Source organism: Sciurus vulgaris (genome assembly GCF_902686455.1).
Source record: "Sciurus vulgaris genome assembly, chromosome: 2".
Lineage (NCBI taxonomy): Eukaryota > Metazoa > Chordata > Mammalia > Rodentia > Sciuridae > Sciurus > Sciurus vulgaris.
Genome location: NC_136462.1, coordinates 48,996,651 through 49,285,008, shown reverse-complemented (window position 1 = coordinate 49,285,008; position 288,358 = coordinate 48,996,651). Strand labels below are relative to the sequence as shown.

General features: G+C 38.3%; 1 protein-coding gene across 9 annotated transcripts; it reads left to right on the top strand.

Annotated features, from left to right (window-relative positions):
• The first annotated feature begins 72,749 nt into the window (after positions 1 to 72,749).
• LOC306649980 (uncharacterized protein) lies at positions 72,750 to 265,868 on the top strand. Of its 9 annotated transcripts, none has more exons than XR_013760762.1 (6): positions 72,750 to 72,941; positions 127,771 to 127,873; positions 211,987 to 212,048; positions 262,758 to 262,890; positions 265,633 to 265,658; positions 265,742 to 265,868. XR_013760762.1 is itself a non-coding variant. In XM_079121563.1 (6 exons), the coding sequence occupies exons 1-6, from the start codon at positions 140,989 to 140,991 to the stop codon at positions 265,861 to 265,863; spliced, it is 441 nt and encodes a 146-aa protein (XP_078977689.1). In that variant the 5' UTR covers positions 140,980 to 140,988; the 3' UTR covers positions 265,864 to 265,868. The 9 variants fall into 9 exon arrangements, 1 of the variants encoding a protein (XP_078977689.1); XR_013760765.1 differs by adding an exon at positions 265,199 to 265,240 and having other exon boundaries at positions 262,758 to 262,918; positions 265,633 to 265,868; XM_079121563.1 differs by lacking the exons at positions 72,750 to 72,941; positions 127,771 to 127,873 and adding exons at positions 140,980 to 141,044; positions 265,199 to 265,240.
• Positions 265,869 to 288,358: the final 22,490 nt, after the last annotated feature.

The following is a 288,358-nucleotide window of genomic DNA, read 5'->3' as shown; positions in this document are numbered from 1 at the left end:
GAACCAAAATCAATGAAATCGATAATAAAAAATACAAAGGATCAAGTAAATGAAGAATTGGTTTTTTGAAAAGATAAACAAAATTTGTAAGACTTTAGCCAAACTAACCAAAAGAAAAAAGAGAGAAGACCCAAATTAATAAAATTTGTGATGAAAATGGAGAAATCACCACAAATATCACAAAAATCCAGAGGGATCACTAGGGACTTTTGGAAACTTATCCTCCAATAAATTAGAAAATCTGGAAGAAATGAACACATTTCCAGACACATACAACCTGCCATAGAAAATTGACAAATAACTAGTAATGAGATAGAAGCAGTAATAAAACAACCTTCTAACAAAGAAAAGTCCTGGACCAGATGCATCCTCAGCTGAATTTTAACAGACTTTCAAAGAATAACTAATGTCAGTGCTTCTCAAATTATTCCATGAAATAGAAATGGACAGAACACTTCTAATTTCAATATATGAAACCAGTATCATACCCATACCCATATCAGATAAAGAAACATCAAGAAAACAAAACAAAACAAAACAAAACAAAAAACCAAAAAACTACAGACCAATATCCCTGATGCAAAAATCATTAGTAAAATATTAGCAAATCACATTAACAACATATTAAGAAGATTGTACATCATGACCTGGGTTTTATCCCAGGGATGAAAGGATGGCTTAACAAATACAAATCAATAAATGTAATTCATCACATAAATAAAATTGAGGACAAAAATTACTTAGTGATCACAATAGCCAAAGAGAAGACCTTTGACAAAATTCTCACCCATTCATAATAAAAAAAATTAAGAAATTAGGAATAGAAGGAACTACCTAATTATCGTAAAGGCTTTATACGACAAACCCAAAGTCCACGTCATTGTTAATGGGGAAAAAGGGAAAGCATTTCCTTTAAAATGTGGAAGAAGATAAGGATGTCTACTCTCACTGTTCTTATTCAATATAGTACTAGAAGTTATATCCAGAGCAATTAGACAAGAGAAGGAAATAAGAGATAAAAATAGGAAAAGAAGTAAAATTTTCACTGTTTGTAGATGATAAGATCTCATACTTACAAGCTTCTCCAGAAGAATGCTAGAGCTAATAAATTCAGCAAAGTAGCAATTTACAAAATCAACATAGAAAAATCACTTCCATATATATATTAATAATGAATCTGCTGAGGAAGAAATCAAGAAAACAATCCTATTTACTATAGCCTCAAAAAATAAGATACTTAGGAATAAATCTAACCAAGAAGGTGAAAGACCTCTACAGTGAAAGCTATAGAACATTGAAGAAAAATTGAAGAATACTTCAGAAGATGAAAAGACCTCCCAATATTCATTGATTAGTCAGAATCATTATTGTTAAAATCTCCATGCTACCAAAAGCAAACTAGAAAAACAGTCCTAAAATTCATCTGGAAGTCTAAAAGACCCATAATAGCCAGAACAATTCTAATCCAAAAAAGCAATGCAGGAAGCATTCAAATAATCTTTTGTCCCATTCTTCTGAGTTCTTTGTCTCTATACAGTGGGTTGCTTTCAGTTTTTTTTTTTTTTTTTTTTTTTTTTAATGTTTTGTATTTTTTTGTTGTTGAAATTTGTACTTCTGAGTAGAATGATATTTATGAAAATAGTATTCATATCAGGAAATAGCTGCATGAGTGCTTGAATCCATGTAGTGAGGATTTGAATTGGGTTTGGGTTTTGCTATTACCGTGTGGTAACCTTCTCAACACAACAAATTTTGGTTCCCTCTAGTATTAGTTATGTTTAGGGAGAGGGCTTGGTATGGATGGATTTTTCTCCATGTTGCAGCTCTAACCTCAGCTTCTAATCTTTGTGTGTCTGTGCTACAGAAGTGACCTCTCTCCATTCTCTTACTCCTCCCTGAGATCTCAGCCGTTGTTGCAGATACCATGGTATCTGATAGTCCAAGGTGGAGCACCAAGTTAGTCCATGTTTTCTGACCAGCCTCAGTGTTGTGGTTTAGATACCTGGTGTCCCCCAAAAGCTCCTGTGTGAGACAGTGCAAGAAAGCTTAGAAGTGAAATGATTGGGTTAAGAGAGCCTTAACCTCATCAGTGCATTAATCCCCTGATTGGGATTAACTGGATGGTGACCGTAGGCAGGTACTGTGTGGCTGGAGGAGGTGGGTCATTGGGGGTGCATACCTTTGGGGTATATATTTTGTCTGTGGTGAGGGGAGTCTCTCTCTTCTTCCTGGTACCTAATTCCCAGGTGCTTTCCTTTGCCACACGCTTCCACCATGATGTTCTGCCTGATGTCAGGCCCCAAGGAATGGAGTTGGCCATGTATGAACTAAGACCTCTGAAAACATAAGCCCTCAAATAAAATTTTCATCCTCTAATTGTTCTTGTCAGGTTTTTTGGTCAAGGCATGAAAAAACTGACTAAAATGTAAAGTCTTCAACAGGTCCTGTGAAACTAGGCCTTTGGGAGTATAGTTTTGTCATTGATGGTGCCTGCTATGGTTTAGCTGAGAGTCCCTAAAAGATCCATGAATTAAAGGCGTAGTCCCTGGTCCCTGGCACCACCATTGTAAAGCGGTGAACTTTTAAGAGGTGGAGTCTAGTGGGAGGTCTTCTGGTCACTGGGGGCATGCCCTTGACAGAAGAATTGGGATCCTAACCACTTCATCTTGCTTTCTTTTGCATCCTGGTCACGAGGTGGAGAGTTTGCTATGTCATACACTGCTACCATAATGTGCTGTGTCACAGTTAAAAGCCTAAAAGCAATAGCCCAGTCATGAACTGGAACTTCTTAAACTTTGAGTCAAGAGACACCTTTCCTTCTTTTAAGTTGATTTATCTCAGGTATCTGTCACAGTAATGAATGACCCACTAACACACTACCTGGTCTCCCTTGTCAGTCAAACTGCCTTGTAACTTGGTCCTTCTTAGAGTTTTTTTTTTTTTTTCTTTTGCAGTATTCCACACTCCAACTTTAGCAACTGGGTATAAATGTTAGCTGGATTCTTTCTCCCTGGCTTCCAAGGTGCCCGGTGCCCTTTGCCCCAGTGTTCTGCCACGTGTGAGTCAGTACTCACATCCTATCTCTTCTCAGAAGAGCTTGTCTTGGCTTGGACTTCAGGCCTCTTGGGTACGTTTTGACCTCAAATTTTAGATGGAACAAAGAAGTGTGATTATATTGCACATTATTTGGTACTTTGTTGTTAGAGTGGGAGAAACACTCTAACTTTCTGCATTCTAAACAAAAGTAAATTCCTGCTTCTTGATGATGGTGGACTGAACTTTTCTTTGCCAGAGCAAAGAAAAGGGTAGTAAAATATATATGGTTGATTTTGTGTTCCTGGCTTAGGGAATTATAACCTATGATCCCTTCCTGAGACTATTAAAAGAATTTTGAAAATCTCTATAACTTAAAGAGAAACTTTACTGTCAACATTACACAAAATCTTCAGAAATGATAGAAAATACAAATGGAATTTCTGAAATTCAAATTAGCAAAGTTCTTAGAAACTCTTGAACTTCCATTTCCTAAAATGTTACTATTGACTTTAATGGCAATGAGATGAATTTCTCTGGATTTCATTGACTGTTTCCTCCTGGGCTGGTAACAGGCTAGTGCATGCATCTGGAAATATCACCTCCAATTCTGTAGTCTGTCCTGTTAAAGGAGACAAGGCCAGATTTTGCAGGGGTTTCAAGTAGTATGTCCAGTTGAATCATCACTGACTATAAGCAACCTTTCCAAAATGTTTAACATCTCTTATTTGACCTAAATCTTAGAGACCTAGTCTTTGGGAAGAAACACAAATGAAAAATAACCACTGGACCCTAATGGAAAGGATCATATTAATACTATTAATAACTAGCACTAGTAGTGTATCCCCAAAAATCGTTCCTTGGAATCATGCCTCTAAACTAAAGGAGCACAAACAATCCTTGAATTGCTGGAATATAGTCACTTCAAGAGACCTCAAGCTGAGGATTCTAGGAACTTTCCAGAAGCAGATGGTGTTTGGAGAGAGAGAGCATTCACTCAAGACTTCCAGATCAAGCAATGAATATGTGACGGGTTGACATATTTGACTCCATGGAAATGCTATAGTCCAGGTTATATGGGCAATGACTAAACAGACTCCATCATACCTTGAGACTCCATGTTATGTAGGAAATGCTTCTCCCATGGGAATGCCCTGCCTCTGTACCCGCCAACAGTTGCTCAGCATGACTTGTTTGGTAATACAAAGTGATGAAATGGCAATTCTTGTATAATGAAAAATTGTTCTCTTTTTGATTCCTAGTTTCCTAAACAGTGTACCATGTTAATGGTGATGTCAACAGTGATTGTTTAGATGTTAGTAACCATTCTTTAGTTTGTACCTAAGTAAGGTCATTTGACCCACTTCCCCTCTGCTAATGATTTTAGGTCCCATGATGTTCGTTTGTAATTTTGAATCATAGCAACAGACGCTTATGATTGGTGTACTGATCTATGGTATAAAAACCCCTGCAACCTTATGGTTGGGGCTGTTCTCCCAATAGCCATTTTTGGGGCATTGTGTGAGACAGTCAGCCAACTGGCTTAATAAAGATTCTCATATGTGGGCTTCTCAGTGGTGATTGGTCTGTTCTTAATTTGCGCACCACAGCAGAATACATGAGTTATAGAAAGTGTCTACCCAAGATCCACAGAACAAAAGCACATATTGGCATGCTTAAGCCAACATTCTTTCATTATTTTTCTAGCCATCGTATTCCATCTCCTTACTTTTTTTTAAATATCTCTATGATTTCAGGAAATTCTTACCCAGAAAGACAAAATGGCAAACAATTGCATTTCTCATTTCAAAATCATAAAAACAATTTAAATAAACATCAAAGTGTTTAATACTTAGCATCAAATAACATTTTATTCTCCAAGACTCTTTGAAACCCTCATCTCAAAATTCCTACTATGTACACAAAATTATTTTATCATAATCTTTACCAAATAGTAATAAAATTAACCCCCTCATTGGAAGACCTGCCTTACATCCAAACTCCAAGTCCTATAAACATCCTCAGTCTGCTTTCCACTCCAAGATACTACCACTATTTTGTCTGACTATTAAGGTTAGTGCTGTTCATACTACTGTAAGCAAAGAACTTAACTTTACCTTATCAAGATTATTTTAGTGGCATATTGATAGAGTGGGCACTCGACAATATTTAGCAGTGGGTACGGCATGGTCCCCTGCCGATCCGGAGACAAGCTGGCTGGCCATGTCACTGGAACAGGATGCTGGAAGCCCTGCTGTGCATAGGAATAGTTACTGGATTGTGGAGAAGATTTGAGAGGCTCTCAGGGTGAAGGGTAGTTGGGATGGCCAGGTCTGGTGGGCAGAGTAGAAAGGTTGAGGCAGCATCTGTTTATCAATGTGTTTAAAAGTATTTCAATACTTTAACAATTACTTAGGGTATTATACTGGCTCTACTGGTGGGTGCCAGTTAAATATCAGTTCTTGATGAAATGATCAGGAAGACCAGATGGAAAAAAGGATGACTCACAGCTGCCAGTGAGGATAGATCACTATTCCAGGGAATAGATGTACTTGTCTCTTGGATTCCTTGCCAATTTCTAAGCCCTCCGGAACTTAAAAATAGCCCTGGGGAAAGTGGGACATTATATTGGATAAGATTAAGTTTTTGCCACTTTGTTGAATAGGAATTCAATGTGGACATAAAATCTATTTCTAGAGAAATAAAGTTAACTTTTTCTAAATACATATCAGTTTTGGGGCTGAGATTCAGAAATGCTATGTATACATATTTTCTTCACACAAATAAGATCATTGTTTTTTCCCCATTTAATATGTCTATAATACAATTCTGACAGTAACTTATCTCATTCTTTAATATGATTGTAAAGTATTTTGCCTTCTATTTTATCATATAAACTTATTGTGGGTTATATAGCCATTCCTATGGTATGCATTTTTATTGTGTTGCCATGGTAAACATTGCAGCAAAAAACACCCCTAAATATATCTGAGGAAAAATTATGCCATGCGAAATTTCTGAATCAGATATTGCCTAATTATCTTTCAAAGAGTTTACAACAGGACTGGGACTGTGGCTCAGTGACAGAGTGCTTGCCTAGCAAGTGTGAGGCACTGGATTCGATCCTCAGCACCACATAAAAATAAATAAATAAGATAAAGGTATTATGTCCATCTACAATTAAAAAAATAAAAAATAGAAGTTTACAACAATTTTATATTTTCACTTTGACAGTGTATGAAAATGATGTTTCCTCTTATCATGACCAAACCAGGTGTGTCTGTCAGCTTTTCACTGCTGTGACCAAAATACCTGATAAGAACAACTTGGAAAAGCAAAGATTTATCTTGGCTCATGGTTTCAGAGGTCTCAGTCTATGGCTGACGAAACCTGTTGCAGTGACATCACAGTGGAAGAGCATGATAGGGGAAAGCTGCTCAGCTAATAGAATCCAGGAAGCAGAGAGAGAGAGAGAGAGAGAGAGAGAGAGAGAGAGAGAGAGAGAGAGAGAGAGCAAGCAACCAGGCCCCACGATACAGTTCCCAAGGGCATGCCCGCAGTGACCCACCTTCTTGTCATATCACATTTGTGTACAGTTACCACCCAGTAGTTCATTCAAATTATTAATCCATCAATGGATTACTTCTATGATGAGGTTGCAGCCCTCAAGATCTAATCATTTCTTAAAACCCTATCTTGGAACCTTGCTGTGTTGGAGCCCATGCTTCTAACATATGAGCTTTTAGCGGGACAAACCATAACAGTGGGTATTGTAGATTTTGACATATTTGTCCATATGCTACATGGAAGGCATAAATGTTTATTTATTTAAGTATAAATGGGTTTTATATCTTTAGTGGCTGTGTGTGTGTGTGTGTGTGTGTGTGTGTGTGTGTACTGCTTGTCCATTTCTTTGCCTGATTTTAGAAAGTTCATTTTCATTTTGATAAGATCTGAGCTCTTAGTTGAAAAATTACCCTTTAATCTCTTGTGCATGTTGCAATGTTTTCCCATTCCCCCCTTTTTAAAATTGGTTTATGGTAGTTTTGTTATATGGAACCTAATATAGTCATATTGCTAAACATTTTTTATTTTTCTAGGTTCAATATCATACTAAAAAGTTTTCTCTCAAGAATATTTTTATAAAAAAAACCCAATCATGTTGAAGTACTCTCATAGTTCTGTTTTTTTAATATTTGAATCTTTGATGTATTTGAAAGCCATTTTGATGTAATGTGTGTGGTAGTCATCAGTTTTATTTTTTTGAAGTGTCTTTTTACTTGTTCAATATTGAGTATCTGGGTTTGGCTGCTTACTTGTTTGAAATCTTTAATGACAGTTTCCCAAGTCTGTAGTTAATGAGTGCTTAAATTCCAGTTTAGACAAACATAGTCTTTAGCTATTCATTCTGCATATTGTTTTCCCACAAATGCTAGCTGACTGTAATGGGAAAAAATTATACTGAACTAGAATAGAATGCAGCTGGCTTTCACATAGTAGGAGAGTGGCATGATTCACAACAGGCAAGATGGTTCTTCGTTCTATATCTTGGCAGACTTTTGGGTGGGAAAGGTGAGGCCTCTCACTCCATCCACCTCACTCCAGGGCTTAGTTGGGAAGCTGTGGGTGGATTGCTTTGCATGAGAAAAGCAAAAGGAAATTGAAGGTCAGAGGCTGGCAGCTAGGAAAACTAGGGGCTGGGAAAAGCGTCTTTGGAGCGAGGTCTTGGGGAGGATGGCAAGGAGCCAGAGCAGAGGAAGAAAAGAAATTGCCCACTAGGAAGAATGGGTATTGACTTTTCAGATCTGTGATTTTGAATACATATTCCATTTTAAGTTGCTGTTTGCATTTCATTATGCTATAATCTCCTTCCACTACCCTTCATCTCCTAGGAAAGCCTTTGACACCAGCTTGTATTGGTAGTGCTCTATGGGGGGTGGAGAAAGTGGGGGTGCTATTTCCCACCAGAGCAGAGAGAAATGGCAGACAAGGATATAGTCACTGCAGGGTGGTGGGCTGCAGAGTGGACCTTCCAGAATGATCTACACAGTCTCCAACTCTCTTACCCCAAACACATGTGTAGAATGTCAGCTCTCTGAGAGGAAGGACTTTTGTTTACCTGTTTTTCATGCCCTCTCTCTGGTGCCTAGAATTGAGCTTGATACATACTAGTTTCTCAACAAAAGTTGTTGGAACAGGGCTGGAGACATAGTTCAGTGGTAGAGTGTTTGCTTAGTATGTATGAGGCTCTGGGTTCAATCCCCAGGAGAAAATAAAACTTGTTAGAATGGTCTGGCATGGTAGCACATGCCTGTAGTCCCAGTCACTTGGGAGGCTGAGGCAGGAGGATTGCAAGCTCAAAGCTCAATAACTTAGTGAAATCCTGTCTCAAAATAAAAAGGACTGGAGATGTGGCCCAATGGTAGAGTGTACTGGGGCTCAATCCTCAGTCCTGGGGGGAAAATAATGAAATGAATAATGAAAGCCTCACCAGAGGTTCTGGACTGCCCACAGTGCTTGGGATGGGAGTTGGAGCCAATGCATTGGAATGTTAAAGCAAAAGGCAAAACCAGAAGCCTGAAGACTTGGGAATCTGGCTTTCATTTATCAATCTGAAACTGGAAGCTTCAACTCTTGTCTTTCATGTGAGATGTCTCTGTGTGTTTGAATTTATTTTCTATGGATGGATAATATGTAACACTATAGTGATAAAAGAATCTTTAAAATGTTTAATTATTTCCTAAACAGAGTCCCAGATGCAAGGGGATCTTTCACTGCACATTATCATGACATGTGATTCCATTAAATCAGCCCCTCAGGGATGTTACACCTGCAGTAAAATGTGGACTGGAGGGTTCCAGGACAGCATTTTAGCCAGAAGTTTGTTCTCTCATAATAGAGTCATTTAATTTTGGGGGGTGAGAGGATGCATTTCGCATGGTCCTATGTGACCATGGTGAAAAACCATGAGTCTCAAGAAGAAATGGCCTTACTGAATCTATCAAGATGAGACCTGGAGTTTTGGTGAAGAATTCTTTCAGAATCTTGAACACTTTCTCCACAGCTGTGATTCAGGTGATCATCGCCTTTGACACTGAGGTGATAAAATGTGAAATGTATCTTTGAAGTATTCTACAAGGTTAGGAATTACTGGGGAAGTTGGCGGGGCTTGGCGTGGGAGTTCCATTCCAAGAGGGTTGAAATATTTGAAAATAATTATCTGGCTTCACAGAGGAGAAGGAAGGATACCTAGACACTTGACCTCTGATTCTTTGAGCACACAAATCTTTCGGTGTTTTGCACATACATGAGGATGGGCATAAAATGGAAATAATAATACCCTGATGGATTTTGGTGAGGTTTAGAGGTTATCTAAAAGTACCTTTCTGAGTGCTAGGTACACAAGAAACACCGAGTAAGAAGTAACTATTAAGAGCATAAATATTTTTCAGACTTGCTCAGAAACAACTATGTAAGTGAACAGTTTTAGAAAGTTCAAATGGAGGGTTTATGGGAGACCAGATTATTAACATATTAACATAGAGGCAAAGTACATGACTGGTACTTCTATCCTCTTTCATAGGGAGGCAGGCAAGAGGTGACACATTCACACATTCAGCAGAGCTGAAACAGGCACAGAATGAAGGGCATGGCTTTTTTTCTCTTGTCTGAAACTTATGTAATTGGTGACAGTTAAGATCACAGAGCCTCATGAATTAAAGAAGATATTGACGAATAATGAAAATAATAATAATTAGCATTTTGGAGCATTTGCTGTGCACCTGGCATCTCTTGGCATTTTCTCTCATTTATCAATCTGGCAAATCCAAGCTCTCCACCTGTAATCCAGGATGTAGTAAGTGAGTGGGATTAAGAAACTCTATGCTTACCTATTACATTCATTCTAGTTAGATGTGGACTTTTGGTAATGAAAGTTGCAACCTTTTTGTAATCAAATCAATCATTTGCCATTATTGTTCTTTCCTATCTTCAAGTTGTGTGGGCCACAAATACCCTTGTTCAAGTTGTTAGTGAGAGATTGAACTAGTTAGGGACAAGGACCAAACTCTGGTGAATGCAGAAATTTTGGAAATCTCTCTCTGGGATGAGTTTGACTTATAATTCAGCATTCTTTGGGTTTGACACTGTTATGGTTTGGATCTTCAATGTCCCCCAAAGGCCACATGATTACCAGCCTGTGGCACTATTGGGAGGTGGTGGAAATTTTAGGAGATGGGGCAAGTGGAAGGAAATTAGGTCATCAGGTGGTCATTGGGTAATATTGAAGGGGATGTTGGGATCATGTTACCTCTTCTTTTCCTCTTTGCTTCCTGGCTGCCATGAGATGAGAAGTTTCCTTTGCCATGTACTCTCTACCATGATGTTCTGCCTCACCACAGGTCCAAAGGTAACAGGGTCAGGTGCCCATGAATGGAAACTTCTGAAAACATGAGCCAAAATAAGTTTTTCTTCCTTCCAAGTTATTTATCTTGGAAATTTTTGTCATGATCGTGGAAAGCTAACAAATGCAGGCTCTACCTACACTTCTAAGCATTTCACCTTTATCTATCTTCCACATTTATCACAAAGATACCATGCTTGCTGAAATGCAGATTTATAGTATCTGTGGCAATCTGTCATTCCTACCACATTACTAATCTTAGAAAAAGATATTTTACATAAGTGTTCTTAAATTCAGGGCAATTCCTTATGATCACAGTTTCCTTTAAAAATAGTTAATATAGTAAAAATAAACCATTCTAGATTTTTTTTTTTTTGCTAGAATCAATGTGGAAAGTTAGGGAGAGAGAGAGAGAGAGAGAGAGAGAGAGAGAGAGAGAGAGAGAGAGAGAGAGAGAGAGAGAGAGAGAGAAAAGACAGAGAGAGAAAGACAGAGAGAGAGAAAGACAGAGAGAGAGATTCTCCAGATTTCTGGTTTCTCTTCTCTGTGGAACATCATTGATGATCTTAGAAAAGTTTCAGAAAAGGGATAAGACTGGAAGTCAGATTTCAAGGTACTAAATTAATTAGAGGGACTAAAAGTCAGATCTTAGATTTCATGATGCTCTTCCTTAATATGTTCAAAGCATCTTTTTAAGTTCAGCTATAAGAATAAAAATTCCAATTCATTAGGAAATTCATGTGTACTTAGCCCTTTGTCTTTTTACTGGCATTTTTCCTTTCTGTCAGATGCTTATTTCATAATAGCATGATTTATTGAACTTGGCACCATTTGCATCCTTTCCTATATGCAAGTCATGCTGTTTCAATATCTCTTTGATGATTATAATTGCCTAGAAATGTAAGATGATCAGAAAAGGAATATGAGTTCTATCTAATAAAGGGTTTCAACTCTTAGCCTCTAAAGCTTTTTATTTTAATTCTTTATCATAAAGAACAAAAGGCCTGAGGGAGGCTTAATTCTCTGCACACAGCTTTGGTTTGGCTAAGTACATAATTGAGCTTTTTCTTATCCTGAGAATCAGCTGCGGCAACACTGAGCCTGCAGCATTGGCTAAGAACCTCTTCCTTGGACTGTCTAGGATGTTTTAGTTCGCATTCTGGCAAGGAGAGACTTCAGAGCTTGCTGTTTGGCGACCAGGAGTCATGGACCTGAAATGGGTTATATGATCTATTTCTAGAACAATATTAAAACAAATTATTCTAGGTCTGAAAGGTTTAGCATTATTTGGGCCACTTTTTATTAAAACATCAAGATCAAAGTCTACCATGTAAATATTTACCCAGAGCTGGGTGTGGTGGTGCACACTTGTAATCCCAGCGATTTGGGAGACTGAGATAGGAGGATTGCTAGTTCAAAGCCAGCCTCAGCAAAGGAGAGGCACTAAGCAATTCACTGAGACCCTGTGTCTCTAAATAAAATAGAAATGGGCTGGGATGTGACTCAGTGGCTCAGTGGTTGATTGCCCCTGAGTTCAATCCCTGGTACAAAAAAAAAAAAAAAAAAAAATTTACCCAGAGAGTGGCACAAATGTGTTTGTGAAAAGTTGATGGAAACTGAGTTGTAGATTCAATTATATTTTAAAGCAACCCTGGTGACATAATGGTTGAGGGTATGCTATAAAGATATTTCTTTTGTAATGAGAAAGAACACTCTCTAATGTATCTTCTGTGTAAATATGGATTTTTGTTTGATAATTTTTCCTAAAATAGATTTTTTATAAAGTTTCACTCTGCTTCTTTAAGATAGACTATAAAAACAATGGCACACTCTGGAAGCCAGCATTTCAGGGCCAGAGACTGTGACATCTGACATTTGGCATCCATTCACATTGATGGCACTATCTTAGGGAGGTTCAGTGCCCTATTTCTAAGAAAAATATATATCATTCTTAGAACTGCCTAATATAATTACTGATCTTTTTCTAACATGGTGGTTTGTAAAACATTAAGTATTATTTAACAAACTGTCAAAACATTTCTGACTTGTTTAGATAGTGATATCTACTGGGTTAAGAAGTAATTTCATGTTAAGTAAGCAATTTAAAGAGAATAAAAGTATACATTTGATATGATCAACATCAGTACTATCATAAATAATATGAAATTCAAATAATCTAGAACAAACAACCTTGGATTTTAAGATAATTTGAATATATCACATGTGATTTCTTAGAGATCAACTACCTTCAGCCTTGGCTGTGTATTAGGATTACTGAGGAACTTTTAAAAAATACTAATGTCTGGGCCCCAAACCAGAGATTCTGACTTAATTGACCTGGGAAGTAGACCAGACATCATGTGGTTAAAAGATCCATGGGTGATTCTAATGGACAGACAAGGTAAGAAAAACTGTCATAAAGCTTTGCAAAGTGTGGTTGTCTATGGGCAGTGCAGTATTAGCCTCACCTTGAGCTTGTTTAAAGTTCAGACTCAGCAGGGGTAGTGGTGCGCGCTTGTAGTCTCAGCGCTCAGGAGCCTGAGGCAGGAATATCCTTGAACCCAGGGATTCAAGACCAGCTTGAGCAACCACATAGAGCAGGAACTGCATGTTCAAAAAGAAAAGAAACAACAACCACAAGAACAACAACAACAACAAAAAACAAAACCCAGACTCAGGTCCCACTCCAGACTTTCTGAATCAGAATCTATACTTTCTTTTTAATTTTTGTTAGTTCTCAATGGATCTTTTATTTTATTTATTTGTTTATATGTGGTGCTGAATATCGAACCCAGTGCCTCACATATGCCAGGCAAGTGCTGTACCACTGAGTCACAACTCCAGCCCCCAAGAATCTATACTTTCAGTGGGGTCTCAAGAAAGATTCATTTGTACCATGTTTTTCACAGCACTTGACTTTAATTTATTTTTTGTTTTTTTTTTGTTTTGTGGTGCTGGGGATTGGGGATTGAACCCAGGGCCTTATGCTTGCTAAGCACACGCTCTACCATGGAGCTAGATTCCCAGCCGTGCACTTGACATTAAAATTGCTTTCATAGTCACTCTTCTGTGCATGTACTTGTATATGTAATTTTTGGGGTCCATTTATTCAGTCCCTGGTGGTTGCAGACAGTGCTGTAGACACTGGAAACGTGAAAGTAGGAATAAGGTGTGGCCTTCCTTTCAAGGGACTTACAGAAGTGGGAGGTAGACTGTGGAGCATCGTCAGGACTAGAGGCGTCCTTCAGAGCTTCTGTAGTCTTCTGGAGGAAGGAGAAGATGAAACCCATTTCCTTTTTATCCCATCTTCACCCAGAGAGTGAGATGAATTTTTTTTGAAATAGAATATGTGGGTCTAGTGGTTCTTAAAGTGTGGTTCTTGGACCAGCAGCAGCACCACTTGGGAACTTGATGGAAATGCCCATGTTGAGGGTCCATTCTAGGCTTAGTGAGTCACAAACTCTGAAGGTAGGAAGTAGCCATTTTTTTTAACATGCTTATCATAGGTTATGATATATACTCAAATTTGCAGACACAGGGTGTCAACATTTTGCATATAGAGGAGAAAGAAATGGCATTGCAGACCATTAGAAAAGCATGCACCAAGTCAGAAGAATAATCATTCCCAGTACTCCGTGACATCTGTTATAGCCTGAGCATAGTATGCTAACTGTACTGGGAATTTGCCAACAACTTTGCTCAAATCCATGTGTTTTTATTGCTTTGTGGGACTTAATTAATCTTCCCCTTTTAGGTCATTTTGTCATTAATTACATTTAAAGAGAAGGCTTTGTGTTTGGTTGTATGTTTTCTGTTTCAAAAATTTGACCTCAGAGTTGTCTGAAAACTTTTTGTTATAATTGAAATATTGTAATTGTAAGATTTCTATACCAATGTATGAGAAATCAAAGCACAAAGGTCTCACTTTTAAATAAACTTTTTTTTTTTTTGGTATTGAGGTTTAAACCCAGGGGGTGCTTTACCACTGATCCACATCCCCAGCCTTTTATATTTTTTATTTAAAAAATTTTTGAAATAAAATCTTGCTAAGTTGCTTAAAGCATTGCTATATTGCCCAGGCTGGCCTTGAACTTGCAATCTTCCTGCTTCCTGAGCCACTGGGATTACCGGCATGCACCACCACACCTGGTTTGAATACACCTACTTTTAATAGCCTTCCTTGGTATGGAGCAGAGTTGCATTGTCTGTGATAGGATGAGTCTGTTATAAACCAAAAACATCAGGTCTAAACTTGAATTTTAGTAATGTCAGTTTTTCCCTTTTTAATATTTTCTTATTGTAATGATGAGAAAAGAGCAAATGCTTTAAGCTTCCTTTTTTCTCTTCTCGAGTTGAACTGCTAATTAGTACCTTGGAGGCCAAGTGGAGGTCACTGAAGAGAGGAAAGGACCTAGATAATGAACCATGAAACAGAGCTCAAAGAGAATTCTCATTGAGGGCTGGAGGGACTGCAGAGATCAAATGATCCAGCTTTCTCACATCAGAGGCCTCTGAGCGTTCAAATGAGTTGCCCAGAGTCCATTGCTAATAGCGGAGCTAGAACCAGAAATCACATTTCCAAACTCCTTGTTTATACTGTAATCACCAGGCAGCCTGAGTATGGGCAAAAACACAATCCATTTGTGTGTTACTGTGAAACATACAGGTTGATTTTTCCCTTTGCAGTCTGTAAGGGAGTAATATGATGGCTTTACTGAATATATTGAGTAATTTTCAAATCCTCTTTTTAATGAGTGTAAATAGATGAAAAAGAGAAAATAAAAATATCAATCAATCCAATGCTGACTTCCCTTCAGAGACCCAGGTTCTATATTTAAATAGCCTCTTGAACAGGTTTACCAAGATATTCCATATAGGCATTAAAAATAAATGTTTGCCAAATTGCATATTCTCAAACTTGTCTCCCACCCTACATTCTATCATGGTTTACTCAGAACCTTAAGATTCATCCTCAACTCTTCCTTTTTCTCTAACCCCGTGCATTGATTTGATCACCAACACTGTCAATTTTATCTTCTGTCAATCTTAGTCCATAAATAGTGCTCAAATCCACAACCTCTTCACTACCTGCACTTCCACTGTCTTAATCCAAGCTACTATTATCCCTTACCTGATCTATTGCAACAAAATTTGTCCTGTTTTTTTATACCTTTAGTCTTGCCATTGGAAATTTCTCTTCCTCACCATTTTAAAGTGATTAAAGCAAACCACACACAAACTATGTTTAAAACTTACAATAACTGTCTATCACGAATGGGATAAAACTTCAGCAAGGCACATGTGCTTTCCATGATATGATTTTTGCTTACCACTTTATCTCTACTTCTGGTCCTTCTGTCCTATATTCTCATGCTTCAGCAAGGTCAGACTACTTGTAGCTAACCAAACTCCAACTTCTCTGACTGGTGAAATCCTAATTATCAGGCACAACTCAGACTTCACTTTCTCACTGACATTGTCTCTGACATCTTCCTATTCTCCATAACTAGTGAATCATCTTCTCAGGACCCCTGAACCTTACCTATCCTCTATCTTTTGTATAATCTCCCTGACCTGACATTTTATTATGAAAATTTTCAAGTAGATAGAAAAGTTGAATTTTGCAGTGATCTTACAACTAACATTTTGTTGTGTTTACCTTGTTACATTTCTCTCTTCATCAATCCATCTTTTTCCGTGCATTTCAAAGTAAGTTTTAGATAGTGATATACTTGCTCCAAATAATTCGGAATGTATATCAGTGTTCCTAATTGCATAAAGTTCTATAATTTTTGTTGTTCTTGGTTTTATTCTTTGCACATAAAATTTACACACAATGAAACACACAACTCTTCAGTGTACCATGAAATCCATTAAATATATACTTGTGAGTAATCTACATACCTAGTAAGATAAAAAACCCTATCAGCACCTGGAAAGGTCACTCATGCCCCTTCCAAAGAAATTTCCATTTCTCTCAGGGGCATTTTTCTCTGACTTTATTTGCAATTAGTTTGGACTGCTATACAACTTTATGTAATGGAACTATATATGATCTTTTTTTTGGGGGGGGGAGATTGTTTTATTTCCTTCTGACTTTCTGTAAGAATGTTTTTATTGCAACACATCTTCCCTTGCTTGTCAGAAACGTGCTTTTGGAGAGGGATCTATGTTCTGACTTTATCAAGATGCTGTATATTAACTGCACTTTTTGACCTTTCTGTCCCAGCATCAGAGAAGTTGCCCAATGGAGCTCACAGTTGATGACCAGTCCAAGGTCCACTGAGGACAATGGCCTGGGATCTGAGAAGGGTGCTAACCCCATAGGCTCCAATTTGGTTCTTCCATTCCCTCTCAGTCTCCTCCATCCATCTCCTGTGGTGGCTCTTGCTTCAGTTGAAGCATGCTGTGCCTCAGATTTGTAGCACCTTTCTTTTTTGAGAGACTAATCTGATTCAACACTTTATTTGAATTAATTTCACCATTACATAATTTCACCTCTTCATGAGCTTGCAAACTTCATATTAAATGTTAAATAATAAACAAAAAAAAAGGTGATAATGTCAAAGGCATGCTCCTCATCAGAAATCATTTATTTTATGATTAATTTTTTGAAATTGTAAAGACATGTGGTAATCATCTTATAAGATGTTTACAATCTAAGATTGCAAAGATGATTGATTTTTTTCTTAATTATGTATTTTATTTCTGATTATGTTACTTTCTAGATACTTGACTTTAGGTCAATTTAACTTTTTTTAAAATTTTTTTATTTTTTTCATTCATTTTTATTATAAACAAATGGGATACATCTTGTTTCTCTGTTTGTACATGAAGTAGAGGCATACCATTTGTGTAATCATACATTTACCTAGGGTAATAGTTTTTGATTCATTCTGTTATTTCCCCCCCCACCCCTATATATGATCTTTTGTGTAAGATTTCTTTTACTCAGAATAATGTCTTTGAGATTCATGCAGATCTTTATATATGTCTATAGTTTATTCATTAAAAAATATTTAAATTATTGAGTAATATTCCATTGTATGGATATACCACATTCAAAATCCATTCTTCAATTGATGTACACCTGGGCTATTTCCAGTTTCTTCTTTTTTTAAATTTTTATTTTTATTTGTTCTTTTTAGTTATATATGACAGTAGAATGTATTTTGACATATCATACATACATGGAGTATAACTTCCCATTTTTGCAGTTGTACATGAGCTGGAGTTACATTGGTTGTATATTCATATATGAACATAGAAAATTTATGTCCAATTCATTCTACTATTTCATACCCCCTCCCTTTTCCATTCCCTCTTCCCAAACTGGTGAATCTCCACCCATCCCCCACCCCCCACCTATTGAAAGTAAGTATCCACGTGTCAGAGAGAACATTTGGCCTTTGTTTTTTTTGGGACTGGCTTATTTCACTTAGCATGATAGTCTCCAGTTCCATCCATTTACCAGCAAATGCCATAATTTCATTCCTTTCTTTCCAGTTTCTGGTGATTAGGAAATATAACGTGGACTTGGAGACCTTAGAGACTGCTTTGGCTAAAAGCACTGACTCTTCACCTGGGCTTGCAAATATCTGATAGGTCAAGATAAAAGCTTGGCATCTCTGCCCTCCATCTTGCATCTGTTTTCTTTGCGTTGAGTCATTCTCTTTGCAGTCCCCTTGGATTTCAGGAACAACAGGTCTAGTGGCTAAACATCTGATGAGAAGGGTTGAAACTACTGCCCCCCAGCAGTGACTTTCTTATGGCTGACAAGGCCCCACCTGACCAATCCTGACATAATGATCAAGGGGACCTCGGTGTGAGGTTATATTTTATTAACATTTGATGCTGTGAGACTTTTAAATTTTAACCATTCTGTTGGGTGTGTAATGGTAACTCATTATGGTGTCTTATATGATTTGTAGTTTACTGACCTACCTCTGTAGAAATTGAGCTTTTGAAAGATAATCTCATTACCCATATCTCCTGTGTCTAATCATGTCTGATACAGAGTATGGTTCAATAAATATTTGTTAAATTGAACTGATATGAATTGAATCCTCCTGTACACAGCAAAGAAAACAAAACACTATATTTATTACTTTATTTCTTTGGTCAAAGGGCAGAGTGTGTGTTTTAGTCAGCTTTTTGGGGGCTGCGACTGAAAAACCAGAACAACTGTAGAGGAGGAAAGGTTTATTTAGGGGCTCACAGTTTCAGAGTTTTGAATCCATAGATAGCAGGCTCCATTCCTTGGTGCTGGAGGTGAGGCAGGGCATCATGGTGGAAGAGTGTGGCAGAGGGAAGGAGCTCACATGATGGTCAGGAAGAGAGAGAGTCCACTTGCCATACACAAATATATACCCCAAATCATGCCTGGATTCCTACCACCTCCAGCCACACCCTACCACTTCAGTTACCCATTCAGTTAATCCCTATCAGGGGATTAATTCACTGATTGGGTTAAGACTCTTATAACCCAATCATTTCTCCTCTGAGCCTTCTTGCATTGTCTCACACGTGAAACCAAATCATAACAATGAATTCTTTTGTTATAAGCAGTAACTCTTATGTCAAGATTAGGGTGCTATCTACCAGGAATGATTTGACAGGTCAAAGGATATTTTTCCCAAATACTTGTTCCATTGCCCTTTTTATATTTTAATAACTTCATTCCTTTGGGTCTTTATTAATGACTTCCATTTATATAGAGCCTCTATGAAGAATAATCAATAAATATTTCTTGAGCAATATAGGTTATTTTCCCTGGTCCTTTCAACTTTCTAATACAATAATTATCATCAATTTAGGGTCATTTAAGGAACTAATACAGTGTGTGGCTACAAAACAGGCCTAGAGTTAACCTATATTTTGATCTGAATCCTGCTTCTGCCTGTGTGGTTTTAGACAGTTACTGAAGATCTGTTTTTTTTTTTTTTTTAATGTGTAAAATGAAAATTATGTCCTTTACTTTGCAAGTTTTTATAAATATTGGAGTTAATGTATATATGACAGGATAGGTTTTTTTTTTTTTTTTTTTTTGACATTAGTTTTCATGTGACTGTTTTTCTCCCAGGATCAGGATCACTTCTGGTTCCCTGACTATATACATGTACACGTAAAAGGCCACTTTTTGTTCTTTTTGTTGCTTTGCTATTTTTGCTTTTTTTTTTTTTTCCATGTCTAGTCACATGACTTTTTAAAATTTAACCCTTTTAAAATTCTTATTTTTTTTAAAATTATGGTGAAATACACATAAAAATTTCCATCTCATTCACTTTTAAGTGTTCATTTCTGTGGTAGTAAGTACACTCACGTTGTATCATCACACCATTCAGTTCTAGAACTTTTCTTCTTGTAAAATTGAAACTCTGTACCATAAAGCAGTAACTCCCCACTCCCTTCACCTCCCAGGCTCTGGCAATGCCATTCTTCTTTCCGTCTGTTTGAACTGACTGCCGTACCTCATGTAAATGAAATGCTACAATATTCGTCCTTTTGTAATTGGTTTATTTCAATTAGCACGATGTTTTCAAGGTTCATTCCGATTGTCATGTTGTTAGGTAGGAGTTTAGGGAGGTCAAGATGGCGGAGGCAGAGTACAAGAAAGTGGCTGAAGTACAAGATGGGGAGATGAGTCCTCAGGTCTCTGTTTAAAGTCCCACTACCATGACAACTCCCACCACTCTGGGCTTATTTTGCCCATGGCAACTCCTGCCACAGGTTTGGTGTTCTAGTTAGGCAAAAAATAAAGTAAAAACACGGGGTGGGGAGGGTGTGGGGGGGATGGGGTAGTATTCTAATTAGGTATCATGAAGTAACCAATAGGAGCAAATGTAGCAGGGTCTTCAATCAGGTCCTTGCAGGAAGGGGACCGCCTCACTGCTCAGCATATAAAACAAGAATGCCCTGATGTGGGGCCTGGAGCCTGTCTTTCTTGCTCTGCCTTCTGCTTTACAGAGTGTACTCTTTCAACTTCATGGAGTGTTATTTTCCCCTTCAATAATTCTGTGCTTTATTACTTCTGCCTATATTGCTTAATTCTTTGTTCGGGACATCAAGAACCTTGACCCCAACTGGATACCCTACCAGTATCCATTTGGGTGGGAATTTTCTTACTTTTTAAGGCTGAATAATATCCTATTATAGAACATAGCATATTTTATTTATCCATTTATGGGTCCCTCGTGTCACTTTTTTGGCTATTGTGAATCATGCTGCTACAAATGTGAGCATGAGGATCTATTTGAGTTCCTATTTTTTTTTTTTTTTTTTTTTTTTTTTGCAGTGCTGGGGATCGAATCCAGGGCGTTGCGCTTGCAAGGCAAGCACTCTACCAACTGAGCTATCTCCCCAGTCCTGAATTCCTATTTTTGAATAGACAAACAGAAGCAGAATTTCTAGATCATATAATAATTCTATTTTTAAATTTTTCGAGGAAATGCCTTACTATTTTCCATTGTGTCTGCATCATTTAACATTCTCCCCATAGTGTGCAAAGGCCTGAATTTTTCCACATCAATCTGTGTTATTTATTTATTTACTTATTTTTTATAAAAACCATCCCAATGGGCATGAGGTAATATCTCAGTGTGCTCTTGATTTTCTTTTTCCTAATGATCAGTGATGTTGTTTCTTTTATGTGCTTGCTGGCCATTTGTATATCTTCCTTGGAAAAATGTCTATTCAAATCCTTACCCATATTTTAATTGTTTGTTATTGTTCTGCTAAGTTGTAGGAATTCTTTATATAGTCTGATATTAATTCTTTTTCAAATATATGATTGCTGGCTAATCCTTTTTAATTTCTTTTAAAAATATTTTGTTTAATGTTTAGAACACAGGAGAGTGTAGTGAAAAGTGTATTCACTGAATCATTTTGGACAATCCATACAAAAACCTTTTAATAAGAAAAAAAGTGGATATATTATTTAAAAAATAAAAATATACATGCGTGCTTATGTATTATGATTATAATTATTTTAAGAATAATAGCAAAAATACCTACATGAATACAGGGAAGTAGTAACAGTATTATTTTCTGGGTGACTTATCTATGGGTGGTTTTTTCTATTCACCTCTATTTTTCATTTTTTAGAAAAATAAAAATAAACTTCACTATGATTTAAATAGACACTTTAATTAGTTTTTGTGAGAAGGGGAACATGAGAGGGACAGGGCTAAAGCTAGGATTGATTTTCTGGATTTGGGGTTCTTGGTGGTGGTGTGCTTTTGTTAATTTATTCTTATTATTTTTTATTGTTAGGTGGGAAATCTTCTAGCATGTTTGTAAGAGAAGGAATTAACAGAGGAACAAGTTGAAGAAGTGGGAGGGTCACGACAGCGATGGTTGCCTGCAGGAGTCGGTCCCTTAGGGGAATCAACCCCAATCAGGAGGGAATTAGTGTGAATCTGGGAGGGTGTACAAGTAAATCTGTAGGCTGGACAGCCTCAAAATAGAAATATGACTTCTACTTTCCCTAAGAAGTGTGAGTGTCCTTTTCCAGAGTGCATGGGGTGGTCAGCAGAAGTGGGGAATTTATTTATGACAGTCACAGTGTGACTGGGGAGTGACTGACCAGGGGCCAGTAAAAGGCTTTCTGAGTAGCATTTAAGTGGCTTCAGTGGGAGATCATTCATTTATTCTGGCGGCAATCCACGGGGCTGCCACCCGTAGGGGCGTATACAGTGGATAATTGGCCAGACCTACCAGTCAAGGGAAAGGGGTCTGAGAATTCCGTCAGGAGCAGAGTTGAAGTGAAGAACTGTTTGGTCTGTCCAGGTCGAATATGGAAGGAAAAAGATGATAAATTAGATCAAGAGGGAAAGGTTGTGGGATTGGAATTCTCTATGGGAAGTAGTTAGTGACGGTGAGGGCAGGGTAGAGGAGTGAAGAGTGGAAAATAGGAAGGTCAGAGAGAGGAATTTATAGGGATTTTATCAGCTTCCGCTAAGAATTGTTAAACAGTGAATCTTCTAAATGTAATATCAGCCTTTTATTACAGTTTATATGAATTGCTTTCTCTTCTCATTTCTACTTCTGTAGAAAAATATGTTAGGCTCATTTATCTTCATTAGAATGTATTGTGTTTTGAATGGACAAAATCAAGAAGTGGCTATTTATTTTCTAAGTCTGATAATAAAAAATTGAAAAAAATGAAATTCTACTTTACTGAATGGAAAATTTGAAACAGATCTTTCCTACTCTGATTATAGCGAGTGCTCTATTTGACATTTTATTATTAATAATACTTCATTCTTCTTTTCACTTACAGCATTCTGGAAATTAGAATGACTAGTACCATCTCCTATTATGATCAGCATTCTGATAGCTTGTGGTCAGGGCTATGCTTCTTGTAGAAAAATAATCTGGGCTGATGACCCGGTGAGTTTTTGGTGGGCAGGCTTTCAATATCTTCTCCCCAACTTCTCTCCCTATAGGCAAAAAGATAGTTATTCTATTGGTTGCTACCCACTGCCTGCCTGACTGTTGGGCTAGTTCAACCAATGCCACCAGAATCTTCTTCCCACCAGTGCCATTGAATAAGCACTGTTCTCTAACTACTTAGCAATCTCTTCCCTTTTATTTAAAAAGTTCTTAAAACAAAGCTCATCCATGATGCCTTATGGCCATGTGAGAGATGCCCTCATTGTATTTGACTGGTTGCTTTTCTTTTTCAGAACAGGAAATAAATTAGACGAGGAGAATAACATCAACGTATTTCACTTATTACCTTTGTAAATCCCAAAAAGATGACAATTGGAGGGGAAAACATCCTGGTGATAGTGGCTAATAATGCTTCACAGCTCAGTTCACTGCAGAATTTTCTTTTGAGATGATAAAAATGCCTGTAATTGGGCTGGCGATATAGCTCAGTTGGTAGAGTGCTTGCCTTGCAAGCACAAGGCCCTGGGTTCAATCCCCAGCACCGCCAAAAAAAAAAAAAAAAAAAAAAAAAAAAGCCTGTAATAAAAGAGTGGGTGAAAAAATCCTCTCATCAAAGTACTTAAGACATCTCTCATATGGGAGAAAGGAGGAAAGATTTACTGGAATTAAGGTCATTCTTTGGCTTATAAAATTCTTATTTGTATAGCCCTCAACAGCGTCCTCCCTGGTAACCTCAACTTGTCATCCTATGCTCTCCTTCCTTCCCTCTCTCTCTCCCCCCCTTCGTTGTAATTATATAGCTCTTCTCCTATTTCTGAAGACCAGCTCATTCTTATTTCACTGCTGTGATCTGTGTCCTAGGAATGAAAGAGGTGAGAATAAGAAAATAAAAACTGAAGAGTTATTCTTTGTAAATTCACCAATAATTCAATTGTACTTTCCTGGAATTTCAACCATAGTGTCATGGGTTTTGAATCGCACCGAGGATCTTCCTGCTTAAATAGGATTTAGCAGAAAGGCCACTGATTTTAGACTTAGAATTCTTACATTTCAGTATCACCTTGCAGGGTAACAGTTGTATAAGCTTCAGTCAAGTCACTTAAACTTTCTACATTAGTTCCTCATTTCAAAAATGGGGATAATATTTTTCTAACCCCCCTCCCAGGTTGTGTTATCAAAGTGTTTGTAGAAGGACCTTGTAACCATGAGGTGCAGTGTGAATATATCATTTTACATAGGAGAACACCAAAACTAGTCAGAAAGTTTAAGTATTTTCCTGAAGGATGCAGTTTGTTAATCAGAGCAAGAAATAAAAGCACAGCATCTAAATTCTTAACTTGTATTCTTTCTCATTGACTTTTTCTGAAGTACTTTATTTCAATGTGTTAGAGTATTATTTCCCTCTCATTCTGTATGGATGGGTTTTACTGTCTAGTAACGAAGATAAAAATTTTACTTGTGTTTTTCTTCTTTAGAATTTTGTTTTATTTTTACTTTATTTATTTATTTATTTATTTATTTATGATACTGGGAATTGAACCTAGGGCCTCTCTATTCCTGAGGTGCATCTCCAACTCTTTATATTTTATTTTGAAACAGGGTACTGCCATGTTGCCCAGGCTGGCTGGGAATTTACGATCCTCCTGCCTCAGCTTCCTGAGTAGCTGGATGTTTTAGTCAGCCTTTTCGCTGTTGTGATCAAAAGACCTGACAAGAACAATTTCAGAGCAGAAAAAGTTTATGTGGTGCTCGTGGTTTTCAGAGGTCTCAGTCCATAGACAGCCTGGTCCATTCCTCAGAGCTCAAGGTGATGCAGAACATCATGGTGGAAGAATATGGTGGAGGAAAGCAGCTCACACGATGATCAGGAAGCAGAGAGAGACAGAGAGAGAGGGAGGGAAGGAGAGGGAGACAGACCACTCACCAGATACAAAATATACACCCTAAAGGCACGCCCCCATGCCCACCTCCTCCTGCCACACCCTACCTGCTTTTAATTATTACTCAGTTATTTCCTACCAGGGGATTAATTAACTGATTGGGTTAAGGTTGTTATAACCCAATCATTTCATCTCTAAACTTTCTTACATTGTTTCACACATGCGTTTGTGGGGGACAACTCACATCCAAACCATAACATTGGGATTACAGGCATGTGTTGCCACACCCTGCTACTTTTTTATAGCTTTAGAGTTGGGTGTGAGCTGCATATCAACGCCTGGATTAAAGAAAGGGAGATGTCCCCTCCCTCTTGCAGGCCACTTGTTTGGTTGCAAGAGCTTGGTTGACCTTGGGATGGGCACATTTTCGTTTCTGGGAATTGATCTTTACCATGGCTTCTCTGCTATGGTGCAAGAGTTCACCACACAGTGTTTGGTGGCTCAGTGGCCGAGTACCCTTGAGTTCAGTCTCCAATACCCTAAATAAATAAATAAATAAAACTCCAAAATATCCAACATAGTCCTTGGTCAGAAAGATCACCCCAGGCAGGGCACTCCCAAGCACTTCCTTAAGTCAAGGCTTTAAATTTAAACCACGAAGTATTCTTTTTTCCAGATGAATAAGTTAGCGCCCTCTCTGCATAACGTTCTGATCTCATGTGTTCTAGTTAAATGTCAATGGAAATTAAACAGGTGTGAAAGAGACTTGTGCCACAGGGCACTGGAACAGGGGGGAGGGAGTTCATTTTGTATCATCATAAGTTGGAAAAGTGTGTTACATAGACACATTTGGTGGGGTTTGGAGGTGACTTAGGCAATTCAGTTAGTATTCCACCTATACAGTTCTTGTTACCATTCTCTCTCTCTCTCTCTTTCTTTCTTTCTTTCTTTCTTTCTTTCTTTCTTTCTTTCTTTCTTTCTTTCTTTCTTTCTTTTCTTGGCATGGGATGGTCTCCTTTTTAAAGCAAATAGGTAGGGTATGTCAAATGTAATATCAAAGACAACATTTGAGAAAGTGAGGTGTCAAAACCAAAGGATAAAATGAGGGTTCAAGTAAAATTGTGTGAACTTGACAAAACAGTAATTTGATCCTCGTCAGAAACAAGACCATAAAAAAATATTTTGTGGGATACCATTCCACCCTCAAACACCTGTCTACAAGAACACCGTCTCAAGAGAAATGCTAGGGGCTGGGGACGCGGATCAGTGGTAGAACACTTGCCTAGTATGCCTGAGGTCCTGGGTTGGATCAGCAGCACTGGTGGGGGTAGAGGAAACATGCCAAAAAGCAACATACATTACAGACATATTGGAAACACCTGCAATAGGAAACATCTGTAAAATTGGTAAGGAAGTTATTAGGTATCTAAGAGTAGCAAGGGATGACAGAGAAACATTTTCGTGGCTGTGGCTATTGCAGGTGTGGTACTGTATTGAACATGACTTGCAGGAAAGGCACAAGTTCTCTTTTTCCTTCACTACAGCATATGTGGAGCATGTGGGGAGGGACAGAGATGCCTTGATTTCACTGTGCTGTGATAGAGAGTTCTTGGGCCTCCAAGCCAGGGCAGCCTGGGTTTATATCCCAGTTCTACCTCCTGCTTGCTGACTGTGAGGCTTGTAAAGGAAGGATAAAGTATCATTTGGGAATCTTTTCAGCTGAAAATGCAGAACACTCAATCAAAGGTGGCTTCAGCAGTTAAGACACCAGTTTCTGTTGCTTACCAAAAACCCTGAAAGTTACTATAGGACTGACAGTGCAGAAGCTCAGCAATGTCTTCAAGGATCCAGGCCCTTTCCATTTTTTTTTTTTTTTTGTTATCCTCAGTATGTAAGTTTTTCATTTTTAGACTCAAGTCAGGGCCCCAAGACTAGTTAATTTATAATGCCTCACATAATCATAGCCAGAGCAGAAAGGCAAGGAGTGGGGGCCATTGGACTTCCCTCACAAGGCCCTATCTCTTGTGTGGGAAGACACTCTTTCCCAAGAGTTCCCCTTATGTCTTGTTTACCAGTCTGGGTCATTTCTGCATACCCAGACACCTGTGCATGGTTTTGATATGAGGTTTCTCTCAAAAGCTCCTGTTAATGCAGGAGTATTTGAAAGTAAAATATCAGATTATGAGAGCTATAACATCATCCAACAATCCTAATTTGAATGCACTGACTGGGTGGTAGGCAGGTGGGGTGTGGCTGGAGGAGGTAGGTTACTGGGGGCATGCACTGAAAGGGTGCTTCTTCCTGTGGTCTCTCCCTGCCTCCTGACCTCAGCATGAACTGAGCAATTTTCCTCCATAAGGCACCCGTGTTGTACTGCCTAACCTTGGGCCCAGAGCTGTGGAATCAGTCATCTATGGTCTGAGAACTCTGAAACCATGAGTCCCAGATAAACTTTTCCTACTGTAAATTGCTCTTGTCTGGTGTTCTGGTCACTGTGAGGCAGAAACTGACTAAAAAACCCCCATCAATCATTGATTTAGTGTGGGAGGGTTGGGACTTATCTTTTCCACTGTTACTAACAACTATGTCTACTATAGGTAATATCTATCTTGCAGGCTACCAAGGTAGTTGGCATTTGAGATAATACATATAAAGTTGTTAATACTTTGCCTAGCCTCCTTCAGGAATGCATTAAATGATCATTACTACTATTATTATAACTGATTTTTAATGATTAGCAATTTTTCTATAATCCTTTATTTTACTGTGAGTAATTGGGTATAGTTGTAATCAGTATATCAAATTGGGAGCTCTGCTTTTATTTCATTTATAAGATAGGCATTTCTGAAGTTTCTGCATAAAACTCAATGATTGCATTAAATTTAATTTATCAGAGAGTTTCAAGATGGCGGACTAGAAGGTGACTGCATTTCGGGTCACTCCAGGACTCAGGATTCAAGAAAAGGAGGTATTGAGAGACTTGGGACTAACTCAGAGCCGCTGGGTGAGTCCCTCCCACTGGGCAAGGCTCCCAGGCCTGGGTGCAGGACTGGACCACAGGCAGATTCTCAGAGAAGGGTTGCCCAGCAAGAGACTCACTCGCAGGGCAAGGCTCCCCAGCCCAAGCGGTAGTTCCGGACAGAAGTGAACTTCTTGGAGGAGAGCTGCCCAGCGAGACTTCCCCACTGGGTGAGTCTTCCCTGCTGGACGAGGCTTTCCCACTAGAGTGGTAGAACCAGAGACCTAGGCCCAGACCACCAGGTGTCCCAGCCTGCAGTCTAGTCCCCCTTTGACTGACCATCATCAACAAGTGGAGGTGCCTCTGCTCACTAGCAGGGAATATACCCACCTGAAGGCCACCACCCCTAGAGGGGCAGCTTCCTTGTGGAGCACTGCATTATCAAGTTCCTCCAAGACAACAGACTACTGAAGGCTAGGAGGTGAGTTATTGGAAATCTACAGGTACACTATAAATCAACAGGGGAAATCTGCAATTTCTCAGAGTTTCACTACTAGAGGGGAAGATACCTGAGCAATATGAGAAAACAAGGGAAGAAAATGTCCCAAACAAACCTAGATGCAGGGCAGGGATATAGCTCAGTTGGCAGAATGCTTGCCTCTCAAGCACAAGGCCCTGGGTTCAATCCCCAGCCCTGCAAAAACAAAACAAAACAAAAGAACAACAACAACAAAAAAAACCAAACCTACATCAATAAAATCCAATGACAGCATGGCAGAAGAAATGTCAGAAAGGGAGTTCAGAATGTATATAATTAAAATGATCAGAGAAGCAAATGATGAGATGAAAGAGCAAATGCAGGCTTTGAATGATCGCACCAATCAACAGTTAAAAGAGCAAATGCAGGAAGCAAAAGATCATTTCATTTCAATAAAGAGAGATACTGAAACAAACAGAAATCCTTGCAATGAAGGAAACAATAAACCAAATTAAAAACTCCATAGAAAGCATAACCAATAGGATAGAACACGTGGAAGACAGAACCTCAGACATTGAAGACAAAATATTTAATCTTGAAAACAAAGTTGAACAAACAGAGAAGATGGTAAGAAATCATGAATAGAATCTACAAGAATTATGGGATATCATGAAAAGGCCAAATTTAAGAATTATTGGGATTGGGAAAGGCACAAAGAAACAAACTAAAGGAATGAACAATCTATTCAATGAAATTATATCAGAAAACTTCCCAAATCTGAATAATGAAATAGAAAATCAAATACAAGAGGCTTATAGGACTCCAAATATAAAAGATTACAACAGACCCACACCAAGGCACATTATAATGAAAATACCTAACATACAAAATAAAGACAGAATTTTAAAGGCTGTGAGAGAAAAAAATCAAATTTCATTTGGTGGAAACCACTATGGATATCAGCAGACTTTTCAACCCAGATCCTAAAAGCTAGAAGGGCCTGGAACAACATTTTTCAAGCTCTGAAAGAAAATGGATGCCAACCAAGAATCTTACACCCAGCAAAACCTACCTTCAGATTTGATGACAAAAAATATCCTTCCATAAACAAAAGCTAAAAGAGTTTACAAAAAGAAAACTGGCACTACAGAACATTCTCAGCAAAATATTTCATGAGGAAGAGATGAAAAACAATGATGCAAATCAGCAAAGGGAGGAACTACCCTAAAGGAATAGCCAAATAAAGGAGAAACCAAGTAGTGTTAAAAAACAAAAATGAGCCAAATGCTGGGAATACAAATCATATCTCAATAATAACCCTGAATGATAATGGCCTGAACTTATCAATCACAAGACATAGACTGGCAGATTGGATTAAAAAGAAAAATCCAACAATATGCTGCCTTCAAAAGACTCATTTCATAGAGAGAGATACCCATAGACTAAAGGTGAAAGGATGGGGAAAAACATACCATGCACATGGACTCAGCAAAAAAGCCGGAGTATCCATCCTCATATCAGATAATGAGGACTTTAAGCCAAAGTTAGTCAGAAGTGATGTAGAAGGACATTTCATACTGCTTAAGGGAAGCATAAATCAGCAAGACATAACAATCATAAATATCTATGCCCCAAATAGTGGCTCATCCATGTATGTCAAACAAATCCTTCTCAATTCCAGAAATCAAATAGACTGTGACTCAATAATACTAGGTGATTTTAACACAACTCTCTCACCATTGGACAGATCTTCCAAACAAAAATTGAACAAAGAAACCATAGAACTCAATAACACAATCAATAATTTGGACTTAATTGACATATATAGAATATACCATCCAATAAAGAGTGAATATACATTCCTCTCAGCAGCACATGGATCCTTCTCTAAAATAGACCACATATTATGCCACAAAACTACTGTTAGCAAATACAAGAAGATAGAGATACTTTGTATTCTATCAGATCATAATGGATTAAAAATAGAAATAAATGACAGAATATAAAACAGAAACTACTCCAACACCTGGAAATTAAATAATACGCTATTGAATGATGAATGGATAACAGAAGACATCAGGAGAGAAATAAAAAAATTCTTAGAGGTAAATGAGAACAAAGATACAACATATCAAAATCTCTGGAACACTATGAAAGCAGCACTTAGAGGAAAATTTATTTCATGGAGCTCATTCAATAAAAGAAGAAAAAAAATCAACAAATTAATGACCTTACACAACAGCTCAAAGCCCTAGAAAAAGAACAGAGGAATAGCAAAAGTAGTAGAAGACAGGAAATAGTTAAAATCAGAGCTGAAATCAACGAAATTGAAACAAAAGAAACAATCAAAAATTGACAAAATAAAAGTTGGTTCTTTGAAAAAATAAACGAAATTGATAAACCCTTAGCCACAGTAAGAAAGAGGAGAGAGAAAACTCAAATTACTAAAATTTTGAACGAACAAGGAAATATCACGACAGACGTGATTGAAATACAAAACATAATTAGAAGCTATTTTGAAAATCTATACTCCAAAAAAATAGAAAATCCCTAAGACATCAACAGGTTTCTAGAGACATATGATTTATGCAAACTGAATCAGGAGGACAGACACAATTTAAATAGATCAATTTCAAGTAATGAAATAGAAGAAGTCATCAAAAGCCTACCAACAAAGAAAAGTCCGGGACCAGATGGATTCTCAGCCGAGTCCTACAAAACCTTTAAAGAAGAGCTCATTCCAATACTTCTCAAAGTATTCCATGAAATAGAAGAGGAGGGAACCCTTCCAAACTCATTCTATGAAGCCAATATCACCCTGATACCTAACCAGGCAGAGACACATAGAGGAAAGAAAATTTCAGACCAATATCCTTAATGAATATCAACACAAAAATTCTCAACAAAATTTTAGCAAATCGCATCCAAAAATATATTAAAAAGATAGTGCACACGATAAATGGGTTTTATCCCAGGGATGCAAGGTTAGTTCAACATTTGGAAATCAATAAATATAATTCACCATATCAACAGACTTAAAGTCAAGAATCACATGATTATTTTGATAGATGCAGAAAAGGCATTTGATAAAATACAACACCCCTTCATGCTCAAAACACTGGAAAAAATAGGGATAGTAGGAACATTCTTTAACATTGTAAAGGCTATCTATGCTAAGCCCATGGCCAATATCATTCTAAATGGTGAAAAACTGAAAGCATTCCCCCTAAAAACTGGAACAAGGCAGGGATGCCCTCTTTCACCACTTCTGTTCAGCATTGTCCTTGAAGCTCTAGCCAGAGCATTTGGACAGACCAAAGAAATTAAAGGGATATGAATAGGAAAAGAAGAACTCAAATTATCCCTATTTGCTGATGACATGATTATATATTTGAGGAACCAGGAAATTCCACCAGAGAACTTTTAGAACTCATAAGTGAATTCAGTAAAGTAACAGGATATAAGATCAATGCTCATAAATTTAATGCATTTTTAAACATAAGTGATGAATCCTCAGAAAGAGAAGTGAGGAAAACTACCCCATGCACAATAGCCTCAGAAAAAATAAAATACTTGGGAATCAATCTCACAAAAGAGGTGAAAGACCTCTACAATGAGAACTACAGAACACGAAAGAAAGAAATTAAAGAAAATCTTAGAAGATGGAAAGATCTCCCATGTTCTTGGATAGGCAGAATTAATATTGTCAAAATGACCATACTACCAAAAGTGCTATACAGATTCAATGCAATTCCAATTAAAATCCCAATGACGTATCTCACAGAAATAGAGCAAGCAATTATGAAATTCATCTGGAAGAATAAGCGACCCAGAATAGCTAAATAAATCCTTAGCAGGAAGAGTGAAGCAGGGGGTATCACAATACCAGATCTTCAACTCTACTACAAAACAATAGTAACAAAAGCAGCATGGTATTGGCACCAAAATAGAAAGGTAGATCAATGGTACAGAATAGAGGACACGGACACAAACTCAAATAAATACAATTTTCTCATACTAGACAAAGGGGCCAGAAATATGCAATGGAGAAAAGATAGCCTCTTCAACAAATGGTGCTGGGAAAACTGGAAAACCATATGCAGCAGAATGAAACTAAACCCCTATCTCTCACCCTGCACAAAACTCAACTCAAAATGGATTAAGGACCTCGGAATCAGACCAGAGACCCTGCAGATTATAGAAGAAAAAGTAGGTCCAAATCTTCAACATGTCGGCTTAGGATCAGACTTCCTTAACAGGACTCCCATACCACAAGAAATAAAAGCAAGAATCAACAAGTGGGATAGATTCAAACTAAAAAGCTTTCTCTCAGCAAAGGAAACTATCAGCAGTGCGAAGAGAGAGCCTACAGAGTGGGAGAATATCTTTGCTACTTACACTTCAGATAGAGCACTAATCTCCAGAATCTGTAAAGAACTCAAGAAACTCTACACCAAGAATACAAATAACCCAATCAACAAATGGGCTAAGGAAATGAATAGACACTTCACAGAAGAAGATGTAGAAGCAATCAACAGATATATGAAAAAATGTTCAACATCTCTAGTAATAAGAGAAATGCAAATCAAAACTACACTAAGATTCCATCTCACCCCAATGAGACGTACCTTTAATTATCAAGAATACAAGCAACAATAGGTGTTGGTGAGGATGTGGGGATAAAGGTACACTTATACATTGCTGGTGGGGTTGCAAATTAGTGCAGCCACTCTGGAAAGCAATGTGAAGATTCCTTAGAAAACTTGGAATGGAACCACCATTCGACCCAGGTATTCCACTTTGTGGCCTATACCCAAAGGACTTAAAATCAGCATACTACAGTGATGCAGTCACATCAATGTTCATAGCTGCTCAATTCACAATAGCCTGATTGTGGAAACAACCTACATGCCCTTCAATGGATGAATGGATAAAGAAACTGTGGTATTTATATATACACGATGGAATATTACTCAGCCATAAAGAATAATAAAATTATGGCTTTTGCAGGCAAATGGATGAAATTGGAGAATATCATGCTAAGTGAGATAAGCCAATGTGAAAAAATCCAAAGGACGAATGATCTTGCTGATAAGTGGATGATGATACATAATGGGGGGTGGGACGGAGGCAAGAATGGAGGAAGGAGGGGACTGTATAGAGGGAAAATAGGGGTGGGAGGGGCGGGAGGGAATGAAAAATAACAGAATGAATCAAACACCATTATCCTATGTAAATGTATGATTACACAAATGTTATGCCTCTAGTTCATGTACAACTGGAGAAACAAGTTGTACCTGATTTGTTTACAACAACAAAAAAAATTAATTTATCAAATGATTACCTTATAATTTAATTATGTTTACATAGACAGGGTGTTGCCAGTTTTTCCCATTATTACAAGACATCTTTGCATGTGTAAAATTTTATATATTTATTTTTTTCTGTATTTTAGATTGGCTATTTAGTATAGATTACAGGAATGATATCATTCAGTCAAAGGCAATCATTTCTTTTTCTGCCTAGGCTGACAGGCAAACTACATTTCTCAATCTCTTTTGTGGCTAGGTCTGACCAAAGACTTTATTCTTGCCAGCGGGATGGGTGTACTTGATTTATCCATTTTTGCAGAGGGTCCAAACCCTCTGAAACCTCCATTCTCCCTCTTCTCTTGATTATCAGTGACCTGGATGACTTTCAGGGAATGAGGGCAGAACCTTAAACAGTCTTGGGCCCTGGATGCCTACAGCAGAACCTTCTCTCCAACTGCATAGCTACTGATTAGAATTGGCATGAGCGAGAAACAAGTTCTAATGTGTTAAGCCGGAGGAGATTTGGGGAGCTATCTGTTATAGCTGTTGTTGTTACCACAGCCAATACAGAGATTAGTACCTTAAAATGTTAGCTATGCCATGAATAAACTTTTATTTATATTTGCTGTCTGTAATAATCACCCTTTCAAAATAAAAACACAAAATATTGATTTAAATAAATGAAAACCATTAAAACAATTGAGATAAAGCTACTATGCACACAGGAAGAAAACAAGTCCATAAAAATGCAAGTTTTCTGGAATATCCATAATTTATGTTAACATAAATTAATAAAAATTATGTTTCACAATAATCTACAAGCAATGAGTATATTTAAGCACTTTAGTTTGAGACTATTAGGTAATGAATTAATAAGTTATTTTTAAGTCTGGCTGAGTGTTTCTTATTTAAAGCAGTACAGTATCCCCTGTTTGGGGCACAGGATAGCCATATGGGAAGCCAATCTGGGATATACCAGGGATTTTAGTAGGCCCACTCTGCATCCCCCAAGTGAACCCTTTGAAGCTGTGTTCAGACCTACTCCCGCAGGAAATTATTTTGATTTAGAAGTTTGTGGAAGATAAAGGGTTCCAGGGAGACAGGGACCCCTGAGAACTGGCAGGCTAAAACCTTGTTCTTTGTTCCTTGTGGGAAGCAAAGCCTCAAAAGATAGTTGAGGTAACTCAGGTTGTAAAGAAACTTATTTTGGGGACAGGAATTGCCTGAACCTCTTAGCACATAGTTAAATAAACATGCTTAATACCTCTAAGCCAGCCAGGTCTTTCCCAACTCTTAATTGACGAAAATATAGATCAAGGAATCAGGCCATGCTTGGCCCAGAGTGAGCATTCTTTTGCTGCTGCTGATAACCAGGTTACTGGATTTGTCTAGCGAAGTTGACTTTCAGTTTCTGATAGCAGGGAATCAAAGCTTGGATTTAAATTGTGTTTCCTGCCAGGTCAGGTCTGGTGGACTCTCCACTGGTCTTCATAAGGAACTGAGACCCAAGTGCTTGAGTTTAACGCAGAGCTTCACTAGGATGTGAATTATAGTACTTTCTGTTTTAGAAGAAATATCATGTGATTTAACCCTTTCTTTACTGTGCTAGTTAAATAAATTGTTATACAGGTTGAGCATCCCTGAAAATCTGAACTCTGAAAGGCTTCAGAATCTGAGACTTTTTAAAAATTGATATGTCATCACTAGTGTAAAAGTTCACATCTGACCTCATGTGATGGGTCTCTGTCAAAATGAAGGTGCCTTAAAAATACATAAAATCACCTCTAGTTAAATATTTAAGGTGTATATGAAACAAGTGAATTTTGTATCTAGACTTGGATCCTATCCCAAGAAATCTCATTATGTGTGTGCAAACATTCCAAATGTGTGTGTGTGTGTATCTCCAAATCTGAAACACTTCTGGTTCAAAGCACTTCAGAAAAGGAAAGCTCATCCTGCACTGAATGGAATTACACATGAGCAGTTAAAAAAATGAGGTAGATCTTTGCGTACTGACTAGGAACATCTCTAGGATATGCTGATAAATGACAAGAGCAAGTTTCAAGCTACATGTGAAATAATACATCATGTATGAAAAAATTGAATACTAGGAAAAACCTCCCAAATTTGGTTGAATTCAGTTACATGCCTAAATACATGTGTATATATATATATCTAATTAAATATTACATATTTATGATACATATAATATAGTCTTTAATTTTTTATTTTTTTGCAGTGCTGGGATTGAACTAAGGGCCTCACACATGCTAGGCAAGTGCTCCACTATTGAGTTGCCCCTCCATCCCTCCAATTAAACAACTTAAACATTCTTTTTTGCCTTTCTGTTTGATAAATTACCAATGTTGCAGGTTTCCCCTCTTTTGTCCTTCTGGAGACTATATATGGAGACACTTGCCAGGCCCTTGTATTGAGGAGGGGATATGGTCTCTGGGGTCCCTTGGTGTTCGCAGGTCTCTCCTTAGTCCTTGCCAATCTATGTAGAGATACCGTCCTTTATATTTATGGTCACTGCTCACCTTATTGAAATCTGTGGATAAATTTGGCTACTGGTCAACCCTTGACCTCTTCCAGCTTAGTTGGGGCCCTATGATCCTCCTGGTGTGCTGAATTCTGGATGACCCTTGAAGTCTGACTATGATCCTAACTGGTCCCCAGTCAGGGAAATTGAGCCTACTTCTCCATGCCACAGGGTCACTGGGCTCGTTACAACATCTGTGTTGGGTTTACCTGCCTTATCACCACTTAGTCTTTATGGAAACATGGAACTTGTGAACTTGTAGGTAGCTGCTGCGTTGCATAGCAGCTGTTATGGGTGGGTTATGAAGGGTCACTCCAAAGCTTCTGTGTCAATGCAAGAATGTTTGGAGGTGAAAAAATTGGATTGTGAGAACTGTAACCTAATCAGTCCATCTTAAATTGAATGGACTGACTGGATGGTAACTGTGGACAGAGGAGCATGACTGGAAGAAGCGGGTCACTGGGTGTACCCTGGAAGGGTGCATCTTCTCTGCATCCTCTTCCCTCTCTATGCTTCCTGGTGGCCATGAATGATGCAGCATTCCTCCACTACATCCTTCTACCACAATTTTCTGCCTCATCTTGGGCCCAGAGCAGTGGACTCAGCTGACCATGGATGAAGACTCTGAAACCATGAGCCAAAATAAACTTTTCCTCCTTTAAGTTGTTCTTGTATTTTGGTCGTAATGATGCCAAGTTGCCTTACACAGCAGTCAAGGGAGCCCCCAAGCTCAGAACTTCCTTTTCTTAACCATTTTGCAAACACTGAGTGGGTTCCCTTATCCTGTTTTAGCATTGGGGAAAGTTCCCTCAACTCTATGCTTAGCTTTCTTCTCCAGCTGTCTAATGCATTTCTCTCTTTAGGATTTTCACTGGGAAGGGAATGGTCATCATATACATCTTTACCACCTGCTCTTCCTAAGGCATGCCTTTCTCCTCTTCACCTTTTATTTCCGGAGGTGACAGACTTGTCTTTCCTCTGTATCATAAGTTAAAGTTTGCTTTAGTAAAGCGTGTAATAAACTCATGATCTGGGGCACCAGTGTTGAATCTTGGACTTTTAAAGGAGTCTAAAAAATGGAAAAAAAGTTTTGTCTCTCAACAACAAATCCTGGTATTACAAAAGTACTGTAATTTATCAATTTGAAGATGCCATTATGGTAAGATGTACTAATGCTTTTTGTATCATGAAGACTATAACATAATGCCTTAATGATAATTCTCTATAAGGCATGAATCAATTGTACCAGCCTTGTGTTGCAGTGAAATGTCTTTTATCTACATTGAGAGACTTGGACTTTTTCTTGGATTTAGTTACAATTGTTGGCAAGTGATGAACAATTGTTTTGAAAGTACCTTGGTTAAAAAAAAAAAAAAAAGGAACATAATTTCAACAACATTCAACCATCTCCCTTTCTTAGAACACTTGATTGTCCAAAAAAATATGAATTGCAATCATTTACCCAACTAAAAATATTTATTTCTCTTATGCTGAATTTATATACCATTGTTTTGGTTTTGTGCCTTTCTGTATCTGCAATGATTTCTAATCCAGTGACACATTGTTCTGTAATTTTAAAAGATATTTTATATTGCAATCAAACTTAACCTGGAAGAAAAAAAATCAGATTTGGGAGGCAGGGGATCATGAGATGGGTGTTTGAGGTGCTCTGGATGGTGGCCACTGGAAGCAGAGGTCACTCTATTATCCCACCTGACTTGGTGGGTAATAGGAGCCCTAGTAGTTAGAAAGACTGGAGAAGAAGAAAGTAAAACTAAGGGCAGGTCATATGCTAGCTGACTGGGCCATTCTCACTTTCTATCTTCCTTTAAGACTCAGTCTGTCACTGACAAAGCTTCATCTGAGCCATTAGAAGTTGTGTTAGGCCATCTGTTAGGTTCCTTTCCTTAAAGCACTTAGCATAGTGTTTTATTTATTTTAAAAAGAATAGCTAGTTCCTCTGTCTAGCTACTTACTAGTACAGAAACTTCGCAGGATCTGTCTTATTCATCCTTAGATCACTCTGGCTAACACAGTGCCTGGTCTGTAGTAGTTATTTAGTATGTAAGTGTTGAGAGGAAGAAAGTAAGAGGCAAGGAGGAAGGGGAGATAAAATAATGATAAAATAATGTGCTTACTGAAGGTGTAAAAAACAGTTGATTGTGTTTGGGGGATATATATATTTCTGGAGTCCTGCAATAGCAGAAGAGGGCTAAAACTTTTGTCTAGGAGTTTTTGAGTGATAGACACAGAGGAGGGACAATAATCACTCACACTGTCTGGTACTTTTTCTAACCTAGGCCAGTTGGGCTTGCTCCTGTCACCCATTAGTGGGGCTTGAGTTCATTATGATGAGGATGAGGAATTTGCAAAGAGGCAGCCTTGGCTTGCACAGAGGTGTGCTTCAACACTCATCTTCCTGCCAGCGAGGGTAGAAGGTTGATGTCTCATTGTATAGACCAGTCTTTGCTCTCTTCTTCCTTATCATCTGGGAAGAGAAGGAGAGGAGGATGTCCTGTACTTCTTATTTTCTGAACAGGACACAAGGGAAAGTTGTTCATATATTTTTATAAATTTTGCTCAACCAATCAATTAGTAAGAATTAATATGGATACTGAAAAAATGCTCACATAATTGTGGCAGGCAAAATAATGGTCTCCAAAGAAGGCCATGTCTTAATCTCCAGAACTATGAATACCTTACCTTGTATGCAAAGGGGACTTGGATCTAGGTTAAGTACCTTGAGATAGGAGATTATCCTGGATTATCTGAGTGATCCTAACCTAAACACATGGGTCCTAAAGAGAAGCGAATCTCTCCTGGCTGTAGTCAGAAGCAGATGTGGTTATGGAAGAATGCCAAGGCTGCAACATTGCTGGCTTTAAAGACCAGGAAGGGGACCTAGAGCCAAGGAATGTGGGCAGTTTGTAGGGTCTCAAAAAGACAATAACAAAGTTTGTTCTCCAGAATCTCCAGAAAGAAAGGTAGCCTTGCTGACACCTTGATGTTAGTCCAGTGAAATCTATGTTTGACTTCTGATCAGTAGACCCATAAGATGATAACTTTATGTTGTTTAAGCCACTAAATGTGCATAATTTATTATAAAAGACATAGTACACAAATATAATAATAATTAATTAATAATTAATAATTTTATTTTAATATACTCTGTGAAAACAATGCTTCTATAATCTTGTGTCCACTAAGTCTTTCTTGTTGAAGACTTAAGATTCCACTAGGGTCACTTACTAGTTAACTCCCAGAGCTAGCATAGTCTATATGTAAGGGCAGTTAATATCCCTAAGTGTGGCCCTTGGCCAATGGGGGATGGGAATGGGTGTATGAATCCAAATTTTCCTGTCCTGTGGTGGGATATTATTGGGCATATATCATATGGTTTCTCAAAGGGTCCCCAGGGGAGTTGAACTTCATAGCAGTAACTCTTCTGTTTTTTTCCATTCTCAATCTTGAGTTTCTTGAAATCATTTCCAAAATATATTATATGCATCCAAGTCTTTGTCTCATGATTCTGCTTTTGGAAAAACCAAAACTAAACCACTAGTCATTTTGTTTCTTGAACTGTTCCCTTCTAATTTCTATGTAGGAGCAAGATTTAATATAAATTAAAATGTAAGTCAGATCATGTCACTCCACTGCTATGTCCCTTAAAGAGACTGCCATATCTAATGTGTTCAAACCCAGACTCTTTATAATGGCCCAAAAGCCCCCTAAGCAGCATCTGGGCTAACTTTCTCCTCATTTATTGCTGTGGTTCTGAAAGTTTGACCATCCAAACTTCATGTGTTCAAATCTCAACCCCTAAGGTTACGGTTGTAGGAGATGGAGTCTTTGCGGAAGAGATTAGATCATGGGGTCCTCATGAACAGGATTAGTACCCTTATAAAAGAGGCCTGAATGATGCTTATCATGTGCAAGGACCTGGGTTTGATCCCTAACCAACACATGATAATGATGATGAATATGATAATGATGATGATGTTTATGATGATGATGATAAAAGAAGGAAAAAAAAGAAAGAAAGGAAGAAAGAAAGAAAGGAAGGAAGAAAGAAAGAAAGAAAGAAAGAAAGAAAGAAACCTGGAAGAGACCTCTTGTTCTTTCTGCCATGTGAGGGCACAGTGAGAAGCTGTCCTACCTGTGAACCTGGAAACAGGCCCTCACTAGGCACTAATTCTGTCATTGCTTTGATTTTAGACTTCCCAGTATTCAGACCTGAGAGAGATAGACCTCTGTCATTTGCTAAATCACTCAGTCTGTGATATTGTTACAGTAGTCTGAATGGACTAAGATCCTCGCTCCAGCCGAGGAACGACTTTCTATCAGTGCTTTTAACATGTCGGGCTCAGACCCTTGGCTTTTCTAGATCCGTGTATACCCGCTGCTCAAAACCTTCAGATGATTCCTAAATCCTTCTGATGGTTCCTTGCAACAAAGCTTTTAGCCTTTAAAACTCAGCTTCTCCCTGAAGCCGTTTGCTAAACTCCACATTGAGCTAAAGGTTCTTTACCTGAGATTCCACTCTTTGAATACCTTTTTTGTTATTTTTATTCCCATGCTGAGTTGAAGTTTTCTCTAGGTGTATGTCTATCCTACTAACCATAACAACCCCTGTTTGACTTCTCAGCCCTTCCATCTCCTGTTTAACCCATGCCTTGTATTAAATTTCCTCTCTTTGAAGTGCTAGAGTGGTTTCAGTTTTCCTGGCTGTTCATGATTGACGCAACCTCCAAGGGAGGCAGGCACTATTTATAATCCATTTAAGAGTGAGGAAGCTGAGGCTTGGGAAGGTCAAGTGACAAGCTCCAAGTTTAATAGCAGTGAGCCAGAAAGGGTAGGCTGTACCAAGTTGGGAAATGGACCTTAGATCCCAGAAATGGAGTTTGATCCTGTTGGAGATGGAGATTAGCAAAGGTTTCATTCAGAAACAAATGATCAGAGCTGTGTTTTAGAAAGGGCACTCTGGAAGGATCATTCTCCAGCTCAACAAATCTGCTTAGTTCTCATGCAGATCTAAGTTTTAAAGAGGATCAAAAATGCCTTTGTAATTCCAGCTACTTGCCCAGCAGAGACAGGGAGATCAAGGAGTTCAAGGGGAGTTTGGGTAACATGATGGGAACCCATCTCAAAAAAAAAAAAAAAAAAAAAAAAAAAACAGCTTGATTGATATTCTTTCTGTTTTTGATTGTGGGGTATATTGTTCTGCAGAGTTAGTTAATGATCACTTCACTAGTGAAAGTCTACTGTACATCAAACCCAACTTATTGCCACATGCCCAACTAAATCCCTTTTAACCCTGCATGTTCTGTAATCATTTGCAAATTTTTTCCTCCTAGTTCTTTGGGTCAAAGTGTGTGCAAAATGAATTTGTAAGACATAGATTATTTACTCTACACACAGACATAAATAAGCGAGGTCAAATTATGTTTTAATTCTTAAGTATGTCTTGTAGCTTCCAAATATGAGAGAAAATATGATACTTTTCTTTCTGAGACTCTCTTATTTTGCTCAAGACGGTGGTCTCTACCTCCATCCATTTTCCTGAAACTGTCATAATTTCATTCTTTGTAGCTAAAAAACACCCCACTTTCTCTTTCTCTCTCTCTCTATATATACCTGTTATGGCTTGAATGTGAGGTGTCTCCCAAAAGCTCATGCATGAGACAATGCAAGAAGTTTTAGAGGAGAAATGATTGGGTTATGAGAGCCTTAAACCAATCAGGGAATTAATCCCCTAATAGGGATTAACTGAGTGGCAACTGAGAGTGAGTAGGGTTTGACTGGAGGAGGTAGGTCACTGGGGGCATGACTTTGGGGTATATATTTTTTATCTAGCAAGTGGAGTATCTTTCTCTCTGCTTTCTGATCATCATGTGAGCCACTTTTCTCCACCACAGTCATCTGCCATGATATTCTGCCACCTCAAGCCCTGAGGAATGGAGCTGTCCTTCTATGGACTGAGACCTCTGAAACCGTGAGCCCCCAAATAAACTTTTCTTCCTCTATGTTGTTTTTTTCCGATCTTTTGATCATAGCAGTGAAAGAAGCTGACTAAAACAATACCACATTTTCTTTTTGCATTCATCTTTTGATGGACACCTAGGCTGATTTTTTTTAACTTGACTATTATTGACATTCTTTCTTTACTTGGTAACCAGAAGACTGGAAACTCCTGTTTGTCACCAAATGATTGTTCCTTCTCTTTCTCCTTTCTGACTGTTCTGCTGTCCATCCCCTCCCTTCCTTCCTTTTCTCTTTTCCTTGTTTCTGACCTCTCTTTTCTCCTCTCCTGCCCCCATCTTGGATTGGCCAAGTTCTAAGTCCTAGATCCTCTTCTTAGTCCCTTGGTGATCTCAGCCTGCCTCATAGTTTTAAATGCCAACTATATGTTATGACTCCAAATTTATATCTCCATCCCAGAACTTTCTTAAAAACTCTAGACTTATGTGTTCAATTCTCTACTTGGTATTTATACTTACTTCAAACTCAGGGTCCAAAGCTGAGCTCTTGCTCTTCTTACCCACAGGTCAGCTCCACTTACAGATTTCTCCATCTTGGTTTATGGCATCTTCACCACTATACCAGCTTCTTGGATCAAAATTCTCACAGTCATTCTTTTTTCTCTTAAATTTTTAAAAAAGCTTTATTGAGCTATAATTTACACATCATTAAAGTTTACCTATTCAAAGTATACAATTTAATGATTTTTAGTATGCTTACAGAATTGTATAGCCATTACTATAACCTAATTTTAGGACATTTACATTATCCTAAAAAGGAATCTTATACCTCTTAGCAGTTACTCCTCATTTTCTGACCATCTTTCTACCCTAGTCTGTTGTTTTCCTTTGTTTTCAATCATGTTGTCATTTTGCGTGTCTTTTCAAATGCAAGTGTGAGACATTATATATGAAAATTCATTAAAGATAAGTTCAAATTCTCTATAATGATATCTTACTTTTGAGAGATTTTTGGCATGCAGCTAGCACTGGCATTAGTAATGGAAACTAGTGTGAATGATTCAAATCTGGACCAGGCTATTTGTGATGCATTCTTACTCTATGGTATAGCTTTTTGCCATCACTCATAAAAATCTGTTTTATTTACTAGTGTCTCTTTTCCTGTAGACCCTGAATCTTCCTGTCCACTAATTTGTTGAAGTTGTGAGGGAGGGAAGACATATTTCCACCTACCCTTTTATTTTTAGGAACTGAAGGTTTGTGAATTAAACTGACAAAAGACAGAATAGCAGGAGAAAAAGTTTGTTTACATGTGCAATGCATATATATGCAGGAGTGCTCCTTGAGGAGTAGCTCAAAGGCGAGGTTAGAATTTGAGGCAAATAAGTCCAACTTAATAAGGGAAGGGGAGAAAAGACTCCTATGGAAAGAACAAATAGGTTTCTTTATGAAAGACAAATGGATTTTTAGGAGAACAAATGTGATGTAAGAAAGTTTGTGATGTTTGTTCTTTCCGTAGGCTTCATGGCCATGGAATTCCATGAAGTGGGAATTTGTGGTAGATTTACTCATGGTCTTTCTCCTGGCAATAGACTGCCTGAAAAGGAAATTTGTGGCAGATTTTATTTCCTCAGGAACTTTTGCTTTTAGTCACATTAGAAAAGCTCCGAAAAGCCTTCTTTCTGTATCTATTGAATCTCAACTATGATTTGCTTAAAACCATCTTCATATCAACTCTAATTTTCTGAGTGGGATCCATGAAGTCTTTGTTCAGCTGAACTCAGCTTCTGAGATACTGCTTTTAGGATCAGAAAATTTGGAAAAGCAGCCCCAAATACTCTACTGGATTTTGATTTTATAATCTTCCATCTACAGCAATCTCTAATGCCTTTCAACAGATTAAAAAATGTTTCATCTAGCTTTTCTAGTTGTTCTCTGCAGGAGAGTTGGTTTAAAAATAGCCTACTCTGTCAATGCAAGAAGAAAACTCAGGAAAGGAAAAGTCCGCAAACAGTTCTCAGGCCTGTCATGCTGCTTTATACCTCCAGCTGTTAGCGGTCCCTCATCTTACAACCTTTAGATGATCCAATATGTTGTCTGAGTTCACCGAATTTGTCCCTGGCTCGAGTCACCTGGAGGTAGTATAATATATATTCTCACTTACATTTAGGAATAACCAGAATCTTCTCTGATTAACCTCCCACTGTAGTGTTACAAAATAAGAAAAGGGCCTTATGAAACTGCTTTCTTGTACTTGCCAGGTTGAACAAGCGGGTCAGACAGCAGAGTGTGGGAGTTGTCAAGTGATTCTCTCCATCTTCTCACAGGGAGACCTTTACTCCACTTTTCTGGAGTTGATCTCTGCTGGCTGCACGGCTCTGGATGCTTAACACATGTGACTTTTAAATACTTCTTTCATGCTACCATTATTTCCAAATTTGCTTTCCTCTTGCATGTGGACCAATTCTCATGGATACATTTTAGATATAATTAATAAATCACTCTGGAAGTTACTATTAAGTTTATCATAAGATCTAATTTATGACTTGGTTTTATCTGCTACTTTTAAAAATATCTATTGAAAGCTGGTTGCTTTGAGAAAAAAAAAATGAACTCTTCCCCCACTGTATTTGGCTTTTAAAAGTGATACTTGTCCAGGCAACCCAGTTCTGTTCTAATTGCTCGAAAACCTTTCCATATTGTTAGTTATCTTGTTTGAAATTAAGTAGGACAATGTAATTAGGTTTGACCTTTTCCACATCTCCATCAGATTTTGTAATCTGTATCTGGTCTGCCTTCTTTTCTACACATCACACAAGTAATTTCAGATTTCAAAGTTATAGATCTAATAATTGCTAAGTATTAAACAATTTACACAATAACATATTCCCTTAAAAGAAAACAAAATCTCCCAGGACATGTGCCCCTAAAAACCTCTATTTTTATAGAAACAATAATGACTAACATTAATTACTTGTCATGTTTCACTTCTTATTTTAGGTTATGCCTCAGGTTTCAACTCACTCCCTGTGGGGTGAGGCATCCTCAAAATCTGAAATGATCTTGTGTGTCTGGGTTCTGAATATCCCTTTGGTTTAATGATATGCTTCAAATAAGGTTGTATCTTAAATGCATTCTACTTATGAATGACTTTTTGTTTTCCTAAGTTTACAGTTGAAATTAATCGTTGGGTTATATGTTTTACCTACATTATCCTGTTTCATTATAATTATTATTTACTCTAATTTACAAATGAGGAAACTAAGATTCCAAGATACGTTTTGATTAAGCTAGATGAAAGGTCCTACCTGGAGAATGGTATGACCGAAGCCCCAATATTTCAACTCGAGAGTCTTCATATTTGTGCTGCGTTGCAAAAATTTTTCTTTAATTTGTAGAACTTCATCTTTATGTTTTGCAATCATCACCCTCATAACTCTCTCTCAAGGTGAGTTGCAAAAATAGTAAGGGAGACTTAAATAAAAACACAAATCTTATGAATATCAAAACATCAAAGGAGAAAAGAGAATGGTGGACAGATTGACGACACACCTACAATTTCAGAAAGTCCAAACAAGATGAAAATTTCAACAAGAATAGTATTAACTTCTAAAGAAAAATCAAACAGTTACTATGAGAAAGATGCCTAATGGAATGCTCAAAGTCTATTCAGATCTTGAGAGGAACAAAAATGTCATTGGAAGCAATAAAGAACATAATACTTTTAAGAACAAAAAATAGGTTTTAATAATAATACATCTCTAAGGGAATACCAACTCACAGCTAAAATGTACAAATTATGGTAATGCAAAAGAAACTGATTTATTCATGGAACAATTCCCTGTTGAGCATTTCCTATTAAGTTCTGGGTGTGGGGGATGCCATAGTGAACAAAACAGTTTAATGGTTAGAAGTTAGGTTTACCTTGTAAAGTAGAAAATATACGCATGCAATATATTTGTGTATATACATGCATATGATTATGAAAATAGGTACATGCAATATATAAAATATATGTATATAAAGGAAACAAAATATGGACTAGAATTTCTATTCAATATAATAGAATTGATATTCCTTAATATCTAGCTTGTGAAGTTCAGTTGTATAAAATAGAGAAAACCCATAGAATTTGAAGATTCAAAATCTTTAAAAAATTTTTTCATAAAGTATTTTAGGAAATGCTGTCCTTACATTTAGGGAATATATCCTACATTGAAAATATTTCAAAAGTTAAATTCTACACTTTTGGAAACTTTCCTTTAAAACAAAATACTGTTTTCTTCATCTGTTCTCTTACATTTTACACGTTTGTCTCCTGAAATCTTACATTTTAAATTACAGTTTTATAGGGAGAAGTTTTTTATAGCCAAATAATATGTCTTTCTCATACCGGAGCTTCAACATCATTACTAATGAAATATAAAATGTGTGATTCGAATGCTATAATTAAGGTGCTTGTCTTTGGAGAAAAAACATTGATTTGGCAATAAAATTCTATAGTAATAACTATCTTTCATTAGATAGTGGACAAAATATGGTTTGTCTTTCAAGGTCCCAATGTCCCTACTTTCCTGAAGTAAATTTCCTTTTCCATTTTAATGGCATGATATATTTGATATATTGTAGCAAAGTGCCTTTTTGTGTATAATCTATTTAATGTAATGCTGATTTTTTTTGTGTCTTACCAATGTAATGCCATCATTAAGATTTTCCCTTAACCTACTTATATGCACTACCTAATAAAGAGCCCAAGGGATGGTTTCATGGAAAAAGAGTCGCTGATTGAATTGGCAATTAGTTGTTCCTGTAAATTCCTTCTTTACCAAATAAATTTTTATGATTCTCATATATCCAATACAGGAGAGACACAGGAAACAGCCTGAGCTTTCTGAAGGAGAGGAACTTTAAACTATTCAAAGTAATAAAATATATGGTTGCATGTTGTTATATATTATGTGATTTAACTTTATTACTCAATCTATGGTAATGGTCCTGTTTTGGCCTGGCATCTTCTGGGCACTTAATTTTAACTGCAACTTTAGAGTCTAATATTATTCCAGGATCAGATTCTAAAGGCCACACAAGGACAAAAGCAAAAGGGAACAAATCCCTAAAAACAGTTCACAGAATGTGGTCCACAGCGGGACATCATCAGCATTGCCTGAGAGCTTATTTGAAATCCAAGTGTGGGTCTATTGAGTCAGAATCTATGCTGGTATCCTAACCTAATTAGATTAAGTTATATTCCATGTATGTACAATATGTCAAAATACACTCTACTGTCATTACATCTAAAACAAACAACATAAAAAAAAAAAAGAACCTGTGCTGGGGGTGTGCCTATGAATCTGGGTGGTTGTGATGTACACTTAGTTTGAGAGTCTCTGCTGGGTTCTCCCTCCTTGCCTAGCAGAAAGCTTGATGGTTATCTTTATGGCAAATTGGTTTGCAGGCTCAGATATGTAGACATTCCTATTGTTTCAGAGACTCAAACTTGAGCATAAAATTAAGTGAATATATTATATATTTGTTTTAGTATGTTAATTTTAAGTCCTTTGGGTATAAACCGAGGAGTGGGATAACTGGGTCAAAGGTGGGTCTACTTCAAGTTTTCTGAGGATTCTCCACACTGCCATGTCAATGTTTATAGCAGCTCAATTCATAATAGCTAGATTGTGGAACCAAACTAGATGCCCGTCAGCAGATGAATGGATAAAGAAACTGTGGTATATATACACAATGGAATATTATTCAGTCATAAAGAAGAATAATATTATGGCATTTGCAAATAAATGAATGGAATTGGAGCTAAGTGAAATAAGCCGAGCCCCAAAAACCAAAGGCCGAATGTTTTCCCTGATAAGTGGGTAATGATATATAATGGGGATGTGGGGGGTGGGGAGTGAGAGAAGATTGGAGGAAATTTAGATTATTTAGAAGGAAATGAGGGGGGGTATGAAAAATGGTGGAATAAGACAGACATCATTACCCTATGTACATGTATGATTACAGGGATGGTATGAAACTACATTGTATACGACCATAGAAATGAAATGATGTACCCTATTTGTGTACAATGAATCAAAATGCAGCCTGTAAGAAATAAAAAAAATTTTAAAAAATTGAAAAAAAGAATTTGTCTTACTCCATTTTATGTCTGAATAACAAATTATCGGAGACAGAGTGATTTATAAAGAACAGAATTTTATTTTCTCACAGTTCTGGAGGCTGGGAAGTCTAAAATCAAGAAATTGGTAAGTTCAGTGTCTGGTGAGGGCTTCCAACTGCCGTCAAGGTGGAACTTTGATGTTTTACGTATTGGAAAGTCAAGGGGCCAAAAGGGTCAAACACTCTCTGTCAAGCCCTTTAATAACAGTGTTAATCCATCCACAAAGGCAGAGTCCTCATGACCTAAACATCTCTCAAAAGTCCCCACCTACCTGCTGAATTGAGAATTAAAATTTCAATACATGATTTTGGGGGACACATTCAGATTATGATAAGATTATATTCACAAAACCATGCTTATAGTATTTTATGAGCAATTTAAATTGTTTTTTTTTTTTCCCTATGAAGTTTGTTCCTTTTGTCATCTAGTTGCCCTGTAATCCAATCTTGGCATAATGTATAATCCTGCAACATCTTATTGCTGCAACATCATGATATACTAGAAAGAGTAAAGTTTTCTGGTACAGTGCAACATTTCTAGTTAAACTGAGGAGTAAACAGAAGAAGACTTTAATTTCAACCACAATTGTCAAAAAAATGTCTAAAATATATATTTCCCTTGGATTTATTTAGTAGACTAGAACAAAAATGATAGATACTTTATTTGGTAATTTGAGACCTCAACATATTTCAAGATGATCCTTATGGATATCATTGTATACTATTATTGATAAAAAATATTGATATTAATGGACTGAATCTGTAAAGATTAGGAAATAGTTAAAGGATAGCAAGTGGTTTACCAATGAGAGCCTAGGAAGGGTGAGAATTGTTTGCTTGGAGGAGTCTTCTGTTCTTGATATTAGCAGAATTGCCAGTTCAAAGGGATATTTAAAAACTGACCAATTGCAAGTTTGTTTTAAATAATTTTTTCAGAAAATATACTCCTGTGACTTATACCCATGGCAGACCACTCCCACGGTCCCATCCTTGGTATACCACTGGGACACATAGTATTAGAGAGACTAATAGAATGAGCATCTGTCTACTTACTCTCTCGCTTTCTCAAATGCTAATATTTTACCAGTCACTTCATATTAATCTGATAAAAAAGACTTGGTGGAGTGATCCAAGATGGCGGACTAGAGGGTGACTGCATCTGCTGTCACTCCAGAACCCGGGATTCAAGAAGGGGAGGCATTGAGAGACTCGGACTAACTTAGAGCCACAGGGTGAGTCTCTCCCACCGGGTGAAGCTTGGCCCGGGCGGCAGGCCCGAACAGGGGCAGCTTCTCAGAGTAGGGCAGGGCAGCTAGAGTCTTCCCCAGGCAGCCCTGCTCCCTCCAGCGGTGGGCACCTTCTATGGCCAGTTTCTCAGAGCAGGCTGCCCAGTGAGAGCCTTTCTGCACAGAGCCAGTTCCAAGTTCCAGAGCCAGCAGTGAGCTCCGGCCCGCAGGCAGCCTCTGGGACCAGGGCAGGGCAGCCATAGACTTCTCCAAGCAGCCCTGCTCCCTCTGGCAGCAGGCTCCTTCCACAGCCAGCTTCTCAGAGCAGACAGCCCAGTGAGAGCCTTTCTGCACAGAGCAAGCTCCAAGCCCTGGAACCAGTAGTGGGCTAGGGGAAGCTTTCCTCAGAAGCGCTGCATTATCAAGTTCCTCCAAGACTTCAGGCTACTGAAGGCTGGGAGGTGATACACTGGAAATCTACAGGGACACTATAAGCCAATAGAGGAAATCTGCAATATCTCAGAGTCCCACTGATATCTGACCAATATGAGAAAACAAGGGAAGAAAATGTCCCAAACAAACCTAGATACTATATCAATAAAACCCAATGACAGCACAGCAGAAGAAATGTCAGAAAGGGAGTTCAGAATGTACATAATTAAAACAATCAGGGAAGCAAATGAGGAGATGAAAGAGCAAATGCAGGCATTGAAGGAGGAGATGAAAGAGCAAATGCAGGCATTAAATGATCCCACTAATCAACAGTTAAAAGAGCAAATATGGGAAGCAAGAGATCATTTCAATAAAGAGTTAGAGATACAGAAAAAAACAAACAAACAAACAAACAGAAATCCTTGAAATGAAGGAAACAATAAACCAAAAGTTAAAAACTCCATAGAAAGCATAACCAATAGGATAGAACACCTGGAAGACAGAACCTCCGGCATTGAAGACAAAATATTTAACCTTGAAAACAAAGTTGAACAAACAGAGAAGATGGTAAAAAATCATGAACAGAATCTACAAAATTATGGGATATCATGAAAAGGCCAAATTTAAGAATTATTGGGATTGAGGAAGGCTTAGAGAAACAAACCAAAGGAAGGAACAATCTGTTCAATGAAATAATATCAGATAATTTCCCAAAACTGAAGAATGAAATGGAAAAACAAGTACAAGAGGCTTATAGGACTCCAAATACACAAAATCACAACAGACCCACACCAAGGCACATTATAATGAAAATACCTAACATACAAAATAAAGACAGATTTTAAAGGCTGAAAGAGAAAAGAATCAAATTACATTCAGGGGGAAACCAATAAGAGTATCAGCAGATTTTTCAATCCAGACCCTAAAAGCTAGAAGGGCCTGGAACAACATTTACCAAGCCCTGAAAGAAAATGGATGCCAACCAAGAATCTTATACCCAGCAAAACTTACTTTCAGATTTGACAATGAAATAAGATCCTTCCATGATAAACAAAAGCTAAAGGAATTTACAAAAAGAAAGCCGGCATTACAGAACATTCTCAGCAAAATATTACATGAGGAAGAGATGAAAATCAACGATGCAAATCAGCAATGGGAGGAACTAGCCTAAAGGAATAGCCAAATAAAGGAGAAACCAAATCATGTCAAAAAACAAAAATGAGTCAAATGACTGGGAATACAAATCATATCACAATAATAACCCTGAATGTTAACGGCCTGAACTCATCAATCAAAAGACATAGACTGGCAGATTGGATTAAAAAGAAAAATCCAACAATATGCTGCCTGCAAGAGACTCATCTCATAGAGAGAGATAAGGTGAAAGGATGGGAAAAAACATACCATGCACACGGACACAGCAAAAAGCTGGAGTATCCATCCTCATTTCAGATAATGTGGACTTCAAGCCAAAACTAGTCAGAAGGGATAAAGAAGGACATTACATACTGCTTAAGGGAAGCATAAATCAGCAAGACATAACAATCATAAATATCTATGCCCCGAACATTGGCTCATCCATGTATGTCAAACAAATCCTTCTCAATTCCAGAAATCAAATAGACCACAACACAATAATACTAGGCGATTTTAACACACCTCTCTCACCACTGGATAGATCTTCCAAACAAAAATTGAATAAAGAAACCATAGATCTCAATAACACAATCAACAATTTAGACTTAACGGACATATATAGAATATACCATTCAACAAAGAACGAATACACTTTCTTCTCAGCAGCACATGGAATAAAATAGACCATATTTTATGCCACAAAACTACTGTTAGCAAATACAAGAAGATAGAGATACTACCTTGTATTCTATCAGATCATAATGGATTGAAATTAGAAATAAATGACAGAATAAAAAACAGAAACTTCTCCAATACCTGGAAATTAAATAATACACTATTATATGATGAATGGATAACAGAAGACATCAGGAGGGAAATTAAAAGATTCTTAGAAGTAAACGAGAACAAACACACATCATATAAAAATCTCTGGAACACTATGAATGCAGTACTTAGAGGAAGATTTATTTCATGGGGCGCATTCAACAAAAGAAGTAGAAATCAACAAATAAACGACTTAACACTACACCTCAAAGCCCTAGAAAAAGAAGAGCAGACCAACACCAAAAGTAGTAGAAGATAGGAAATAGTTAAAATCAGAGTCGAAATCAATGAAATTGAAACAAAAGAAACAATTGGAAAAGCTAACAAAATAAATAGTTGGTTCTTTGAAAAAATAAACAAAATTGATAAACCCTTAGCCACACTAACTAAGAGAAAGAGGGAGAAAACTCAAATTACTAAAATTTGGAATGAACAAGGAAATATCACAACAGACACGAGTGAAATACAAAACGTAATTAGAAGCTATTTTGAAAATCTATACTCCAACAAAACAGAAAACCTCGAAGACATCAACAACTTTCTAGAGACATATGAATTACCTAAACTGAATGAGGAGGACACACGCAACTTAAACAAATCAATTTCAAGCAGTGAAATAGAAGAGGTCATCAAAAGCCTACCAACAAAGAAAAGTCCGGCACCAGATGAGTTCTCAGCCGAGTTCTACAACACCTTTAAAGAAGAGCTCATTCCAATACTCCTCAAAATATTTCATGAAATAGAAGAGGAGGGAACCCTCCCAAACTCATTCTATGAAGTCAATATCACCCTGATACCTAAACCAGACAGAGACAAAGAAAATTTGTCTTTGGAGACAAATTTCAGAGGAAAATTTGGAGGAAAGAAAATTTCAGACCAATATCCTTAATGAACATTGACGCAAAAATTCTCAACAAAATTTTAGCAAATTGCATACAAAAATATATTAAAAAGATAGTGCATCACGATCAAGTGGGTTTTATCCCAGGGATGCAAGGTTGGTTCAACATCCGGAAATCAATAAATGTCATTCACCATATCAACAGACTTAAAGTTCAGAATCACATGATTATTTGGATAGATGCAGAAAAAGCATTTGATAAAATACAGCACCCCTTCATGCTCAAAACACTAGAAAAAATAGGGATAGTGGGAACATTCCTTAACATTGTAAAGGCCATCTACGCTAAGCCCACGGCCAATATCATTCTAAATGGTGAAAAACTGAAAGCATTCCCCCTAAAAACTGGAACAAGGCAGGGATGCCCTCTTTCACCACTTGTGTTCAACATCATCCTTGAAACTCTAGCCAGAGCAATTAGACAGACCAAAGAAATTAAAGGGATATGAGTTGGAAAAGAAGAACTCAAACTATCCCTGTTCGCTGATGACATGATTATATATTTAGAGGAACCAGGAAATTCCACCAGAGAACTTTTAGAACTCATAAGTGAATTCAGTAAAGTAGCAGGTTACAAGATCAATGCTCACAAATCCAATGCATTTTTATACATAAGTGATGAATCTTCAGAAAGAGAAGTTAGGAAAACTACCCCATTCACAATAGCCTCGAAAAAAATAAAATACTTGGGAATCAATCTCACAAAAGAGGTGAAAGACCTCTACAATGAGAACTACAGAACACTAAAGAAAGAAATTAAAGAAAACCTTAGAAGATGGAAAGATCTCCCATGTTCTTGGATAGGCAGAATTAATATTGTCAAAATGGCCATACTACCAAAAGTGTTATACAGATTCAATGCAATTCCAATTAAAATCCCAATGATATACCTTACAGAAATAGAGCAAGCAATTATGAAATTCATCTGGAAGAATAAGAAACCCAGAATAGCTAAAACAATCCTCAGTAGAAAGAGTGAAGCAGGGGGTATCGCAGTACCAGATCTTCAACTCTACTACAAAGCAATAGTAACAAAAACGGCATGGTATTGGTACCAAAATAGAAAGGTAGATCAATGGTACAGAATAGAGGACACGGACACAAACCCAAATAAATACAATTTTCTCAAACTAGACAAAGGGGCCAAAAATATGCAATGGAGAAAAGATAGCCTCTTCAACAAATGGTGCTGGGAAAACTAGAAAACCATATGCAACAGGATGAAAGTAAACCCCTATCTCTCACCCTGCACAAAACTCAACTCAATGTGTATCAAGGACTTTGGAATCAGACCAGAGACCCTGCATCTTATAGAAGAAAAAGTAGGTCCAAATCTTCAACATGTCAGCTTAGGATCATACTTCCTTAACAGGACTCCCATAGCACAAGAAATAAAAGCAAGAATCAACAAGTGGGATAGATTCAAACTAAAAGGCTTTCTCTCAGCAAAGGAAACTATCAGTAAGTTGAAGAGAGAGCCTACAGAGTGGGAGAATATCTTTGCCAATCATACTTCAGATAGAGCACTAATATCCCGAATCTATAAAGAACTCAAAAAACTCTACACCAAGAATACAAATAACCCAATCAACAAATGGGCTAAGGAAATGAACAGACACTTCACAGAATAAGATGTACAAGCAATCAAAAGATATATGAAAAAATGTTCAACATCTCTAGTAATAAGAGAAATGCAAATCAAAACTACCCTAAGATTCCATCTCACCCCAATTAGAATGGCGGTTATCAAGAACACAAGCAACAATAGGTGTTGGCGAGGATGTGGGGAAAAAGGTACACTTATACATTGCTGGTGGAGTTGCAAATTAGTGCAGCCACTCTGGAAAGCAGTATGGAGATTCCTCAGAAAGCTTGGAATGGAACCACTATTTGACCTAGCTATCCCACTCCTTGGCCTATACCCAAAGGACTTAAAATCAGCATAGTACAGAGATACAGCCACATCAGTGTTCATTGCTGTTCAATTCACCATAGCCAGATTGTGGAACCAACCTAAATGTCCTTCAATTGATGAATGGATAAAGAAACTGTGGCATATATATACACAATGGAATATTACTCAGCCATAAAGAATGATAAAATTATGCCATTTGCAGGCAAATGGATGAAATTCGAGAATATCATGCTAAGTGAGATAAGCCAATCTCAAAAAACCAAAGGACGAATGATCTCACTGATAAGTGGATGATGACATATAATGGGGGGTCGGAGGGGTTAGCGTTAGGGTTAGGGTTAGGTTTAGGGTTAGGGTTAAGGAGGGGGGCAAGAATAGAGGAAGGAAGGACTGTATGGAGGGAAAAGAGAGGTGGGAGGGGTGGGGGGAAGGAAAAAAAATAACAGAATGAATCAAACAACATTACCCTATGTAAACTTATGATTACACAAATGGTATTCCTTGACTCCATGTACAAATAGAGAAACAACATGTCTCCCATTTGTTTACAATAAAAAAAAAAAAAGGAGGGAACGATTTTAACCTTAAAAAAAAAAAGATTTGGTTGAAACCTCTGTGTACTTTTCCTCCTTTGTTCTCTCCTCAGAGGTAGCCACCACGTGAAATGTAATTTTCTCCATTTCTATGCCTCTTTTATTAAATATGTATGGATTCAAAAATAATATGACCTGTCCATACCCATACACAATGTAGTATTATTTTTAATTAAACTTTTAATTTTAGGATATTTGTATATTCACATACAGTTGATACAGAAATGTCTTTGCCCTTTATCCAAGTTTCCCAGATAGTGACATCTTGCTGAATTACAGTGTAATTATCACAGCCAGGATATTGACGCCGATGATAGAGAAGACACAGAACACCACTGGAAGAATCCCTCGTGTTCTGTTTCACAGACACACCTACTTCCCTCCTGCCCCACTTATTCTTTAACCACTGGTAACCACTCATTTATTCTCATCTCTGCAATTTTGTCATTTCATTTATATATAAATGGGTTCATATAATGTGTGCAACTTTTTGGGATTTGTGCTTTTCACAACATGATTCTCTGGAGATTCATTCAGGTTGTTTCATATACTAATAGTTCATTCCTTTTTATTGATGGATAGCATTCCATGGTACAGCTATACCACAGTTTATTTAACTATACATCTCTTATTTGCAGTTTGGGCTATTATGAATAAAACTACCATATACATTTGTGTACAGGTTTTTTTTTTTTGTGTGTGAACATATCTCATTTTTCTGTGATAAATTTCCAGGAGTTTAATGCTGGGTCATTTTGTAAAACTGATACCCTCTCTCCTTTAAACAATAATCCCCATAAAACTTGAAAACCACAATTCTACTTTTCTGTCTCTATGGTTTTGTCTATTCTCAGTACCTTACTAAGTGGATTCATTCATCAGTTCTCAGTGTTTGGCTAGGATAAAGTATAGTATCTACTCTTATCAGTTTAGTAGAATCATTCTGTATGTTTTTTGGTGACTATGTTATTTGACTTTGCCCAATGTTCTCCAGTTTCGCCCATGTTATAGCATATGTCAGAATTTTCTTTCTTTTTAAAGTTGAATAATATTTCATTGAATGTATTTATCATATTTTGCTCATTCATCTATTCATCAGTGAACACTTGAATTACTTCCATGTTTTAGCTATTCTGAATAATGCCAATATAAACATGGGTGTGCAAAGAACTTTGAGTTCCAGCTTCAAATTCTTTTTGGGCATATGCTGTATTAGTGCTCTATCACTATCATGAAATACATGAAGCATTTACCTTACAAAGAGAAAAGGTTTATTTTGGCTCATGGTTCTGGAGATTCTAGTCCATGATCAAGTGGTCCCCTTTCTTAAGATCTTTGTTAAGGGCACAACATAATGGTGGGAGGACTTGGTGGAGCAAATCACTCACTTCATAAGTCATGAAGCAGAGAAGGGAAGAAGAGACTGAGGTCCCACAGTCCCCTTTGCAGACATGTTTCCAATGACTTAAGGACCTCCTGAAGATTCCACCACCTCCCACTAGCACCACCCTGAGGACAGAGCCTTTTACATACAGACCTTTAGAGGCTGCAACATCCAAACTACAGCATATGCCAAGAAGTTGAGTTTCTGTATCACAGGGCAATTCTATTTTTAATATTTTGAGAAATCATCATACTGTTTTCCATAGAAGCTGTACCATTTTGCATTCCCAACAGTGCTCAAGGTTTTTAATTCCTCAACATCTTGTTACTTTCTTTTTTTTTTTCCTTCTTTTTTTTTTCCTTTTAATAATAGCCATCCTAATGGATAGGAGGTGATAACTCATTGTAGTTATGATTTGTATTTTGCTAATAATTAATGATGTGGGGTATCTTTTCATGTGCTGATTCGCCATTTACTTCTGTGGAGAAATGTCTATTTAAGTCCCATACCCATTTTTGAACTGGGTTGTTTATTTTTATGTTTTCGAATTTTAGGAGTTCTCAACATATTCTGGGACTTCATGATTTTCAAGCATTTTCTCCCATTCTTTGTGTTGCTTTTTTACCTTGTTGATGGTGTGTGTGTGTGTGTGTGTGTGTGTGTGTGTGTGTGTGTGTTTCTAAGGATTGAACGCTCAGGGGTGCTCGACCACTGAGCTACATCTCTAGCTCTTTTGATTTTGTATTTTGAGATAAGGTCTTTCTAAGTTGCTCAGACTGGCCTGGTATTTGTGACCTCCTGCCCTCATTCCAGGCATGTGCGCTGCATCTGGCTTTGATAATGTTCTTGATGCTTAAAATTTTAAAATTTTCATGAAATCCAGATCTTCCATTTTTCTTTTGTTGCTGATTTGTTGGTATTGTATCTAAGAAATAATTACCAAATCCAATATCATGAAGATTGTATTCTGTTTTCTTCTAAGAATGCTATAGTTTTAGGTTTTATAGTTAGGTGTTTTATTCATTTTGAGTAAATTCTTCCATATAGTATTAGAGGAGAGTACAATTCATTTTTTGGTATGAAGAGATGCATTTTTCCCAGTACCATTTGTTGAAAAGACTATTCTTTCCCCTTTGAATGGTCTTAAAACCCCTGTTAAAAAAATTTTTTTTGATCAAATATGTGTTTATTTTTGTTCTGTTTCATTAATCTTTATTGCTGTCTCCATGCCAGTATGATTTTTGACTAACAAAGCTTTATAACAAGTTTGATATTTGGAAATGTGAGTCTTCCAGCTTCATTCTTTACTTTCAAGATTGATTTGGTTATTCTGGGTCCCTTGAGATTTCATGTAAAGTTTGGAATGAATTTTTCTATTTCTGCCAAAATAGCCATTGGGATATTGGTAGGGATTACACTAAGTCTACAAATTGACTTCTTTTTCTTCTCTTCTCTCCTTTTTTTTCTTTTTTTACGTGCTGGAGATTAAACCTAGGACCTCACTCACATATGCTAAGCAAGTGCTTAACTCCGTTTCCAGCCCCACTGTTGAACATCTTAACAGTCTTAAGTCTCCCAACCCATGAATATGGGATATGTTTCTATTTATTTACATCTTATTTAATTTTTCATCAATTTTTATAATTTTCATTGTGCTAGTATTTAATCTCTTTATATTTTATTCTTTTTGATTAGTATCACAAAATGCTATTTTAGTTTTAGTATTATTTTTGCATGTTGAAAAAATAATATTATTATGGTTTGGATGTGAGGTGTCCCCCAAAAGCTCATGTGTGAGACAATGCAAGAAGGTTAGGAGGAGAAAGGATTGGGCTACAACCTTAACCTAATCAGTGAATTAATTCCTAATGGAATTAACTGAGTGGTGACTGGAGGCAGGTAGGGTGTGGCTAGAGAAAGTGATTTGTTGTGGGGTGTAGCGATGGGGTATATATTTTATATCTGAAGAGTGGGGTTTAAGTCTTGTGATGGCAAAACCAGACCTATTTGTGAAATGAAATTATAAAAATGTTATAGTAAGAAACCAATGCCTGGGGTCAGTAACCCTCCCCTCTCTCAGCCTCTCTCAGCCTTTCTCCTGGCAGCCTGATTGACCATGGGTCCCTACCCTATGGATTGTAAATAACTTCCCCTGGGAGTCTGACTTTGAAGTGTAAATGTAACCGTGGAGACTCCAGGTCCAAGATTAGGGATTTATCAAAGGCTTTGTAAGAGGAGCCAGTTCTTCTCCTTATCGCACTCTGCTTCAATAAACATCCTGTTAGAAACCAAGTGCACAATTGTGTATTGGGTAGACTAGAAAATTTATGACACTGGATAGCCTATAAATATTGTGAGAAACTGTGGATAGGGGCTCAAAATTTGGAGTTTTGTTTTCCTCTGGGCCTGCCAGTATAAAATAAAGTTTGGAGTTCTCTTCTCCAAGTACTGTTTGCTCCTTCTCAATCAGTCTGTTTCCCACAACAGTCTCTCTCTGCTCCCTGATCATAATGTGCGCTGTTTTCCTCTGTCACACTCTTCTGTCATGATGTCCTACCTCATCTCCAGCCCTGAGGAATGGAGCCAGCTGTCTATGGACTAAGACCTCTGAAACCATGGGCACTCAAGTAAACTTTTCTTTCTTTAATATTGTTCTTGTCAGTCTTAGAGTCACAGTGGTGAAATAGCTGACCAAAACAGAAACTGGTACTGAAAAGTGGATCATTACTGTGACTAACTCGATCATGTGACTCATAAGTTTTTGGAGCATTTTGGAATTTCTCAGAGGAATTTTGAGATGTTTAGCAGTACAAGCTGGAAATGCTTTAACTTGTTGTAAGCAGAGCTTAATGGTTGATTCTGGTGGGAGTCAGAAGACCAAAATGGCATTAGGATCATGGACAGTAAAGACAGGGCTCAAGAGGGTTTAGAAGAAAAGGAGGACACTATTCTTCCAAATACTATTGGTATTTGAACTAGAGGCCATTCGTGTTATGTTCTGACTGAAAAGTTGTTTTTATTTTGCCTGTGTCTTGAGACTTTCTGTAAGGCTGATTTTAATCTGGTGAAAGAAATTTCTAGACAGCCTAATGTTCAGGCAGTGGTATGGGTATTGTTGGTGGTTTTTAATGAACTTTATTATGATAATCAGAAGTAGAAAGCAGAGGAGAAAGATTTTAAAAGCTTAAACTTGAAAGGCAGGAGTAAAACTGGGTCTAAGGAGGTTGCAGTTTTTAAAGACATTACTGCCACTTAAGATATGCTAAAAACTTTGCCCAGAGACAATAAGAAAGATGGCTTGAAGGCATCTCAGAAGCTGGCAAGACCACACCTATCTTAGGCTCAAGGGAGTAAAAGTGAAAATTCTCTTGAGAAGAGACCAGTGAGGAATTCTTCTTGCACAAGGGGGCTTAGGAAGTTTTTTCAACATACTCACTCACTTAGACACTTGGAGGCTGAAGCAGCAAGGGTACCTGGAGGCTTGGCTACTGCTCAAGATGGCAGCAGACCTTGGCATTAATTGCCTGGTGCTGGTTCTGCAGGAATGCAGGATGCTGGAGTTAGGGGTTCAGGGAGTCTTCCACTGAGATTTCAAAGGAAGGCTTTGGAGGCCAGGAAAAGTGCAGCAGGGTCAGAATTTCTGTGGTCACCCCCAGAGAAAGCTGAATGTGGAGATGTGAGAAGGAAGCCAAAATTACAGTGGAGACCCCCGAGATTAAGAAATGCCAATAATGTGGTACATCATCCTAGGTAATTTGCAGTAATAGAGCAGAGACAAGCCAACAGAAGGGCCACTTGGACTGCAACCAACAAGGCCCCAGGGGTAGAGCCATACAAGTCCTTTGGAGAGAGCATCACAATGCCATGTGCCCCAGATGCAGGGCATGGAGACAAAGGACTTGTTTGCCCAGCTGAATTTAGGTCTTGCTTTGGTCTTAATAACTCTTCTTTCTATGCCCCTAATTTTGTGAATGGAAATGTTTACTCTGTACCATTATACATTGAATACTTATAAATTGCTTTTAATTTTAAAGGAGCTTACAATGTGAGATTACCTTGAGACACAGAGAAAACTTTGTACTTGAAATTTGAGCAACCTCAGAACTTTTGAGACCATGGGGACTCTTGGGAATGCACTAAATGTGTTTTATGTTGTCAGATGAGTGTGAACTTTGGGGAGCCAGGGGTGGAATATTTTAATTTGGATGTGAGGTGTCCCCCAAAAGCTCATGTGTGAGACAATGCAAGAAGTTTTAGAGTAGAAATGATTGGGTTATAGTCTTAACCTAATCAGTGAATTAATCCCTAATGAGATTTATTGAGTGGTAACTAGATGCAGGTGGGATGTGGCTGGAGGAAGTGATTCACTGGGGGAGTGGTGCTGGGGTATATATATTGTATTGGGACAATAGAGTCTCTTTCGCTCTCTCTCTACTTTCTGATCATCATGTAAGCTGTTATCTCTGCCACACTCTTCTGCCATCATGTTCAGCCTCACCTTGAGTCTTGAGGAATGGAGCCAGCTATGCATGGATTGAGACCTCTGAAACCATGAGCCTATAAATAAACTTTTCTTCCTCTACAGTTGTTCTGGTTGAGTCTTGAAGTTACAGCAGTGAAAAAGCAGACTAAAACAAATATAAATGATTTTTGTATCTATCTGAAACTTGTTTCTTATCTTCAAATTTGTGTTTGTGATATTTGTCTATGTTGACAGAAGTAGGTCTGATTTTCAACAGTATTATTCCATTGTTTACACCACAAATTTTGTTGAGACTTGTAAGTTGTTTGGATTACTAATAATGTTGCTATGAACGTTCTCATTCATGTCTTTTTGATATAATATGTAAGAATTTCTTACTAGGGTGTGTAGCTGAGAGGAGACCTTAGCTGTCACAAATTATGCATATATTTAATTTGAAAGACATTACCAAAATCTGCAAGAGGCTCTGGGATGTCCATCTAGATATGATGACCATCATCTGCTCCAGTGTTATAAGGTTTAAATACCATTAGGAATCAGCTACTCAAATGCAGACTTGGAACCATGTTTCCCATCTGTGTTTCTTTGGGTGTCTGCATCTTATAGGAATAACTTCTTTTTCCCTTTTTGGTCCCCCTCCAACACATTTTGACTTCTTTGCCATCATCATCCATCATCATCATCACAGCAGCTAATATTTACTAACTCTTACTATTTTCTAGACACTAGGTGAAATACTTTGTGTATTATTTTACTTAATAAGTGTTATTTTACATAATAACCTTATAGGGTAGGCATCAAAAATTATTTCCATTTTACACTTAAGGAAACTGAAGCTTAAAACAAATTAAATACTTACCCAGGGTCACTAACCAGAATCAAAACTCAGCTTGTCACAACCCAGCTTTTAAACTTTTAACCATTGTGCTATATTGCATTTGTCTCTTACTTCATATATATTTTTTAATTTGCAAAAGGAAATTATAGAGGTCTAATTATGTGGGGTGCTATTTATATAGAATCAAAGAAAACTAAGGAGAGTTTTTGGTAAAAATCACTATATTTTGATTTAAAATCCTTACTCGTTGATTTGGACTTAAGATTTCACGCCATCCATTTGTTATCTCTTCTCTCATCTTTCTTTATTTGGTACTGGGGATTTAACCCAGGGTTAATTTACCACTGGGCTACATCCCTAGTCTGTTTTATTTTGTATTTTGAGACAGGTCTCACTGAGTTGCTTAGGGCCTCCTTAAGTTGCTGAAGCTGACTTTGAACTTGAGATTCTCCTGCTTAAGCCTCCTGAGTTGCTGGGATTACAGTCATGTGCCACACGGCTGGTTTCTTCTCTCACCTTGAAAACAAAGAACATTAATACAGAAACATTCTTAAAATGTAAAAACATGTTGTAATGTAACTCATTATTTTTGCATATCCTCATTTTTGTCCTTATGGATGTCTTTTGTGTACCTACTTTAGTGTACCTACAATTTAACTTTCTTTTAAGTTTAACTTTATATCATATGCATTTTTATAGCACAAAATCTTCATACTGATTATTTGAGTAGATGTGTCATAATTTATTTACTCATTCTATTGTTAGATATAATTGCACAAATCACTTTCAAAGAACATTTTCATGCATATTACCTTTGTTTTCATTTGGGTAATTTTCTCAAGAGAAATTCCTTGTAGGCAAATTAAGTCAATGCACTGACTCTATGATTTCTGATACTGTTTAATCTCAGATGTGTGGTTACAGATGGAAGTGATGACTAAATCAGGGCCATTTGAGGTCATCTTTATGGAGATTTGTTCCTGACATATCAATTTATTACCTGTAATTGATGGAAATTAGAGGTTTATTTGCCTAATGTCCTTGCTTCTTGGCATTCTCTATGGTTACTGTAATGGTCAGTGTGGTTAGCTCTGGTGCATGACCCCACATACATCTGTGATTTATACTCCTTGAGTCAGAGTAGTGTTCAGTGCACAATTTTTTTTTTTTTTTTTTTTTTTTTTTTTTTTTTTTTTGCAGTGCTGGGATCAAACCCAGGGACTTGTGCTTGCAACGCAAGCATTCTACTGACTGAGCTATCTCCCCAGCCCTCAGTGCACATTTTAGTAACTGAAATATTCATAGTTTTTTTCTTCTTCTGGAAAACTATCATTTGTTAGCATTTGAAAAACCTGAGCGGACACAATTGAACTAAATGGTAGAAAAAATAGTAGAACATAGCTAGGTACAATGGCACACACCCATAATCCAAGTGACCCAGAGGCACAGGTAAGGGGATTACAAGTTTGAGGTCAGCCTGGACAACTTAGTGAGATCCTATCTCAAAACAGAAAATAAAAAGAGCTGGGGTAGTAGCTCATTGGTAGAGTGCCCCTAGGTTCAACCCCCAGTATGAAAAACAAATAAAAAAAAAATAACCCAATACCAACAAAAAGCCCCAAAACATAGAGGCACAGACAAAGGGCAATGGCATGAGATGCTTATGGTCTTTGTCCAGTTGTGCCCACCCTCCTGTGCTACTGTCACATTAATCCATCAGGACTGCCCTGGTGAGCACTAAGCCAGGTACCCATGACTTGCTAAACCGATGTCCAGGGACGTTTACAACACCACAGGCTATATATGCTTGTGCTGAGTTAGCCAGAGCTCCTCCAGTTTTAATTGGAAGGCCCTACCCACCATTTTCATTTTATTTTTTTCCTTGGGTACTGGGATTGAACTCAGGGGTACTTAACCACTGAGTCACATCCCCAGCCCTATTTTGTATTTTATTTAGAGACAGGGTCTCACTGAGTTGCTTAGCACCTCACTTTTGCTGAGGCTGGCTTTGAACTTGTGATCCTCATGCCTCAGTCTCCTGAGCTGCTGGGTTTCTAGGTGTGTGCCACCACGCCTAGCCACCATTTTCATTCTGTTCTTGCTTTTCTGTAGCTTAGCCAGCAGACTTTCAACCAGGATGCTACACCCCAAAGTGAGCTGCCCTCTTGGCATTGTGGTCCTGGCCTACAGGACTCATCTTTCATCACTTATTCCCTTGTTCCAGAACCTTGATAGGCAACTCCTGATTCATTACAGAAAGCATGCATCAGTAAGATTGTGGAGGGGACTGATGCCAATTTCCCATTATATATTGATATTTTAAGAGACACCAAAGTTGAGCTGTTCAGGGATGACCTTAGTCCCAATTATCAGATTTCCTGGTGAGATATTTTGAATTGGGTGTTCCGATCTCCCCTTATTTTAGACCTGGGGAAGCCAGGTGCCATTTGTTGCTCACAGTTTGCTCATATGCCCATTTGCCCTTTCCACCAATGTCTGACTTCCATTGCTGCTTATGCTGCCCAGATTCACATCACCTGCTCCTTCCTTCTCTGTTAGCTAATTGTTCTGTTTTTTGTACTTAAACACCAAGAGCTGAATATCTTTACTTTCTTGTTCTACAGTTGATTTGCTGTTTCTTATCTTTTTATTGAAAACTGACCCTTGATTCCATTTCCTCAGCTGCAGCTTTGGCTCATCATGGTGGTAACTGTGGTCTTCTAACCTGGCTACACTGTCTTCATGTAAATGCTTCTCTCAGGTCAGCCTGGTCTCAAGTTCTTCCTACACCTTCACTGTAGCTGATATGACATGTTTTCCCTGGGCCAGCATAGCCTCAGCCAGCTGGGGATAAGGAGACACGACCCTTTGCTGGGCGGGCTCGCACTTGCCAGTTCACTGCAGGCATCACCCGGTCCACTTTGCTCATTTAGGATACAGATTTGGTATTAGAGTTCGCAACACTTGAACAAGCTCACTGGCCTCACCTGCATGCCTGCAGGCTCTCTATCCACCTGTATTTGCTGAACCTCTGCTGTCCTTGTTTTTGCCACTCTGAATGAGGCACTGCCATCACAGCTGCTATTCCTTTTACTTTCTAGGGTGTGATTCTTTATCAGTTTGCACAGAGCACAGATAGTTCTAACTTCTCTGGGAGTGGGGAACACACTCTCTTGCCAGTGTCATGCTCTGTCAGCTAGGTCTTGCAGGAAGGTTGCTGGGTCTTGCATAGATTAATAAGAGGTCTGTAGTTTTTGCACGCCTAGATGCATACTGACCCCTCCAGGGGAATGGGTTGAAGCAGGTTCAAGTGACAGTACCATGCCATTTCTGCATCTTAAAACCAGAGCTCTCTTCCATGTGCTACCCCTGGAGAGGAGTTTGGCTTCCTTTAGGATGACTTTCTTTCAGAGGCCCTGAAATTCAATCCTTTCAATTTCATCCTATTGGCTTTCCCTCCTGCACTTCTTGGTCCCCACAGTTTATATATTTCAGAGCTCCACTTTTCCCCCAGGAAGCTTTTCAGTCTCTGTAAAAACTGGGGAATTTAATAAACATGGGGGTGAAGAGGAGTATTTTGGCTTTACCTCCGTAGATCTGAAATATATTTCTCAACTTAACCTCCAAACAGGATGTCTTTGAGATTCATGCAGTATATTCCTGGTTCCCCAAAACATGCTGTGAGGGTGTATCTGATTCACTTTGGTACCCCCCTAAATGCCTGGCATGGAACCTTGTGCATAATTAACATTCAACTTATGATTTAATTGAATGAATAAATATTTGGTGGAATAAAAATACGTTTAAAGAAAACAGTTGTTCCTAATCAAGTTGAAGTTGGATTCTGAAAGTTCTCACTCTTCACGTTTACATTCAGAACACTTGGTTTCTAATTTAAAATGCTTGATGGACTTTAAAGTCATCTGAATAACAATGTTTTCTGGACTGGAAAAATGGAGGCTGATTGGTTTCCAAATATGGCAGAGCAAGTACTTATCAAATAATATTACATGAAAAGTAAGATTTAAAGGCAGCATGTATATAGCATGTTCCCACTTAAAAAATGGACTTACTAGAGAAAAAGACATATATATCTTGAATATTAAAGTGTTCCCCATGTGCCATGATTATGGTTAACTTTTATCTTTTCTTTTTAATTGTTTATGGTTTCTGAAAGATATATTAATGAATATTTATCAGTTTTGTAATAAAATATTAAACATAATACCTTTAAATTTTAGATTCTTTTTTAATTAAAGGAAATGAATAGAATACTTAATACCGTGCCCCTCTGAATTTCTCCTGGAAAGCAACTGGCTTGAAAGCAAATGCTGCCTAAATGAATTCTATTTCTAGATAATTTTAATAGAAAAGTGTATGCGGCATCCCAGGTAACCCACATGGAGGAGATAATGGGAGGCAACAATGCTTGTCAAATGGGTAGAGAACTGGCATCCTATAAACAAAACAGAATGGGGAGTTTTTCACTAGGCCTCATGTATGTATTGGGGGGAAAAAAGAGAAAGAAATGTTCTCAAGGACTCTCAAATGACCTCTGTGCCAAGGAAAATATATTCTTATTAGGAGAATCCATGAAATATTTTTATCCTCCTGCTCCTCATCATTGTCATAGTGATCATCATTTGTGATAATAATAGCAGTACAGCAGAAGATCACAGACTTGGTGTCCTACAGTTGAGTTTGAATCCTGGCTCTGTTATTTGCTATGTGATCGTCAGCCACTGAAGTTTATAGTCACCGTCTTCTTAATTTTTAAACTGGTAGATAATCACACCAACTTGACAGAGTTTTTGTAAGGATTAACTGAAGTCGTGTAGATAAAGAACCTATGCTTTTGGCATATAATAAGCATTCAATGCAAGCATGTACCGCTAATAACAATATCAATTGGTGCCATACCTATTACATCCAAGGAATTATTTTATTCCATTGTCTTTCTTTCACTATTTATTGAATCAATATTATTATATGAGTGAGAAAATTGAGCCCTAGAGAGTTTAAGTTAACTTATCCGGGATAAAAAAAAATTGATAATCAAGAAGAGCTAGTGCTGAGATTTGGACCAATATGAGTCTGAGTTGAATCTTTTCTCCAATAGCTCAGTGTGCCACAGGATTAATGATTGATAAAGTAGGATTGCAGTGTTTGTTTGTTTGTTTGTTTTTTTGTAACTACCCAGGATACTTTGATTAACTTCTCTTGGAAACTGGTGAAAAAAAAATATTCATCTGACCACCAGGTGGCGTTTGATCAAGGTTCATTCTAAAGTGAAATAATTTTCCAGGTTCCCCATAGGTGAATTAGCAAAAGGCAGCATTACATAAAAAGAAGTAAACATATTCTTTTTCGCAAGAGATCCTATTGCTGGCACTGTATATGAAAAAAATATGAGAATAACTCTTTGGACTATTTTGGAACTTCTGTTCTTAGTCTCACAATTTGTTTAATGAATGTAATCCATTTTGATATGTATTAAAATAGAATCTGGTTTACTAAATTTAATGGTAACTTAGAGCTTAATCTAATTTTCTTTTATTACTTGAAAGTATTTAGTTAAATACTTTGAAACTTGAGATTTATGACAGATATGTCAGGTAGCCACTAATTCTGGCTACAAAAGACAGTAAGGACACCTATTTTATTGCCTCTGAAGAAACTGAACAGCATACACCTATGTTCTATAGACATAGTTTGATTAAATCAAAGAAAGTATGTTGTCATTTAATGTTTGGTTTATCAAGTGAACATTTATAGGGAGTGTTATTTTCGCTCTGTCAGTCTTGGTAATTTCTGCTGTTTATAAGTCTAGGAAGTGTTCTAAGCACTTAGCGACTCTATAGCACTTTGTGTCAACTGTAATTACAAGAGCATGTACAGCCATTCTCATAATTGAAATTTGTTCAGAATGTTTGTAGTCTAAATTGGTCAAAGGAAAAATTATCCTATAATGTTAACAAAGAGTAAATGAATATGAAATGAGAAGGGTAAATTCTGATTTATGAAGGAACTGATTTTTCAGTTTTCAGGTACGTGAGTCACTTTTCTTGTCATTCACTCAATGATCATGAATTTCCACATAGCTTAATAAATCAATGTTGAATGAATAAATAATGAACGAACGGGCATTTCTTATGTAGAAGGCATATAGCTAGGTGCTGTGGGAAATAGGGAACAATAGCTTACATAACTTCTGATTGCTGAGAAATTGGTGATATGGGTAGAAGACCAGAAGTATACATTAAAAATTGGAATAACATCACAGTTAAGTAACAGTGAAAGCCTCACAAGGAAGATGTAATTGAAATCCAGCTGAATGCTACAAAGGATGAGTGCCATAAATTTAATGAAGAGGGGGTTTCCCTGGGTGGCTGTGGTCAGGGAAGGAGACACGTCAGGCTGCGGTGTGAGAGAATTGGTGAAGAAAACAGAAGATGAAAAAATAAATAAATAAATGAACCAAAGTAATGGGGACAGGGCTACACAGCCCAGCAGCGCATGTGAGGTGTCAGGGAGCAGGGAGGTGAGGAGGGACACAGCCCATGTTTGTGGGCACTCACCTCCCTGGTGGAAGACCTGATCCACCTATAAATGGGGAGCATTTCCTCCAGGAAATGTCAACTTGAAAGTAGGAGGGAGAAATGAGGAAGAAAAGTATGAGGAAGAATTTTTACTGGCAGGTATATGAAATGTTTAATATTAAAATGTACGTGGGAGTGTTATGGAGGGGAGTTGAAAAGATGGAAGTCCAGAAAGGTCGCTCCCAGTTCGAGGCTGTCTAACTTGCTCAGAGAACAAGTCTAGCAGGAATGGAGCATGGTGTAGGCTGTTTCCACCCTTGAATACCACAGTCAAGTGCTGGCTTCTGCCTTCCTATTATTTCCTTTTATATCATCTGACTGCTCATGGGCTCTTCTGCCAAAAGGTGTTTATTGAAAACAATAAAAAGGAACTGGAACAAGCCTGCTATCTTTTTCTTTTTCTTGTCGATAGCTCTTGCATAAGGATTAAGAAAAATGACATCAAAGCTAAAATGAAGTTTGGAAATCATTTGTTAATTACAGAGGTTTGAGTATTTCTGATCTCTGTTGTCAACAGAGATAATAGAGTTGGATATAAGTAACAAGTACCATAAAGGCCACTAATAGGAAATAAATAGTCTAATAGGAGGACTATTTATTTTTCAGATCAGGGACACATTTGATTTCTGAGGGAAAACAACTGATTCATTTGGCAGGAAGTCATAGATGAGTGCAGCCAATTCAAATACTTGTCTGGGCCCTGAAAAACAGTCCTCCACCTTTAACGACGACCTGATTAAAAAAGAGAGCTTCCAGCCTCAGGCAGGTGGGCTGGATTTCTTTCACAGGCATAGAGCAAACCTCTGAAGACATTTCCAGAATGTCTTGTCAGCAAAACAATTTTAAGAACTAAACTAAAGTCAAGGGCAAGTGACCAAGAAATGTTATTAGTATCCAAAAGATAAGGATGGACTTTGGCCTCAGTTTCAAACGACTTGGGAATTCATTTGGGGGCATAAGTGGTATCCTTTGAGGCACTTATGACACCACTTGCCCTCTTCTTCAACAGAAAAGAGTAGAGAAAAATAATGCATCAGGTTTTGGTCTTGAATCTTAGAGTATTGTAGAAAATAGATGCTAATGGATGGAATGAAGATTCAAGATGGATCTAAGACTGTGTTCAGCCAGAGGAGACATGAGTGGAAAGCAGGCCTGTGGATCTGGTCTAGCCCACTCTAACTGCACCCACTACCCACATCACAGTGAGCAAGAACACATTTGATTTTTGAGAGGAAACAACGGATTCCTTTGGCAGGAAGTCCTGGATGAGTGCAGCCCCCCAAATTCTGGCCCTGCTTGCCCCTGCTCTGTGGAATTTGAGTTTCCTGATCCTCACAAATGATTCTGAAAGGTCTCACAAGAGAGTATTGCCAGCGTACTTCCTGTGATTGCTGTAACAAATTGCCAGTCACTTAGTGGCTTAAACATCACGTGCTGGTTGTCTTATAGCTCTGTAGGTGAGAAGTCCAAGGTGGGTGGCAGAGCCATGCTCCATGGGAGCTTCAGGGGACACCTCGCTTTACTGGTTTCTAAAGGCTGCCTGCACTTCTTGGTGAGACCTCTTCTTCTCTTTAAAGCTGGCAGTGTGGTGTCCTCAAATCTCTCTCTCTCTCTCTGACCTCTCCTTCTGTTGTTCCATCTGCTTCTCCGATCCTGACCCTCCTGCCTCCCTCTTATAAGTACCCTTGTGATTGATTGCCTTGGGCTCACCCAGGTAATCCAGAATAATCTTCCCATCTCAAGGTCCTTCATTCAGTCACACCCACAAAGTCCCTTCTGCCACGATAGGTGATGCATTCCCAGGTTCTGGGGTTTAGGACAAGGGCCTCTTGGGGTGGGAGAGGCATCATCACTTCAATCAGCCTTCTACTCTGAGTCACTAGAATATTGACTTCACTTGCTGCCAATTCTTCTTTCTCACAGGTGGCAAGAGCAGCAGCAGGGCCACCTAGAGGCATGGTGTCCCTGAAGAAATGGGGACATTATTACTGCTGTCTTCACCATCAATGTGACCACCACTGCAAAAAGGGTGGGTAATGTCTGCAGGATTCCACATTTTCTTCATCACCCTTGGGACTCAGATGTGAGTCTAGGAGGGGAACTACCAGATAAGGTGAGTGACAGCACTATGCTCTGTTAATGACTACCCCTCCCTGTGAATATTCACCCATAGGTCTTGAACTGGCTTCTCCCTGTCCTCGTGGGGGTGAGCCTATCCCAGGTGGGCCCTCTGTCCAGGCCCAGATATTTTGGAATCCCAGTGCAAACACAGGTGCCATTTAACACGTGCTTTTTTTATGCTACCTTCCCAAGTGTTTACATTCCATGCTGGAAGAACTCTGCTGCTTTCAAGAGACTCAGGGACAGAATCAGTACCAGTCCTAATTTTTCACACTTTCTACCTAGTATAGGGTTGAGCATCTGGATCTGATTGGAGACCATTTGTCCTAATTTAGCACTTCCTATTAATTTTGTAAAGGATTACTATTGAAATGCATAATTTAGCAACTTCAGATTTTACAAGGTATGTCAAGAGCCATACTAAATAGGGCCTGACTGGATTTATTACTGTTGAAAAGGAAATCTTTGATTTTGCTCCTTCTAGCTACTATTGATTCATTTCATACCAGAGTGTGTGAAATTGGAGCTATAGAAAATATTTTTCCCCCTTCCTTGAGCTGGTTGGTATAAATGTTTTCACTTCACGAAATAAACAAGGAAAGACTTTTCATGAATTTCTATGTATTTTTAATGAGTCTTTTTTTTCTCATGATGGAATGCATTAATATTTTACATGTTGTCCTCCCAGGAAATGGAGGAATCTGAAATCGTATACTAGCTTCAGCTCGTCCAACAGGAATCAATATTCATAATGTCTAGGGTAGTGGAATGTAACCCTCAGGAACTCTGGTGATAGAGGTTGACCTGGGCAGAGCAGGTAGAGGTTAGGTGTTGCTGTGGGGGATTTCCTGGTATATCTCCCAGCTACTTCACCTTAGTGATGAGGCCCCCTGTTTCTGCTGACTCAGGAATGTGCATGCATGTCTTCAAGGGATAAGAAAGGAAAGGAAGATGAGGGCTAGGTGCGGTAGGAGACGGGAGGCCATGGAGGTTGTGTAATGGGGATGTTATCGTTCCACAGGCCTTAGAGGGGCAAGATTCATCTTTCCATTCTTCTATTTCCCAGAGACATTTCCTCACTCAGAGAGTTTTCCAAATGGGGTTAGGCCCAGTCATACTTGAATATAATTTCTTACATACTGAAAAATGTATTTTTATATTCATATTTTGGTAGATATATCTAGAGAATACCTATTCATATTAGTTTAGGGGATTGAGCAGCAGCAGTCCAAGAACTGAAACACAGAGCGCTTCTGCCACCTCCTGGGCACTCTAAGGAACTCAAAGGATTTTTCCACAGTTAGAGGGGGAGTTTGATGAATTTCATTTTGAATTTACTTCAACAGTTGAGAATTTAGCCAAGTATTAAACAGATTAATTTTTGCCTTTGTGAAAGCTTGAATGCCTTTGATCATTTGGTCGTTTAAATGAACTCAACGTGGTTGTTTCCGATTTGGCCTTGAAAGTCTTGGCAGGTGGCCGTGATTGGAGTGGGAGTCTTGCTGCCTCCAGCTTGGGTTCCTCAGTTTTGGCAGGGTTTTCCTTCCCACTGATGGAAGATTTACAGACAGAAAAAAAAAAAATCATTATGTCTGAAATTCTGCCAGGACATTTCAGCGTATTTCCAGGCTGCCATCTATCGTGCAACTCCCTGAAGATTTAATATTTTTAAGAACTTGCAATGCACCTGTTCCTCAGAAAAACCACCTCATCACATGATCATGTGCTCTTATTAAAATAATGAATTAAAAATTTTATTTATCAAGATTGAGATTGACAACATGGGTTTCTTCCTCAGCTTCCGGATCTCATATTAAGTACAATCTGCTTCCAAGGTCATTCTCCCGCCCTCCATAATTAGCCCAGAGATTTACCAGGGGCTTCTGGCACCAACTTTACCCAGTAAGCCTAGCGCGACACTATTTGTGGTCATATCCTAAGTGATTCAGCTGCTCTGCTATCTTTAGAGTCTTGTCTCATCCCACACAAAGCCCTTTCAGATCCACTTTGACATTCCGATATTGTACCATGACCCCCCAGGGTCAGAGAGAATAATGTGGCGATTCAGTATCTGTCTTATAGCAGAAAAAGGGCATCCAGTTTTCGGTTAGGGGGCAGGCTGATGACAAGGAGGGAGGAAAGCAACATTCAGCAGATTCTGCCACTTTGCTGGTGAGGAGCGAAATGTCTCGCCCTGAATAACAGCTCCAGCAGCACGTGAATTCTTCCCTGTGTGTCTTAGCTTTGTGGCAGCAGGACCTCAGACTTAAGCTGGTTGGGTTTGGCTACTAGGACAGGCTCTTCTCTGTGGGGTCCCTCCCTTGGTGTACTGTTTTATGGTAAGTCAATTGATGGAGAATTCGTTGAAGCCAACTTAAGTCTCTGAGAAATTCTGCTTAAGTTGTTGAATATTAAACTTTTGGTGGTATGCTTGGAAGCCAACATATATCTTTGACAAGTTTTTCCAAATTTTATCCTCATGTTTTCTTTGACTGGCTTTTGTACCTGGTCCAGTTTAAAAAGCTATTTATGGCCCATATCAGATGTGAGAGAATAATAGAGCACTCAAGAAAAGTGGGATATTGGGTTTGCTCCATGGAATTTCATATGTAGAATGGCCTTTCATTCCAGAGCTGTTTTAAAACTGGGTCCCCACTGGGGGAGCAAACTGATGGCTAGGAATGGGGAAAATAATCAGTTCTCATGGATGCGATTTATAGTCTATGCATAGAAGCCATTTGGCTTTTAGGGAAAAAAAGGACGACAGCCATAACTTGTCCTTTACTCATTAACATACCATTTTCCACTATTATCCACAAGCAATGACACCATTAGCAATACATCCCACCTCTTGCCATGTTTCTCTGGGAAACTTGTAATAAGTAGAACTTTTTAAATTGACTGTTCTACTGTGAGTAACTTCGGGGAGTGATAATGACTACATCATATGGGTTTTAGTAAAACCAACACTGAGTGTATTTGCTTGGAGCAGATAGAGAGGAAGTTTATCTTTGCACCATTTCTGAAGATCTTGTTTACTAATCAACTTAATATGATTGAGGGAAGCAGGATGGTCTTATGGAGAAATGCTTTGCTGGATGTTTTATTCTCCTACTAACCAATGTGTGATCCTGGCCAAGGGATCTTTTTAGCTTAAATCCCCTCATCTGAAAAGTGGTTGGTATAATGATTTCTGTAGTCACCTCCAGTTTTAGAATTCTATAATTTACTTTGGAAGAAGAATACATTTTTTTCTTGTCACATTTTTTTATTGGTGCATTATAGTTGTACATAGTGATGGAATTTGTTGCCACATATTTGTACATGCATAAAATATAACAGTATAAATTGGCCAGTATCATTCCTCAACTTCCTACCCCCGTTTTCCCCCTGCAACACTGTAGTCCCTTTCCTCTATTGATCTCCCTTTGGTTTCATGAGGTCTGCCCCCAACTTTTTTTTTTTTTTCATTTTCCTCTCTAGCTTCTGCATATGAGAAAAAACACAGGACCTTTCACCTTCTGAGTTTGGTTTATTTTGCTTAGCATAATGGTCTCTGGTTCCATCCATTTCCCTGCAAATGACATAATTTCAATTTTATTTATGGCTGAATAAGACTTCATTGTGTATGTATACCACATTTTCTTTATCCATTCATCCACTGCTGAACATCTAGGCTGGTTCCATAGTATGACTATTGTGAATTATGCTGCTATAAACATGGGTAAGCATACATCACTATAATTTGATGACTTTAATTCTTCAGGATAAATGCTGAGGAGTGGTATAGCTGGGTCATATGGTGGTTCCATGCCTAGTCTTTTGAGGAATCAACATATTAATTTCCATAGTGGTTGTACTAATTTGCAATCCCACTAACAGTGTAAAAGTGTTTCTTTTTCTCCACATCTCCTCCAGAATTTATTATTATTTGTATTCTTGATGATTGCCCTTCTGACTGGTGTGAGATGAAATCTCAGTATAGTTTTTTGTTTTTTGTTTTGGTACTGGGTATTTGAACCCAGGGGTGCCTAATCACTGAGTCACGTCTTAGCCCTTTTTTATATTTTATTTAGAGACACGGTCTTGCTGAGTTGTCTTAATGCCTCACTAAGTGACTGAGGCTGACTTTGAACTCATGATCCCCTTGCTTCAGCCTCCCAGATAGCTGGGGTTACAGGTGTACTTCACTTTAAATGTCCTTATTCTGGGGGTTTCATAACCTATTACCAAAAACATACTAACTGACACACTAAACATCCTCTCCATTTTATTGATGAAACTGAAGCTCAGGAAAGTTGACAGTGACTAGATAACTGATCCTTCAGGAAAGATGCACAGTGATATAGTTAGGATGACACTAGGATTGAAACCCACGCTATCTCCAAACGCCATGAATTTAATGGGTCCCTTAATTTTTTCTTCAAGAAAACTTGTGTAATTCAGATAGCATTTTAACATTGGTTTACTCTATTTGGAGATGAAATTTAGAACATTAAAAGTGAAGTCAGGAAATATTAAAGAAAGAATGTGACTTAGGTTGCGTGGAATAGGGACTCTTGATTCTGCTGCCCAACATCTCCTCTTCTTCCCTTTTCTAACGACCCTCCCACACTTCTCTCTCCAGTGCTACCACTTACCTTTGGTCACATGGTTCAAGCTGCCCAACCAGATTCCTGCCCTGACCCCTGTGGAATCTTGAGTCTCCCTATGGATGGAGTGGGTGGAAGTCATCTGTGTGAAGTGTCTTAGAGGAGACCCACAGGCTCCTGAAGAGGCTTCTTGGGTTGTTCCTCTTCTTTCTGAGGCCTGGCTCTCTCTGTTCTTACAGGCCTGTGAGTTCTTGCCGCATCATCTCCACAAATCCCTTTTGGCCTTAAGTTACCTGGAGTTGGTTCCTATGGCTTGGAACAAAAAGTCCTCAGCTTGCATGTTTGTCAGTATTCAAGGCTTCGTTCTCAAAGGCCACTTATGTATTTAATATTTGCATAATTGATGTACTTAAGGGCCATGAGATTATTTCTGTGCACCAATGACATGGTGGTACCACATGATAGATTCAGTTTATCTATCCTCAGGAGCATGGGAGTTTCCATTTTAACACCATTTGAGAAGATTCTTTTAAATGGGATTGTGAAAAGTTCCACTTCATTGAAAAGATATCAGGGGTTTATGTAGTACATTCTTAATAATCAATGTAGGTGTATTCTAACTAATATATAGTGTTAGGAGTGTTCTTATTTTAACTTCTCATCCTTGTTCAATTAAGGAGTGGTTCCTAATAGAGACAAAATTCTCTAGTCTTCACCCCAATCTTGGACTTTTCCTCGTCTTGCTCTCTCTTTGAGCTTCACGGTTAAAGATATCAATGATTCTTCAGCTTTATATTCTCATAGTACTTGGAAGGATCATTTATCCTGACCCTGGAGTTTGGGATCAAAAGAACTCTTTCTGAGCAAAGCATGGCTAGGCTTGCTGAGGCCCTAGAAAACAGTAGGATTCTTTCTCCATGATACTATCCTTCTTCCCCATTCCCCCACCATTTTTTTTTCATGTTTTCTTCTTATTCCATATCTAGAATGTCAATTTGCCTTAGTGTTTCTCAGCTGCTCATAGTGTCATCTACTGATCCTCAGTTCTCAAATTAGTGCTGAGACATTCAGAAGTATAGCAGTGCACCAGCTGACCCAAGGGAGAAGGCAGAGATTCAGGACAAAATTTTGCTGCCATCAAGCTAGGGATCCAGTGAGTAGGGAGCTTGTGGAGGGAGTCTGTGGAGATTCTGATTCACAGCATTACTTCTCTGTCTTTGTTCAGTCTGGTTTAATCTCTTAACTCTCAAAGAGGATCTTTCTTTAAGGAAGCTTAGTGGCCTTCACTGCCATCTAGCTTCAGTAAGGGGCCACCCTAGACCCCTAGAGATTTTAAGAACTTAAACCTCAGGGTAAAGGGATTTAGGTCTCTGTTTTGCTTCTTTCTCAAAAGGTCCTTTTATTTCCACATAAATTCTTGGGTACAAAGTTTCCCTAGGAGCATCTATTCTCTCAGTTGGATCAAGAGTCCTGCTGTGTCAGTGTCTTAGAGCCTTAAGTGATCAGACCACTGTTTACTGCAAACGTTCTAATGGTGCAATTTCCTATAATACACATGCCTCATCTCACATGAACAGTGAAATCCTCTTGTTATACAAGGAGGTCAGTCAATCATATCTAAGAAACATCCAGAAACTTTAAGCAGATTGGTTAGAAATATCAAGGTAGCTACCATAAAAAGTAGTTAAAGGAGCTGGAAATGTTTGCTACTGAAAAGTTATTTTTATGTGACTTTAGGATTATTTTCATTTTAAACTTATAATTTTATAACTCTGAGGAAAATAAACTTTAAAAAACTCAGCTTCCTTTTTCCTTTGGTGTATGCAAAGTTTGCTTTGGCTTTATGGACTATGTCTGTGGTCTCAAAGCCCTAATTTTTTCTTTTAATCTTATTCTTTCATGAGAATAGATTTCCTCAAATATATGTGTATCTGTGGTCATTGGCTTTTATCAGGGTGTGTACATTTGATTGTAAGAATAAAAAGAGAAAAAGAAAAACTACAGAACATAAGCTCTGTGTGGGTGGTGTGAGAAGAAATTATTAAAAGGTAGGCTGACCTGCTGGGTATCTGGAACGGCCTTCTCCATTAAAGTTCTCCAGATCACAGTAACTGTGGGGTTTTTCCCTTTGGGTTAGTCATGTTTTTTTCAGAGTTAGTAGCTGCTCAGTTCAAGAAGCTGGAAGCCTAAGAATGAAAGAGGGACCAACATGCAGCCCCAGTCTACGGCTAAAGGCCTGAAAGTACTTTGGAGGTTGTGTTATTATTTTTTTTTGTCTCAAAAAAAAAAAACAAAAACAAAAACAAAAAAACCTGACATAAGCCACTTAAAGGAAGAAGAGCTTATTTTGGCTCATAGTTTCAGAGGTTTCAGCTCATGGTCAGCTGGTCCATTGCTCTGGGTCTGAAGTAAGGCAGAACATCATGGCAGAAGGGTGTGGTAGAGGAAAGGTACTCAGTTCATGGCAGTTGATAAGTAAGAGGCAGGGAGAATGGGAAAGGGGAGAGAGGACAGATACAGTCTCGAAGGGTACACCTCTGTGACCTACTTGCTCTAACCATGCCCCACCTGCTTACAGTTTCTACCTGTAGAATTATTAATCCATTAAATGGATTAAGCCACCAATGAGGTTATAGCCTTCATGATCCAATCATTTCCCCAAAGCCCTACCTTTGGAAATTGCTGTATTTGGAACCATACCTTTAAGTACATGAGACTTTAAGGAACATTCCAGATCCAAACCATAACAAAAACTGCTGGTGCAAATCTGCATTTGAAAGTGGGAAAACCAGAAATCTGATGTACAATAGCACCCCCCTCTTTCAGCTTTTTAGTTTCATGCAGCTCAAGTCTATAAGATGATGCTACCTGCATTCAGGATGGGTTTTTCTCATTCAATTGACTGATCCAGATGCCAATCTTCTTTAACAACCCCCTCATAGACATACACAGAAGAATGCTTTAACAATTCTGTAGACAACCCTCAATCCAGTGAAGTTGACAACCAAATTTAACTATCACAGAAAAAGAGAGCATATGCAGAATATGATTGATGAAGCCATCTTGGAAATGCATCACTTTCTTTGGCTGCCCCACTTGATGCTACTGGTACAGAGACCTGACCATCTAAATCCTTCAATTCCTGAACCATAAAATTTTGAGCAAAATGAAATGGTGTTTTTAACAATTGTTATGATTTCGATATGTGGTGTCCCCCAAAAGCTCATGTATGAGACAATGCAAGAATGTTCAGAGGTAAAATGATTAGGATATGAGAAATAATCTAATTGGTGGATTAATGCACTACTATGAATTAACTAGGTAGTAACTGTAAGCAAGTAGGGTGTAGCTGGAGAAATAGGTAACTGGGGGCATGCCTTTGGGATTTATATTTTGTCCCTGGTGAGTGGAGCTCTCTCTCTGCTTCCAGTTACCATGTCCTGAGCTGATTTTCTCTGCCATGACCTTCCACCATGATGTCTGGCCTTACTTTGGGCCCAGCTGTGTGGGGTCAGCTGACCATGGACTAAAACTGTGAGCCAAAATCCAAAATAAACTTTTCCTCCTGTAAGTTTTTCTTGTCAGGTCTTTTGGTCACAGCAATACAAAGCCAACTAAAACAGAAATTGGTACCAAGAAGTGGGGTCAATGCTGTGACTAACCTGACCATATGATTCAGAAGCCTGTGGAGCTAGTTCTCAGGGGAAGGAATTCTGAAAGGTTTAGAGATGCAAACTGTAAAAACTTTAGAATATTGTAAGTGGAGCTTAATAGACAATTCTGATGGGAACTCAGAATAAGAATGCTGATAGGACTGTGGACAATAAAGACTGGGCTCAGGAGATTTCAGAGTGGAAGTAGAACTACTGGAAACTGGACTAGAAGTCATTTATGTTATGTTCTGGCAAAGAAGTTGGTCCATTGCTTTGGGTCTGAGCCAAACATAACATAAAGTTGCCATGACATTTTGGCCATGTCCTGAGACCTTTAATTTAAAGGTGATGGACTAATTAATCTGGCAGAGGAAATTTCAAGGCAGCACAGCATTCAGGTAGTTGCAAGAATATTGTTGCCAGCTGTTAGCCAACTTTACTGTGATAATAAGGAGAAGGAAGCAGAGTGTAAACAATTAAAAAACTTGCAATTTGGTCAGAAAAGTGTGTATAAAATTTGAGTCAAGAAAATTGTAATTGTTAAAGAGATTTTTGTTACTAAAGAGATGTTAAATACTTTGCACAGGAAAGATGATTCAATGATATCTTAGAATTGGCGAGACCACACTCATCTCAGGGTCAAGTGTGAACATTAAAAATACCTTTGAGAAGAGCCCATGGGGGCACTCTGTTTGCACAAGGAGGTCTAATGAAGGGTTTTTTAACCATGCTTAGTTGCCCAGGCACTCAGAAGCTGCTGCAGTCATGGCCCCAGGAGGCTTGGCTACTGCCAAGAGGAGGGCAAACCTTGGCATTGACCACCAGGTGCTGGTTCTGCCAAAATGTAGGAAGCTGGGGCTGGGGGGTCATGGAGGCTTCCAGTGAGATTTCTAAGGCAGGCTGAGGAGTCAGACAAAGTGTAGCAGGGCTGGAATTCCTGCAGGCAGCTCCTGAGAGGGCAATGCATGAAGATGTGAGAAGGAAGTTGAAGCTATAATGGAGACCCCCAAGATTAAGAGATGCCAATGTGGAGTACCTTCCAAAGAAAGCTGGAGGAATTGAGCAGAACTAAGTCAAGAGAGAGGCCGTGTGGGCTGCAACAAGCATGGCCATAGGGGCAAAGCTACACAAGCCCTTTTTGAGAACATCATGATGCCTCATGTCTCAGATACTAGACTTGGAACTACAGGATTTGTTTGTCCAGCTGGATTTCAGTTTTGCTTCTGGTGCAATCCTTCTTTTTATGCTCTTATTTCTCCTTTGTGGAGTAGAAATGTTTACCCTATGCCATTATATATTGGATATATATAACTTGCTTGTATCTTTACACAGGAAAATATCCAAGAGTTTGCCTTGATGCTTAGACTTAGATGCTCAAAGTTTTGACTTAGACTTTTGGTTAATTCTGGAACTATTAAGAGTATGGGAACTCTTGGAATTGGATTAAGTGTATTTTGTGTTGTGAGATAGGCATGAACTTTTGGGGGCTGAGGCAAAATATTATGGTTTAGATATGACACATCCCTCAAAAGCTCATGTGTGAGGCAATGCAAGAATTTTTGGAGATGAGATAATTAGATCATTAGAGGTACAACTCAATCAGTGAATATTAATTGAATGGATTAAGTGAGTGGTAACTATAGGCAGGTAGGATGTGGCTGGAAAAATAATTCACCAGGGTGTGATTTGGGGTTTATATTTTGCCCCTGCTGAGCAGAGCTCTTTACTTCTGGTTGCCATGTGCCGAGCTGCTTTCCTCTGCAATGCCCTTCCTCCATGGTGTGATGCCTCACCTGGGGCCCAGAGCTATGAAGTCAACCAACTATGGACTGAATTCTGAAATTATGAGCCACAATAAACTTTTACTCCTTTAAGTTCTCATCAGGTCTTTTGGTCACAGCAGCAGCAAAAACAACAACAACAACAAAACTAATGAAAACACCCACTATCTTTTGAGGTAGGTGTTTATACAGGCATAGATAATAGAAATAATGGATTGTATAGATTTCAAAATTTTTTTTTGTTTTCAGGTTAATCTGCATTTCTTCTTTAAGAAGGATCAGGAGTCCCTAGGTCATAAGAAAATCAGTTTGCTTCTGATTTTCCCACACTGCCAGTTTAGATTTTATTTTTTAGATCTGTTAAGTTGGTTATCACTAGTCTGTATGCTTTTTAGTCTCCAAAATTGAATTAGCTCTAATTTCTCATTGTTCTCTTCTTTGAAGATTTATGGATTTTATTTTCTCTTTTATAATAAATTTTGTGGCATTTGTAAGACAGTGGAGGTAAATATATACTTCCAATCTGCAATACTTAACTGAATATTTCCTACATGTTTTATTGATGACTTAGAATAGCAATGATGGTTTTGGACTTAGGCACAGAGACATAGTTTTTCTGAGTCATATTGGCTCAGAGCATTTCCACAAAAGGCAGGAACTATGTAGGTATGATTCAGGGGCCAACCCTAATTCTGATTCTAGCCAGGAACATTTCTGGTGGTGTGATTACTATGAGAACGTAGTAGGTGCTATAGCTGGCTCTGGGAAATAGATTTGTGATTGCCAAGGGAAGAAAGGACACACACACACACACACACTCACACACATACATTAGGCACTTGCAATTGTGTAAATTCACAAAGATTCTTGAAGAAAGCAATATGCTGAGACTTTGTAGTATGAAGATTGTTTAGTTTTCAAGTATTAACTTACCAAAAATAAAGGTGATGTGGTATATTAAATATTTCTGTAAAAAATAAGGAAACGGAACCAATGTCAAATGAGGTTTTGTGAGTCATAGAAATAGCTAAAAACAAGAGTTCTATTTCTCAGAAGTTCCAAGCTCTCAGGTGGGGATCTGAGAATATTTCTGATGATATGATTGAATTATCAGAAGCAAAAATCAAATTAGACTTTTGTTATTGTAAGAAACAACCAAAGACATGAAATTGGTCCACTTAACTTTTTTTTATATTGTGAAAAGTAAGATGGAAACTTCCGTTGAATTTATATGAAAAAGTTCTTGACATTGATTGGTTGATTACCCCAAAATAAAAAACAAATCTGCTAAAATGAAGGCATTTACAGCCTCCATTGTTATTAATTTTTTCCCTGACTTCACCCTAGCATCTTTTTCAACTTGAAGATTGTGCAGAACTAATTTGACAAGAGCAATTTTAAGCATAAGTGTTAGGTTTTGAAGGTGTCATTTCTCAAGAGAGGAACAAAAGTAAGAGACTGCAAAACAGAGTCCAAAGAGTTTCAAGGAAACAGTGAGTTAGGAGAGATTTGTGACAGCTGAAAGCTGGGGAGAAGAGTATGAAAAGCAACAGGACAGTTTCGGAGAGACCTTTTTTGTTGGATAAGCTCCAAGGGCAACAAAAAAGTACTTCAATGATTTGAAGCAAGTTCGTCAGGAAAGATTTGAGTGAGGAACAGCCCCAGAAATCTGACCTGGGCTGTTCCTTCAAGAGACCCGCGAGAGTGCAGTTCAAGGAGATTTTGGTGAGTGGGAGATCCAGGCATCACTAAATGGAAAAGAGGAATTAACTTAAAATTATGAAGAAATTTTTTTGATCCTAGAATGATTCCCTAACTCATGTAGCACTCCAAGTTCGGTGGTGAGTAGATTCTTCACTGGTTATAAGATAACTCAAGGAGGAAAAGCTAATCAAATAACTACTGCTAAACTTAAGCAATGCTGAATGGGCTAGTGCTTAAGCACAGTGACTTTATGATCAGGTATTCTGTGATTTTAATTCATATTTTTTCCTGACTAGTCATGTGATTTGAGCTGAGTAACTTCTTCTCTCTGAGCTTCCATGTTTTTAATCTTTAAAAGTGAGATAATGGAATATATTTTAAGGGGTTATTCTGCAGATTCCATGAGAAAGTTCCATCACCACCTCCCTCTTCATTGTAGTGGATCTGGGTTGCTGTTCACACAAAATTCAGCCTTCTCTTCTATAGAGTACTGTTTCTGCAAAATTGATGCTCAAGCAGCACGATGTTTTCCAACTACCTTCTCATCCAGGGGAGCCATGTGACTGAATTCTGGCCAGTGGGAAGCCAGGTGAAGGAATGCACATCACTTCCAGGCCTGACACATAAATACTTCCTATGTGACCCACCACCTCTTTGCACCTTTGCTGGCTGTGAGTCAGAGCCAGGGAGATGTTGGAAATCACATGATGAAGATGACAAAGCCTTTGAAAGTCTGGTTTCTGAGTGGTTGTGGGGTACAAAGATTCAGAGTTTATCTGTGATAGCTGTTGGTGTTATCTTAAGAATAAAGGCTCAGGGACATCCTGCTTGGGGTTGCAGCAGCCTGGTCAAGTCTGAGGTCAAGAGTAAGCCTTGGAAAGATCAGTCAGAAAGAATCTACTTTTGCAGTGACCCTGATGGAAAAGAAGAGGCCGTGGCTTGGATTGGAAGACAAACTGGCTGATCTGCGTATTTGTAAATTACTCATTATATTCAGTGTTTTACCATTAAATTTCTTTACACTTTATTGGACCTGTGTGTTGTTTGATTGCTTTATATGCAAACTCCAGCAGAGAGGAGCAAGGGAAAGGCCATGGCCTTTGTAGGAGAAAGCCCAGTTTTCTTGGGTGTTAGAACATTAATTTCTGATGACAGGGAGGCCTTGCTTTTTTGGACACTTCTTTGGCTGTTTTAAGAGCATTGTCTTTCTGCTCTGCTCATTGAGGGTTTGAGTTCTCTTAAAAACTGAGTAAATATGAAAAGTTATGAGTGTAGAGATTCCATGTCTAGGATGTAGCCAGGTCAAAATATCGCAAGGAAAGTTAAGTAACTCAGATGTCCAAGCCATTCAGAATTAGAGATCACTTTTTCTTCTGTTATTTGGAACAGCTGTTCTTTCCTCATTTTCTGAGAAACAAAACAAAACAAAAACCACCACAAGCACCACAAATGTCTAATTCTCTTCTTGGGGAGTCCGATCTCTGTAGAAGAACACACTAAAATCATCTTGTAGGTGGGAGTGGGTGATGTTCCCTACTCTTCATTTGGGGAATGGTGGTGAGGATGTGGGGAGTGAGTGGTAAGACAGGGAATACCTGAAACTGAGCCAGAGAACTGTGGTACAGCTGGGAGTATGTGCAGATTCCATTGTTACTTGTCCTCGTCTGCCTGTCACCTTCCCCTAAATCTTCTCCACCTTTCTTGCATTCTTTAGGCTGAGAGTGAAGGTGGTGGAGGTTTAACAGTAAAACCCTAAAGGTGACTGGTAGGGAAGCAATGGCGCGGAATCACGTGCACGGGGTCCCATAACTGGGTGGAAGCTTCGTCAGTCGGAGTTGGGGAAGAGCATCACAAGCAGGGGTCAACGTCTTAGAGGACTGCAGAATCAGGAAGTGGGCCTGTGATGTCCTGACTCAGGGCTACTGAGGCATGTACGTCAGAAAAGCCAACTCTATCATTTGATCTAACCCAAAGGCAAATGTTATTTTTACAGCTGTGAGTCCTGCACCACAGTCTTAACCAGAACATTTAACCAGGCTGGTAGTTGAGAGTCAGCGACTTTAGGGGCTTTGGAGACGAAAATTTGTTTTAAGTCCATTTCTCTCATTTGTCATCTTTTCTGAAGGTCACTATTAATGCAGATTTAAGTTTATGGACTCTGAGCAAGGATGGTGAAGAATAAAACCCTTTTTAGTTCTTTCGGGGGAAAAAAAATCACAGTCACTTTATACTTTATTTACATGCCTAGGAAAAAGTTAAAAAGTATTGGGGGATATTTGGAAATTAACCAGAAAAGCAAGGCTCTCAAATACCATGGTATATTATGATTGAAAACCAAGAAAATGATTCTTTAGATTTTTCTCTTGTACGTCCTACTGGTGCAGTGTGAGACTCGTGCCCTAGGAGGTCCAAGCAGTCAAGGTAACTTGTTCTTGTTGGTGGCAGAATTCCGAGATGACCCCTACTGATTCATGCCTTTGTGCGATGCCCTACCCTCTCTTTTGGAGGAGAGACCAGTGAATATGATGGAATATCACTCTTATGGTTAGGTTTTTAATCAAATGATTTTGGCCTAATAAAAATTTTTCCCCACAATTTATCTGTTACAACCATTAGTGTTGCCTTAGCAACACACATAGCATCATTCTGTTTAGGATTACAGTAGTCAATTGGAGTCTGAGCTCAAGAATAAGTCCTGGAGAAATCAACCAGAAAGAATCTTTCTTTATCAGTGACCAGGCTAGTTTCTGGTGTCCTTTAGATTCTGGTGTCCCCAGAATCCCTTAAGCATTTCCTATTTTTGACATAAGATAATCTAGGCTCATCCAGAACTATAATCAGCCATTTCTACAACAGGTCCTGGTTCCTAGTAGTAGAGGATGATATTTAAAGATCTATTTCTGAATTTAGATGTGCTTATTGTTATTGGGGTGCCCTAGACCTTCTCAGTGGGAGAGCAAGGATTCCATATAGACATACATACAAATATGTCCTCATACACAACCACATATTCTATTAGTCAGGGTTGAATCAACTGTTCAACCTGATATTTTACACACACACACACACACACACACACACACACACACACATACACATCTTGTATAATTGTCAAGAGCTAGTTAAGCAAGTCTGAGGGTAACCAGTCAGGAAGGGAATACCATGAGCAGGCTCTACACCTGTGGGCACCAACTGCAGCTCTTTGTCCATAGGCAGCAGTCAGGAGCAAGGTCCATGGGGGGGGGTGGGGGGGAGGGCAATTGTAGTTTAGATGCTATCTGGAGCAAGGCAGGCCTAAGGCCACTTTTTCTTTTTCATTAATAATTAATAAACATTATTTTTTAGAGCCATTTTAAATATTGGAGAAATATTGAATGGAAAGTACAGAGTTTCTGTCTATTCCTCATCCCCACAGAGGCATACAACATTCTTTGGATGCTTACATCTTTGCACACAAAAGGAATGCAGAAGAAAAGAAAGATGACATTGGGGGTAGTGGTGAAGATGGGAAGGGAAAAAAGGACATTAGTTCTGGAATATTTAAAAATTCTTTTCTTTTTCACAATTCTTTGTGTTCAATCTCACTCCTATTTAATCAAAGGCAACCATTCCCTTGAAGGAATATTCTGACTTTTAAGGTCAGAATGAAAAGCAAAAAACCAAAATAAGTCTATATTCAGACTCCAATTTCTTTTATAGAAGTTTTAAGTTCACAGAAACACAACAAAATTTTAACTTTGTCCTTACCAAATTATTTCCTAAATTCCAAATGACCCCTTAGAATATGAAGAGCCTGACCTGGTGGACTGTGTGTTACGGTGCAGAGGAGACACTCGATATCTTACAAGGAATGCTCCTGCCAACTGGGGGAAGTGGGAAGCCTTTTTCCCTAGGGAGGAAGGGGTTAACAAAGGCTAGAGTGGGGTGCAGATGCTGCCCATGTCTCATTCTGGGGAGGGTGGGGTGTTGGAAAGAACTCAGAAACATTAGACTGTTGGGGAATAGCAGAAGCTGAGGTTACCTGTGCCCTGATTCCTCATTATTACTTTAAGAGGAGACTCCACTTAGGGTTCCTCTGGGTGTCAGTAGAGCAGTACTGGCAACCCTTAAGGAAGACAGATGTTGTCCCATGGAGGTGTTCTGGCCTCCTCCATGCCCTGGCATATGGGAAGTAGCTATAAGTACAGCAACCTTTCCGACTGGATGACTGAAACAAAGGGAGAAGGGACTTTGTAGATGGGATAGCAGATGCCTTCTATGCAACCACCACTCAGGGAAGTCATGGCATCAGGGAGACTTGAGAGAGGGCCTATGAGCACCCTAGTAACAATAACCATTCATTTTCCATGTTAAGAGTAGAGGTATTGAGCTCTGCCCATGAAGCTAGCTGCTTGGTGGGAAGAGTACAGATAGAGACAGAGGCCTGGAGATATTTGGGCTAGGACACCTTGAGCAGAGGGCAATATGAACATCACAGACTCCCTCATCCATCCCATGAGGATATTAAAATTTAGCCCTGTACCAAGATATCATCCTGATGTAAATGGGACAGAGTGAGTAGAATCCTCCTAAGGTCTGGAACATCTACTATGTTAGGGGTTTAAACTTTGAAAAGCTGCAGAACCAAAGGGGATTGAGTTGACCAAAGAGTTTTAGATGAAAGAAGATGAGGTTACCTTTAATGGGTAATCCAAATTCTTTTCTGTGCCTTCTTCTTTCTCCAGCACCACTCTATCACTCTTTCCAATGAAACAGGAGATGGAACTTCAGAAGCAATTTGATATTGGTAATGGAAAATAAAGGAAGGTATGTTTTAGTGTAAGTGTGTAAGTCTGAACATCAATATATCACTAGACAACACTACATCCCAGGTCCTTGGGGTGGTGAGCCATGTGGACACCATGCTGCTCTGTGGAGGTACCACACATGCTTAAGTGCTCCAGTTGGAATTCATTTGGCCTGGCTTTAGTTGATTCAGCAAATTACTCAGGAGAGGATGACCCATGGTCAAAGAGATGATTATTGGAGGGAATGCATGTCTGGCAAACATAGCCTTCAATTTGCAGATTGTTGTGGTACCCGTGGTAATGAGGATTCTATATCTCTCTCCAGTTTAAGAAAATTTCTTACAGTTCTCTGTGATGAAGATGATGATGCACGATTTTTGACATGCAAATGAGTTGATAGAATGCCTACAGTATGCTGTGTATTGGCGCTGGTGGGTGTTTTGTACTATATTGCTCTATAGTTTTGAAGTTGATCTAAACAACTTGGGATTATTAGTAAATGAGTGCTAGAGAATGTTTCCTAATGTGGGTGTATATTTTGGTTACATTCCTGATTGTTTTTACAATGGTAAGTTCCCTGTGCAAAATTTGAAACTCTCTCTCCAGGGGCACTGGGTCTTCTAGCTTCTATCCATGTCCTGTGGTGGTCCTGAGGAATGATATCCTTTCTGTGAGTCTCTTGATTAGTTCATGGACCTTTCCTTTCCATTGCCAAAGTCACAGAAAGCAGAGGCATTGTGATACCTGATTCAGGAAGTTCTGAACACACTAGGAATACCTAACTAAGCAAAAACAATGAAAGAGATGAATATTGTACTGTTAAGAAAATTCAGACCTACTTTCTATAAAGTTGGCTGCCTAAGTCTAAAAGGAAGATATAGAATATGTGGGGAGAATTGTTCTGGATTCCTTCTTTCCAAGACATACAGTGGAAATACTTCGCAGGAATTTGTTCTTGAATTAACCACTAAAACAGAATAGGTTCAGTTTTTAGTAAAGTAGGTACAGAAGAGGTCTTAATAAATGGACCCTGAAACAAACTCTACTTCTTTATTTATTTATTATTTTTTTCTTTATTTCTACTTCTGAGAATGAATAAAAGTGGTAAATAAATTTATTAACTTCTTTTCATGTTTGTTTTTTGACAATTCCAAACTCCTTATCAATCTAGATTTACTGAATATGAACTCATTTCCCCACTTTGCTATATTCCTTAAAAGGTTTTAATTTTATTTCATTGTTGAATCATCTTGACTAAGGTGAAAGAAATGGGTAAAGAAAGATTTTTTTTTTTTTGATTAAAAAAAAGATGGTGAGGGCTTTGCAAGGGAGTAGAAAAATGTAGTTTTCTTGGAGCAGATACAATTATTCAGAGTGTTTGTGAAGGCATTATAAACACCACAGCAATAAGGCAAGTGATGATTTGTGCCCCAAACACTAGTCCATGAAGACGTATGTCAAGCCATAAAAGAACATGAAACAATCAAATTTTCCTTTGGAAAAGCTTAAGAGGCATAGAGAATAAGGTCAGAATCTGTTATACAGCTCAGTGGAAAAATATGGAAGAGATAAAAAATTCTGAATTTTAATAAATGCCAGTAAAATCCACAGTAATGTTGGACAGAGCAAGGGGCTTCTGCATGTCTCTGACCAGGCCTTTGAGGAAGGGGCAGGATGTGGTCTAATCCACAGTGGATGCTGGGTTAGGTTAGACTCACTCCCTGGAGGGCCAGGGGTTTGAATGATGTGGTCTTACAGGGTCAGGGCACCATTGGGTCCCACTCTTCCCTCTCCTGTTACCTCTTTCACCTCATATTTTCACTTGTTACGAGAGAAACATTAGAACCACTACTTGATGTTCAGTGCTTATCATGTCTGACACCATTCTAAGTGTTTTGCATGTTTTTCTCATATAAGAGATTTGGCAATTAAAATGTGGACATGTTGAATGGTAATTAATGACAAAGTGTGAATTCATAAGGAGTCTTTTCTCCACTGATCAGCAAAGGAGGAAAATGAGGCAAGTAAGGGATTAAACTTCAGATCTCCAATTATTTAGGTCAGAGAATGTTTATCAACTTTATTTCTTTTTTTTTCTCTTTTTTATTTATTTTTTATTTTTACAGACTGCATTTTGATTCATTGTACACAAATGGGGTATGTCATTTTGTTTCTACGGTTGTTCACGATGTAGATTCACATCATTCGTGTAATCATACATGTACATAGGGTGATGATGTCTGTCTCTTAAGAGACTTGAACTCTAGGACCTACTACTTATTTGTGTGGAAAAGTCATATGACGAAAGAAATGAGACGTGAATTTATGACCACAAACACTATTGCAAGGGCGAGGCAGAGATGGCTAGCTGTCCACAGTTGCCCAGGAATGGCTGACCAGACAGGGTCCTGCTACATTTTCTGTACCCCTTTGGCATTTGGGTGAGACCATCTGTCCAATGGAACATAATTGAAAGTGACCTGTGTCACTTTTGAGTTGTTGTGGTTAAAAAGGATGTATGTTTTCTCTACCCTCTGTTTTCTTGTCTGACAGCAGGATCCTGATGCTCAGGGTGACTTTGGAGACGTGTGTTGAAAGTGGCAGAGCTTTCTGAGGCCCAAATCCTTGAAAACCTGTTTAGAAACCCTTTGAGATTTCTCCCACTCCACATTTACCCACATACCCTGAATGGGAGCACCTGTTATACATTGCTAGGCTCCAGCCCTAGCAGCAGTTGGGGGTCCGAGGTGGATAAGAGGTGTTGGCATGGTGGGGAAATTGCACACAGAGACACCAAGTGTTCTGAGGCTGAATCTGAATCTTTATTGTTCACAGAGTCTTTTGTATGTTTTTTCTTTGGTATTGATGACATCATTCATGGTTAATACAAGGAAATGTTAAGCAAAAAAATCTTCAAGAGTATAATTAATGATCTTATTCAAGAAACATGTTCTTACTGTATGATAGCTTAAGTTAAAAAAAAAAAAAAAAAAAAAAAAAACAACAGTTCCCAGCACCTGCTCTGTTTAGTTTTAATTTCCCTGAAAGAATACGTCACTAAGTTTCTATAGAAGTTCCCCTTTCCAAGAACTCTAATGTTAGTTACTAACAGTGGAAAGTTTTTGTTATTACTAACAGAGAATAGAGGAATTGGCTTATAGTTAATATTTATTCTATTTCATGTACTCAATGGTGGACTAAAACTCTATTTTGATCTTTAAAGAACTAGACATAGGAAGAATTCAAATTGTACTTATGATTAACCTATTTATTTTTTATTAAGTAGGAAAAATATCCTTAAACTTAATCATAAACACTAAGAAAGCAATGAAGACCAAACACCACATCAAAGCTCAGAGGAATACACTCTCATATACCTATATTGAACTTTCAGAGAATTTGTATACTAAAGAAATCACAGGCTCCTTACAAATTTGAGCAAATCATAATTGCTTATTTATGATTTCATCTAAGTATTAATATTAAACTTTATTGTATGCTATTTTGTGTCCCAGCACCATGAAATCTCCCCAGTATTCTCTATAATCTGAATCTAAGGATATATTGATTATTAGTATTAAAAGCAACTGCACATGGAAACATGCCACGCCTATGGCCCCCAACAGGGAGGATGATCTTTCAACTGAACCGTGTCAAATATTGAATCCTCTCCAACAGAACCGTGTCAAGTGTTGGAGTGGTAGGAAATAGATATGGCAATACATGAAATAAACTCGCCTAATAAAATGTGTTAAGCTACTACTATTTCTGGGTTTACCTCTTACATCAACTAGAACTACTCTAACTAATAAGGAATACTGCCTTGCACCACTAAAATGATAAGGTTTATGTTGATATTCCTTCCAACAGAAAATGTGGTTGTGAAAGAGGTAAGTTGAAAAGAATTCTTTTGGTGATGAATAAAAGGCAAATTTTAGAAATCTCAGCAAGGAAAACAAAGAGTAACCTTTTCCCCCACCCCCTTGGAAAAGAAGTATTTAAATACTTAATCACTTCAAAGAAAATCAGGATAGTATTGAGTAGTAGAATTTGAAGGTGAATACCAGTGGACAAAATAATAACTTTTATTCCCATAGTCCTTTATAATTTTAAAGCACCTTTCTGTTTGCCAGTTAATTTAATACAATAATTCCAGAAAGTCATGTGGCAATAATAATGATGTTTATGAAAAATAACAGCAAGGTTTTTGAATGCTGTGTTCTGGGCTCTGTGTTAAGAGCTTTTCATGTACATCTTGTTTAATTATGATAATCTCTGGGAGGTTGGCACTGTAATTATCCCTATTTTAAAATGAGAAAATGGAGACTTAGGGATGTCAAATAACAAGTTAAATGTCACACCCTAGAAAATGGTAATGTCAGGAACCAAATGTGGGCCTGGCTGCTAAGCCTGTGCCCTTCACTGCTATGCCAGGTGGCTTTTCATTTGTGTTCGGCATTGTCACCACCTGTGGATGAGAGTGCTAAGGCCCAGCACACTGCAAGCAGTTGCTCAGCCCAACTGCCAGAGTTTGTCAAAGTCAGATTTTCTTACTCTGACTACAGTACTTTTTCAACTTGGAATACCATAAATTAAAGCAAACACCAACTTGGTTATGGGGCAGACAGTCAATATTTTTAGAGTGTTTATAGAAAGGAAGTAATTTTGGCCTGGCAAAAGAGCAAACTGAAGGTAGTTTTACATTTCTATTTAAAACAAAATCATTCAAGTAGGGAAAATTCTTATAATGCTGGAGTACTCCGAGATATTCAGGGAGAGCAAACCCCTTAGAGCCTTTTTAAAAAAAAAAAATTTGTGGATTATCTCTCAGGGCTGTTGCCCTCTGAGTCTGATGCACAAAATGTCTTAGTGTTTGGTGAGATTCCATCACCAAGAAAGCATTGTGTGGTCAGTTTTTGTGTCTGACCCTCTACAGGAGGTTGAGGCCAGTTTTTATTTCAGTACCCTATGCCCTGTACACCTCTGTTTTCCTCAGCATGACAGGAAGGGCAGCCAGGAGAAGTGCCATGGGGCTGGAGTCACTCTCCCTAGGTTCAAGTCCTATCTCCAACATACTCCTGTTAAGTGACCTTGGACTCTATGCCTTGGTTTCCACTCTGTAAACCTGAGGATAGAGTTTGCTTTAAGTGATTGAAAAGATAGACCACTGCAAGGGCATAGTTTTTTCTATGGTTCAAAGGTATCCCCACAGATTCATGTGTTGAAAACTTAATTTTCAGAGCAACAGTTTTGGGAGGTGGGGCCTATGTTAATGGATTAATGTGATTATTGAGGGAGTGGGTTCTTAATAAAAAGGATGAATTTGGCCTGATTTCCTTTTTGCCTCTTGTGTGCTCACTTGCCCTTTGGCCATGTTAGGATGTAGCACAAAGGCCCTTGCCAGTGTTTGGTGTCATGTTCTTGGACTTCCCAGTCTCTAAAAGGGTAAGTCAAATGAACCTCTCTCTCTCTCTCTCTCTCTCTCTCTCTTTCTGTCTCTCTCTCTGTCTGTCTGTCTGTCTGTCTCTCTCTGTAATACATTACCCAGTCTGTGGTATTCTGTTATAAAACTAGAAAATGAACTACAACAGACTTAGAGTAGATGTTAAGTACTCAGTAGACTTTAGCTCTGGTCATTAAAGAACTTTCTTTTCTGAAGGGTCTCATTAAAGAAGACAACATAGTCTTCCTGCTATGGAGGGTCCACTCTTATTTTCACCAGCACCTGATGATACTGAATCTGGCCCAGACACCAAGGCTTAAAGGAATAAGTCAGCAGCAACATGTCTTGGTCTGAGATGCAGAAGAATCTGGCTTTGAAGTTCCTGGGAAGCAGCAAAATCCTTGGATGGTACAGCACATTGAATGTAGCTATAATCATTCCTCCATCATTCTGGGAAAAAAACCAACAGATGATTCTTGGGGAATGCTTCATACCAACTAACTTTCTTTCTTTCTTTTTTTTTTTAATTTATTTTTATTGTAAACAAATGGGATACATGTTGTTTCAGTTTGTACATGGAGTAACAGTATACCATTTGCATATTCATATATTTACATAGAGTAATGATGTTTGATTCATTCTGTTATTTTTTTTCCTTCCCCTCCACCCCTCCCACCCTCTATACAGTCCCTCCTTCCTCCATTCTTGTCCCCCTCCCACCCCCCATTAAGTGTCATCATCCGCTTATCAGTGAGATCATTCCTCTTTTGGATTTTTGGGATTGGCTTATCTCACTTAACATGATATGCTCCAATTTCATCCATTTGCCTGCAAATGCCATAATTTTATTATTCTTTATAGCTGAGTAATATTCCATTGTATATATATACCACAGTTTCTTTATCCATTCATCAATTGAAGGGCATCCAGTTTGGTTCCATAGTCTGGCTACTGTGAATTGAGCCGCTATGAACATTGATGTGGATGTACCTCTGTAGTATGCTGATTTTAAGTGCTTTGGGTATAGGCCAAGGAGTGGGATAGCTGGGTCAAATGGTGGTTCCATTCCAACTTTTCTAAGGAACCTCCACACTGCTTTCCAGAGTGGCTGCACTAATTTGCAGCCGCACCAGCAATGTATGAGTGTACCTTTCACCCCACATCCTCACTAACACCTGTTGTTGCTTGTATTCTTGATAATCGCCATTCTAATTGGGGTGAGATGGAATCTTAGGGTAGTTTTGATTTGCATTTCTCTTATTACTAAAGATGTTGAACATTTTTTCATATATCTGTTGATTGCTTGTAGATTTTCTTCTGTGAAGTGTCTGTTCATTTCCTTAGCCCATTTGTTGATTGGGTTATTTGTATTCTTGGTGTAGAGTTTCTCGAGTTCTTTATATATTCTGGAGATTAGTGCTCTATCTGAAGTATGAGTGGCAAAGATATTCTCCCACTCTATAGGCTCTCTCTTCGCATTGCTGATAGTTTCCTTTGCTGAGAGAAAGCTTTTTAGTTTGAATCTATCCCAGTTATTGATTCTTGCTTTTATTTCTTGTACTATGGGAGCCCTGTTGAGGAAGTCTGGTCCTAAGCTGACATGTTGAAGATCTGGACCTACTTTTTCTTCTATAATCTGCAGGGTCTCTGGTCTGATTTCAAGGTCCTTGATCCATTGTGAGTTGAGTTTTGCGCAGGGTGAGAGATAGGGGTTTAGTTTCATTCTGTTGCATATGGATTTCCAGTTTTCCCAGCACCATTTGTTGAAGAGGCTATCTTTTCTCCATTGCATATTTTTGGCACCTTTGTCTAGTATGAGAAAATTGTATTTATTTGGGTTTGTGTCCGTGTCCTCTATTCTGTATCATTGATCTACCTTTCTATTTTGGTGCCAATACCATGCCGTTTTTGTCACTATTGCTTTGTAGTATAGTTGAAGTTCTGGTATTGCGATACCCCCTGTTTCATTCTTCCTGCTAAGGATTTATTTAGCTACTCTGGGTTTCTTATTCTTCCAGATGAATTTCATGATTGCTTGCTCTATTTCTGTGAGGTACATCATTGGGATTTTAATTGGAATTGCATTGAATCTGTATAGCACTTTTGGTAGTATGGCCATTTTGACAATATTAATTCTGCCTATCCAAGAACATGGGAGATCTTTCCAACTTCTAAGTCTTCCTTACAACTTCTAAGTCTTCCTTAATTTCTTTCTTCAGTGTTTTGTAGTTTTCACTGTAGAGATCTTTTACCTCTTTGGTTAGATTGATTCCCAAGTATTTTATTTTTTTTCGAGTCTATTGCAAATGGAGTTGTTTTCCTCATTTGCCTTTCAGCTGTTTCGTCGCTTGCATATAAAAATGTTGTAGATTTATGTGTGTTGATTTTATAGCCTGCTATTTTACTGAATTCATTGATGAGGTCTAGAAGTTTTCTGGAGGAGGTTTCTGGATCCTCTAAATATAGAATCATGTCATCCGCAAATAGTGACACCTTAAGTTCCTCTTTTCCTATTCGTATCCCTTTAATTTCTTTAGTCTGCCTAATTGCTCTGGCTAGAGTTTCAAGGACAGTGTTGAATAGAAGTGGTGAATTGTCATAATAAACAAAATGAGTTCAAATGTTATCTTTGGTAAAACAAAGGTTTGCAAAAAGTCTGCAGTTTCTAATGGAGGACAAAGAAGATGCAGAGGGATGTAGAATATGGCTGTTAATGGGATAAGAAAAGAATATACAGAAGTTCTAGAAAATAGAAAGGGTGAGAGTGTAATCAAAAGAAATTGGATGTTAGCATGCAAAAAAGGGAGAAATAGACTCTGAGGGAACAGGTAAACAAAAGGAAAAGAAAGCAAGAAAAGTAAAGAAATAATAAAAAAATTTTTTTAAAAAGGAGAAAAAAGAAAATCTACTGTGTAACAGTCATATACTAATGAAACCTCCCAGGGATCAGTAGCCTGATGCATGAGAGGTACCTGACAATGAGCTTCAAGCCTCCAGCAGGCATCTCAGGATGGGATTTGCCCCACCGGAAGATCGGAGCAACTTCCAGGATTATCCAAGATGGCCGCTCTGGCTTCGAAATGTGTTGACAAATGGGGAGCTGCAGCTCAGGAGTGAATGTGGTCAGCTGGAGGTCCTGGAGATGGGATGCAGTTGGTCTGGCAGGGGTCCTTGAGGTCTGGCGTGTTTGGTGTAGTTGTGGGATCCTGGAGGCCGGGTACAATCAGTCGGTCTAGGTTCCCGGTGATAGGGCGCAGTCAGTTGGTCTGGGGGTCCTGGCAGCAGGGAGCAGTCAGTTGATGTGAGGGCCCCAGAGGCAGGAAGTGATCGGTCGGGCTGAGGGATCCTGGAGACGGGGCTCAGTCAGTCCGGCCAGGGGTCCTACGAGGCCTGGAGTCCGATTGGCCTGTCGGCGACTTCATCTTTCTCACACAGGGCACCAGTTGTTGCTCCCTGTCAGGCAACAAGATCCGATGTACCTCCTCAGGGCCTGCCTGAGGAGGATACGGGGCCAAGCAGGATGATGAGTGTTGGCGGCAATGGAAACACACCAGAGCCGGGAGGTCTGTCAGCGCACGAGGCACAGCAGGAATCTTTCTTTCTTTCTTTCTTTCTTTCTTTCTTTCTTTCTTTCTTTCTTTCTTTCTTTCTTTCTTTCTTTCTTTCTTTCTTTCTTTCTTTCTTTCTTTCTTTCTTTCTTTCTTTCCTTCCTTCCTTCCTTCCTTCCTTTCTTTCCTTTCTTTCTTTCTTTTCTCCTTAATCTCATGTCTTTCTGTCCAGATTAAAAAAAAAAAAAATCCCCTATGGTCATTTTGATTGTACCATGGTTTTCTGTTGTCTGGCTGTCTATTCACTAGTTAGTGGTGAGAAACCAGTCGCTTCTTAAGGCAAAGGAAGAAAAACACAGGCTCCCTGTCCACCTCCCCGCTTCTCAGTTATGTGGTCTCCCCAACCCATCACTGCCTGGAGGAACGTGGCTCTAGGCCATGAGAGCCTCCAGGAAACCTGAGAGCTCAGGGGGACGGAGGAACCACAGGCGGGAACTGGAAGTAGGTCAGATGAGGCGGAAAAGTCTAGTGTGATAAACAAGGTGGAAGGAAAGGAGTGATGGGGCCACAGGGCTTTGCTTGAGAGGAGTGTGAAATGGTAGGCCAACTATGGGGGGTAGCCCTTCTTCCAGGAAAGGGCTGGCAAGAGTGACAGGGCCAAGTGTCAGGCTGGAGTTTACTATCAGGACGGCAGTGGAATTGCAGCAGGTCTTGGTCCCCATTCCCTTCCCTGTGGCTCTTCTGGAAGTCGAGTCCTTGTGCTGTCTTTAAATTTCCCTTTGGCTAATGAGTTTTAACAGTAGTCCAGAGCTTCTGGGCCCTTTCTTCTGGCTCCTTGCTTAGCTCATCATCACAATCTAACTAGATCAGTTATTCAGACCTTTAAACACTGTACATTATAAATAACCCTCATGAGAGGCAAAGTGCTGGGCTGGGAGACAGGACTTTGTAGTCATGAAGTTGCTGTAGTGGGTGCTGTGGTGCATTACCCAGATCTTCAGAACTGAGGCGCTTTTCCCCAGCTGCTGGCAATTTGGCCATGATAGTTTACATTTACAGCTGAATCCATCTGTAAGAATTGCCCTTACCCTAGGGCACTGGTTCTTTTTTTTTGTTTGTTTTTGGCGGTGCTGGGGATTGAACCCTGGGCCTTGCGAGGTAAGCACTCTACCAACTGAACCATATCCCCAGTCCAGGCACTGGTTCTTAAAGGGGATGATTTTGCCCCACAGGAGACCTTTGGTAATATCCAGAACCATGTTTTGGGTGTCACAAGTGAGGGGTAGGTTGCTACTGGCATCTAGAGGGTAGAGGCTAGGGAAGCGGCTAAATATCCTACAATGCACAGGACAGAGCCCTACTATAAAGAACTATCTATCCCAGAATGTCAAAAGTGCGGGGGTTGAGATGCCACCATGAGAGTGCCTCCTCAAAGGTACCCCTTGAACAGGTCCATGATGGGGTACAAAGGTCTAGTCCTTGTTCCCATTTAGGGTCAACTCTGAAAGGCCAGCTCAGCCCCAGCGCTCTCTACAGGACCAGCCAAGGCCTGGGCAGTGACTGCGTCACAGTTCAACTCCTCCCTCCGTCCATGTAGCCATGTAAATGCAGATTAGGAGGTAACACCCATCCTCAGATTACTTGGAGCTTTATTGACGCCTCCTGAGCTCAGTCATCAGATGGGAGTGGTGTGATGTTGACTGGAGCGAGAGGTGTCCTCTTTGTGCTCCTTTCAGCAGGTGTCCCCTTGCTGTCGGTGCCTCCCCTAGAATTCAGTGTGGGGCCTCTGCCATTGCAGCCCAGCAGGCAGGACATCGATAGGAGCCCAGGTCCCAAGCTACCTGGAAGTCTCTAGGTTTGTCCTTTGTGCTGAAGCCTTCTCCTTCCTTACTCCCATTCTTCCACTTTCTCAGGACTTTCATGACCCCTACGGGTCCCTTTAGCCTCTCTGCCACTCAGCCACATTTATTTTCATCTCCTCTTGCTACAGCCTTGATCTTTCAATATGTGAATAAGGTCAAGATCCTGAGAGCGGGAAAGTGGCTTATCTTCGTGTACCAGGCTAGTCAGAGATGACTCACTGCCTCTCCCGTGGATTAATCAATCCTTGCATCAGTGATCACGGGGCCAAAGATCTCCTCTGCCATTTGCCTGAGTTGGAGCCAAAGGAAGGACAGTATTAACTTAAAAAAGGAAGTTGATCACTTTTAATGACATATACATTTTTCATAGAAAGGCATTCCTGTTTTACAGAAATCAAATTGCATTGTGTCATGGAGAAAAATCACTTATGAAAGCTTCTGAATTGAGAGTTATGAGCAGTTTTGTTAGAGGCCTGTAAAAATTTTTCCTTCATTTGGTTGAAGATGATCTTTCTTGATTCTGCACGTATTTATTGACTTCAGAGGAGATTTAGATACAAATTCCAGACCTTTGTTACATATGCTGAAATCCTCTGAGGGGAAGCAGAGTCAATTAGCCTTTTAGTATTTTAAGAATGTGGAATGTTGAATGGAAAAGATATCAGAGTTAGGAAATTCCACATTTTAGGGATAATAAGGGTAGTTGCATAGGGTTATTGTGGTGATTAAATGAAGTGATCCATACAATGCACCTGGCATTTAATAGATGATCAATACATGGTCATTATTCCTGGTGGAATCAAAGGTCTTGAAATTTTGAGAGCTTTTATCCTGAGTGGGTTGGTTTTTGTTTTCACTGTTTTTTGCCCCGTCAATTTTGCCATGGAAATGTATAATCTTTCTTATCATTGAAACATAAAGAAGCATGTCTAATATCTGAAGGGAGGCTAAGCATTCCGAAAGCTTTTCAGTTTTGACTTCACTGCTGGAAGCTTCCACCAGATGATTAGTGGTGCCTCCTTCAATTATTTTAAGCAGAGTCAGGACATAGAAGCTTGAATGTAATTGGAGATAACATAGTTGAATTTTTAATGAAAAAGATCAAGTGGGCATAAATCAACCTCACCTTCCACTTTGAAAATGCAAAATTCACAATATTATTCAACCAATTAAAAGAATGAGGTGTAACTTCTACATAGTCACAGGGAAAAATGTCCATGAAGTTTTAAAAGTCAAGGACTGGAGATGAGTTCATGGTGTTTGCCTAGCATGAGTCAGGCTCTGGGCCCAACCCCCAGGACCAGGGAAAACGAAGGAAAATAGAAACAAAACCCTACAAAACTCAAGATATAGAACAAGATATAGCATGTTCCCACTTTTATGTAATTGTAACAAATATAATAAAATGTTATTTGTACATAGAAAAAATAATCAGAGGAGCAAATATTTATGACTTTCAGTTCTCTGTGGGGAGATCATATGGGACTTCCACTCTGTGGAAAAATTATGGCACAGTTTGGTTTTTTACAATGAGAAGGCATTATTTTTGAAATTATAAAAACAATAAATTACAAAGTAGGTGGAAAAGTTCAAAACAGTCTACTTGAAGCAAGTGTTGCAAACTATACGAGGCTATTAAGCTCTTCTATCACAGTTTAGTATTTCCAATATTTTGGCTATTTCAGGCAATTTTTACTATTTGTTATAAGCTTTCCACTTCAGTTCATCCTCAGATTCCAGAATGTAGGTATTAAAAGTCACATTATTGCACCTGTGGCTGCTCCCTCTCCATCTGAGTGGCCTCAAGTTAGCACCTAAGTTCTCCATCTTGCACCTTCTACTACCCAGCCTCTGAACTCTCCTCTCCCTAGAGGTGGTTCTGAGCTGTCTTTGAAGGGTTGCTCCTCACACTTTAGTCAGGTCTTTAATTCTTGATCGCTGTTCTCCTTCCAAACTTTGTTCCCAAGAGCTCGGGGCAGTATTGTAACTCTTAAACTTCAGTATACATGAATAGTAATTGGAGTTTGCCTAGCATGTGGAGTACTAGCTTCAGTGCTTATACTTCAGTGGCTGTGGGGCAGGACCCAGGAATCTGCATTTAATTGAGCACCTTGGACAATTCTGTTCTGTGCCAGGGATTCTGTGAAGATGCCTCAGTTACTGCAATCAGGGAGGGCTCCAGGGTCCATTTGGTGTTGGTCAAAAGTTCCCTGCTTTTTCCCACACATCCTCGCCAACATCTATTATTGTTTGTGTTCTTGATAATAGCCATTCTAATTGGAGTAACATGAAATCTTAGGGTGGCTTTAATGCACATTTCTCTAATTACTAGAAATGCTGAACACTTTTTCATATATTTATTAATCACCTGTATGTCTTCTTCTGTAAAGTATCTGTCCAGTTCCTGGGCCCATTTATTGATTGGGTTCTTTGTATTTTGCTGGTGAAGTTGCAAATTGGTGCAGTCACTCTGGAAAGCAGTATGGAGAATTCTCAGGAAACTTGGAATGGACCTACCTTTTGACCTAGTTATCCCACTCCTTGGTTTATACCCAAAGGACTTAAAATTAGCAGACTAGAGTAACACAGCCACATCAATGTTTATAGCAGCTCAATTCACAATAGCTAGATTGTGGATCCAACCTAGATGCCTTTCAATAGATGAATGGATAAAGAAACTGGTATGTATACACAATGGAATATTATATAGCCATAAGGAAGAATAATATTATGACATTTGCTGATAAATGGATAGAATTGGAGAATATCATGCTAAGTGAAATAAGCCAATCCCCAAAAAACCAAAGGCTGAATGTTTTCCCTGATAAGTGATTGATGATATATAATGGGGGTGGGGAGTGGGGGTGAGACAAGAATGGAGGAACTTTAGATTGTGTAGGAGAAAATGAGAGGAAGGGGCTATGAAAACTGGTGGAATGAGACAGATATCATTACCCTATGTACATGTATGATTACACGAATGGTATAAATCTACATCATGTACAACCATAGAAATGAAATGATGTACCCTATTTGTGTACAGTGAATCAAAATGCAGTCTGTAAAAATTTTTTAAAAAAATTTACAAAAAGATCCCTGCTTTTATATGTGTTATAATTAGGCATCTGGTAAATTTTAGTTGAGGAACTCTGCCCTTCCACATCTACAGATCCAAATTCACCAAACATCCCTGTTGTGTCATGATTTGAAAGGTATGTTTTAACTTATGATGCCAGAAATGATCAAGCAAGCAAAAGTTTCCCCAAAACTCATTTATATTTTCTTCTTATTCTATTCTAGCTTTACTATGGCTTTCTTTTTTTCCCTGTATTTATTTATTTTACATTTAAAAATATATCTAGAATTCTATTTTTTTATTAGGTATAAGTTAAGGATCTATCTTAATTTTTGTCCCACAGAATTCATCAATTATTTTAGGGATAGTTACTAAATATTCTGTGTTTTGAAATGAAGATTTGAAATGAAGTCTGTATCATCTGCCACATCCCTAGGTTGCATTTCTCAGTGTCTTGTTCTCCAGATGGTTGCTATTCTGCTGCTACCTTCCTCAGTTAATTATGATACCTTTATGGCATAGTTCATTATCCAGCAGATTGCTATTCATTACTCTTCTCCTTGAATATTTTTTCATATGTTGAAGGAATAAGTTTTGCTTGGTTCTGGAAAACCTTCTAAGATCTTAATCAGAATTTCATTCAATTTACAAATTAATCTGGTAGAGGTGGAGAGGAAGGGAAATGTGGCATTATTTTCTTTTGCTTTGGATTATTAAAATTATAAATGCTAACACATATTATTTGTGGAGATTAATGGAATTCCCTGTGACATATCCAATTTCATGCAAATTTTGTGCATTGATTATGTTCATCCACCCTTCTTTGACCCTCTTCCTCACCTCTCTCTCTTCTCTTTCCACTCCCTTTAGACCCCTTTCCAATCCCTACATGTCCCTCTTCTGCTTTCATAGGTTTTATTTTTATTTTTTAGTCTCTACACATGAGAGAAAACCTATAATACCATTTGTAGATGAGGCTCTCCTTTCTTCAATATATATTTTTGTCATCCCTGTGAAGAATCAGTGGGCTAGAGTTATAGATTTATAGATCAGTTATGTAGATTTATTTTTGGGTCCTCTATTCTATTCCATTGGTCCGAGTGTTTGTTTTGATACCAGTCCCATGCTGTTTTGGCTACTGTGACTGTGGTATGTCTTGAAATCAGGTGTGATGATGCCTCTATCACTGGGCTGTTTAAAGTGTTTGTAATTAAATATAAATTTTTTAGGATTGTTTCTTCTAATTCTGTGAAGAATATCAATATTTTCATGGGAATTGTATTGAATCTGTAGGTCACTTTGGGCAGTATGGGCAATTTAACAATATGAATTTTCCCGATCCATGAACATGGGAGGTCTTTCCACCTTTTAGTGTCTTCTTCAAATATCTTCTTCAGTGTTTTATAATTTTCATCACAGAGTTTTTTTCACATCCATAGTTAGGCTTATTTCAGGTATTTTATTTTAGGGGAGGAGGGTATTGAGAATGAGATTATTTTCCTGATTTCTTTCTCAGAGAGGTTATTTTTGGTGCATAGAGAAGCTACTGATTTTTGTATATTGATTTTTGCATTCTGCTACTTTACTGAATTTCTTTATCAATTCTGTAGTAGAGGTTTTTTTTTTTCTTTAGGATTTTCTACGAAGTGAGTTATATCATCTGCAAATAGGGATAATTTTACTTCCTGCTTTCTTATTTGTATGATTTTTTTTTCTTTCTCATAGCCTAAGTGCTCTAAAATTTCTAGTACTATATTGAATAAGTGTGTAAGATCTTGTTCCTGATTTTAGAGAAAAAAATTTGAGATTTTTTTTCCTTGCTCAAAATGAGATTGACTTTGGGTTTGGTATATGTAGCTTTTATTATGTTGAGGTATGAACCTCTAATTAATTCAGGGCTTTTAACATAAAGGAATGCTAAATTTTATCAAAAGCTTTTTCTTCATCTACTAAGATGATCACATGATTTTCAAACTTGATTCTATTTATGTAATTATTACATTTATGGATTTGGGTATGTTGAGTCATCAGTGCATCATGGCAATGAAACCAACTTAATCATTGTAATATAAAGCCAATACTCTGCCTCCCAACCACTTATCAATCTGCGCTCTGCCTGCCTCTTACGTTACAGGAATTTCCGGCTTACGCTGCCGCCATTTTCCTGCTTCCCATGTTACACCCTAACATGCTAGATAGCTATTGGTTCATCAGTCAGCTTGCAAGTATTCTCCTCTGCTACTGGTTCCTTCCAGCCCGTGAGATTCCAATATCTGGGAGAAGCTACACACCATCTTTCTCTTTTTTCCTTTCTTTTCACCCTGGAACGGACGTGTTAGTCATTCGCATAATAAAGTCTCTTGTGTGAGACCTTGTGTCTGTGGTGCATTTTTCTGGAGCTATTGGCGAGCTGCAACTGAGATGAGCGAGTGGGTGGCAGTTCAGCGAGAGTGCGCAGCGGCGGCTAGAATCACCACGGGTCCAAAGCTGCCTTACATCTGGTGCCGAAACCCGGGATGGGTCCTTCCGCTAACTAAGCAAGTGGAACCCCATCCAAATGCCCCCGTGCCCGTGGGTACAGGCTCACCTTTCATTTACCTGGATGCCCAGTTTTCTACATGCAACACCGGACTCCAAATTGGTGAGTTCCCCTTAGGCAGGTCCCCTAGACCACTTAAACACACTTCTGCTGTCCTGAGAAGTGACTGTTGAGTATCCAGGGCTCTCAAGGCTGCTGAGGTGTGGGGGTACCCCCAGCCACGACTTTCAAAGTTACGGTTGGTCCCTATAGTGGTCTCATTTGCCAGGTGGATTCCTGATTTTATGGTGCTGAGATTCTCTCTCAGGGTTTGAGGCTTATTTTCTCGTTGTGCTGGAAATCCTGGCCAGGTCCTCAAACTCTCTTGGCTATTGCTGGTAGACACTGGTACTGTGTGATGACCAGACCTGTGTCCTACCTTCTCATTGCCTAACACATGGTCATGGGACGCCCGATCACTAACTTATGTGTTTCTCAGTCTTGGCCATGGGATCTAGGACTCCACCCTGGCAAACTCGCCATGGGATCTAGGACTCCACCCTGGCAAACTCGCCCCTGAGATGTTTATTAAACAATCTCAAACACCTTCACCTGTTCCGTGAATTACAGCCAAACTGTCCTTTAGATAGTAAATCAGAATGGTCTATTTATCACACCCTAAATTCTAGCATTATACTAGGTATAATTATATGCATAATTATACTAGTTACAATTAAGTACATATATGGGCGACCTGGCGAATGGAAAGAGACTTTTCCCCTTCGTGTTTTTCCTTTCTTTCATGCTAAACCTAATCTCTGCTCTCCTCAAAAATCTGAACACGTTCTTTTGGCTTCTCTTCCCCCTTTTAACCCTTCTTCCTCTTCTGAGTTTGATCCAGCTGATGAGTCATCTCCTCACAGGCCTCCTACCGCAGAAGCCCCTGCTCATTCCTCTCCTTTGTCTCATTCTCTTTCTCCTTCCGCTCCTCCACTCAGCCCACCAAGTCCTCCCACCACGCGGTCTCGTGCACATGACCTAGCTCCTTTACGGGAGGTGGCTGGCGCGGAGGGAGTAATAGAGTCCATGTTCCCTTTTCACTGTCTGATCTGTCCCAAATAGAGAAGTGGCTAGGTTCCTTCACCTCCAACCCTGAAACCTCCATTAAGGAATTTCAGTACCTTACCCAGTCTTATAACCTTACCTGGCATGACATTTACATGATCATGTCCAACACCCTAACCCCTGAGGAGCGTAGGAGAGTTTGGGAACAGGCGCACAATTATGCAGATGAGATTCATCAATTGACCCCAACCCACCCCATTGGGGCTGAAGCAGTACCAGATAGGGAGCCCCTATGGAACTATAATACCGAGGCTGGGTGTCTACAGTGGGATAGGTTTCAAACCTGTGTCCTTGCAGGTCTACGAAAGGCTGCTATTAAACCCATTAACTATGACAAACTTCAGGAAGTAATACAGGACAGAGATGAAAACCCGTCAGCATTTCTAAGCCGCCTTACAGAGGCCATGCTCAAGTACACTAACCAGGATCCTGAGACTCCGGAGGGACAGCAGCTACTTATGACTTATTACTTTTCCCAAAGTTACCCTGACATAAAGGTTAAATTGAGGCAGTTGGATAGGGGGCCCCTTACCCCACAGCCACAGGTTCTAGCAGTGGCATTCAAGGTTTATAACGGAAGAGAAGAAAAAAAACAAAAGCCTTTCAGCCAGCTAGACCTGCCCAACTGTCCACTGCTAGGGGCGCCCAAGCTCCCAGAAGACCTCCAAACCTATGCCTCAAGTGTGGGCAAGAGGGCCACTGGGCATGAGCCTGCCCCAACCCCCGGCAGCACCCAAGTCCTTGTCCAAAATGCTACCAACTGGGACATTGGGCAATGGATTGCCCTGGTGCTCAGAGAAGTGTCAGGTCATCCTTGGCCCCTCCCTCTGGTGACTTGCTGGGTTTGGCAATGGATGAATGAAGGGGCCCGGGACTTCTGCACCCGATGACCATCACCACTCAGGAGCCCCGGGTAACTCTTATGGTGGCAGGCAGGCAGATTCCTTTCCTTATAGACACTGGAGCCACCTTCTCAGTGCTGCGGGAGTTTTGGGGACCCACTTCCCCTGCCAAATCCTCTATTGTCGGGGTAGAGGGAAAACCATATAACCCCTTACAAACCCCTCCAATAAGCTGCAATATAGGACAAATTGGCTTTACTCATTCCTTTTTAATAATTCTTTCATGTCCCATTCCCCTTCTGGGAAGGGACATCCTAACCAAATTGGGTGCCTCTATTTCCTTCCCACCCACCATGCGCCTTAGCCAAGACTCCTCTGCTATTCCTCTCCTTACAGCTCAAACAGAAGCCCAATATCCTCTTCCCCAAAGGAGCCTTATAGGACTCCAACCAATCATCCAGAATTTAAGGCAGAAAGGCTTCCTGCGCCCTGCCAACTCACCTTATAACACTCCCACCCTGGCTGTTAGGAAGCCTGATGGATCTTACCGTTTAGTGCAAGACCTCCGCATCGTTAACTTAGCAGTGGTCCCCATCTTCCCCATTGTGTACACCCTGCTTTCCTCTATCCCTTCTTCCACCACATACTTTTCAGTGCTAAATCTCTTTGTTTTTACTTGGACTGACCCTTTTACTTGAGTTTCTTCTTAGATAACCTGGACAGTTCTCCCACAGGGATTCAGAGACAGCCCTCATCTTTGGTCAAATGCTAACCCCTCTCCAGCTCCTAATCCACAGGCTTCTTCCAACCGATACTCAGCTACTCCTGTGGGATCCCTTCATCTCAGACTGAAGATCATGAAGCCCTCCACCCTTTCTCTCATTCCAGAAATTGGGAACCAGACAACTGAAACACCAGACAACCATGCTCAGCCATGAGGACTGGATTCCTGTTTGTAATATTCCTAACCACTGAATTTTTTTTTCCAATAGAATGCCAGCCAAAAAAGGGGAGCCCCCTGTTTTTCACTTCCATGTCAACTAATCAGCTTGTATTACAGAAATATCAGGATTTTACAGAAATCGGAGCCTGGCTACAGGTGTGCCCCCAGAGGAACTATCAAGTCCCCAACTCTTCCTGCCACGATGATCTGTCCCCTGAATCAGCTCTATGTCCACACTCAGCAGGAAGTAATTACAGAAGACTGACCTTCATCCATGTACCCCAAAAGATTATTTTTTATAAAGTAAAAAATGGGGGAATGTAATATAAAGCCGATACTCCGCCTCCCAACCACTTGTCAATCTGCGCTCTGCCCGCCTCTACGTTACAGGAATTTCCGGCTTACGCTGCCACCATTTTCCTGCTTCCCATGTTACGTCCTAACATGCTAGATAGCTATTGGTTCATCAGTCAGCTTGCAAGTATTCTCCTCCACGGGTCCCAAGCTGCCTTACGATCATCATGTACGATCTTCTTAAAGTGCTGTTGGATTCCATTTGAAGGTGTTTTGTTGAGGATTTTTACATTTATGATGATCAGAGATATTGGTCTATAGTGTTCTTTTTTAGTTTTGTTCCTGACAGGTTTTGATAGCAGAGAAATGCTGGTTTTGTAGAATGTGTTTGTAAGGGTTCCTTCCCTTTTTATGGAATAGTTTGAGGATCACTGGTGTTAGTTAAGTATTTTAAAATTTAGCAGTGAATTCCTCTGTCCCTGGGCTTGCTTCTTTTTGTCTGTTTGTTTTTGTTGGGAGACTTTTTATTTCTGATTCAATCTCATTACTTATTATGGCTCTATTTAGGCTCTTTATGTCTTTTTGGTTCAAGTTGGGTAGGTCACATGTGTCCAGAAATTGTTCATTTCTTCTGGATTTTCCAATTTATTGACATAGTTTTCCCACATATTCTCTAGTGATCTGCATTTCTGTGGCATTTATTATAATGTCTCCCTTTATTACCCCTAATTTCATTTATTTGGACTTCTATTTCTTTTGGTTAGACTAGTGAAAGGTTTGTTAATTTTGTTCTTTTTTTTGAAGAACCAACTCTGTTTCATTTATCCTTTGTATTATTCCATTAAGCTCTTTTTCATTTATTTCTGCTCTGTCCTTTATTATTTCTTTCCTTTTACTGATTTGAGGTTTGGTTTATTTTTGGTTTTCTAAGAACTTGAGATGCATCATTAGTTTATTTATTCAAGATCTGTATATTTTTTATGAAAGAACTTATCATTACAAAATTCCCTCTTAAGTACTACTTTTGATAAGTTCTCTAGGTTTTGGTGTTGTGTTTCCATTTTTGTTTGATTCAAGGAATTTAAATTTTTTCCTCTCACTTCTTCAATGACTCACTTTTTTCCAAAAGTGTCCTGTTCAATCTCCACGTTTGTATAATTTTTGTAGTGCTTCTTGCTGTTGATTTCTAGTTTCATTCCACTGTGACCAGAGAAGATGAAAGATACTACTTTAGCTTGGTTTGAATTTGTTAAAACTTGCTTTATGGCCTATTTTATGGTCTATTTTAGAAAATGTTCCATGCACTCATGAGAAGAATGTGCATCATGCAGCTGTTGGATGGATAATTTTCTGTTAAGTCCATTTGATCTATAATGTAACTTAACTTTGATGTTTCTTGTTGTTTTTTTGTCTGAATGATCTATTTATTGGTGACAGTGTTGTATTGAAGCCATTCATTATTAGTGCATTGGGGTCTATCTCTCTCTTTATGTCCAATAGAGTCTGTTTTGTAAAATTGGAAGCTCTGACATTGGGTACATATAGATTTATAATTATAATATCTTCTTGATTATTCCCTCAATCAATATGTAGTGACCTTGTCTCTTTTAACTGGTTTTTGTCTTAAGTCTGTTTTGTCAGATATAAGCATAGCTACTCCTTGCTTTCTGAATCCAATGGCTTGGAACATTATCTTCCATCCTTTTCCTTTCAATCTGTTTATGTACTTGCAGGTGAGGTGAGTTTCGTATAGGCAGCTTATTGTTGGGTCTTATTTTTAAATATAATCTACCAGTCTATGTCTCTTAACTAGAGAATTAAGATCATTTATATTCAGGGTTGTTTTAGTCAGTTTTGTGTTTCTGTGACCAAAAGACCAGACAGGAAAATCTTAGAGGAGAAAAAGTTTATTTGTGGCTCACAGTTTCAGATGTCTCAGTTCACATATGGCTCACTCCATAGTTCAGGGCCCAAGGTGAAGAAGAACATCACAGCAGAAGGGCATATGGAAGGAAGTAGCTCAGGCTATGGCAACCAGGAAGGAGGGGGGGGGGAGCACTCTACTCACCAGGGACAAAATATAAACCCTAACACCATGCCCCCTGTGACCCACAAAGATGTGAAAATGCTGGTTTCTGACCCCCAGAGTAGTATAAGCTCAGACAATACACTCCTTCTCAAGATGGCTCTCCATTATAGCACCTTGAGTGTGCAGATCATTGTACAGATCCCAGTCACTTTTACATTTTAAGAAGACTAGGCATGGTATTGGCACCAAAATAGACAGGTAGATCAATGGTACAGAATAGAGGACACGGACACAAACCCAAATAAATACAATTTTCTCATACTAGACAAAGGTGCCAAAAATATGCAATGGAGAAAAGATGGCCTCTTCAACAACTGGTGCTGGGAAAATTGGAAATCCATATGCAACAGAATGAAATTAAACCCCTATCTCTCACCCTGCACTAAACTCAACTCAAAATGGATCCAAGGACCTTGGAATCAGACCAGAGACCCTTCATCTTATAGAAGAAAAAGTAGGTCCAAAGCTTCAACTTGTTGGCTAGAAGACTAGTAGGTATATGAAGCTTTGTGACTTTTTGTTAAATGATGAAGATTAAAAAAAACAAAACATAAAATCTCTTCTTTACTCTCATGACCTTCTTTATCTGTGGCACGTTTTCTCTCTTCCCACTTCACAAAAATGTCTCAAGTGAAATTTCTGTCCTCCCAATTTTCTACTCTCTGTTTGACTCACTTTAATCTGATATTTTTCCTACTACAAAAGGAAACTACATTTGCAAGGTTGTGGTCAATGATCACCAAACCACTGGATACTTTTTTGTCAGTTTATTGATATTTCAGCAATTTTTTTTTATTGTCATTGATAAAAGTATTTTTATGCGGGAAAATCTTTCATTTCCAGATTTTTTTCCATTTTTTTTTATTAAAAATCATACATTTACATAGGGCAATGTTGTTTGATTCATTCTGTTATTTTTTCCCTTCCCCCCATCCCTCTTTTCCCTCTATACAGTCCTTCCTTCCTCCATTCTTACCACCCTCCTTATCCCTAACCCTAAACCTAACCCTAGCCCTAATGCTAACCCCTCCTACCCCCCATTATATGTCCTCATCCGCTTATCAGCGAGATCATTTGTCTTTTAGTTTTTTGAGATTGGCTTATCTCACTTAGCATGATATCCTCCAATTTCATCCATTTGCCTGCAACATTTCAGCAATTTTTAACTTTCTTTTAACGCTCTTTTTTCTTCTGGTTTCCCTCCTATATCAGACTACTTACTTAAAGCTGCTCCCCTTTAGTCTCTTTTACTGATTTCCATCGTATTTCCTATCCTTCTTTACCTGATGACTAAATGGCAGAGGTTTTTGGGTACTCTGGACATTGATTCTGTGAATTTTTGTTAGGAATCGAATCTGAATAATCTGATGTCCTACCATATAGTCATTTGATGGCTTTAGCAGTAGCATGGTTTCATTGCAAATTTCAAACTGAAAATTTTCTGAACAAGAAACCCATCCTCAACCACTGTTACCAAATGTTGAATGGCCTTGGAAATATTGTTGCAGACTTGGTGATGTTAATAAATTCAGTAAAAAATCGCAACATAAAACAACTTTGTATGTGAACCTAATAATCTGAAAAAGTCATTTCAATGGCAAGTAATGTTGTTTCAATTGCAAGCAATCTCAAGATGTAATACACTGCCCATACTATCAAAATTAAAATAAAAAAAGCACGGTTTCTATTTTCGAACGTATTTGCAGTGAACCTATTTTGTGAGCTCAAACTGTAATTCCAGCAGTGTTTTCCAGACTTAATACAGTACAAAGCAAATTTTCACATTTTGAAACCCATTTAACTGTGCAGGTGGAGAACTTCTACGTAACCTTCAATCAGAAATGGTTAATCTGCCATGCAATGACATGCTAAAAGGCAGATATCAAGAGAAGTGCAACCGTAGAAATGAAATGATGGACCCCCATTTGTGTATAATGAATCAAAATGCAGACTGTAAAAATTTAAAAAATAATATAATAAAAAAAGAGAAGTTGTATACTTGTGGATTTGTGAAAGATATTTTTAAAGATAAAATATGTAAGATTTTATTACAGATTAGCATTAACAAATGAACATTTCAACCAATTTTGATAAGAAACACTCATTTTGAACCCCAATTAAGCAAAATGCTACCCCTCCCCCAGAGAATTCCATTCTTCTTAGTGGTAGACTTGTATTATAAAGATTATTCTTAATTATTATTATATGCTGCATTTTATCAATAAAAATGTGTGGCATTTTTCTCTCTGGTATATGAGTAATTACATGATATCTTAGATTTTGCCCCCTGACTTGCAAATTATTTGTTATCTGGTAGTTTACTGAGGAAGGTTTCTGACCATCATCAGATCCAGGTCAAGCTTGATCTGGCTTTGTCTATTTCTTCAACCATCCTGGCCTCTTTTCTTTCCTCAAACACATCACAGGCTTCCCTTCTGCAGGACTTTTATACTTGCTGCACCTTCTGCCTAGAATACCTTTAAAGGTTCATTCTCTTCCCTTAAATCTCACTTCAAAAATTGCCATTTAAAATATTTCCCACCCCCACTTATTCTCTTTCAAAAATTTTGTCCTTTTTTAATTTCTTATTCGTCATTATCTCACTTGTTTGTCTTTTACTGAATCACCGTCTCCTTCACCAGAATGGGAGCTCTGCAAGACTGTGTTGTTTTGTTCATCAGTGACTGGCACATAGTAGGTGCTCAGTAATTATTTTTTGAATCAGTGAATAGGACAGGCAGATAGTGGGCACTAAGGATTGTAAGAGCAATTCTTTAAGTCTTCTAATCTGTCAACTCTCTGTCTCCTCAGTGCTTTTTGACTTAACTGCAGCCTAGCTATTAATCATAAAAGGATTACTTTTACATTCTTTTCTGATTTTGAGATGGTGGATATTTTAAGTATAGTTATGTCCATTGTTCACCAGCTTAGAGTGGCAAGTAGCTCACCCTTGAGTTGGTTCTCTAAAGTACAAGTTAGAGTTAATACCACCCTAATTAATGAGGATCCTAACTAGTCTTCCCTGGGGTCCTCCTTTGTGGATATGAAAAAGACCCTTGAGCACTCTTACTCATGGCTCACCATGAGTCCTTATTATTATTCTTCTTGCAATCTCAGATTGCACCTCGAGGCTAGGCTTTGTTACAGGTGTGACAGTAAGGTATTGGTATCACCTGAAAACTTGCTAGAAATCCAGCATCTTGGGCAATACACTAGACCTACTAAAATGAAACCGGTTATTGAGCAAGATTTCTCAGTGAATCATATGTCACACCCAGCCTGGATGCTAGTAGATTTGGAAATCTGGAAGGTGGTTTCTGCTGGTTTGGTTGCTGCCACTGTTGTCTTTGAGGACCCTTCGGAGATCTCTGCCTATGAGGCACAGTTGGATCCTGATGGTGACTTCTGAATTACTGTCCCTCTCATCTGAGGGAGGCCCACACCTTTGGCTCATAAAGTCATCCCATGGGTGGGATAAAGCTCAGTAGAGCTTTGGCAACCTTCAGCAAAACTTAACTATTGATTTGGATATATTAGAATATCTTAGAATCTTCCTGAGATGCCCCTCTGCCGCTACTGTGGCCTGGGATTGCTCAATCCCAATCACTGGAATAGCTGCAGCCATCTCCCTGCTGCAGGGTCCTGATCAAACCAAATCCTGATGCAGAGAAAGAAGAAAAAACTTCCCTGATTTTGACTCTGGGCTGCTTGTGAAGCCATCATTTTCTGACCCAGTATTGACCTTTCCCTAGGATGATTGACAGTGGGAACATCCATTCCCTTCCAGGGAACCCCACCCCCACCCACAGGGGTGTGGTCTGACATATGATCATTTGACAAAAGCACATTCCCCGAAGTCCAGGTTATTTGGTCTTAAATAATACCATATGTGGGACAGCAGCAGCTCTGGCAACTTTCTTTTCAGTTTCTTCTAACAAGGGTTCTGAAACCTGGGAGGTCACCCTCCTCCTGGTTTACCTGGCTGCATAAGAATTCCCTGGGCGTAGTGTGTAAAGGTCATTGAGAGTAAGTAGGTCATATCCTTATAGAAGGACTGAAGCAAGAAAAGTTGTGATTAAGAAGAATGGCTAAGGTTATTATTTTTCAGTAATAAGTGAGGAGTAGTTTTCTCTTCGTCTGTAAGTATCAAAAGGTATTAAAATGGTTACTTGCCACTTTCAAATTTTGTATAAACTGGTTGAAGAGACTGGCTATTGTTAATGTAGAGTTTGTAGAATGACTTGGGATTGCTTATTGTTGTCTTAGAAACTATGCAATGACAAATTTTAGTTTTCTTTTCCATTGTGGAGTTTTTATATGAGCTTGAAAAATAACCAAGTTATGCTGGTTGGAAGGCAATTTTTCTGTAAATGTTTTTCTATGGGTTGGAGAACAAAGAATAATTAATAAGAGACCTTTGCAGTTTATTGAATTTAATAAAAATATATTTGTATACCTAAAAGGTATTTCACACACACTATCTCATTTTATTCTGACATCAGCCCTGGAGTTACACAGAGCAGTGTTATTATTCCCACTTTAAGGATTTGGAAAACTGAGGCCTAGAGAAGTGAGGAATGGCTGGAAGATAGTGAAGTCAGGCCTAAAACCAATTTTGGACTCTAACTTCAATTTTTTCTCTGGTTTAAAAAATGTTTGAGTTTAAGGTAAGAGTCTAGGTGATATGAGGTCAGGTAGCATGCCTGAATGGCCTGCGTGGTATATGGAGGCACTAGTTCTATCAAACAGGTCATTTTGGAGTCCTGTCCCTAATATACTGAGCAGTGGTCAGAGTTCCTATACACTCTTCTTTTTTCACTCTTTCTCCTTGTTTTCCCCTCTCTTTCATTTATTCCTCAGATTTGCTTTCTTTCTACTCCACTCCCTCTGGCTTAACTTGATTCTTACAGGACTTCACCATTAACATCCCAGAATTAACTCAGTGTGAAGTAAACCACAGCAGATGCAGAGAAGGAAGTGGAGGAGCGGGTGTGGAAGGGGGAGAAGCAGGCAGGGCAGGTGTGGAGAGCAGCTTAGCCCAGATACACGGATTTCTCTGTCCAGACTGGTATTCTGAGATGTTCCCCGCTGTTCTGGAATCTCTGTAAACACAAGGATTTGTCTGGAATGACTTCACAGCTCAGCAGGAAGCTTGCTAAGTGCCAGGACTCTCAAACTGTGAGTGCTGCTCAGAAAAGGAGGGAGGAGGTGCTCTGGGCCCTGGCCATCTCCTCCCCCTGTCTGCCAGTGGCCATTTAAGCTGGGAGAGGGCCCTTAATGCTTGTGCTGCTTCTGTCAGGGCCCGGGGAGGTAGGGCTGAAAGGGACATTGCGAAAAAGACACAACTACGTCTCTGCTGTGAACCACACCTAAAACGTCCCAGAAAGCCAGAAAAAAAAAAAAAAAAAAAAAAAAAAAAAAAATTCCCAGCCCTGTTCTCATTGTTTCTTTTTTCTGAGTAGGAACATTCATGATTGTACTTAGCAGTATTTTTTTCTTCTTGAAAGTCTTTTTAATGAGAAGAATCTAAATCTTTCCTGCTGTAATTCCCTCTGTTTAAAAATTTCCTTAATGGCAATATTTTCTCAAGAGTCACAGGTATTTCTGTCTCACTGTTGTGATTGAGACCTAGGGTTTTGTTTGTTTGCTTGTTTTTTCTCCCCCATTTTGGTTCTGTGGATTGAGCCCAGGGGCATTTACCACAGAGCTACATCCCTAGCCTGTTTTATTTTTAATTTTGAGACAGGGTGTCTCTAAATTGCCAAGGCTGGTCTCAAACTTTCTATCCTCCTGCTGCAGCCTCCCAAGTAAAGTCGATGAGATTACAGGTATGTGCCACTACACCAGCCTAGACTTGCGGCTTTTGAAGAAAAGGGCAAGAGAAGGAAACTGGGTGACGAAGGTCTCTGGGAAGTAAATTGCAGGGGAGTTCCACTCAGTCTGCATCTGCTGTAAGGGGAAGTGTATAAGAACCCAGTGTAGAACCACAAAGAAGCAGTATTTTGCTCTGAAAAGCAAAGGGAAATCCATGGGAGCTTTCTGCTGGTCTACAATGCCCATAATTTCCTCATGTCATCATGGCTGGCCTGTCCTCCAACCACCTGGCCTGCTCTGTAGAAGAACTTTTCCAAGCAACTTGATTTCTCTGATTTTTGTAACACTTAACAAGCAGTGGCTTTATCGGATTCAAAGCTTGATGACCCTACTTAGTAGCTGTATTGCTTCACTTCTCCAGAGAAACAGAACCAGTATAGATATATCTATTTACCTCTCGAGACAAGGAATCAGTATCAATCTGTCTTATCTATCAATTTATCTTATTATCTCTTTATCTTTATTTCCTGTTGAATATCCCTTTATCTAGCTATCTATCTCATTCTATAAGACATATATCCTAATGTATCTATATTTCTGTCTATATCTCTATGTTCGTATCTACATAACTATATATCTACATCTAATTATCTATCTTTCCATCTATCTGGTAGAGACACAGTTGGGGAGTTTGAAATCTGCAGCAAGCCAACAGGCTAGATCTTCAAGACTTGATGTTGTAGTCCTGAGTCTGAAGGCTGGAAACTCAGGCAGAATTTGTTTCATTTGGGCAGCAGAATTCCTTCTTCAGGAAACCTTAGTCTTTGCTCTCCAGGCTACAAGGGATTGAATGAGGCACACCCACATTACGGAGTGTAATCTATTTAGTTGGAGTCTATTGATTGTATATGTTAACCACATCTTAAAAATATCTTTATAGCAACATCAAAAATACCTTGACCAAGCAGTTGGTCACCATAGCAGAACCAAGATGACGCATAAAATCAGCCATCACTCTAGCTTTTAACTTCCTAGCAAGTCATTTAAGCTCTTTAAACTGAGTTTTCTCTTTTGTAAAAATGTAGATATTAAGATAAAGCTTAGCTGGTGCCTGGACATACTAAGTGGTCAGTTCACATTGGCTATATTATGATTTTTGCAAATTCTCAAGTTTACATCATGGGCCCCGTGGGGGCCATATGTAGTGGAAATCAAATACAGTGATCTCTTCTTTTTTTATGTTTATTGTTTTGCTGTTAGACCCAATGTTCAGTTAGTACACAGACATCAGTTGCTTAATACTAAAAATATGTATCTATAAGCACAAATAATAGTATGAAAGCAATAATGGTAAAATAACAAAACAATGAGAAATCACTGCCGACCTTAGTACCCTGTCTGAGCAGCTGTGTTGTTCCTTTTCTGTTTTCTCTTCCATCCTTATACATACGTATACGTATTGCTTTCAGAGCTGTATTCAGGAGAAATTAATATTTGCATTTTGATGTATTTCAGTGAAGATAACAAAGGTTAAGATATTAAATCAGTCAAATTAATCATTATGCTGTTTAAAAATTATCATTTACCATGTCTTAGTTCCTGAACAACTGGGGGGTGGTGGTGTATGTTCTCTCGGTATGTGAGCTTGGTTTGTAAACTGCCTAGGCGTGTTTCATCTCACTGTTTTCCTAAAGAAGGGTAGTTGAAGAACTAGTGTTCATGAATGTGGTATGGGTATAATCTATTAAGGTGGAGAAGAAAGTTCTAGATTTTTAAGGTTTTTATTTATGTCCATTCTCCCATCCACTTAAAATGTGTTGAGCTCCTTCAATGTGCTGTGTGCCGATCAGGCCACAGAATTGCCCTCCCAGATTGCAGACTAGAAGGTGAGCCAGACAGCAAGGAGGCACAGAAGGGCCACTGCAGGATGGAACATCTATTTGGATAGTTGGGCGTGGCCAGATGGCAGGGATTGGGGAAGGATGGAGGATGTTTTAAGTTGCCCTCTGAAGGATGAGGAGTAGCAGCCAGGTAAAGTGAAGAAAGGGGGCCGATGTCTTTTCCTTTTGGTAACACACGCACACACAAATTTCTTTTTGCAGAAAACAGAATCCATATGTTTACTTTGGCAAACTGTGAACCTCAGATAAGGCAGTGGAGGCCGCGTGTGCAAGACCCCACTGTCTGCACAACATGGTTTGCAGAACTCAGTGTTCTCTCTGGCTGTAGCAAGAGTGTGTAGATTTAAGGGTCCATATTAGGGAGTTGGGATCTCCCTCTGTGGTCAGTGAGGACCCACAGAAATATTTTAAGGAGAAAGGTGAGGTGACGTTATCCATACTTGAGGAAAATCACGTGTGCTACCGCATGAGAGGCAGTGGTGAGGGCCAGACTGGTTGCATGGAAACCAGGTACATCACCATTAGGGTAATTCAGGTAAACAATGACAACTATAGGAGGTAATGGCAATGCCTGGAGGTGGATGGAATCAAGATATTTACAAGATAGAAGAACTGGGGCTTGGTTAATCAGGTATGTGGGAGAAAAAGCAGTTTGGACAAAACCAGTGTTCTTCTAGTATTTATCCTTTGTTCTTAAAAGCAATATTTCTTTATCTCAAATTATTTTCCCTTTAGAGAAACTGCTATGATGTCATCTACTCAAATTTTCTATCATGACAGAGAAGACCCCACAGCTCAGGGGAAAAAATATTTGCCAAGAAGTCTGGAGGCTGGGTATAGCTGTCCCCTAACATGTGATGATTCTGGGTCAATCATCTGATAACTTTTTTTTTTTTTCTTTTGCAGTACCAGGAATTGGACCCAGAGTGCTCTCAACTGAGCTACATTCAGAACCCTTTTAATTTTTTTAAAAATAAGTTTCCAAGGCTGGCCTTGAACATGTGATCCTTTTGCCTCAGCCTCACTAGTTGCTGGGATTGTGGACGTGTGCCACAGCCCTTGGCTAAATCATTTTACCTCCCTGCAGGGAGTGTGAATAACTGTCGAATAAGATAACTTGATTATAAGTTGCAGGGTGGCCCTTGGAGTTATGGTAGGCAGGCACAATGAACATATTTACATGGCACGCAGAGTAAATTGTTGAGGCTATTCTTGGTCTGAAGAGACTGACCTGGGTTCTGCCTGCCCTAGGTCCTACATGATTTCCCCAAGGAGTGAGAGGAGAATCTATATTTTGTCACACCTAAAATAAATTTAGAGCATAACAGTATGCTGAAAAATACTCTTTGGGAAATGCTGCTGTAGTGATTAAATTCTTGACTCAGGTAGTCTCAACTAGAGTCCTCGTTTTGCTGTTTACGAGATATTTGACTCTAAGAAAATTATGTAATGATTAAGCTTCAACTTTTGCATCTGTAAAATAGGTAAAATAATAGTACCTATCCAACATGGTGGTTGTAAGGATTAAGAAAAGGAATATCTATAAATACTTCCATGTATTTCATATACATTTATACTCTAAAACTTGTTAGAGCTCCTGGATACAGAGGAATGCTTAACGCATGTTAACATTATCATTTTTATTTATCATTTGCAATACAATTCAATAATTTTTAAAATAAATTTACAGAGTTGGGCAATCATCACCACACTCCAAATTTGAAACATATCTACCTTGGCAAAAAGATGCGCACATCTGTAGTAAGATCCTCTTTCTACCCACAACCCTTAATCTACCAGGAATCTACTTTTTGTTTCTACAGATTAGTTTATTCTGGACATTTTTATATACATGGAATTATATAGCACACAGTCCTTTGTGTCTGGTTTCTTAGTACAATGTTTTTGAGGCTCATCTAAGTTATAGCATGATCAGTACTTTCATTTCTTTTTATTATTGAATAGCAGTTTATTGTTATGGTCATACCACATTTTGTCTTATCAGTTCACCTGCTGGTGGATATTTGGATTATTTTAACTTTGGGACTCTTTTGAATAATGTGTATAAGTCTTTTGTGGACCTATTAATAGTTCTAAGAAACACTGAACTTGTGAAGAGGATGATTATTGAATTTAGCTTTGCTTCTTATCTTTGAAAAATAGCTATATTTTTGCCAGAATGTTTTAGAGAAGAAGACTTGTCGATGTCCAGAACAGAATGTACCTAAATGAAAAAAATTAAAAAATTGATTTTAATAAAGTATTTGGTCAAAAGTAGATCAGTGAGTAGGTTTATGACTTTTGAATTTTAATTAAAAAATTCAAGAAGGTATGGCTGCCGTGCTGCACAACCACCTCAGGTGCAGCCTTTCACTGGGGTGGATGGACAGAAGAAATGTGAGTCCCGAGGTGCCCTTCACAGGGGAGCACGGGAGGCCATGGGAATGGTGCCACAGATTGCTGTGTGTGTATAGGTGGCCATACTGCTAGTCCTCTTGAGCATTTGTCTTCTCCAGCCTGTCCCTGGAAGCAGGGCCAGTGATGTTACTCCACTTCAAGTCAGAAACAAAGCCGAGGAGGCTCTGTGAGGAGAGGGCTCCTGCTCCAGACTCTTAGGAGTTCGAGGCAAGGGACTTGTTTGAAGTCATGGAAATCTCGGTCTAAAATGGCAGATGGTGTTCTTGAAGAGCTGAGGGAACAGACTGAAAGTCTTGACTGAGTCATAGCTGAAGCAGCAGCCTGTACCTGCTCCCCTCTGCCGAGATCTAGATGTCCCCACTCTTGTTGAGCCCCTGACTTTGCAGGTTTGTTCTAATCTTGGAATGGGACCCTGTCGTTGAGATGAGAATGCGTTAGACCTGTGGGTGAGATGTTGGGGTGAGGGAAGCCATCTGGGACATGTGTTTTGTTGGGATGTGCTTTGTCATAGCCTTCCCCTAAAAGAACTGGGCTGAACTCTCTCAGCAGAGAGTTGTGGAAAATTAGAGACGTTCTGTGGAAAGACTAAGTTAATGTTCAAGTCTCAGAATCTGATCTTAGGTCAAATATCTCTTGCTTTTGCCAGTAAAAAGAGCCCAGATGTTTTTCTATTTATTTAGGCAAACCCTTGAAACACAAGTTAGTGATATAAAACTTTACATTTGCAATGTTAAGAACCCATATTTGGAAAGTCACAAGCATAAAATATATACTGTGAAATGGGAGGTCAGGATGGTGAACTCATTTCAGAACCATAGTTTTTGACTCAGGAATTTTGATGGGGTCTTCATGTTGGTTGAGCTTCTTGGTCCTAATATCATTGAGAGAATTAAATCATGATATTAAAACATTGAAACACTAATGCTTTGTTTTTATTGGCAGGATCCAAAATGATCTAATACTAATGCCATGAAACATCAGTCACTTTTTTCCTGATGAATAAGATGAACTTTGGCTGCTTATGATAGTAAATTTAATAATGTCAGTGATTTGAACTGTTTCAATTCTAAATGTGCAGAAATCTCTCCCTCACCCTTTCTCTCTCTCATACTACTGTCAGGAAGTTTTGTGGCAAATAAGTCCAAATGCATAGATCAGAACATATCATTCACATGTGCCATGCGTATGCCAAGGTTTGAGTCCCCACTGCTGGTACTCCCTCTCACAGGTGGTCTGAATTTGCTTCTCGCTGGTCCTGTAAGCAGATTTAATATTTCATAAGCACTGCTCCATCTCATGCCTCCATTATTGACACCACATGGAAGTCAGGAAATTGGTTCTTTCTGGGAACAGTTTGCAGAAATATGCAGCCTGTCAGCCCCTTTCTCATGGGTGCATTAACAGAGAGGCTCACGATTACAAGTAACGAACCTTCTCCAGATGTGTGTAGCAACTCAGCTCCAACTTTATCTTCAATCCTGAAGATGGACTTGACAAGATGGATTATTTGTGGCTATATCGTAATAACTTTGTGAAATTGGAATTCCCAGCAATCATAATGGCGGGTGAAGAATCAGCAGCAGAGCGCAGGAGAATTTCTCCTTGCAGTAAACAATACAAAAGAACAACAACAATAAAAGGAGCAAATCGGCTGTGGCATTTTTCTGCTTTAGACACTGACTCTTCCAGACTGTTTTAATTCTTTTCCTTTTATGATTCTGTTTATGTTACACACATTAAAGTTAAGTCATGTCTTTAATAGGATGGAAACTGGAAGTGAGATTTGGAAATGACTAAATCAGGCTGCTAAACTTTTTTCTTCTCTTGGAGAGCACAAAAACAACTGACAGAAAGGGATATACCAAAGAAAACAATTTTAATTGTCGGCTTCCATGGAAAATTCAATCCAGTCTTTTCATTCATTCTCTTCCAGTGCAATGCCAGCAGACTTCTCTCTATATGGGTAAGGGCTTAATTTAACTGACAAATTTCTAAAAGAGAGCTAAGTTTCTAAAAGAAAGGTTCTAGCAATAAATGATGTGTATATTCTCTCAGTCACAAAAGACAGATTTTTCCAGGATAAAGTAATTGGGGGTACATTTCTTTTGCATTTTATTAGCAGTGACAATTTCAAGGAAATAGTCTCTTAAGACAAGGCTGTATTTAAAATTTTTTCATTTAAATCACAAGTCTCCTGAGTTGATAATTATACAATTGGCTTCCTTTGGGAGTTATTTGTACATCTTCAAGGTTGACACTCTCAGTTGCTTGATGTTGATGTTCTAGATAAAATTCCTCAAGTGCAGCTGTTATGATTTAGCTTAATATGTTTGTACAGAGGGATTTCCTTTGTCATTGAAGAGATGGAATCAAAACAGAGTTAGTCATTCTTACATCTTCTATTTATAGCCAGTTATTATTCAGATGCATTGTAGAAGGATGATGTGGACACAAATTTTTCTTCCTTCCTTTTCCTTTTTTTTTTTTTTTTGTAAACAAACCTTTTTTTTTTTTTTTTATACCCTGTGGATTTAACTTTGGTTACTCACTTAGAGCACTTAACAAAAATATTACTACTTAAATGAAAAATTACCTATTAAGTCATCCCATCTCCATTTGCAAATTAAAGGTTTGTCAGTACAAAGTACGTGGGACGACCAGAAGTCATGGATGACTTACAGCCAAGTGGCAGGGGTCGGAAAGGTCAATTTGAAAAATTATTTGTATGGGTTACTTATGACTCATAGTCCAAGTCTTGAGAGTATATAAACAAAATTCTGCCCTATTTAGGTTAATGGCAGCATTAGAACTAACCTGAAAATACAGTGAGAGTCATGATTTAAGGGATTTTTGGTGGGAGGGGGGGAGAATTTTCATTAGTTTTTTTATTTTTGAAGGTAGTGAAATGGGAGTGGAAATCTTGGCTATACTGGGACAAATGGAAGAGTTAGGTAGATTAGCTCGATGAACTGGTTGTAGGAACTCCCTGGGCCACTGAAATTTATTTTCTTTCTTCCTTGGGTGGGGAGGTAAAGAGCTGATTTTAGAAGGCTCAAGAATAACTTGATAAGTGGAAGTCCTTCTGCTCTAGAAAGCAAGACTAACTTTTTGCTGGTCTGACCTATATGGTAAATAGGTGTGTCAATCTCAAAGGCAAGTCGAGGAACACTGAGTATGAGAACCAAAAGTCTATTGGAGCCAAAGAGAGGATGGCCCTCCAGGAAGACACAAATTCTAGTTTCCCAGAATAAATGTTCCTGGAATGGTGTTTTAGGGTCTGATTTTATAGATTAAAAAAGAAGAGGAGGAGGAGGAGGAGGTGGAGGAGGAGGAGGAAAGAAGAACAAGAAGGAGATTACAGCAAATCAGCTGTTACCCTTGCATGAGTTGACAAAAATATCACAGGTTGTTGATTGATCATTTCCCACTTTGTATTTTATATCCCAGGTAAGAATTCTGATAAGCAGGAACAAACCATTCTTCAAGTTTTTACTACTCTAATGGCATAAGAATGTCTATAGGAAACTAAGCCAGTGTGGTTAATGCTTAAATTAATCAGATTATGAGACTTTAGAATCCAGGAGGTTGTGACTACAGGCCACAACCTGTGTCTGCCAGGCCTGATAGGAGTTTGCAGAACCCCTTTCTTTTATTTAGCTCTTCAGGTATAGACAGTTAAATGAGATGAGTATGTGAAAAGTACTTTGTAAGTTCTGAAATCTTCTGCTGTTTTTGCTCACTGTAGTGTCTGAAGCAGCCGCTTGTGTTAATTTTCCAATCAGTGCTTTCCAAGTTATAGCAAATCAAATTGTTGGACAGAAGCAAGTCATAGTGGAATAGGGGAGGGAGAAGGTTGACAACTAGAATCCTCCATCTCAGACTTCCCTGTTAACCCTGTTGGTTCATCAGATGGCTTATTTTCATTGACAATATCACAGAAAAAGATTTGCTAAATGCAAGAACAGGCTATTACAGCAATATGGTCCTGACATATTTATCTTTTTGAGAATGTTCACAACCAGGTTAATTAATGGATGGCTGCGAGGTGTTCAATTTTAATGTCACTTTTGGCAATTAGGTAGGGGATGAGTCTTTGTTTCCTCTTTGTGTTAAACTGACAGTGGGGGTTCTATTGTTTTGAAGAGCTATTGAAGTAGCCTTCAAAGGAATCCAAAAATCATACAAATTCAATATAAAAGCATGAGATATCTAAGCCCAAAACCAAAATCACCCTCCTTACAACTGATCAGACATCTGGCCCAGCCCTAGGCAAGGGGACTTCCTGATTGATCATCAATGGGGATTTAATCTTTTGGTACCCAGAGGTTAGGTATTATGGTTTGGATTTGAAATGTCCCCTCCAAAGCTCATGTGTTGAAATGGTCCTCAATGTAACAAGGTTCAGAGGTGGGACTTTTAGGCAATGATTACAGCATAAAGTCTCTCACCTCATTGATTGATTAATCAACTGAGTTAATCCATTTGATGGATTAAACCATTGACAGCTGGTTGGACTACTGGGAGGAGGAGAGACCAAATTGAAGGAAGTAGGTGACTAGGGGTGTGTCCTGGAAGGGTTTATTTTTTCCCTGGCCCCCCTCTCTCTCTCTGCTTCCCAGCTGCCATGAGCTGATCAGCTTTCCATCACCATGCCCTTTTGCCATGATGTTTCTACCTTGAGCAAGCTGACCGTGGATTCAACCTCTGAAACTGTGAATCAATATAAATCTTTCATCCTCTAAGTTGCTCTTATTAGAAGTTTTGGCCACAACCAAATGAAACTAACACAGTAGGTAAAAGTCTAAGGGAGAGAATTCTCAAGTCTTGAGGTTTCACAAGAAGATAGGACCAAGATTTCTCCCTACCACAACCTGAACCTTCCAATTATCCTGGACATAGTGGTAAGGAGTGTAGGGCTGCAGGGATACCTATAGAACCTTAACTAGAGGCTTAGAGTCTGGGCAGGAGGAAGCTCTGGAGGAGACCCCATGTGACCTATGTGGTGTGCCTCATTCCCTATGAAATGATGACGAGACTAGAACTGGAGGGGAGGGGTTAGTGATAATTGAGAACCAAATTGTGGAATCCATAGGAAAAGACCATGAAAATCAGTAGTAACACCAGCAAAGTCTTCTTCAACCACGTATGAAGGGAGGATTAGTGAACTTAAAGCTATGGGTTGCCATGAGAGGAGAGTACTACTATCCAGTCCTTGGGGCTCTTGGAAGCTTGGTAAGGCCCTATGTAACCTATCATTAATCATAATGGTGTGGCCCTAAAGCTGTCTGAATCACTTCATACAATGAGTCTTGGGGAATGCTGTAAGGCTTTAATCTGGTGAGTGGAGGTAACAGCAGCATCTCTGGAAAGCAGCAATACTCAGAGTTTGAAGGTAGTACCCTCGTCAAAGAGGATTTTTTCTGCAGGGTGGGAGGAAGAGTGACAGGGCCTAGCGAGATGCCTGGTGAGGTATAGATTAACTGTAGGCACTCGGTCAGACTGTGGCCCAGATCAGGAAGTCATAGAGTGTGAACTGGAAACTTGAGAAAAAAGCAAAGTCATACAGATTGGGTAGAGTTTCAATAGGTCCTGGCAAGGAGACCACAGTCAACAGACATGTGGGCCCCAGTGGCTCCTTTTGGGGACACAGGATATCATTCTGTCAACATCAAATCCAGTACTGAGATCTATATACTGGCAGGAGTACATACTGGGGCGTTAGAACTGACTCAGAATTTAGCTGGGGCTGAGCATACAGATTAAAGCTTAACGTTTTTAGCTGGATTCACTTGGGGTAGGTGTTCTCTCCTTTGATGTAACAAAAGGTCTTTGTGACATACAACAGCTAGTATTAATGGGTAAAGCATTGGTGCTATCAAGGGTAGACTTATGTGGCTCTTTTACCAAAAGAAACATACTGATGGTCAGAATAAATCATGAACCAATTAAAAAACATACACTTTTTTGAGGATTTTAAATTGGTTCTTTTTATTTATACATGACAGTAGAATCCATTTTGACATAAATATAAAAGCATGGAATGTATCTTGTTGTAATTCAGTCCCTAGTACCCCCTCTTTCCCAGACCTCTGCTTCCTTCCCCCTGTTTTACTGATCTTTGTGCCACTTACCCATATTTTTAAAATTAATTTCTTGTGGATTTACATGATGGTGAGACTCAGTGTGATATATTTGTATACGTACATAGGAAAGTTATATCAGATACATTCCAGTGTTTTTCCTTTTCCCTTCCCTCCTCCCTTCCCATCATTCCCCTTCCTTCCCATCATTCCCCTTTATCTATTCCACTGATCTTCTGTTCTTTTTTTTTTAAATCCTCTACTACTCATATTGTGGATTAGCTTCTATATGTCAAAAAAATATTTGATCTTTCACTTTTTGAAACTGGCTTATTTCATACATGGTAGTCTCCAGATTCATTCGTTTACCAGCAAATATCATAAAGTAATTCTTCTTTGTTGTTGAGTAATACTCCATTGTGTATATATACCACATTTTCTGTATCCATTCATTTGTCAAAGAGTACTTAGGTTGGCTCTATACTTAGTTATTGTGAATTGTGCTGCTATAAACACTGATGTGACTGTTATCACTGTAGTATGCTGATTTTAAATCCTTTGGATATATACTGAGGAGTGGGATAACTAGGTCAAAAGGTGGTTCCATTTCTAGTTTTTTGAGGAGTCTCTATACTGCTTTCCAGAGTGGTTGTACACATTTGCAGACCCACCAACAAAATGAGTGTGCCCTTTTCCCCACATTCTTGCCAACGTTTATTGTTACTTGTATTCTTGATAATTGCCATCCTGACTAGAGTGAGATGAAATTTCAGTGTAGTTTTAATTTGTCTTTCTCTGTTTGCTAGAAATGGTGAACATTTTTTTCATGTATTTGTTGACCACTCATATTTCTTCTTCTGAGAAAGGCCTATTTAGTTCCTTTGCCCATTGATTGGGTTGTTTTTTTGTGTGTGTGTTAAGTTTTTGAGTTCTTTGTATATCCTACATATTAATGCCCTATCTGAGGAGCAGGTAGCAAAGATTTCCTTCCATTCTGTAGGCTCTTTCTTCATGTTCTTGTTTCCTTTGCTATGAAAAAACTTTTTAATTTGATGCCATCCCATTTATTGATTTTTAAATTTTACTTCTTGCACTTTAGGAATCTTTTAAGGAAGTCAGTTTCTGACTGGCATGTTGGAATATTGGGTCTACATTTTCTTCTAGCAGGTGAAAGATTTCTGGTCTAGGTGTTTGATCCCCTATCTCTCACCCTGCACAAAACTCAACTTGAAGTGAGTCAAAAACATATACTTTGAACCCCAAATTGGAACACATGATGTGATAAATATGAGATAAAGATACCAGATAAGATACCTGCAACCAGAATTGTTTTGATAAATAGGAAATCATGTGGTCAGCAAAATAAGCTTTGCAATTAGGGAGTTTATGTCTGTATAGGAGGGAGAAGGTATGCACATGTGAAAGTCAGAGAGGCTGTGTGTTGGAGATGCTAACCGGGGAGTACAGGAAAGGAAGAGCACTTGTCCTGTTTGGGCAATCAGGGAAGACCTCATAAAGGTAGCAGCACATAGTTGGACTTTGGTGGTTGCAAAGGATTTGAACAGGGAGCTATGGGAACATAAGCCTTTCAGGCAGAGAAATAGGATGAATGAAACCCAGAAATTTGGAAGCAAAAATTTTAGACACAACTGTTAATATATAAGTAATTTGGGAGAATGGGATAAGACAAGAGAGGAAAAGTAGATTCTAATGTCATGGAGATGGTGGTGAATGGGAAGTTTGGTGACCAGAAATCAGGCAATGCACTGTGTTCTGGAATATAAAGATGAGAAACTTCAGAAATGAAGACATACATTTGGGAGATGCAGACTTAATCTAAATTAATTTAGAATCTTTGTCATTTAGGTCCTTTCCTGGAAATGTATGATATTAAATACATTCAGAAGGAGAAGAACTAATGGTCAAATCTTTTACTTTGGTGGGCATACAGATATGGAAGAAGATTTTCTCAGCACAACATTAAGGAGGACACTCTGGGTAGTTCAGCACTAAGGCAGCTGAGAGAGGAGTGAGTATCAAACTGGAGTGCCAAGTACTGCTGAGAAGCTGGGAGGATAGATACAGAGAATATTGTGCTGCTGTTTTAGAACTCTGTTACCTTAGAAGTGTGGTTTCAGATGATCAGAGTCAAGGTAAGAGTAAAGGTCGAATCCCCAGTATGGTGGATAAGGAAAGTGGTTCTCAAAGTGTAGTCACTAGACCAGCAGTGTCAGTATCATTTATTTCTGAAAATCTTCTTGCCCCATCCAAGTCCTACTGACTCAGAAACTTTGAGGATGGAGTCCCAGAAATCTGTGCTTTATCAATCTCTCCAGGTGATTCTGATAGTTGCCAAAGTTTGAGAAATACTATGCTACAAGAATACATGGTGAGACTGTAGAGTCCAAGAGTCCCTATATGTTAAATCTGATTGTCGAAGGGTCCATAGACGTAGAGTACAGTATTCTCAAAGCCATCCTTATTTTATCTGGACAAGCATCGATTTCCTCCTCATTAGGATATTGTGATTTGAGGGGCCAGCTTTTTATTTTAAATACTGTTGTTCAGGTCCAGTGAGTCACTGAAGACTTTGGGGTTCAAGAGTGTTCCCTCTAGATCCATTGTGTTTTTGTGTGTGTGATGATACCTTTAAGTAGGTATAACAAACAAGTTTTATTTGTGTATCATTTTTTATTAGGATTCTGGACCAAGATCAATTGTGAGGCCACATCCACTGGGGAGAGAATCATGATTAGTAATGTCTGCCATGGGTGCAGGATGAAAGGACTGTGATCCACATGGTAGGTATTTACCATTCTGCCATAGGGTTTATGGAGATCCTAGGGCATGAGATACTTTTGATGGTAGCAGAATCCTGGATAAAGGATAAGGGTGTTGAGATGGTACTGAGGTAGGGGAAAGTATCTCAAAATTTTCCTGACCAGGTTGACTTTTATTGTCGTGTTCCTGATGCTTGACACCAACATGAATTACCATACCTTGACAAAGCTCCAGGAAATGTAAGAGACTTCGGGGTTTAGGAATAGAGAAAAAAAAAATCTACTATTGCTTATTCTAAATGGGAGGAATTAAACAGTTAGGGTCTGTGGTTCTCTAATGGAATCCACTTGCCATTTGTTTTGCCTGAAGTACAAGCATAGCATCCAAATGAGACTTTGACCAGAAGCATAATAACTCTTCCATCCTTCAGGTCCTCTGGGCTCCCCAAGACACAGCAGAACAGCTTTGTACCTGGGATGCTTTGTGTATTCTTCCACTTATCCAAACAGTTGAATTGGTTTGCTGAGTGGTGTTCTTTCACAAGCAGCCTGTTATCCTACTTACCATCCTAGTCAGGGGAGTTAAGTTATTTTACATATTTTTTTTGCCCTGTGGTAGCATAATGACTATTTTAAAGCAAAAATCTTGGAGGATATCATGAAGAGTAATTAAATATGACACCTGGCATGGGGAAGAATCATATGGTGTTATGTAAAGCATGAGGTTTAGGCTTCTTTGAGTTAGAAATGAATACATTTTTCCTATTCATACTTTAAAAATCTGCATCAGTGACAAGTCTTTGTTTGGAAGATTTTCTACTTAACAGGCAATGTAAATAATGAACTTGGAACATAGTTGAAAGGGCACAGGATTAGGGTACAGGAGAATTATATGATTTAAGTCAAAGGAGTGTTGGCTTTAGCACTGGTGTTTTGTTTTTTGATCTCTCTTGGTCTCAGTTTCTGATTTGATAAATAAAGGGATTAAGCAAAGCATTCTGTAAGTGTTCTGGGATATCAGTTGTGCATTTGGATTTGACATTTATTTTACCTGAACATGCCATTGTCTTAGACTCATTCATTAAGTCCAATGTCTAGTCTTACTGCTGGTTCTATTTTCCCTCTCTCTATCGCTCATTCTTTCTTTCTTGAGGGAATGTTTACTCTTGAGGTTCACTTATCTGAGTCAAAGTCTGGATTCATGTTACCCTGCTTACTACTTTGTGATCCCCTACTTGTTGGTAGATTACATAGGACATCTTCATGTTATTTAAAAAAAAATAAAATGAAAGATCCCTCCCATTTGAAAGGATCACCCAGAATTCCTGAAATTCCCACCATTATTTACTCCTTTGGCTTAAGGCATCGCAATATTTTCTGTTCATTAATTTACATTTCTTGAGGCCACACTACATAAAATACATCATACTAAGAAACACAGACCAATTTTTGCTTTTTGAAGCTTATAATTTAACAAAGACTTCTGAAAGAGTTCACAGGTTAATAACACCTCCATTGTTTCCTTTTTTAAGCAAAGGAACAACTACTGAAAGCTAAATATTAAAGTAAATCATTATCTTTAAGTAAACCATTTTCTGCTGCTTTAACGGAATCCCTGAGACTAGGAACTCTATAAGAACAAAGATTTATTTCTTTCAGTTCTGGAGGCTGGGGAAGTTCAATAGCAAGGTGCCAGGATCTAGTAAGGACTTTCTTGCTGTGTCATCTCATGGTGGAAAGCGGAAGGGCAAGAAAGCATGAGCAAGAATGAGAACAACAGGATCAGAATTCGCGTTTCTGAACAAGTCTACTCTTGGGATAATAACAGTAATGCATTCATGAGGTCCTACCTCCAACATTGTTGCTTTAGGTAGTAGGTTTCCACTCATGAACTTTGGGGAACACATTCAAATCATAGCAACAGTACGACTGGAGATGGATCTATTCTGAGATCTTAGCTTTTCATCTGTAGTTAGAACCTAAATGAATGACACACATATGGTTTGTCTAATACTAAGGGAAGGAAAGTAAAATCCAAATCCTCTTTTTTTTTTAATAGGAAGCTTTAAAGTAAATCTATATTTAATTAAATATATATGTGTTCATTACAAGGAAATATGACAGTGTACAGTAGAAACAAAACAAAAATATAACATAAACTATATTAGGATGATATATTTTATATAGTGTATTTCTTTTTTAAAATTATTTATTTATTTTTAATTTATTTTTTGTTTTTTAAAATTTTTAAAAAATTTTTACAGATGCTTTTTGATTCATTGTACACAAATGGGATACACCTTTCTGTTTCTATAGTTGTGCACAGTATAGATTCATACCATTCATATTATCATACATGTACAAAGTAAGAATCAATAAATGGAATGGATTCAAACTAAAATGCTTTTTCTCAGCAAAGGATAAAATCAATAATGTGCAAAGAGAGTCTACAGAGTAGGAGAAGATCTTTTCCACATGCACTTCAGATAGAGAACTAATCTCCAAAATTTATAAAGAACTTACAAAACTTTACACCAAAAATACAAAGAACCCAATCTATAAATGAGCCAAGGAACTGGACAGACACTTTACAGAAGAGGACATACAGGTGATCAATAAATATATGAAAAAGTTTTCAACATTTCTAGTAATTAGAGAAATGCAAATTAAAACAACTCTAAGATTTCATCTTACTCCAATTAGAATGGCTATTGTCAAAACCACAAACAATAATAGATGTTGGTATGGATATGGGGAAAAAGGCACACTTGTACATTGTTGATGGATTTGCAAATTGGTGCAGCCACTCTAAAAAGCAGTGTGGAGAATACTCAGAAAACTTGGAATGGACCCACCTTTTGACCCAGTTATCTCACTCCTTGGTTTATACTCAAAGGACTTAAAATTAGCTTACTACAGTAATGCAGCCACATCAATGGTCATAGCTGCTCAATTCACAATAGCTAGTTTGTGGAACCAACCTAGATGCCATTCAATGGATAAATGGATAAAGAAACTGTGGTTTATATATGCAATGGAATATTATTCAGCCATAAAGAAGAAGAATATTATGACATTTGCAGAGAAATGGATGGAATTGGAGAATATCATGCTAAGTGAAATAAACCAATCTCAAAAAAACAAAGGTCAAATGGGGGTGGGGAGGTGAGAGAAGAATAGAGGAACTTTACAATACGTAGAGGGAAATGAGAGGGAGGAGGGGGGAGTATCAAAAATGGTGAAACCTCATTTGAAAAGCAATGCAGACTTCTCCATTTCATATATAACTCAAATTCATTGTTTTAAAAATATTTTATTTTATTTTATTTATTTTATTTTATTTTATTTTTATTTTATTTTATTTTATTTATTTTATTTTATTTTATTTATTTATTTTTATGTGGCACTGAGGATCAAACTCAGTGCCTTATATGAGCCAGGCAAGCACTCCACCACTGAGCCACAACTCCAGCCCATCAAATTAATTTTTTAATACACTTTTAAGTAGAGAAACTATCAAACCTGCTTTAATGAGTATATAAGACATACTTATGAGAAAATATCCAGTACAGTATATGTTACAGTTCTTAGGCAACATCATTCCTTTAGATATGTCAAATGTACCACCCCTGCCCATATAGTATTTATTTGCTTAGGAAAATTTCACCCATAGAACAAAGATGAATTTCAGCCCAGGCAATATTACATTCTTCATTAGTAGAATTCCAATGAATGAGATGTCAGTTATATTTCATACACTCACTCATAAAAGTTAGGGAGTAGAAATCAGTGCCACAATGCTCAGTCATTAATATTCTTGAGAGGGCACATGTGTGACTTTTATCCTGGGTGAATGCTAATGGTTACATAGATTAGGATCTAAGAGCTATTGAACATCTTAGAGGAAGCTATTCTAAAGATTGAATGAAGGATATCTTACACTTCAAGCTAGATTTTAAAAAGTGTATAAAATATACAGATGCAGGTTTGTGCTGGGGAATCTGCTGCGCCATTTTATGTATGACAAGGTATAGATTAGACCCAGTGTTTCAGAAATAGCCAGAATGCACTAGCAGAGCTCTGGAAAAAGGAAAAAAAAAAAAAAAAAAAAAAAAAAAAACCTGTGCACTTGTAAACTTGGCAGATCTTAACTGTGAATGGTTGCCCCAGACCAGATGAACTGTTGGGAATGTTGAGAGAGCCAGGGAAAGAACTTGCTTATTTCTGACGCCTGAGAGAGGGAAAAAATAATCCAAATGACAGACGTTCAACAGGATGGTGGTTCAGTACTTGGAAAGCACTGAGACCGAAAACCACCTGTGGTTGGTAATGGAAAGTAAATGTCTCTTTTTTTTTTCTTTCTTAAATTTAAGTACTATTTTGGGCTTCACACCCCAAGTAAAATGCCAGGGGCACAGAGGTAGACAGTTGCCCACAATGACATCAAGAGTGAACCCTTGTGACTCATAAACAATTTGGGGTCTCCATGAATTAGGAAGAGTGAATATTCTGGACCAAATTCAGAGAACAGAAATTCAAAAATATAATAGCTGGCTTAAGAGGATAGATTAAGAGGACTAAATATGTTTAACTTGGATGAAGAATGAAAAAAAGGGGATATAATAGCCATCTGCAGGTCCTTGAGGAGCTGAAACTCAAACCAAATAAGGAGAAGAACTGTTTGGGGTGGTGTGCAGGGGCACAGCTATGCCTGAGTTGATGAAATTGAGAAAAGGAAAACTCAGTCTGAATGTCAGGAAAATATTTCTTACACAAGTTCCATAAATCTGCCAAGGGAAGTGGTATAAGTCTTGTTATTTGAAATCACATAAAATTAGATTGGATAAACCACTCGTTTTTTTAGCCCTCCCCCACTCCAACTTTTCTTTATATAAAAATCTGTGTTTTCCTTGCTTTTGCTTATATTCATAAGATTCCTAAATTAAAGGTTCCCTGTGAAAATCTGAAAGTATTTTTATTGTATTTTTAATTTGAAAATATTGAGTTGGTTTCCCTTGAAAATAGGTCCCTAGGATGCTGATTATATTTTTCTTTCTTCCCAAAGTTTATTCCTTAATTTTGTTTTTCAAGCTTATTTGGATACAGTCTTTAGTTGTTTGGTTTTACTTTCAGAGTGGAGTTGCGGGAGGAGGTCCCCCTGCCCCCACTGCTACCCCCCAACCCCCACACCGTGAGGCTAGGGATAGAAGCCAGGGTCCCATACACACTAGGCAAAAACACTACCTTAGCTACACCCTTAGCCCCAAGAGTTGTTTGGACTGTATACTTCAAAGTACTTAAAAGTAAAAGGATTCCTTTTTTTTTTTAATGGACACGATACCTTTATTTTATTTATCCATTTTATGTAGTGCTGAGGATTGAACCCAGTGCCTCACATGTGCAAGGCAAGTGCTCTACCACTGAGCCACAGTCCCAGTCCATTAAAGGATTCTAATTGAATTAAATTAGGAATCAATAACAGAAATGAACTTGGAAAATTCACCAATATATGGAGATTAAATAGCATACATGATCAGTGGGTCAAAAAATACATATCCAGGGAAATTGGACAATATTTTGAGATGAGTGAAAATGTAATCCTCAACATACTAACACTCAAGATGTTAACAGAGTTCAGAAAAAATTTGTAGCTATAATTGCTTATATTAAAAATGAATAAAATCTCAAGTTAATAATCTCTCTATTAAGGAATAAAAAGAAGAGCACACTAAAACTATACCAAGTAGCAGAAGAAAAATAAAAAAGAAGAAAGAAAAAAAAAAAAACAATAAAGATTTAAGTGGAAATAACTAAAACAAAGATTAGAAAAATAATAGAAAAATCAATGAAACTAAAAGTTGGATCATCAAAAGATACAAAAGAGTTAGGCCAAGAAAAAGAGAGAGTCATCAGGGAAATGCAAATCAAAATGACAAGAGAATGAGAACTACAGAACACTAAAGAAAGAAATTAAAGAAAACCTTAGAAGATGGAAAGATCTCCCATGTTCATGGATAGGAAGAATTAATATTGTCAAAATGGCCATACTACCAAAAGTGCTATATAGATTCAATGCAATTCCAATTAAAATCCAATGATGTACCTTACAGAAATAGAGCAAGCAATTATGAAATTCATCTGGAAGAATAAGAAACCCAGAATAGCTAAAGCAATCCTCAGTAGAAAGAGCGAAGCAGGGGGTATCGCAATACCAGATCTTCAACTCTATCACAAAGCAATAGTAACAAAAACGGCATGGTATTGGTACCAAAATAGACAGGTAGATCAATGGTACAGAATGGAGGACACGGACACAAACTCAAATAAATACAATTTTCTCATACTAGACAAAGGGGCCAAAAATATGCAATGGAGAAAAGATAGTCTCTTCAACAAATGGTGCTGGCAAAACTGGAAAACCAAATGCAACAGAATGAAATTAAACCCCTATCTCTCACCCTGCACAAAACTCAACTCAAAATGGATCAAGGACCTCAGAATCAGACCAGAGACCCTGCATCTTATAGAAGAAAAAGTAGGTCCAAACCTTCAACTTGTTGGCTTAGGAGCAGACTTCCTTAACAGGACTCCCATAGCACAAGAAATAAAAGCAAGAATCAACAACTGGGATAGAGTCAAACTAAATAGCTTTCTCTCAGCAAAGGAAACTATCAGTAATGTGAAGAGCGAGCCTACAGAGTGGGAGAATATCTTTGCCACTCATACTTCAGACAGAGTGCTAATATCCCAAATCTATAAAGAACTCAAAAAACTCTACACCAAGAATACAAATAATCCAATCAACAAATGGGCTAAGGAAATGAACAGATATTTCACAGAAGGAGATGTACAAGCAATCAACAGATATATGAAAAAATGTTCAACATCTCTAGTAATAAGAGAAATGCAAATCAAAACTACCCTAAGATTTCATCTCACCCCAATTAGAATGGCGATTATCAAGAACATAAGCAACAATAGGTGTTGGCGAGGATGTGGGGAAAAAGGTACACTCATACATTGCTGGTGGGGTTGCAAATTAGTGCATCCACTCTGGAAAGCAGTATGGAGATTCCTCAGAAAGCTGGGAATGGAACCACCATTTGACCCAACTATCCCACTCCTTGGCCTATACCCAAAGGACTTAAAATCAGCATACTACAGAGATACAGCCACATCAATGTTCATAGCTGCTCAGTTCACTATAGCCAGATTGTGGAACCAACCTAGATGCCCTTCAGTTGATGAATGGATAAAGAAGCTGTGGCATATATATACAATGGAATATTACTCTGCCATGAAGAATGACAAAATTATGGCATTTGCAGGCAAATGGATGAAATTGGAGGATATCATGCTAAGTGAGATAAGCCAATCTCAAAAAACTAAAGGACGAATGATCTCGCTGATAAGCGGATGAGGACATATAAGGGGGGGGTAGGAGGGGCTAGAGTTAGGGTTAGGGTTAGGTTTAGGGTTAGGGATAAGGAGGGTGGAAAGAATGGAGGAAGGAAGGACTGTATAGAGGGAAAAGAGGGGTGGGAGGGGAGAGGGGAAGGGAAAAAAATAACAGAGTGAATCAAACAACATTGCCCTATGTAAATTTATGATTTTTAATTAAAATAAAAAATAAATAAATAAATAAATAAATAAGAATGACAAGAGACATTGCTTTAATGTACTTGGGTGGCTATTACTAAAAACAGAAAATACCTGTGCATGAGGATGTGGAGAAATTGGAACCCTCACACACTATCACACATTATGAGTGGGAATCAAAATGGTTCAGCTGCTGAGGAAACAGGTTAGCAATTCTCCAAATGCTAAATATAGACTTAGCATATGACAGCCATTTCAGCCTAGGTACATCTCCTGGAAAACTGAGAACATTTGTCATGAAAACCTGGACATGAATATTCATAGCACCATGGTTATAATAGCCTAAAGTGGAAACAACTGATGAAATCGATAAGCAAAATGTGGCATATTCATATGGTGGAATGTTACTGGCAATAAAAAGAAGTGAAGGAGTGATATTTGCTACAATACAGGTGCAACTTGAATGTGTTATGCTAAGTGCAAGAAGCCATTTATAAACACCACTGATCCCATTCATATAAAATGTCCAAAGTAGACAAAAATAGAAGAGTGGTTGCAGTAGGTAGGAGATGGGGGCATGAGAATGTGCTAAACTTAGATTCTGGTTGGACAACAATGTGAATATGCTACCAATCATTGAGTTACACACTTTAAATGGATGAATTACAGAGTATGTGAATCATATCTCAATAAACTACTTAAGATAGAGGAGGAAGAAGGGACTTTATATGATGCTGGGCTTCTCTAAAGATAATTATGAAAAGGCTGGCCTTAAAAGGAATACTTCCCACTCACCTGTCCTCCTTCTCTCTCTCTCTCTGTCACTCTCTCTTTTATGAGACATGATGTACAAACACACACAATAATAATTCATGACTCATAAATGACTCTGAGTTTTAGATGACCAACTTCATGAAACTGAGAAAAGGAAAATGAGAAGTAAGATGTCTTTTCCACAATTTCCATAAGTCCTTTGAGAGAAGTCTTAGATAGCTGATGTTCTTTAAATGTAGATTGAATAAAGCACTCATTTATTCCAGTGGGCGGGACGGAGTGGATCCATCACTTAAAGTTAGGTGGGACACTCAGATTGGTGTATTGATCCAGTGCAGGGGAAAAGACATTGCCATTCTTATGAATAGACTGAGTTCCCTTCTGCTGGAAAGAGGGTTGGGAAGGAATTTGATATTGTGCCATCCCAATCCCCAAAATTATAATGAAACATTTCAACTAACATTCTGGTGTTTCAGAGATGGGGAAAAATCTTTTTCAAATAGAACATAAAACCGGATTGTTCATGAAAGCAAACAAAAAACCCAACTCTGTAAGTTGTGAAATGCCAGATTCACAATGAGGGGAGAGAAAGGCAGGATAGAAGCTGAATACAAGGTGCTACCTATCACTATGGTGGGTTGTGCTTCACTGGGGAAATTTTTATATGACAGGTGAGGCTAGGAAGTCACAAAGAAGCTTTGCTATCATCAAATCTTTACTAACTCCTTTTGGCAATTGATGTCTGAGATTCCTTTGGTAAGAAATAGTCTTTCACTCTGTAGCTAAAGTTAATAGACTTCATGTGACATAATAGGAGTTAATCCTCAAGAGTAAATGTTTTCATCAAGGGGTACTGGATGATGCTGTACCTGAAGGGTTTATAAAGCATATAGACCCTAAATTCTGAGGTGGCAGAGGTGGGAAAAGAAGATGGTGGCAGGCTTAGAGGATTATGGTGAGAAAGGTATGTATAAGGAAGAAAAGAGGAAGATTCTTAAGCAGGATAGCAACTTGATGAGATCAATGGCTGAGGTGGCTTTGAAAGTCACAGCAAACACACAAGACTGGGCCAAGTGACAAAGTGACCAGCCACTTTGAAAGATGTTGCCATAATCCAGACACAAGGAGGTTAGAACAACTGGAATAGGGTTGTGTCTGTAGAAGTGGAAAAGGAGGAGCAAATTTAGGGAGAAAATGTGGAAAAAGAACTTTCACCTAGTGTATGGATCTAGAATCTTGTAAGAACTCTCTAAATGTAGCATGAATCCATAGTAATTGAGAAAAGGAATCATTCTATTCATTTAATTCTTTATTCCTTACCTTAAAAACCTTTCACTAATTCCTCAATGCCATCAAGATAAGCTCCAAATGCCATGGCAATGTTACGAGGCATTTTCTGACTTGTTCTTGCACACCTTTCCAGTCTCTCTCTCTCCTTACTGCTTATCTCACACTCAAGCCCAGCCATCCAGAAACGTTCTCTCCACCTCTGGGTTTTTGTAGGGACTGTTTTGCCCTGGGGCTCTTTCTTTTCTTTTCTTTTTTTTTTTTTTTTCTTTTTGCACCCACCCTCCATCTCTTTCCCCTAAATCGGGGTAATTCATTTGTATCCTTGAGATTTCAATTTAGACATTGTTCTGTAGAAAATCTCTCCTGATACCCTTCTTTCCCTCCATCTGGGCTAATGGACTTTCCCATGAGTCTTTAATACTCCCCCCAGCTTATGAGCATCCCACTATAGCACACACTACTGTGATGAATGGCTCTCCAAATTTTGGTGAGCAGGAAAGTCACCTTTGGTGTTTGTTAAATGCAGACAGACATCCAGGCTCTTCACCATAGAATTTGGTTTAGGAGAGTTAGCTGAACCTTTTTAGGAACATGGATGTATTGTAATTGGTTGGCTATTTATTGGTCTTGCAAACTGGACCAGGTCTCTGGGAGGGCAAAAGTCATTATAATCCTAATATTCAACATAGGATCTGATATGGCATAGGCAACCATTAGGTAATTGTCAAATGAGGGAATAAATGATGTGAGAACAGGGAAGAATTTAAGAAGTGACTGAAATCTGCATGCTTGGAAACAAGGAGGTAATGGAAAAAAATGGGGAAAGTGTCTGTTTGTGGGAGAAAATGATGAACACCTATACTCAAATTTCAGATGACAGGTGGGGACTCTAAGGCAGTGCCCAGGACTCCATGCCTCCTGTCTGGCACTGACTGTGATGTGGAAAATGGCCTGGCCTCACTTACATTACCTATGTACTTCCAAGGACTCAGGGTGTGTTTCTTCCAAAAGCAGCATATAATTTCAAGAATTGCAATCATTTTTTCCATGTTCTTTTGAAGGCTGTAAAATAATTTTAGATGCAATAAGTAATTCTAGGTCTTGCTTACCCTTGACCTTTGAAGTTTGATTCAAAACATCACACATCTCCCAGTCCAGATGTCAGCAAGTTATAGCTGTAGGGAAGAGCTTGGACTCATTTATACCAGGAACTGGAAATGTTTGCTAATGGCATCTTACCTTTATAATTATTTAAGTATTCAACTGAAATATAATTTTGTTACTGTATATGCAAAAGATGAGGACTGGGAAAGATAATGAAGTTTCTCAATGCATTTGGAATTGAGCCTTGCCATGTAATTGGTGTAAGAAGTCTTTAAAACACATGGTGACTCTTCTAACCCAAGGATAAAAAGAATAATTTCCAGTCAAGTGAGTGTGCAGGCTTTTCTTAGAATTTGAGCTCCTTTTATCCATTTCCTACGTCCAGTCCTCATCCTTGGTTTCTAAATGATAGGATTCACACAGAACTAATTACCAAATCTACCCCGCCAACCATTCTTGAAAACTTCTTAGTCTTTTCACTAGTAAAATCAACCTTGAGGAGAATACTGTCTTTATACGGTAAGCAATCAACAATCCAGATAGCTTGATTTGGCCTTTCTCAGAGTGTGTGGTGAGTCATCATGATTTGTGTATATTTCTTTAGATTCCCTATTGGGTGGTAAGCATCTTGAGCACATGGGACAGATATCCTTCTCAGTCAATAATATAATGTTTTACATTGGCAGGTGCTTAATAAGTGGCTATGGAATGGATAAATTAATCTGTAGCACCTTTCTGGTCCTGGTTAGCTCATTAGCTGCTAGTATGTAGTGCTGGGCACAGACAGCTCAGTGAACATCTCCTAACACCTCTCTGGTATTTATTGTTCCTGAGAAAACATGGTTAATCACACCTTGGAGAATCTTGGGCACCTTCCCTGGTAGGTATGTTGTCTGTAGGCATGGACCATGCTGGGCCTAGAAGTATGACTAGATTCTCTAGGTGGAGAATCTCAAGTTCAAAGAGATTGTGAGAAACCTGATGTTCCAGTATAAATTGTTGGCAGAGTGATGACCAGAAACCTTTCTGATGAAATAGATGACTTCTTGGGAACAATGACAAACAACTGACTTTTTGTTGTGAGGACACTTCTTAAATGGAACTTGGCCTTCATTATCTCTTCCAGTTTTCAGAGCAGGAAGATTTTTTTTTCCATCTTCTTTCCCTTCTCTGGCTTCAAAAATGGAAAGTCAGTGCTTATTAATCCTCTGTTCTTTTTAATAATAGCTTTCCATGAAGGTTTCTTCATCCTCCAGTGTCCAAAAACTCACACTATTCTCTGTTTAGACCCCTGTTATCTCCCACTACCTCTTCCCTGACATACTTGGCTCAGTGTGAGACTATCAGTTCCCAGTCAGGAGGGAAATTCTGTTTCATGTGGATGTTAGAAAATGTCTTTCTTTCTTTAACAGCTTAAAGCTTATTGCTGTGATCCTTTATAAATCCCTTAGAATCACTTCATACTTGTAGAAAACTTCTGTTGGTTCTGAAGGACATTTAGTGTGTGTGTGTGTGTGTGTGTGTTTGTGTGTATGTGTGTGCGTGTCCTTAGTGGTGAGGTTCTCTTGACTGAGAATCATTATGAGAAAGGCCTCCCCCAACCCTGATTATGTGTCTGTGCTTAAAATAAGCTTCCAATATCATCCTATCTGGACTCTTCTATATGGCAACACACTAATAAGACGTATTGGCATGTGGCATATTTGCCATCCTCAGCTGAAAATATGTCCATGTAATATTTTCTTGCCCTCTCCTGTTCCACAGAGCATGCCAAAGCAGCAGCTAGCACCTGCAGTCGCTGGCAAGGTGTGCTTGGCAGCTGTCCCAGCCAGATGCCAAGGTCTAGTCTGCTCCAATAATAGTGTCGGGGTGGCAAGCTGACTTCCTGCTGACATGCAAATCTGCCACTGTCCTGTGTGGAGTGCTCCGGAAAGCCTGGAGTAAAGCTGGCTCTAGGGAATGGAATGGACTCCCCCTGACCCTTCCCTGGAATGTAGTAACCAAGTGGTGAAAATCTTTCAGAGTTAGAAAGATGTTCTGAAGGCTTTCTGCTTCTCCTAAAGACTGCTGAGTCCACCCAAATCACCTTGATTCTTCTCCTGGTGCCTGGACATCTTCTGATGAAGAAACATCCTCCAAATCAGAGCCTATGGCCCCATATCTCTGCCTTGTGACGGGAACAGTTGGAGCTCAAGTCCACCAGCCAGCTGGCATTGTAAAGGCAGATGAATTTACTTCATTTTTGGTACAGAATGTGCTGACGGGTCTAAATTGGCCTCTGAGAAGGCCAAATCAGCATGCTGATTTGAATTTTTCTCTTCAATTACAGTGATTCTCATGCTTGGTATCCACCCAAAAGAAGTGTTCTTATGGAGTTCCTTTGGAAGTGGGCACTGGTCCCGGCAAGTTCATCCATAGGTAGAAGGTAAATGTGGTTGTCTCATAAATTCTATTACTGTTACACTGGGATACTAGGAAGAGTATGGGAGGTCAAATCATTTAGCACAGAAGTATAAGGCTTTGGAGTCAAGTATCATGAATTTGAATCCTGTTTCTACACTCACTATGTGTTTTTTGGATGAGTGACTAACTCTTTTTGAGTTTATAAAATTTATAATTTTATAAATAACCATAACTTTTGAGGTTACTACATTTGAAGAGTAAAGGTGAAAATACATGAAGTACACTTAGCATAGCACCTGATATAAAACGAATACTAGTAAATGCTTTAATAATAGCCTTTTCTGTTTTCTTTGCAAGATACCAGCATTGACATGTGTCTAAATTCTTCAGGGTAACTGGAAGCCTGGATGGTAAAGCGGCCTTAAGTGAGTTGGTTTGAGGTTGAAATCCCTTGCTTGAGTGGATGCACAAGCCCATCTTACTATTGTGTAACTTTAATTTTTCAGCTCCAACCTCAATGACAGGTTCATGTAACATGTCGTGAGTGCCCCCTGCAATTGTGGTTAGATGAAGAGAATATATGGGATAATGATAGAATTCCTCCTCCTCTGCCTTGCCCATTGCTGTGGTATAGAAGGAAGAAGTCTCTCCAGAAAGTACTTTCTGAATAGCAAGAGCACGTGTGTTGGTTTGTTTGAGAACACATAGTTCTTGGATTCTGCTCTTGGTGGGCTAGATTAGGTTTATTGGCCTGAGTTTCACTCTATAGGAGATGGTTAGAATTTGGTACTATACAAACTAGTACCATTTGTGGCCCCTGGAACTTTTACAGAGACATTACTGTTTGTGAAGTCCTTTAAAGTTCACATTTCCTATGCATCTGGAAATTCCAGTTACCAAAACTGAATCATTGCTCTGTGACCATAATTTCCATTCCTTTGGTCTGAGGTTGCACTTGATTAAGTACATACCTTCTTAACAAACTCCTCCTTCACCAGTCTTCATTTGCTTAACAAACTGAGGAGCTTCCTGGAGTTTTCATTGAAATATGAGAAGACAATTTTAGATATCTGTTTATTTTCCGTCATGGTCTGGTGGTGGGCTGACCACCATCTCCTTCCCTTCCACCGGCTGTGTCAGTGATACTTAAAGGACAATAGACAACTACTTGAGAGTTTTTCAAACTTTAAAATGCACACAAATCTCTTGAGGATTTTGTTAAAATGCCTATTCTGATTCAGGAGGCCTGAGGTTGGCCTGAGACTTTGCATTTTTAACAAGCTTCCAGGTGAATCCTGTGCTTCAGATATACTGATCAAGAGATCAAGAACAACTTTATCCAAAGTTTTATACATGAAGTGCTCTAGAGATTCAGTTCTCTATCTACTGAGCCTTTCAGCAAATCTAGCTATTTTTTTCCTCCCTGAATTCTTATGTGGAACTTTCTGATCATTTTATCTTTTAGCAGCTCCAAACTCTATAGATTTATGCAACCTTAACTTAGTTCCTTTTCTCTTGGTTGGTTGATTTTATATTGATATTTTTCATCCACTCAGATTTTCGATCCTTGTATATGTGGCTATTGCTGTGACATGCAGTATATACTAAATAGAAACAAGCAATCAATATCAGTGGTTCTTTTGGAACTGTTTTGCTTTTCCTGACCTTTGGCTCTCAAACTCTCTTTTGCTTATTTCACTATCAGATCCATGGCTTTCTCAAACTCAATGATACGTACCACCTACCAGAGTCCCTTTTAGGGATATCTACTATTAGCATTTCCTAGATAACTTCCATGCTCATGAAAATTGCTCTGCATTAATCTTCTGTTATCAGTTCTCTTGGCACAGGGAGGCAAGCTAAAATTTCTTTAGCTACCCGTGTGATCAAACGAGTTAATGAAACACAGCCAATATGTTTAGAAACATCTCCTCCATGTTCTCCTTTTGAAAACTAGCAACATACCCAAAACGTGCAGGAATGGAAATTTTGGATGTACCCATTTCTTTGGAATTGAAAGAAGTAATGTAGAACTTAGCAAACATCAATTCTGGTTGGTTGGTTTGTTTTGTTAGAAGAACAAATTATAGAATTGGCCATGTTTTCCTGACTCTTTCCCCTTCCTTTCCTGGTTGTTTATTGATAATTCTTCTAAGTGCTCTACTGGATTGCCTATAGTGAATAGCTCTAATGACTAAGAGCAGTTCATTAAGTTATGATACCAATGTATTCTAGGGATTATCAGTTTAAGGTTTTTATCAAGCTCAACAGTGCATCAGAATGGTTGATAGATGTTGTTAAAAATTTATGGACTCACATTCCCAAGATTTGAACTTGGTAGGTCTGGGAATGAGGATGATCAGTTTTATCTGTTGACTCCTATTCACCTCTCTGACTTCTAAAGGTTGGAGGGACCTCAGACTCAGTGCCTTCTGTTCTCCAACTCTGCTCACTCCTGAGGTGCTCCCATCTAAACTCAGAAATGGAAGTGCCTTGCATACACTTGTGACATTTCTGTCTCCAGACCATTCTTCTTCCTTAAACTCCACGTGTGTTCATCAGTTTTTTGTTGCTATGGCCAAAATGCCCAACAAAAACAATTTAGAGGAGGAAAAGTTTAATTTTGATAGCTCAGGATTGCAGAGATTTAGTTCAGGGTAAGCCAAATCCATTGCCCTGGGCTCAAGGTGGGGCAGAGAACATCCAGACCAAAGGGCATGGCAGAAGAAAGTTACTCATCTCATGGCAATCAGAAAGCAGAGGGAAGGAAGTAAAGGGGGGAGCCATAGGATAGATGCCCTCTTCCAGGGCAGCTGCCCAGGGACCCACCTCTTCCAGCCATGCCACACCTGCCTAGAGTTACCACTCACTTAGTCTGTTCAAACTAGGATGGACTGATGAGTAACAGCTCTTGCAAACTGAATCATTTCCCCTCTGAATATTCTGGCATTTTGGCAAGAGTTTTGGGGGATACCTTGTATGCAAACCATAATACCAGGTTTTTAAAATTTTTTTCCAGGCCTTTTCTCTATGAACTAAATACTATATTGTATTGTACTTTCAAGGAAAGACTTACCAATGTTGTTCAACTATGCACATGCATATTGCCTAGGCCAAGAGTAGAAATCATTATACAACATATCTTACTTTTAATAAGTGGATCACTTTAAAAATTTTTTTTTCCAGTGCTGGAGATTTAAACCAGGGCCTCATGTATATTGGCCAACTCTGTACTACTGAACTATACCCCCATCCCCTGAACTCCAGGCTAATGCATCAACCACTGACCCACCATTTCAATCTTAATGTCTTGGTTTGCTTTCAAACCTTTTTTTTTTTTTTTTTTCTATAATCTTTTCCAACTCCAACTATAGAATACCATGCACCCTGTTGCTCAGGTCAAAAACATCTTTCCTCTACTCCGCATAAAAATCTGTCTTCAAATCCCCAAGTTTCAAAATATATACCCAATATTATTTTTCACTATGGCCACAGCTTCTAACCTAGTCTAAGTGACCATCATTTCTCTCCTGGATTATAGCAATAGCCTTCTAATTGATCTGTTGCCCCATCTACCATTCGTCCTCTGACTATATCTGCTACCATCCTCTCCCTTGCTCTCTCCACTTCCGCCATATTGGTTTCTTACTCTTCCTAGAACATCCTAAGCTTGTCCCACTCAGGGATTTTATATGAGCTGTTTTCTCTGACTGGAAGGCTGTCTCCTGAGATATCTGCATGTCACACTTTCTCACTTCTTTTAGATCTTTGCTCCTAAATAAGATCTATGCTTATTTAGGATATTTCCTAGCAGAGAGAGCATCCCTAACCAACTCACATGGAATAGTGGCATCTCTGCAGCCTGATCCATTTCTCTCTATAGTATTTATCCCACCTGATAGGTTTTATACTTTTGTTTATTGCTTAGATCCCACATCAGAATGAAAGCTTTAGGAGAAAAGACCTTGCTAAGTCAGCACTTAGTAACTACTCAAAAAATATATGTTGAATGAAAGAGAACTTTATTTTCCAGCAATAATTTATTTTTTAGAATCAATGCCATATTTACAATGAGAAGTTTAAGGCAAGTGCTCTATCTTGTTTGTCTCTGTGTTTTATGCAGGTGTACTTGGTATCCAGTAAATGTCTATTGAACAAATGAATAATTATGGTATGGAGGAAATCCCATAGAATTTAGAGACAGTGAGCTGAGTCCAAATTCTAGCTTGACTTGTGGCTTGGGCTAAGTTTTTCAGTCTTCCTGAGCTGTCACTATGGCCACAGCTTCTAACCTAGGTGATAAGATTCGAAGGTGATAAAAGTTTTGCTTTCCTATGATTATTCCAAGGATTAAATGAGATAGCACATATATAATATATATTCCTTACGATAGTGATGATAGGGACTTGATCATATTAGAAATGTGGAGCTTCCTTGTCCCGACCAGAATTACTCACTTATTTTCTTTCCTCTTCATTATACTTACTCCCAACTTAACAGAGTTCTTAAAATCAATGAAAGCCACTAAACAAAGCTTCCTCACTTTCCCAAATTCATGGGCCCTAGTTTAAGGAAGATCCCAGATTTATCTCAGTAACTCAAGGAAACAGGAAGAGTAGCCATGAATCCATACTTGGGAGAATCTTAAAAATGTGTCTATAATACATTCAGAACCCAACTCTTTATCACTTCCAGTTTTCTCTCTCTCTGCATTGTTGTATTGGTTTCCTTGTTTTTACCCCCATCCCCCCTGCATTCTATTCTCCATCCAACAAGCAGAGCAATCCTTTAAAAGCAAACAAACAAACAAACAAACAAACAAAAAACAAGTTACATCATGTCCTTCTTCTGCTCCACTGACTCCCCATTTTACTCAAACAGCAGTTTCTAAAAAACATTCATGGTCTCTATGAAATCGTCTCTCTTCCACATCTCTGAGCTCATCTCCAATTCTTACTATTTTTCTCCTTCCTCACTCCATGTGATGGGCTTCTTGCTGTTCCTGGAGCATTTTATTATGCGTGTTGCACTTGTTATTCCTTCTGACTTGAATGCTCTTTCCTTTTGCATAGCTCACTCTCTCACTTATATTAGATTTTTGCTCAAGACAAAAGTCTTGGCTTCATTTTAAAAATATCAATGCTCTTACTCTAGGAAAACACACAAAACACCTATCATTATTTTTCCATAACCCTGTACCACCAATGGAACAATAATATCTTTCAATGATTTGTATACTCCAGACTTGGAGATAAGTTCTATGAGAATGGAAATTTTTACTGACTTTCTCTGTTGTATCTTTAGTGCATAGCATATAGCAGATGATCAGTGCTTATTAAGTAAAAGAATAGATGGATGAATGAATGAATGAATCAGGGACGAGGGATGGATTAGAGTAGCCCATGGGTCTGTGTGGAAGTGTGAACTGCAAGAAGGGGCAAATGTAGAATTTAAATTCTGCTTCTGTGCACTCAGGCTTGGCTTGGTTCCTGTCACCTGGCTTGCTGACAGATGACACCACAACAAAGCAATGTGCTGAAGTGAGTCAGCTTTCAAGGTGCTGGACAACCTCCACATGTCAGGGTGACCTTGAAGATGGGAACCCCTGCTGCCTTGCTGCAGTCCTCCAAAGAGGTTAGCAAACAGGCTGGTGGGCTCCAGCTCACAGGAATCAAAGGGAAGAGCCTCCCTAGAAATGCAGAGTTGACCTCTCTATTTGCTGTCATTCTGGGTCATCCTTTTGCTGACTTGAAGGACAGAATTAACTGTGTGGACTTTAAAACGTCTCTTCAGGAGTTCATTGGATGTCAGAGAGTGAAGAAAAGGATTCATGAAGCAAAGTAGAAGTTGGAAGGTGATTTGACTACAGTTAGTCATCATCCTAACCTCCATGCTTTCATTAGGCTCAGGAACCACGCTTCTCTGGGTCACTTTGTCTGGCAGTGGCTTGCTCCAGGTGCTGTTATTACGAATCCCGAAGGACACGGGCAGGTGCTCAGAACAGAGTCACTGACTATTTTCTTTATTTAGAGAACCGGCTAGAAGACTTTTCTCCCATTAAAGGCACTCAGGGAGTGAAGATGAGTCCAATTGCAAGCCAAACACAAAAAGAGAGAGTTGGGTAGAGTTGGGGAAGAGTCCATCAGACTCTCTCTTACCCTGAAAGTCACTTCCTAATTCAACTTGACTTTCTCTTACCCTGAAAGGAGATTTTTGTGTGTTTTTGGCAGGAGTTGTAAACAAATCTCATCCAAGATTTCAGGCCCCGCAGGGCAGCATCTTCCTCTATGGGGCCAGCCCCTGCTGGGAACACTTTTCCTGGTCCAGCACCCACTAAATGGGATCTGCAAACACTAGCTCCTCCTGTGGGTCTCCCACCCCGAGGAGTGGTAGTGCTCCCTGCTGCTGCTCATCTTGAGGAAGTCTCTCCATCCTGAGTTGGGGCTGTCAGCTTTTCCACTCTCTGTGTTACCAGTTCTATGAACCAAGTTCCCTTCTGTTTGAAAGACACAGAATGGCTTCTTTTTTCCCCTGGAATATACTCTTATTGATCTAATCAATTGAAGCAATTTTTGAGTTTTCTAAAGATAGGACCTCTTGTCACTTTGTTTTGAAGATGTTTTTCAGTGCATAAAGCTGAGAATATTGACTTCATTCTGTTTGGATATACTTACCTACCTAGTCATATCTTCATTTAATATCTGTGTACCACTTTATGGATTTCACAAACGTGGACATTGAGAAATTGATTTTTCAATGGTATATTTTAAGCTCTTAGGAAATAATGTTTTACTCTGCCTCCTTTTGTGTCATCAAATGTCTAAGACCACCTAGAGGTATAGTTTTTGGAATTTCATGTGACTTCTTGAACCTCAATTTTTATGACTATGAAGGAAGAAATTCACATTTGATAGGTCATTTAAAAACTTATCCTCAATACTCTCTTTAGTTTTTCAATAAAAGCCTGAACCTCAGCATATGAAAGAGGGACACTCTAAACATACCTCTTTGACCTTCAGATGAACTCCCCTTGCTTTTGACGATGGCCTGAGTCACCACTTGCCTACTCTGGTACACAAATGGGTCAGAGTGCTCAGATTCAGCTCTGACAGCTTTTGATTCTTATGCTTCCTGAAGGAATCAAGTGAATGTGACTGTTTTGGTAGATTTTTATTTCTCAGTCTTAAAAGTAGCAAAAAGTTTTATCCTGATATTAGATCTTCTTAATTAGCTATACTGATGTCTTAGTCTGTTTGTGCTGTCATAACAGAATACCTTAGACTTGAAAATTTACAGATAAAAGAAATTCATATCTCCCCATTCTGAAGCCTGGGAAGTCCAGGATCAAGGTGTCAGCAGACTTAGTGTCTGGTGAGGGCTGCTCTCTGCTTCAAGGATGGGTCATTACATAGAGGAAGAATGCAGGGCAAAAGGAACAAATAGTCTTCCTCAGGACCCTTATAAGGGCAAGAATATCATTCATGAGATTAGGGCTGATCACCCACTAAAGATCCTACCTCTTAATATTGTTGCACAGGGGATTCAACATGAATTTGGGAGGGGCACAAATTTCTGAACCATAGCAACTGTGAAGGATAAACCTTGGAACAGCTAAGGTTTTATTAGAAAAAAGTGCCAACAGAAAAGTATCTTATTAAAAATAACAAAATTGTGTTGATACTCCTCAGAAGCTCTTCAAACTTCCTAAATACAATACCCATAGATGTTGTCAGAGCCCGCCTGACTGCCTGGCCATAGCTCCACTCCTCAGGCTCAAGGAGTTTCTTGGCCTCGTCTGCTCTGCTAGAGACCCTGGAGCAGTTCTGTCTTCCATGGGACTTGCAGGTGCTCTTGCTCAAGACTGCCATGACTCAGATGCAAGTCATTGTTGCTGGTGCTCTGACTTTGCTACAAGTTCAGTAGTGTCCATGATGCCAACCTCCCATTAGCCTAAATCTTGAGATAAAATCCACTTTGTTTCTCTGTACCAGTTCCCCAATCCTGAAGACCTAGTGAGAGTCCCAGCTTCACTGGGCCTGCCTTGCCAATTCTTCCTTGCTGATGTTCCATTGGCACTTTCCATCCCAGGATAGGGAACTATTTTCTGCTCAAAAGCCTCTTTGCTACTGATTTCCCCCATCAAAATCTCAAAATATGAGCCATTTTAGAACCGGAAAGGACATGCCATTAGATCTTGCTGACCACCCACCCCTTTTGGACTTCTGTATTAAATCAATCAGTGGTCTGCTATCATTTTGGGAACTATAGCTAGCCTGGCAGTCTAGGCATCCTTTCTCTCTCTCCAAAGGCAACCTTTCTCTGCACCATCAGTGACTGGATTAAATCCTGCTCCACCGTGGTCCCTATGGTTCTACCTTGGCTAAGCCTCCCTTGCCTAATCTGGGTCTGTAGCTGTTATCTGTTACATGTGGACTTTTGGCCCTATCACAAAATACAAATTCCTTTCCTGTTCTAAGTGATCTGGTTTCCCTCTCCCACCTGCCATTCTTCCATCAAAGTTCTAATTGTTCCATGTGAGGTGCTGGGGATATAAAGATTAATAAGTAAATGTCCCTTTGGAACTCACAATCTAATGGACAAGAGATTGCAGACGACAGTTGTGATACATTATGAGAAAGGAAAGTTGCTCTCAGTGCACAGGAGAAAAAAGTGCAAACTCTGAGGGTGGTTGATAGTGGTGAGAAAAACCGTAGTGCTGGGAGTCTGGAGCTGAGCCTTGAAGGAGAAGTGGAAGCTCGTAACTGGAGATCTGGGATGGAAATGCAAGCAGAGGATTCCAGATACATTTGAAGAGGCCAAGCAAGTGGGTGTGGCTATAGCACCAAAGAGAAACTGAAAAGGTAGAAGATGAAGGGCTTGCCCATCAGGCCAAGGAATTTGGGTTATATTGTTCAGTAACTAGTACTGTGGGAGAGTTTAAAGTAAAGGGTTATTACAATCAAATTTGCTTTTTAGGAAACTCTTCAGAGGTAGGATAGAAGGAGGTGAGACTAGAGGTAGGAAAATCAGTAGAGAAGCTTTAATGCAGTAGTTGAGGTAAGAAACGATAACTGCTTAAACTAAGGTAAAACAGTGGAGATGGGCTGGACGGGAGCAGGTTTGAAAAGTGTTATCCGAAGAATGGACAAGACTGGTGATCAGTTGGAAGGAGAAGCAGTGAGAGAGGGAGCTATTGAGGATAACTTCTAGAAAACAGAGCTACAGAGGATAATTCCCAGGGCTCTGCTTTGGAAGCTGAATAAGAACAGGGATACTATTCCCTAAAGTGGGAGGATGTGATGCTGGGAGAAAAGGGTGAGATTTGATTTGGACCTGTTATGTGAGAAGTACGTGGGGAATGCCAAGTGGAGATGTTCCATCGGCAGTCCACAGCCTGGAAATCACATCCAGCTCGAGAAAGACTTCTTGGCTTGAGATTGATTTGGAAACCATAAATATATACTGAATGACCATAAATTCTGAGAACATAGATACTATTTTGTCATGTGTTATAACACGGTATCAGTAAATCACTTCTTATGCATTCACCCATGTTTCCAGACTTTATGACCATCCTTTAGAAATTGGCTGGAGTCAGAGTACAGGTCAGCCAGATAGAATGTATAAAGGAAGAAGAAAAAGGTATTGGATATGGAGTCTTGGGAGCTACAATATTTATAGGGCAAAGGAGATGGAGAAGAAGCACTGGGAATGGGGTGAGATTTAAAGCACAGAGAAGGCTCAAGGGGAGAGCCATAGGTTCAGTAAGACAGAGGGGAAGGTGGTGAGGATGAATAAGGATGTGCAGACATCACCCTGACTTGCTATGGAAACTTCTTCAAATTTCCCCCCAGTGGTCAAAAGTATGCTTCCTCTAGAACAGTGATTCTTAACTTTAAAGGATAACAATCTCTTTGAGAATCCGGTGGAAACCAAGGACCTTCTTCCCCACAGGAATCTAGGAATGGAATGCAGCATATGGGGGGTCAAAGACAGAAGGATCCCAGGTACAGTCTCGGTATTGTGCAGCAAATTTATTTCTGTAACTACTTCTAAACAATTACAGGGAGGCCTTAGTTTCCTTGCACTTTAGAATCTAAAACAGGGCTTTATTTTCTTATGAGACAGCTGAAGAATCAATGCTGTGTAGCAGAGCTATGTCTTTAAGTTCATCAAAGTCCAGATAATTTTTTTCCCCATTAGAAGGATTTCTTTTTCTTGCCCTTTTTCCTTTTTTCCCTTTCTCAAAAGCTTTTCAGTTTTTTTTCTCAGTTAAACTTGACTTTAACTTAATTTGCATCGTGGTTGTTGACTGTTGTTACTATAAATTGATCCAGCTTGTAAGATTCAACCACAGTTCTCAGAAAAATATAAGGATCATATTCCTTCCAGAGAATATTTTGAAATACATTTTTCTCCAATGGATATATCCTATTCTCTTTCTATTTCTTTCTTTTTTTTTTTTTTTCCCATTCAATACTAATGTCTGTGTCTTTTAAATATTAATTTGGGCCTCCTTCACACTGAACTTCCCTTTTTCATCCCTTTCCTCATTTGGAATTGCCTCTGGGTTTCCCTGGAAGGTTTGTTTTCATAACTGAGGGCATCTTCTAGGATCCGGCCTTGGCTCCCTGCTCTTGTTTATTTTTTGCTAACTCCTTTTCATTCAGTTGATTCTAACAGATATTTATTGCGTGTGGACTATACATGGTGCACTTATTCATTCTCATAACTTCAGGAATCCTCTCTCTTGTGAGGATTTATACCTTTAAATTATGCCTCCAGCTCTGACATGGTACAATTACCCAATTCCCACAGCTGTCAACCATGTCATTTTGAGGAATATAGCTCTTCTTCCCCTTCTAACTGGCTCGCTCAGAATTTGATTCCTCCCTGCTAATCAGGGGTCTCATCAGTGTTCAGTTTCTTGGCTTAGAAGTCTGAGATTTCTTCAGTCTTCAATGATCTGAAGTCAAAAGCAAAGCAGAACCCAAATCCTCAACTAAACTCTGCTGAAAACTCTATAGCCTTGCTAGGTTTGCAAATAAAGATATTGCTTTCAAACTGATTGATCATCATTCTCTCTTGTGCCTGCAATTCACCCTTTAATCCTGCTCCTGTTCTGTCTTCTAGTATTTTCTTTAGTTTCTTTTCTTATTATTTTCTTCATTTTGTTTCTTGTAGTAGGTTATTCTATGTCATGATTCTGGCTCTTGGATCTCAAATTGTTCTGCCTATATGCTTTTGTTTAAAAATATTATATTTTAATGGTATGCCTTTACTCTATGTACAAACAGAGAAACAACATGTATTCCATTTGTTTACAATAAAAAAATATTATATTTTAAACTGTCCCCAGTAAATGTTAATTTTCCTGTTTTTGCACATATTTTACTTACGGATTATTAATGCCATGCATTGAAATTCTGTAGTTAATACCTGGATTTTAAAAAACTAACTGCTCTTCAATATCATCTGGTTAAACATGGAAAATTTTAGACAAAATGTCTAAAATACCTTTTAGACCAAATTAAACATGTCAGCAATATCTAGTCTCGTACTAAATTTTAGAAGTTTTTCACCACAATTGAATTTTTCTTCTTTGGTTTTATGATTCTCTCTCTTGAAATATGACAAAGTTGAGATCAGAATTATACTCTGAACCTTCTCCACCAAACTGAGATACTCTGGCAGGAGAGGTACATGCTGTCAAGGTCCTGATGAGCACAACGCAGGCTTGCGAGCCTGAAGTTGGGCAGCCTAGGGAAATGGGATAAATGTCGAGTTGAGTATGGTTACATCAGTTCATTTGGTTTTTGGATTTCCACTAAAATTTTTTTCCATGAAAGTATTTATCATAATAAACATATGTTTTTAATGTATCAATCAGGAGGGTGTGTGGTCTTGTTTGTTCTTGATTAAAAAGCCTATGTCAAATAAGAATTATTCAAAGTTACAATAATAATTGGAGCAATAAGATGGTAAGGGGTAATTAAAGGATGCGGCTTTCTTTTAGAAACAAAAATGAATCTGGTGACCACATGTATTCTCCTCTTCTTCCTTAATGAGTGTGATGAAAGATGTCATCATCAGAAATTATGGAGATTGGAGATACACCAACTACATGCTAATGTGTCAGACTCAAGCCCAGATTCTCCCTCTGCTTGCACACTGGAACATGCATCTCATAACACTGTCACCTATCTAAACACGTATGTTTCACACCTCCTCATACCACGGTGATGTCTGGGCACAGAGGACCTGCTGATGCCTGTGTCCCTTCCCACCTTCACACACATGTTCAATGGGAAGGATAGGTGCTTACTATTCCCATGTTGAGCTTAGACTACAAACCATAAATTGCTCAGGTTATTGCTCTTGAAATAGAGCTGTTTAAGGACTTGCTATTTTGGCTGGTTTGACTTGGACAATTCAGACCATTCGAGAAGGAGAAATTGTCCCTGAGACAAACTATTTTTAGTTTCCAGTATTGTTTTATTCATTTTGCAAAATTCTTATTGGGAATATCCAAGAAAAACATCCAATGCTTTTAATCAGTACTGAACAACTTGACCCAATATCTTTGTCTTTTGAGGATTGTCCAAAAAGGATCATTAGAACACATTAAATATCTGCTTCTCTGTATCATGCCTTATTGGTCAATTCCCATTGGCTTAGCTTTTGTACCTTTGAATATTACTGTCTATACGGGTTAACAGTAATGAACACAATGATGTGGTGATAATGACAGGCTTCTACTTAGAATTTGGTTAAATTCAATTGCACTTGACAAGTAGTGTGCTTGGATCTCTAGCTTAAGGAAAATAGGAGGAAGGAATGTGATATATATCATCATCTCAATCATTGCAAAAATGGGTTGTATTGAGAAAGCAAATAACTCATGAGAAAGATAATTCATGCTGTATATGTCGTATGGGGAAAATGCTGTAAGAACAGAAGGAGTGCATTATAAGCAGTAACTGCAGTCTTTCTAGGAGTCTTACAGGAAAGGTTAATGGTATACCACCACTGCACAGATGAGGAAAGAGAGAAACATTTAGTCCCCGCTTCAGAACAGAATGCTTTGCTCTGACCCCTTGCATATGAGGCTAAGTTACATTTCTTGTTAATTATTCTTCAAAGTGACTACAGAACACCTTTAAGCACAGCAAATTTATTTTACTTAAAAATCTCATTTACGAGTTAATTGAGAGTAGCATATGCATTCACTGGGATGTCTCAAGGTTAATTATCTACTCTGGTGGGAATAAATTAGGCTATTCTTTTAAAAATATATACCTAGTATTTGCACTGTATTTTATTTTGAAGAGCTGAACAAACATCTATTATCATCTATTATCCCATTTAAAGCAGAGAAATAGGCATTCCCTTTGGACAGTCTGGGAAGCCTCACTTTTTTTTTTTCTTTTCTTTTTTTTTTTTCGGTATGGATATTTGACTCAGGGACACTTGACCACTGAGCCTCATCCCCTGCCCTATTTTGTATTTTATTTAGAGACAGGCTCTCACTCAGTTGCTTAGCACCTCGTTTTTGCTGAGGCTGGCTTTGAACTTATGCTCCTCCTGCCTCGTTCTCCTAAGCCACTGGGATTACAGGCATGCACCACCACACCTGGCAAAGGCTCACATTTAAAGAAACTAGATTTCAAAATAATAGGGATACATTGGAGAAATGGTTAATCAATATTTTGAGATTACAACACAAAATCAGAAACAAAGGCTAGAATTGAGCAGAGAGGCCAGAGGCAAAGGTATTGTTGCTGTAGTTCTTGGGTCTTTCATTCATCCTGGGATTGTCCTTCTACTGCAGCCTCCCTAAATTCCCCTGCCTCAAGACCCGCTCCAAATGTTACTTGCAGTGCGACCTCTCCTCAAGTTCTTTAGGCCTGGTGTTCCTCTAGGCCATGTCTCATGGACTTCACCAGCTCTAGAGGGCAGCATCTTTCTCTCTAGATAGGTACAAGGTGGGTTTTTTGTTTATTTGTTTTGTTTTTTGTTTTGTACCAGGAATTGAACCTAGGGATGCTTAACCACTGAGGTACTTCCCCAGCTTTTTATTTTTATTTTAAAATTTTGAGACAGGGTCTCACCAAGTTGCAGCACAAGCAGTTTTACAGCACATATTCTTTACTTACAAGTAGCATTCATGTTTGAAAGGTTGCTGAATGATACATGCAACTGAAGATCAATAGCAAGTTGAACTTGATGGGGAGAAAAACAAAGTATAACAGAATGAAGAGGATGACACCTGTTTCACCATCTCCCACCCATTCCCTGCAGGCCTAGCCCTCAAGGTGAAATAAGGCTGTAGGTAATCAGTTATACTGTCCCAACCCCAAGACACCAGGAGATGACTGTGCCTGTGGCAGGCGAAACCCTGGGCCCAGGGTTACACCACGTGCATCTAAAGATGGCAACTGGCAGAGAGCAAACGGTGTCCTGATTATGCCTGGAGAATGGCAGGAAGCGTTTACAATTGGCTGCATGATAATTAGTTCAGCCGCCTAGCGCATGGACAGATATACTTTACATATATGTTCAAGCAAGTGATCGCTTGACCTTTAACAGGATTGGATGGACATATCTGGTTACAATTGCTTATGCATGAGACTGCTTATATATTGAGGGTGTTATTTGAATAAAGGGGAAGCTGCTTCATGAACCTCTGAAGTGTATGTGTCTTTCGTCCCGCTGGTCAGGCCATAAGAGAAGTGGCTGCGGAGCCGCTTGGAGCAGCTGGGCAAAGAAGCGGCGGTTTTCCGTATGTGCCATTCAAGAAAACCAGCTAGTTGGTACAGGTGAAGAAAAATGATTCGTGAATAACATTACTGACATTACCCTGCAACAGATCTGTGGTACCCCACAACTTCTTAAGTCCATGTGCTTAGTCTTACATATTTACTTAAACCCTCAAATCTCTCCTTTATTTATTCTTTAGGATGTTCTTAGTGGGAATTTAAGACCGTGTTCTAAGACTATAGATGTTGACTTTCTCAAAAATTCATTCAATCATTGTACTCTTTTGAATAAAGAACAAGCTGACCATTCTCTTAAATGCATGAAGGTGAAGGATGAAATGTCATTCTACTGCAGTGCTACAGTGATGGAGCTCAGATTCTACTGGCTGACAGATCTGGATATGAATTCAGGCTCTGTCTGATTAAAGAATCTTGGACAAGTTACTTAAACTTTCCGAGCTCAGTTTTTCTAGTTGTAAAATGGAGATACATTACTTTGCAGAGATAAAGGAAATCATATACATCAGTGTCTGGAAAATAGTACAGAGAAACCGTAGTTAGTATTAACAGCAACACCAACAACAAAAATTATAATGGCTGATACTTAAAGAGTGCTTGCTGTATTCTGGATGGTCTTCTAAAAGCTTCTCATGTTTTATCTTATTTAATCCTAACAATAACTTTATGGGGTGACAGTTGACTCCATTTTATAGGTAAGGCACGAAGAATTAAAATAACGTGCCCTGCAGTTATTTATCTATCCATCATGAAATAAGAGTATAAAGAAACTTATGCTGCATAGATTCTGAACATCTACATTCAAAGCAGTGTAATTAGACATTTTAGGAAATGGTGCCCATTAACGATGTTGGGAACCTCAAGATTATCAGTTCGTTTTCAACAATTTTTAGCATACACCCTTTGTGCACACTGATATTTTAACATTTGTAATGTTTCAACTTACACTGTCATATTCTTTTCTAAGAATACCAAACCATCTCTTTCTAAGAAGTATACCACTCATCTTTGCAAAACCTAACAATATTTGAGGCTAATTGTTATTAAAGAGTTTGTTTTGAAATTTGAAGAGACAAATAGGGTAACTACTGGTTGATATTACAATTTGAAAATGAATTTAGACTTTTGTCCATTATTATATACAAATAGTACTTATGCATAAGGAAGGACCTGTGCTCTTACTTGGTTCTTTTGTTACTTAAAAAGAACAATAATCCTAGAAGTAAATTAATCTGGATATTAAGTAATTGCATTTTTTTGTACTTTATTTTCTATTGAGATACCAAAATTAAAAACATGTTTAAAAGTCAAACCATTCTACCTTAGGTGGGGAGCTACTTTAATTAGGTAATGGTCACAATTTCTTTCTGTTCTGTAGAATCAACTCATGACCTGACATTAAAAATTCTTTACCATAACCTTTAGATGGGTTAATATAATATTCAAGGTTTTGTAGTGACTAAACACATAAATATATTGACTAAGGTAACAGAAAAGATTAATGAAAATCCAAAGGAAGACATTTGTCTAAAAATATACTGTAAAGTTAGATATACTCTATAAAATTAATTAGTGGGCATAGAGAATTTTTATTATTAAAAACATTCACATTTTTAACACATAAACCATTGGAAAAAATCTCACTAGAAGTAAGGAAAATCAAAAGTTTATCACAGTGAGGCCCTTTTGCACAGAAGCAGCGTGGCCAGCTCCGGCCCGCCGCGCTGCCAGCTCCGGCTCGCCCGCAGGTTGCTTCAGAGACCAGCACAGGGCGCCAGGGACTCCCCCAAGCAGCCTAGCCCCCTCCGGCGGGAAGTGCCTCTCTAGGCTAGCTTCCCGGGGCAGACCGCCCAGTGAGAGCCTCCCGACACAGAGCCAGCCACGGGTCCCCAAGCCAGCGGATACCTCTGACACGCAAGCAGCTTCTGGGACCAGGGCTGGGCAGCCAGAGACCTCTCCAGGCAGCATTGTCCGCCTCCAGCTGCAGGCTTTTTCCACGGGGTGATCCAAGATGGCGGACTAGAGGGTGACTGCATCTCCAGTTGCCCCAGAACCCAGGATTCAAGAAGGGGAGGCATTGAGACACTCGGACTAATATAGGACCATGGGGTGAGTCTCCCCCACCCAACGAAGCTCAGCTGGGTGGCAGGCCTGGATTCGAGTGGCTTATTAGAGTGGGACAGGGCAGATAGCGTCTCCCCCAGGCAGCTCTGTGCAGTCTGGCGGTGGGCTCCTCCCACAGGGACAGAAACTCCAGCCTCTGGGAACAGGCCCCCCAGTGAGAGCCCTTCTGCACAGAAGCAGCATGGCCAGCTCCAGCACGCCCGCAGGTTGCTTCAGTGACCAGCACAGGGCGCCAGGGACTCCCCCAAGCAGCCCAGCCCCCTCCGGCTGGAAGCACCTCTCTAGGCCAGCTTCTCGGGGCAAACCGCCCAGTGAGAGCCTGTCTACACAGAGCCAGCCACAAGTCCCCAAGCCAGTGGAGACCTCCGACCTATAACCAGTCTCTGGGACCAGGGCTGGGCAGCAAGAGACCTCTCCAGGTCTCTCTCCCTGGAACCAGTAGCAGGCTAGGGACAGCGTTCTTCGGAAGCACTGCATTATCAAATTAATCCAAGACTTCTGGCTACTGAAGGCTGGTAGGTGATACACTGGAAATCTACAGGGTCACTATAAGCCAATAGAGGAAATCTACAATATCACAGAGTCCCACTGACATCTGACCAATATGAGGAAACAAGGGAAGAAAATGTCTGAAACAAAACTAGATACTATATCAATAAAACCCAATGACAGCACAGCAGAAGAAATGTCAGAAAGGGAGTTCAGAATGTACATAATTAAAACAATCAGGGAAGCAAACGAGGAGATGAAAGAATAAATGCAGGCATTAAATGAACGCACCAATTAACAGTTAAAAGAGCAAATAAGGGAAGCAAAAGAGCATTTCAATAAAGAGTTAGAGATATTGAAAAAAAACCAAATGGAAATTCTTGAAATGAAGGAAGCAATAAACCAAGTTAAAAACTCCATAGAAATCATAACCAATAGGATAGATCACCTGGAAGACAGAACCTCAGATATTGAAGACAAAATATTTAATCTTGAAAACAAGGTTGACCAAACAGAGAAGATGATAAGAAATCATGAACAGAATCTACAAGAATTATGGGATATCATGAAGAGGCCAAATTTAAGAATTATTGGGATTGAGGAAGGCTTAGAGAAACAAAACAAAGGAATGAACAATCTATTCAAAGAAATAATATCAGAAAATTTTCCAAATCTGAAGAATGAAATGGAAAACCAAGTACAAGAGGCTTATAGGACTCCAAATATACAAAATTACAACAGACCTACACCAAGGCACATTATTATGAAAATACCTAACATTCAAAATAAAGACAGAATTTTAAAGGCCGCAAGAGAAAAGAATCAGATTACATTCAGGGAGAAACCAATAAGAATATCAGCAGATTTTTCAATCCAGACCCTAAAAGCTAGAAGGGCCTGGAACAACATTTACCAAGCCCTGAAAGAAAATGGATGCCAACAAAGAATCTTATACCCAGCAAAACTTACTTTCAGATTTGAGGATGAGGTAAGATCCTTCCATGATAAACAAAAGCTAAAGGAATTTACAAAAAGAAAGCCGGCATTACAGAACATTCTCAGCAAAATATTCCACGAGGAAGAGATGAAAAACGACGATGTAAATCAGCAACGGGAGGAACAAGCCTAAAGGAATAGCCAAATAAAGGAGAAACCAAATCATGTCAAAAAACAAAAATGAGTCCAATGATTAGGAATACAAATCATATCACAATAATAACTGTGAATGTTAATGGCCTCAACTCATCCATCAAAAGACATAGACTGCCAGATTGGATTAAAAAGAAAAATCCAACAATATGCTGCCTGCAAGAGACTAATCTCATAGAAAGAGATACCCACAGACTAAAGGTGAAAGGATGGGAAAAAACATACCATGCACCTGGACACAGCAAAAAAGCTGGAGTATCCATCCTCATTTCAGATAATGTGGACTTCAAGCCAGAACTAGTCAGAAGGGATAAAGAAGGACATTACATACTGCTTAAGGGAAGCATAAATCAGCAAGACATAACAATCATAAATATCTATGCCCCGAACATTGGCTCATCCATGTACGTCAAACAAATCCTTCTCAATTCCATAAATCAAATAGACCACAACACTATAATGCTAGGTGATTTTAACACAGCTTTCTCACCGCTGGATAGATCGTCCAAACAAAAATTGAATAAAGAAACAATAGATCTCAATAACACAATCAACAATTTAGACTTAACCGACTTATACAGAATATACCATCCAACAAAGAATGAATACACTTTCTTCTCAGCAGCACATGGATCCTTCTCTAATATAGACCATGTTTTATGCCACAAAACTACTGTTAGCAAATACAAGAAGATAGAGATACTACCTTGTATCAGATCATAATGGATTGAAATTAGAAATAAATGACAGAATAAAAAACAGAAACTTCTCCAATACTTGGGGTTTAAATAATACACTATTATACGATGAATGGATAACAGAAGACATCAGGAGGGAAATTAAAAAATTCTTAGAAGTAAATGAGAAAAAAGATACATCATATCAAAATCTCTGGGACACTATGAAAGCAGTACTGAGAGGAAGATTTATTTCATGGGGTGCATTCAACAAAAGAAGTAGAAATCAACAAATAAACGACTTAACATTACACCTCAAAGCCCTAGAAAAAGAAGAGCAGACCAACACCAAAAGTAGTAGAAGACAGGAAATAGTTAAACTCAGAGCTGAAATCAATGAAATTGAAACAAAAGAAACAATACAAAAAATTAACAAAATAAATAGTTGGTTCTTTGAAAAAATAAACAAAATTGATAAACCCTTAGCCATGTGAACAAAGAGAAAGAGGGAGAAAACTCAAATTACTAAAATTCGGAATGAACAAGGAAATATCACAACAGACCCGAGTGAAATACAAAACATAATTAGAAGCTATTTTGAAAATCTATACTCCAACAAAACAGAAAACCTCAAAGACATCAACAAGTTTCTAGAGACATATGAATTACCTAAACTGAACGAGGAGGACATACACAACTTAAATAAATCAATTTCAGCAATGAAATAGAAGAGGTCATCAAAAGCCTACCAACAAAGAAAAGTCTGGACCAGATGGGTTCTCAGCCAAGTTCTACCACACATTTAAAGAAGAGCTCATTCCAATACTCCTCAAAGTATTCCATAAAATAGAAGAGGAGGGAACCCTCCCAGACTCATTCTATGAAGCCAATAGTACCCTGATACCTAAACCAGACAGAGATACATTGAGGAAAGAAAATATCAGACCAATATCCTTAATGAACATCGACGCAAAAATTCTCAACAAAATTTTAGCAAATCGCATCCAAAAATATATTAAAAAGATAGTGCACCACGATCAAGTGGGTTTTATCCCAGGGATGCAAGGTTGGTTCAACATCCGGAAATCAATAAATGTCATTCACCATATCAACAGACTAAAAGTTAAGAATCACATGATTATTTCAATAGATGCAGAAAAAGCATTTGATAAAATACAGCATCCCTTCATGCTCAAAACACTAGAAAAAATTGGAGTAGTGGGATCATTCCTTAACATTGTGAAGGCCATCTACGCTAAGCCCATGGCCAATATCATTCTAAATGGTGAAAATCTAAAAGCATTCCCCCTAAAAACTGGAACAAGGCAGGGATGCCCCCTTTCACCACTTCTATTCAACATTGTTCTTGAGACTCTAGCCAGAGAAATTAGACAAACCAAAGAAATTAAAGGGATACGAATTGGAAAAGAAGAACTCAAACTATCCCTGTTCGCTGATGACATGATTATATATTTAGAGGAACCTGGAAATTCCACCAGAAAACTCTTAGAACTCATAAGTGAATTCAGTAAAGTAGCAGGTTACAAGATCAATGCTGATAAATTCAATGCATTTCTATACGTAAGTGATGAATCTTCAGAAAGGGAAGTTAGGAAAACTACCCCATTCACAATAGCATCAAAAAAAAAAAATACTTGGGAATCAATCTCACAAAAGAGGTGAAAGACCTCTACAAAGAGAACTACAGAACACTAAAGAAAGAAATTAGAGAAAACCTTAGAACATGGAAAGATCTCCCATGTTCTTGGATAGGAAGAATTAATATTGTCAAATTGGCCATACTACCAAAAGTGCTATATAGATTCAATGCAATTCCAATTAAAATCCCAATGATGTACCTTACAGAAATAGAGCAAGCAATTATGAAATTCATCTGGAAGAATAAGAACCTCAGAGTAGCTAAAGCAATCCTCAGTAGAAAGAGTGAAGCAGGGGGTATCGCAATACCAGATCTTCAACTCTATTACAAAGCAATAGTAACAAAAATGGCATGGTATTGGTACCAAAATAGACAGGTCGATCAATGGTATAGAATAGAGGACATGGACACAAAACCAAATAAATACAATTTTCTCATACTAGACAAAGGGGCCAAAGATATGCCAATGGAGAAAAGATAGCCTCTTCAACAAATGGTGCTGGGAAAACTGGAAAACCATATGCAACAGAATGAAATTAAACCCCTATCTCTCCCCCTGCACAAAACTCAACTCACAGTGGATCAAGGACCTCGGAATCAGACCAGAGACCCTGCATCTTATAGAAGAAAAAGTAGGTCCAAACCTTCAACTTGTAGGCTTAGGAGCAGACTTCCTTAACAGGACTCTAATAGCCCAAGAAATAAAAGCAAGAATCAACATCTGGGATAGATTCAAACTAAAAAGCTTTCTCTCAGCAAAGGAAACTATCAGTAATGTGAAGAGAGAGCCTACAGAGTGGGAGAATATCTTTGCCACTCATACTTCAGATAGAGCGCTAATATCCCGAATCTATAAAGAACTCAAAAACTCTACACCAAGAATACAAATAATCCAATCAACAAATGGGCTAAGGAAATGAACAGACACTTCACAGAAGAAGATGTACAAGCAGTCAACAGATATATGAATAAATCTTCAACATCTCTAGTAATAAGGGAAATGCAAATCAAAACTACCCTAAGATTTCATCTCACCCCAATTAGAATGGCGATTATCAAGAACATAAGCAACAATAGGTGTTGGTGCGGATGTGGGGAAAAAGGTACACTCATACATTGCTGGTGGGGTTTCAAATTAGTGCATCCACTCTGGAAAGCAGTATGGAGATTCCTCAGAAAGCTTGTAATGGAACCACCATTTGACCCAGCTATCCCACTCATTGGTCTATACCCAAAGGACTTAAAATCAGCATACTACAGAGATACAGCCACATCAATGTTCATAACTGCTCAGTTCACTATAGCCAGATTGTAGAACCAACCCAGATGTCCTTCAATTGATGAATGGATAAAGAAGCTGTGGCATATATATACAATGGAATATTACTCCGCCATGAGGAATGACAAAATTATGGCATTTGCAGGCAAATGGATGAAATTGGAGGATATCATGCTAAGTGAGATAAGCCAATCTCAAAAAACTAAAGGACGAATGATCTCGCTGATAAGCGGATGAGGACATATGTGGGGGGGTAAGAGGGGTTAGTGTTAAGGTTAGGGTTAGGTTTAGGGTTAGGGATAAGGAGGGTGGTAAGAATGGAGGAAAGAAGGACTGTATAGAGGGAAAAGAGGGTGGGAGGGGAGGGGGGAAGGGAAAAAATAACAGAATTAATCAAACAACATTGCCCTATGTAAATTTATGATTTTTAATTAAAATAAAAAAAGTTAAAATTCTAAAATACAATAAATTTCAAAATAAATAAATAAAACAGTAAATGTTGGTGGTAGACTGCCCAAAAAAAAAAAAAAAAGTTTATCAACTTTTCTTAAATATTCTGGGTAATATAAACAATGGAAATAGTAATAAGATAATATTAATGAATAAATTAACAAAATAGTGTTTCTGATATGTAGTGCATTGATCATTTGCAAAATTTGATCATTTCCTTATTTTGACAGATCAGAAGTTCAGTGATCTTATATGGGTTATTTCATTTGTAATAATAATAGTTATTATTATTGCTGTTTTGATCTTGAAGCACTGGCTTAGAACTCACTTGACTCTTAATTACAAATGATTGAAGTGGAGGAGGTGTCGGCAAAGTCCCACATTCAAAAAGCTTCCTTCATACTCAAGTCTTAATAATGTTCAAATGAGTGGTTCAGCCTATTATGGTTATAAACCAACATAAAAATCAGAGTTCAATACTTCAATAGAGAATATACAACATAAAGCTGAGGGAGGGCAGGGAATGTAGCTCAGTTGGTACAGTGCTTGCCTTGCATGCACAAGTCCCGGAGTTCAATCCCCAGGGTCATCAGAAAAACAAAACAAAACAAACAAACAAACAAACAAACCCCCCATCCCCGCCCCCAGGGAAAGGAGCTAAGAATAGGCATCAGAAATTTGCCTTACAATAGAGTTTTGGATGTTGATTTGAGTTTCTCAGGAGAGGACTGGCTCAGATGCAGGCTGGTAAAGGCAGAGAGGTATGAATAGACTGTAGTAGAACAATGAGGTCACCTAGCTACTCACATAGAGGGTCATGCTACAGAGAGCAGTAGAAAAGAAATTGAGGACCTGTGTGGGAATGTGAGAAAGGAAGGAGGTGGGCCGCTAGAATAGGTAATCAATTGATGTAAGAATTTAAATAATGCTATAGTTGACCTTAAGTGCAGTTCCTTTACATTCTGGAAGGGGATGGGCCTGTGATGAAAACTGTGTGTGAGGAAGACGATGCTTCTGGCATTGTTCAGGCTATGCACACCATGAGAATATGTGAAAATGTGCAGCACACATGTTGCTACTGCCTCTCCCTCTCCCACTGCAGACATCAACAATCAATCAGGACTCTGTTCTCAGATGCAACTTCGGAGTCCTTCTCAAGATAACATTCTTCTTTTTTTTATTGTAAACAAATGGGATACATGTTGTTTCTCTGTTTGTACATGTCATAAAGGCATACCATTTGTGTAATCATAAATTTACATAGGGTAATGTTGTTTGATTCATTCTGTTAATTTTTCCCTTCCCCCCACCCCTCCCACCCCTCTTTTTCCTCCATACAGTCCTTCCTTCCTCCTTTCTTGCCCCCCTCCCTAACCCTAACTCTAACCCTAACACTAACCCTTCCCTCCCACCATTATGTGTCATCATCCACTTATTTTATATATATATATATTTATATATATATATATAAATATATTTATTTTATATATATATATATATATATATACACCAAAGTTTCTTTATCCATTCATCAACTGAAGGACATCTAGGTTAGTTCCACAATCTGGCTATTGTGAACTGAGCAGCTATGAACATTGATGTGGCTGTATCTCTGTAGTATGCTGATTTTAAGTCCTTTGGGTATAGACCAAGGAGTGGGATAGCTGGGTCAAATGGTGGTTCCATTCCAAGTTTTCTAAGGAATCTCCATACTGCTTTCCAGAGTGGCTGCACTAATTTGAAACCCCACCAGCAATGTATAAGTGTACCTTTTTCCCCACATCCGCACCAACACCTATTGTTGCTTATGTTCTTGATAACCGCCATTCTAATTGGGGTGAGATGAAATCTTAGGGTAGTTTTGATTTGCATTTCCCTTATTACTAGAGATGTTGAAGATTTATTCATATATCTGTTGATTGCTTGTACATCTTCTTCTGTGAAGTGTCTGTTCATTTCCTTAGCCCATTTGTTGATTGGATTATTTGTATTCTTGGTGTAGAGTTTTTGAGTTCTTTATAGATTCGGGATATTAGCGCTCTATCTGAAGTATGAGTGGCAAAGATATTCTCCCACTCTGTAGGCTCTCTCTTCACATTACTGATAGTTTCCTTTGCTGAGAGAAAGCTTTTTAGTTTGAATCTATCCCAGATGTTGATTCTTGCTTTTATTTCTTGGGCTATTAGAGTCCTGTTAAGGAAGTCTGCTCCTAAGCCAACAAGTTGAAGGTTTGGACCTACTTTTTCTTCTATAAGATGCAGGGTCTCTGGTCTGATTCTGAGGTCCTTGATCCATTTTGAGTTGAGTTTTGTGCAGGGTGAGAGATAGGGGTTTAGTTTCATTCTGTTGCATATGGATTTCCAGTTTTCCCAGCACCATTTGTTGAAGAGGCTATCTTTTCTCCATTGCATATTTTTGGCCCCTTTGTCTAGTATGAGAAAATTGTATTTATTTGGGTTTGTGTCTGTGTCTTCTATTCTGTACCATTGATCTACCTTTCTATTTTGGTGCCAATACCATGCTGTTTTTGTTACTATTGCTTTGTAGTAGAGTTGAAGATCTGGTATTGTGATACCCCCTGTTTCACTCTTCCTGCTAAGGATTGCTTTAGCTATTCTGAGGTTCTTACTCTTCCAGATGAATTTCATAATTGCTTGCTCTATTTCTCTAAGGTACATCATTGGGATTTTAATTGGAATTGCACTGAATCTGTATAGCACTTTTGGTAGTATGGCCATTTTGACAATATTAATTCTTCCTATCCAAGAACATGGAAGATCTTTCCATGTTCTAAGGTTTTATTTAATTTCTTTCTTTAGTGTTCTGTAGTTCTCATTGTAGAGGTCTTTCACCTCTTTTGTGAGATTGATTCCCAAGTATTTTATTTTTTTCAAGGCTATTGTGAATGGGGTAGTTTTCCTAATTATTCTTTTCAAAGATTCATCACTTATGTATAAAAATGCATTACATTTATGTGCATTGATCTTATATCCTGCTACTTTACTGAATTCACTTATGCGTTCTAAAAGTTTTCTGGTGGAATTTCCTGGTTCCTCTAAGTATATAATCATATCATCAGCAAATACGGATAGTTTGAGTTCTTCTTTTCCTATTCGTATCCCTTTAATTTCTTTGGTCTGTCTAATTGCTCTGGCTAGAGTTTCAAGAAAGATATTCAACGGAAGTGGTGAAAGAGGGCATCCCTGCCTTGTTCCAGTTTTTAGGGGGCATGCTTTCAGTTTTTCACCATTTAGAATGATATTACCCATGGGCTTAGCATAGATGGCTTTTACAATGTTAAGGAATGTTCCCACTATCCCTATTTTTTCTACTGTTTTGAGCATGAAGGGATGCTGTATTTTATCAAATGCTTTTTCTGCATCTATTGAAATAATCATGTGATTATTGAGTTTAAGTCTATTGATATGGTGAATGACATTTATTGATTTCCGGATGTTGAACCAACCTTGCATCCCTGGGATGAAACCCACTTGATCATGGTGCACTATCTTTTTAATATGTGTTTGTATGCGATTTGCTAAAATTTTGTTGAGAATTTTTGCGTCGATGTTCATTAAGGATATTGGTCTGAAATTTTCTTTCCTCGATGTGTCTCTGTCTGGTTTAGGTATCAGGGTGATATTGGTTTCATAGAATGAGTTTTGGAGGGTTCCCTCCTCTTCTATTTTATGGAATACTTTGAGAAATATTGGAATGAGCTCTTCTTTAAAGGTTTTGTAGGACTCGGCTGAGAACCCATCTGGTCCCGGACTTTTCTTTGTTGGTAGGCTTTTGATGACCTATTTCATTACTTGAAATTGGTCTATTTAAATTGTGTTTGTCCTCCTCGTTCAGTTTAGGCAATTCATATGTCTCTAGAAACCTGTTGATGTCTTCAAAATTTTCTATTTTGTTGGAGTATAGATTTTCAAAATAGCTGCAAATTATGTTTTGTATTTCAATTGTGTCTGTTGTGATATTTTCTTCTTCATTCTGAATTTTAGTGATTTGGATTTTCTCTCGTCTTCTCTTTGTTAGCGTGGCTAAAGGTTTATCAATTTTGTGTATTTTTTCGAAGAATCAACTATTTATTTTGTCAATTTTTTGTATTGTTTCTTTTGTTTCAATTTCATTGATTTCAGCTCTGAGTTTAACTATTTCCTGTGTTCTACTACTTTTGGTGCTGGTCTGCTCTTCTTTTTCTAGGCCTCTGAGCTGTAGTGTTAGGTCGTTTATTTGTTGAGTTTTACTTCTTTTATTAAATGCACTCCATGAAATAAATTTTCCTCTAAGTATTGCTTTCATAGTGTCCCAGAGATTTTGATATGATGTTTCTTTGTTCTCATTTACCTCTAAGAATTTTTTAATTTCCTTCCTAATATCTTATGTTATCCATTCATCATATAATAGCATATTGTTTAATCTCCAGGTGTTGGAGTAGTTTCTGTTTTTTGCTCTTTCATTTATTTCTAACTTCAATCCATTATGATCTGATAGAATACAAGGTAGTGTCTCTATCTTCTTGTATTTGCTAACATTAGCTTTGTGGCATAATATATGGTCTATTTTAGAGAAGGATCCATGTGCTGCTGAGAACAAAGTGTATTCGCTCTTGATTGGATGGTATACTCTATAAATGTCTGTTAAGTCTAAATTATTGATTGTGTTATTGAGATCTATGGTTTCTTTGTTCAATTTTTGTTTGGAAGATCTGTCCAGTTGTGAGAGAGGCGTGTTAAAAATCACCTAGTATTATTGTGTTATGGTCTATTTGGTTTCTGAAATTGAGAAGGATTTGTTTGACATACATGGATAAGCCACTGTTTGGGGCATAATGTTTATGATTGTTATATCTTGCTGATTTATGCTTCCCCTACGCAGTATGATATGTCCTTCTTTATCCCTTTTGAGTAACTTTGGCTTGAAGTCCACATTATCGGAAATGAGGATGGATACTCCAGCTTTTTTGCTGAGTCCATGTGCATGGTATGTTTTTCCCCATCCTTTCACCTTTAGTCTATGGGTATCTCTTTCTATGAGGTGAGTCTCTTGCAGGCAACATATTGTTGGATCTTTCTTTTTAATCCAATCTGCCAGTCTATGTGTTTTGATTGATGAATTCAGGCCATTAACATTCAGGGTTATTATTGAGATATGATTTGTATTCCTGGTCATTTGGTTCATTTATTTTATTTTATTTTATTTATTTATTTATTTGACATTATTTGTTTCCTCCTTTATTTGACAATTCCTTTAGGATAATTCCTCCCTTTGCTGATTTGCTTCTTTGTTTTTCATCCCTTCCTCATGGAATATTTTGCTGAGAATGTTCTGTAATGCTGGCTTTCTTTTTATAAATTCTTTTAGCTTTTGTTTATCATGGAAGGCTTTTTTTCATCATCAAATTTGAAGGTTAGTTTTGCTGGGTATAAGATTCTTGGTTGGCATCCATTTTCTTTCAGGGCTTGAAAAATGTTGTTCCAGGCCCTTCTAGCTTTTAGGGTCTGGATTGAAAAAATCTGCTGATACTCTTATTCTTCTGCCATGCTGTCATTGGGTTTTATTGATGTATCATCTAGATTTGTTTGGGGCATTTTCTTCCCTTATTTTCTCATATTGTTCAGGTATCAGTGGACCGCTGAGATATTGCAGATTTCCTCTATTGACTTATAATGTCCCTGAAGATTTCTAGTATATCCCCTCTTAGCCTTCAGTAGGCTGAAGTCTTGGAGGAAGTTGATAATGTGGTGCTCCACAAGGAAGCTGCCTCTCTAGGGGTGGTGGCCTTCAGGTGGGGTATATTCCCTACTAGTGGGCAGAGGTGCCTCCACTTGTTGACCGATGGTCATCCAAAGGGGAACTAGGCTGTGGGCTGAGGCAAGGCCTGTTTGGTCCTGTGTCTCTGGTTTTATTGTCCTTGTGGGAAAACCTCACCTGGCAGGGAAGACTCACCCGGTGGGGAGGTCTTGCTGGTCAGTTCCCCTCCTAGATGTTCCCCTCAATCTACAGCTATCGACTGGGCTGGGCTGCCTTCCTCTTCCTTCTTCTCCTGGACCTGGGAGCCTCACCCTTCGCAGACAAGTCTCCTTAGGCTGCCTCTCCTCAGAGAATCTGCCCGCAGTCCTGGAACCTTCGCTCCTCCCCTAAGCGTGTCTCTCTGTGGTTCTTCCACCAAGAAGCCTCCTAGGTCCTGGGACCCTGCTCTTCACCTAATCACCTGGCTATGCGGCCCCTCCTCTGAGCAGCCACCTGGAGCCCCATACAATTGCTCCAAGTCCCAGCAACCTGCCACACGCCTCTTCCTCTGGACAGCCACCTGGTGTTTCGGTGCGGTCACTAGAAGTCCAAGCAACTCACTGCGCGCCTCCTCCTCCCGCCAACCGCCCATAGCCCAGGTCAGTCACTCCGAGTCCAAGTGACCCGCCCCGTTCCTCCTCCTCCTCCGGGCAGTCCCCCGGTATTCAGGAGCAGTTGCTTTGAGTCCAAGCAACTCAGCACTTGCCTCCTCCTCTGAGCAGCCGCCTGGAGCTCTTATGCAGTCACTGCGAGTCCAAGCGACCCACTGTGCTCCTCCTCCTCCTCCAGGCAGCCCCCCGGTGTTCAGAAGCGGTCTCTCTGAGTCCAAGCAGCTCTCCGCGCAGCTCCTCCTCAGGCAACCGCCTGTAGCTCTGGAACAGTCACTCCGAGTCCAAGTGACCCGCTGCGCTCTTCCTCCTCCTCCTCCTCTGGCCAGGCCCCGGTGTTCAGGAGTGGTCACTTTGAGTCCAAACAGCTCGCCTCATGGCTCCTCCTCTGGGCAGCCGCCTGGAGCCCCAGTGGTTGCTCCGAGTCCCAGCGCTGTGCTGAGCGGCCTCCTCTACGACGCTCCCAGTTGTCCGAGTTCACTGCTCCATCGGGGGGAGGGGTGTCTCGTCGGGCAGCTCTACTTCACAAAGTTCCCTGCGTTCCGGGACGACCACCCCATCTGGGATGCCTCCGGAATGGGAGAGACTCACCCGGCTGCTTTGAGTTGGTCCCAAGTCTCTCAAAATCTCCTCTTTTGAATCCTGAGTCCTGGAGCAACATGGAATGCAGCCTCTAGTCCACCATCTTGAAAACCCCCCTCAAGATAACATTCTTGAATTTACTATTTGTCAGAGTTGTCAAAGGAGATGAAAACCTATTGTCACCTCAGATTCTCTTGTTAAAACACGTAAGTTGTTAATGAGACATCATCCATGAATACTCTTTGCCACTCTAGACCTGTGAGTCCTTAAATAAACTTTTCCTCCTCTATAATTGTGCTGGTTGGGTCTTTTAGTCACAATAGCGAAAAAGCAGACTCAGACAGACATGTCAGTGCCTCCCTTAAATTTTTTCCAAGCTTTGCCAACTTAGAAGATAACTTTACCAAATCCTGTGATTTTTGTTTCTCTTTAAATCGCTTGTTTACAATCATTAAATGTTCATTTATTAAAGCCTCAACACATTCCATGACTCTACAGAATTTATATTTATGCCAAAACTGTGTTTCAGAGAAATTCAGAACTAAAGAGTGTGACGGCCTCTCTTTATGAGTATGGCAGTCCTTCTGCTGGAGGACAAGGGATGATTTACGCTGGCCTGTGGGACTGTGTGTCTATATATCTGCATGTGTGTGAACCCATCTTTCATAAACCTGTGGACTCTGCCCAGTTATTTCTAATGGAAAATTCCTGATAAAATAATTTTCTAAATACCTTGACATGTGTTTTAAGTTATCAAAGAGAAAGAAAAAACTTGTAAGAGCACACAAAGGGCACCCCAAAACATGTACTTTATCCTAGTTAACTCCCTTTGTAGCCCAGGTAAGACACAAAAGATGATCATTTTGAGTCAAATCCGAATGTGTATATTTTAAGCTCTCCTGCTAGCTTGCATTATGATAGGTTTTCCAAGTAAGAGCAACATGGGGAAAGGATTGATCATACATACACTGTAGGCTTATAATTAGAATATTTTCTGACAGAAGGTCAAGAGTATTTTGAATGCCTCTGTTGCTATGGAACTTGTTTGTCCCAAGAGTTGATAAATACGGTTAAGTCAGTCAATCATTTCAGACTCTTACTGCATGAAATTCCAATGGCCTGGCATTACACAAAATAGTAAGAATTAAATAGTGATTGAACTTGAAGTTCAATAGATTCTGATCAACCAAGGTGTTGATCTATATTTTTTTGCAGTTTTGTACTGGAAATATGAAATCACCCAATTTTAGACCTGGAGGGGTCTCAGGGATGATCAATCAACTGATCTCATTTTTCAGATATGCACACTGAGTATCAGAGAGAAGGTGGGAGTTGCTTAAGTTCACTCAGTCCAGGGTTGTTATGAGATTACTTGTCTTCCAGTTTATAGTTCTTTGTCTTTAGGAATTTACTTATTTTTGGTGCTTTAGTTTTTCCTCTTTATAAGGCTTACACTGGAGAATTCTGTGGTAATTGAAAGTTCCACCCATGTCAATGGAACTCAACCCTAGCAAGAAAAAATAAGAGGTGGTGAAGCAACTTGTACTTATCACCTCTGTGGTGGGCTGTGTCACATGGGGGAAGAGTGTGCAGGGTCTCTGTGCCAAGATTGGAGCCAAGAAGTTTGGAGAAACCAGATAACTTTTTCTTGGAAGTTATCACAGCTCGCTTAGAGTTTAGTCCCTTTTGTTATTTGACGTTGTTGATAAATGCTATCATTTCCTTTTTATGTGTGTTGTCCTATGTATGCAGCACAGTAGGGATGCCCACTGCACAACCAAAAGAGCTGGCATGCAGGAAACTGAGGCCTCCCTTGACACCTCCAGAACAGGGTGATGGACTGGAGGGCTTGGGGGGCTGGGGCAGGGCCGAGCCTCAGAGGTACTATTTCGGTGCTGCCATTGTGATAATGTTTTTACCTGCCTATGTCCTCCCATTCATCTGGCAAACTTCTGCTCATCCTTCAGGATGGACTGCTGGTGCCTCCTCTTCAAATCCTTCCCAAGATGAATCTTCTCCCTTCTCTCTCATTTCTGCTCTCAGAGGGATGTATTTAAAATGAAGTGTCAGTTTTGGATGGTTTCTGAGATCATTTCTGGTTTTTAACACTTTCTGGTTCTTTTGATTCTAAATCATTTGGGACACTTGACTTTGTACCCATACCAGGTTTTGGATACAGAAATCATTGAAACAACTTGTGTCTGGCTCTCCAAACTGGTGGCCAGCCTGACACTGTGTTGGGAGGAGTTTTTCTGTCAAGGAATGACCACTGAGTCCTATGTGTCCAAAGTGGTTCCTGTTGACCAATCCATGCCAGCTGGGAGGACTCTCGTCACTGTCTCCACCAGCTGTGTTCCTTCGTCTTCTGTAAAGAGATGGCCCACGAGGCTAGTGGCTCAGAGATATTCTTCTCTCCCCTTTTCTCCTTTATTTTCATGCACAAAACCTTTACCATTTTTCTTCTGCATTAGGGAATGTTTCCTTGGTCTCCAGTCCCCAGGTCTCCTTCTCCTCACAGTTGCACACCCCACTTCCCTGATATGGTTGGGATGTGAGGTGTCCCCCAACAGCTCACATGTGAGACAATGCAAGGAGGTTTGGAGGAGAAATGATTGAGTTACAGCCTCAATCCAATCAGTGAACAAATCACCTGATGGGATTAACTGAGTGGTAACTGGAGGCAGGTGGGGTGAGGCTGGAGGAAGGGGTTCATTGGGGACATGGCATATATTTTGTATCTGGAGAGTGGAGTCTCTCTCTCTGTTTCCTGATCAATGTGCGAGCTGCTTCCCTCGGCCACACTCTTCTGCTATGAGCCCCAAGGAATGGAGTCTGCTGTCTATGGATTGAGAGCTCTGAAATTGTGAGTTCCAAGATAAACTTTCATAGTTGTTCTGGTCAGGTCCTTTAGTCACAGAGGTGAAAAAGCTGACTCACGTGCCACCCTCCCCCGGGCATTTGAGGAATCTATAGTTAACTCTGCATTATAACAGTGAACTGGGGGATGACTGGAGAGTGTTCGGTTTAATTATATGTCATCACCCCAACTACTCTTTATACCTTTCTCTCCTTTATTCTTTTCTTCTTGATACTTATGTTAAACTAACCACGGTATGTATTTTGTGTCTAAAAACTCCTTAACTCTTTACTGCTACTAGAATATAAACTCTAGGGTCTCTAAGGTTTTGTTTGTTGCTGCAGCTCAGTCTAGAAGAGTGCCTGGCACATAGTAGGTTTTCAATAAAAAGATGTTGATTGCATGAATCTTCAGTTTCCCTGAGCTCGTTATCTTGGGCCTGCCATTTCACTCTGTGCCTCTGCCCAGGGTTACGGGGTAGGAAGGGAGGAGTGACAGAAAGGGGCAGAAACTCCAAATAGATCCAAGGAAGAATTGATACAGAAGGATTTTGGGTTTTACTTCCTGATTGGAACTCAGTGAGTAGATTGTCTTGCTGAGACTCTCAGATTGGTGTAGCCCACTACAGCTAGAAAATTGGGGCTGGCTGGACACAGTGGCACAATCTCTTGTAATCCTAGCTGCTCAGGAGCACGTGACAAGGGGATCACAAGTTCAAGGCCAGCTTGGGCAACTTAGGGAGACCCCATCTCAAAATGAAAAATAAAAAGACCTGGGTATGTAGCTCAGTGTTAGAGCATCTCAAAACAAAGAAGCTTCGAGAGAAGAACAGCTAGGATAAGGGAATTCTCCAAAGGCAGACAGACAATAATTGCTGGCATCTGAGATAAGGACCAGGGACTTCATCACAGGATGTCAAGCTGGTTCCAAAGAACCATACAGGACCAGCTGCACCCCAGGTAATGATGAGCTACTTTACTTCATGGGGAAGGTTCAAACCTCATGGTTCTTTCTCCCAGGCTCCACAAAGCTATGCAACTTCTCCTGCACAGATACCACCCCGAGAGGAGGAGGACAAAGGAAGAACTCCTGAGAAGAACTAAGCAGTCTTACAACAAACTTTGAACTTTTAATTGACTAAATAGTCAACCCACAAAGGACAGAATGAACTAAAAGAGACTGAGGTTGCTTTATTAGCAAATAAATTCTTTTCTTTTGAAGGCAAGATGAGATGCCTGGTGCATGACAAAGATAATGCCTTTTTAAAAATATGTCTAAGCATAGCGATGACTTAAACTACCCTCCATCATCCCCAAGTGATGTTTTAGGAAAAGATTTAATGAGTATAAAAAAGGATCAATGAGACTTGCACATTGGATGGGGAGATGGAGTTTCACAAAGACTTGGAAACTAAAATATCCCTTAGTCTTTTTGTGGGAATAGCGGTTACCCTTGTCTCTGGGTGTTTTGAGGTGTCTACTTCCATCCTCTGCTCCCTTGCCTGGGAACCTTCTCTTTTTGCCTTCCCTGGTGTACACTCCATATAGGGCTGAGTCCCCAGAGCAGAGGGCTTTGTACATCTCTTGATGCAGATCTACGGTTACTCACAGATAGACAATGCCCTCATTTGGGGACACTTCTGCTCTCTTTGATTTTACTATATTATAGTAACTAACTATGTCATCCTAGCACCCCAAACCAAAATTCCTCTTTGTTGCTTTTTTGTTTTTTGGTAGTGGGAATTGAACCCAGGGATACTTAACCACCGAGCCCCGTCCCCAGCCCTTTTTATTTTGAGACAGGGTCTCGCTAAGTTGCTTAGGGGTTCGCTAAATTAAAGATGCTGGTCTTGAACTTGTGATCCTCCTTCCTCAGCCTCCTGAGTCACTGGGATTACAGGCATGCCACTGTACTCAGCTCTTTGTTGCTTCGTGTAGGAAAACATGTGATTAAACCCTCAGTGGGTAAATTGAGAAGGCAACAAAATATTGTAAATACTGTAGACGAGGCAACAGAAGAGATAGCTGGCCAGCTTTGCACTTGAACTAAATGGGGCTATGGGTCAAGGCGGTGGGGTAAAGGGTCGAGGAGGGTGAGTGGGTTGGTGGAGTGAGGAAGGACTTTGAGGAACAAGTATGTGCTCTTTGAGGAACAAGGCTCTGCCCACATGTGGAGCCTTTTGTGAGTCTTTCTGGTTTTGCTTGTTGGTTTGGTATGGAAATCATGAAAAGTGGCTGATTTACCTATCTGGATTAGAAGACGAAAAGATGATGCAAAACCAGAAGGAATTCTGCAGGTGGCCATGAGAAGATGAGGAACCCAGGAATTCACAGAAATCTTAGGGAGACCATTAGATTTTCTTCCTATGGTGGATGGGGCTTTCAAGATAGTGTTCCCTAGATTCTAGCCCCACATCTGGATTACATTAATGGCAAGTCGCAGCCAAGCCTAATATCTTTTCCTCCCCTCTCGTCCCATCTCAGGGAGCTCTTGTTTCCGACGCATTTTAAGTTTTCATTCCTTAGGTGGAGCTAGCTGTTTTCTCTTCTCTTCAGAAAACATGGAGGAACGGAGGAGGGCCCACATTTTCTATTTGGGTTTCTCATTTCTAGGGTGGGGCCTCTGGCTGGTTTAAAGAATGTTACATGAGAAACAGAAACTTCTCAGCACAGGTCCATATCAAAATCACATTTTATTGATTTGGCCGTGAAGATATTATGTGTGCAAATATTGAAAGAATTCTTTAATTGAACGGTCCTGGAAGTGTGATTTTTTTTTTTTTAATCTGGCCTTGCTTTCTTCATTAAATATATGCATCTGCCACACACCTGCATCAGCTGCTGGGCACCCAGATTGTTGTAGATTGTCTCTGCAACCAAAAGCAGTTGCCTCTGTACTTCTGAAGCCAGTGGGTCAGATTCCACAAGCCTTTCACGGTGTCACTCTGCATTCAGTGGTTTTTAGAGCCACTGTGCTATATAAACTAAAGAAAATTTAGATCCCTTGGGAACAGAATAAACTTTTTTGGACTGATCTAACTAAATGGTCCTGGGGTAGAGGCCAATCTCAGTCCTGGCTGGATCCAAGAGCTCAATTATGTTGTTAGGGCTGATCTTGCTCTCTGTCTCCTGGTCAGTCTGTCTTTAGGTGAAGGACAAGAGGGCTGCTAGAATTCAGACTCTTACTTTATCTGTACTGAAACGCTAGGGTGAAGACAATGTCTTTCTGATAGCTTTGGCAGAAAAATTTTGGGGAGGAATTTGATTGGCTTGGTTTCAAACTATTTTCCCATGCCTGAACCAATCATTGTGTCCAGGTCATGAAATAATCGAACTGGCCGGGCTGGGTCGCACACCCAATCCAGCGGTTAGTGACGATGGTTTGGGGACATTGGTTTCCCAGAACAAGGATGATTCTGATGGCAGAGGGGGAGGAGCACTCTGGATAGACACAGTCTGCTGCTGCCCACAAACCACAGAAGAGAGAGAACCAGAAATGCTGTTTTGACAGACTGAGACAAGGGACCCAATTTGTTCCAGGGGAGATAAGCCTGTGCCCAGTGTTTGCAAGGGGAAACCATTAGAGATCTAACCATTAGAGATGATTAGAGTCAGTCCCTGACTACAGAAATTTATGGGGCTGATACATAACTACATAAGAAGTTAAATGCTAGTAAGGGCTTAGTCTTGAAAAATACACATTAAAGACGCAAAGATGGAATTCACATGTGTTAAATGAATGTTAGTAGTAGGTGGGGTGAAACAATTTGAGTTAGTTTGTTATATACTTAGTTTTAACACAAGAATATACATTACAATTTCCTTCAAAATATTCTTTATTTGCTTCCTTTTTCTCCACCATCTACAATTTGTCTATCATATATGAATATATCACTCTCTTTCCCTCTCCCCTGCTTAGTGGAATTATCAAGAGCCTGCCAACAGATCTGAAAGTCAGAGTTGGCAAACTGGTTTAGAGTAGAATATGCTAAGCCCCCATGAAAATGAATTAGAAACTTATACTAGTGCACATCGGTGCTAGTAGGAAGTTGTCCTCCCAGGAGTTGTGTAATCCTGTGAAAAAAATCAAAGAAGGAGAAGATGAGGCACATAGAATATTTTATTAGTTGAATGCAAGCTTTGTGCCTTCTGGCTTCATCAATGAATTTCTCAATAGTAGATAAAGAAAATTTGTCACCTAAGTAACCACAGCAAAGAGCACACGTAAAATCCTCACCCAGCCTAAGAAATCTGAGGCTTGGAACTTACCTGGTTTGTTTCTGACTTCCAAGGAAGGCAAGATTAAATGTTAAAAATCTTATCTACTAACATTCCAGGAGAAGGCACCCAAAAGGAAACTTCTACTACAATACTTACCCTTTGATTCTATTATTATTATTATTATTATTATTATTATTATTATTTTGATTCATTATACACAAATGGGGTACAACTTTTCATTTCTCTGGTTGTACACGATGCAGAGTCACACCGTTCATGTACTCATACATGTCCATAGTGTAATGATGTATGTCTCATTCCACTATCTTCCGTTTCTTCTGCCACCTCCCCTCCTCTCATTTACCTATACACGATCCAACATTCCTCCATTCTTCCTTTACCCTGCCCCAACATGTATTGTCATCCACTTATCAGGGAAAACATTTGGCCTTTGGTTTTTGTGGGATTGGCTTATTTCACTTAGCATGATATTCTCCAATTCCATCCATTTCTCTGCAAATGCCACAATTTTATTCTTTTTTTATGGCTGAGTAATATTCCATTGTGTATATATACCATAGCATAGACACTCTGTTTAAAGTTATATTCAATTTAAGATGAACAGTTCTGTGCCCAATGCCTAGTTTAAGACGTAGAATAGTACCAGTAATTTAGAAGCTCACCAGGCACCCCCAGTAAAACATAGAGAGATGACCACTGCCCTCAACTTTGTGTTTATCACTCTCTTGTTTCTCTTCATAGCTTTATCACCTAATTACATATCCCTAATAAATGTATCATCCAATTTAGCCTACTTAATAAGCTTTTGATATGTGAAATAATCCTGCATATATTCCTATGAGATTTGCTTATTCTGCTCAACATTTGTTTTAAGCTTTATTAATTTTGCTGCAAGTACTTGTTCATTCATTTTTCACTATTTATATTTCTCATTTTCTGAATGTCTGGAAATGTATTTATCTCTGCTATTGTTGATGGACATTTTGCCATGTGAAACAATGTTAATTGTTACTACTATCTTTCGGTACACATGTTCATTTTTCTTGGAGTTGTGGAGTCATGGAAATATGTGTTATTTTTTTCCAGGTAATGCCAAACATTTTTCCAAGTGATTGGTATTAGCAAAACTTTGAAATGTTCACCCATCTGGTGTGTGCAGAATGGCATTTCATTGTAGTCTTAGTTTGCCTTTGCCTGATCCAGATGAAATTGACATTTTCCCCTTCTCTCTTCTCTGTTTCTATCTCCTCCACCCCTGCCAGCCCTCTCTCTATGTTTCTGTCCTCTCTCCCCTCCATTTTTTTTCTTTATTGTTAAAGTTTGTGGGGCATTTGTGTTTTCTCTTCTTTTCATATATTTGTTTCAGTTTTTTATTAGATTACCTTTTTCTTATTGATTTATATAACTTCTTTATAGTCTCAAAAAACTAGCCTTTTGTCATGTCTATGTGCTATAAATATCTTTGCCAGTGTAGGACTCGTTTTTCATCATTTTATTGTATTTTTGGGGCACATTAAAATTTCACATTTTATAATAGTCGAATTCATGATTTTTCTTCTGCATCTTTATACACTTTGTGTTTTGTTTTAAAAAAATCTCTCTACACCTTGAGGACATAAATTTTCTTTGTTATTTAAAAAAGATTTATAGTTTGCTATATGTAAAATATAGCAAATATTTGGAATGCATTTGGAATCTATTTGGAAAATCTAGACTAGATAGGTAGTGAGGAGTAAGTAATCAGTATTTTTTACATGAATAAGGCATACACAGATGGATAATAATAATCTATCTTTTCTCCACCAGTCTGACATAACAACTGGAACTTAAATAGCATATCCACAATTTTCATGAAATTATTTAATTAAAAAACTTTATTATTTTAATTATGTTTATTTGATCTACTGGCTATCTTTATACCAACATACATGTGTAAAAACATTGAACAAGTACTTTTGAAGTTTGACCATCTTTCTTTAAAAATTTTTTTTTTTTATTTTTACAGACTGCATTTTGATTATTGTACATAAATGGGGCACATCTTTTCGTTTCTGTGGTTGTGCATGATGTAGATTCATACCATTAGTGTAATCATACATGTACATAGGGTAATGATGTCTGTCTCATTCCACCATCTTTCATACCCCTACCCCTCCTCCCTCTTATTTCCCCTCTATGTAATCTAAAGTTCCTCCATTCGTCTCTCACCCCCCTACCCCCGACCCCCATTATATATCATCATCACTTATCAGGGAAAATGTTCAGTATTTGGTGTTTTTTTGGGATTGGCTTATTTCACTTAGCATGATATTCTCCAGTTCCATCCATTTATCTGCAAATGCCATAATATTTATTCTTCCTTATAACTGAGTAATATTCCATTGTGTATATATACACCAGTTTTTTTTTATCCATTCATCTGTCAAAGTGCATCTAGGTTGGTTTCACAATCTAGCTATTGTGAATTGAGCTGCTATAAACATTGATGTGGCTGCGTTACTTTGTTTCTTAATTTATAGTTTAGTCCACTTACATGTATTATAACTATTGATACATTTGAACTTATTTCTAAATCTTATTATGTTTTGCATTTGCACTACTTTTTCTTTCCCCTCACTTCTTAGCCTCCTTGGCATTGAAGTTTCTTCCTCTCCTCTTTTACCCCCTCTATTCTAAGAAGTATAAAGTTAATCATGTTTACCCTTGGGAAAGAATGCTATGGTTTGACTAAGTGTCTTCCCAAGGTTCATGTTTTAAAAGCTTGGTCCTCAGCCCATGGTGATATTGTGAGGTGCTGGAACCTTAAAAGGCAGAGTCTAATAGGAGGCCTTCTGGTCATTGGGAGCATGCCCTTAAAGGGATAATGGGATTGCAGCTCCTTCTTCCTCCTCTGTTTTGCATCCCAATATGAGATTTTGCTCTCTGCTACCCTGAGATGAGTCAGTCCCAGAGCAATGAGGAAATCAATCATTGACAGAAACCTCCAAAACCCTTTTTCTTTATAAGTTGATTATTTATGGTTTTGTTATAGTAACAGAAAACAGACCAACACATCCTCCTTTAAAACAGGGTGAAGTAATCTCAGGGTTAACTATTTTGAGTCAATTCTTCTAAATATTCAGCAAATTCATTCAATAGGTCTATTTATATTTTCTCTTATTTCCACAAAATACTGTTTTCTTCTTCAGAGACTCCAATAGTATGTACGTTGGGTCTTACTTCCCAAACTTATTTCAAACACTTTTTCTCTGAGCTTTTTACCATCTTATTATTTTTTTTTTCTAGCTTTTTTCATTTGAAAGTGTTCTCCTTCGGATGCATTGTAATTTGTTCTCCACTTCTCAAGGAATATTTTTCTCTATATTCAACTTCTTCTTGCATCTAGTTCTCTTTTGTATTTCTTTCCTTTATTGTACATTTCTGTTGGTAGTTTTTGGATTTCTGATAAGTATGTTTTTCACCCCCAAATAAATGTTTGAGGTAACATAGTTCCATTTGGAGTACTATGTTACAAGTTTCTTCTGTTTTGTAGTTTTTTTGGGAGAACTTTTTGTGGGTAAAATATTTTGATTTGCATATTCCATTTTCTTATTAGGGTGGATTTTAATAAGTTTGCTCTGATTTCTCCTATTTTATAAAGGTCCCCAGTTCAAGATTATTCTTTCCTATACCATAGTGAAGTATAGATTTTTAAATGGATGACATTGTGATAAGTGGTTAGTGAAGCTGTTGTAGTGTCTTGTGATTCTCTTTTATTCATGCAGAATCATTACTTTTCTCTTCTTTTTTCCTTTTCTTTCACTTTCATATACCAGAAACGTACATTCTCTTTTTTTCTCTTTCATAAATAATGCTTCTTCAAGACTGTCGCTTCTAGTTTTGCCAAATTCCCTATACCTGGTGCTGTGATTTGAAAAGTTCTGGATTTGTTTTCATCATTTTATCACTTATTGTTAGGGTTTATCTTTTGAGAAGTAATTTGATTTTGTTTTATGCGTGTTCTCCACTCATCTCTTCTCTTTTCCATTGAGTGTCTTAAGGCTACCTTATCACTACTCTTTATCAATAGGCTGACAGTGGAAACAAGAAGTCTAGTAGTTTCTCTGTTGAAGCTTAGTGTTTACTTTTTTATTTATAAGCAAATTAAACTATGGAGTACTTTCTATCTCCAGGATCATTTTTGGTTTATTCTCCTCTTCTGACTTATGATTTGTGGGAGGACGTGTACAGATTTAGTTTCAGGCAACTGTCACTATCTACTGCCAGTCAGAACCTTTGTACATCTTCTTGTGAAAAGAAGCTTTTATACCTGCAGTATCAGTACCCATAAGGAAAATGGAGCAACATAAAGGGACAAAAAAATCCCAAAAGCCAATAAATACATGCAAAATGTTCAATCTCACTAACAATTCAAAACAAATAAAAACAATACTACTTTCTCACTCTTAGAATGAAAAAATATGCATTTTAAAAAATAATATTTACTCTTGACAAAACGATAGTCTCATATACTGCCAATGATAGTGTAAGTTGGTGAAATCTTTCTAGAGAACAGTTTTTTATGTAAACAAAAAAATCTTTGATAGGTACACATTCTTTTATTTAGCTATTTTACGTCCAGATATTTATGCAAAGGAAATAGTTATCAAGCACTAATTACATAAATCAGTTATCAGATCACTTTTTATAAAAGTCTTCCAAACTACTCATCTACAGAGACTTAGCATTATTTTCATATAACAACATTAAAAATGGTGTGTCTGTGCATATTGGTTTAAAAGGTAATTTCCAGAACTTTATTAAGTAAAAGAGGATAGATATGAAGTAGAATTAAATGTTAATTTTTAAATGTAAGTAAATATTTGCAAATTCATACATGAATACACAGAAAAATAAGTCTGGAAGGAAATATAACAAAATTTAACTTGTTGGTATGGTGAAAATATAGATTATTGTTTTCTTTTTTATACTTTTCTAAATTATTTTCTTATTAAAAAATTCACACATATTACTTCTGTGTCAAAAATTATCTTTGCATTAAAAAATTATCTTGAATGTCCTGAGATGAGGACAATAGTCTCATATATTCCCAAACTATTGTCATCCAGATTCAAGAACAATCTCTGAGGCATGGCTATCTATACTCCATTTGTCTTCAAAATTTGTTTTGAATGTATCCTAGGCAGTGTCTGGACCCTAATAAATCCCAATAGATTCTGGACACATTTGGGATTTAGGATTAACAAGGTGTTTCCCTTTTTTCTCTCCCATTCATTTTGTCTGTGAGCCAACTTGACTGCAAATGTCTCTAGAGAGTGGCTACAAGCTCAGCAGGGTGATTCATCAACACTGGTATTCTAAAATGTACCTGAAGTAAAATAGTACTTACTGGATAGTGACAAATAATCTATTAAACCTATACTTGAGGGGCACCCCTGCCCACCACCAAAAGTAAACATCATGTGCTGTGATTTCATACAAGCCAAGATTTCTGTCCTTCTAGTTGGAAAAGCATGAGTTGGCTAATGTCAACATTGACAAATAACCTTGGCTTTAAACTAGCTCATAGGAAAGTAGAGGGTGCCGGGAGGTTTCTGTGGTATGACCTGTTTCTCCATCTGCCATGTGGCTTCTTCCCCTTCTCATGCCACACCATAGGAACCCTACCTGGAAATCGGAAAGCCTTTAATCTACTGGACCTAAAGTGATGTAAGATGTCAGGATGAAGAATTTAATTTCTCTCTCTTTTTTTTTTTTAACAAAGCAATTGTAAATTGTGAAATCAAAAACATGAAATTGAGAGGGGAAGCAAAAGTGTAGTGTAGTTTTTATAAGTCAACTGATTTAAGTTTGTATCACCTTTAAATTAACTATTACACCTATCAGATAGTTTATGTAAACCACAGGGTACCTACAAAGCAGGACCAGCAAAATGGTGTGTGCCCGTGGCCTCAGCTACTCAGGAGGATCACTTGAGACTCAGAGTTTAAAGCCAGCTTGGGGAACATAGCAAGACCCTGTCACAAGGTCTTTCCATTACAAATAAAGGGGTCAATTCTAAAGGATGTATAGTATTTATAAATACATATGCAACCAATGGAATGTTCTCTAGTACAGATCATATGCTGGGTCACAAAGCAAGTCAAGAAATTTAAGAAGGTTGAAATCACATAAAGTATGTATTTTGTAAAAGTATGAAATGAGAAAGCAGTAACTGGAGGAAAACTGGAAAATTTGAAAATATGTGGAATTAAACAACACATTTGTAAAGAACCAATGGGTTCAAGAAGAAACCAACAAACAAAAATGGAAAAGTGGCATACCAAAACTTAGGAGATATACAAAGTGGTTCTAAGAGAATTTTATGACCATAAATGCCTACATTAATAGAAAAGAAAGATCTCAAGTAAACAACCTAACTTTATACCTCAAGGAACTTAAAGAAAAATACATTAAACCCAGAGTTAGCAGAAGGATGGAAACAAGAAAGATCGGAATTGAAATAGAGATTAGAAAAAGAATAAGAAAGATCAATGAAATGAAGAGTTGGTTTAAAAAAAAACCTCATAAAACTTTAACTAGACTTAAAAAAAGGAGAGAAGAATAAAATCATAAACGAAAACAAGAACATTACAACTGGTACCATAGAAATACAAAGGATCAAAAGAGATGACTACAAATAATTATGAGAAAACAAATTGGATAACCTAGAAACCTTTTGGGTGTGTTCTTTTTTTCTAAACATTTTTTCTCCTTGCAACTCATAATATGCTATTGCTGCTGTATGACCTGTGTTTTATTTAACATCAAAAACAGGTTTGCATATCATTTAGTAACTACAAATACTTTATTTTGTACATATGAATTGTAATAGAGTTTTATTTCACATATCTCTGGAAGGAAGCTTAAAAGTGAATATCCTCACTTCTATTTTTATATTTTTATTGAGTTATACTTTATGTACAGTAAAATTGACAGTTATAAATATTGAAAAATATATATAGTCATGTAGCAACAACATTCAAGATACAGAATGTTTCTATCATCTTCAAGTGTTTTTTTTTTTTCCTTTCTTTTTGTAGTACTGGGGATTGAACCCAGGGCCTTGTGCTTGCAAGGCAAACACTCTACCAACCAAGCTATATCCCCAGCCCCTTCAAGTGTTCTTTCATGCCCTCGATCCCTAGCTTCTGGCAACCACTGAGCTGTTTTCTGTTCCTGTAGTTTCACCTTTTCTACAATGTCATACAAATGGAATTACAGAATACATACTGTTTAGAGCCTGGTTTCTGTAATGGTTAATCTGAATTGTCAACTTGATTGGATTAAGAGATGCCTAGGTTTAAGAGATGCCTAAGGTTAAGACTCTACTGGGTGTGTCAATGAGGGTGTGTCTAGAAATGATTGGCATGAGGGATGGAACTGAAGTAAAGCCCTCCCTAAGCATGGGCAGTCTTGTCCAGTAGGTTGGAGGCTTGGATGGAATAAAAGTTGGAAGAACAAGGAAGCAGCAGCACATGCAAGCTCAATTATTCTTGAATGGGTTCTTGATTGTGGCTGTGATTATCTGAGGATTCCAGATTCCAGCTCCTTCACTCTTTCATGGCAAACTCTGCCAGTGATTTTTTTAGAGAGTTTCCAGAAGACTTTGATCCTGGACTGGGACAGCATCATTGATCTCTCTTGTTCTGAGCTTCAGTATCTTGGACTGCTCAGTTACCGGTCCCTCTGGTTCTCCAGCCTGCAGACAGATTCACATACACACGTGCGCGCGCGCGCCCGCGCACACACACACACACACACACACACACACACACACACAATTTGTGTGTGTGTGATATATTTCCTGTTGGTTCTGTTTCTCTAGAGAACCCTGACTAATAGTTTCTTTGACTCAGTATAGTGCATTTGGGATTCATATATGTTGTTGTATGTGCCAGTAGTTTGCTCTTTTTATTGCTGAGTAGCGATGAGGAAAGTATTCTGAGATGTTCAAGTTTAATTATAAGGGACAGAGGATGGAGGAGGGAAGAGATAAAGAAAGTCAATTAATAGCTGTGGACAAAACTGACAAAAAGACAAATTCACACTTCTAAATGTATGTTGGAACTTTGACTTGACTCTCACATGGCCATGCTGGCTTATGTATAAACTTCCTGGACTGTTAACCCCACCTGACCCAGAAGCAATGATTTCTTCTTATGGACTGCCCTCCTATCCTAAAACTTTCCCTGCTCAGCATGATCCTGGCCCTCTTGGCTATAGCCAACATAGTTTCAATATAAATAGGCCATGTCTTCTTTCTCTATAATTTTTTTTATGTTCCATTTATGTATGATTTATCAAAATGTATAAATACATTCTGTCATGTAGAACAAATCAAAATAATTTAAAAATGGTTATTGTTACAATAGCAAAACTGAGTCACCAAAACATTTAGGATTTTTTTTGTTTATGCTTTTTTTCATTCCATATTTCAGGGAGATCACAGAATTAATCACCACAGACTGGTTCCAGGAATCCAAAAACAAGAACTTCATAGAATGTAAAAACACAAAGCATAGCAACTAACAGGGTATATCACAGAGTCCTTTTTGTGTGTGTGTGTGAATTTATTTTTACAGATTTTTTATGTGCAGTAAAATGAAATTAAACCTCTAATTCTCCATAGTTTTGTTTTTAGAAATGCTCTTTGTTTTGGTCTGGTGGGCATTTCCTAATTGCTATTGAGCCCTGTAGCTGGTAGGTACAAGAACTTGTTCCAGGACCTGGTCCCTTCTTACTGGCTAGATATCTGTACTGGTTCAATACAATCTCCTATTTTTGAAATCCCTCAGTTTCAAGAGTTTTGGTTTAACAGTAGTATTCCATTGCTTATGTAGGGTACTAGAATATACTACCCCAAAATATGCTTCTTTGGCACAAAGATTATTTTGAGTTCATTATTTTGGGAAATTGTAGACATAATAGAAACTCCAAAAACATAGCAGAAGCTACTGTTCAGTAAGGAAAATTTATACTTACAAAGGAAATCTTCACTTGTAAGAGTGTCCCATTTCTGTATCAGAAAGAGACAAATACTCTAATCACTAGAGACTTATGAATACGGAAGGCACCAACCTAAATTTATACAACAAACCTCACCCTTTTTCACCATGTTTTTCCTGGTCACTTGTGTTACAAAGTAAGATCTGCCTGCTGAGCCAAAATAACTGATGGTTTGTGACCACCAGTTCTTGCAATCTTGTCTGAAGGATATCAAGTGAGTTGCACATAGTAGCAGACATGAGTTATTAGAATGGATAGGACAAATGGTCCTCTCAGAGAAGAGAGGGAGACGTACCCCTCCTGCCCTCCAGTTTTACTGAAGGTCCTAGGGAAGTTCCCAGAATGTCCCTCTTGGGTTCACTTTTTGACTTTTGACTGACAGCAGGATTACAACAGACTTCCAAGTCCCCAAAGTGCATGGCATTACCCCATGGAAGGGTATGCTTTTACCATCATAATGACATGCAACACTGGGTCACCTAAGCCTGCACTAACCAATTCTAATTGGAACTTGTTTTTATAGATTTTAGGGTTGGGGACTTTGCTGCTAATTATCCTGTCTACCAGAGTCCTGGAATCTGGTCTGTATAAACGTCACAAAAATATTCCTCTTGGGATAACTTGTTCTTCTAATGGGCAGGGAGGAGTCTCTGGTTCTGCATTTCTCTTACAGGTAGCAATCTGTTTGCTGAGGAATATAGCATATCCTATTAACTTGAGCCAGGCAGTGCCAAAGTGGTCTCAGGTAAATTGCTTTTTAAAAGAAAGCATGTGGGGGTCAGCACAGCAGACCCTTCTCCTCATGTTCCTACTACTTCAAGTCTGTCGGCTATTTATCCACCTACTCATTACTCCCACTTCCAATACCCTTTTCTCTTTGTTGCAGTTGAATGTGGTATGTATCCCTAAATTCAGAGCCATTGCTTTGAGATTTACTGATTTTCCCCTCAGTACCTCCCAGGTACAGATGGTTCCTGGCTTGTAGTGACTTTTCAACTTTACCATGGTGCAAAAGTGATAAGCATTTTGTAGAAACCATACTTGAATTTTGATCTTTTAGTGGTAAAAATATAATATTTCTTCAGGATTTGGGGCAGTGTCAGCAAGCTGCAGCCCCCTGTTGTTCACACAATCATGAGAGTAAACAACTGGTACTCTACAGTGTACTGAGTTGCTGAGCAATGATGTTCGATAATTTAGATGCATCAAATGCACTTTAGATCTGGGACATTATCAGTTTATTGGAATGTGACCCCATCACAAGTCAAGGAGCATCTGTGTATGTGAGGTGTATAAGTTTTTGAATCTCTATTTTTTCCTAACTTGGTTTTTGCTACAGGGGTTCATTCTATCTAGCAACTATGGATGTTACCATAACCATCTGCTCACAAGCCAATACTTGGGAGACAAGAGTTGGTAAGAAGGAAACGGGGTATACTCTGGCACTGACACCCTGAGAAGATGGAGTGAGGAAAAATATTTTCCTCAAAAGAAGACCATTTTGGGGAGTCCCAGTACATGAGAGGGCTTTTATAGGAAGGAAAAGGAGATGCAGTGGCTAGGTGAACCAGAAGGCTATGTGCTGAGCAGGATCTTTGTTATCCAGGGACTGTCAATCAAGTCCAACATTCTGGGGCTAGATCCTTTAATTCTTTAGACAAACCACATTACCTTTCTCCAAGGTAAGCTTCATCTTACACATGCTCAGATAATCTGAAGCTCAGTAGATGTTCTGAGTCTTATAAATCTAAAGAATGTTACTTAGCAGTTAACATCTTAATGATTTAGGTGTGGCTTTCTTGAAAATTTAGAATGCCAGGCAAACTGAAGGGAAGTCGCAAAGGACAACTTGTAAAGGAGTGGCCACCATTACATGAAAGGTAGAGAGAAAATGACTTCTCTTCCTTTAAAGCTTGATTCACCATGTTTTCATGAAGGAGGAAGAATAATTTCCCCATTTTCCTTCATCTCTTAACCAGAACTTCCTGTAACAAAAGACAGATAAATGAGGAAAAAAGAGGAATTTATTAACATGTGTAACTCCATGTGTACATGGAGGAAAATTAAGAAATGAGTGGACCTTTAGAGTAGATCTAAAAAAAAATTTAAACTTTGGGTTTAAAACAATTAAAAAAAATTTTTTAATTGTTGATAGACCTTTTACTTTATTCATTTATTTATATGCGGTGGTGAGAATGGAACCCAGGGCCTCACACATGCCAGGTAAGCGCTGTACCCCTGAGCCACAACCCCAGCCCCTTAAAACACCTTTTTTGCTTTGAAACAAAGAATCTAATCCTCAGTTTCCTCATCTATAAAGTGATGCTCATAGCAATGTCTATCTCCAAAAGAGGACATGCAATTTCAATGAAGTAAAGTTTGTAAGGGATTTAGAACAATACCTCATTAGTAGTAAGATAGATATACTGAGATTGTTAAACTATTCAGAATTTTCTGTTTCAAAATTCAGAATGTTAGATTTAGATTTATAAATGAACACTGTACACATTCTATAGAACCTCCAGTAGAGTATGCAACAGCCCAACTATCAACCACATTAATTTTTCTGCAATGAATCATGTAAACAGTCACATCAAGAGAGGCAAATAAAGATGAATATCTCAAAGTAGGTCAGGTACATTTAGCCACAAAATCCATTCAAGTTGTTTTGAATGAATCAGCACACAGACATTTGTGTTTTTCAGATCCATTTTTGATTTTGGAACTATGTATTTCTTCTTTTTAGTTACACATGACAGTAGGATCTATTTGACATGTTTATGCAAACATGGAGTATATCTTATTCTTATTAGGATCCCAGCCTTCTGGATGTACTGGATGTTGAGATTCACTGTGGGGTATTCATATATGTACATAGGAAAGTTATATCAGATTCATGTAGTCACCACATGATTCTACCTTCATTTCTTCTTTCTATATTTCTATGACATAATAAAGGCTAACTTTTAATACTCCCCCATAAAAGAAATAGTCATTCTTTCCTGGTACTAAGAGGAGACCCCCTTACAATTGGAGAGTTCTGTTATAGTTACACATTTTTCTTACAAAGAGCAAGTTTTCTGGTGGTACTCCAATGTCTTCAGTTTCTCAAAATCACCAGCTCAAAATAATTAATATACTGAGAAGATATATTCTGGAGTACACATCCTGGCTTCACAGTCATATTTTGTGGTGGTGTGCTGAGCCCCATCAGTTTGTTTATCCACTCACTGGTTAAATAACGTGTGAGTTGTTTCCAGCTTTGGTGATTATGACTAAAGCCAGTATCATGTTCACATTCATATTTTTATTTGAACTTATGTTTTCATTTATTGTGTACCTGAAAAGGTGTTGCTAAGTCGTATGATAGGTGTATGTATCATGTTTTAAGAAATTTCCAAACTATTTTCCGAAGTGGCTGAACCATTTTTCAATTCTAGGATCAAGGCAACTAATGTTTGTAAGTGATGATTACATATCTAGGCTAGTCCATAATATTTGATTTATCCATCATGAAAAAGAAATACCATGTATTTTATTTGTAATAAGAAGAACCAGAAATAGATAGATACTTTTGGAATTTTTTTTTTTTTTTTTTTTGTCCTGGAGATTGAACCCAGGGGAGCTTTACCACTGAGCTATATCCATCCCCAGTCCTTTTATTTGTTTTTTTTTTTTATTGAGATAGGGTCTCACTAATTTGTTTAGGACCTTGCTAATTTGCTTAGGCTGGCTTGAACTTGTAATTTCCCTGCTTCCACGTCCCAAGTACTGGGATTATAGATGTGTACCACCATGCCTGGCTACTTATGGAGATTTTGATGGGAACTTATTTAAAAGACTTTAGTTATTACAGATACTAGTTCTTTAGCAGAACTGATTAAACCTAAAAAATATGGCTTTCCTTTTTATTGATACAGTAATGTGAATTTTTTTTTTGTTTTTGCATTTATAATTGTATGGGGATGAGTGATATTCATTAAATACTATTACATACCATAGGTATTAGTACTTTCCTAAAGTTATTTTTAATAAATCTCATTGTTATAACACCCCTGTGAGTAGGTTATTTATATCCACTCTATAAATTTGAAAACTGAGATTTAGAGAGGTTATTCAGTTTATTCAAGATCCCACAATTAAAGGGATAGATCTGGAATTCAAATCTAGTTCTGCCTGATGGTTGGTCAAATATTTGATTAGTGAAATAAATGATGAAGTGGGGGGGCGGCTCTTCCTTCCAAGAGAGAAGAGGAGAAGAAAGAGAACTTGAGTGAAAAAGATTAAAGCAGAACTGAATGACTCATGGATGATGGCTTGAAAGGATGAAGAGAGATTCTGCCAAAAATGTCCTTGAAGAAGGGGAAAAGATCAGGTGTCTAAGAGGGAAAAGGCCAATAAGCAGTTCCTCTTTCCGCCACTAGGTGACACCATTGACAGATAACCCCTTGGCTGCTCTCTGGAGTTGGTAGTGAGGGTGGGGGTGGTGGGGAGAGGGAGGCAGGGAAGCAGGGAAAAAGACACGGAGGAAGGTTTTAGGAGGGCGCTGCAGACCACCTCCATCATGGGCATTGAAAGCAGTTACAAGTGATGGAGGTACAGGGGATGGGTCAAGGTGAGAAAGGTGTCCTAAGGGTGTGGCCCGATCAGACCTCTTGGATTTTAATGTGAATGGTTTATATTTCTGCTGAACACCAAGTAGGAGGCAATGTCAGGCAGGAATTAAGAGCACAGAATCTGGAACTTGGCTTTATAGGACTGGAACCAGGCTCTGCTACTACTAGCTGTGTTACTCAGGCAAGTCCCATAAATTGTCTGAGCCTCAGTTTCCTTCTCCGTAAAAGTGACAGAACAACATCTACTTCAAAAAGATGTCAGACAGGTGAAATGAAGCCCTTAAGGATAGTGCTTTTCTGAAGGGCCCTTGGTAAATGCTATCATAGTAGGTAGAATCTCTAAAAAATGACTGCAGAATTAAAATTAAAAGCAAATGAGTTAGTTCAGGTAATACAATGTCTTTTGCTTTTGTTGAGTGCAACAATTGCTGTCAGTTTAGATGAGCATTGTTTTAGCTTCCTGAATGCTTTTTAATTTTTTAATAGAAAGAAATGACTCTATCCTTGAATATTTTGCTAAAAAAAAAACACATAAGTATTGTAATATTCATGGTCAACCCCAGCAAAAATTCCAAGATGATAAAAATTTGTCTTTGCTATCTTATCAGCTTGCACTTGAATTTTTGTGCCTTTTATCCTCTATTCCCTTCCTGCCCCCTGCCCAAACCTTTGCTTCTACCGGTGTTTCCAGAGGTCTGATTCTGCCCTTTAGCTACCTTCAACCCCTCTGCAAAACGCTCCAAAATGCTTTTCCTTTCCTGTCTTCCCAATCGAAAGGTGGTAAAGTTATATCATCTTTGTTTATCCTGTCCCCAACAAAACAACAATGAAGTCAATTCTTCTATCTTTGGAGACCTAAAATTGGACTTGACTAATTGATAATAAATTTATAATGAATAGATATGTTTAACGTTCCAGATATGTTCAAATTTTGTAAAAACTTGTTAATTGAGACAAATCTGTAGTTGGTGGCATTTCTTCTTCATGAGACCATGAAGAATTGTGAGCACTATGGAGGAGAATGGGGAGTGGAGTGACCTTCTGTAAGTCACAGGACTCAGGTGACCTACAAGGTCATAGAGATCATTTGAAAATCACTCCAAACTCAGAGCTTTCCATTTATTCAACAATTTAAATCTTTTTCTTCAGTTTTTTTTTATCAGTGTTGCCTGTGCCCATGAAAATTCTTTTTAATCCCTTTTAATTTTTCTCTTTCATCATTTTTCAATACCGTGTGACAGAGGCTCTTAGATACTTGCCCATAGCCATTCTCTTTTCCACCCGTATCAATAAGATGCCCTCTTCATGGTCATTAGAATAAAGTCTATCTCCCAGGTTCCTTTGCAGCTAAAGGTGGTCATATGTTTACATTTGTAGTAGGATGCAAGCAGGAATGCTGTTTGCAGCTTAAGGAATATCCTGAAGGGAAAGGGCCTACACATCTACTCCTCTTTCCAGTTAACTGGAAGGCAGATGTAGAGACTGGAGCTCTCCCACCATCTTAGACCATTGCACTAAAGTGTGCTGCAGAGGGGTGACCCAGGGGCAAGTGGGCAAGAGTCTGGGTCCATGATGAATTAATCAGAATACTAGACCAGTTAGGAGCTGCTGCTCTCTGGAACTTTCACATAATAGGAAACTGTGTGTGTTCAAGCCATGTTTCATTTGTGGTTTTGTTATATACAAACAAACTTAATTCTGGCTACATGGGGCTACTAGAAAGTTAGAGTTGAACTAAATAACTAGCCTATGAATAATTTAAAAGGTATCATTTAAATTCACTAAGCCAGGTGGCACTTTTGCAGTTAATATCTGTAATATCTGGCTTTAATCTCCTAACAGTGGAATCTCTCAGTCCCATGTTCTAGGTTAGAAACCAGCACTATTCAACAAAACTCTGCAGTGATGGAAAGTCTAATGTCTCAGTTCTCCTGTGGAAGTCAGTACTCACACTTGGTTATTGTACACTTGAAATGTTGCTTTTGTGACTTAGGAACTGAATTTTAACTTTTAATTGTTTTTTGTTGTTGTTGTTGTTTTTGGGGGTGGTACCAGGGATTGAACTCAGGGGGCACTCAACCACTGAGCCACATCCCAGCCCTATTTTGTATTTTATTTAGAGAGGTCTCACCGAGTTGCTTAGCACCTCACTTTTGCTGAGGTTGGCTTTGAACTCATGATCCTCCTGCCTCAGCCTCCTGAGTCACTGGGATTATAGGCATGAGCCTCTGCACCAAGCTTAATTGTTTTTAATTTAATGTTAGGTAGCTACCTGTGGCCTGTGGCTACCGAATTGAATAGGGTAGCTTTAATTGTGGGAGTTTGGCCCATATTCAAGTAACTCATCCACAGTTTTTCTTGATTTGAACTACATCTTAAGCAAAGAAACTGAATACCCTAAATGATAAAGGGGTTGGTGAAGCCAGTTACAGCTAACTGAAGCTGCCCCTTAGAAACACAATGGAATGGAAGGAATTTCCTCACAATAAAAATATGCCAAATACATTTTCTTTATATGTCTCACACTAGGATATTTTATATGTGATAGATTTTGTTCCTTCTCCACCCCCATAAAATTCACTTTTCATATTGTACTTTATCTCATTAGTTCCACTGATTTTCAGGGTAACTAACTCCCTTATTTCTGGTGCATAAAAAGCCTCTTTCCAGTACCTTAGTTGTTCATCGAGATTACCAGCTTCTGCTGCAGGTGGCATTGTGCACACATGGCTATTTATTCCAGTCTCTTTGCATTCAAGTGTAAAACTATGAATGGTTAAAATAAATACCCTGTGATGGTGACTTAACTATCTTTCAATATCCCTCAGAACCAGGGCTGTTATTAGCAAGGTGGACCTTGCTTATTTTCTGACTTTGCACTACAATCAGATTTGCAACACTTGGTGAGGTGAAGCTGGGTATTTTGGCTTTGGTATGTGTGCCAGGGAATCTGCCTTAAAGACTGTTTTCAGATTTAGAGAAGAATGCTAGAATTCCAAAAAAGTCAAAAATTTTCATTAAAAGACCACACCTTCCCCCTACCCCCATCCCCACTCCCACAGAGCATTGTGCTGGATGCGTAATTTTCTGAGCAAGTGGATTTTCTGGCTTATGAACTATTCAGTGGATGAGTCTCTCTGAGTCTCTGGATTATAGAGTGTATCGTTTGACAGGAAACAGATTAAGTGTGTAAGAGACCATTTTCCAAAGACCAAGAAATGGAGTTCTGATAGAGCCCTTTTCTTGTATCTATTCTTTTTCTTATGCCTATTAATTCCCATTCAATTCAAGGATTTACTGAGCAGCCCAGTCAGGCTATCTTTGTCACTGGAGGTGAGATGTGACCACCCAGAATATTTGTTCTTTTGTAGGCTTAGAGAGTTTGGGTGTCATCCAGACTTAAGGTCAAATTCTGACTCCATCACTTAACCAGCTGCATGATCTTTAACTTCTTTATGCTTTGGTTTATATACCTATAGTATGTACATGGTGATCCCTCCTGTGTCTAGGTTCACCATGTGAATTAAGTGTGATAATTTAATGTGTTTAGCATTGTCCCTATGACACAGTACACATTTAATAAACAGTGTAGCTATTATCACATATGTTTCAAATTAGTGAGCATATACATTGTCAGTCATTCTTTTTGTTAAAAAGCATTAAACTGCCCATTTACATGCATTCTTAACTCATGCATACAGAGTTAGAAAACATTTATTTCTCTCTCACGTAAATGAATTCTGGAGATAGGCAATTCATGGATGGTTTAGTGGCTTCATGAAGCTAGGGAGACAGTTTTCTTTCTAGCTCACTATTCCACCATTCCAAAGAAGTGGCCTCGTCCTCATGGTCCAAGATGGCTAGCACTCTAGCCGTCACAACTGTGCTTTAGACAGCAAGAAATGGAGAAGAGGCAAGAGGTACCTCTTAGCTGTCTTTAAAGGAAATTTCTTGAATTCTGTCACATAGCAGTTTTGCTTATCCCACTAGTCAGAATTTAGGTGCATGTCTGCATTTGGCGATAAGAGAGGATGTGAGCAGTGGAGTCTTTAATCCAGGTGAATTTTTGCCAATTAAAATCTGGGGTTACATTAGTAAAGGAAAAGAGCAGAATAAATATTAGGCTAGATGACTAGATATTTCTACTAGCATCCATTCTTTGTCATCCCATATCTTACCAGAATGTTGACTTTCCTTCAAGGGAACACTCCTAAGCAATTGTGTGTTGTGTTGTGCAACCTTGAAGTTGGACCAAGGTTGATTTTATTTCAGTTCCAGAAGTGGACCCTGCTTGGTTAGTGGTAGGGAAATCTGGTACCCTGGTCTTTCTAAACACTTAGTTATTTTCTGCCTTCAAAAGAAGACAAATCTGCTAATATTTTGATCAAGAAACTCATTCCATTGCCAAAGCACTGAAACATGCATATTGTAACATTATGTAGCCGATATATAATGCATATAATATATGGTATCTCATACCTGTGACATTCTTTTTTATCAGGATATGACATATGTTATGAGATGAGGTTAGTGTATGCAGTTCTTCTCTTTTCCAAATGGGATTTTTTTAAAAAAATTGTATTTGTCTTGTTTTCCTTCTCCATTGTATATGAATTATATTGATGGAGTTTACTTCACTTCTTAGTCTTGTGTCCCTTGGCCATGAAGGACAGTGCAAGACTGGTCAGAACAGTTGCAACATCAAGTACAGCTTTAGACTTGGAGCTAGATAGAGTGTCTACGAGAGATTCTGTTGTGCCCCAGGGTCGTGTGTTCATTTTACACAAATGTGGGCAATTTTGAAAGTGCATTCATGGGGAAGATGAGTGGGCATGACGTTGGGTAGCCAGGGGATGGACTGTAAAGGACATTGCCTACTCAGTGTTCACTTTTCCTCCTTCCTAACACTCCCCAGGTTAATCCCCTGGTGTTAAGATTGGTTCAGAGGGGCTGGCAAAAGCTCATGATTTTCGCTGAGTGATATTGACAGTGATATCACCACCCATCCCTTTTTCTTGCACCTCCTTTTTTCCCACTAAACCTCTTTTCCACATCGTGGATGTGCACAGGAAGCTGGAACCTGAATTGCCACAGACAGCCATCTGTCAACAAGATCGGGTCGGTCTAAGAATCAATCTGAGACACAAAAGAGAATAAATCTGAGAGAAACGGAGCCAGGGTCCTGATCAAATCATACCTGAAGCCCACATTCACGCTGCTCTTTTCGTTTAATCAGCGAACAAACACGTCCTTTGCCTTGTTTGTCAGTTTGACTTGTTTGATCTGATGTTTACAACACAAACGATACATGAATGAATGAGAAATGAACTAACCAGTGTGTTAAAAAATCCTGAGGTCAACTTGAAATCAGGAGCTTAAACTAGATAAGAGGTTCAGGGTACAGAAATGGTCACAATGCTTCTAGAAGTTCTACTTCAAATCAGAGTTTTTAACATAAAAGAATTAAAAGATGGTCTTCCCGGAGCTTGGTCAGCAAAGGTTCATAGTGTGGCTATGCAGCAGACTGCTGAATGGACCAGAGAGGAAACCCAGATTTCCTTAGGAATACCCGGCACTGGGGTTCCTTCTCATGCTAGGGATACCCACCTACTTGTTAAAAGCCAAGAGACTGAAGAGGTAGCAAAAGAAAGAAAAAATAATCAAGACCCCTCAACTATCCTCATGAAAGAAGTAGTAAAATAGGACAAGAACGTGAATTTCACAGAGCAACATTAAATGCTGCCCTGTCACTTTCTAGCAATTTCTTGAACATGCTGAGTCTTGTCCATTCATTTGTAAAATAAGAGAAAAATACTCACACCTTCTTTGAGGGTAGTTACAAATACTATATGGGATAATTCACGTAAAAGCTGCAATAAAAACTCAATTAATGAGGAATCAGTTATCTGTTATCAACAGAACTGGGATTGTATGTGTCAGTGGAACTCTTGACAAGCTTTTTTGAAACTGGGTGGGCTGCAAGATTTTGTGACTTTGGCAGGCGAGCTGCTATTGTGTATGATTGATTATACAATTGTTTACGCTTAAGATTCTCTTGGTAATTTTTATATTCCTCTTGCCAACCTTCAAGCAAAAGAGAAGACATCCTTGATTAAACTAGTTTCTAATTTCCACCTACACCAAGAATTGCAGCAGCTATTTTATTAAAGTCAGGATTGATTTTCTAGAAAGGAGATGGAAACCAGTTGAAGTGCCAGGCACATAGTAGGTGCTCAATAAATGCTGCCTGAAGTTTGAAAGCAGCAAGTAGATTACTTTCCATCCATTGTGAAGATTAAAGGATACTTTGAGAAGGGCATTGGAAGATATAAATAATCCCGATTCTGTTACTGATTCTACATTTTTCAAACATTTGGGCACCAAGTTTATTTACATTCTGGAGTGGGATCCAAACTATGAGGGAGATCAGTAAATTGACCACAACTTCCCTCATCTAGGAGAATGTGGCTACTCACTCATGGGGGTTGATTTGAGAGTTTCTCAGAGCTGGAGTCCCTACAGAAGGCTGAGGGTTAGTGGAAAGTTGTTAGCTCACTCTGTAGCCTAAGGCAAATCATTTAACCTCTTGGTGTCTGGATTTCCTCATCTGTGAGCCAGGGATAATAATACTTCCCTACCTCACAGGTGTGTTGGGGGCATTAATTAATGTTTGTCTATTGCTCAGGGATCTGAGATGAAAGGCAAGCATCATTACTGTCGGTTTGCTGCAGGCAAGACTAGATTATAGTCTTCCAGATGGGTTGCACATGGGAAGTGGTTTTAGCAAAGGATTTTCCCAAATGAAATGCAGGCTTTAGGGTTTGGGGCCACTTCAAAAGAAAAGGTGCCAGTGGAACTTCATCCTCTCCTTCTCCCCTTGGTTGGCTCAGGTTTTACTATCTTATAGAATTAGCAATCAGCATCCCAGTATTGCATATTAATTTACCCGACGAGCAGCATTTAGCTAGTTTTTTCAGTGATCTCTGCTCTGCATAGACTTTTAATGACCCGGATTAACTAGATGAGGTTATTGTTGCAGAAAACTCTTAACTCTTTGTGAAGAATATTTAGTGTAGGGGCCATTTTGCATGTCTGTCCCGTAATAAATAATATAGAAGGCTATTGTTTTAACAGCACCAAGTGGACAAGTCAAATAAGCAAGAGATTTCAATCTTCTCACTTTGTTTCTCCTCCCTGCCCTCCTCCCCCCAGAATTTTAAAAATAGCCTTCTACACTAAAAAGCACTAGTGTGCTCTTGAAAGCTTTTAAAGAACATTTTGAGAAAGGACTTCTGGGCAAACAGACAACAGAGGATCTGAACACATTAAGACTGGAAGGAAGTGGGGGGTGAAAAAACTTTTTTGAGCACTACAAAAATTCTTGTTTTCTGGAAATTGGAAAAATTGAAACAATTGATACGTTTGTCAATTAAAGGACAAAGATAACGCTTATTGCCCCAAGAATGAAAGTGTATTTTCTTTTACAAATGCAGAAGAAAGAAAAGTGAAATATTTTGTATATTATCAGCCCGGGTATTAAAAGAAATATGAAGAATATTATTGTGATTAAATGCATGAGGCTGAAAATCTGCTGGAATAAAAATTCCACGCCATAAATGCAAGTGATAATCACCCGTACCACATTTGATTCAGTTACAAACCAAGAAGTATGTTGGTTCATTTATTCAACACATTTTATTGAATGCATTATCAGTACTGGGTACTGTTTGGGGACCCTGGGAAACAAACAATCCAAATGGGGTCTCTGTTCTCATGAAGCTTACATTTTGGTGGTGAAAGACAGGAACATACAAAGAAACAGTTGCAAATACAGAGAATTGAAATGAGTGATGAGCTAGAGTATAAAGGTGATTTAGTTTAAATGAATAGAAAGCCCTGTCCTGGAGATGGCTTTCAGTTGGTCAGGCCCCAAGGTGAGTGCAGAGTGTGACATTTATAGTATTAGAAAATGACTTTGTTGTAAAAAAAAGAAAGAAAAAAAAGTAGCTTTGCAGTATGGAGATTCCTCAGAAAGCTTGGAATGGAACCACCATTTGACCCAGCTATCCCATTCCTTGACCTATACCCAAAGGACTTAAAATCAGCACACTACAGAGATACAGCCACATCAATGTTCATAGCTGCTCAATTCACAATAGCCAGACTGTGGAACCAACCTAGATGCCCTTCAATTGATGAATGGAGAAAGAAACTGTGGCACATATACACAATGGAATATTACTCTGCCATGAAGAATGATAAAATTATGGCATTTGCAGGCAAATGGATGAAATTGGAGAATATGCTAAGTGAGATAAGCCAATCTCAAAAAACCAAAGGACGAATGATCTCGCTGATAAGCAGATGATGACATATAATGGGGGGTGGGAGGGGTTAGCGTTAGGGTTAGGGTTAGGTTTAGGGTTAGGGATAAGGAGGGGGGCAAGAATGGAGGAAGGAAGGACTGTATAGAGGGAAAAGAGGGGTGGGGGGGTGGGGGAGAAGGGAAAAAATAACAGAATGAATCAAACAACATTGCCCTATGTAAATTTATGATTACACAAATGGTGTGCCTTGACTTCATGTACAAATAGAGAAACAACATGTATCCCATTTGTTTAAATAATAATAAAAAAAAGAAAATTAAAAAGTAGCTTTGAGTAGGTATGGGATGCAGGTTGGAATTCTAGGAAATCCCACTAATGTGGTGTTCAATTGTTTCTTCCTTAATTTTGATTTCTCCATCATCTGCATATGAAGGGAAGTGGTTTATGTTTAGAACCATCCAATCCTGAGAGCTGGCTGGTGCTCTGGGAAGGACTGAGACCCACTTGGTCCTGGATCTTTTAATATCTTGCTGGCCTATTTGCACAGTCTCTTTATATTTCAGTTTCCTTACCTGCGGGGTGGGGGCAGGGAGTGAGGTCCTTTTCGAGTCTGTTTCTAATAAGAATACAAACCATGATTCAATTATTGTAGACCATTTGTTTTCAGAAATCTCTTCAAGAAAGCAGCAAAATGTTCAAAAAGTGCTTATATCATAGTAGCTCAGAAATTTAGGACAATTAGAGAGCTGGGTTCAGAAATTAGATATCAAGAGTATTTGGGGGAGAATGTGATAGAATGGGAGTTTCTTTTTTACCCTGAAATAGAGAACTTTCAAAACATTGGAAAAATACACATTCATTATACTATAATGTTGATGGCTTCTTACATTCATGATTTTCCTGCTTTTACAAACTGCTAGAAATGAATGTCATAAAGTTTTGCAATTAAGAATCTAATTTGAATAAAAAATTAGACTATTCAATGCAAATTAAATAAGTAAATTTAGAAGGAATAATTTGTACTTTAATACCCCAAACTCTTTTAAAGCAATTAAAAGTTGTTTTTAACATCTCAAATACAATTTTATAAGCAAATAAAATTATGCATTTTTGTCTATAAATTAATAAGAACACTAATAGCATTACCTTCTATAGTGCTTCACACTTTTCAGTGGATTTTCAAAATAGTTATTTGATCCCTACAACTGCTTCAGAAATAAAGGGGACAGAACTTCTTATTCAACTTCACATAAGGGGAAAAAGAAGTGCAGGAGTTGGGAATTTTCTGGAGTCACACAGATGGTAACTGGATCCAGGATCCTGACTCCTTTCTAGAGCTTCTATTTCCAAAAATGGAAACTCACACTTGAGTTTCTCTGCTGTGTTGTTTTTATTCAGGACCCCAAAGTACTGCCAGCAATTTCTAGAAGACTTTGTGGCTGTGGGTGGCCCATTTGAGCTTAGGAGCATATCTGGGAAGCTACTGCTCCTTCCCCTTCTATGCCCCTTCTGCTGTGACCCTGCTCCTTTGTGACTGTCCATCTGTCTGGTGTGGCTGAAACTCTTGCTGGGCCACTTGTGCCTACTACAGTGATAAAATTGTGATTATGTTGGGGTGTGTCTCTTGTTTTAGAAAAACTTGAGCAGGAATGGTTCATCTCTTTCTGAATCTATTCATTGACATATCATGACAATGGAAAACTGAGGCAAAGACCCTAAACAAAACCTTTCTATGTAGTATAAAAACTTTAAAGTCTGACCTCAGGTACCTGATTCTCTTTTGGCTAAAATCAGCCCATAAACAGTAGGTTCAGAGTGACAAGGAACAAATAGCATAACATGTTGGGCCGCCCTCCAGACTTTACCTTCTGCTGTGGTCACAGAATAATAAGCCTTTGCATTAGAATATGGTGAAATGGAAAAAAAGAAAAAAGAAAAAGAATATGGTAAAATGATCATATAAACTATTTTGCTGTATCATTTTGAGACACTGCTGTAAGATCTGCTAAATCCATCTACAGGTCAAAGTGATGGGGGGAGGGGGAGGGATCTACTTGAAGACTGCGGAGGAAAGATGGACACAACACTGGGGAATAAAAGAGCTGAGTTTAGAGAGAAGCACCAGGCGCAATTTTGTTCAAAATTTTATTCTTTATTAGCAATAAATTAAAATAAAGTGGTGTTTTTTCGATGACTCATAAGATAGATGTTGCATGAAAGGGTACTGAAATCAACAGGCAAAAAATAAGATGGCCAAACATGGAAAAATGATCATAGGTACAGCATTTGTTCCACTTGCCTTTTATCTTTTACACCTGTGTTTGAATTCATCCAAACTTGCATAAATCCTTTACACAGCTGTCGAACTTGCACCTGAAAAAAGGCTGAAGGAGTCTCAGACGGGCTAACATTTCATCATCCTGAATGCTTAAACCCAAACAGGTTTAAACACTTTGCCAAACCCAAGGATAACGGGCTTCCCATTGATCTTTGCTCTGTTCAAATGCTCAACTGCATCTGCCAGAATGAATGCTGCAGACTTCACTGCATGGGCTCTGACGATGTTTAGCTGCAGACAAACTCAAAAAGAGTTTTGAGGACGGCAGGTTTCCTTTTAAATCTACACAGAAATACATACTTTGATGTAGGGGTATTAGACACAGAAGAGTTGGGCATCGTGTGAGTCAATTACGGAATTCATTTTCTTTTAAACAGGTTAAATTTAGTATATTTCTGAAAAGAGCTAATCAAATTTCTGATATTTTACTAGACTTGCTGATGCCTATTCTGACCTCCTTACTTCTACCACTTTTTATTTGGGGTCTATAATTATTTTTTTCCATTAAAGTTTATAAACCTATGCACTGACATGATAATGAAATTCACATCAGTACAGAAAGGTGTGGAGTGAATGGGCAAATACTCCTACATTCTCTTTCCTTCAAACTCCATGACCCAGAGGTACTAATCCCTTTCAACAGTTTGTATATCTTTCCAAGTTGTTCATAAAATGCACTGTCTGTGTGTGATTATGAATAAATGCAATCATAATAACAATGTCGTCCTGCCATTTTCTCTTCCTTAAAATGTCCTAATGGATTAGCAGTTTTTAAATATGTTGTCAGCCTAATGAATGAAAGTTGGTATCTCTGGGGATAGGTTTTGTTCTGGAAAGAAGTAAATGTGTTTAAATTATTTTCTTCACTCAGTTCTACAGTCTCTACTTCCTTGTTAATGCTACCAAAAGTTGAGTGGCTTGTTTTCTTGGGAAACGTGCTACCAAGGATAAGTGAGTCTGAAAGCTGATCTTAAAGAAAGTTTGGGGCTTGACTTCAAGGATAGAAGAAACAAAAACAAAAACAAGGAAATTCCACATAGGGGATCTCCTGTGAGCAATGACACTGATGCCTTCTTATTTTCTTGGTCTAACCTGTCTGTGGCTGTGATAGAGACAAGGTTGGGCCAGCTTCATGGCTGATTTGATTTATGTTTCTCAACTAGGTTCTCAATATACTCATTTTTAAAAGTACATGGACTTCCCATTTAGCTTGCTTCTAATCTTGGTTGGAGTATTCATTGCTTTTCCTCAGAAGGAGTTCCTTCCAAAGGGAAGAGGGGTTTCTCTGTTTGGTAAAGAAAATTCCAGAGTGGGCCTTTGCCTGAATTTTATGAATTGGTAAGTCTGAAAATGGCTACTGGGAGTTTTAGTTGCTGGAGGACCTCAACAATAACTTCATTGGCAAGATAATACCCAGGTCACTGAAGGTGGTATGTCAGGAAGTTGAGGGTTATCAGGTAGAATAGTCCAAGAGACAAATTAATGAAAGCAGAATCACTGTGCTTTGAGTAATGAAACTGGAAACTTGAGGAAGGAGCAGTAGGAGGCTTTGGCATTCGGACCTCAGTTAGAAGAATTTAAGAAGATGAGAGTCCTGATGAAAAGAAGTGACCGTCATTCATAATGTCACTATATGCCATTTCTTGTCTTTCAGCTTTAAGTCTACCCTTTGATATTTCTTTAGTGATTCTTTTAGTGGGGCCAGTACTCCATAAATGATCCAGCTTTGCCAACTGGCTCCAAGTGAGGCTTTGCCATTGGGGGATGTAAGTAGAGAATGGAAGATGGCTACTTCCTGTTTTCTGTGGCCTTCCTGTTCCTATGAGCGTCACCTGACTTCACTTCCTTACAAAACCTGGTGGTGGAACTTGATTCCAGGAGCAACCACTGAATCCAACTATTAGTTTTACAACACTCAAAAGAATCTGCTTATAATGGGGGGTGGGAGGGGTTAGCGTTAGGGTTAGGGTTAGGTTTAGGGTTAGGGATAAGGAGGGTGGTAAGAATGGAGGAAGGAAGGGCTGTATAGAGGGAAAAGAGGGGTGAGAGGGATGGGGGGAAGGGAAAAAATAACAGAATGAATCAAACAATATTGCCCTATGCAAATTTATGATTTTTAATTAAAAAAAAAAAAGAATCTGCTTTCTCTCATTCCAGCCCCTGAAACACCAGCTGTACCAAGAAGCTCCCTTGCTCAGAGGACTAAGTTTCAGCTTCATGATACCCTCTTTCTAAGTTTTAATCTTTTAGTCTCTTCTTTTTGTTTCAGAAGACTTAGGAATAGTAGTTGCTTCATGTAATTGTTACCTCTGTGGTATCTGAATGTCCCTGTTTTGAACTTTCTGTTCTTATCCATAACAATTCTTCATAACATTTTCCTTTGGTCTCTTTACTGGACCCTGACTAACCCAGGTACTCCCACAATAGAATGTCAGTGGAAGAATTCCTGAGTTTCTGTGTCAGTTAGGAGTGGTACTGAAGCCTCTGTTTCATGGGGATGGTGAAATATAGGGATGAGGAGCGTGTGACAAACTTCAGGTTGGAAAGAACCAACAGGACTTGATAATTAGAAGCAGTGAGAGAGAAGCAAGAGGAGTAGGTAAATAAGATTTCCATTCTGACTGGTGTGGTGATGGTGATGCTATAGATAACTGGGGAAGTTGGAAAAGTAATGAGTCCAGGTAAGGAGATGTTCAAGTGAAGATATTTTAAAGGCATCTGGTAAAATGGAACTAACTCTGCATGAGAACAAGAGTTGGCTCAACAATGAGGAAGGAGACTATGGCTTATGTCCCCAAGGATGTAAGATGGAGGGCTAGGAGTTGCGAGGTAACTTGTAAAAGAAGGGTTAATGCAAAGCCCATTACAAATAAGGATGCCCTACTTTTAAATATCCTGTGCAGGGCAAGAAGAATCAGAACTATAGGGCCACCTATGGGTTGATTAGTGGAAGAAAAGTATTGATGATTAGTTAAGATTCTGTTATCATTCACATGACCAAACTTCACTTCCGATTGAGTCTGTTGAGTATAGTATGAACAATATTGCCTTTAAATTTTTAAGATGGATGCAGATGAGCAAGCTGTATAAATAGCCACTCGACATGAACAGCAGACTGTGAAGCTTGTTGTCATCAAATAAAATGGCACAGCAAAGCTCATCTGACACACATGTAATAATATTCATAGTCATTATTGAGCTACATTGTAATTAGGCACAGGTGTTAAGCAGTTCTTGTAAAATACTGAAATTCATATGAAAGTCAAATTGAACTTTATACTTTGTTTTCTTAATTCTTTACCATCAATTAAAGTTCACTTACCAAACATTTATTGAATTTTCATGTTGTTCCAAATATTGTGGTAGGTTCTAGGGGACATAAATATGAATAGAATTGACTCTAAGGTTAAGATGTGTATGTGTGTTCTTTAAGCTAAATCATAAATTTCCTGCAGAATGAGTCACACATGCTCTTTTTTTTTTTTTTTTTTTTTTTTTGTGGTGCTGGGGATGGAACCCAGGGCCTTGTGCTTGCAAGGCAAGCACTCTACCGACTGAGCTATTTGTATAATGGACCTGTATTCTGTACTGTGTGTCTCTGCTGATTAAAAAGATGGCTTCCTCAGAGATCCTTTCTTCAGTTAACAATCTTATCCACCCCTGCCTTCTTCCAGCCCTCTCTTGGGCACTGAGGGGTTCCCCACCAGTATTTTGAACTCTTAGTTTCCTGAATGGTAAAGGTCTTAACACTAGAGATCTCTGGCTTATGACTCTGAAGTTACTTTGACCAGGAGAATCATAGAGGCATGGTAGAGTAGATGTCATAGGGAGTAGAGAAATAGAGGAGGAAGGGGCTTTTCCTCCTTACACATTGGCTAAGAGAAGAGGGAGTTAAAGGGTAAGAGGAAAACCCTATGCTGAGGCTGGGGAAATAGGAGAAGTAGGAGGAGGGACCTGCTCAGGGAAGGGGACATGTTTGAGTAGGATGGTTTCCAGGCAGAGGTGTATTTCTCATCTGGAAGTCAATATATTCTCTAACCTGTTCTCTTGAATAAGACAGGAAAACGTTCAGGAGAGGCACACAAAGGCATTATCCCCTTTTTCTGGTTGCATGAACTTATCAGGATAGTTTAAGTGATGCTGCTATAACAAGCATTCTTCAGAAGTCAGTAGCGTAGCACTGAAAAGGTTTATGTCTCCCTTGTTCCATCCTGAGCTGCTCAGACACTTTGCTCCATGTTATCCTTACTCAGATACAAGCTGACAGAACCTGTACTATCTGGGAGCATCAAGGATTTCTCAGTAAAAGGGAGGGGAAGGACAGTATTCATCACACACTGTTTCTTAAAGTTTCTGCCCAGGAATCATGTGTCTCTTTATTTACATGTCATTGGCCAAAAAGAGTCACACGTTCACGCTTTTCTTCAAAGTGTCAGAGAAGCAGATGAATACCATATGCTCAGAAGAAGAACTAGAAACATTCTAAGACACCTAGACACTGTGCAATGAGCAATTGGTGGCTCTCAAGGAGCAACTGGATTGGCTTCGGAATCACTGAAATAAGAATCCTTCTCTTTCCTTGAAATATCTTTTTTACTTATTCATTGTTGCCTTGAGTTCCTTTGACACCACATAATATCATGTGAAATTAAGAAATGTGTAAAATATCTAATAAACCAATAAAACTTTTTCATATTAGTCGTACATCTGGTCTTTTGTATTTAGATAAATGGGCAGGGCCTTAAAAAGGATGAGTGGAGAAGGGAGCTGCCTGGGTGCACACGGAGCACGTATAATATGGCAAGAACTTTCACAGGAGGTGTCTGGTTTCATCCTCTCTACAAATCAACTAAATAAAGTATTTGTCAAATTAATAAACTCTATTTTATTCAGAGTTTATTACCAAGAGGAAAGTAGGACCCAGAGAGGTGAGTGGGTATCTGCCTTGCTTCTCTCCAGAGTCTGAATTCTTTCTTTCACAGCACTTTGGCAGATGGATAACATATTGAAAAGAGAAAAGAACATGAAATGGGTGATATGGAAGGTTAGCTTTCCCAGCTTCTCAACATTGCCTTCACTTGTATCCTGAAATTTTTATGTCCTGAGAGGCTCTCTGATAGGAACTTGTCAGTGAACCAAAATGAATGCCTTACATAAGGCTGATACCATTCAGATCTACAGAATGATGTTGTCGTTGATGTCCTTTAGGTGCCAATTACCTGTAAGGGTACAGTTGCCCAGAAGACTTCTCAAGGATTTTACAGTCTTCTACAAATAACCATAATTGTTCCAATATAAAAAATATATTTTTATAAAAATAGAAACTGTTTGCTTGAAGTGCGAGTGACACATTTTCACCTGTGAACATCATTAGGATAGCAAGGGAGTAAAATAATTTCAAGGTGGTTCAAATGTTAGGTACAAAAAATAAACAGGAGTAAATGAATAACTTTCTATGACAAGTTGCAAAAAGACAAAAGATATATTCTGAATTCTCACTTCTTTATTTTAAAGAACCCTGATATTTACAGGGAGGAATTATTACCTATGAATAAAAGCAAACTCTGAAATTAGAGAAACCACATTTGCATCCGAGCTTTGTCACTTGCTAGCTTTGCAATGGTTGGTTTTCTCATGTAAACAACAGAGACTATGACAGTATAGTTGCCTCTCAAAAGGTGTCTCACCTCTCCCACATTTTAAAGAATGTGCTTTGGGTGAAATGGGCCCCAGTTCTGGCTTCAGAAGTGGGCCCTGCTTAGCCTCAGCCAAGCAGTGTACTCTGGTCACTTGTTCCCAGGAGGGTGTCAGGGATGTGTGACTTGATGCCTCAGTAGGCTCTGAAGGAAGAGCCATTTTAGTTCATGATATCAATGAACAAAACGGGTTGATATCAATGGGATGATATCACTTTCCTTGAATATGAATGAGGAAGTAGTAGGCCTGTTGTTGCTGGTGGCAGTTTTTGATTGTGAGTGGAATCGTCTAACTCTTGGAGAAAAGAACAGAGGGAGCTGCAGAAAAATTGATTGAGAGTTGAGCTTTGTCTGAAGCCTATACCACGCCCATACCCTTGACGTATGAGTAATAAATCTCCTTATTTGTGAAGCTGGTTTGAACTATTATTTGCCACAGAAAACATGACAATTTGTATGCTTATTTCTAGGGTGTTTGAGAGGATTAAATGAGACCATGTGAGAAAATTTCTTAACAGAGAACTTGGTGAATTATAGGACAGCATCCACCGTAGCAGTGCAATTATTATCACCTGGTGGGGCAAAGAAGGGCGACTAGAGAGAAAATAGAAATTAAGAACAGAAATAATCGCTTAAAACTTCCATTTCATCAATCTCTCAGGCTAATTACTAATTAGTTTACTATTTAATTGGTAACTACAGCTATTAATTATGCTAGGAAATAAAAAGGTTTATAAATATACAGTCTCATATATTCTATAATTTAGAGTCATGAATCAGAAGGAGGTGCCTATGTGATTTGCTTGTCAATTCAGAGGACTCCAGGACATCAGGAATGTCCTAAGGAATGGAATGCAACAGAGATATTAAAATATTTGTCCACGGTTGGGTGAATAGGAAAGTAGAGTTTTTAAAGCAACAACCCTGACGTAAAATCAATTGAGATCACAATGTTGCCACAGTCTGAAGCTGAGTGGGAACTTGGGGACAGAAATTTGCCTTTCTGAGGCCTGGGGGTGGTAGACTGCTCTGGGCCCATCTGGGAACGCCAGGGATTGGAGGCTCAGGCGGGGGTGCTATTGACAGCCCTGGAGAAACAGGGAGAAAATGAAGGGGGGTGTGGAGAGATAATGAGCTCTACTTCTGACATGTTTAGTTTTAGGAGGTGGTGGGACACCCAAGTAGAGATATTCTGCAGACAGAAAGAAATATGGGGCTGAAAAGAGGGTGAGAGGTCAAGGCTGGGGCTGGAGATTTGGGAGTCATCTGCATTCAGGTGGTAATTAAAGCCATCTGACTGGGAGCTTCCAAGAGGAGTGTGTGTGAGGGGGAAAGACCACAGCCCTAAACTGAGCCTTGCTGGGGAAAAGAGGGGGAAAAGCCCTGGAGGAGGCTCGGGAAAGAACTAATGGGAGAGGAAGGAAGATAACTACAGAACATGGTCCTTATGGCAGAGGGTAGAGATGGATGGAGACCCATAAAAGACTCATAGAAGTTGGAAAAGCTATAAAGAGCAATTAGGCAATTGAATGTTTCCATCATTTTACAGACATCATTCAGAAGGGAGCAAAGGTCATTTACCCTTCAAAGAGCCAAAGAATCACTGGTTTAAGATGGATGATTGCGGGGAGGCTGATTTCTCAGCGCCTTCCTTTTCGACTTAGAAAGGAAATAATAGTTATCAATTTGGGCAGTTTATGAGGCTAGTCAGCACTCAGTAGAAAAAGAAATGAGAAGTTCTCACTCATTATAATGTCATGGAGATTATGATCATAAGACTATTAAGATTGTTTTTTTGTTTTTAAAGACAGTTCTTGAAAGTCATGGGAAAGAAGACAAGATGAGGGGGAATATGGATCACTGGGATAACAATACCCTAGGAACCCACACATTAAGAAAAAAATAGAAACCATGAGTGAGGTCCTTAGTTCCATCTCCAGTGTTACAACAAAACAAAAGAAAGAAAACAAAAAAAGAGAAGAAAAGGAAAACGGTCGAGAAATACTTTCTTATAAATGTAAATGCCCTATGAATTCATGCTTGGCAATGACCTTTCTGCAACAGGCTAAGCACACTGAGTCATAGGAAAGGGCATGAGGTCATGGGTTAGAAAATAGACATTTTTTTTTTTGCGGGGGTGAGGATACCAGGGATTGAACCCAGGTGTACTCAACCACTAAGCTATATTCCCAGTCCTATTTTGTATTTTATTTAGAGACAGGGTCTTACTGGGTTGCTTCATGTCTCTCTGTTGCTGAGGCTGGCTTTGAACTTGCAATCTTCCTGCCTCAGCCTCCTGAGCCGCTGGGATTACAGGTGTGCACCACAGCACCTGGCCAAGAAAATAGACAATTTTAAAGAAGATTTTTCTATGACAGAAATCAGTAGAGATTCACTTTTATACCCTGATGTATCTTAATAATTCTGGGTGTAATAACTGGATGATTCACTCAAGGAATTTTCAGTGACAAAGAGCGGGGAATCATGTCCCCTTGCCCCCAACAGCTTAGCAAGTCTCTTTAGGCAATGTGAATATTAATAACGGAGTGAAGAAAAGATCATTTCCTCTGAATCTCTAGAGTTGGTATGCTTATTAAGGTGTGCATGGTGGCTAAGATAACAGCAATTACAATTTTTTTTAAAAGAAGACTATACCATACTGGGCTACAATACTGCTTTGCTGAGTTTGGTGGTTAATGAACCCCATGGACACCGTGACTACCAGTAGCTGTTCCAATATGGAGGAAGGCAACTATATTTTTATAATGAATTTAAATGGTTGAGAGAGACTTGATCTGGCTGTTTAGAGGGAAGGCTTGGGTTGCGGCCAAGGACAAATCTTCCTTACACATTAAAAACAAAAAATTTGACTCTGAGGCATGAGGTTTGGTTTGCTCTAATTTTTGCATTCATAATTTAATATAGCATTGATTTCCAGGCCCCTTTACAATTCCATTAATTGAACTTGATTGAATTGTTATAAAATTTAGACTGCCTCACAGAGTCAAAGGGGATGATACCACAAAATTAGACTAGTAGGGACAGAGAAGGGGAGAGATTGGAAAGAGAAATGGGGTAGGGGGTGGAAAGTGTTTTGGCAGAAATAATCTCTGCCTGCTCTTAAAGTTCACTGTAATCTTTGTTGTAGTTCAGGAAGAAAAGGGAAGGAAAGAAGGGAGATGGATCTAATATTTACTGAGTGTGTTTGATGATCTAGATGTTAATTCATGTAATTCTTACCTCTTAATGGTATACATATATTATTGTTCTATTTATGGATATATAGAGGCTCAGATTAATAACCTGTCTAAGCAAATGGCAGAATCAGGATCTGAAGGAAGTCCCCTTCTTCCTTTTATTCCTTACTTCCTTTTTTCCCTCACCAAGGTTATTTTATGTCCCTTTAGAAGTGACTCAGAAACGAGCTTGAATTTCCCTGTCTGTCTTATTGGTAGCAGACATGTGCATTTCACTGCACTATTTAACTGTCAGGGCAGGCAGCCTGACATGCAGGTGGTAGTAGAGTACTCCAGAGTTCCTGGGCATCTTTTGTGGTTCTACGTGATTTGCACACAGGGCTGCTCCCAAGTCAGTCTGTGTGGGGGAATATATGCTCCTACAGCTGCCAGTTACCAGGCAGGTATTATGGCTCACATTTCATATTAAAAGTTGTGACTGATATCTAGGTCTTAGAAGTCTAGAGTACCAGGTAGAAATGGGTCAGAATTCAGGAAGTAGATGAGACCAGAACCCAGTTCCACAAGAATGCCTAGGGTTTGGAAAAAAAAAAAAAAGGCTATACTTATGAGATATATGTATATATCTCATATACATATATCTCATATATATACATATCCATATATATGAGATATATGTATTATCCCGAGCCCATTGCATCCCAGTGCTGGTTATGGCAAAATGGTTGTGGCTGGCTACCTTACACAGGGACCCAGAAATAAGGTTGGTCTGGCTGACCTCAGAGAGGTGGTATTGGAGAAGAAGATATGGAACTTAGGAGAAGAATGAATTAGCATTCCTAATCCAAGAAAACAAACAAACAAAAACAAAAATATAAGGTCAATTGAATGGAGAGTGAAGAATCAGGAAATTCATGCTCAATAGCACCCAGAAGAAAGGCCCAAAGGTTTTCTTGTCTGTAAAACAAGAGTTCCAGGATAAACTGGGGTGAGTGACTATAGGGAGACGAGATCGTTTGGTGGTGAATCCTCTCCAGTTTTGTTGTCTTCCAGTCCTCTCCTCTCTGGCTGCCTGGCTGGAGCCCTGGATTGGATGGAGCTCAGCACAGAGGAGGGTGAGAGACTTTGACCTTCTTTCCTGCTCCCTCACCAGGGCTCTAACACTGGTTCTCAACCAGGATCAATTTTGTCCTCCATGTAGGGAGACCAAGTAAAATACAGGATGCAAAGTTAAATTAGCATTTTAGGTTAACAACAAATAAATTTGTAGTATAAGTGTCTTCCATCTATTGCATGGGACATACTTACATTGAAAAATTATCCATCGCTTATGTAAAGTTCAAATTCAACTCAGCTCTTGTACTTTCATTTCCTAAATCCGGCAACTCTATGACTAGGGAATTGGCACTGTCTGGATTCTTTTTATTTTTAAATTTAGTTTTTAATTGGTTCTTTTTAGTTACATATGACAGTAGAATCCATTTTGACATAATTATACAAGCATGAATATATATGGAATATATCTTGTTCTAATTCAGGCCCCAGTAACCCTCCTTTTTGATGATCATGACTCTAAGAAAGGTCTTTCTGGCATTTAACTGGTAGAGGTCAAGGATGCAGCCCCAATGTTAATAGTGCTGAGGTTAAGAAATTTTACCTAAGACAAGTTGGCAGAGCATTACCTTTGTGTCTAGCTTCAGTATCCAAACCCAGGCAAAATAAATTCATTTCTTTAGCATTCTGTGAATATGTTTAATTGGAATTCTTCATTAGCTGTTTAGTAGTGTGGGATGAATTACCCTTTTTATTCCTCCTTCACCACTTATTGAGTTATTGTGTTATCTTTCTATCACTGTAACAAAATACTTGAGAAAAACAACTTAAAGGAGGAAAGATTCATTCTGACTCACAGTTTGAGGTTTTAGAATGTGATCACTTGGTTCCATTGTTTCTGGCCTGTGGAGCAAAGCTGCTTACCTCATGGCACTGGAAAGGGGGAGAGAGAGGAAAGACCAGGAATGGATCCAATGATCTACTTTCTCCAACTAGTCTCTACCTCTTGATAACCTATTGAGTTATGAATCTGTCAGTGGATTCATCCAATGATAAGGTAAGAACCCTCATGATCAAGTCACTCCCAGAGGTCCTCCCTCCCTCCCAAAGGCTGTGTTGGGGACCAAGGCTTCAACACATGAACTTTTTAAGGGATATTTCAGATTCAAATCATAACAGTGATCTTGTACAAGTTTTTAAACTCTCTTTTCCTGAGCTTTTTCATATGTGGAACAGGGAAAATCATATTTTTGTGTGTGCCTCTGAAGATTAAGGGAGTTATGTAGAAATGCTTAGGACAGTACCTGGACATAAGCCATTCTTACCATTACTATTGTTATTAATTTGAAAAATAAAAGAAAGATGAAGGCTTAATGTGTAAAAGAAAAGGGAACAAACTTGACGCCATCTTGCTGACCATACAGTATTGTCTGAGGGATCTGGATAATGAGGCTTGTGAATATTCTCTTACTTTGGCATCTAGTGAACTGGGAATATGGGCCAGATTGAATTGGGGCACTTTTCTTATTTTTCACTAGCTATATCTTGTAAACCTTCTTAGAAAGAATACATCACAAAGTTTAGAAAGCAGAGGACAACACATAAGAACATTCCTGGCTGGAGTGTGAGGGTGACTAGGCCTTCCTCCCCAAGCTTCTCAGACGCAATGCTCTTTTATTTGTCTTTGCGAGGGACGTGGAATGTCTTCTAACTTGGGTTCCATTTCTTCTGCCATCTACCTCCAAACACTCGGAATTCTGAAGTGCCAATCCACTGGGATTGCCATTCAGTGCCGTACTTCATGTCTTAATGGGATTCATAGATTATTTCGTGGTTTCTGTCATATCTGTAGGTGGTGCTGCCTTTCTCTATGGACCCAAGATCACATTGCAGACCCAGACTCTAAGGCGAATAAAGAGGCAACATCTTACTCTCTTTCCCTTGTCAAATATATTTTATTTTTTCCCCTGACCCTCTATTTTCTGGCTCTCTCTTTTAGTCTGTGGTTCACCTTTTCTATACCCACTTTTCTGTGGTACTGGGTTCCCAATGGTAGAAGTCTTAGGTAAATTATCAGTTTGCTATGACATATTTTGGACATTTTTATTAAAACGAAACAGAAGTGCAGAAAGCACAGGCAATAGCATTTGTGAAGTGAGCTGTATTCATCATGAAACTGTGTAACCAGTCTATTTCTCAACAGATACTGTTTTAGTTTTACCTAGTTTTTACTATCTCCTCTCCGGGATGAATCTTCTGAATGCCAAACTTTAGGGTTGTTTTGTTCTTGAATATGTTTTAGCCCAATTTCTCTTCAAGTGATAGAATATGATTATAACCTCTATATTTGTGTGTGTGTGCACGTGTGTGTTTGCGTGGGCAAATGCATGCATGCCTGTGTACCAGGGATCAAATCTAGGAGCTTGTGCAAGCATGGTACCACTGAGCTACAGTCCAAGTCCTTAATCACTATGCTTTTTTTTTTTTTTAAATTGGTTCCTTTTATTTATATATAACAGAATTCATTTTGACATAATTATAAAAGCATGGAATGTAATTTGTTCTAACTCAGTCCCCAGGACTTCCCCTTTCCCTCCCTATTTCCCTCCCCTTTTCCCTTCTCTCTACTCTACTGATCTTTTTGCTATTTACTTATGGTTTTTTGTTTTAAATTAGTGTCTTGTGGATGTTCGTGGTGGTGATATTCACTGTGGCATATTCCTGTATGTACATAGAAAAGTTGAGTCAGATTTCTTCCACTGTCTTTCCCTATCCCAGCCTGCCTCCCTTCCCCTCCTTCCCCTTTGTTTACTCCACTGATCTTTTTTTATTTTTTTACACCCCCCACCATTTAAATCACTATGTTTTGACTAAAGAAATGATTATTTCACAGATCATTTGAGTAATTAAACTGTATGTTTACTACCACCTAATGATGTCACAATTGCCTAGAAATGTTGAAAACCCTTCCTGTGACTATAGGGTCTGCCCTCTAAGTAAAGCTTCCTTTGTTTATCCTGTTTTTCCTTTAGCAGAGGATTATCCTCTGAGAGAGGGTGTATGTCCATGCTGGTGTGGGAGGAGGGCATAAAATAACCCTGTGGCCCTTCATGAACCTTTCATTTGCCACTGGAAACAGGGCACAGTTACTACTACCACAGATGTTCCACTTGGCACAGCCAAAGTTTCATGGATGGACTTTAGAAACTTTACTTATGAGGTTCCAGTATAAGTCTGTTAAAGACTTTTGGACAAGGAAATTAAAGAATTATGATTCTGGTATGAGTTAATTAAATACAACAGAGTTCCCATTTTTTGTTACCTTATTAATCCACTTTCATTTATTTTGGTGCTGCAGGCTGTGCTAGATTTGTCTTTTGCAATCTTGCCCATCCACCTCATATACTCATTTTAGAGTCAGGTACATTGATCTGTGCACATGGACTATAATATTTTCCTTCAATGTCATCCCAAATCATGAAAGAAAAGCCAAAGTTTAAATGAAATTACTTTGTTTTCCATAAACTTACTCCAACATAGTGCTATACAAAGAGTAGACACCCAAAACTATACATAGATTTGATTTGCAAGAAAAGTTCAGATGGCTTTTTTTCCAATATGGATACAGAGGGGAGCCAATAGCATTCAGCCAGATGAGACGGCCCTAGGACAGCAGGAAGTGATTAGGTTCTTTTTAAGGTATTTCACATGGTCTTTTGAAGGGATCAGATTTTGGATCTGTAAGATTACATTTATTGCAATGGTGGCTTCCCTTCTATGTTTAGACATGAAAGTGAATGTCCTTGTTGAACAGTAAACACGGGAGAATGACTATTGACAGAAGTATGTAAAGTATCTTGTAATTCAGTAGGAGAATCAAAGTCTGCTCCAGTTCTTTGCATCCTAGGGATTCAGAAAGGATTCAGGTAACAATAGCTAGAACCTACACAAGAGAGTAACTGAAGGATAGCAGTCCTTGAACCTCAGAAACCTGGGTGAAAAGAATTGGGCAATTAAGGTCTTTAGGAAATCTAATGGGGTCATTTGTGAATGCCATCTTCATGGAACTTGGCAAACTGTCATCTCAGAGATCAAGGGAGGTCACTGGCTTGAGGGTTGGTGGAATGAAAGCAGAGTGACTGTTTCCTGCCGAGTTTGTCTAAAGACTCAGCTTTTGTCTGGTGAAAGCTAGGTTCTCTCTTTTTTTTTTTTTCCTGTTTTCTTTTTGACAGTATCTGCGAGTTAAAGATACAATGCCTTTGTAAAGTGAGCTCTCTTGATTTTCTACCTAGGTTGCTTTATATTCAAAGAGCCTACATTTGTTTTACCCCATGTGATTACTCAAGCGTGATTATTCAAAACTCATTGAAATTAGCCAATCACTATAGTTTTACTAAATGTAAATTTTATATCATGCCAAACACAAAAGTGCAATGTTAAAAAAAATTCTTATATTAAGTTAAATTCTCAAATACATCCATGCTATTATCAAAAATCTGTATGGGGTTATTTCCTATTACTTTGGATAGGCATAGAGAAATTTGAGAATGGTAATTATGGCATTTGCTGATAAATGGATGGAGTTAGGTAATATCATGCTGAGCAAAATAAGCCAACCCCAAAAAACCAAAGGCCAAATGTTTTCTCTGATATGCACATGCTAATTCACAATAAGGGGGTGGATAGGGAAGAACAGAGTTACTTTATATTAGATAGAGGGGAGTGAAGGGAGGGGAAGGGGCACAGGGTTAGGAAGCATAATAGAGCAAAGCAGACATTATTACCTCATATACATATAAGACTGCATGACTGATGTGATTCTATAATATGTACAATTAGAAAAATGAGAGATTAGACTCTATTTATGTATGATCTATCAAAATGTATAAATGCATTCTATTGTCATGTACAAAAAATTAGAACAAATTAAAAAAATTTAAAAAAGAGAGTGGGAAAAAGTAAAATTATAATATTCAGCTCAAGTGTCATGCATTTGAAATGGGGCTAGGACAGTGGGTATAAATGGGGGTGATGACAAGGGATATGAAAAAATCATCTGAAGAGAGTTTGAAACAATTGGGTGGAAGGAAGAATATTAAGCAGATAGATGCAGGACAGTTTTCAAATATTTGAAAAAGGAAAGAATTGGATTTTCCTCTTGATGCAGAGGAAAATTGGTAAGTTATAGAGAGGTAATTAACTTTATGTAGGAAACGGTTTGATTTGTCCTGGGGAGGGTCTTCATGCTTAGACAAGTACACAAGGATGCTAGACCTGATAAGATGGGGAGCTTGAAGTCATAGAAGACTTATGATAAAATAGGAAATATGTTGATAATGTTTTCAACATGCATTTTTCCAAGGCATGGGAAGGTTTGGCACAGGACAGCTTGTCATGAAGGAGGGTGCCTGGCAGCTGTTTGTAACCCACGTGTGAAGTGACAGAAGCTCTGCTACCATGGTGGAGGTGGAAACAAAGGGGAAGCTTGGATTTGAGAGACATTTCCATGAATCACTAGCAAGATTTGTGAAATGACAGATGCAGAGAATGAAGGAGTCAGAGGAGTCTAGCACAATTTCAAAGTCATAATCTGGATGGCTGGGAGATTGAATACCACTGAGAGTTGGGAAAGCGATGTAAGGGAGACATGGAGAGAAGAGGAGCAGAGGGAGAAAGGGGAGATGTATGCATAAATGAATTTGCTTTATATGAATTTTATTTTTGATAGTTATTCAAGTAGAAAGATATGGTAGTCAGTTTAGAGTTGTGGAATTGGTTCAGGTGCAGATGCAGATGCGAAGGAGCACTACTGGTAGAAGGTCCTGCAAGGGAGATGAGAACACAATGATGGAGGAGCTTGTATAAACCCCATAGTACTGGGTACCTAGGGTCTTTTTTTTTTTTTTTTTTTTTTTTTTTTTTTTTTTTTTTTTTGCGGTGCTGGAGATCAAACCCAGGGCTTTGTGCTTGCAAGGCAAGCACTCTACCAGCTGAACTATCTCCCCAGCCCTACCTATGGTCTTTTGATAGTTTTGAGGATTTTCTGTACCTATGTGGAGAGGGAGGCATGGGAAAATGAAGGGTTTCAGGAGTTCTTCATTTTTAAACTATGCTGTGGGCTCTGCTAGATTTGCTTTTTATTTCAGCTACTAAAGTAATAACAATCCCCAAAGCCCCAATTTGCCAATCACAATATTCCAATCAGTGATTTTAACTCATCTTGGGTGTATCTGAAGAATCATTTCTATTGTGAATACTTTTATACAGAAATTCTTGCTTTTCACTCTTAGCGAGTCATAAAAGCAAAGCATAACTTGAAGAAAATGTTATCCTGAAAGACATCTAAAAACAAATACTTCTTGCCGGATCATCTGCTCTGTAAGATAATTACCCACTCTGTACATTATCCTTGCAATGTCTCAAGAATAAAGGAATGACAGTTAAACAAAGGAACGCCTTTATCTTTGTTATTTCTATCTATGGAAATTTGAGCAGTTATTTTTCAAGTGACCTACAAAATGGTGTAAATGGAAACCCATTATGCATAGGGAGCATATATTATACAGATATTTGCTTAATTCCAGTTCCTATAGCACCTGGTTGTCACTCTGTTGAAGGCACTTTGAAGTTAGACAGCAACTATTCATTAATTGGTATGGCTTGGAGTTTGTTCACACTGGTTTGGTTCATCTAAATGAAGTTACTTTCTCAGGGTGGGAGCAGAGGTGTCGGATAAGTGTTGAGCAATTGAAAGCCCTTATTTATACCATGGTTTCACTTTTGGGACTGATGAAGTTGTGTTTTTATGATTCCAAATAATCATCAGGTGATTAGTAGAGCTAAACACATCCTAATGAGTTGACTTACTCATCAGCTGGGCAGATAGAGGCCATGCTGTTTGAGTAATGGAAGATTTAGAACATCAGACACCTCCTTGCAAGTTAAGTAAAAATACTAATATCAAAGTGCTTCTGTTCTGCCACAGAAAGCATAAACTTTGAATGCTGTGGTTGTAAGATTTCTCAAAACTCTACTTCGGTTACTCAAAATATTTACGAATGTGTCAGGCCAGCCTTGTTTTGAAATATAATTCTGATAAGTTACTGTAAGCAGACATTTTTGGTTCAAGCATCATGAACTTTCAGATGATCAAAAATCAAGCTGGGGCTGTTTAAAAATAAGAATTTTATGTTTTTTGCACAGGTATTTTTGTTTTTATCATAAGACCCATTCCCAGTTTTTCAGGAAGAAGAGTAACAATTACAAACTTCTGGAACCCAGGTGGCCAAACTATAAAAATAGTGGATGATGGTCTTTCCTTTCTTTCTTTTTTTTTCATTGTTAGTGTCAAAAATATCTGTGTATGGACTCTTTAGAGGTCACAGAAAAACCATTTTGATGGGAACTTTCATCTGCACAAATGGAAATTTCATGATTCACATCTATGACCACATATAAGTAGGGAATATAGAAGTGGCCCCAGGTGGTGTTTTTGATCTAAGCGTGAACATAGCCACAGGCTGCTCTAATATTAGCAAAGGGGACCTAAGGAAGATGATTTAAGACTCTATTTTTGTGGTTCCACAGTGCTGTGAGGAGTTGCAGAAAATGACCCTGTCCCATCACCTCAATTCCAGAGATACTCACTAAACTGACATTAGGCTGATGGCTACTCGTCATGAGACTTCCCTGTCAGAGTGAATTCAGCTGATGAGCTATGAACACGCTTACAGTCAGATAATAGATGAAAGAGCCCAAAGATAAACGAGGTGCTTACAGAAAACCGGCCAAAGTTGTTTAAAAGTGGATGGCAAAGGCCGTTAATTCTCATCAGGCAGTTTCAAAAGGCAGTGGGGGCTTGACTTCTTACTTAAGAGCACATTATCTTACCTTTGTAAGAGAGTGGGGCCCTGATGTTATGTTGAAAGGGTGAGCGTGCCTTTTTAAACTGATGCTAACTAAGCATGGTATTCTCTTGAAGGGGAAAGGGAAAACATTTTTCCAACCTTGATAAAGTTATGACCACCCTTACAGGCTAATATTTTGGCCAGTTTGTATCACACAAATTACCATTCCTTTTTCTCTCCCACTGTGAATGCTCAAATGATATCTGGATGATATTAACTCTGATCATCTTTTCAAGAGTTGATCATATTTGATCTCAAGCTGAACACTCTTCTTGGTTCTCTCTTATTTCTGTCTTCACACATGGAGGTAGCCAATATGCCTGTTTGCCCAGAGTTTGGCAAAGGACAGAATTTTCATAGCTTTTATTTTTCACTTTGATGTATACTAAATTCAAAACTCAGAAGAATGTACTCAGAATTGAATTTTTAAAACAATAAAGGAAATGTGTTAAAACATAATTCACCAAATAGGAGACCAGAAACAGAGGCATAGGGATGCTACATAATTCAAAGTGCTGACCCAGGAGAGATTCTCCTGTGTTCTCATCCGCTACATCCTATTTTATCAAAATTTATTCCTTCATGAAGCAAACACGAACTGATTTCTGTGTGCAGGTGTGTTGTGCTGCAGGCTCGAGTTGCAAAGAAAACTTGGGCACTAATTGCCGAGTTGCCAGTGTAAAAACGGGGATAGTTGGCTACCACTACTCTGCAGTGTCCTAGACACTCTGGGAAGATGAACAAAGTCTAGTCAGCCCAGGCTGGAGGAAACAGGGAAGACATCCTGGAAGAGGCATATCTGCCCTCCTGGAGTCTGGGAGAATGGGCACAAGGCCAAGTCAGCCTGGAGTCCAGTGAGCGGGGATCATGCAAACAGGCTGCTGAAGAGCTAAGAAGGGAAGGGAAGGTCTGAGAAAGAGTGAGTAGAGAAATACGGCCTCAGGGTGGCGGAGGATGAAGACAGGTCGGTCTCAGTGCCTTTCTGGGGTTCATAGTCAGACCCTTAAAATCGCTTAAAATGCTCTGGTGGCTTCCACGTCACTGAAGGAGCAGAAACTTAAAGGCCCTCCACAGTTGGCTTCCTGCCACCTCTCTGATCTCTCACTCCACTCCAGCTGCCATTGGCTCAATGTCATTCACTCTTCAACCCCTCCAGGCTCTAAGTACCCTCTGTTCCTCCTCTTCATTGCTGGAACACTCTTCCTCTACAGGTTTGGCTTACTCTCTCGCCTCCTTGGGGGCTTGGCTCAAAATGCAACCTCCTCCTTCAGGCTTTCTCTGAAACACTACTGAAAATTCTAGTCCTTTCCCTTATCTACTCTGCTCCTGACATCTTTCTCTACTGCTTTTCCACCTGTTTCTCCAGTAGCACTCTTGCCATGAAGGTTTCTATGTATTTGATTTGTTTGTTTGCTGAATGTAGGCTCCTGAAGGCAGAGGTTTCTGGCACTCAGAAGATGCTCAGTGAATATTTATCAGATGCATTCTTAACTTTACACATGAAACCAAACAACAAAGAATTCCAATACTATTAAAATTATATTTCACACATTTTAATCATGTTATATATAGCAAATTGTCATATACATTTATCTATTTGTGCATCCCTTTTATATGGAATATATAAAATATGTTTATTATATCTATGGGAACTCAAGAACCAAACTAGAATAATTTTGACCATATATGATTTATGTTTTGTCAATTGCTTTTGAAAACGAATTCTCATGTAAGATGCAACTCTCTCTAATCCTGAAGGCAATGGGGAGGCTCTGAAGGATTTCAAATGAGAATCTGACATAATTAGCTTTACGTATTTGGAAAGATCACCTTGATAGCAGTGCATGAGTACATTGGAGGAGGGTTGGATTCGATGCAGGGCTACTGGAGAATGTTGCCAAATTCCAAGAGACAATGATGACCTGTACTAAGGCAATGGCAAGAGGAATGGAGGCAAATGGATGGATTTGAGACTTATAATGAGATATAATTCACAGAGCTTGGTGGTGAACCTGTGGACTTTAACTATTTATATAGTCTATCCACATATCACCTAATTTTATGAAATATCATTTGCAAAATTGTGCTTATCTATATGATTATATAAGCACAGATATTGGATAAGCCTAAAACTAAATAGTTCTGGATGGAGAGTAAAGATAAGAAAACAGACTTAAGACTGAGATAATATTGTGATTCTAATCAGAACACTAATGTTAATAAAAACAAAGATGTTCCTGTTAACTCTAGCCTGTAGTAGTAAATCATCAATTCAAAATAAGACCTAGTTCCAAAATAATTTGGAGTTTCTTGTTGCAAATTGGGATGAATTTTTCAAAGATACAAAGTTTCAAGATGTGGTTAGGTTTATATCAACCTATATTAGTTAAAACATAACTAAAAAGCATATTTATGGCATAAACAAATACCAGAAGGCCAATGTTATCAAAATACTAATTAAATAATAAAGAAAATATGAAAAGCCAACAAAATTTTTGATGACACTAATTTTTAATATTGGTCCTTGAAGACTAGCAGATTTGATTAGATAAAAATAAGGACGTGTGTGGAAATATTATGAAGTGACTTTCTTTCAAAACATATGTTGGTAGATTCTGAGCTTATGTAAAGTAGAAAAAGATTAACAGTTTTAGTTATGTAAAGTGTGTCAATTGAGTGGCCTAGGTGCCAGCAAAGTTAAAGTCTTCTTAGATAGCATCAGTCAATACTTTCTTTAAACCTAGATTTGGGAAAGTGATAATCCTATTCTATTTTGCTGAGGTCAAACTGTACTTAGAATATTATAACCTGTATTGGATGCCACACTTTCAGAGGGGCATAGACAATCTAACCTGTGTTCAAAGTTGATAAATCAAGAATCTGAGATTATCAGATAACCAGGAAATATTTAGCTTGGGAGAGATAGGGCTAAAAGACTTGAAGGCATCCTGCATAAGAGGATTCTGAAAGACCCAAGGATAAAGTTAAGTTGAATATGTAATAGGGACTAAAAGAAAGTAAGAAAAAAGGCAGCATTCTGAGAGGGAAGAAAGATAGTGATGGAGAAACCATGTTGAATTACACAGATTCTCCTGCCAGCCACTGGGTGGGACCATTAGCCCAGGGCAGTGTGGTTTTCTAAAGCAGAAGAAGAATAGCCTCAGGGTGGTGAGGGAACTACAACTGCACATTAATAATATGGATACTAATGAGCTACTCACTTGCCAGTGTAGATACCCCAGATGCTCTTCTTCCTATAGGTAGAATGGCGCCTAAAATTTTTCAAAAAGTTAAGTACATGTCACATTTAAAAATAGCTTTAGGGGGAAAACATCTAAAAATTTTGTCATTTGTTTTAGCATCAGACAACTTTCACAAGTCTAACATCTAACTTGAGTCTTTTCTTTTCATTAAAGTTTTAAGAAATTTAGTGGAACTATCCTGAAACATAATTTTCTTGCAACTTGGTCCCAGGGGGGGAAAAAAAATTCTGATAAGTTTTAATCAAATGGGGGGGGGTGATGTATAAAAAAGATATTTGAAAAGTATTGTAATAAAAGTATGACTTATATGTTTATGAATGTATTATTACTACTGTTAATGTTTCTTCAGAATTTACTCTTTTATTCCTTTTTATCTTTCTGTATAGAATTTGGGTCCCCCCCTTAGACGTCATTAGAATATCTTAAACCGAATAGTATTAATTTGAAGAAAAAAATGTTCATGAACTACTATGTGGCACCGTTACTACCTAGCTGTGGTCTTTTGAAGCTACTTTACATAAAGTAAACCTAACAAATATAACTTGATTTCTTAGTGTTGATTAAACACTCAAGCACATGGTAGTAACCCAAAGTATACCCTTATGACTATTGTGTTCCTAGATAATATGAAAATAAATACACAAAGAACAAAAAAAAATATAAAATTTAATAAGTAAAAAAGTAGGCATTTACTAAATCCTATTGGGTTTTTGGTTAGGCTAATTATGGGTGGGGTGAGGAGATGAGAGATGAAGTTGTGAGAAGTTAAGGAGAAATTGAATTGATTGAAAGATGAAGTTCATTAAAGGAGATTAACAGTGTGTAAATACAGGAGGGAATAAACACTAGTAAAATGAGAGGGATACATGGATGGTGCCAGTGTGCTTCCAACCATTGATTCCTGTAGGAGAAACCCCCTTCCTATGTTCCTCTTTCCTTCTTTCTTTAAGATTCATTTTATTATTCAGTTTCCAGAAATCAAAGACACAAAGTAAAAGAGGTCAGAGGTCATTTTCAATGAAATGGGATGATGTTAAAATGGATTGGTGAACAGGTCCTGCTGATGTTATAGTTGCACTTCTCTCCTATATAACTTTTAAGGAGTTTAAGTAGTTTAATAACATATTCGTTTAAAAAAAAAAAACAGTAAAAGAGAAACCTGGCCTTCATTATTAAATGCATATTGAATTTATTTTCTTGGTGTTATTTCATTTGAAGGATGGCTTACTCTTCTACCCCACAGTAAAAATTTATTTGCCTAACATATATAACCACGCTCTAGGGAGAGGATGTGACCTTGATTCCTAAGCCCTGAAAGGATTTCTTATTTTCTGAAAGTTCTTAGCATCTGGGCTGATTCAGCAATCTCTGGTCCTGGAAAGGAAGAAAAATTAATCTACTGACCTCATTAAGTCAAATAATAGTCTGTCCTGGTTGGTCTCTGGTGTTTGGGATTTGAAAACAAGTTCTTAAAATTCCACGTTGGGCCTAATTTCTATACCACAGGTTTCTTTAGATGTAGTTCTTGGAAATGTCTGTCTTATCTCTTTCCAGAGACTGGATTTTCTTGGGTTTGCTAGAAAGGTAAGCAAAAAACAGAGGCTCAGGGAAATCCCAACCACATCAATCCCTTTCCATTCACTTTACCTTCCCAGACAGAAACAGTTTGAGACTAAACTTCAAGAGAGATGTTTTTAATTCATTCTACTGAGTCCTGTTTGTTTGAAACGTTCTCTGCCTGTATTAGTTTAAAGCAAACCATCTCTGGAAATGCTGTTGGAGAATCATGAAGGATGCCACATTCGTTTGTCAAGTCTCGCCGGCCCTCGCTTTTAAAAACAATCTTTGTTACTGGGCCTTACAGGTATGAAAGAAAAATTAAAGATGCAGGGACAAAAACCTTTGGGACAAAAAAAATCATTTCTTTCTTATTGCAAGGAAGACTAGAATTCAGGACTAGCTCCTGTCATGGCCCTTTTGGGGGTAAAACTCTCACAATTATTGAGGTGAGAGTTTGTCCACTTACAATGGAAAGAAAAAGAAGCATTTCCTTATTTAATGGTCCCATTGTATCCATTTCAAAGGCATCAGGGAAAAAGCTGTGTTAGGGAGACAGAAACTTCCTTGGAAGGCACAAGGTTTCCTCTCTTTTGGGTATTAGAGGTGGACATAGTTTCCCTGTTTTTGCCTTTGTTTTTGTTTTAGCTTTATTGCCTCTTTTGTAAAGTACGTTTATTCTCCTCTGACGGGGGACAGGATGTGATGCGAACACTTGCTCAAAATGGCAGCAACTCTATTCTCTCAACGGAAAACTAAAACTTTGCCTGAGAGGCAGAGAGGCCCAGTTCCTTTGAACTACTGAGTTAGAGAATTTCTGAGAGAAATACGCCTCCTTACTCAATTCCCATACCCTCATCCACTTAGGAACAGTAGTTTGTTGTGACATGACTTATCGCTGTGCGGTAACTAACCACTTCCACCCACTGGCATGTTTTCTTTCCTCTTTACTGGGATTCTTGAGGTATACATTGGCATTCCTGCTGCTAAAGCTTATGTCTACACTGCCAGAGAACTGGCTCATTTGGTTCAGTACTTGATTATGTGCTATCTAAAACCGATAAAAATTTAAGTAGCTTTTAAAATTGATTTGTAAGAGAAGCTTTTTATCAGCAACCTGCGTGTCTTCCATATGCAAGTAAAGAGTACTAATTGTTTCCTACTAAATTTAGTGGACCAGATGAAGAGGTGAGGTATTAATGCCTGGCTGGCAATGGATTGGTGACTGTTAATTTTGTCACTGGCTAACCTGGAAAACCAACCACTGAGCATTTGCTACCGTTTTCTCAAACACAAAGGAGTCTCTGTGGTAATTTCATCACTGACAGTGAATTGCTTCAGAAGGCCTATAGTTAAAAAATATAAAGGCTGAAAATTCTGGCCCATGATGGAAGAAGTACTGCTGATAGAACAATATGAGATAGAAGAAGTGCTGCTGATAGAACAGTTTGAATCTGTTGCTTGGTAAGAAGGATTTAGAAAATTCTTATTTTCTATGTAATCAGGTGAAAATTAACTCTTGAAGGAAATGATGAAAAGATTCTAAGATACCAGGAAAGAAAACCTGAATGACATTATTATTCTGAAACTGCAAGGGCATTATCTCAAGTTTTACAATGAAGTTTCACTAAGCTGTAAAATTTTAGCATCTGAAATATTTAGCTCACTTCTCAAGTGTCTTTAGTCATCAGTCCCTGTGCCGGAAATAGTGAATCCTTTAGCAGTTTACCCAGCAGTATATGGAAGAGTTGTTTTTAAAAATGCAACTGATCATTTGCTCCCATGAAATTTCTTTCACATATACTTGCCTCTCTAAAACTGCATTTAACCTGAATTTTTGGTCTTAATTTAAACTGTTGTGATTGAAGAAAAGGTGGGAGGAGAGAGGAAAAACAGAGTTAGACATGGTCACCAGGTCACATTGTCATGTTGCTGCTTCTCACTTAGGGAGGAAATAGATTTCCTTTTTTTTCTTTTCCTTCCAACACATTTCAAAAAGCAGTGGAAAAGATAATTAATACATTTGCTGCTCGTAAAAACCAAACTCCATCAACATGATTTAGGAGGGGCTTATCAGAGTGAAGCTGCCAATATCGAATGGTGGAGTGAGTATTCTATCAACAGTTTGTAAAGGGAAAATTTATGTATTTTAGTTGCCATAAAAACTGAGATCAAAGCATCTTGCAGCTTTTCCAATTATTAGAATGACAAAAAGAGGAAAAAGGGCAATTATTGTTCCCAAGTGCAAGGTCTTATGAAAAGAATCAGTTTTTGCTTCAGGATTCAAAAACTCTCTGGTAATCAATGGAATAAGGCTTCACCCTGCTTACCTATTCCGCTTACCTGGTGGTGTGGTCAACATTTATTAAGCAAATGCTATGTGTAACACCACTGCTGATGTTTCAAATAGGAGTAAGATATATTAGCTGCTTTCAATAAATTCCTGAGTAAAGTGCTGATGATGGAAATTCATGGTTTAATACTTAGTTAGAAAAGTACTTTACCCATTGCCACTGTTAAACAAAATTTCTAACTTTGACAAAAAATCGCAAAGGCTTAGTTTGGAGTTGGTCTACTCCAGTGGTCAATGATGTATTTACCTAAAGGCCTCACACATTTTTATACTTTCCCATTGGAATCCAGGACACAGAGACCTGCTCCTATGAAAAATGCTGCCTATAAAAGCATGGCATCCCGAAACCTGGCCAAGTTGCGTTTCATAAAGGTAGTATAAATTGCCATTTAGGGGTAGATTATTTCCAATAAAAATAAATCTGCTATTGCTTCTAAGCTAGTGGGTACCAAATACACAGAAAGCCACTTTCTCAATGAAAAGGTAGAGAGGCCTTAGAACCAGTTGGGACCAGCAGAAAAAGCAAAATGGTAAACTGTCAAGGCCTGTATCACCAAGCATGAGAGCTAGGCTAATGCCAAAGCTCAGCAGTTATGTACTACTGAATATGCCCTGCATTGCTTCTTAGATGAGATCTTATTGAACAGTAACATGGCTGCTAGCAGGTGCTGTCTGGAAATGAGGCTTTCAATAATGGAATCACAAAGGGAAATGCAAAGGTGAACCCTGAGACCCTAGTACAGTCCAGGGGCCTGGCTCATGAATATGAATACCCCGTCCACTGGACAGAGCCCTCAGATGAAGGAGGGTGCCTCAGCCTGGCATGCTTGAAGGGTGGTCGGCTCAGGAAACTGCTGGGGTTGGCCTTCATCATGTGGTACAGGAATCTCAACATTTGCAGCTCTAGGTAGTAGCTCTTTTCTTTATAACACCATGGTTTCCTAATGGTTCAGGGCCAGACTATTCACTTCTTACACATGATTTTTCCCTTTATTTAAATAATTATAGTACAGTATATATAAAATATAGAATATTAAAGTACATAAAATATAAAGTCCTCCCCTTTTATAACATCTTCCATGTTCTCTAGAGGTGTTCACAGTTCACTATTGTGTGTGTGTGGTTTTGGACCAACCCGCAGCCCTACAAATGAAATATATTTACATATAAGTATAACTTGAACAAGTTTGACCCAAGAGATCCTACCTGTTATCAGGGGGAAACTCCCTCTCCCCAAACCTGCTTTGGTTAAACATTAATTCATAAAAATATTTTTTACTTATGATTCTCAACTTTTAAAAAATGTGACCCAGGGAAAGAAACAATTTACATCATAGCTCAGCACACAGATGATTTTGCATAATTTGTATAAAAATGAAAGTGATGTCATAAAACATAATACTTCCCCTTAGCATGTTCAATTCACTCTAATGCTTATTGTTCTGATCTATTTCATTCTATGTTTTTAAATTTAAAAAACTGTCAGCAATAACCTGCTGGATTGACTTTATGAGTGATTTGTAGATTGTGATTCACAGTTTTAAAAACTCTGATTTAAACAGACCATGTAGGAGAGCAAATCCAGGAAATTCCTTGGTTTCCCATTCCTGAGTACCACCTGTTCTTTTTGGTGACGATGTCTGAGTGTATGGGGATGTATCCCAGAACTTCAGAGGAGTCCCATAGCTTCTCTCTAAACTTTCTTGCATACACAGTTTTTGTGTGCCTCTGTTTTTATAGGCTGTGTATTATGAAAGGTGTAAATTCTGCAAAGGATTTGTGTCTTAGAAATTTTGATTTGGTTGTCAGATTACTTTCCTAGAAATATATACACATTTCTGTTTTAGATACACAAACGTGCATGGGAACTTAATATGCCCAGGTAATAATAGCCAAGCACTAAGGCAGTGCTTCCATTCATTCTTGACAATCACTCTTGTCTAACCAGTCCACAGACACTGTGTAAGTGTTGCTAATGAACACATCACTGTGAAATAAATTTAAGGAAAGGGGATATATCCTATTGCTTTAGGAAATTTGTACTTTAACAATAACGCAAGTGACTTTCCGGGTCTGTGGACAAGATCCTGTTAATCCATCTGACATAGCTTTTGTCTTATTCAGAGATGTGTCCTCAGTAGGTAGGTGGTGCTCACAAAATGATTGATGGATGAAGAAAATGAATGAAGTGCATATTCCTTAATGGAAAGACTTACACTGATTTTCTTTGGATCACTTCAATTCTGAACAAAGTAGCTTGAACATGATTGGAGTTCAAAGAACATTATAGACTGAATTAAATACACTGCATGAGACAGTACAGTAGTGAAAAATAAAGTGGTACTCTCAGACTCCTTCATAAACTAGGTAGGGTAGCTATTTTATATAATGTAAGTGTATACATAATTGCTGTTTTCACAAACAAAAAGGAAAATGTTAATTTAAAATTTAGTATATGTAAGACAAAATTGTATTATGAGCAATCCTATGTATTATTATGTCCTTTGAAACAGAGGCCAGATACCTTGTCCATGATGAGTTAATTAATTAACACAGTTAATAAATGCAAGAACTAGAATATGGTCTCATTGCCTAGCTAATGCTATTTCAGTATATAAATATAAATGAAAATTGAAATCTTTGAAAATCCAAAGAATTGCAGAAAATAACTGCCTTACTTTAAGCTGATTGGTACAACTTTTACAATTTTTCTACTAAAGATTTTCTTTTTCTCATCAGAGTGGAGGGGACTTCTTTTGTTATTTATGTGTTGATTTCAATAATCATAGAAAAAGAGGGATTGCAACCTGCTCCTTTCAGATTAACACTCCTGTTCTTGAACAGCTCTGGATGGGCACCCTCATGTGTGTGTTTCACTGATATGTCCATTCTTAGAATAGAATTTTATGACCTCACAGCTCTCAAAATGACTTTAATGTGGCTTAAAATAAGTACTCATTTTCCTTTTTAATGGTAGTGAGAGGTATTATTTTCCAGGGATAATTGCCAGTGTAGAGAAATGTTTACTTTTGTTGTATGTCATGTGTTCAGTGTTTAATATGTCATTTTGGTCCTTGGTAGAGAATAGTCACCCAGGTAGGAAGCTAAGGACTCTGCAGTCACTACAAGACATGCACTTTAATCCTGAAGTTCAAGTGCTCAGGATTTGGACTTGGGCTACACATAGCAAAGGTGCCAGTTCAGTTGGCAGATGTACATTTTGGTTATGCAACTTTATACATTTTTTTGAGCTACCATTTAGACGATTTCACACACACACACACGCAAACACACAAACACACTACTTCCTGGTTTTTCTTTTTTCTTGAGAAATTATAATATGCAGCAACACTGACTTATACTCTTGTGGTAATCTTTGACAAGAGGTGAGCCACAGTCAGCCTCTTTGGATGGAGTTTACACTCTATCCTGTTGGCTGTAATGGGGGCTCCCTATTGTCTTTTATGATATTCATCCAGTCTTTTTAGGTTTGGGTTTGAGATTCTGAGAGTTACTGGGCTTTATTAGCAAGCCACCGTGGTTCCCCTTTCTACACTGACTGAACTCTAAAATGGACAACAAAATGAACTGAATATTACTGCTACTCTGCTAGGCTCATTCCTTAGTCTGCTTGCTGCCTGGGTCTCAATCCTGGATTCATGTTTGAGTCACCTGGTAGCTTTTTTTTTTTTTTTTTTTTTTCCATGATGCTGGGACCTAAAATTAGAGATTGAGTAACTCACTGAACAAAAATAATGAAAACTTCTAGTGTGTAGCAAATGAAACCCAAAAAGTATAATTATCACCAGAAATAGATCAAAGAAGGGGCAGATGGACTCTAAGAGATAAGGTAAAACCTTATATCTCACTGTCCTGAACAGCCTTCAAAACCGCATCAAGATTTCCCAGTTTTCTTCAGACTTTTTGGCTTGTCTTTGATTAGTTTAGAATAAAGAGCAGATGATGATCCTAAAAGGAATTTGGTTTCCTTTTTTGGGAATAGCTTTTTTTAAAAAAATATAATGTACAAACATATGAATTTGGCACTTAGAGAAAAATTTGCTGAGGGATTTTCTATAGTTTCCCTGTAGATTGCCTGTTCTGCAAACAATAAAATTAGATTACAGACAGAATTCTTTGAAAGATTGTGCTTGTGAGTAGATGTTCATTTTCATGGTTGGAATATAACATTATGGATAGAACTATAACTTCAGAATACTTACTTTCTTTTTAGGTTACTATATGAAGCTAAAAGTATATTAAATCCATTAGTATATGCTACTAAGTGGCTTTCCACTAAATCTTGTATTCTTGAAATCACATTAAAATAAATTTCATATTCTCAATCTAATCTGTAGAAAATGCACTTGACCCATCTAGACATACAATAAACTCCTAGTAATTGAAAACCATGAATTTTAATATTAGTAATATTTCTATCACAAAATATGATATTAAATAAAGCATTTGAAATGATTTCAATTCAAGTCTTCTTTCTTAATCTATATAAGAGGCTCAGCAAATCTAGTTTCTGGATTTATTATTAAAATATTAATGTTAAAGAAATTTTATACTTATGATACATTATTATATGATATAGTCCTGTTTTAAATTTTAACTTTGTATGTAAGTTGTACATTTATATTTTAACTCTGACTTAGGAGTAATGTGCACTGAAGAGTGTTTTAAAATTCATGTAGTTTAAGAATTCTGTAATTCAGATTTCCTCTTAGACTAGTCTGTCCCATTTATACCAGTTTAGTAGGGTTTTATCATATATTTCCTAATCAATCAGATAACTAATATTTAAATAGGATTTTATGCAGAGACAAATAACATAACTCTTCCCTCCAAGAAGATGAAACCAAATAAATGTAGAAAAATGTATTGTTTTCCTGGATTTTGTGATGCTTGTTGATGACAACATTTTAAAGCCTATAATTTATTGTGATTTATCTTTTCATTTTATTTATTTATTTTTATATTTTGTTTTAGTTGTAGGTGGACACAATACCTCATTTTATTTTTATGTGGTGCTGAGGATCGAATTCAGGGCCTCATGCATGCTAGGCGAATGCTCTACCACTGAACCACAATCCCAGCCCCTATCTTTTTGTATTAAATAAACCTTCATACCTAAGTTTGTAACCATAATTTTGTATTTTTTTTCCAGTGAGATCTCGTCCCTTAGTCACCATCTGTGAAAGCTTCATGTCCTATACAATCTAGTTTCATTCCTGATGTGGTGAGATATGTCACTTACTACATGTTGTTGAAGGAGTGTGATGTATACTCCTGGAGACTCTCAGGTTGATAACAAGTAGAGCTCCTCAACCAGGAACAATGTAACAAAGTTACATTATTCTTGAGGTTCATCCAAGTTGTGTGGATATGTAACACATGCTCAATACACTCTCCTGCCTTCTGCATATTCCCCTGGGCTGCATTTTATTAACATGTATTCTTCAAGAAACAATGGAATCTGGTATCATTTGCTAATATCATTTATACCTTTTACTATTATCTTATTGTATGAAGATGGCCCTTCTATGGAAAATAACAATGAAGCTATCAGAGCATAATTTGCAGTAATTATTCCATTCTTTTCACACTATTAGCAAACCACATGCTCCTTTTCCTATTATGAAATTTTGCCAAAACTTGATATCTGGAGTGTTTATCAATAGTTAAGCTCTTTATCTATTTAGGAAAAAGAAAACAATACAACAAATTATAAATCTAAAAAACTGACACAAACTCTATTATATATAAGAAAATAATGGCAGTTTTATTTATAATTTTGGATACACTTTCATAATACTGTTTTCCCTTCTTTATGACTGCTTATTCTTTGATGGTCTCCTTATGTAAGAAAAATTTTGTAATGTCTTTCAAGATAGAGAATATAAAGATAATTATCTGGTCTCCAATATGGTTGATTTAAATTCGTTTTGGTTATACCTTATACATTTTTAGAATTTCTGTCAAATTGAGGAAAACTTTTATAAGTTTCTTTCACATATGAGCTATGGGATGTTGAAGACTTTTCCAGGTTAACTTCTGGCTACATACATTTTACATCTTGTTTTTCCTCCATTCTCATATAATCTCAAAATTTGGACTGAAATAGACAGAAAAAATTTAATTCAATAAAAATCAAATACAGTCAAAGTATGAATTTCACAAGCACAGGTTAAAGGGCACTTGTCCGTGGATCAAGGGCTTTAGATGACTTAATTTTAGTGTGATCCAATAGTATGATGCAAACATAAAAATGGCTACCATAATAAAGTCACATCAATGGAAATAGTTCCCAGACCACACGATTTAATAATCCTTCAAAAAGCTGTCTTGATTAGAAGGATTTGTAACATGATGTCCAATTCTGATGACATGCTATAATCCAATTCTGAATTATATCTAGAAGAGGTTGCTTAAACTGGTGAAGACATACCGATCCTTCTCAAAGTCTTCCAAAAAATTAAGGAGTAGGGCATAGTTTCAATCTCATTTTATTAGACCAGCATTACCTGGTATCAAAGCCAAAGATGGACACAACAAAAAACAAAGCAACACACACACACACACACACAAACAAACTATAAGCCAATACCCCTGATGAACAGAGATGGAAAAAGCCTAAATAAAATACTAGCAAATTGAATTCGATAGCATATGAAAGAGATCTTACATCATGATCTCTAGGATTTGTTCTTGGGATGCCAGGATAGCTCAATATATACAACAAGTGTGATACATCACACTAACAGAATAAAGGACAAAAGCCACATGATCATCTCAATGGGTAGAAAAAAATGGATAGAAAAAAGTCATATGATAATATTATATATACTCTCACTGTAAATACCCTCAAAAATTAGGTATAAAATGAATGTACTGAATTATAATAAAGGCCATATGTGACAAGCCCACAAAGCTAACATATTTCATGGGCAAAATCTGAAAACTTTTCCACTAAAATCAAGAAGAAGGCAAAGATGCCCATTCTTGCTACTTCTACTCAACATGATGTTGGAAGTCCTAGCCAGAGCAATTAGACAAGAAAAAGAAAAGAATAAAATCCAGATCTGAAAGAAAGAAGCAAAATTGTCTCACTGGCAGAAGATATCATTTTGTATGTAGAAAGACTCTACCAAAAAAATCCTGTTAGAACAAACAAATTCAGTAAAGTTGAAGGATAAAACTCAACATACAAAAATCAGTTGTTTCCATACACTCACAACACACTATCTGAAAAAGATATTGAGAAAACAATCCCATTTATTATAGCATCAAAAATGAATAAAATACTAGAAATAAATTTAACCAAGAAGGTGAAAGATCTACAGACTAAAAATTATAAAATACTGATGAGAGAAACTGAAGAGACAAATAAGTGAGAATATATCATATGTTCATGAATTGGAGGAATTCATATTGTTAAAATGTCCTTATTACCCAAAGTGATCAGCAGATTTAATGCAATCCCTATTGAAATTCAAATGACATTTTTTCATAGAAATTGAAAAAAACCCAATCCTATGGAAATGCAAGAGTCTCTGAATAACCAAAGCAATTTTGAAAGAGAAACAAAGCTGGAGGCATCACACTACTTGATTTCAAAGTAAATTATAAAATTATAGTAATTAAAATGGCATTAAAAATAGACACTTAGACCAATGTGAGAGCCCAGAAGTAAATCTGTGCACATATGGTCAACTAATCTTCAACAAATATGCCAAGATAACACATCATGAAAAGATAGTCTCCTCAATAACTGGTGTTGAGGAAACCAGATATCTATATGCATTCACAAAAAATCAACTCAAATAGGCTAAAGACCTAAATGTTTAGACTTTAAATTCTTAAAATCCCAGAAAAAAATGTAAGGGAAGACTTTTGACATTGAAAATGCTTTTATGAAGATGACTTTAAAAGCATAGGACAAAGGCAAAAATAAGAGGGGCTATAGCGTATGAAATGTTTCTGCCCCAAATGAACAGGCAACCTACAGAATGGAAAAAAAATTGCAAACCATGTATTCGATAGGGCAATAACCAAAGTATATAGAGAACTCACACACTCAATAGCAAAAATGTAAGTAACCCAATTGAAAAATGGGCAAAAGTCCCAAATAGTTTTCTGAAGAAGACATACCAATGGTTAACATGTACATGAAAAAGTGCTCAACATCAATAATCATGAGGGAAATACAAACCATAAGATGCCACCTCACACCTGTTAGAACGGGCATTATCACTATCACAAACCAAATTATAAATCCTGTATACTCTTGGTGGGACTATAAATTGGTATGACCATTATTAAAAACAGCATGGATGTTCCTCAATAAAAATAAAATGACATATGATCCAGCAATCCCACTTATGGGTATATATCCAAAGGAATTGAAATTAGCATCTCCAATAGATATCTGCACTCATATAACCATTGCAACATTATCCATTAAATACAAAATGTGGAAACAACCTAAGTATCTGTGAGTGGATAAGTGGATAAAGAAACTGTACAATATACCAAGGAATATTATTCATCCTTAAAAAAAGAAGGAAATCTGAGATTTGCAATAATTGGGATGAATCTAGAAGACATTTTGCTGAATAAAATAAGCCAGACACAGGAAGACAAATACTGCATGATCTCAATTACATGCAGAATCTAAAGAAGTTGAGCTCATAGAAACTGAGAGTAAAGGGTGGTTGCCAGGAACTGGGAGCAGGAAAGGAGTGAAGGCAAATGGGGATTTTCATCTAAGTTATAAGATGATGGAAACTATAACAAATAGTAATGTGTTATGTGCTGTAAATTTCTTAAGAGAGTAGACTTTAAGTATTCCCATTGCACACAGGTAACAATTATGAGTTGATGGATATGTTGATTAGCTTGTTGGCGGTAATCACAATGCATACATTTGTCAAAACATGTTGAAATGTATGTTATTTAAAATATAAACAGTTTTTATTTATCATTATCCATTAAAACAACTAGGGACAAAAAGAAGTTGAGAAAAAAAAGGTGGAGAGGGACTGGTGAAGACAGTTGGAATTCAGGGCACCAAATTGGTGGTTAATGAACCTGAGATACCAGATGAATATTTGAGAGAATGGATACTACCTTCAAAGCCTTAAGTTGCTGTCCTATAGAAGACTTCTGTGCAAAAGTGATTCTGAATCAACACAGTGGGGCAGGACTAATGCCAACTAATATTTTATCTCAGGATAAGAAAGAAATAGCCAGGTGTGGTAGTGCACACCTATAATTCCTTGGGAGGCTGAGGCAGAAGGATTGCAAGTTCAAAGCCAGCCTCAGCAACTTAGTGAGAAATAAAAAAATAAAAAGGATGTGGCTCAGTGGTAAAATGCTCCTGGGTTCAATCCCCTAGCACTCAAAAAGAAAAAGTTTTCTGGTGTTGTGGCTACTTACAATAGACTTGGATATCCCTTGAGTCGCACTATTAAAAATGTTACCAGATACCACTATCAAAGAAGGGTTTTGTGCAATAACAATGACACTCATATAGCACTTAACTCTGCCAGTCACTGTTCTACACACTTGCAAAGGGTAAAGAGTGGGAACAGTGGTTCTCTTGTCTTCTCTTGCCAGTATTTGGTGGTTCTGAGGAAGTGATTTTTTTTTTTTTTTTAAAACCATTGCTTTGGTTGACACCTGAAGACATTCCTATTTTTTCTGCTAATAATCCCATTGTTGTGCTTGTAAATGAGCTTTTCGGATTGAACTGAACCACCTTACAAATGCTATAAAATCGAGGTCTACTTTTAGTGTCAGTCCCTGTTGCTTTTTATATCACCAAATCTAGTTTAAGAATTTAGTGCAACGGATGAGAGCAAGAGTGTAGACTGAAGCTCGATGGCCTTGTTATTAAGTTTTAAGCGGTTTCTCTCTCTCTGCCTCAGTTTCTTTGATCACACAGTGAGAATGAATAAAGGATGACATCATAGGATTGTTTGGAGAATTGAATGACTTGGCAAGTCATTTAGAATTTTTCCAGGCACATAGTAAGAATTTTGTAATTTGTTTAAAGTTCTTAAAATTCTTTCTGCTTCCAATGGCTGTCAATAACTTCACCTGTTTTTATTTTTTCATTCACTTATTCCTTCACTCATTTATTCAGCACATATTTGTACTGAGTATCTAACACGAACCAGCACTGATAGGAGCTCAGATTTAGTTGTGGGCATGGAGGACATGGTCTCTGAAGCTTAAAATCTAGTGGATTTGTATGCAACCAATGTTAAAATGAGAGAAAGATACTTGGTAGTAATTCGATTAATAATTTATGCACCCATAATGCTATTATGATGATCAGTAACACTTCCAAAACTTTAGTTCTATTGAAAGCTTCAACTTCTGTGGTCCTTAATTTTAGGAAGGTTGTGTGTATGTTGTGTATGTGTGTGTATGTGTTTTATTTCTTTAAGAAAGTTTTCAACTACAACACTGATTGAAAGATAGCAGAAATGAAACACAATGACATGATCTCTCTGTGACCCTCCGACCTCTCTGGTTATCATCATCATCATTATTAATGTCACTGTTGTTAACTACTACTGTTATTTTACTGGTAGATGAAAATTGGCTAGAAAATTAGGAATTGAGAGACTTGCAATCTGTAAATTCCTCCCTGTTGGTGAAGTTCTACCAGAGAATACTGCTAATTATAAGCAATCAAGCAAACTGCTGTGATCTATCAACAGGGAAGGATATGTGAGTAATAATGAGAACACTGGGGTTTATAGCTCCTTGGTTAACCAAAGTCTTTAGTGAGCTCTCCAAGGGCAATCTCCTGTTTGGTAGAGACCGAATCCTTTTCCAGACTTTAAGCACCATTGAGTCTTTAAACTATTATTGGCAAGTTAAGGGATTTTGAGGTCTTCTAGAAAAATGTTGCATGCTGTTAATTGAACTGTCTTCTGTTAACACTTTAAGTAGAATAAATAGACTTACGTTCCCGGGATTTGAGCTGGGAATTTTTTGGACTTGTATAAACATTAAAACAGCTACTCAGATCTTAGAGCCATTTCCTTTGTATTCTGAGTTCAAATTGGAAGCTCAGCTTCTAGCATGCCTTGGCAAGTCTTTCTTCTCTGCAATTAACACATACAGTTTAACACCAGTTAATCAAATGTCTGATTACTTTTCATACTATTAACTTTGCTTTGCTACATGCTATGACCATGTGTGTTTAACATTAAATTGGAATTAAAGTCTTACTCCTAAAAGATTTTCATTCCTCCTGTCCCCTTTTCTTAAGTGAAATCATAATTTTATGGCAAAAACTACTATGACAAACCTGTGATTTTCATTAAAATTCTTAGTGACATTCTTTCCTAATTATAAGTATAGAGAGTATGGGCCCAAGAATTTGTGTACCGATTTCAAAATGTCAGCTACACCCTTGTTTTTATCTGTTTACTCAAACCAGTTGGATTCTTTGAGATCTTGAAAGAAACACATTTTCTTTTCATTAGTAATAGTGCATCAGACTTAAGTGCAGTCAGTCAATCAAGCGTGCCTAATCCAGACCCCAATTCCAGAGCACCGATAACACATGAAGGATTTTTAATTTAAAAAATGTATTGTAGTCAAATACATAGTGTAAAATTTACTATTTTAATCATTTTAAAGTATACAGACAGTGCTATTAAGTGCATTCACATCGTTATACAACATCACACCACTGTCCATCTCCAGAACCTTTGGATTTCCCTGACTGGACCTCTGCACCCATTAACCCGTAACTTCCCCATTCTCCCCTCATGCAGACCCTGGCAAACCACCATTGTGCTTTCTTCTCTATAAATTTTACTACCCTAGATATTTCATAAAGTAGAATTACACAGTATTTGTCCTTGGTCATTGGCTTATTTCACTTTAAGTCTTCAAATTTCTTCCATGTTGTAACATATATCAGAATTTCCATCCTTTTATGATAATATTATTTATAATATTTTTAATCCATAATAATATTCCACTATATATGCCACATTTTGTTTATCTATATATTTGCCAGTGGATATTTGACTTTAACTATTGCAAATCATATTACTCTGAATATGAGCCTACAAATATCTGCTGTAGTCCCTGCTTTCAATTTTGGGGGGATATAGACCAAGAAATGGAATCTCTGGACTATATGGCAATTCTATTTTAGTATTTTGAGAACCCACCGTACTCTTTGTTATAGTACCTGCACCATTTTTTTTTTCATTCCAACCAGTAGTGCACAAGGGTTTCAATTTCTTCACATACTTGCCAACATTTATCTTCTGCTTTTTTTTTTTTAAATGATAGACATTCTAATCGGTTTATGTTGTTTGAAAACTATTGGTATGCTAATGTGATTTTTATATGCAGACACAAAAACATAAGGTTAAATATTTTAATTGGATCCATACAAAAACTTCGAATCTCCTAATTATGTGTTCCTGTTTTAATGACATATCTTATGTGTAAAAGAATAGCAGCCATATTGAATAAAAGTAACAAATGGAGGAAAGAAAAATTAAAGATGGTCAGTGGAAGACCTCCCAATTGTACTAGAAAACTCTTCCCAAGTAATATTTGAAGTATATCGATTAAAGGTTGGAGTGTTTGGGTGCTTTTTAGAACACCTAAATCAACATGATAATGGGACATTGTAATTTACATTAAAAAAAAGATGACAAAATGCTTAATAACACACTTTTTTCAAAGCCCAGATGTACACAGCAATGTCTGTTATTTTGTGTGTGTGTGTGTGTGTGTGTGTGTGTGTGTGTGAGAGAGAGAGAGAGAGAGAGAGAGAGAGAGAGAGAAAGAGAGAGATAATTAAAACTCTACAGCCTTGGTTTTACCAATACATTCAATATATGACAACACATTTCTATGTTTATACTCCTTTTTCCCTCAGGCTTTTCACTGTTTTCCAGGTTCATTACCCTGACCTGAACTCCCCAGCTTTGCCCTGGTAGAAAGTGGATTACTTCATTAGCAATCCAGAAGTGCCAGGTGAAAATCTATCTAACATCTACCTCTCTGGAACAAATATGCCCAGGTTACTGGTAATATACACATGTGGTATCGTTTTCCCCTTATTTGGAACATACAGAACTAAATTAATAACAGTTCTTACAAGACCCTGGGGGTTTGTGTAAAAGAATTTTGATCTCCTTAGGAAGGGCTCACCAGTACTCTCAGGAGAGATGCACTTGACTTTTGACCTCTTTTCAAAGGCACCTGTGTGAGCTTTTAAAATCCACTACCACCAATTATCCACTTTCAACCTGAAGTGTTTAAACCTAGGACCACATTAACTGAGCTTAGCACATAGCCATGTCATTGTAGACTTCCTGATGTGAGGAGATGTCTTGACATGGTTAAAAGGGAGTTTAGGGATGGGGCATGAGATTAATCAGGTCCTCCTACTGACAGCTTCAAACAAAGAAGCCTTTTAGCCACCTGGTTTGTGTCTCTCACACCTGCATTCAGATTGCTGGGACAAAGCTTGGTGCGTTGCCTTGATCCCATTCTTTTCAGGTACTTGTTCTTAGCTACACTGCATCACTTAATGACTCTTTAGCAAAGTCAGCATAGAAGATGCAAATAAACAGTTTCCTCTTTCAGGGACAGCTACAGCTGCTAGAATTGTAACCACCTAGAAAATCAGTTCCTAATGGACATATGAAATCCTGTGTGTACTTCTTCAAGACTGTTGGAAAGGAGGCCCCAGCTCACGGTATATTTAAATTATGCGTAATTCTTTCCTTTGCTATCATTTTCTTGGAAATTTAAACCAGGGTGAAATGTACATTTCTCTCTTCTTGCTTCACATCATTGTTAGTTGGTTTCTTTGGCAGTAAATGTGGCTTTGATTTTAGTTTCTGAGCTTATTAAATTTAATATTTTTATTTTTTACTTATGGTGCAGAAGACTTAAGCATTGTAGTACTAAGTTATTCCAGCATTCAGGAGGCCAGAGTAATTCTGTGAAAGTAAGATTCCAGTTGTCTAGCAAGCCCTTTAGCCTTCGCATGCTGTAGAGTTTCAACAACAGCCAGTGACTGCATTGTTCACTATAACCAAGTAATGCAGAAATATTAGAGGCCTAGTTGAGTTCATATTCTATGCCTGGTTTAAATCACTGATGTTGTAAGATCTGGCCATGGACTAAAAAAAATTCCAAATGTTTTCTGGTTCTACTTTTTGATTTTTTTTCCCTATGAAAAGTAAAACCATACAGAATCTCTTGATTGCATAATGAAGCACAGTTCCAAGGCTATGCTAATAATTTATCCCAGTTTAGCCTTAGCAGAGTTATGCAATGGCTATTTCAAACACACTCATCCAAGCCATTTGATCATAAGTGTCAAGAGTCATTTTGCTGAATAGAGAGTGGAGTATACTCTCTGCTATGTGTTTGGCAGGTAAGGCAACCTGCTTCCCTCTTAAGGAGAGCTGGATGCTTTTAAATCTCTTCTTCCAATCGTTCCAACTACTATGTTTCGCTGATAGCTCTCTAGTACTAATATCAATGATAACTGTGGTGTTAATAACAAGGACATCACAATACCAACAGAGTGTGTGAGCATATACTATCTGCCAGGTACTATGCTAAGAGTTTTATGTATTTTAACTCATGTACTTCGCCAAGAAGAGAGAGAGAGAAAAAAATTCCTATGAGAGAAATAATGATAAAGAATCAAGCCATAGTGGAAAGTAACTTGTCAAGAGCCATACATTTCTTAAGTAGGAGAACCAGAATTTGAACTCTGGGACTCTGAATATAGAACCCAACATCATATTTGTGTATATATAGAAGTGTGTATGTATGTGTGTGTGTGTGTGTATAATGTGTATATATTATATACAGTATATATAAATAATATATATATATTTATATATGCATGTAAATGTCACATCAATAAGAATAATCATGCCTACTTTTTACATTTAAAAAATGACCAGAACCAAGGGGAACTGTTAGAGATCCGCATGCAAGAGTATCTGAGGCATCATTACTTCCTATTCTTGATATTAAGGTTATATGAAGTGAAGGGAAAAAAGTGATATGTTATCTCTCTCCCACTCCACATGTACTCGCAATAGGAAATCTTCCTCTCTACTACAGTGTCCTTGAATTAAGAGAATTGAGATGTTCATTTCTTTTCAATTACTTTGAAAACACATTGTTTTTCATAACCGTTTACTGGCGCATAGGTGAAATTATCAAAAAGTTTCCAGAGTGGTGTTGCAGATTGACGATCATTATTTATAACATATTTTTAAGTGGGTTATCTATCTTGTCTTTGTAGATAATGTCTCCTATCTCAGTAATGGTGCGTGGGGGTGCTTGTCTTTGTAGATGATAGTCTCAGTTTGTGAGGAGGCTCTGTGCTGTATATAAAAGGCTGTTGAGAAAGAAAGGATTTTTGCCTATGTGTGAATGTCAATCTGTTTTCAATCTTCAGGGCTGGACTTGGCACTTTCTACTTCTCTTTCACGAATAAAATGTGGTGGGAAAGGAACACTCACTAACAAACAGGTGTACCAGGTCTGCGGCCCCCAAACCCTCCAAGTCACTTAGCAGATTTGCCTTGTGACACATTCTTTGTGGTGAAGAGTTTGTGCAGACATATGTGGTATCAAAGGCACACTGTGAAGGGTCCCAAGAGGGAACACACATCAACCTCAGAGTCAAAGAGAATCCAAATGATGCTTGAGGAAACCCCCGGGGCAGGGAGGCCAACACCATTTCAGTATGATGCCGACTGAAAGTGCTGTCCAGTTTGTTCTCTAGCAACTCTTTTGCCCTCCCTCCCTAGCCCCATCAGCAAATTAATTCACTGCCAGGAAAGGATTTCAGAAACCAGAGCTGAAAAGACCTCTAGGTCAAGTCTCCCTTTCCTCTGTCAAGCCTGAATCAGCCTCCCACCCCACCCTCTGGCCCTTTCTAGTTTTTCCTTAACTTGAAATGTCTCAAGCCTAAATTTCCCTGCTTACTATTATCCCATTACTTCTAGTTGCAAATCCTTTTGTCACATCAGCTAATGCCCTCTGTCCTTTGCAGACAATTATATCTTTAGTCCTTCCTTGGATTTCGTGCTTTTATTTTCCCTCCTCCTAAGTCACACCCTCTGGCCATGCAGTAATTCTTTTTGACTTGCTCTGAACTCAACACACAGTGTATCTCTCCTGCTGTGAGGTCCTCAGAGCCTGAATGGACCCTCCGAGGTTTGGTCTCAACCTGGGCAAGGTACTTTGTGAGTTTACTCTGGCTAGAAATTGTCATAGAAATAAATCGTATTTAATTATTTGTAAAGTTTCACCTGTTCCCCAGATCATATTTCTCTCTAAATCAGCACTGTCCAGTTGAAGTTAAGTGTAAGTAACACATGTAATTTTAAAATTTTTAGTAGTCACGTTAAAAAAGCAAAAAGACACATGTGAAATTAATGTGATAAATTTCACTTAATATATCAAAAATTCTCATTTCAATATGTAATCAATATTAAAAACTATTATGGCATATTTAAGTCCTCTTTTTCTACAAATTTTGGATATCCTATGTGTTTTATGTTACAGGGCATCTCAATTCAGATGCTGCATGTACATCAGAAATATCGTGCTCGATCTGTTTTTAGATTTCATAAAATTTAAGGTTGAAGTAGATTTGAATACCAAGTTTTTCAAATATACATAAAGTTTCCCAATAACTACATTGAGTTAAATGAAATGAAGTTACAATTCAATTTCTAAGTTGTACTAGTCACATTTTAAGTATTCAAATACCTATCTCATGTATAATTTAGCTTCTACTTCCCCAAGTTGAATCGTACATTTGAACTCTTGATCAACTGAACTTTTGTTGTGGGGGAGTGGAGTGGAATCTTTCTTTTGTTTTGACCTTTGAATTTTGGTGAGGTATCCACTTTGTTGAGAATTTTATAATAGAATTCTTGTAAGTTAAGATGCAGTGATATGGTTTCTAAATGCAGTCACATAAAGTACTATGAAATTAATACACCATCATGAAAAGATCTTAGAAATCAGAAATGGAAAGACGTATGTGTGGACTTGAAAATAGTTGCCCAGTTATGTGTTCCTACTGAAACATAAAAGCCTTTTTTTACTGTTTTCAATGGAATGCCAGTGAAGCTTATAGGATAAATATATATTCAACATTCATTAAGGATAAAACACTTAACAAACTAGGAGTAGATGGGAATTTCTCTGATCCAATAAAGAACATTTATAAAGAGCCCACAGTTAACTTCATGCTTAATGGTGACATACTGACTGCTTTTAATCCTAACATCAGGAACAAAATAAGAATATTTGTTCTTGCCCTTCTATTCAATAATGTGGCATTGAGCAAAGGTAATTTTAGAAGAAATAAAATAAAAGGCATTCCAATTGGAGAGGAAGTGAAATGATGTACATTTTCTTATGACAGGGTCTTGTATTTGGAAAGTATTAGTAAATTAAAAAGAACAAATTAATATGAATAAAAAAGCACAACAAGGCAATAGAATACAAGATCACTATTCAAAAGTCCACTGAATTTCAATACACTTGACAATGAATATTCCAAAAGTGATATTAGAGAAAATTCAATTTATAATAGCAACAAAAATAAAATATTTAGGTAAAAGTTTAACAAAAAATTAAAAACTTATGTTCTAATAATTATAAAATATTGTTGACAGAAATTGAAGGAGATCTAAATAAATGGAAATACATCCCATGTTCATGGACTGGAATACTTAGTTATTATTAAGATGGCATATGATTGCAAAGATGTGATATCTTTCTTCACCCATTGTAAGGGTCATAGCTTATAGTTCTATAACAACAGAGAAGTTAACAAAAGAAAATCATAGCAAACTTATTTAATTGATGTTTTATGTGATATAGAAAACTTCAGAAGCAAAGACCCAAATAAACAGTGTAAACTGTGTATTTTGATGCTTAATTTCAATGAAGAATGGGCAGGCATGTGGAAATGTGATTGGACAAAATAATATGTTCTAATTATAATAGACTGAGGGGGAACCCAACAGGACCACTCTGTCCAAATTCTTCCGGGAATCTGTGTAGTAATCCTTTCTCCTGGGCATGGGGCAGGAACCCTCTGGAATGAGAGTTTTCAAGAAATAAGGGAGAAGGGAGAGAGAAATCTTTCCAGATTTTGTGGCTTACTTTGGATCAGAGGACATCTAGTTTCTATGCCTATCTTGGAGAAGAGGAATTCTGTTTTCTATGCCTTGTTTCAGGGGAAAGTAAAGGGTGGGGAAAGAAAGATGGGAGAAGACCAACAGATTTTGCTTCTGAGGCTCTTCAGTTCAAAATACTCAGTACACTAAGTTGTCATATTTTGGAGTATTGTTCTCTGAACCCCAACGATGACATTATTCCCCAAATTTATGTGAAATGACTTATTCTCTATCAAAATTTCAGCCAGTATTTGTTTTTTTACAGAAATTGACAAACTGATCCTAAAATTTATATGGAAATGAAAAGTATCCAAAATGACTAAAACAAAACTGAACTCATACTTACTAATTTATTTACTACAAAGGTACAATTATTAAGTAATCAAGTGTGGTCCTGGCATACAGATAGATGTACACATTAATGGAATATAATAATTGGGAGTCTAGAACTGAGCCCTTACATTTATGAGTTTTGACAGGTATGCCAAGACTATGACATGGAGAAAGAGTCTCTTTTCAACCAATGATTTTGGGGCAACTGGATATTCACATGCAAAAGAATTATGTTAGATACCACCACAAAAATTAACTAAAAATGGATCACAAATGTAAATGTAAGAGTTAAACCTATATAAAACTCATAAAATTCTTATATGAAAACACAGTAGTAAATCTTCATGATCTTGGGTTAGGGAGAGCCTTCTTGGGTATGACTCCAGAAGCATACATAACAAGAGGAAAAAAAAAAAAAGACAAATTTCACTTCATAAGAATTCAAACTTTTGTGTTGCAAATGATACCATCAAGAAAGTGAAAAGATGACTCTTACAATTCAGTTTTAATATATTAATTAATTTAAGAACATATTATGAAAGGAAGTAAATTCCAACACTTAGATGAAACTTGAAAATATTATTTTAAGTGAAATAATACAGAATAGGTTGAGATCCCTAATTCTAAAACCTGAAATATGAAATGTTCTAAAACCTGAAACTTTTTGAGTATTACATTATTAGTCCACAGTAGAAAATTTCCTTTCTGACCTTATGGGACAGGTTGCAGTCAAAATGCAAGAACACTATAAAAGTGCATAAAATTTCCAGGTGTGTGAATAAGTTGTATATGAAACCAATTTCATATGTAATCTTGATTTCAATCCCCAAGATTTGTATCTGTCTCATTACAAATATGAAAATATTTCAAAATTACAAACTATCTGAAATCTGAAATACTTCTAGTTCCAAGTATTTTGGAAAATATTTCAACCTGTTATAATAACAATCCAATAATGAAAAATAATTCAATCTAAAAGCAGATGAAAATATGACAGGTAGTCCTCTAAAAATAAAGTACCAATGGCCAAAAAAAAAAAGAAAAAAAAAAAAACCAACAACAAAAAGAAAAAAAACACACACATAAAAAGATGGTCCAAATCACTAGCCTATCAGGGAAATGCAAACCAAACAATACCACTTCACACTCACTAACACAGCTATAATAAACAAACAGAGAAACAGAACATAACAAGTGTTAGCAAGAATGTAGAGAAATTAGTAGCCTTGTATATTGCTAGTGGAAATATGAAGTGGTCTATCATTTTCTAAAACAATTTGGTAGTTCCCTCTAAGACTTATCTTAGAGTTCCATACTTAGCAATACTCCCAAGAGAAATGAAACATATATCTATAAAAAATGTGTGAAATAATGAATAGATAGTCAAAATGTGGCATATTCTCAAACAATGTAATATTATTTGGCAATAAAAGGAAATAAAATTCTGAGGCATACTGTAGCATGAATGAACCCTGGAAACATTATGTTAAGTAATATGTAACAACCACATAGAATTCTTATTTTCGTTTGGTTATGAGGTGTCCCCCCAAAAGCTCATGGAGGCAATGCAGGGATGTTCAGAAGTGAAATGATTAGATTATGAGAGTAATAACCTAATGAGTGGATTAATCCATTTAATAGGTTAATAATTTGAATGTCCTACTGGGTTGTAACTGTAGGCAGGTGGGGGTGGCTGGAGGAAATAGTCTCTGAGGCATGACCTTGGGAATTATATTTTGTCTCTTGCTCTTCATTTGCGCGTGCTCTCTCTCTCTCTGTCTCTCTCTCTCTGTCTCTCTCTCTCTCTGTCTCCTGGTTTCCATAAGCTGAGCTGGTTTCCTATGCCAAGCCCTTCCACATGATGTTCTACCTTAACTTGGGCCCAGAGCAATGGGGATGGCTGGTCATGGACTGAACCTCTGAAACCATGAGCCCCAGAAAAACCTTTCCTCCAGTAAATTGTTCTTTCAGGTATTCTTGTCACAGTGACAAAAAGCTGGCTAACACAATTCTACTTATATAGATGTTCAAGTTAGGAAAATCTGGAGAGACAGAAGGTAGATAAGTGGTTGCCTAGAGCTGGGTGGTCGGAAGCTGAAGGGGAAAGGAAGAATGACTTCCAATGGATAGAGAGTCTCCTTTTGAAGTAATGACACTATTCCAAAAGTGATTATGGTGAATATACATACTGAAAACCATTGAATTATATACTTTAAATGTATTGATTCTATTTCATGTGGATTATATTTCAATAAAGCTATTAAAACAGTTTTTGTACACAAAGTATATAGAACAAGTTATACTTTCTCAATTCTACTCGTCCAGAGAGCAAAGTTTATAAAACTAAACATATGCTCAGAAAAGCTGGAGTTTGGAGTAGTGAGAGTTACTTAAGAAAGAAAAAAAGATCCCAAATAGCTCAAATAGCCAATGAAGAGGGTCACTTAGAGGAAGTTGAAGAAATTGGAGATTCAGGTAATTAAATGGTGGAAGAGAGAGGACTATAAAATGGATCTGAATGTCTTTATTGAACTCCCCAAGCCTCTTGGATCTGTAGGAAAGAAGAAGAGTGAGTTCTCTGCTTTGGAGGAGTTGCTCCATGCCTGTGGGAATGAGCTTGTGAGAGAGGAGTTGAGCACTTCATGATTTTACAGAGATGAGTTTCTCCTAGGTCCACTCCATTTCTCAACCTGCTTCGAGATTCTGTGGCCCTTCTCAAAGACATGGGTCACTTTGGAAGTCGGGTCCTTTGAGGAAATTCATGGATTGTGAAACTGTGTTTCATCAGCAACACTTTGAGCACCAAGCTACAAACTATGGATGGATGTTATGCAAACCTTTGGCAGAAATACGGACTTTCCTTACTTTTAGGCATATCTGTGGCTTTTTGATACTGTAAACAACTGACACAGCCACGGAGGAGTAGTGTATCTGAAATTGTTTATACAAAAGAATTCCATCTGTCAGTGTTTAAAGTTCACATGTGAATGGGCAAAATCTTCATAATGAGAGAACTGGCAAAAAATCTGGATATGCTACAAATAATTGCTTCAATAGGGTTGACTGAGAGTTTTCCTCCTCCACTCAGAGCAGTTTGCTTAGAAATTATGCTCCTTGGTGACTTTGTGGTGATTCAGTGTCCTTTAAATTCAAAGACGCAATGATTGGAAAGCCTGGGCTTTTGCATTCTGTATTCCAGGCTGTGCAGAGCTCTCCAAAGATGGGAAGAAAATTGAATAAGGAAAGGGTTTTGCCTGAGGCAAGATTGGATGCCAGCCAGTACAGAAAGTCTGGCTGACCGGGGCACCAGAGGGGGATATCCTTTCCAAGAATATTGAAAAGTCTTCGCCATAAAAGATACCGAGTCCCTGGCATGAAAAGAGTCTTGGTCCGTGTGGTTCTTTTATCTTTCTCATTGTTCCTCTTTGGGTAACATTTTATTAAGGATTTGTAGCCCTTACCTCCTGTAGCTTAAGTACTTCATTCGGTTGGCCAATAAACATGTGGGCAGACAGAAAACACTCACATCCCAACTGTAGTGTTTGTATTGTGACTGGCTAATGTCATCCATGTTTTTATTTTGAAGAATATATTCTGTTAAACTGCTCTGTCATTGCGGGGTATGAAATACAATGATTTCAAACTTCATTTGGTACTGTCTGATACATTTTGGTATTTGATGAAGGAAATACTAATGATTTCAATTTTTAAAATTGAGAGGATGAATTAATCATTATAGTTGTGGCTCATGAGGGGCTCAATTTAAAAGAAAATAAAGCCATTTTATTCTTTGATTAAAAACTGAAACAAAATTGGAAGAGAAAATTAATACAAAAGTACTCCTTGAATGTTCTTGCTGTATCTATGTCCGTGACTTTGCTCATGTGCCTTCTGCCTGGTATGCCCTCTGTTCCTCTTGGCTAACTGAGTCATTCATTAAGACCCATTTAAGGCAAGCCCTTCCAGGATGCCTTTCAGCCTCCTCTTTCTTCCGCTCTTATCTAGGCTAGATGGCCTTTCCCTGTACTGCATAGCACCCTTTTCTTATCTACGGTGGATTTCCTGTAGTCAATTGGACCCCCTCCCTCACTCCTGTCTAAGACCAGGAACTGCATTTCCTAGAGTCACCTCCCCTGTGTAGCTCAGATTTAATTTTACCAAGGAGAGGAACTCACATGAGATTTGGGAATGGAGGTGAAGTGGAGGTCACTCTTCTCAACAGGGTGTGGGGTCAAACAAAGCTCTCTTCCAGACATGAGCTTTTGCTTTACGGTTTGCGGACTTCACTCATTTCTGTGCTGACTTCCAGGGAAGATTCAGCTCTTTTGCCCACCCCCACCTTCAATGCTCAGAGTAAAATCTTCATTGTCAATCTTGGGATCTTCAGTAGCAGCTTTCCCAATATGCATGCAGTCCCTGAATTTTATTCGATATTCTTTATACTTAGAATATATAGAGAGTAGCTTCAGTGTTCTGAGAAAACCCTGACTGATACACCATCTTTGTCATTTTCCCTATTCTACTGAATCAAAATAATCTGTAACCCAACATGATTTGTCTTCCCCTACCAGACATAGTTTAAAACCCAGATCGTCTTTTTTTTTAAAAATATCTTTCATATGCTCATTTTAAGTCCTTTGGGTATAGGCCAAGGAGGGGTATAGCTGGGTCAAATTGTGGTTCCATCCCAAGATTTCTAAGGAATCTTCATAACACTTTCCAGAGTGGCTGCACTAATTTGCAATCTCACCAGTAACGTATGTGTACCTTTTCCCCACATCCTCGTCAACACCTATTGTTGCTTGTATTCTTGAGATGCCCTTCAATTGATGAATGGATAAAGAACTGTGGTATATATACACAATGGAATATTACTCAATCATAAAGAAGAATAAAATTATGGCATTCACAGGTAAATGGATGCATTTGAAGCATATCATACTAAGTGAGATAAGCCAATCCCCAAAATCCAAAGGCCGAATGATCTCTCTGATAAGCAGATGATAATAAGTAACGGGGGGTGGGAGGGAGGCAAGAATGGAGGAAGGATGAGTTGTATAGAGGAAAAAGAGGGGTGAGGAGGGGGTGGGGGGAAGGAAAAAATAACAGAATAAGACAAATATCATTACTTTATGTACATGTATGATTACACAAATGGTGGGACTCTACTTCATGTACAATCAGAGAAACAACAGTTGTACCCCATTTGTGTACAATGAATCAAAATAAAAATGAAAATAAGGTTAATACAACCATAAAAAATAGTCAGAGTTGGACACAGTATCTTTTTTTGCTATTTATTTATTTATTTAGTTTTATGTGGTGCTGGGGATTGAACCCAGGACCTCACACGTGCTAGACAAGCACTCTACCACTGAGCCATAACCCCAGGCCTCCAGATCATCTTTTGATACCAAATATCTGGTGTGGTATACAGTAGAGATGCAACAAATGCTTGATTGGTGAAGATACTTAGCTTCTCAAAACCCTAACTGCTTTAGGAAGGACAAGTTCCATAGTTAGAGATCACCTGTTGGGTAAGTCTTGCTAATGGTGATCACTTGCAGGAACAAGATACAAAAGGAGGGAGAGAAAGCAAGAGAGGGAAAATAAAGGGCAGAGGAGAGGAAAGTCAGAGGGAAAGAATGAGGGAAGTGAAGAGAGGGGAACAGAAAAGGAATCAGAAAGAGTCTGAGCGACCGTGTGCCTCAGTTGCTGACTTTGGGCTGGAACTGGAGTAACCCACCTGGAACGGTATAACCTTCCTCACCACGGTCTTCTGCCAGAAGAAGTTGGGTTAACACCTTCCAGATTTCTGCCAATGCCACTAGCCAAACCCATAGGGCTATATCTAAACACCAATGCTAACCAAGCCCCAGTATAGCTCCTTGCCTTCTAGGAAGAGGCTCCTTGCTAACCAGAGTCAGAGCCCTGCAGTGAAGTCTATCGGGTTGGAATACAACCATTCAAATGTCCTCAGAAGGCAGGAGGTGATAGAGACCAAAGGTAGACTGGATTTCATTTCTAAATGGTCTTTAATCTCAGACTGACAAACTCAAGGATTATTTTTTCCCCTCACCTGTTTAGTACTAAGAACTAGTTTGATTTTCTCAAGGTGCATTTCAGCTATTACTTATTTTCAGACTTAAAATTTTCATGACCAAATATCACTGAAAAGGATGGTTTGAAATGAACTATGGTCCTTTTATAGAGCTTTGCTTGTGTGTGTGTGTGCGCGCGCGCACTAGGAATTAAACCAAGCCCTTGCACGTGCCAGGCAAGAGTTCTACTCCTGAGCTACAACCCCAGCCCTGACCTGTGTTCTTTTAAAATTTTAATTATTTGTGCAGATTACTCAATGCTTAATTAAAATGTTTTCCAATCATGATGAAAAAGAACCAGAAAATGTTTTCCCCTCATTTGTAAAATGTGCACGACTCTTGTACTCTTTTAAAGTAGGAAGTGACCTTCTCCATCTATTGCTCTCTTTTTGAAGGGAACTTTTAAGAAATCAACTTATAAACAGAGCAAGTTGAAATCCTTGAATAGATCTGGATATATTTGATTTCCATAGAGGAAAAAGAATTGGTTTGCAGAAATATACATTTATTTAACAATTTTCCTTAAATTCAAGGACCACGTGTGGCTTTCATTGATTCATTAGGAATAGACCGTTTTTAGTAAAGACTTTTCAGTGAAATTGTTTTCATATGAAAAACAATAAAGTTGCTTTAAAATAATAAATTTGTTTACTATTTGTGTGACAGGCTCTGGATAGTTTAAGAGATTGCACGTAGAAAGTTTTTCTGCATATATTGCTCACTTTTTAAGAGAACTGTACACTTAATTTTTTAAAGTTATTTTCAAATAGTAGGCAACAGTGAGAACCAAAAGGAAAAGTAATACATTAAAGAAGCGAATCAGGAATGAGGAAAATTGTGTGGTGTATGTGTGTTGGTGGGTGGAGTTGAAGAAATGGAATGTTTATAGTTTTTATTTAAAACTTATTTTCTCCTCTGGTGTTTCTGTCATGTTCACAAATATGAACTCAATATTAAAAGAAAATCAAGCCATTAAAAAAGAAAAACAGTCCCTTCAAGTAGGTGACAGGGCTCCTATTAGGGAAGCCCAGAAGATTCTGCCTGGATTGTCCATCGCAGGGCCTGGAGATGTTTCTTCCTCCTTCCACATGAAACTGGGCATCAGGAGGAGGCAGGCATTCTTAGTCTGCAGACATTGTCCACTGCTGCATAGGAAGGAGGTGTAACTGCAGGAACCAAATGAAAGAAACCAGAGCTCTCTGGTGATGAGTGATGAGTTCTCAGGGATGGATGGTCTTGGAGGAGATGGTGGGGGCAGGGGGCAGTCATGCTCCGTTAAGAGAAGGGACAAGGTGAACGTTCCAATACTCAGCGTGAGCCGTCAGTCCCTTCCACAGCAGACATCTGTGCTTAGACCTCCTCTCTCCCTGCCCTTCCAGGAGCGCTGGGCAATAGCTTCCCTCTTCCTGGCGAGGACCCTCCCTAGCATACTCATCAGAAAAACACAGCCGTGGTGCATTACATCAGCACAGGGTGGGGCCTGGAGAACAAAACAGCCCCTCATGCTTTGAGTGGGAATGATTCAACTCCATTCAGCAATGGGTCAAGGGGGAAAACCCACAGTTCCAACCTAATAATTTTTGCTTCTTGTTTACAAAGAGTTTGAAATGTGAGTGAGGTAGAGAATCAGAGCCACTAGGCTCTTTTGCTTTAGAGGTGCCCCTGGCCAGGATGCCTTTGATATTCCTTTGGATTACTTTTTGCTTTTATACACTCATTTTTTTTTTTTAACTACTTTAGTTCTTAATAGTCCTTGTCATGATGCAAAGGGCCAGACTCCAGCTGTTCTTCCCAAACCTCTGGGAGAGGCCTGGTTACATCTCGTTCTCGTAAATCTTGAATCCAGTTCTAGCAAGTCTTTAAGCCTGACCCTGACATGCCCAGGCAATGGATGATTAGAAACAGGAGAGGTGGAAAAGTCCAGTGCCAAGCTGTGTCCACTTAAAGAATACATCATCTGGAAATGGCTGTTTCAACATGTGGGACCAAGTGGCACACGTCCGTTCGAACGCAGCAAGGCAAGGTCGGAGGTGTATGATCTTCTTTTACATTTTTACATGACTTCACCAAAAAGACCAAAGTTATAGGAAGGTTATGGATTTGCTGAAAATATCTGGGCCCAATGAAAGAGACCCTCTGTTAGCCATCAAAGTGTATTTTTACTTGCTGTGTTTTGTTATAGAGATATGTTAATAAATATGAACTAAATTCATTAGCTATATACTTATCATCATATTATGGGTTTACAAGCATCAACTATTCAAATGTATTAATGTTGTTTTAATGATATAACTTATTTAATACTTAGTAAAATTAAGATTTTAAAAATTGGATGCTTACCAAGATCCTTGGGTGTGGCTCCATGACTAGTTCTGGTCAATACGCTTTGAATGAAATGATGTACGTCACTTCCTGGCTGAAGTAGTTAAGAGCCCTCGCTTCATCCTCCAGCCCTCTCTCCCCGCTTACTCCAGCCAAAGAGCCCATGTGTTGAAATGGTAGAACACCTGATAGAAACAGGAGGGATCCCTTAATCACCCTGGGAAGAAAAACTGTTCTGAAGAGTTCTTTGAAATCTAAGATGGACTTGTGTGATTGAGAAATGAATTTTCATATATAAGCCATTGAGAGTTCTACTTTTGTCTGTTACAGATGTACTGTGGTCGGAATGTGTCCCCCTGAACGTCATATGGTAAAAACTTAATCTTTGTGTTCATAAATTAATGTATTTGAAGATGGCGCCCTTGGAAGGTAATGAGAATTAGATGAAGTCATGAGGGTGAGGCCCTAAGATGGCATTAGTAGCCTTATGAGAAGAGGGAGAGAGACCTGAACTAGCCCCTTTTCACCATGTGGTATTCCTTACCATGTTATGATGCAGAAGGAGGGTCCTCACCAGATGCTGAACAGATGCCTGCACAATGCTTTTGGAATTCCCAGGCTCCTGAACCATGAGCCAAATAGGCTTCTATTCTTTATAAATTACCCAGTCTCAGGTATTTTGTTATGGCAACAGAAAATGAAGCATTAGCTAATACATCTGTCACCATCAACTCTCTGATGAAGAAGAAAAACTGTGCAAGAAAGAGGAATGAAGTAATTATGCAGTTATAGGTGTCACATCTTTAGATAAGCAAATACAGACTATGCACTTAGTGAATGCATCATTGGGAAGAGGCCATAACAAAAAATAATCCCAACCCAGTATTTCTTATGTGGTAGAGAAATTGAATATTGAAACATTTTAATGATTAGCGTTTAAAGTACTAGTCAGAAATTGTTGAGAGGTGAATTGGTATAACATTTTTAGAAGGCCATTTGGCAGCATACAGGAATAATTATTTTACAAAGATCTTCTGGTGCAGTAACTTCACTTTTAGAAATTGATCTTTTAGAAATAATTGGATCAGTATGAAAGTGTGTGTTTAAGGATATTTATTACAAAGTTAGTGCAAAATTATAATACACACACACACACATATATATGATATATATATATTTTATATATATATCTCCAATGATAGGGAATTGTTCAAACAATAAATCACTTTATTTCTACCTTAGAATGCTATGAAGATTTAGTAATGAAGGAACAGGCTTATGTAAGTTGGCATAGAGTGATAGCCAGTCTGATGGGCAATTTCTCAGATGGTCTCCAATGATCCCTGCCTCTGGTATGCATGACATTGTGTCATACCCTTTATCTGACTGTGGGCTAGACCTAGTAAATTGCTTTTAGTGAATAGACAAGGCAAAGGTAATGTAATGACATTTTAGGCATTAGGTTTCAAAAAGATGTTTCTGTCTTGCTTTTCCTCTTTTGCTTCCATATTTGCATGCTCTTAGGGAAACCAGCTGCCAGCTTGGAAACTATCCTGTGGAGAAGGCAACATGTCTCTCACTTAATCCGGCACATAACAGACCTTCAAAAGGTATTTCAGTTCATGTATTCACCAAATGTTTACTGCACACTTATAGGCCAGACATTATGCTGGCTCTTCAGGTGCAGTCTCTTTCCTCATAAAGAGTATAGGCTAGGGAGGGAGGACCACATTAAGATGCCAATGAAGGGGAGCTGGGTGGGGGGAGTTCTGAGGTGGGGATGACCTTAGAGTATTTGGGGGAAATGAACAATGGAGGTAGAAGTAGAGGGAGCAAGAGGAATATGGTGAGAGGAGGGCTGGAGATGTGGGTGGAGGCCACATAAAGATTCTCAATTTTATCCTAAGTGCCATGTGAAGCCACAAAGAAAGTTTTGACTAAGCAAGAGACTATTTTATTTTGAAAAGATTTTTCTAATTGTTTTGTGAGAATAAATTGGCACTGGAGAAAATTGAAAGTAGGAAGACTGGGAACAGGGTGATTACATGGGTTCAGATGAAAGAGGTGGCAGATTTGGTATATACATTATGGAGACTGTATCAGTCGGGTGGATGGTGAATTAGACATGAGTGTTGAGGGAAGGGAGCGTCAAGAATGACATCTATTTAGTGCCATTTCCTGAGCTATGGGAAATTAGAGAAGAGGCTGCTGTATGAGAAAAGATGAGTTAACTCTGTGTGTGTGTGTGTGTGTGTGTGTGTGTGCATGTGTGCATGTGTGTGATTTGCTGGGGATTGAACTCAGAACCTTAAGCATGCTAAGCAAGTGCTCTACCACTGAGCCACACCCCTAGCCAAAAGAGTTAACTTGGAGATGTTGCAAAAATATTCAAGAAGAGTTGCCAATTAAGTAGTTAGTGGGTCTGGAATGCAAAAATAGGTCTGGGCTAGAGATAATAATTGGTAATGATTAGGCTATTGGTAGTTTTTGAATCTATGGGAAAATGAAGAGGGAAAGCACTTTGAGAAGTCACTGCTGGGGGCTTGAGATAATACATAGAAATATACTTAGTCCTATGTCTGATACAGAAGAAGCACTTGATGAAAGTAAATGATCATTACTATTGGTTTTGTTACTAACAGAGAGATAAAACCAGGACAGTATGATGGTGTCACAGAGGTCAAGACACAGGGTATGTTGAGAAGGATATAGTCAAATGCCACAGCATCATGCACTAGATATATCTCTGGAGACGCATTTAACTGTTCATGAACTGAAATACCTACAGGGTTTAGCTCTCCCTGGTTCCGAGAGTATAGAACATTATTCCTGACTCACTGGCTGCCATTAAATCACCAACAGACCTTTGTTGTTTAGACCAGGTTCAGGAGGCCACCAGAGTCCTCTTAACCATGTGAATGTATTTTCAGCTATAACTGAACCAAGAGCAAAAAATCTCTATAGTAATGCTGCAGTGAGTTTGTTCTTATCGTATTTAGCATACAGTAGGATCTAAATATAGATGGACTAGGGCTACTGACATGATGTGATTTGAGAGTCTCGGAGAGACCTCCCCATCTTCTTCCAATTCTCCTCTGATTAGGGGAGATGAGGAAGAAGGAAGAAGTCAAAGATGGTCTGGAGAATGGGCTGGTGATGCTGGACTCACTAGTGAATCCTCACTATAGAAGGCCTGAGGAAATCGAGAAGTACTGACCAAGACCCTGGGAACTGTGTGTGTGTGGCCTCATTTTAGAAAAATTCAATATGTGAAAATAACTGAAAATCTCAATTCTTGAAACAATACCCTAAATTGGAGTCTAATTTAGGGCAAATATCATGTCTTTTTTTTTTTTTTTTTTTTTTTTTATTTTTCACCTCTAAGGCTCTCTCCATAAATCCACACTATACACTAAATAATTCATTTCAAGGCCCTTGCAAATAATGCGTTCCCCCAGCACTCTAAAGATAATTTTCTGTTCAAAGATTTCCTGGCAACTCTTTAGGGTGTATCTATTCTGCAGTCAGAAATACATCTGTAGGTAATTTTAGTTCAAGTACAAATATACCAAACAGAATCAAATTTGCGCATTCATAAGGGCTTATCATGACATTGCTGTCTGGCAATTTTCATTTAATAGGCAAATGTGTCCTTTATAATCAGGAATAATTTTGTTGCTAGGTACATAAGACGGGAAACAATGATAGAGACTGAGTATTTCCAGTATGAGTTAACTTTTCCAAGGCAATAGTTTTAACTTTTTTTTGGGGGGGGGGCAGGTGGGTACCAGGAATTGAACTCACGGGCACTTGACCACTGAGTCACATTCAGTCAACTGAGGCTGGCTTTGAACACCCAATCTTCCTGTCTCAGCCTCTGGAGTTGCTGGGATTATAAATGTGTGCCACTACACCTGGCAGTTATAACCTTCTAAGAGTTCTTTTGTCATTATAAGAACAACTTTTTCTCTAGAGGAGGTTTTACTTTGTATAATTAGCACAAAATTAGGAGGTCCTTTCTCAAAACATTTGTTATGCTTATTTTTTATCCTTTTTCAAAATCTAGGTTTTAATATCTGCTACTGTTGGGTTTATGGCTGGGCCCACAGACATAATCTCTCTTTTTGCATTACTGTTGAATTCCAAGGAACTAAGATGTTTCAGTGGAAGGAGGGGAAGGGAGATCTAAAGAATCTTTTCCTAAAAGAAGCTGGACTTATTTTGCTTTTTTGGTGTTCTAACTTCTCTTAGTGTGTGTTTCTTGTACCATTGCTTAGTACATTATGACCACAAATATGCCTCTTCCTGATGGAGTGCTGTTAGCATGTTCCCAGAGAGACAAGTTGTTTGAAGTGAATACGTTCACTCCTTGAGCCATGCTAAGCGCAGACTTTTATGCACTTATACCTGTGTGGCCACCCAGACTGTAAGTGTCTTGGAACTTTGGGGCTCATAATTCAAGGAAACCACTTGTATGCACAAATGAGAAATACATCCCTGGTTCGTGCATCACTGAGGACTCTGCTATGAGGAAATGGCAGCCACAGGTCGCAGAAGGAACAAGAAAACCACAGCTTTGCCTGCAAAATTGGCTGCTTGGAGCAAAGTGTGCTAGCACTTTTGGACAGGTTATATGCTCAAATTTGCTAAATCATTTATAGGAATCTCTTTTAAAAACAGAAATCTTTCCTTAAGCTTCTGTGTTCTGAATTAGACACATCTCTATTTAAACTCTTAGGCTGTATTATTATGGTGAAGTGCAGGTGCAAGCATGGAAAAGCAAACATTTGAGAAAACCCACAGCCTTCATAGAGCAGCAGAGCTCAATTTTCAATTATCTACTGCTTTCCAGTGGGTGAGCAAAAAACATGAAGGATTGCACCCTCTTTAGAACAATGAGACTGTGAAAGAATGCATAATTTTGAATTGTTAAAACAAGTAATGAGGAAAAACTATTTCATCAATTCTTTTTAGGCCCCAAGTGTCATGGAAATCCTTTCTAATGGACTATTTCTCTGGAACATGAGTGGCAGGATCCACAACAGGCCAACAGAAAGGTCCTGAAATTCAGTTAAGTAAATATAAAGAACTGATCAAATTTGCATGTAGGCATGTGAAAAGCCAAATCCAGAAGAGGTTGCCTTGGCAAAAAACAGGAGGTAGACTGCAGTAAGTAGGAGTGCAGGTGTTGGAGAGTTGAATGCTAGTACTTGAGTGGAGATCATTTATTCTTTGCTTGCTTTTATGTTTCCTGTTGGATGTAGATGGACCTGAATTTGTAGGTACCGATTCCTGGCTGAAAGAAGATGAGATCCACGGATGATAATGATGATGACAACAACGATGGCAAGTGTTTATGTGATGACCACCATGTTTATTATTCTAAGCACTCCATGTATAACTCAGTAGTCCATAAGTTGGACTCCATGACTCTATGACATATATGCTGGTATTATTTCCATTATACAGAAGTAGAAAATGAAAGAACTTCCAGAACTTGCCCAGGCACATTAAATGATAGAGCCAGGATTTGACCCCAGGCCATCTGTCCCCAGAGTTCATACTCATAACCCTATTTCTTGACATATATTGTCCAACATAATTTGGCTTACCTAATAAGTGCTTTTTCTGTTGAACCCACTCTGCAAGTCAACTTGGAAACACAATGCTTCAAAATACCAATGTTCTTTCAGTAAATATCTCCAGCAGCTGGGAAAATATAAAAATAGTTGACCTCTATGATTAGATGTATAAATTGATTTCATTCTTATTTACCTCAAGAATGTTCTTTAAACACTTCTTTAGCACTCTTCTTAAGCATGTACTTAAGGCTGAGTAGAGAAAAGAGATCTCTGGGAATCTCTTCAGACATTTGACTCTGATGTGGTTAGCACTTAGGAGTCAATGTCATGACCATTACGATAAAAACGACTATCTGTCACTGAGCAATGCCATATACTAGTAGTACTGTACTAGCATTTTACCTGTATCATCTCCCTAATCTTTGATCTGACTGATAAGATAGGTATTATAACCCCAATTATAGAGATAAGGAAGCTGAGGCACAGAGAGTTAAATAATTTGCTTGCTAGTGTCCACAAACAAGATAATGGTAAGCTTTGAACTTGAACTTGGGTCAGGAAGATTCCAAAGCTCTTGCTGTTAACTAGTGCAATAGACATGTCAGTACTTAGTGGCATTTGTCTGGATGAGAAGGTGAAGGGCTTTGTGAGGACCTTGCAGAGTATCAAGTTGGCTAGGTTGAACTGCACTTCCCAGAATTCACATACTTACATATGTCTAGTGATATGGAGACCACAGAGAAAGTTCTTGGGCGATTTGGAGGCCAGACAGGAAACAACAGCCATCTTGTAGTGCACACAAGGTAACAATAATCTTCTGAGTCACCTTATGATTGATGTAAAGTAGCAGCTGAATCTACAATTGCACAATATCCCCTGGATTCTCCTTCCTTTTGTCTGACTCCTGGGCCAGGTGTGCGTTCAGTTTTGTGACAAAGGGCCCTGACTTTTGTCCCGTACCAATGCCAATCTCGGGTTTTATTCCACCCTTGTGCAGTTCTGGCTTGTGTCAGTGGCTTCCAGCCTGTGCTCGATAATCTTCCTGATCATCTTCTCATCCTGATGACCTGCTCCACAGACATCGACTCAAGTTTCAGATGTGAGGACAGCAGCCTTACGAAGTGCATATCCAGCTTCCACAAGGCTAATCCTTGCAACCAGCACTTCTACTTCTGCTTCCCTGGTGGAACCCTGACAGATCCTTCTGAACATCATCTCTACCATCTTTACGTAGTCCATATCCCAGCATCAAAACCACTATTTATGCTAATGTACTCCATTTTACTTAAAGATATCTCATTAGATTTTTGCTTATGACAAAAATAAGGTAGGAACTCTTATCCCATTGTACAGAACACAGGTCTTATGAAATCTGATGACTTGCCTGCAGATTGCACAGAATTAGGATCCAGACCACTAGACTTTAGTTATGTGTCTTCAACTTATTCTGAGACTCAATATCATGACTTTCCAAACTAATGCACATAAAAGTGGGTGTTGAATCTCTTGGCCAGGTTCAACCTGTGTGTGTAGTTTGGGCTAAAATTGCTCAGTGAAATTATAATGGAGCTTGATTTGACATTTCCTTCTCTTTGTGTTTGAAAATAACCTGCTGATGAGATTTTAAAAAATCTCTTTGAGGGCTCACATAATCAAATGTGTTAACCTGTCTGGGATAAGGGAGCCTCATAGTATGTTCTTTCCTATTGACCTGTCACTTGGAATGAAACAGACCAATGTGAAGAAAATCAAGATAAAGCCTTATAATGGCTTATAAAGCAGAAGTGATATGTTTTCTTAACAATGGCATGATTAAAACATAGTTCTAAAGGACATTGATACATTAATCTCTTGCCAGTCTACAGAGAAAAACGTGTATGTATGTATGTGTTTTCATTCTTTAAAACAGTTCTTCAAAAATGCTTTGAAATGACTTAGGGCACAGATGAACCATAAATACCACCCATCTCACTGGAATATATGCTACCTGAGACCAGAGATGGTTGCGAGCATCTGTTTTAAACAGTGCTTAGCATGTAGTAAATATTAAAAAATAATTTTAAAAAAACACATGACTTCTAACTGAATCAAAAAGAAATCATTGAAGAGCATTTCTTTCTTGCAATAAAAAGTTGTGACATTTCATAGCTTGCTTTTTTATTTTGGACGGTCATATCTTAATGACAACAAAAATGATAATGATGACAACAAACACTCAAATAGCAATTACCATGTACCATGAGCAGTGTCAGGCACTTTTCACATAATAGCTCATTAATCGTCATGAAAAATTTACCAGTGATGTTGCCACCCCAAATGAGGAAATCAAGGCAGAGAGTTTGACTTACCCAAGATCACTTGGCAAATTATCAGGAGTCTGGGTCTAGAGACTGTTCTTTATCACTACAATTTTGCTTCCCTGAGATTGTGGCTCCTAATTGATTTATATTATAAACCCAGTTTAAGGGCTAGAGTTGTGGCTCTATGATAGAGCTCTTGCCTAGCATGTATGAGGCACTGGGTTTGATCCTCAGCACCACATAAAAATACATAAACAAAATAAAGGCATTGTGTTCATCTACAACTAAAAATTTTTTTAAAAAAATGTTTAAGCAATGAATATGTTGATAGCCATCATCAGTTGGTGTGTATTTCATCCCAATTCATTTTTTAAAGAACATGTGTATTATATATTAGTGTCTTTATATGCATACAAATAGACGTGTGTGTTCACACACAGATGTTTACTCCAATGACCAATCTCTTTCCCAAACTCTGGATAATACTCATATAGGAATTAACCACAACAATGTAAATGCTCACACATCATGCTGATAATATTGAGTTTGAAAACTCTCGTTAACCTATTTTGATAAGACTGACTTATTGTCATAGAACAGACAGGATAGCATTCAGTACAATAATTTGTTCCAATTTCCCCTAATTTTAACAAACACTTAACTTTCATTTAGTCTAACGATGTTCTTTTCAACTATTAGTTTTCTATGAAAATATTCATTTTGTTTTTTGTATAATCTTAATTTTATAGGTATTTCAATTTCATACAAACAAATGCATATTGTTACAGAAATATCTAATAAGCATTTTTACATTTTTCCAGTAAACTTTCAAGAGTATGTTAAAAGAACAAACCATAAAAGGGTGATCTATCTAAGTCCAAGAACTTCCTGCTCAAGTGGCTGCAACTACCATCTTTATACTAACTGGAATTCCAAACTGCTTCTTGGAAGAAGGTGAAAAATGGGAAAAGGAGAAGAGTAGGTGGGGCCACATTGGAAAGAGGAGAAGAGTAGGTGGGTATGGGTATCGTCGGGTGGGAAGAAAAAGAAGGAAGGGTGGGATATTTTGAACAACTCACACACCAAAACCATTCACTAGACATTAAGTGACAACCATCTTCCTTGAAGTTTTAAAGTAGAAATGAGAGGGGCACAGCGTCAGGGCCACTATGGACACCATCTATCAAAGTAGCACAAAGCCTTTGGGAATAATGTAACTCTCCCAAATTAGCCATCGAGTTTAAACAAATTGAAAAATAGGTGAATAGGAATGATTTTGAAAATTGGGGAGATGGCTGGTCTCTTTATCTCATGATTTCCCTGCTCCCCCACTACTCCTTTCCCCTGTGTGTTTCAACCATTTTGTTCCCTTGCTGGGCTCCCTCCGAGCAACCCAGGTTCTGCCACATTACCTAGATCATCACACACATGGCCCGTGAGCCAGAGTCCTGCTTGTATAGCCCAGTAATTCTCATTTGTTAGGAATGACAGAGTTTCCTATTGCTGTTATAAAGCTTATCTGCTTGTGTTATTTCTCAATATCAAGTCACAGTAGAAAAACAGAAATCCCCCTGCTTAACGCAGGTAGGATTACACATGGGAGTGTTGATGACTTAAGCAAAGATTTTCCACCTAGGGCCAGAGTGATTGATGGCTTATCCATCTGCACGCAACCCCACTTAAATCCTGGGTTGAATGGGTCCCCATCACCTACAGTTCCCAAACAACTGTATATTTCTCCCAAGGTAAAATGCAAAACAACAACCACACTGGTTAAGTTGACTTTTTATTTCTTTCCTGTTTGGTAAACCTGGAGAAGGCTCTTGCTTTTTTGGTGAATTGTTCCTTGTGGCTCTGTGACAGGCCATGAGAAGGTCCCCAGATTTAGTTTGTGGCTGATTCCCATGTCTTCTCACAGTTGGAGAAAGAAGTCCATCCCTGCAACTGTTATGAATACCAGTTTCATTGTCATTCAGATCTAGTGATAAAACTAGACACGATGGAGTTTTGACCTTTGGAATACTGGGACAGAGTTTCTGGGCAATAAAATAAAAACTCGTCTTAGTGTTTTGTTTAATTCTCCCACAATTTATTCAAAGGATTCCTTTCTTGATGACTCCTGTTCTCAATTTAAAAATTAGTGTATATATATATATATAAACTTCTTAAGGTGTACACACACACACACATACACATTCTCTCTCTCTCTCTCTCTCTCTCTCTCTCTCTCTCTCTCTCTCTCTCTCTGCAATTGTTTCATCTAAATGTCTAAAGAATGGTTACCATGCTAATTGAACTATGCTACCTCCCAAACTCTCATTTGCTCTCTCCTAGATCACTATGATGGCTTCTGACCAGTCCTCCTGCTTCCACCTTTGGCTCCTGATAGCCGTATTTTCTACGCAATAACCAGAGTAATTGTTAAAAGTTATTCAGATCACATGACTCCCTTGCTATCAGTTGCTGGCAAATTTCCACTGTAATAGGAGTAAAATCCAAATGTCTTTCTGTGGTCCACATAGTCCTCTGTGACCTGCATCCTGCTTTCTCTCTGACTCCAGCTCATTCATTTTCTAGATCAAGATCCATTCTGTCTCAGGAGCCCTTCCAAATGCCCTTTCCTCGGCGTAAACCTCTTTTTGCCCTTATATTAGCATGGACAACTTTTTCTATTCATATAGGTCTTGTGTTCAAATTATATTTCCAAGGGTAGACCTCCCTGTTCACCACGGCTTAAGTAGCTGTCTATCTTCATTCTCTATCCTATTATGTTGTTATTTTCTTTACAGAATTTATCACTCTCTGAAATTTCCTCATGTATATTTGTAAACATGTTTTTTGGAAGAATGCAAGTGTCATGAGGATGATCCTTGTCCATCATTATAGTGCAGCATATAAAAACATAAGGCATATTCTAGATCTCAAAAATGATTTGATAAATGGAAAGAAAATCAATGAATATGTTCATTTAAAGGATGTTTTGTTAAAGTTGATAATTTGGTTCTAGTTTTGATTTTTACTTCAGAAAACTTAATCATAATTGCCAATACCAATTGGTACTTAGAGAATCATAGACACTTTCAGTTGGAAATATTGTTCATTTATCATTCCAAGTAGACAGTCCCTGAACAAGGAGTTGTCTAGCTTCTCTTAAAATATTTCCAGTGTTGAAAAGCTTACTCTTTATTTATGCAGTGTGTTCTAATGTTAGACAACTCTATTGTATTTTTCTTAAAATAGACTAAAATCTTTTTCCTATTAGGCTGAGTTTCAGGCTTAGTTCTGTTCTGAGGAGTTACACAAGGTAAGCCTTTTTCTCTGTAGTACTTAGATTTACTAAGATGATTCTATGTAGTTTTTTGTGTGCTAAATTTCTTCTGTAAGCTCACCAATTTCTTACATAACATTTTCATGAGATTCTTCAATGTTGTAATATTTTGCTTTTCATAAAAAAAGTTTACTTCCTTTTCCTTTGAGTGTATATTTTTAAAAATATTACCATGAAATTCTCTCACTGAAAGTGGAAAACAATATAAAACCATTTGAATATGGAGTAAAAAATACTAGAAGTCAGAAAAATCATAAAGAAGTTGGGCATTGTGAACATGTCTGAGGAAAGAATGGTTATTATTATCAATAAGACTTCTTTTTTCATTTTGTCCTTTTTTTTACCCTGTTGGAATTTCCATAAAATAGGTTTGAGGAAAAGGAATCATGGAGAGGTCAGTAGATCTCCCCCTTTTTACCACCCTTGAAGACAAATGGACTTCGTATGTCTAACTTTGCCTCTGAACCTGTTGAACAGCATTCTCTGTGGGAGAAAGGACTTCCTTTGAATGTATGGTTCTGTTCCATCTTCATCCCCAAATCTCAAAAATATGGATTATTTTTCCAACACTGAATATTGACATCTCAATTCCTTCCTGAATGCTCCTCAACTTCAGTAACATCTACAGTGTAAAAGCTGGATTCATAATATAAAAACAAAGTGGTGATTCTCCTTCAAACAGAAGGTTGACCAAATAGATAATCTTCCCTCTTTGGATTTCTCTGAAATTGCTTTGGTCTGTGCACTTTGGATGGTGTGTGAGTCACTTGGTCATCTTGAAATTGCATGAATGGATGCCAAAAAGCCACTGAAGTCAAAGTAAACATAGGAAAACACCTAAATTTTTTTAAAAGTAGACCCAGAGAGTTTTATTTATTTATTTTTTGGTTCCAAATGACTAGGTTCCTTAAAATCTATTTCTGTATAGCCAAGTTCTGTTTTGAAAACTAAATAAAATCCATGTGATTCTACTTTCTTGAGTGGTCGTGATTATTTCATAGGAATATGGAGTTCTTAAATGGACTAGTGGTTCTCTGTAAACAACATTGTCCTGAATATATGGCAATTGATGTTCTTAAGGCCCATGACTCGGGGAACCCTTTGCTGTTGGCAGTTGGGCGGGAGAGGCAGGGCAGCTTCAGGAGATTCAAATGGCTGTGATACTCACAGATGTATTTTCAGTTATTGAAGTTTTCATTGCCAACCTCGTAATCAAGGCACAGTGTTGGATGGCACTCCCTACTTGCACACACACCTCTTGGCCAGCCTCTTGGACTTGGAAAAGTGACTTTCTTTCCTGTCCAAAGCTACCCTTAATCTCTATTTCAACCATATAAAATTTTATAGCAGTAGTGATGGCAGATGGAAGGTACAAGGGAGAGAGAGGGAGGGAGAGAGAGAGATTTACTCAAGTCTGACTCTGAATACTTCATTGGACTGACAAATAGACTACCTCGAGATCTGCTGGAGCTTCCTTGAGGATATGATAGTCAATAGAGATGGAACCCAGGCTTCATGAAGCTGGGAATTCCAAATGTATTGAGTTCAAGATTTTTTTTTTAACTTCAAGGTTATTATTTTGGGTACATTTGCAGAAAAATAAAGATTTTAATACCAGGCTTATGATTGATTTTTAAACATTTCTGGAATTCTGTGAAGATGCCAGAAGGGATAGTTGAAATATTTTTAGTTTTCTCTGATGACTGTGGCATTTTTATGTGAACAAGGAGACTCTTCTGTGATCTTCCCTAATGAATTGTCCTTCATGAAGTGAAGGATATGAAGGAGGGGTGTGTGCAAAAACATAAATTACATGACAGAGATGCTGTCTGAGTCCAGACATGTTGCAGAGGCTAGAAGCAGAGTTCAAGGAGATGAGCTAGGAGATTATTAGAGTCCAAGGGAATTATTGTATCATCCATTTAATAGTACTCCAGGGAGAAGATGCACGACTTGCTAGAAGAGAAGCCAGAGCAGATTTATTTGGTAATGTGTGGCCCTTCTTCCTTGCAACTGGAGAGAATTATTTCTAGATCCATGAGATGGAGCTGGCAGATTATTTTGGAGATTTTTTTTTTTCCATTACTGGAATGTCAGTGCTCAGTGTGAAAACCTAATGCTCCTCAAGGTAGTATAAGAACGCAAAGTAGATACACATATCTCTTTGCTAAGGATGACAGACTTTTCCAGTAGACCATTTGACTGTTATTCCATATGTAGGTTTTTTTTTTTTTTTTTAACTGAGATGTTTTTGAAGAATCTCTACAGAGGCAGAAGGTAACACGGGTAATAAAAGATATAAGAACTGTGGTAATTGGTGTTCTGAGGTTAAGATCTGTAAATTGCATTCTTCATCTTAAAGATATAATGTAGTCTTTCTTGAAATAGCTAGTAACACTTTGTGTCCATTTTAGAGGTAGTGTACTTGAAGATACCCCAAACAGTAAGAATTACACAGGAACAAACTTCCATTATCTTCATCAGGCAATTTCTTTTCCCAGGATAATTGAGGCCTTTGATAATTGAGAGACAACTTGGGATGGAAAGACAGAAGGCTGAAGAGTGGCGGCTTTATTTTTATTTCATCCTTGTTCTCATTTCTTCTTTGGGAGTTCAGACAGACCTGTCCTTGCTTTGTATTAGTCTCACTCTTTCCTTTTTCCATATGACTACCTGGTGGTCGAAATGGGGTGGGGTAGGGGTGTCTGTTCATCTGTATTTTATGGTTGAAGTAGACTTGGGTTCAAATCCCAGCTTTGTATAGCATTAAGGATGCCACTTATCTTAGCCTCCTGTTAGCCTAGAAAACAAAGCCTGGGCCAAGCTGTATGTGTTACATTTTCAAAGTGAAGAGCCATCCCAAAGAAACAGAAGGGAAAAGAGAGACAGGCAGCATGAGGAAGAGAATGTAAAGGGGCACATTCCTAAGCTGGGCACAGCTTTTCAACAATGTCACTGGTTCTTTAGGACATCTTTAGAGAGATGGCATGGATTATTTTGTCTCAGGACAGTCTTTGTAGGAGAAGGAGGAGAGGAGGAGGATTTACACACCATCTTCCATTTTTTGAGGAACACCACAGCTCCTCTGCATTTCTGGGTCATATGACCTGTTCCACTTATGGCCACTGTGGAAAGCTGAACCCAAGTTAGTGACCACCTCCTCAGTAAGGGCCGCTGCATGCAGTATAAATGGCCAGTGGGAATAAGCCAAGGGCCTTGCTGGTGAGACTTCCTGCTCTGCAGGTCCAGTATGAACCAGTGCATATGTGAACACAGGGGGTTCCATGGCACATCCTGTCACAGTGACTAAAACAGAAGTCTTTGGCAAAAGGCAGGAAGGCTCCAGTTGTGAGGTATGAGGAAAGATGCTTTGATTACATTAAAAAATGACATCAGATTCAAGAAGTGCCTGCTGTAGAAGGCTCAGCTAGCCCAGCATACAGATTACCACCTCAAGGACAGAGATGCCCCTTCTCCATTGAAGATCAAGATCTCTCTTGCAATCTACAGACTGCTTGGTGCTGGGCAAACTTCCTGAAGGGTCATCAGCAGCTGGAAAAAATGGCTGGGTGAATCCAGGTGGGGATGGAGCAGAAGCTGGGCCCAGCATATTATTCCATCCTTTCCAAATCTTGTTTTTTTTATGAGAAATGAACAGGAGCTATTATTAATTCCTCTTATCCTTTTGTTCCCCATTACAAATCTTCTTTCCATAACATCTTCTCTCCAGCTATGTTCCATGCCCAGCTCAAAGCCCATGCCCTTGGGCTCTCCTTCCCTTGGAATGGCCTCCTTTGCCAGGCTTTTAAAATTACCTCACTGTTGGTTTTCAAGAATCCTAAAATTTCATCCTCTTGTACAACGCTTTCTCTGATGGAGGTTATTTTTACATAATTCTCACCTTCCAAGCAAAATTTTTGAGCATGTTATTTATATTCTTCTAATGGTCTTATTTGTGACCCTACCAATAATTATATTTGGAATGATCTTGGGAAGTTTTGTAAATATTGATTATCAGTATTAATCCCGTGGAAGGCAGGGGGATGTCTCTTATGAGTAGTAGCAGGAGTTCTTTACCTAGGAAGAAACTTGACAATGAGGAAGTAGTAATAATCCTTACTACTACTGTTTTTCTTCTATTTGCCATTGGTCATTAATGGCTCTTTATTTTCTCTTACAAGGAGAGTAGTTCTTCTGCTTAATTCCATGGCTTGCAGCTCTTTAAAGGAGGCAACAAAGTGCCCTATAATAGAGTGACAGTACACATCATGCTCCTCATGCCAATTCCACAAGGACTGGTACTTGATAGGTCAGGGTTGCAGTTTGGACCAGGGACTAGAGGTGCATAGGAAGACAAAGTTGCCATCTGGCTATCCATGAGCAGGAAAAGTCAAAGTGTGATTCTGATCCACTGTCATTAGTGAGGCTGAAAATCAGTATGTGTAAGTTCTGCCACTAAATGCAAGGGGCCACTTTCAGGTTGGTTAGTGGGCGGCAAAGCCGAGGGTTAGGAACTGGGTGGACCAGGATAATACAAGATTAGGAGCAACAGAGGAAGGTTTTGAACAATTGCAAGAATGAAGGTGAATTAGCGATCCTGTCTTTTATTGGCCATCAGCTGGACAGTCAGCATGTATGTGGTAAAATAGATTGAAAACACAGCATGAAGTAAATCAGAGTGCAAAGCCCCTTTCAACAAGAGACATATCCATCCATATATCTCTAGTAGTGCTCAAGAACCAAATGATACGTGAGGGGAAATGAACACATATATAAATAACTAGTTTGGAAAAGGAAATTAGCAGCAGGTGAATTTGCCTTCTCACCTTGGCTTTTGCTGTGCTGGATGATGCATGTATTTCAAAATCACTGCTTTGTCTGTACACACACCCTGGCCTATTCTTGCCTTAGGCAGAAAGCCATGAAGCCTTTGTTTGAAATTCTGTTTCAGAGTATTTCATGGTCCCTTGTGCAGGGACTATTGCTTTCTTAGTTTCAGTATGACAGATTTTCAGTTCAAAGCCTGGATAGTGAAGTGATACTTGGTTAATGTCAAATTTGCTATGAACTTTGCCAGCTTCAATGTTCATGTTGTGGAAACTGTGGCTCTTCCCATGATTTGGATATTTTACATCTACACATTACATTCAGAAAACCAGAGTTCAGGCTCATGGAAAAAAAGAGCTAAATTGATGACTAATTTTACATCAGAAGCTCAACCAGAGAAATAGTGTGCTACAGAGTAAGCATGGCCACCCCACCCCTGGCTTTCCGCCCTTTGCTTGGAGTGAAGAGATTTTCAAGTGTCTCTCTGAGAGAGGGTGGAGGATCCACAGAACAGAAGCACAGCTGCCTGGCCCTACAGAGCAGATGGTGCAGATGGAGCACAGGAGGCCTCAAGTTACTGCTCACTGGGCACCACTGCCATGGCTATTGAGCAATGCAGCCACTTGGCATGCTGAAGCGAATTGTTTAGGATGAAAACAGAATTTTTTTTCAAGAGATCCTTCCTTGATGATCATGATGTATTTTTTTAATTTCCCACATTTTTATTTTTAAACCATAAGGAATAATTTCCATCTCACTCTCCCCATTCCTTTACCAGAACATACAGAAATGTCCATGCTCCAAATGAAAGGGTCTTGTTTTCTTGGCTGAATATCAAGATTTTTCCAGATTGTCAATTCCTTAAGAGGGGAGAAGCATAAAAGCCAGCTGTAGAAACCCAGAAGTGACCTAACATGATCCAGGTGTTTCTAGTTTTCTTAGGAAAGAAAAAGAGTGTATATGTGATGCCTGATCGACCATATCTAGGGGACACCGCCTGATAACATTAGCTTGCTGATCACAGTTTTGATAGTGGGTTTCAAGTCCACAGTATGTAACAGTTATATCTGATTGATCAAAACTGGTTTTGTAGTGGTGTTCTGAAAGTTTGTGACTTTGCATTTATCCTCTTTCCATCTTGTCCCCTGCACATAAAAAAAGGATTTTGAAGTAGTAAACTTATAAAAGAAAACATGGGAGACAATGCAGGGGAAAATGGATTTTAGCTTTAGTTCTGTCACTTGCTAGCTCACTACGTCTGTAGGCAAGTCTTTCATTTCTCTCATCCTCATTTTTTTTATCCATAAAATAATGTTGTCTTTGATGCTCTTCAATAAAATTACAACATTGTGTTGAAGTAGATTTATTTGTACAAATAACTTGGGAAAAGAATGAATAAATTAGTGTCTGCAGCTTTACCTGCTGAGACTGTAGTAACATTTTGATACACCATCCATGGACAGGATGTAATCTACTACAATTTTAGGTTGCATTTTTAAATGGGTCAAAATTGAACTAGTTTGGCAGAATAAAATAATTTCCCAGACTCAATACCAAGCCACCTACCAAAATCTTCCTTACCCACCCTCAAATGCTACCTACTTCTCTAGGCCTTTCTAGGTTTTTTAAGGTGGACTGACTCTCTTCACCCCTGTGCCTTCCCAGCTCTGGCCCTTTCTGTGGCAGCTCTTACAAGAAGGTACCAACTGTGGATAATGGTCATCTCAGGGACAAGGGGACATGTCTATCTTCTCCCAGAGGTTGGAGACCTAGTTGTAGTTGGCTTTGTTTCTTCTGTGGAGTATGCATGGGAGAGGAAATAGTGGAGCTGCTGAGGAGCCTGTTGGTGGAGGAAGGCCTGGGGAAAGGAAATCAAGTCAGAGGCAGAGAATTGGACTGCAGTCCAAGCTCCGTTACTGCACTGCTGCATGTAGCCTTGGACGAGTCACTGAGCACTTGGAGCCTTTGTTGCCTCCTCTGTATAGGAAGAGAATGGACTGGGTTGGCTGTTAGGATTCCAATCCCACAACATTAAGTTTCTAACATTTCCTGTGTTATGCCACCTTCACCTAAGTTAAGGTGCTAAGAAGAATTTCGGGTAGATTAAGAAATGTGTGAAAGTGAGTATCACCTACGTGGTGCTTCTGAAACAATAAGAATCTATTGTATTTTGAGTGGTAAGAATTATTTTCCATAAACATGGGACTCATGATAAAAAATTTATTGCAATGCATCTGTAGACAGTGTCTCAGAGGATGGCTTAAAATAAAAAAGCCATTGTCAGAGGAATAAGCCAAGACTACTTCCACATGGACTGCAATAGAGATTGCAAAACACATTATAGAAAAAATAAATATGGATGCCAATTTTAATTAAGTGCTTGTATTTCAGTAGTTATTATCTTTTAAATGTTATCACATTTGTTTCTTCACATTTTCATATTAAAATGATTTGGAATTATCCCTGAAACTTGAAGTGTTCTTCAAAATAAAATTATATTAGATGCATTTTTAATTATGGAAAAGGATAAAACTTTTTGATGTCTTAATTTTAGTTAGGGTTAATTTTAGTTCCAAATGGCAGAACCTTCCCTTGTGGAGCTAAAGAAAAGTTGGTAGGCACTTAATTGCACACTTTAAGAAGGGTATACTGCATTGAATTATTTTAATGCTAAGAATTTGTAATTGATTGAGATCTCCATAAATTGATCTTAGATCACATATGTAAACATTTCACTTCTCTATTCATTGTACAAAATCTGCATTATAAATTTAGCAATTCAATCAATTTTGCAATTCACTTTATCAAGATTGACATTCTGTCTTCTTGGGGAACAAGAAGAAAAAAACAACCTTAATAAATTTCAAGTCTGTTTTCTTTTCTCTTAAATGCAGTGGAATCTTTACCAGATGAAGTCACCCCTTAAATGAGTGAACAATTTCCATTGTCCAGTTGTCCAAGTAAATTTAAAGCAGAGGGTGTTTTTGACAGCTTTGTTAACGTAACTCTTTTTTCTCTTGCTGGTAATTCAAGCATAATTGAGGTCTAGTGTTGAGCTTTAAATATGTTCTTAAGACTTGAAAAGGAAGCTTGACGAGGCGTGTACTACAGCATAACCTCTCAATTATTCACACATTTATTTGACTGTAATCACCAAGGCCTTTCGTTGTAAACATTATGAACACTTTTATAACCAGGCATTGATATGAGCTAATAGGCAGTGAATTACCACTCAAATGATGAAACTACAAATAGTAATCAGAATACGGTCAGGGTCATCAATCATAATTAGCACCATCATTGTTCACTTCTAAAATCTCTCATGCTGTATCAAGTCATATTTTAGTATTAACTGAGTAATTTCCAAAATGTCAACTCATAAAGGCAGACGTGTTTGAGAATGACTCTAGAGCCCAAAACTATTCGCTGCCTTAGTCAAGAACAAGAGGAACAGCTGTTTTAGTGCCTTTCCCTTTTAGATTCAAATAGTTTAGAAGTTCTCATTCTAGCATTCAGCATAATCTAATCATTGTGTTTAGTAAGATGTCCAAAATTGAATTCTGTGAGTATGATGATACCTAACAAGATAGGAGGAAAATCCTGCAAAAATATGACTAGTCATCCGTACTTCCCTTTGTCCTTTCCTCCGTTCCCGCCTACTATCAATAACTGAGTCATTCAATAAATATTGATTGTGCCAAACACCATACTAGGCTCTGAGAAACCATGTGCATTTTGAAAGAAAACACTGTAGAAATACAGGTTTGCTGTGCAGTTTTCCTATTTGCCAAAAAATCTTGGGGTGAGCAGCAACAAAATGATCTATTTCCAGTTCTAATGAACCAGGAAGATATATGTCTAGGTTCTGCTGTGGGTTGAAAATCACATGCATTTATTATAGATTCAGTTAATGCATGCACAATTACACCAACAAATGATCCACAAGAACACAACAAGGTTTGGGCTTTGTTTTCTAAGTCCCTTCTCACTAAGGATAGTTGAAAACACCAGACCAAGGGTAGCTGAGAAAAGACTCATACTGATACTGAAAATAATAGTTGATACTAAAAGCAACAACATCTTTTAAATTTTGAAATTCTCTTTGGGTCCTCTAGTGACTGTTGCTTCTCTTTTAAGTGTTATCCTTATTATTTTTTTTTTTTTTGTAGATTATTCTTTTACAGTCATTTCCACCCTTCAGGGCCCTGAGAACATTTGCCCCAAGTGTTTTTGAAGTATGGTTTCATTGTTGTTGCAATCTAGTTTTAAACAATCTTATTTCCAGGAGTTCCTTGCTTCATCCATTTCAGTCTGAAAAATGCTTGCCTCCTTATTAACAGGGAATGCCTTATTTTTCCTGTGTACTCCTAAAGTATTTTTTTAATTAAAAAAATTTTTAATAAGAAAATGAAGGGGAGAATTTTTACCTCTAAATTATTTCCAAACTGAAGTGAAAACAGAGTTCCCCATGGTTGGAAGCAGTCGCCATCACATATCCCATGTCTGCTCTGTGTCCTTGCTGACAGTGGCAGCTTACTGTGTCATGGTTAGCTATTTTTATGCCCTCTGTGTCATAAGCTGGCTTGGCTGCCTCCCCTCTCAGACCCTACTGAGTCAATGACTCCCAAGTCCTGCAAGACCTGGATGGATTGATGGGACACATATGATCCCAGGATGGCCTGTCCATAGATTTGCTGAAGACCCACAGCAGGGATGTCTGGGTGGAAAAGAGGAGACACTGTTTCTCTGCTCTCTTGTTGGAATTTAGAATCAGGGAAATTTGGAAAGTGGGCAGGTGGGCTTTGAAAAGTGACTCAAAATGTTGCCTGGTAGCTTGGCATCAGGGAACAATTGCAGACTGAACTTAGGGGATAAGAAGAAGTCATGAGTTGAGGTTAGTGCAGTCCCATATGCAGACTCGAAATAAAGCCTCCTCAGTTTCCGACTGCTTTGACTTCTAATTTCAGTTCAGCCATATCTCTTCCCTTGGGGCATCTTGGATGAACCTCCTTTATCCCTCATGATCAATTGAGTCTTGCTAATACGAGCAAAACATTTGATGAAGTTTGTTGATGACTATGCATTTTGACTAATAGTATTGCAGCAACCAAAGTAAGTCACCAAAAAAAAAAAAAAAAAAAAAAAAAAAAAAAAAAAAAGGCATCATTGCCTCCTGCTACCTTTTTCCAGTCATGAAAATTTCTTCTAAATGCCTTGGCATTAGAATGTAGTTAAAACCCATCAGAAATTGTTTTCTCCCTTTTTAGCAATATCCATTCAAACAAACAAGTCAGATACCACTAATATTAGAAGTCAAAGGTTTATAACATTTAGTTGTTTATAATTTTATTTAAAAGAATGCTTTATGGAAACAGCAAGTTGTTATGTCTGATACAAAAATTATGTAGTTTGTGGCTTGTGTATGACCTGGAAACCATGAGACACTTGAGTTTCATTCTCATGGTATGCTGGCGGTCAGTGTTCTGAGAGCATCTATGTGGAAATTCATCTTCTTTGGAGTAAAGTGAAGGAAGAGTGTTTTTGAGAGCTTGTATATATACAAATACCTCACTGTTGATTTGTTTGGTTGCTTCTCTATAGAGTATTGTTGGACAATGAGGTGTAATGAAGCTTTGATTTTGGCGAGTAGGATATCACTCATAAGTAAGTAGGTCTTCCCAAACAAATTGCTGCGTTCACTCACCTATTTCTTTCATTCAGTGTATTTGTCTTCTTTTGTTAGTTTTCCTTCTCTTTGTCATTGTTGTTCTTTCCTTCTTCCAGTTTTCCTTCAGTTACCTTGGAAACAATGGATGACTTAGATCGGAGCAGAGTGTAAACTAAGATGAACATCTTCTAGGGACATCTGCATGTGGTCCAGTGAAGTGACAGGCATTCATGTGTTCTTCTACTCTCCATGTATTTGGTCTATACTGGTCATCTATATTTCCTGCTTAGCCTCTCCAACTTCACACACATCACACACACACACACACACACACACACACACACACACACACACACACACCAAAAACTCTTCCTAATGTTACTAGAGTTAGAAACTGCATTTGTGTTCAGGCAATGGAAAGGCAAAACTTCCTGGGATAGAATATTTCTCATGGCAATTTTTTTCCTTGAGAATTTTTAGCTATGGTTAGCATACTGAATTTGGTGCTGGAGGCAGCCACTGTAGTGAGAAGAGATATCACTTGACTCATTAGCACTGTGGGAGTGCCATGGAAGGGTCCATGACCCATAACCCATCTTGCTTTAATAATGGCTTAACACTCGTAAAAGATTTTTAATGGCTACATGAGACATATTTAGATATTAAACGCCATTCCTCTTCGTTGATTCACAAACCCCAATGAATAGGACTCCTTTGCCACTTCCAAAGTTGAAGAAATGTGCCTGGTTTCTCACGCCAGTGAGTGAACCAAACAAACCCACAAACGGAAACACCTCAGTTCTGCCCTGCTAACCCATTTGCAAACCTGGGAAATACTAATCTTCAGCTCTTGTTGGCTCTTGAGCTTGCTGCTTTGGAAATAAAAATTTTATCTAAGTTTATCAACATTTATATTTAATATCTGGGAGAATTAGGACACATAGATGTTTAAGACTTTTTTTTTTTTTTTTTCTTTCCAAACACAGCTTTGTTTTTGTCGTCGGTTAATTCATTTGCTTTGGTCACCTATTCATAGCATCATCCTACTTGAAAGAGCATCATGTGCTTATATTTAAATTTGGACAGACTGATACTCACTAGCTCATCTGGATATTTAGATTTCAGTATGAACTCAATGTTGATGCCAATGCTATTTTCCCAAGGACTTGTGATGCGGTGTAACATTCCATGAGAATTGATACTGTTTGTTTAATGAGTTCCCCACCCTCAAGGTCAGCACCTGGCATCTTCCTGCCTAATTGCATGATAGTTCTCTGAGGATGACAAGACTCAAAAGAACTGTATTTGTCTTTGTTTCTTTCCTTCTGGTGTAGTTATCGTTTGGAGATGCTTTTATTTATAGAAAGGAAAATTGAGTTACAAACTTCCTCTCCTGAGTAGAGCTGCCTGGGCAAAGTGATGGTAGAAAGGTATTCTAGAGTAGAGAGCTAGGACATTCGAGTACAGTAGCACTTGGGGTTGGGCAAGTACTTTTGTATTACTTTGTACTTTTGAAATATTTGGAATTCTGCAGAGTCCAAATGTATTTTTTTTCTCAAAGTACTATTTCCCTTTCATTTTCCATAAATATATATGTAGGAAATTTTAATCTGTGTATTTTGGAATCATTTAATCCTCATTTATCAAAATATTGCATGGTAAATACTGACTCTGGGTTCAGGAAACTTCTTGGGGTCTTTGATAAGTAGTATTTTTTTTTTTTTTGACATTGACTATAATAAAAATTGATTTTGAATGAACCCAACACAGAGCTTTCTTCTTAAATGATCTCTCAGCCAGTGTGGGAAGCTTTCCATGTGTCTTGTGTAAAGCACTGATGAGGACAAGGCTTTTGAGGGGCAAACTCCTCATAAACAGGTCTTGGGTATTTAACAGACCTTTTCCAACAAGACCTCCTAGCAACCCATTTAGCTCAAGCAGGTTTGATCTCACGGCAGTCATAGCCCCAAGTTTGTCCCAGTCTACAAGTTAGTCCCAAGGTTCAGATATTTCTGAATTTCACAATTCTCTCTTTGTTTAAAGTTATATTTTGCTCATCATGTGGCTATATGCATTTTTATCTTAAAACATTGCATTGAAATATCTATATTGATTACTGAGATGTTTGGCACCTTCTTAAGTTTTGTGCCTGAGGTCAGAATCTCATAGTCCTTGCACCTGGGCTCCCGATCTCTTCTTCACTCTGGCGGTCTCTATTTGAGGCCAGGGTGCGGTGTGGGCTGGGCACAGTGGTTGAGAAATTCTGCTGTAGCTCATCCCTGACTTTTGTTTTTTTCTACCTGGTGACCAGTTGGCCTGCACTCATTGCATCTACTCAAGGGCTTCTTCTTCCACGAGTCTCAGAGTTAGTGCTGAGGCCTTGGAGTTTGTAATTTCTCTCTTGTCAGAAGTTAACTGTATAGTACAGAATAAGAATGAAATAAAGATACTTGTTCCTAGGACCTAGCCTTTTTCTACCAAAATGATTGTTTCATTTTCATCTAATATAGATTGGAAATAAGAAGCATTCCATTCATTGTATTATTCCTCCCAGGGGTCCTTAAGAGTAGATTCTAAACCAACGGAAAGGGAAGACATTTGGTCTTTCCTTGTTGTCGAGGCTGGCTTTAAATTCGAGGCATTTATATTTGCAGCTGAAGTCTTCATTACAGGAACTGTTGCCAGCAATGACTGAGTAATGCAATGTTCTGGGTTGAGCATTGTCTTAGGTGCACGGTGTCATTTCATCCTTACAACAGTCTCTGTAATCCTTATTTTACAGATGAGAAAACTGGGGTTTAGAGATGTTGACTTCCTCAAGATTACCCAGAGAGATAATGGTGGGATCCCAACTCTCTTAGCTCAGGGCTCTGATTGTATCCATTGTTCTGCACACCTCCCTGCCCATAGTAAACACTGGGAAGAAATCCTTTTCTCCTCTTTTATGGAGCATACTGGTAATGGTGTCTTCTAAATTAAGACAATGAATGAATAAAACGTTATAATTGTTTCATTAAAGTTTTGGGTTCTGTGGGTTTTCTTTTTTTTTTTTTTTTCAGATTCCAATGGCGGGGGGGGGGGGGGGGGGGGGGGGCGGAATCCTTGACATGTGAATTCAAGCAAAGCCAGGTTCTTTTCCTTTCCCATGTCACAACCTTCACAGTACTTTTCTTCTTGAGTTCAGAAGCCAAGGTTCATCAGAGCAGCTGCCCCTGATCTGGTTTCCGCAAGTCTAGATGGAGTAAGACAGATAGCAATTTACTATAAGTGTTTTGGGGATGGGTTGAGGGATAGGGAGTTCTGAAGAATTCACATTCGTTTGGCAACAACAAGGACGCCTGTCTGCTATCCCTTAAGCCCTGGGTCTAGACCTACAAAGCATTCTCTGCTGGGTCTGCTCTGAACAAACCGTGGACTCTGTGAGGAATTTCTGGCAGATCTGCTGTAGTTGTTCTCCTGGTGAAGGCTTTTCCTCTGGCTTCTGAAGCTCCACTGAGACCTTTCCCTAGACTCTCCAACCAAGGCCCACATCTCCAGACTCAGCCTATTTTTTGCATCTTTGATTTAGAGAACGTGGTGCCTTGGGTATTGCCAAGTCCTGCCCTCATGTGGACTTCCTGACTTTGTGAAGTTTGAATGAAGAGGCTTTTCAGGAGGGGCTCATTAGCTAGCAAGGGAGCCTGATGGGCTTGGGCCTAAGAGCTCAGGGGCTTGTTTCCAGGACTAGTTATATAAGAGAATTTCCAAGAGAGAATAGGACATCGTTTTCAACAAATAAATAAGGCTAAAAGGCTGCACTGACTAGTGCCACAGCTGGGAAGCAACTATGAGCAATGAATTTCTCATGCTAACAAATCCAAGCTCTTTGGAAAACAGATGCTGAGCCCTGGGACTGGCACTGGATCCCTCCTGGCAGGAATTGCAAAGGTTCAGAGAGGGAAGTGTATCTAGAGACCATTTGTTCATAAACACAGCTGAGGGCCAGCAACCTGCTTTCATGGCCTGCCTGGGCTGCACTGATGGACCCTTTCCATGCAGCATTTCCATGAGGAAGAAGGCAGACATGCAAGTCTTCTGCAGCCCACGCTCTAGAGAAATAATTAAACAGTTTTTCTTAACCTCTTGAACTTTTCATTTATTATTGCCATCCATTATGTCTACCTTCTCAAATCACAGAATCCCAAAACTGAGCTCTGGGGTCAGGGGTTTATTGTTTAATGGAGATAGAACATTTTGTAAATTGCACGAAGTCACAATGTTTATAATAGAAGCTTCTGGTGTACTGAATCTTTTCCATTTAACAAACAGTGAGCTTTGACATGTGTTCTTCCTACATAGCAAGAAATCTGGGGTAAGTGCAGTACTGGCATGAATGCGTTACCAAATCCTTCCTGTAAACCAAGTGACATCTGCAGTCAAATAAAAACATTCCTTCCACCAAATACCAGGAAATGCTAAAAGTATCACTATTCTTCTAAGGTCATGCTAAAATGAAGTTTTGGCTTTTAGAACACAGAGTAAGAATGAAGAAGGCCAACATTTTTGTCCAATACACATTTGCTGCTACAAGTCCTTGGGGACAATCCCTTGTTTCAAATATGAACATGTGTATGGAGAATTTTTCCTAGGATTTAACCTTCGAATGAAAAGTGTAAATATTTTAAGAAAATGTACTAATGTTAAAAAATATTCCTGTTGTCTTTGTTTTTACTAGAATTTATACTTTCAAGTCAGAAATGGATTTGCTTGAAATAAAGCAAACATCCTCAAAAAAGTACCCAGCCAAAAACAACCAATGTATAAATACCTAGGATTCAAAAATAAGAATATTCCTTAGTAAAGAAACTGAACCAAGAATTGGAAGTCCTGGGGAAATGAGAGCAAAGAATGTTTTAAACCTAAGGTTTTAACCCTTTATGTTGGAGGTCTAATCAATATTTTTTAAAAGGAAACAGATGTTCATGCAACATATTTTCTTGTATTCTTTTTGGGAATTTATTAAGTTAAAGTTACATGTAATCTTTCAGACTGTAAGTGTAGTTGATGAAAACCATTGTAAAAAGTGTCTCTTCATGAGTAATTAGTAAAGCTGTTTACTTAAGTCTTAATAATTGGTTCATAGTCGAGGATGTACTTTTGGCTCATTCTTTATGAGGTAAAACACATACAATCTTTCCATTTTATATTTGCAATGGTTCAAGCATATTTCTTTGCAAAGCTTTCCACTCCCAAACTCTCCTTTGCCGTGCTTACTCATTTTTTTTTTTCTGTCTAAATTTCTAAAATAATTTGATAGGATTTAATTCTTGCTTCTATGTGCTTGTTTGCTTAACATGGGTCCCCTTACTGGGACTCAGTCCTGTCATTTCTAATCAGCCAGCAGGTGTCACTGTGGGTTTGGGTGGTAAACCAATTGACCATAGAAAAGAATGACTAATGAAGGGAATAATAAGAGGAGAGCAAGGGAAATTTAACAGCAGGTTCTAGAGGAAGAGAAAAAGCTAGTTAATGATCCCTTGTTTGCATACTGTTTTTCTTTAGAATCTCAGAGTTTTTGTACCACCTTCCTAGTTCCTGTATGCCCAGAAATGAATTCACTTACTATCTATTGAGGCTGCAGTAGTAACTGGAAGATAACTTCACTGTATAAAATAGTAATACAGATGAGCAAAGTTGAGAAGTAGATTCTCATAGCCTGTTCCCAATCACTAAAGTCTTACCTCTGGGCTTCATTGCTATGCATCTTTTGGAAGCATAGTCACCTTTGCTTACTCTCTGAAATGTACGAGGTCTTCCAACTTTTTGGTAGGTCGTAGACTCATGGCCCAGAATAAGATCTTGGCTATCCCTAACCTCAGTGGTAAAATAAATCGTACTGTTTCATTACTTGAAGGGGCATCTTGGCCTGGGAGTTGTTCCTTATATCTCCCTAAGATCTGCATTGCTCATTTTCAACAAAGCTAGCCTATTCAAGTCACATATATCTTCCCGAGTGCAAGGAATTTCTTAATAAATAAAATTTCAATTGGTAAAATTAACACGTATTTCTTGAACAACTGTCAACTTTAAAAATGGATGGCCATAAAAACTCCCTGCACAGAGAGGAATTCACAGCTGGTCTAATTTGAATAACAGGCTGTAAATTGATTTCTTTTTTGGCTTGATATGTAAAAACAATGTCCATTTTGTTGGTGCAGAGAATAGGCAATTTGTTAAGAAAAGATACATAGCTTGATTTATCTGAATAAGGTTCAACACATGTGTAAGGCATCCTAATTTTAGTCAAGTTGTAATGAAAACAAAGCAAAACAAATAGATTTAAGGAAAAAAGAAATGTTTCTACATTATGGAGAGCTCTTGACCACCACAACCGCTCAGCATCTCCCTTGCCACCTGTCTCAGATCGTGGACCCTAACTCCATAATGAGGTCATACCCTCTCATTCCTAGAGACTGAACCCCAGGAGGCTTAAAAACAAAACCCATTTCAACTCTGTTATGAACATCCTGTAATTTCTATCTGATTTAAGTTCCTCACCTTTATGTACATTAAGTTTCTGAATGATACACTATATACTTTGAGTGCTGATTCTAATTTATAAAGTTACAAAATTCAGAAAAAAGTACATTAAGTTGGAAGGTTGAAACATTTCGAAAACTTAACTACAAAGTATGAATACTTAGTTACCACCTAGCTTAAGCCATCCATTAATAGAGATAAATAATTCTGTAGTAGGCTGTTTGACTCACAGAAGATAATACAAAGGATGGCTTCTAACTCTTAGTAAAGTTTCTTTGGTGTGTGTGTGTGTGTGTGTGTGTACGTGTATGTATATAGAAAGATATCTTCATATATCCCTTTCTCAATTCTTAGCAGGCCATTTCATTTGTGGGTAAGAATGTGTCATTAATGTAACATCATTTTCTCTGATGTTCAGAGATTAAGATTCACTTTTGTTTAGGATTTCTGGCAGAACATGTAGGAATCATAGCAACAGGCACTATAAGCACAAACAGCTGATGGGTGTGGGGTGGGGAGCAGAGAAAGAAGGAAGAGGGACATGAAGGTATAAAAATGTTTATCCAGGGTAACAGAGCATCAACAAACTTTTATTTTCAATTAGATGTATACATCTGCGAGGAATGGAGTCCTTGGCCATTGGCTTACCCTTTGGAATGATGCCCCACCATTTCCATGACAACTTCTTAGACTGTTAAAAATAATAGTGATCGCAATTTCCTCTGAGTCACTATGCCCTTGTCTACTGTGACTGCTATCAGGCCCTTGATCACATATGACTGGGTATTTTGTACATGTGTATGTTTGTGTATGTGTATGTGTGTATACACTTGTGTGTCTTCCCACTTGTAGTCCAGGTTCTCTAGGACAGCAGTTGCATGTTATATCTCTTATCCATTAAAATTTTTGTCTTAGTGTAAAACATTGGGTGGAAGTTCAATGAATGAAAATTTACCAAGGATACTTTTGTTTGGCAAGCATTGGTAATGTTAGATTACTTTTATGTAGTTCATATAAATAATTCATTTCTTGTGGTCCCATATCCTGATGTGAAAATTATGCATTTACTATGTTTTCATAGATATTAATGGGGGCTATTAAAAACAGAAACTGTTTCTAGGTTGGTGGTCTTAGGCCTGGTATTGAAGGAAAAGGACTTGAAGTAAATTTTAATTGTGAAAAGAATAAAACTCTATGCATTGCATTGTTAATGTTCAACAGTTTGTGGGAATGATTATTTATTTATTTCACAAAGAACAACAAAAAGATACTAATTTTCTTTAATTTTAGTATTTAATATAAAAAAGAAAATAGAGAGGAATGTAAAGGGATAAAAGTAGTCAATCTGCCATTGTGATATTTTCCTTTCTTAACATCAAATGTTTTGTTTAAAAAATGTTGTTTAAAAGTGAAACTATAAATATGATGACCTAATTTAAAAATTTAAGGAAGAAATATTATATTTATGCTTTGGTACATCAGGGTTAGTTATTATGAGCCAGATGGTATTTTATTTCTGTTGGGAAAACATTTTTAGAAGCTATTTAAAGAATTATAGAATGAAGCAAATCAAATCATTAGTTACTTATTTTTTTTTTAAGAAGGGGAGGGCAGTGTTAGGACCATGTGAAGAAAAGACTAATGCTTAAGTATAATGATTTCATTATCATATTTCTACTCTGTCACCCATGGTAAACTCTAAGGGGATGTCACAAATTCCTGAGTCACAATAAATCTGTAAATGTCAGACTTTGTGTGCGGGTAAAATGGATAATTTTCTGACCTTTACAAAGCTTTCACTGTGCAAAGGAAGTCCCTCAACATAACATTTCCCCACTACAAAATACTGGCAACCAGCCAAAATATGCCCGTTGGCAAATCTCCCGTCGGCATGGCTTTCCCACAACTAGAAGACATTCACGAAACTGCCCAGCACAGTGATTGCCCCACCTTTCAAAAGTCTTCTGGAAAGATCTTGCCAATGTGTAACCTGCTGAGGGAGATATGAGGACACATTAACCATGGACTTCTTCAAAGGAAATTTGCTCTGATTCGACAGGTTCATTTTTCGGCGTAGTATGAGCAGAAACATTGTCACAAAAATGTTAACAGATAACTAGATGTGGACAAGCTGCAAACTAAGTTTATGGTAAGAATGCAATTAGAATGTGAAGATCTTTGGAGATGAAATTTGACCACTGAGAGCTTTACTTCTGAAGGATAAAATTGATAGCCTTGAAAATATGTGAGTAAATACATTTTTTTCCCTAAGTTTTATACAAAATCTCAAATTACTGTTTGTAATTAGATCCATTTTAATTTTAAATCATTCTAAGATAGAACTGCCTTTGAGAAGGATTATATGGTTAATCTAATACTAGAACCTTGGAAGTACTAGTTCCTAGCACCTTGGAAGTACTAGCTCCTAGTACCTTGGAAGCAAAATACTTTTCTCTTTCACCTTTATTACATCATTTCTCCTGTCAATTGGTTTGATGCTTTTTGAGAATAATAGAAGTTTAGTTATAAGCTGACCAACAAAGTTTTCTGAACTTCCCCTTCTCAGATGGGTATTCAGAAAGTAATATTTCTCTCTTGACAAAGAAAGAAAAAAAAAAAAATCAGGGATTCCTCAGAAATGCTTAGGTAATATTTAAGCCTTTTGATGGTCTTTGGATATTTCAGAATCACTTTGGTGTTATAAACAATGTAATTGCCAACATGATTTTTCACACATATTTATGAATAATTCTCCAACTTAAAAAAAATGACAAAGCCAAACAAAAAACACTGAGGTCCACAAAGGACCTAGAACAGACTCACTTCATGAGAGAATAAAATTAAATTAAAAATTGCACTAAAGAAGAGGGGGGTGTTTTTCTCTCAAGGTTCAAATGTCTGGGTAGTCGAGATTTGCTAGGATATTTCCAGAACCTGACCCTAAGCCTACAGTTTGGTGTTATTTTCTCCTTTCCACAAATTTATTCCATCATCTAGCTAATTCACACAATTTGTTCTTCCTCCAATCTGCTGTGAGTCCCTCAGCTTTGAATATTCTCACTAACTTTATCTGCGCCTAATTCATCCTTTGAAGCTCAGATCAAATGCACCAACTCCCCAAAGAATTTTGCCCCACCCCAGGTCAAGTTGGGCCCAAGTAACCCAACTCTTGGGATCCCTTGGACAATTCCATTGGTAGTGACACATGTAACCCTTCACCTAAATTATTTGTTCATATGACACATAACAAGAAGGCAATTTTCTTAATACTGGTGACCATTTCTCATTTGTGCCTGTATTCTTAAGATATTTGGTACAGATGGCTCAGCTAAAATTTGTTGAGATTAAAATTTGAAATTATCCAAAAGGTTGACAATGAAATGATCAGATTCTTTCTTGAAACACCAGCAGGATCCTAGAGCATTTGAATTATAGTCTTGTTTCTCTTCTTTTAATCAGTAACTATTCATTTTGTTATTTATGCTTTCAATAAACATTTGATTGACTTTTAAGGACAGCACTAAGGTAAGGGCAAAACAGGGTTTGACAATAAGTTGGAGAAGATCACAATTAAAATTAACATGATAAAACAACTTCTGAATAACATGGGTATTGATAATAACATGTTAACAAAGAGGTGGAGCAGGTCCACACCTGGATACCATGCTCCAGCTTTTGCCAATGGCTTCTGGACTTTCTCTGTGACTTGGTGGCTGATGGAACTCCCTTCTCTTTTCTCCCCACTGTGGTATGTGCTGTGCCCCTTTCCCAAATAATTAAGGACTTATCCTGGATACTTGAAGTACCTTAAGTAGACAGCTGTGGCTGAAAATCCTTCTTAGGAATTGTTATACATTCCCCTAGAAAGACCCCCATCAGTGATGGAACACAAAGGCTTTTCTCTCTTGCCCCAATTCAGGGAAAATCTTATGGATGGACCATCTTAGAAACTTCCTGCAGGCCCCTAAAATTTCTATTGAACCTGTATTAGAGTTCTGATTCTCTCTGTACCCAATTCTGCTTCCTTGCCTCTCTTCCCATCCCTTCCACAGTTGTTTCCCAAAATAGCACTCCAGCACCCTCCTGTATTCTAATCTCCATCTTAGCGTTCACCTCCCGGGTGACCCACCTTGACTCCCTGTTCCCCCTCCTTGTTACTGTCACTCCTAATATGGAGAGTCATCCCACCAGGCAAGATACAACCTTCTCCAAATTGCAGATGGGGCCTGCCAGCTGTTCTAGATTAGGAAGGCCTGGCATGAGCATCCAAGCAGGAATCAGACTCTGACCAGGAGCAGGCAAGAAAGTACCAGGTGATATCAATTACAAAGGGGCAGCACTGGGATTGAGTAGGTAAAACAGGTTGGTAAGGGGGTGGGCAGACAGGTTGTTACTGACATGTGAAAGAAAATAGTAACGATATTGGTAGGCAACGTGGTTTTACAGGAATGAAGGGCCTCATGAATAGAAAGGTGATTTTGAAGGTGGATATACATCTTTTTCATGCTCACACAGAGGTCGTGACATTAACCAGGGTTAATTCATGATAGAAGAAATGATCATCAAGAGGAGCGGGATGGATCTTTTCTCATCCTTCTGTCTCTCCTCCTCACTCTCTATCCTCCTGGCTTTCCACACTCTCTAGCGGGCGCCCTTTCTCATTCTCTTTCTTCTCCTCTCATTTTCTCTCTTACCCTGCAGGGAGACACTCGTTTGCTTAATAAACTCCCTTATGTGGAAAAAAAAAAAAAAGAGGAGTGGGATGAAGAAGCCAACAAAGTGGTTCTGTTTCTTAGTATTTAACCTCTGAAGGTAAAGAGTAATATAGTGTGACCCATAATATGTCAGGCTCAATCATGTAAAATTACCAGCATTTGACTATATTTCACCTATTAAAGTGATCATTTTACATACTAGAGCTTTATGATTTTAATTTATTCATTGTCTTTCCCCACTGGAATGCAGATTTTTATTTTGTTCATAATATTGTACCACAATGCCTAGTACAGTATCTACTAATGTAGGTGCTAAATAAAAGTTTTGAATGAATTAATTAAGAATTTGGGGAATTACTTATTCCCCAAATGCCTTTGGCTATAATATACTATACTAATTAGGATTCCTTTAATTATGAATAACAGAATTCCAATTTAGATTAGTTAAGTAAAGTAGAGAATTTATTGGCTCACACAACTAGAAATTCTGAAAGTATCTAGCATCAGGCATGGCTAGATTCAGGACCTTGAAGGATGTCATAATGATTGGATCTCTTGCCATCGTTCAACTGAAGTTTTTTCTGTGTTGGCATAACCTCAGGCAGTTTTCTCAGTTTGATGAGTCCTAGCATCTCCATGTCTAGTCACGAGTTTAGCAAACTCCAGAGAAAACAAAAGTACATCTTTCCCAATAATTCAAATCAAAACTCTTAACCTTGACTTTACAGAATCTATTTTGGCAATGGCCAAGGAGTCATGATAGAGCCAGGTCCACCTCAGGCAATTGGACTGAGAATGGGGGAAATACTGCTCCCTTGAGGGAGAATCTTGGGGCTCTTAACCAAACCACAATTATAATAATAGCTCAAACTTATTTTTTATAGTATTCTTTTTGGAGGGGTACCAGGGATTGAACTCCAGGGTATTTGACCACTGAGCCACATCCCCAGCCCTATTTTGTATTTTATTTAGAGACAGGGTCTCACTCAGTTGCTTAGTGACTTGCTTTTGCTGAGGCTGGCTTTGAACTTGCGATCCTCCTGCCTCAGCCTCCCAAGCCGCTGGGATTACAGATGTGTGCCATTGCACCAGAAACAGCTAAAACTTATTAACACACTTATCTGTTAGGCATAATTCTAAAGTCAATTCCCTCAACAACTTTATAAGTAAAGCACAAATATTATCTCTATTTTGTACATAGTAAACTGAAGCATAGAGAGGCTGAATAACTTGTTCAAATTCATGAGCTGGAAAGACAAAACCAGGGTTGAAAAATGAACCGTCCACCTACAGCCCATTCCTTTTACCACAACGATGTGCTATCGGAAGAGGAGTTTAGGTAAAAAGGAAAATAGGGCTGTCCAC

What these genes read in the sequence shown, in the direction of transcription:
- LOC306649980 (XM_079121563.1), top strand. Translation starts at nt 140,989, where the DNA reads ATGGAGTTCCTTTGGAAGTGGGCACTGGTCCCGGCAAGTTCATCCATA. An exon ending in AAACTGCTTCTTGGAAGAAG is followed by an intron (nt 262,891 to 265,198) that starts GTGAAAAATGGG and finishes TTTTCCTATTAG; the next exon opens with GCTGAGTTTCAGGCTTAGTT. An exon ending in GTTCTGAGGAGTTACACAAG is followed by an intron (nt 265,241 to 265,632) that starts GTAAGCCTTTTT and finishes TCCATAAAATAG; the next exon opens with GTTTGAGGAAAAGGAATCAT.